This window comes from Athene noctua, chromosome Z (assembly GCF_965140245.1).
Source record: "Athene noctua chromosome Z, bAthNoc1.hap1.1, whole genome shotgun sequence".
In the NCBI taxonomy this organism is placed as follows: Eukaryota; Metazoa; Chordata; class Aves; order Strigiformes; family Strigidae; genus Athene; species Athene noctua.
This window is the reverse complement of record NC_134077.1, coordinates 4,642,752-4,919,169: the sequence shown is the minus strand read 5'-3', so window position 1 is coordinate 4,919,169 and position 276,418 is coordinate 4,642,752. Positions and strand designations below refer to the sequence as shown.

Below are 276,418 nucleotides of genomic sequence, written 5' to 3'. Positions count from 1 at the left end.
AGCTCTGACTTGTTTCACATGGGTTATAGCGTTGGCTTCATGGGTCACCAAATTGTACTGCTGACACAGGTGAGAGCTGGGTGAGATGGAGCATCATCCTCCTGAGGTTCTGTAGCGTTATTGTCATCTGAGAAAATGGAAGCCCATGGAGCTAACCTTTAAGGCTTGCCTGTGCTCAAGGCTTTGAGAGATACCAGTCTACTGTTGAAGTACTTGTTCCTCCTCCTTACACTGTAATTAGAGCTAAGCAAATTCAAGTAGATAAATAGCTTTAGGGATAGTGAAGCAATAGCTTTAAAAAGGGCTTTATAGTAATACCTTTCTGGGTCTTAATATGCATTAATACTTTTGCAGAACCACCATAGGGTGTGATCATTTTGAAGCTAGATGTCCTTTCCAATTCTACCTCAAATGTCATCTTCCTAAAGGGTCCCTGGAATCCTCTTCTGTGTCACCAGTGCACCAGCCTTAAACACTCCAGATTTTAGAAACTGTTTTGTACTAAAGCCGAAAATCTGTGGATGGGGAAAAATCAAAACCTAGAAGTAGTGGCAGCACCTAAGGACTTGGCAGCATGGACTTGGGCCCCTTTGTACTGGATAACGTCCAAATAGTGGTGCTCTCGGTGACAATTTGTAGCTCCATCTGTTGGCAATTGGAGTTGCAAAAGATTGTGGTAATGATTTAACACGGTGTGCCTGTCCCCAGGAACTGTTACTGCAGAAATGGATTTCACTGGTCTGCAGGAAGGGAGATTCTTTATTGCTTCACGTCCTCCCTTGAAGCAACAGGATCATGAGGCCTGTATCGGATCATGCCTTGGGTATAGATGTGATTTCTAAGAAGCTGCAAGCTCAGAATGACACTCTTGCCTTAAAAAGTGCCACAGCCTTCTCACCTTGTAGCCACCTTCACCTCATTTCTTCCACTGTGGTGGGGAAGAGTTGAAGGATGTCTGGAGAGCCACTGCTCATGTAAATCTTCTGCCTCGTCTTCCATGTGCTGGAGGGAGTTGCTGTTTAGTTTCAGGTTTTTAAATCAAGACGTTAGGAAAGGGTGAGTTGCCTTAGTTTCATGGCTGTTTACCTTCAGTTCCTTCTGGGCTGGAAATAAAAGATGGCCAAAGTGCGTGGACAAGCCATCTTCCATATGCGTGGGTTAAACTGGCTGAGGGGAAATTACCTCAGAGGTAAGTGATGTGAAATCTAAAGCAGGGATGACTACAGGTACAGCTACTGCTCACCAGAAAAACAAAGTGGGCTTTGAATCTGGAAAGAGCAAGAGTGTAATCTGATATTTTCTGTTGTGGAAGGAGAAAGGAGGCATTGCTTTGAAAGGTGTCAGAACATAGCTGGGTAGACATCAGACAATGATTTAATGGGAAAGCCATTGTGAGGCACTGGAGGTCATGGCCTGCAAGCAAGATTTGGCAGCTTTGAAGAGCAGATCAGAAATACTTTACTTAAGGGTATATAACGCAAGGGAGTGTTGATCATGCTGTGGAATAGAAGGGTAAATTTGATGAGGGCTTGAGGATGCTGCCAGCCTTTTTGGAGACTTCTCCCCCTGTGCCTGCAGGGCAGCTGCACCACTCTCCAGCTGCTGCTGTCCCACAACGCATGCCGTGTTCCATTCATGGGCAGAGAGCACAAATGGACAGCAGCAGGGCCAGGCTGACTCAAGAGCTGTCCAAAGACAGCCACGTGTCACTCCCCAGCGTTGGAAACGTGAAGAGAAAAAAATACCCAGCAGCTGCTGGCAAGCTGTGTGGCACAGCTGAGCCATCTGCAGACATGCAACATAAATCCATGGCCAGTTGTTGGGTTCGACAGCTCGGCTTGGGGTGGAAGTGGAGAAAGTCAAATAAACAAGATTTATGCAGCCCGTGGAGCATCAATAAGATTTCTCAGCTCTTCAGTTAGCGTTTGCATGGGCAGAGTGCCTTGCAGGGCAAGCAGTGTTCTTGCACTGCTGGTGTTTTGGGGCAATCCAGCTTTTCCAGTGCAGGGGTGGGATGCTAACGTGGGAACATGTCACAGAGGTCCTGCCAAGACAGGAGTGCTCCAGCCCAAGTGCTCGGCTGAGAAAAGTCTGGTTTTGGGCCTCACCCTCTGCCCTGGTGTCATGGTCCACTCGGTGGACTCTTGATGGTTCGTTTGCTACGATCTCGAAAGTGCAAAATTAAGGTGACCAACACCAAAGGGGATAGCAGTAATGAAACAGTGAAACTTGTGTTGCCCGTGAAGCGGCATGTGATAGAGACGGGTGAAAGAAAGGAGAAAAGTAAAGTTTTAGAGAGAGGGAGGTTATAGCTACCACCGCTGATCTCACGATGTCCTAATGGTCCCGGGTCCAGCTGATGCTGTGTCGTTGATCGTCGTGGTCCTTGGTGGGGGAGGCGGGTAGCCTTCCACCAGGAGGTGTGGTTTGGTATTATAATGAAGCAAAGTTCGTCTAAGGTTCATGATGTCTTCATCAATGTTATGGCAACAGTTGTGATCCATCTTTTTTGACAGTGACCATGCAGTTATCTCTAACAGCTCTGGCTGGGCCCAGGTACCGAACAATAGTCCAGCACTCTCTGCACCGCCCGGTCAGGGCTCAGGGGAACAGCCCGGCACTCGCTGTGCCACACAGTTCTGCATTCGGGAGCCTTGGCCCCACATTCCACTCCAGGGATCGGCAAGGCCAAGCAGGCCGCTGTCAGGTACCTCACTGTCCATGTCCCCGATGACAATGTTGAGACAATGCTGATCTTCTGACCGACTCTTACACCTGGCAGCTGCGGAGTGTTCCCATGGAGGTGGCAGCGGGGGGCGAGGAGCTGTGGCAGCCTGGAGGGAGGCTGCCAGCTGGACTCCTTGGCTGTTGTGTATCATGAAATAATCACCCAGCTGAGAATGACTTGAATGCCTGGAGTGGCCTCTGCTGCTTTGACCTCACTTCAGATTACACCAGCTGCTCTGCTCCCAGCCTCATGCTTGGAGACACCCGTCTCTGAACACCTGTAAGCACAGAGCACTTGTGCCTCACCGGCGGCTCCACGTGGAGCTCCCGCAGCTCCGGGGCAGCTGCCTGCAGGGCTGAGCTGCAGAGCCCTTGGTTTTATAGACAAAGCGCAGAAGATGTGCGTGCTTTTACCGCTGTGCACTCAATTCCTCCTGCTGGAAAAGTTGAGGATCCAAACTGCACCTGAAAAAAAAAAAACAAAAAAAGGAATTAAAATGATGCACTAGATGTGAAAACTAGTGGTCAATCTCAAGTGTAAACTTAAGTACGTTTTTACCACAAGGTGACATACTGTTCTTACCAAGCAAATATGCAAAATAGTAATTGCTTTAGGAAAAAAATCAGAATCCCCAAATTAGCTAGGGGATAGGGATTTATTTAAGAGAAAACATTTAGTTCTTAAAACCAGAAAAATAAAAACCAAAATGCTAGAGAAATGCAAAATACATGAGGCAAATTTAAGGCTGAAATACCTATTTATTTACTCAAAATGCACTGAATCAAAATATGTGGATGGAATCTCTTCTGGCTGTATATTTTGGCTAGCTCTACAGAAACAACTATTTTCTGCAAACATTTCATTATGGTTGCTTTTCAGTCCTCCTTTGACAAAGTAATTTTTTTTCATTCATATAAATCCTTTAGTAGATGCAGAATATTAATAGGGAACTTTAAATATATTAGAATAGTTTCAAGATTTATTTTAAAAGTGAGTTGGTTGCATTTTGTACCATCTGTATAACACCAAATATTCTTTTGATATTCAGTTCTGGTTTAGGTACTTGCAATCAAAAAATCTGATGTCAAATCATAAGTCTACTTAAGATTTTTTTAGAACTACATCTAGTAATTAATAGGTCTTACAGGTTTAGGAAATATTTTATATTTCTGAGCTATTCTTTGAATTTTTAGAGTCAGCAGCAAAACAATAGTAATCCTTGTCTGCACAGCTTCACATGCTGCAGGAAATCCTTCAGTTTGTGTCTGAGTACGCAGTTTCTGTTAGTAACTTCAAGTGGCTTTAGAAATACTTTTTGTCTTCTTACATGCTCACTTCATTAAAAAAATTCAGTACCAGGCTGGAAGGGTTTCTGCTTCTCCGATTCAGAAATATTTTTTCTGCAAATAAAACCCCCACAAGCGAGTAAGCAGAGGCTTTATCAATAAGCATGTGTTGAAAGTAAAACTTGCGGTTCCTTCTCTCTTTGCTGGGTACCACCTACGTGGGAGAATACAGACCTGCCTCCATCTGTTTTGAAGTCATTCAGCATTACACCGTCCTTTCTGAACCATGTAATCTCTGATAAAAAACAAAACAAAACAAACTAACCATCAACCCCAACACTACGACCTACTCTAATAAGTACCTTCTCTAGACCCTTGCTCAAGATGCTTTAGTGCTAATTAAGCAGCACAGCCCACCTGCTTAACTAGCCAATATTGGCTGGTAAAACCAACAGCAAGGAAAGGATTTACCCCTCTTCCTTTCCCAGGAACTGTGGGCTGTAGCTCGGGGGTGGGTGAGCCCTGCAGTGTCCGGGCACCTTCCCAGCGGTGCCTGTTTGGCTGCCACTGGTGGCTGTGGAGGAGCCTGGGCGACTCGGCAAAGGAGCGGGAGCGCAGCGAGCGGATGGGTTGGCTGGGTTTCAGTGGCACATTTGTGATTTCAGATGCTTGTCAGCCTGCAGCCCAGCTTGGAAAAGGGGCGTTGTTTAAATGTTACTTGGAAGGTGAAGTTTCTATATATTCCTTCTGCAGAGGATGCTTAGTAACGTGCCTACGGATGCTGCCGTCGGGTGCATGGGGATGGGCTCTTGAAAAGTCATTCTCCCCATCTGGAGGTGGAGGGAAGCTTCTGGCCTGGGGCTGATGGTGAGATGGGAGCAGGGATGGAGGAGCTCCGCTCCCCCCGACAAGAGCCAGGTGAGGGAAGCAGGTCTGTGAGCCCTTACGAGCCAAATTTCTCTCACAACCCAGCTTTTACTTGGACAGGGGAGCGTGGCTCGGGGTCACTCCTGCTGTCTGCTCCAGCTCTAATCTCCTCCCGTTGTCTTTGGGGAAGCTCAAGTGCGGTGGAGGGGAGGTGGTGGTGGCAGTTACAATCCCCTGGAAGCTCAGGTGTGGGGCTGCACCGCCGGGCCCCACGGCTGCTGCAGGAGCCTCCGCTGCTCCCTTCCCTGGTGATCCTTTCTAGAGATGTCCCACCCAGACTCCCACTTCTCAGACACATTTCTTCATGGCGGAGGAGTTGTTATCACTTCCTCACGGAGGTAACCAATGCTGAAATAATTTCATTCTTGGCAGAGGTGGGTGGAAGAATGATAAAGTGGAGCCAGCAGAGCTTAGGAGAGGTGCTGGGCTGTACTCCCTAAATTCCTGGAGCCAGCACCACCTCTTGCCTTTCCTCCCCGCTTCCTAATCTTTCAGCCCATATCCCTGAAAATTCAGAATGAGTCCCCTGGTATTTCTCCTACTGTGGCATTTAACATCTCAGGCAATAAAGCTTTCACCACTACCCTTAGGGACACAATTTTCCAGCCTACTGTTCTTCGTTCAAAAGCTTTCCACCCCAATTCTCAGCTTAAACTCACCCTTCCTTAATTTCACCCCATTAAAATCATTGATGCATCACCTCTCTTCTCCCTTCATGCCACTTACTTCATTCAAGTATTTACAGATCACTAATGTCTCCTGGCTTAGTTTACTAATTCTGTTGTACCTATAACAGTCAGAATTTCTTTTTTTCTTTCATAATGCCTCCAGCCTGCTGATTCTTTCTGTCATGGCTCTTTGAGCTCCTTTTCCATTTATCACTCTTCTCACAAATGCGAGGCAGATGCTCACTGCCCTCGCCTGTGTCGTTATGCTTTTCTGTACGCCGTCCAAAACTGCTTTGCCTGTTCCTCACTGCCGTGTCCTAACGCCCGTGCAACAGCATGCTATTCTCCGTGTGTCTTTCAGGAGTCGTGTCTCCAAAGCACGTCCTTCCCTGCAAGGACAGATTCTGGATTGTTTTCCCAGAAGCAGTCGGCCGGGTTGTGGAGGTTGATTTTAGTTTGTGGCAGGGCAGGGCTAGAAGCACGTAGGAAATGAGAGCAGACTCTGGAGTAGAGTCCCCAGCAGCCCCACACAGGGCAGGTTTTATCTTGTACAGATTTGTCAGTGCCCTGCTTGTTCCATCTGCTGTTGATACCGCCAGTACTGGATGCAGCGACGAGGCTGGTGCCCCTGCAAAAGACGTTCTTCACGTTTGGTGAGAAAAGTACTGTTGTAAAAGTACGTAGCTCTACTTCTACCCAGATCTCCTGTTTCTCCTCAATGTGATAAATTTTTCTGAGGTAGTATGTGATGTCTTTGTTTCCCAAGTCCATGTATGTGATTTGGGTGGTGGCGGGTAAGTGCACATGCGCGTTTCTATACTATCAACCTATAACTGATTCTGTGCCACGAGCAGTAGCTGCGGAGGCGCAGGATCCTCCATTTTTAACCCTTTGATTTCCCAGGCGTTTGTAGGCCCTGATCAAGACTTAGGGACTACCCCTGAAACAATTCCTGCCACGTTTTCAGGTTGGAGAGCACTACCCACAGCGTATTGCACAGTGGTGCAGCATACACACCCCGGGGCTGCAAAGCTAAACGCTCTGATTAAGAAACATCAGAACGATGTTTAATGGGTGCATTATAATGTCACCCTAATTGCACGCCGTGCTTCCCCCACCCAGGCCCCAGGTCCCTGATCTCCTGGAGTGCAGAGGCAGGATCACCAGGATCAGCGTTGGAGGGAGCAGTCGTGTTGGCCAAGGTGTTTTGAGGCGCTGGGCTGCTGCCACCTTCGCCTGTGTCCCTCCCGCGCTCAGCCCTCTCGTCGCCCAGCCCCTGTGCCAGGGGAAGACATTTCTTTCTTCTCGTTTCCTGGTTTCCTTCTGCTTCCTCCTCTGCGTTTTTCCTCCCGTGAGCCGGCTCCAACCGCCGCGCTTGGCCTTCGCGTTTCTGCCTCGCCGCCGAGAAGCCAAACGCAGCGGTGCGCCGTTAGCCCACAGGCAGGTCTCCCTCCTGGCCCGTGTACCGGCTCCCGCGGTGCACCCCCGGTGCGCCTCACAAGGCCTCAGGCCCCGTCCCGCCGCCACGGGCCCGGCGGCCCCCGGGCGGGCCGGGTGCGTGTCCTCGGGCCGTGCCCCGCTCTGCGCCCGGGGCCGCCCGCGGCGGGGCCCTGCTGAGCCCCCGCGGGTGAGGCGGGAGCGGTGCGGGGGGTGTCAGGGCGGGTCACACCCCGGCGCCGCGCCGCGGGGTGGCGCTGTCGGGCGCGGGGGCCGCTCTGCGCCGCGCTCGGCTGCTCCGGCGGCGGCGGGAGGAAGTGACGTCGCGCAGCGGAGCCCCGCGGCCTCCGGTGACATTCTCCGGCGTCGGGGGTACGGGGGGGAGGCGAAGCGGCGGCGGCGCGGCTGAGACAGACCCGGCTCCTCCAGGCCGCCCATGCCCCAGCTGCGACCCCCCGGCGGGCAGGAGGAGGAGGAGGCCGGGAGGGGCCCTGCGTTGTCCAGGTGAGCGGGCCGGGCCGGGCCGCCTCGCCGCGGGGGCGCCGGAACCGCTGCCGGTAGCCCCGCTGCGAGCGGGAGAGAGGAGGCGGGCCGCGACGGCGGGCTGGAGCGCGCACCGGCCTCGTGTGTGAGTGCGGGGGGTGCGTGTCCCCGCCGCTGCCCTGCCCCGGCGTCGGCGGTGGCGGGAGCGGGCGGCCCGGCGGTGCCCCGGAGCGGGCGGGCACGGCCCCGCGGCGCCTCGGGGGGGGCTGGTCCCACCAGGGCAGGGCTCTGCCTGCGCCGGGCATCGCCCTCGCAGGCCGAGAGGGGCTTCAGGAAAACGTGGGTGCCCGGTGGGTGGCTTCAGCGCCGCCCGCCCCGGTAAGTGGTGACCTCCATCGCGAGCCGACACGGTGCCCGGGGCGCAGGAGGCCAGCCTCGCCGCCGCTTTTTTGTCCTAACCTTGCCCGGAATCAGCGCATGAAAGCCTTGCCGCAGCTCCTGCGAGCAACTTCTGCCCACTTTGTGTTTCCTGGGACTTCTGTACCGTCTTGCGGGATGGTAGGAGCTGTTTGGAGAAAACCCTTTTGAAAGACAAGGCGTGTAATGGTTCTAGCTTTGCTCTTCTCTAGGGGTTTGTTGGGTTTTTTCTTTGTTTACCTTTGGGCGATGTGGGAATATGTATTTTATGTGGAAAAAAAGTTCAAGTTGTTCGTTGCTTATCTAGCCTGAGTTCCCCTTGAGCTCCCAGCGTCTAATGGGTTGCAGATGTGGCTTTCAGCGACACAGCCATCTGAGAAGAATATAAAGTTTAACTGTGCTACTTGCTCTCCTTAAAGAGGAAAAAGGCAGTCTGAGCAGACTTGTAATATTTTAACTATTTCCCGAATTCCAGTGTCGTAACTTCATTTGCATTGAGGTTATTGGACAACTACTTAAAAGGCCACTTTTTCCCAGACTCGGGGTTTTGTTTTTAACATTTGTATTGTGTAGCTGGTAGGGAGAGATTCTACCTTTATTAGCAGCATCAAATCGTATTTACGTCTTCTTAACAGTGGAATAAGGCTACTTGAATGGGTTGTAGGTACCTTTGTGAAACCGTAACTGCAGTAACTTAGTTAAACAAGGTCTTGGTTGTAACTAGTAGATACTTTAAACCAGCACAAAGTACCTCACAGCATTTCAAAGGTTAAAAAAAGATGTGTGTAGAGATGCTATGGCATAAGTCAGTTCTTCGATATTGTTTTTTTTTTTTTAACTGGCAAGTAATCGTAGTTTTTAAAAATCAGTGAGTAGTAACTGAACCCTTGGGTGTCTCTTTAAAAATGTGAAATTCCACCCCACCCCCCGATTTTATTTGGGTTTAAGTCTTCTCTGGTACTTGTCAAGCATTAAGATCAAATAATAGTTTCACTTACGACAAGTGCTAGTCTATTTCTAGATTTCAAGCTACAATTTTAAATTTAGACAGTAATAGGTCTCCCCTTAGAACAGCAAACAAACTTTAACATTTTTCTCTTTAAAGTATTTTACGTTGCTTAAGTCTATAAAAAAAACTTATTGCTTGACCTTGAGGTGGAAACCAGGTATTGATGCTCTTTTGAGGTCTTCATCTTGTGGTTCTCCTGCCCTAGTTAACACCTGTTATTGCTGTGTCTGTGATAAAAGAGCTGCAAGTCAGGCAGGCACAGTGCAGATTCCCCTGCTGCCCTGGTGGAGGGTGGGGTGGGGTGGGGAAATGTTGTCTTTGCAGAGGGAACAGGTTTGTAACAAGCTCTAAGGATACCAGTAAGTTGCTTGTCATGTGTTTGCTAAACCCAAACATCCCTCCCCCTACATACATGCACGATAGAAAAGCAGCAAGATGAAGAACTCAGCTGTCCAACAGCAATCATCTTTAAGCATAATTTTCTGAGTATCTCTCGTATCTAGTGATATAGAGCAGTCAGTTTCCGGCAAAAGAAGCTCCAAGGGGAGTGGTTATGTGGCTACTAAAAGCTAATAAAATATTGTTTTCTATGGTTCTGGTATATCAGTAACTGTGGTGTTTTGTCTAGGAGGAGGGACGGTGTGGGGGATGGAAGGTAGTACGTGAGTTTGGGCGGCTGGTATTTGTGCTGGAGTATGAGGATAACAGTTCTGACTCATTTTTAAACACTTGAATTTTTAATTATAATGCGTCGATTATTTCTGTTTTGCTCTTCAGCCTAATTGCTACTTGGCATCATGAAGAGGTGTGATGAGAAATTCCTGAGAAATCAGGAAGAGAAAAGGACTGTGGTCTTACACATTCAAGCATATGATGTGAATTGCAGTCAGCCTGGCCATCTCTGCTTGCGCTCGATAAGTGCACGAAGGCTGCCTGTTCGGTAGAAATGAAAGTGCACAAACCAGTTGGGAAGTGAGTGGATACATCAGACTGGGTATGCAGAGGGAAGGGAAAAGGGAAGGAACTTGAAGCCAACCACAAGGCAGCTGAGAGCTGTCGATACGGAGCGATCGCAACACACACAAACCAAGCACTGCTCTAACTGATAAAAGAGAGGTAGGAAGGATGTTTGTGTGAGTTTGACAAATGGGCAGATCATGGTGGCAGCTGACACTGTGGAGGAGGTGAGGATTAATGAGGTAAGATAAGATTGGATGAACAAAGAGTAAATATAGGGAATCATGAAAGGCTTTGAACACTAAGTGTTAGGGAGATAAATTGGTGTAACTTGATCAAGCAACAAGAAATAATTGCCTGGGTTGCCCTGACCCCCCATCTCCCCGTGGTGTATTTACCTTTAAAATGCAGGCTACTTTGCCTTGCCTTGATTTTGTTCACTTTCTTCGCTATCTCTTGTATATTATCACGTCTACTCCTGGCTCCACCAGGAATGTATGCTCATATATGACCCACCTGTATATCAACATCTCGCTTAAACATATCTGGTAATGAGAGGGAGTCTCTGCATACCACACAGTGAAAGCAGCTGCAGACCGAGCATTCGCAATTGTCTGGTCACCCTCTGACCGAAATGTCTCCACCAGGTACATCAGAGCTTTGAAAAATTTTCAAATGAGTAAACAGTTTCAAGGAACTTGTATTTAATTTTCTATAACATTTCAAAGTTACTGTATTGAGCGTACTTTTTGCCAGAATTGGGTCTATGGTCAATCTCAGCTTCCGTCTCTTTATCTGCAGCTGACTGAATTACTTAGAAAACTGTAAACATTGACAGAAACTGAGCATCAGATTTAATAACACATTTACTAGATCAGAGTGAGAGATTTAAATACCGTAGTTGCAAGCCTATAACTCGCACCTCAGAATGAGCACTCTGGAAAAGTAACACCAAAATGTGAAAATCTTTGCTGGCTTGAACATTATCGATCGCAATGGGGAACCAAAAAAATGAAGCGGCAGTGGGAGAGAGGGACAGGCGTAGTGCTGGGAAAGAGCTCTGGGATAAAACTGTGTGGCACAGTGCGTGTCTCTGCGCAGCTGCAGCTCTGAGATAATATGAGGCTTACGTGGCAAGGAAACCACTTTTGTCTCTGTTTTCCAGTACGTGAATTGAAGTTCAGCTGAGAACAGACACTAGTGCCTTTTACTTTAGCATCGTAACTCAGGAGCAGCTGAACTGTTAAGACACCAGAATCTGTGGCAGTAAATATTGTTGCAGGGAACTTGGTATGATTTCCGTGGTGATTTGTGTTGTCATTCTGTCGCATCTCTGTGAGGTTTTTAATGCGTAATGCAGTTCTGAGTCTGCAACTTGGTCTAGGATGCAACATCTACAAATGTGTAATTCTGAGCAGAAAGAAAACTGGATGAAAGAGACGGCAAAAGAAAACGTGCATTAAGTGTAATATATGGAATGTATTTTCTGCAGTTGTCTTCTCACAACGGAGTGCATCTCTGAGCTACACCGGAGCGACTGATTCCTTGTCACTTATTCAGTGTTACTGCTGCGGGTTAGAATTTAATTTTGGGATTGCCCATTCCCACTTGTTAGTGGCCCCTCTTCACACGTCCGATCAGCATGAACAGAGCCTGTACAGTACAGCAGTTTCTCCACAGATGCGACTTACTTTCTGCAGCTGGGGCACACATCGATTACTCATTCAGGACTGAAAATGAGATGCGGCTCAGTCACTGAGGTGTTGCTGTTACACCATTGCAGATGCATTACTGAAGGCACAGGAAGGTCAAGTAACATGCCTGTGGTCATATGGTGATCAGCTTTAGGTTCAGAATGATCCCACCTAATACCCCTTTTTTATTGAAGAAGGTGTTTAGGGTTTTACATCAATTTGACCCTGTAGTCTGTCTCTTGAATGCTCAGAAATCGATTTAAGTAGCAGAATAGCATACAGGCTTCAGCATTGTCACGCCTTGGGTTGTTTGGTCTCCGAGAAGACAGCTTAAAAGCTGTTAGGGCTCAGTCTGACAGGTTTTTTATCATAAGCAGAACAGGTGGTCACTTTTTATTTCAATGCATGTATTTAAGACTTTCAAGCTAACATTTTTGTTTCAGTATATGCAGGTCATGGATTTGACTTTATAGTGAGATTTCTGCAGTGGCCTGCATGATGCTCTTCTGCTTTGATGCCTCGAGATTTCCTGGAAATGAGCAGGAAGAGACAGACCATGATTAGTTCTTCTTGCTAGGTTTCTGCTGTACTGTCTTGTTCAGTGGCGCTTGGTCATTAGCCTTTCAAGACTTATTTTAGAGAAGGCAGATTTCATTTCCATTCATCCAAAATGGGTAGAGACCAAGTGACTCACAGTAGCAGAGCTGGGAATAACTAAGAGCCAGACTTTATAATATCAGTTGTCTGTGTCATGATGCAGTTATTACCATTTCAGTAATTTGTTTTTCATTGGGAATATTACATTTCCATGATACCAGGTTGAGGTTGGTGCTGTATGCCCCAATAGTACTGTTAAACTTTCTGAAGTAAAAAGAAGGAACTTAATGTGATAGCCAGGTAAAGTTCAGGCAGTACTGTTCTCCTGTACTGTGGCTTTCTCATCAGCTGGTAATCTCCTGACTCCTCAACTCAGTCTCCCAGTTCTTGCTGTTTGGGAATGCCAGCTCTTGCTAACGAGACGCTTTAAGTAATCTGGGGGTTAGAATTTGTTGATCTTTAAGGTCCCTTCCAAGCCAAACCGTTCTGTGATTCTGTAATCTGGCAAAATAAAAATTCTAGGGAAAAAGGTCAGTAAAGAGTAGGTCAGGAAGCTGTTTACTAATTCCATGTGCTTGTGGTTAGAAATACAGTGTAAGATAAGGGTGGTTCAGAAGCTGTCTCGTAATGAAGTACTTTGGGTGAAATTCTGGTAGCCTACGACCTCATCGTGTTTAATAAGTTGGCTTTTGGAAGTGAAGTTGTCACTGTGGGACAGAATGGGCTTGTGGGTAACAGTGGCCGTGAGCTGAATTACTGATGAATGCAATTTGAGTTGTCAGTGCTATGGTTCCTCCAGAGCTGGTAATACCTTTTGATCAGCACTATACAGAATCTGTGAGGAGTTATTAAAAAAACAACAACAAAAAACCCCACAATTTGAGTATTGTTTTAAAAAGCCTTTAAGGTGAAGTTTTATTTTCCATGGTTCCCATTACTGCTATTAATAACTCATCTTAAAGGCAATTCACAGGCTTTGGATCTGCTCACTGTAATGAGGAAAATCCAGTCATTGTTGAATACATTAAAACTAAGCTAGGAAAATTTAGTAAATATCTTGCCAGAGATAGCCAGTTATTGAGTATTTATGAAGTTACAGACCTCATCTCAATTTAAAGTTGGTTTGATAACAGATGCTTCATTTCCCTTTTTTATTTTCAAGATCAAAATGTTTTTTCTGCTTTTTAAGACCTGTAGTGGATTTCACTGTTTGCATAGAATTCATCAAGTTACAGCAATGATAAGACTGTTGAATGAACAGAATGGAGTTGAATTAATACTCCAGACTTGATGCTCTTTTTTCTTCTATCTCCCCTTTTTCTTGGGAAGTTGTACATATTGTTTACACCTCCTGTTGCTGAACGTTAGTTCTGTTGTTAAGAAAGGTGTGCCAGCTGAGCACTCTGTTTCCTAAATCAAGAACAACGAAACAAATCATTTTGGGGTAAATGGTGCCTTTTGTTAAGTGAGGTTGTGGTGGGGTTTTTTTGTTTTGTTTTGTTTTTTTTTTTTTCTGTGGATGAGGTTTTTTCCCCCCTGTCAGTACTTGCATGGTACTGCTGAAAATTACCTTTTAATTTTCCTTTGTTCTTTTTATAGCTGGTAGCTTGGTATCTTCTTAGGTGCTGTTATTTAATTTCTGTAGTCAAAATACATGCAAAGCCTTCTGACTGTTGTGGGAAAGAAATGTCTGTTTCCTGGTCTGTCTATTATCCTCTCCAAGTAGAGGTCAAATTTCTTCACCTCTGCCAACTGGGAGTAAATACTGTAGGAAGTATCTGATAGTAAAAGCCATGCTAGAGGCATTATTCATAATGCGCATGTAGCTGGCTTTTGACCCAGTCAGTTCTGTTTTTTGAAATACCCAAAGTAGCTTTTATTCATTTGTAGAACCAACCTGTGATTACTTCATGCTATTTTATCACCTGTTGTTTGTCAAAAGCTTCTTCTAAATTAACCCTTTCCTGCACTGTCCTTTTTCTTTACAGACTTCGTTCTCCTTCCATAACAGTCCCTCTAGTTCTGCTAGTGTCCACAGACATTTGTCTATGTCAGCAATGCCCTGCAAGATTTTTATCTTTTTTGTTGCATTCGTTTCCTAGGAAAGCTCAACCGAGGAGGAGAGCATTAGGATTTGTAAAGATACAGACTCAAAAGGTTAGCTATCTTGAGATAGCTGTGCTCTTGAATATGGCTCAGTGGCATGGGTGAGCTTAGTGAGGTGCTGGCAGGTTGTTTTCAGTGAAGCTATACTTGTTGCTTCCTGAGCCCTAATTAGATCGTGTCAGACCAGCATCATGAGTGCTTTCTTCTTTAGGAGCACTTTGGACATGTAAAGACTGTGGTATCGATTGTTAGCGATCTGGTGGATGCTGAAATCAATTGGCACCTCTTATTAGTGGTCAAAAAACGGTCAAGGGTTTGGGGTCAAGAACAGCCAGCCCAACCGCAGTTGGTATTTTTAGCCGTTACTAAAATTTTCATAATTTGAATGCAACGTGACTTTGCCTTTAGTGTATTGATGCCATTTATTTTTCAGTAATATACCCACTGCAAATTCATGTTGCAATATTTAGATTGTTTTACTACTAGCTTAATAATTCAAGAAATGAATAATGTTAGTGGCTTGTAGATGAGAAAATTACTTGAGATCAGGGTTTGGTTGGCTTCCAGCTCCTTTCCAGCCTTTCTGTAGATTTTGGGCACGTCACCTGATCTTTCTTCTTCAGCTGGACAGACCATAAAATGGGTGTGTTATGGTTGGTCAGTTAGGTAAGCAGCACTGTTACTGGAAAGAAATGTTACTCAGAACTTGACAAAAGAGCTCTCTTATCAGCTTGAGAGTATCTCTCCTCCTCTTGTCAAGGCTTGTGCAATTTTGGAGTGGTGTTTTGCAAGATCTGGTGGTTCGTCCAATGCTCTCCCTTGCTCCAGGCCTGTCGCTGCTGTCTGTTATGTAAGATGCTCGCCTTGCTGTCATTCTGGACCCTGATCTCCTTCAGCCAACTGATACGGTGCACAGATTTCCTCTGGGAAGTTGAATTACAAAAAAGACTCAATGGGTGCTAACTGGCCCAGCAGGTGGGCGGTTCTGTCTCTTCACAGTGGACTGTGGCATGGATTTTCAGCTCCTGGAACTGCAGCCTGGGTCCCAGAGCACTCACTGCTACTCCAAGATTTCCAAGTAACAGCAATAGCAAGGTACATTTGTACCTGTCCACGCTGGACTGGATTTGATTTTTGTGTGAGACAGCACAAGCCCTTGGCGAATAAATACTGCAGTACTGAGGTGACTTTACTGCTTGGAAGTTACCCTGCAATTGTCCTGATATGCCAATTGGAGCTACTAGCGGGTAATGCAAGGTGTGATTACTTTCAGAATATTTCAGATAACTGTTCATAATTGAAAGAAAATCTGTGCTCTGAAAAGCAGGATGACTTTGTTCCTGTTATGTTCCAGCAATTTAAAATGTGGCTTTTCGTGAGCATTACTTTATTGACTAGGGTAGAACAATAGACTAATGTTTCTTGAGAAGAGGAGGCCTCTTTGTATAGAATGAGATAAACCAGCAGAGGAAGCACAGAATACATTTCCTTTGAGTAACAGAAATGGATACATAAAGTGGGAAAATCTGTTAAACTCAATCTTAGAAAAAGAGAGTACATACGTATGGCTATCCTCAGTGGGGTGATCTTCTGCAAGCTAGTGTATGGCAGAGAAAAAAAGGAAGCATGCCTATCCTAGCATTGATTTCTGACATTAGTTTTGTTGAAGAATAATGAAAAATTATAATTAAGTTTCTTAAATTTTTAGAAACACAGGAATAAAAATACGCGTGCTCTGATTTTTAGAGAATGTTGTAGACAGTAAGTCTCTGCACACTTGAGAAAAATTATTTCACTTTGAGAAAGTTTTTTAGATGGCTGTGTGCAGCTAGCCCTTTGTGCCTTAACTGTATGCTAATGAATTTATTTTTACGAGGACTGTGATTTTTTTTTTTTTTTTTTTTTTTTTTTTTCTGGGATTCCAGTGCAGCTGGTGAGTGTTTCTGGAAGCCTGTGTGCAGGCTTGTGAACTAACCCGTAGCTGGTAGTTACCTTTTTATTTGAAAGAGGCAGAATATGTGCATTAAGCATTACAAAACCCTGTATTCAAATGTAAAGTCTTGCTTCTTATTTAACATGAAAAATGTTGCTTTTCCAAGGTTTGCAAAGGATGCTCTGCAAACCTTTGTTTTAACACCTATACTTGTAGTTTTTATTCAGTCTTGGATAATTGGTATATGCAGCATGTTGAGTACTCAGTAGGAACAGCCTATTTTTAACCTTCATTTGTTTATGCAAAACCAGTTGAAACACAGCATTAGTTTAATCCTTTCTTCTTTTGTTTCACACCACAGTTCTGTTACCAGGTTGGTTGCAAAGGGTCCTATTCTTTAGGATTGCTACTAGGCCTGATTTATGAATCATCTGATAAAGAGCCAGCTCCACTCCCCAAAATGTGCCTTAGGTAGAATTGTGTGCCAGTGAGTCAGCTTCAGGGCATCATTTTCAAAGGAACACTATATAAATTACACAGTATCCGTGTGGGGGTGGCTTAGTGTTATGATAAATCTGTTATGGAGCATGGTGCACCCACATCCACACAGAGCTGAGTCAACTATCTTAAACTGAGTGCTGGTCACACTTGTGTTGTTCTAAGCGCACGGGTATGTGTGACACTTAACAAGAAAATAAACAAGAATGTATGTTGTCTTGGAGAGGAGATGAACAAGTCCAAAAAACAGCGCTTGGGAGGTCCAGAAAGCATTGGTACTTCCCTGTTTGTCCGGATGCACATTAGTCTTTTCTGATGGCGTCTAATTATTTGGATTGATTAGTTCTTAGTTACTGAGACATTTTATTGTTGGGCATATCTGTATGTGTTATTTGTACTAGAAAGTCATTGGTGAGTTTGCAGAATTAAGCATATTGGTTTTTAATGGAAACAAAGGTGATTTGAGTAGAAAAAAAGCACGACCAACATGCAGATACACCTACAGAGGTTTTTGGTGAAGCTTTGGAAGAGGCCGGAGTCACATCTTCAGAGTTATATGGCTCTCTGTCAGAAGAGGACGGAACTTTGGTTTTTGCCATAACTTTCTCCTGTACTACGAAGTGGATCTGTGTATTACAGTCCCCTCTTCCAGGAGGCAGGTCTTGTGCAGCTTCTGTCCTTTCCCAACCCACCATCCTTAAGATGCATAGTCTATCAAGTGCTTGATTTGGAGTTCTTGATGAGCTTGCCTGAATGTTTACATTTTTTAAAAAGTCAGATGGTTTACATAATTTTATTAGTCTCAGTTGTATACATTTGTTATTACCTGTCTCATACCTCTCTCTGATTTATTCCATCTATTCCATCTGTACTCGGTTATGTTGGGTCAATGTGAGATAATGTAATCCACTGGTGATGGAAATAATTGTTTATGTAAGTATGAGCCACTGTAGTCTTTAGTTCTGTATAAATACAAAAATACATTCAGATTTTGATGAAAATACTGATTTCCGTGACACTGAGGCTGTAAGGTAGTAAGTAGGTGCTCTGGAGGGATCTCTGTAGTTAGCTGTGTATTCTGAACAAGAAACTCCTGCACGGCTGTGCAGTTTAACTTCTCATTTACGTAGTCACAAAAGCTTAAAGAACATATTGATGTTATTTTCTGTGGAAATGTAGGTACAGTTTCTCATTTTTGTAAAATTACAGCTTGTGAATTAATGGCTAGTGGTGTGAGGAGGTAGGTTCAAGCTGTTTTCTTTCAGCGCTAACTAAAACGGCATTAAAAAACAGTGTTCTGCTAGATAATTTTTTTAATTTAAACAATTTCTAGAACTGGCATAAGAAGGTTTACGGTCACAAGTGGGGTAAAGAACTGGTCTGTTGGAGTCTGAATAAAAGAAAATGTGTCAGTAATAAACTAAAGGGACTTTTAACAGGAAGCTGCTATGAAAAATTTAGTACTTCTGAAGTAAGAATCTTCCATATCCACAGCTGCTGAGAAAGAGTTGGTTTGCTTCATAAAAGCTAGGCATTCGTTATGATTAATCAGTTCAATAACACCTAAAATGACAATGTACAATTAAGGTTAGGGTGTCATGGCGTTTACTAAGTATTTCTGGCCTTATCATTTGTTTGACTAAAACTCATTTCTTTCTGACATTGCAGGATATGCGGTTATAAAGAACAGCATTTACTGAGATCAAACCATGTAAAAATATTATGAAGGATGTATGAGTTGCCTGTTACTGACTGATGAAGGGCATGCATGCCATCTTCAGTGTAACTCTTTAAGCAGTAGTACGTACTACTTAGTAGTGTAGCAGACATTCTATGATGGTTGTTCTTCAGGAAGCTGCTAGCATGTCTGATTTAACTTTTTGCTTGTCAGTAACTTATTATCTTCAAAAATCTCTTCTCAGAGCAAACAGTGCTGTGAGAAAGAAAGACTCAGTACCCTTTACTGTGTATACTTGGAACCTGTGAGACCAAACAGCACGTCGTTTTTAATCATATTTCTTATTTTTTAAAGGGATGGTTTGTGCCTGCTTCTCTTTCTTGCCAGCTCTGGCAGAAAATTTCATTTGTTTTTCAGGTTTTGTTTTCTGCTGGCTTACTGAAGCCAGTCTACCCAAGAAGGGATGAGCTAGTTCTGGTGCAAAGGAGAGAGTGTGACCATGCAGTCATGATTAGGTAGTAGAAGAGTAGGGGGTAAAAGCCATCCCTGTTAGTAGCAGCAAACTGTTAGACTGGCTGGGCTGTCTCTGTTAATCTGACCTTCAAAATTCTTCTGGATTTCTTCACTGAAGTGCAGGTTTCGTAGTGTACAAATTACGTGCCTCTACAAATGAATTCGCAAGTTGAAAATATTTTCCAGGTAAAAGTACAGTGAAATATTTAATGGCTTCTGCATACTGATGTGTTCTATGTGTGGCTGGGAAGTAAAGAAATTCTTGTTGGAAAAATCTAGCACAGAAGTTTTTACAAAATTGCCTTTTAAAATCATCAGTGCAGTATCTGCATCAGAAAAAGGAGAATGGCATTTCTGAGCAATATCTAATGAAGTATCCATCTGTGTCTGTAAGCATCACAACTTATTTTTCAATGCTGTGTTCTCATTTAAATAAAAAACGTGGTCCTTCTCTAGCATCACCTTGAGATTACCTTTTCAAGTATTGCTACTAGAAAAGTGAGTGGCAAGAATGGGAGTTTTTCAGTAGAGTCTCTTTCTCTCTGATCTGTACATTTCTGAAGTAGAATTAAATCAGTGCATTTTTTCTTACTTGGAGAGAAGGCTTTCCTTGGCATAGATATTTTCCCTTGAACTGTCTGTATTCTTCCATCTGTCTCAGTCACAAGAGACTTTTCTTCTACTGTTGTTCTTTTTTATATACATACTAATGCTCAAATTGTTGACATTGAAGTAGCCAGTTTAAGGAACCCGGAGAGTACAAACCCACTGAAGTATTTTATTTATTTTATGTTTGCGCAGAGGGGTGCTAGGTGGTAATTCCACAAAGCTAGCACGCTGCATGAAAGAACTTCAAGGTATTCAGACTACACGAATATGCATTTACTGTAATGATCATTGGGTAGTTTCTTATTACTTTGTCCCTCATTGGTTAGTTATATTTAAATTAACCCGCTTGCTGTGTAAATTAGCACTCATGATCCTTATAGGCATGGGGGACAAGTCTTTTCGGTCTTGGATTGAGTCCGTGCTCGTGATCTTCCCCTGCTACCTTCTCACTTCGTTACCATAGATTTTTGCTGACTTTACGCTTCTTTGGCAATTATTCAACTTTCAGCACCTTCTGGGCAGAATGTTCCCATTTAATCAATGTTTTGGCTCCTCTTCAAGGGTGTGGTAGTTAGGAAGGCCTGCGAAGTATCAGGCTTACACAATAAAGCAAAGGTTTTAACAGTCCTCCTTAGAAGGTTTAAGTGCAGTATATCTAATTCTAACATGAATAGTGTCACTCCAACCTAGGCAGTTAATTCAAACATACAGTTTTACATGGGTAACATTCTCATTGAAAATATATTTCACTGATCACTGTATGAGGGATTAAACCAGCATGGTTTGAGTAGTTAAAGTAAAATCCTACTTAGTAATAACAAATCTTAAATCATTCTAATTAGGCTATTAGCAAGGTTATCAATGTAGATGAAACATAATTTTTTTCTGGCTGATAGGCCAGAGAGATGGAAAGGCAAGCATATGGGTTGTCATCCCTTTGGGAGCTGTGAGGTAGATGATGTCCCCAAGAAGGATGTTTATGAAAAAAGTCTCTAGTTCACTCGAGTCTCTTCAGCTTTGTGTTGAGCTCTGTTTGTGCTCCCCAGAGCACAAAAGGAGTAGTGCAGAAGCTGCTCTGCAGTTGTGAGTAAGAATATTTAAAATATATTTCTTTTGGCCAGGTTAATATTCTTCTGCTGTGTGTTTGAGCAACCCGTTTTTTTCTTTGCATGTACATTTTCAGAACTCTTAGGAAAAATATTTTTCAAAGTGCTTGGCAAGAGTAAAGCTGGGAGTTGCACTAGCAGCCACAATACTATCCCGGTGTGTATCACTCTTGGCCAGTCATTCAATCATCAAATCTGTGTTTTACCTGTATAATAGGATTATTTGATGATACGGGTTTGCAGATTAAATATGTAGAAATACTGATTTTATTACAGTATTGGGATGCATTCATGTCTTGGAACGTGCATTCATCATTTGCATTTGTTGATGCTGTGCTGTGGCCTTGGAAATAAATTGGTTCTTACATGATATTTATTGCCTAAATTAAATTACCATTTTCAGAAATTCTTCTTTTAAGTTGCTTTCAGCAGAGTTTTACTCAGTGCACGTATTGGCAAATTTTTTATATATATATTTGTTCCTGTATTTTACTTTTTTTGAAGTAAAATGCTGGATCTACAGTTCGTTTCGTGTTTTGGTGTTTTTAATTTATTTTTTTCATTGTATTTAGAAGACCTAGAGTTGTCATCTCCATCTTTCTTGTGTGATATTAACTAAATTTTCTTTCCTTAACTGGTGTTTCTCAAATGGTTTCGTAATTCCCTTGTACCATACAGCAGTTCATTCATTAGCCTGAAGGAAGCATGAACTCTATTTTAGTGTTCTTTAAAAATGAAGTTTCAAAGTGGGTTAGGGCAGACAGGACAACACTGAGCTTTTCACAGCACCTTTTAGAAGCAGGGAAATAGCCTTACTCTGTGCTGCAGATGGAGGGGGGAAGCAGCATACCATTACATACATACATACAATTACAGTCAGTTTGGGATGGATCAGGAAACTGAAGGAGGATTGTCAGGATACAGAAAAATATCTCTGAACCATCTTCAGGCTGCTTAAGTACTAATTGTACTTGTCTGAAGAAACACATTTTTTTAAAAAAACCCAGTAGATTAAATTTTACTACTGCTTTTTCTTGTCTATGCTTTTTTTGAAGTGCCATAAATTTATTGCTTACTATACTTCTAAACCCATAAATGATTTTTTCCATACCATTTATCTGTAAGTGAATGTGGTAACTGAAAGATCTTTTTTCCATGTTGAATTCCAAGTGAAAATTAAGGTGGAAGGCAAAATGTGAATAATGAAGATAAATTATAATTTTATTGATCTCTAAAACAAAATTTCCCTGAAGGTGCTTCAGGTACTTTTGGGTTGATAACGTGCAAGTTATCAATCAGATAAATAGCTTGGGTTTTGTATTGTACTGAAGCATTGCAATTTATTAAATTATAACTTGAAGTAAAATGTAGAATACTGGTGTGGGTGGATACTGTGTCTTGCTTGCAGCCTGTACTATTGATGCTGTTTTCCTCACAGATTTGAGAGAAAGTAGGTCAGCCTGTAGGTTCTCATACAACCAAGGCTTCTATGCAAGACACTCAAGGAGCACTTGAATAGTGTATTAGAGACTCCTAAAAAATCTTTACATGACTCACCAGCGTGGTGGTGGCTCTCTGCTGAGAACAAATCTGTATTACACATAGCTAATGCGTCTAAAGACGTTGCCTGTAGATGTCGTAAACCCCGTGTCTCTGACAATTTAGTATCACTTCATGGCACTTGTAAATATATCTATCATACATAAGATCTACTGGCAGAGCGGTTCCCCTGGAAAAGGAAAATGTTTGTAGTCTTGCTCCGTAATGTTCAGCAGCTGCTCGGTTTCTGCTCGAAGTAACTGGATTTTCTCTTATGTCATGTTGGTGCTGTAAGTTTGCAGATTGCCGTAAAAACATTGTGATTTTATAAGGCTGAGGTCTTGTTCAACTGAAAGTAGATTTCCCATCGATATGGAAACTGAACTATTTTCTGGTCTGTCCAGGTAGATGACTACCAAGTCTGGGAATTTTCAGGTTGGCAGTATTCATAAGGGCTAAAATTCTTCATTAAAATACATTTAAACTTCCAGATAAAGACATTTAGCATATGTTGCTTATAATATATGGATTTGAATTTTGTAAAGTTAGAGTTTAGAAATATTATTTTATGATCTGTTGTGATTATTGTTGTGAGGTGAATCACATTCAGTGTGATTTCAATACCATCTTTCATGGTATGCAAAAGGAAAAAAGTTTGGTGTAACAGGGTGAATTCTCTAGGAAGAAGTAAATAAAGAAAACCAATACAGTATTGAACCACACTGTAATTGGAATCAATGAGTTGTTTAGGTAGTGCTGTGAAGAGCAGGATTGAGTGAGTTACGTGGGTAAATTATTCTTACTGTTCTGTTCTTGTGCAGGCTGCTGTATTGCTGAAGTCCAGTCAGTCTATCTTGTTCAGCCAGTCTTCCTGACGGCGTGCTCCATGCTTTGAGACCAGGAGGACCTCGCTGTTCTGAAATGAAGATGGAGGCAGTGGGAAAAGCAGAAGAACTTGTTGATTCAGAAGTTCCGACAAAGACTTCTGAAAAGCAAGAGACTGCTCCTGATGAAGACGGACCTATAGAACTCGAGACGCAAACTCAGAAGGACAGCGTGCCTGCTGCAGCAGACTCTGTGGTGCTCTCTTCAATGCCTTGCTTGCTGATGGAACTGAGGCGAGACTCCTCGGAGTCTCAGCTAGCATCTACAGAGAGCGATAAGCCAACGGGTGGTCAAGTTTACGAGAGTGACTCTTCTAATCATTGCATGCTTTCCCCTTCTTCCAGTGGGCATTTGGCTGACTCAGATACATTGTCTTCCACAGAAGAGAATGAGCCCTGTCAAGCTGAAGCTGCTGTAGAGGGAGATCCTTCTGCAGTGTCTGGGGCTGCAGTTGGGAGGAAATCCAGGCGATCCAGGTCTGAAAGTGAAACTTCAACAATGGCTGCCAAGAAAAACCGACAGTCTAGTGATAAGCAGAATGGTCGAGTTACCAAGGTAAAAGGTCATCGAAGCCAAAAGCACAAAGAAAGAATCCGGCTCTTAAGACAGAAACGGGAGGCAGCTGCTCGCAAGAAGTACAACCTGCTGCAGGACAGCAGTACCAGTGATAGTGACCTGACGTGTGACTCGAGCACGAGTTCATCAGATGATGATGAAGAGGTTTCAGGGAGCAGCAAGACAATCACTGCAGAGATACCAGGTAGAGGATGTTTTTTAAACTGAACTGTAACTCATCTGACATCGTTTCTCAGCTGTCATGCTAAATTAGATGAGTGACACTTGAGAAAACCCAGGAGAACTGCAGCTCTGTAAATTTGAAGACTGCAGTATATTAACAAGACATGGGCAAATTTTAAAAATCTGTTCTGAGGTTTCAGTGCACTTTTGCACACCAACAAAGCATAGGAATGGTAAATTGGAGGAAGGACGGTCTTTGAATTCTGGAATTTTCAGATCTTTTCCTCTGTAAGCCTACATGAACTCCTATCAGTTCTGTCAGATCCCATTAGATGGTGATAATCTATTAAATACACTGTTAACTGGCCAGCTTTGCTTTAATATATTAAGACCACAGCTTGCCAACTGTGTTGAAAATAACATGGCATACCTCTTGCCTGTGTTACAGTAAGGCCATGTTCATTATTGCACTTTCGCTGTGCTTTCAGCTCTACCTTTCAGTGCATGACAAACCTACTTAGCCTTATTGTAAATTCTTGCAGATTGCAGCTGGTCACCTATTTTAGGGCATAAATATGAATTTGTTTACGCAGGTGCCCAAGCTATATCCACACCTAAATTTCCAACTTTTTAGACAAAGCTGTTACCGTTTCCTATGTCATAAAGGACCCATAATTTTTACTCTTTTAATTTTCTGACACATCTGTGTTAAGATTGGAGGCAGCAAATTGTAAGGGCCTTCTCATGATTTTACGAGCAAAAGAAAGATGAATTCTTAAGTTTCTTGTCTGCTGAGCCTTTGTTATTTTATTAGCCCAAGTGCCGTGGACAGGATTTTGTGTGAATTATTCTTGCAGCATATTATACCGTAGAACCGTCATCATATGGCAATCTATCAAAAATAAAATCACGTAAAAATAAACTTTATGGCTTTCCAATTATTGCTGGGTTACATGCCTTTTTGCCTCTTGTGCTAGGAGTTTGGGTTTTTTTGGAGATAAATATCAGCTTACGTAGGACAGGAATATTTAAAGGAAAACTGCAATAATTAGTCTTAAGTTGCTTAACTGATGTTTGCTAGATGAATTAATTAAAATATTTGCAACAGATTTTACAAATAACTATGTTTTAATTTACTTGATTATGGTGAGTAATTTTGTCACCATGAGAACTGGCATTTTTCCCACATACTGCTAGGAAGCAGGTTGCACAAAGAGGTTCATGTTTATTATTATTAGAAAGTCTGGGAGAGACGTAGTCCTCCTATAATTCTTGTGTAGTAAACTTTTAATAGAGATCCAAAATTATTTTTACCGATTTAGCAGTCAGACTTCTGGCTTTTGTAGTTTTGTGCCTGTTTATTTACTATATTTACATTTTGATGGGCAATTAAAGCCTTATTTAAAGCCTGTCAAAGAAGACTATTTCATTCGGTTTTGGGACCGGTTCCTCCCCACCCCCCAAAAAACCCAGAACACACATAATAAATATCCCAGTTATATTCTTTTTTTAAGTCATAAAAGTACCTTGTGACCCAGAAAGCCACTACATCGTATTTTCAGATCTGCTTAGATTTCTGACTTCCAATGCAGAGACCTGAAACCACGCTAGGGTACTTTTTCTGTGTCACTAAACTCTTCTGTATTTGAGCTCTTAGTCTTACCTGTTAGGTAATTGCAGTGAAAAGTTCCCATTGCAGTTTGCACAAAACAACTTGATGATATAGTCATGATTACACGAGGGCCCAGTTTTACCTGCGATGCAAGATGTGGGAGTGCAAAAACCACCTTGAGGAATAATGACCTTTATTCTTATTTCTTAGCCCCTATCATGTGCTTGATACTAAATTACATTTAAGACATTAAAACTTGTGAGCTGTCCTTTTGGGATTAGGTACAACATGTACCTGCCACATTGTGGTTTTCCTTTAAATAGAAACGACTTTGGTTTGTGGAGAGCAGTCTCCCAAGTACAAGAGAAAAATACTCTCTATAACGATAAGGACAAAGCTGGCCAAAAATGCATCCTGTGCTCTTTGTGTGTTAATGAAACGTTGCGGTCTTAACAGATGCAATGGAGCTGTGAGTCTGAGTAGGACTCCCAGCTCTCTGTCGCAGTGGTAGGTTCACATGCCATCTGCGGTCCCTCTTCTTGGAACTGGCAAAGTGCTTCACTTAATTCTTCTTTTTTTTTTTTTTTTTTTTTTTGACTAGAAAGCCATTTTAGTGCACTTAGCATTACACTGTGAATATCCTCAAAATATAGGGAATGAACACGTAGTTAGAAAATAATACAGGGTATCAAAGAGCATTACTGGAAATTCAGTCCATGAGTGTCCTGTGCACACACAGTCAAAAGCTAAGAGGTTTAACTTGACACTTGAACTTGAGTGTCAAGAAACTACAGTGCACCTGTCAGAAGGACGTAAGCATGAAAAAACTTTTGCCTTTACTTTTGAAAGGAGTCTGTACACGTTGATGCAGAAGAGCTTTATAGGTAGTCTTTGTTCCCCTTTAGCCTTCCTGTATTTGGACACTTCAGCTGTAGTGTTGGTTATTGTCTCAACATAGCTTGTTATTTGGACTGATTTTCAAATGTCTGTTTTCTGAAAAATAGCTTTGCCAACAGAGATGCTCTAAAATTTTTAGTGATGGTTAATGTGGCTTTTATGCATGAAGGTTATATATACATACTCTGGCTCTTCACCTTCCATTGACACAGGTAGCGTTACAGAAGACAGTTCGCTTCTGTGGTCTTGAATAATTAAAGTGCCACATTTGAGAATACAGTAGTCTTTTAAGTTTGACTAAACGTCTTCCATTTTAATAGTGCCGTTATTTTTTTCAAACCATCCATATCACTGGCTCTGAAATATGTTTGGCTAAATGAGAAAGGTAGGGGAAATGTTCAGTGAAATACATAATAATGCCATGAAGTTATGAACCAAGCAGTTGAGCAGTAGAGAGCCAGTTCTCTGCTGAACTCAAATGAAACGTGGATTAAAATACTGGCAGGCTTGTTCTTCTTCTCAAGAAAGATTGAAAAGTAAAGAGTTGAGATCTTACTGGTGATACTTCAATAAAACTGTTGTGAGCTCAGCAGGAGCTAAGCACAATATATGTTATTCTGAACACATTATATGGTGTTAATTTACACCTGAAAGTACAGATTCATCTAAACTTCATGGATGCTACTGAGAATCTTTTCACTGACCTGAGCTGAGCAATCATGATCTTGGGCTCTTTAATTCAGGGAATACCATTACTTTTTAATTATTGCAGATGAGGAACAATTTCTTATCTTTTAGTGATTGAGCTTCTCTGTTGGCATTTAGGATTTTACCATTCTTAAACAAACACCAGACAGCATTCATGGTGTAAGTGGATGATCTTTGAGTCCTGAAATAGGTTCTGCTAGACCTGCTGCTGTTGAAGGTTTTTCCTTTATACGTTTTCAAATTTGAATGTGCAAATTAACTCTGAATGAAATTGGCATGAGAGCAAGTCTGGGAATCAATATTTGTTTCTGTGTAGACACTTACTTTGGGAGAAGGAAGGGGTTTTTAAAAATTCAGATATGACAGTATTGGCATTTCACCACCATTATGCTTTTATACAAATCAAAAAAATTGGAATTGAAATAGGGGTGACTAATGCTTTAGGCTTAAAAAAAAAAATCTGTTAAAAAGTTTGAGTATGCAGAAATCCAAAGAGAGGAGCACAGTGTGTGTAAGGGACTCTCAGCCACGTTACTTCCTCCTAAGAATCGTCCGTAGACCTCAGATGAAGCATCTTGCAAGGGGTGAATTTGGTTGAAGTAACTCAAAATGACGATCATTTACGAACAGGGAGAAAAAAATATTTTAAGAGTGATTTGCAGAAGGATACTCATTTGGAAGTGTTGGGTAGCACAACACCACAGAGGAATCCACTGTTGAGAATTAGAAGGAAGATGTGACATATCTTCTTAGATTGTTAGGTCATCAAATTTCCTAAAGTAAATACCTTCGGATTTGGTCATTATTTGGATAGTACTTAATAGATCCCATAAAGTGACAGCACTGGGGAATTTCTTAGGTGCTTTTCTGCAGGAGGTATTGTCTTGAAAATAAGATACAAGTCTTGGATTCTGATGCCTTTGTGACTGCAGATTTCTATGCCTTCTAACTTAGTGTAACTTCAAAAACTATAGAGCTGTAAGTTTGCGGATAGTGAAAGAACCAATTAGATAAATGCTAGCAATTTTATTATAACAAAAATGCATTTTTAGATAATTTTTTTTTAAACTGGTCTGCCAGTAAAGATTGACTAAGGCCTGTTATAAGAACTGCAAGGGAAGCATTTGAAACGTTGATTTGCTGCTACTGTAAATTGTAAATATACTGTGAATTATGCCTTTTAAAAATAGTATTGCAGGTTAATATATATTTCAATACATAGTCTCTTCAGTTTGCAATACCGTTTTGACAGCTTTGACAACGCTAGTTCATTCATAACTTTAAAAGCCTAGCTAGATTGTCTCCCAAATCGCCATCAATAGTTTTTAATTCAATTGCAATTAAAACTTACTCAACGTTACTTAAAGGTGTCTGATCATAAGCCTGTGGAAGTCAGGAAGACTGCCGTTTAGTGACGTGACCTTGGGATGAGATCCCTGACTAAAGACGAATAAACAGAATCGTATTGGATGTTCAGCACTAGGAGTATAAGAACAGCAGGAGTGCTTTTCTCAGGGAGGAAAAAGACATTGAATATACAAAAGGAACCACATTTTAGGAGAAAGGTACCATTTTACTAATTACTTTTAGTTAAAATGTGGTTGGAGGAATGCAAATTAGTTGCTATAAAGTAACTTATTTTTGAGCAGAGGACTGGAATGCTGAATTTCCAGCCTGTCTGATAGGTACAGAGATGGGAGAGAGAACTTAAAAAATAGGGGTTTTAATAGAAGGCTTTTGGCCCCCACTGGGTAGCATTGCTACTGCTCAGAAATAAGAGAATAATCTTAGATTTTGCTTAACTGCTACTGAAAGACTTATGTATACCTCATTTAAATAGCTCCTAAAACCAATGTATTGCTTAAGTAATACTGTAATTTCATGTACAGAATGAAATCCCAATAAGGATTTAGTGCCTTATGTTTTTATTAGTGAAAATTTGCTTAAGTTGTGCAATGATTTCGCTCATTCTTAGGGTATTCGCTATTATTCTTAAGCTAGAGGATCCCACAAGTTTCGTGCTTACTTATTAAATTGTCAGGATCTATAGCTGCTTTGTGTAGTTTAGTGTGATGCTTGTCTTGTTTTGGAATTACCTTAAGTAAGGTTTGTGCGTTGGGGGGGCGTGCACCCATTGTTTATTATTCCTCAAAACAGGTACAGAGCCTTGTTTTCTTGGGCTTTTACTGCTTCCTGCAGGATTCCTGGGTGAACTCTAGACTTAAAAATATAGATACCACTGCCTTTTCTTATTGATATGTGGAGTAAGGTAATGAGGATGGCCTTCTTGCTGCTAAAGTTCTTCCTGATAATCCCAAAGTCAGTTATTTTAGCCATCTTTTTGATGGACAGAAGGAAGGAGGATGATTTCCTTCCAGCTGTGCCCTGTCTGTTTTCTGCCTTGGCTAGCATTAATGCCTGAAACGCTGCACAGCCGGTGGCTCACGCGATGGAGGGCAGGCTTCTAGTTGATGTGAGGTCGGTCGCTTCTCCGTGTTGTGTGGATGAGCCTGTGATGTAGCTGTGTCCATCAGATCTAAAGAGGTTGCTTTCACCTCATGTAGTAGCACAGCATTCACGTATCTTTTCACCTTTGTGTGTTTGTGCTGTGTATTCATTGGTGTTTAGCTTGTTTTCCAGAATTAGACCAAGAGCTTTGGGCTTGGTACTTTAGATGCTGGAATCATTATATCAGCCTTTACCTCTGTTACCTTGTGTACAATTTTTGTCTGTGCTCAACAGTCCATTATAAAAGGGTTCAAGTATGTTAGTAAAATACGCATACTTATTCAGGTTTATCAGTTAAACAATAGTATTCTGGATTGCAGTTTAACAGAACTAAACATGTTATTGTGTAATATTTTTGACACTTTCAGTTGAGTTCAAAACAAACTGCAAGGGAATTGGACTAATTTTTGTTTATTTATTAAAAAAGACCTTTATGACAGAATTGTCTGAGAATTCTAGAATAAAAATCATTTTGAAGCCAAAATTTCTATTATAACCTCAGTGAGTGAAAAATGGGTGTTTTTTGACAGTAATGATGTTGGTTACTATTTGCTAATTCCTCCCCCGTTTTCATATCCAAGGGACACAGTTAGAAAAGTTGTTTTCCTGAGTTAACATGCCTTAATAAACAATACTATGTTTTTACTTAATGATGTCTTATCAAATGGCCTCAATGTCTTTAAAGCTGGCTTCAGTCGTGCTGGGGGATCTGGAGGAGCGACCAGGGAAATTCCAGGATTGCTTGACAGGGGCACCGTGTGGGATAGGAACTGCATAGGCAATGTCCTGGAAGAGGCCATGAACTGCTTTGCCGAGATGCAGAGGCAGACAGAGGAGAAATTTCGCATGTGGATAGAAAAGCTAACCCGTCTTGACACGGATGAAGAAAGCAAGCAACAACTGGAGCCCAGGGAACCTAAAATTCAACTAGTTGGCCAAAGAATTCCCCCAACCACACAGTCAGGGGCTTTCATACAGATGCCTGATAGCCAAGTACTTCCACAGCAGTCGTTTAATTCTTACATGGGCTATCAAAATGTCGATGCTACACTAGAGTTTCCAGCGACTTTTAATAACAATTTTCCACCTATCTTTCCAGAGAATGGGAATATTGCAGAGCCTGATCTGAATCAATCATAAACTTAAATCCGGTCTTTGCAATCTTGATGTTACTTTGGATTATGCTAAAAACAAGGTTTGCTTTTCTCTTCGTATATGTTTGTTTTGTTTTCCTCTTTTAGATTTTATTACCATGTTATATTTTTTTTTAATTTATAGAGAATATATACGTAGTTTAAAAAACTGCACAGCATACCCACATGCATGTGCCAGCACACACATACCAACACCTTTAAAGGTGTGCAGGGGGAAACTACCCTAAGCTTTCATCACCAAACTTGGGAAAATATAACTTAGAATTCTTCTTTAGGTACCCCAAAATCAGTAGAGCCCTGTTTGCTACAATAGGAGCATTCAGAGTATTCATCCAAATGCTCTTTTTGCATGTTAAAACATTTATATAAGGAAATAAGTTTTATATTTAAAGATGTAAAGTACCCTAGAGAACCAGACTAGATACAGACCCATAACATTTCCTTAACTGTCTGTTTGCTCCCAAGTTTTGCAACTTGACCATGTCACACAGAAGTTTTTTTTTTTCTTTCTTCCTTTTTAGGCAGAAATAGTAAGTAAGCTTACCTTGAAGATTTAGCTATATGTAACAAATGTGCACAACAGATTATTTTTTTGTCTCCCATTTAGTAGTTCATTTTCTGTCCAGAGTTTTTATTAATGTCACTGCTGTGTTGCACAGGGCATATTTATGGAAGCAGCTGTTTTATATTGTGTGCACAAATACACACATGTATACATATTTTTATATATATATATATATATGTGTGTTTGGTTTGGGTGGAAATCATCTCCTCTAATTTTAGGTATCTAGTTTGCTGTTCTAGGGATCTCCTGAGTCAATGGGAACAGAGAAACACCTACAGAGGATTCCTCCTGGCAGTGTCTTTGTCTTCCATTAGTTGCCTAAACCTCCTTTATAAACAGCTTAGAACTGAAAACTTTTGGCTAAAGTTAGGCGAGATGAATCACACCCAACTGCGTGTGCATGCATGACCTGGGCACACAAAAGCACTGCTGCTTCCTTCTGTATATACAATCAAACTGCATCCTTCATGCTGGAATAAAATAGTCGTGTCAGTCCTAAGATAAGCAGCCATCGGTGGATGGATTGAGCCTTGGCACAGGAATTCAAAGGCTCGACAGTCAGATGAGTAAACACTGTGGTGGTCTGAAGGTATGGGTTGCTGGTCTGGGTCAGACAGCAAGAGCCTCTTCTGAACCACGTTTGAATGCCACTGAAATCATTATCTACTTGTGATGGGGAATGCCAGACCATTAGTTTCATCTAAATAATACAATAACTTGCTATTGTGTGAATTTTTTTATACTGATAGTTATCCTGAATAGGCAGGCTTGAAACTGTGATGTTTAAAATAGGATTAATTTAAACTATATATTAGAAATCTCTATTTATTATCACTACACACAGGGATTTTTTGGTCACCTCTCCATTAAGGCCTTTCTTCATGTGAAGTAACTTCTCTGTAGCTACCAAAAATGTGTATTTATCATCAGTTAGAAGTTGCTAAAACTTTCTAATGCAAATTAAATAAAAATTTTAATAATGGAAATTGAAAGTCTTTGCATAGACATAATTTAAGTAGAGAGAACACTGTAGTTCTCCTTCAGGTCTGTGATTTTGCTTTTTTTTTTAAACCACAGTCACTTTTTTATAGTTTAGTGTAATTCCTTTTCTTCCTGTTGAAAGTAACCAGTGTATCAGAATTCTGTAGGTGTCTTTTTTTTTTTTCCTCCCTGAAGTCAGTGAGAGTTTTTCCATCAACTTATATGGGGATTTGAATCAAACCTGTAACAGAAACTTAAAAACTGCTTTTTGTTACCAGCATAACACTAACACTGGTGTTCTAACATTATTCTTGGCCCAGACTTACTTTTTTTTTTTTAAGTACGTGATGCCTTCATTTAAAAAAAATTAGGTTAGAGAGCTGTGTTATTTTCAGAGTAACTGTTTGAAAGACTATGCAGGGGATAATTTTTAAGTACTGGAATAAATTCTTTACAGATCACCTTCATGCATAATTTTGATACAAAGATTTTGATATGAACTTGTAAGATAACTCCCTTGTCTGACATTGTGTGCATTTTTAACTTAACTATAGGTAAAAGTTAAACAAGTTAGTCTTTGTTTGATTGCAATTTAATAAACTTGTCCTGGTCTGTTTAAAATTTAAGATCCTTTGGGGAAGATTATTTGCTGATATTTTAAGAAAAAAAAATCCAATCCTTCTGGTGTTCATAGATTTTATATATATAAATATATATATACCTTTATGATGATGATAAGAGCAGCATATTTTAAAGCATGACAACTTTACAAGTCTTCCTGTGCATGCAGAAGCAGCTTTTTGCAGTGACTGGTTTCTTTGACTTAACTCAGTATGTCTGTAAGCATGCCCTTAACTTTTTTTAATAAAATAGTGTATATGGAGCAATTAGGTATTTCAAAACAAATTGTGTAAGGGGATCAGTTGAACTTACTTATCTGTCAGACTGAAACACTTTTATGTACTTAGCTCATAAAAGGATGATAATTTTATTAGGGATGTAGCCAGTGAAATTCTGCAAAATTTCAATGTCTTGGTTAGGTAATCTTTAAAAAAACCCAACAAAACATACATTGAAATAGTCTAGCATATTAATAGATAAAAAATTAGATTTGGTTACTGTAGGCAAAAATGAAGATCTGTCAAACATTTTTATCCATTTATGTTAATTGGCGTTTTCAACGCAAATAGCGATGTGAAACAAGCAGAGGATTACAGCAGTTGAGGATACAGACTTACACAGACTTTAAAGCTGTACTTTCTACAATAAAATTGTTCCAAGGCATCCAGAAGACTGAAGGAATACTTCATATTCGATACAATTTTAACTTAATTTCCCCACAAAAGCTACCTAGTGCTAAGAATACCTGTGCAAGACCAGTGGTTGTCAATGGTTAATACTGTTTTGTTTGGTTGCTCTTTTCACTTGCCTCAATGGAGGATTCAGAACTTCAGCTGTCATAAATCAGCTCCGTTGAAATTAAAAGTGTGCATTGATGTACACAAGTTGAATATCTGGTCCATTAGTTTGTTTTCCATGTGAAGAAGGATGTTTCTCCTTCTGGGAACTGAGGGAGGAACCCATGTTTCTGTTCAGGTGCAGTATAACCTGCCTGATGAAGGATTTGGCAGGCTGTGCAGTTAAATAGGAGCATCTCTCCTTGCTTTGAACTGTGAATTTGAAAGATGCGGAGCACTAAATAAACCAACTTTCAGATGCCAATGCTAGTGATGAGACTGTATTTTAAATGCAGCCTTCGGCATCTCTTTTAGAAAACAGATTCCTAATACGTAATTTCAGTGTTTTTTTTTTTTCTCCTGGAAATATTTTTGCTGTATAATATGGCTGCAGTTAATTTTGTTATGGTTTCCATTATAAGCTCTTATGTTCCAAGGGCTTTGACTAGAAACTTTCAGGGAGTTAAAATTTCTTCAGCTGAAATTTTAACATAAAATGCATTCTGTATTTCATTAAAGCAGTCTGGCCTTAAGATTATTTTAAGATTATCAGAAGGCAACTCTTCTACTTTCCAGCTCGAGAGTTACATTTTGAATGTGTGTTTATGCTCACATCTCAGCAAATTATTCAAACCCACCAAATTTTAACAAGGAGAAATCAGTAGGAGTTTTGCACAGACGTAGAGAATCGCAGATGATAATTTAGAGTTTCTCTAATTGCCCTAGGTTTTATACTTCAGAATGGAGGAGAGAAACATTCTAGTTTCTTTAAATTTTATTTATTTTTCGATCTTGAAAGAGTAAATGCATCAAGTCAGATTAGCTGGTGTAGACTGGTGTAAGTCCAGGGAAGATGGTGCCAATTTAAACCCAACTGGCTTATTCATGTTTCTATATTGCCATTTTAAATATTAAATTCTATGTTTTGAATGTGGCAACTGTTTGCATGGGAGTAATTGAACACTGTATGACTGCAGAGTTGGAATTTAGTAGCAGGTGAAACACAGCTACTTTGTTAGCATTTTTTTGCAAATGCAAAAAAAAAAAAAAGTCTTTATAGAAAGGCTCAATTTAATTGTCACTAAATGTCAAACTGGCAGTTCAGTAAATGAAAAATTAGAGGATCTGCTCCTAGAATTGGACCATATTTCCTTGAAAGCCCAGGGTTTAGTGTGCAGTGTTTTTGCAGGCTTGGCTGCAGGTTCCTTCCCAGGCACTTATGCTGCTTCCCTCCCTTGAGTGGGGTTTGGTAAGGAAGGTCTATAGGAAATTCCACCCTTCACACATTGTTTTATCTGAGGGTTTGGGGGTTTTGCTTCAAATGCTTCTGACAAAACAGCTGATATTTCAGGCTTTATTTAGGAAAAAAAAAAAAAAAAGGTAATATACAACATAAAATAAATCCAAGTAAAGACAGTGGAACTATTCAGTGTTTCTATTTCAAAAAATAACTAAGCATGGGAAAAAAGATAGAAAAATCTTAAACCTTTCAGAAATACTGCTCTTCAGTGTTATTTTTAACAGTATTAGGACAAAATAATTCAGGCAGAAATATACATCTCTATTTTTTTAAGTTCACAGTGTCTTTTAGTGTTTTTGCAGGATTGTTAGGTCACTTTATCTGAGCTGCTAGAGTTAAGACTGGAGGACAAAACTTCAATGAAATGGGTTTATATTTGGCAGTTATTTTTACAAATTGAAACGTATTTATTGTCATTGATTTCTCTTGTTAATATTTTGTCTCTTCCTGTATCCACATACTGTAAATCTTTTTTTTTTTAAAAAAAAAAGAGAACCATTGAAAGGGCATTAAGAAATCAAATTCTAGCCCTATTAAAACCAGTAGAAAATTTCTGCTAATTTCAATGGGGCTAGCATTTAATCTCATTTAAAATTGAGCTTTTTCTGCAGTTTTTGGTCAGAGAATCCTTCAGCTGACTTCAAGGGGAGCCTTTGCCTGATGAGTGTGTAAATCAGGCTAGTTGAGCAGATGTTTTGGAAATAGTCAAGGTCTGCCCTGTGACCACTGCAGTTACATTTGGAAGCATTAGAACAAATGCGCTTTGTAATTTGTACTGTAGAAGCTAAAATCCTCAGGCTGAATGATAAGGATGGACAGTACCTTGGAAAACAGGAAGCTAGAAACCGGTCTTTCTCACAAATTTTATTATTTTCATAGTGTTAGACCAGGAAAATGAAGGCACATGGGAAATCGGCTTATTAAGTTAGAAGCAATTTCAAGTGCTCTGTTATATCTTGAAGACTGATTGAGGAGGGAGTTGGTCTGGACCATCAAAAGTTTTGCATCAAGGCTGTATCAGTCCTTCCATGGGAAGATGCAGCTTTTACTTGTAAAAATGGGATGTTTTCCAGAGGGGCGTATATGGGGGGGTGCATGTTTGCCTGCCTTTTCCTAATGTGAATTGTTTTTACATAGACATTTTATTTATTTTTTTTTTTAAACTGTCATAGCTATGTAAGAATAGGGTGTGATGGTTTCCAAAACCCTCCTGTGGAACGCTTTTGCAAGTAGAACTGGGGAAGACATCTGGCTAATATCTCTGCTTCCATAATTAATGAATCATTAGGTAGCATCAGGGAAAATAAATCCTATCATGAGATACAAAGTACACACCACTTCCTGATATTTTCAAGACACAGCCATGTTCCATGTGCCTTTGCTTAATACACAAGAAAAAGACTTTATTATGTCTTTAAATATAATTTGATAACACAAATCCGAGGTATTTTCCATCTAGTCATCAAAATGCCTGAAAGAATGAATGTTGATCAGCAAGACTTGAATTTTTGAGATCTCTTTTGATGTGATATATTTAAAAAGATCTAGTTTGAGAACAGATACTCATTTGATTATCTTGGCTTGATTTTATTACTTTATTGTTATGGTTAAAAAAACCAAACGCAAAAGCTTTACTGTGTGAAATGAAGGAAAATGTGAAGAAAATTGATTCACTGATAACTTTTCACTTTATAATTTTAGAGAGAATGTTGTTATACTACTACTATTGTTTATTATTGTATTTACAATGTATTCTTTGCCTAACCCTGTAAATTTTGAAATGTAACTACTGTAACCTGGAATAAAGAAATAAACAAAAATAGTAATGAAGCGTTTCATGTTGATAAAACAACACAAAAGAGCACAGATTTCCCCCCCCCCCCCCCCCCCCCCAGGTCCTCTTTGGTAATTGTTTTAGGGTTCAGATGGTTTGCCATTTGAACTGAACATACTTTACAAAATTGCAGCTCTGGATCATGTTTTAAGTAATATCAGTTTTGTATTGTTTATCTAAAACAAAAGAATTGAGAATTGTCACCTCAGCCTGTAGTCTTGTCTATGAAACCTTTCTGTTTGGATCAAAGTTACTGATGTGTCTACTGTAAAACTACTGTGGCAAGTCACGAAAGATGAATCTTCTAGTTTTTGGCACACAAAATATTATTACTTCAATCACTGATCTTAAATTACTTTAATCACTAATCTTCAGTTATTTCAATCACTGAAATTACTTCAATCATCCGATCTTAAAAATCTGTATAGGTATTAAAGTCCATTCTATGTATTACTTCTTCTCAAAGTAAATCTAGTTATCTCTTCAATTTAAGTGTCAAGTGTAAATTAGGGCATCGTTAGATTTTTTTTTTTTTAATTTTAAAATGTCTCAGTGTTCCCTTTTGTTATATAAAAATAAATGCAGTTTATAATAAAGTACTGAGACTGAGGCAAAGCGGTGCCTACCTTCACAGTGAAGATATAGAGGCGAGGCTGGAAGAAGCTGTGCCTTCTTGGGCTTGCCATTACCTGGGTGCCTCTGTGTGTTGTTGCCTTTTTAGCTTTTTGCATGGTTCACGAAAGCATTCCTAAACACTGTCTTTAAACTTAATAATTTAGCAGTTAAAAATAGCTCAGTAATTTGAGGGGAGTGTCGTTTTCAGCAAAGCTGAGCTCCTCTGCTTGTTAGCCTTGAGCAAGCTGCAGATCTCTGCTTGCCTCAGTTTCCCTCATGGGCAAAAGGAGGTTAATAACCACCTCAGAGCCCTTTTGAGATCCACTAATGGAAAGCTTTTCGTAAGAATGAAGTACTGTAATTATTATTGCCATTATTAATTTTACCTGTTCTGTGGGTTTTAAAGCTTAGGGTGATACTCACACCTACATACGGCTCCATGTCTCCTTACTGCGAAGACACTGATGACTCCAGAGGGCAATTCAGATCACCAAAAATAGGCTTTTAATTCTGAAATTATTTCAGTCAGGATTGAATTCAGTCCAGTCCTCCGGAGATTTCAGTCTTTCTCCACTACTTGTAGAGAAAAATATAGCGGTTTAAATCCCATCCCTAAGGCTGGAATTCTCCTTGCTGAACTTCAGCAGTGTAAAAGTTAGGTGCCTTGTCTAAGGTGGTTGTCTAAGCTCTTTCTGTTTACTGGGGAGATGATGATGCTTCAGGCTGCAATTTCCAGGCTGAGATTACTTGACCCTCAAGTTCCTCTCTCTGGCTATAGTGGGCAGGAGTTTAGGCAATGAACTTGGCACTACGTGCCTAAATTGAGAAAGCTAAAGAGAAATGATGACTTATAAGGACTAAATTCCCCATTCAGGTTCTTCTAGCTACTATCTTTTGTTTCTTATGACAAAATACTGCTGTACAGCTTCTGGAGTGCAAAGGTACGGTGGTTCTTGCAGGATCGCTGCTTTTAACCTACAGCTGAAACTCTATGGTTGATTCCCCCTTTTTACTTGTGCTCCATTATAATGAACTAAAGGATAATAGGAGTGTAATCTTACAACACAGTTTAGACCGCTGAGTGAGAAGTGGCTCTATGAAATGCACAGTGGGAGTGACTACCAGATAAGAAATTACTGGATTTTCTACATTGCAAGCTTAAAATGAAAGTTGATTTATGCAGACCCATATTTTTGTGCATGTGAGATGCTTCTGATTCAGTTGTCCTGAGTGGAATTAGTTTTGATGAGCTGTGTAAATAAATTAAGGAAGAATTAGGCACTTGGAAGTGCTGTCCCCATGATGACCTCTGCCTCTGAATTCTTCTTTTTTTTTTTTTAAAAAAAGAGCAGTCTTTTCCTCCCTCTGTTAACATTAAATGTCAACAGCTGTATTTTGCTGCTGGTGCTTATTAACTTTTTCAGCCTTGTCTTTTTCAAGCATTTATTGCTTTAGAAATGAATTAAAGCTTACCACCAGGGAAGTGTAAGTCTTCCAGCTACCTTGGCTTCTAAAAAGATGCAGTTTTTCTTAAATAGGTTGTTTAAATTCGTGACCAGGGAACCTCCTAATTTTGATTCTGCCATGGTTTGTTTTGGTGTCTGTTTTGAAATCCTGCTAGTAATTATGAGGAGGAGCTCTATTGTGGAGAAAAGATGATAAATTACAACTATGGTTGTAGTTAATCCTTTTACCTTTTCAGCCTGAAAGCATTTTTTTCACTTATTTCCTAGCTGAAGTCAGTTGTCCTTATTTCTTGGTACCACACATTCACTTTGCATCACATCATCAGATGATTGTGTAGTTGACTAGAGAAGCATTATTTATTTCCAGATTTAACCCCTCCTGCCTCATCCTTGTAGCACTGAAAAGGAAACAGGCTTTTGGGAATGGGTGGTTTTTAGAGGATATTTTTAATATGCCTTTGCTGCAACTTTGATCTAGTTGTGGATGTCTACAACTTATTTATCAGTCCGTTTCTTGGGGTTTTTTAAACACACATAGACATTTATTGCTTATTCCTTCTTTTATACATGCTGGGAATCCTAGGATTTGTTGCAGCATCATCGTTGTTATCTTGGGTGATAGGTATGTCAGGGGGCCTTTCGTTTCCAACTCTGGTCCTGAAAGGCAAGACTGAAAAAAGCAAAAATAGATCTCTGCTGTGACTGCTTTGTAAATAGGCAGCTTGTTTTTTCCAGAATGTTAAATTGGTGGCTGTTACACTGACAAATATAATTACAGTATGTAAATTATATTGAAAATATTTTTGTCTGTTTGATGTATACTAAATTTAAGCTAAGTTATAAGGTGTGCTGTTTGGAAGTGTGGAAGATACAAGAGTGGAGCTACAGATAACAAGTTTATGCTTGTATTTCCTACTGATGAAGACTTTCACACAAGTTATTTCTATGGGTAGGTGATGAGAATATCACTCTGCATGTATATACATTTATTATACATTTTTGCATGATTATACATGTAGGAGTGGTACAATTTTGACTTGAGACTATTGGTGCCTTTTGTCCAAATATAATTTTACTTGTGTTGACATGTCTATCTAAAATCAAATTTCGCTTCTGCTTTTGGAGCTCGTAGTGAGAAGCAAGAGAAACAGAGACCTGAAGGAACAGCACATAGCTCCTGAAATTTTAGATAATCTATCGAAAAAAATGGTCAAATAGTCAATATTGTACTTGACCCTCGTATCTTCTGCACTCAACTGTTTATTTTTATAGATCACATTATATATGTTCACGCAGAACTCTGATGATAAGACTGAAAGAAGACATGCCTCTCATGATTCAGTCCAGTTGTAACTTCTGCATGTAATTTAACAGTCAGGTTTCACAAATAATTAACTGAACATCAGCCAGCTTAATTTTGAACTTGGTATTCCATTATTCCAAACTTCTTTTCCAGTCATAATCATCAGTGTTTCATGTTACGAACAGTTGGTCTTTAATACATTGGCATTTAACTACCCATTTATTTTTGTCGGGTCTGTTTTAAGTTTGTAGTACAACACTGTTTTATGAATTGTTGTTTTGGAGGCAGGTCTGATCAGAAATATTTTGTGAATTTCTTCATAACTTGTTGCAGAACTGATCTTTACTACAACTTAAGCAATATGGTCACTCTTTAGTGAAGTGTGTTGCTAATCACAAAATAGGTGTTTATTAAAATAGTAAATTGAATTATGTTTCGGGGACCAAGTTACAAAAAAAACCAAAACCAAAACCCACAACCAAAAAAACCCAAACCCCCACCACCCTAAAAGCCTCAGTAGAAACAGCTTTTCAGAGAACTAAATTTGAAACTTAGTTCATGTGTTTCGTCTTCAACAGCCACTTAACACTCCTAAAACAAACCAGTCTTTCCTGAAAATTCTTTTCATGTTAATCTTTGTGACTTTTAAAGATTTCTTTAGTAGTATTGTAACTCTGAAGGTCCTATCTTCCTAAACACATTATTAGTTTATGATTATTTTATATTATCCCATACAAATTGCATCCTCTATGTATCATACCCATACCAGAAAAACTCTGGCAGACACTCAACTGCCAGAACTTCCTTGGAGTTAAAGAGTAGTAGCAAAAGAGCTGAGCTTTGGCCCATCCTGGTTTTCTATTTCATACTCTTTTGTGGATGAAGTCTTGGGCCAAAGGAAGTTGTTATTCTGCTATTTGAAGAGTGGGAAGTCCAGCTAATTTCATCCACTTCAAGCCAATAAGCTGTAGCTGAGATGAGGCATTTGAATTAAAATATGCATCCTTTCAGTATTACATACTTGTCCATTTTCTCTTTGCTTCCACATTAATCCTTGTCTTGAATTTGACTTTTTTTCTGAGCATCTTCTGTTTCTAGCATGCTTTCCAATTATAAGTGATTTTCATTCCTCACAAAGAGAATAGTCCATCCTAACAAAATAGACCAAAAATAGCTTTTTGTTATTCCTCAAGAATAGATTTCAGACTCAATGTAAGCAATTTTGTCTCCCTCTTTCCTCCTTCACTGTGGCCAAAAATTCATATGGTAATCATACTGAATTAAAAGTATATTTATCACTGCACATAGTTTTGTTTCTTGCTATTCTTGATCTTAAAAAAACCCAAAACCAAAATACATTGCCATTTTGAAAAATTCCCCTTGCCTTTATAGATAAATGTTACGAAAGGAAAGTTGCCTAACGTTAACTTTATTGTCACTGAGCCCTAAGGTAATTCAATCAGCCCTAAGGTAATATAAGTTGTTACTTGAGTTTTGTAAAATCCTCTAGATAAATATCTTGTCTTGCCAAATTAAATGTCCTGTAACTTTTTTATTTTAAACTGAAGGTTTTATCATTTTAAGACTGTAAATGTAACATTGTCGGATATGGAGATTTTTATGTGTTAATGTAAAATATAATACGCAACCGATACATTGATAAATGTGTTTTTCTTACATTTGTGTTTTCTGTGTATGCAAAGGTTAAAATGTCTCTGTAATCTCAGACTGTTCATTAACTGAGGTTTAATAATTCATATCAACTATAGTTCTTTTAAGAACTTCATGTAGGAGATTGCATTAATCCTTAAACGAAGTATTTGTACTTTTAAAGGTGTCTTTTACAGTATGCTGACTTCTAATCCACGTTGCTTTTCTCTCCTTCTGCAGATGGACCTCCAGTTGTAGCTCATTATGATATATCAGACACAAATTCAGACCCAGAGGTGGTAAATGTGGACAATCTGTTGGCGGCTGCAGTAGTTCAAGAGCACAGTAATTCTTTAGGAAATCAAGACTCAGTATCTGCCTGGAGAAACAGAGGGCTGCGAGATGAACTGAGTGCTGATACAGGTTTGTTTAAATTCTCTTTCTCTGATGTTTGTTCCAGTATCTTAGTTGGTGTCTCTCCCTTTCTTGCTTTCAGTATTTTTGTAGTTTATACAACTTTAAAAACTCCCTGTGTGGATTTTGCAATTAAATTGTTAAAAAGGTCTGACATTTGTTCCAAATTACAACTGATAAAAATTGACAAAGGTTCCTGCAGTGTATTTTCTGACACTAATTTTCTTAATTATTGTTTCTCCTTCTTTTCCCTCTAATTACTTTGTGGAACTTAAGTCTGCGGTTTTGGTGTTGTTTTTTTAAAAAATGAAAGTGAGCCAAGCTTGTTACTGAATGGTTGATTATGACAACCCATGCCACCAGCTACTAAACTATTCATAATCTCATTTTAAGTATTGTAGTTGTCTGTGTATGTCTCTTTTGTTTGTCTCTTTATTTCTTTAAAATACAAGCCTTAATTATTCCCATATTCCATCTGCATTTCTAACATACTTTAGAAAATTGGACAGACCAGTATCAGATAAAGAAGGGTGAAAAGCTGCTGGTAAGTGGGCTTAGCATCAAGAGACAGCAAAGAAATTTCTTTCAAGAAAGCAAGAGCAGGAGTACTGTGGAAGAATTCAGAGCAGTTCATGTGGCTCATAAAAATTGTTCAGCTTCACCAAGTGCTTGCACCTCCTCACTAACAAAAGAGTTCAGCAACAACATGAAATGCTGCTGTGTTTTGGATGCAGAGAGCTAACGGAATATTTTCTATTGACTTAATCCCCGTAGCCTTGTATGCCAACATACTGCCTTCCTTTCCACTCAGTTTTTTAATACCCTTGTTAAGATTTTTAGCTGCAATAAGACACAAAATCTTGCCTGCAGTGGTGGAGCACGGCAGTATTTTGTTTCACGCTGTCTTTTCCAAACCTAAGCCTGCCAGAGGGCTTCACTTACATTGGAAGTGTCCTGGTAGCTCCGAGCTACTTCTCAATGTCTGTAAGGCTTAAAGAAATACAGGTATGTGGCTGATTTTGAAAGAGATGTTCTGTTATATAGTGGACAAGTCCAATATTTGAATATGAGAATCTCTGTTGCATTATTTTCACTGTGGTCTGTGGCTGGATGTTGTTCCAGCCTTTTGGAAGCTAGCCATTGTTTTCCAAGCTCACTGGTATTGTTTGGGATAGCAGCTGACTAATGGTTAGCTGTTTGACCCCTAACAAGCCCATTCCTTTATAAAATGATTTATTAAATATTAGAACAGCTGAAATTCACTTTATTATATATAGCACTAATGGATTGGTACTTCAGAGCAGTGTAAGGAAATAAAAAGTTTCTTACCAAGCTTTCTTCCACTTTCTGCTTATAAGTACAGTGCTGCGATGCAGGTAGAACTTTGTCTTCCTTCTTCCACCTATATGCAAGGGGACTTGCAAGGAGGAGGTTGCCAGGTAAAAGAAAACTAGAAAACCTGGAGAAGCTTTTTCATCCCTGCCCCTGTGGGAACATGTCCAGACAAATTTGATTCTGGTGCTACGTCCATGTCAGTGTCCAAAAGGATGAATCTCTTTTTCTTCTCGCATACACCTTGCCCCAGAGCACTCTAGCCTTGGTACGCCTCTGACTGCACATTTGTCAGTACTGGCCTTTTTGTACCATGTCTAAGATTGCGTATTTGAAAAGCAGAATCTTCAAATCTTACATCTTGTTCCCAAATTAATCTTCAGCCAGTATCTAGTTTAACAGACATTAAATGATGTGTTCCCATGGGAAAATAACAAAAGCTTTATCTAAGTGAAAAATCTTATTAGGACACACCATCACATCTTTGTGCATGGGCAAATATTTTGGGCTATTTTGCAAGCCCTGATGTTGTGGGGAAAACAACGCATCTCCTTTGGGCGTCATCCTAATATTCATGCAAAGAAATTAACAGCGTAGGCACGTTATTAGGCATGAAATTTGTATGGCCAGAGGCTGTAAATCTATCTGCATGCTGTAATCCTGATTTACACTCAGCTACTGTTGCAATATTTGCTCCGCTAATCATGGTTTCTCTACTGCTAATTACCTTTTTGTTGTCTGAACTTACAGCTGTGGTAATATACTGCTCTTTTGGGGCTCTCATTTATACATCTGGGGATTCATTTTGGGACTGTTGAAGAGCTGGTCTGCTTTGCCCCTCTGCCAGACATTGCCCTGCCTGGTAAAGGGTGCACAGTGGTGGTACATCATTAATACAACATACTAAGGCAGGTTGGTATCCCTGCGAGTTTGCGTGAATCGGTGGCCAAGGACTGTGTTGCCGTTCTGCCTGTGCCGTAGCAGCAGGGATGTTGAGGAGCGGGGCGATGCCAATCCCTGGAGCAGTAATCATGTAAAGCTCCTGGTTTGCATTGCCAGCACATGAATCAAAGTCTCTGAACACTTCCATTTCACGTTTCACAGTGTGCCCAGCCACTTCTATAAAAGAAATATCCATAACCCATTTGGGGACTTTCTGGCAGTCAGTAATATTTGCCAAGAAATGTTCAGCGGAACTGTAATGTTAGGAAAAGTCTGCCTGGGGTATTAATTCATTTTAAGTTCAGCTGACAAATCTTTTTTGTCTTACGAGGTGCAAACACCTTTGGATACATGGCAGCACACAGGTTTCCTTCCCTTGCTAACCCTGATCTCACATTGCACCAAGGGTCTTCTCTTTCCCGAAACTGAACGTACTGTATGGTCTCAGCCCCTCTGTTTGCTTGCATCTTTTCCAAATACTTTAAGCAGTCATTAGAAGATTTCTCTGGCACTTGTTTTTTAAGTTTAATTTCTTCTTTCTGTGTCCTCTTGATCTATCTGGGGGCATAATCAGTTCTGTGTGTTCACACCCCTTTGAAATTCTCTGGATACTTACTGCATCCTCCTCTCATCTTTGAAGAGGTGTCCAGCCAAACTAGATATACATAATATATTTCTCTAATCTCAAATTTCCTACTCAACAAATGATCTCCCCATGCGTTATACATCTTGAGTGAGTGATTTCCAAGAAGTAGGTAGGTCATCTGCTTCAGGGCTGCCTAGTATCCCCCCAGGTCACTGCTAAAGAGGGACAATAGAAGTTACCCTCTTTTTTTTAAGGAAAAAAACCGGTAGAAGTTACGTCTTTTTAATGAAATCTTACTTTTAATTCATTTTTTGTTTATTTTCTGTAATACAAATAATCATTTCAGCTAGTTTGTGTTTTCCATGCAAGTATTGTTTAATATGTCACAACACAGCTTCACTAATTGTGGCTAAGAACCTTCTTAGCACTAATTGGTAGAAAAGACAAAACATGCCACGCTATTTGTGAGTATTTACATAGGTTGTCTTGTCTGACAGACCGATAAATAAAAAAACAACACTGCTGTATATGGAACTTATGAAAAATTAAGCATTTGTAATAATGTTGAAGCAGATGCGTGTAGCAGTGTGACCAGTAACTGATGGGTTTGTTGGGTTTTTTTAATTGACTGGCTTCCCCTTAATAAAAAGAAAAGAAAATAAATTCATTTTCTCTGGTGTGTGTGATGTTTCTGTCTAGCCTATAGGCTTTATTTGCCACAGTATCATGGAGTTTGATTTATTGACAATAGATCATCGTGTTTCTTTATTTCAAAGAGGTTTGGGCACAGTCTAGCTCTTAACATTGTCATAAAATAACAGCTGGAGACCTAATTACATCAAGTGTTCTTGATGCAGTAGTCAGGCTTTGTTCACATTTGTGGGATAGCACCATCACTAGAGCCATTGAGACTGGGTCAGTCCAGTGGCCATCCTGTATCAGGTGATGAACTGGAAGCTGGATAACTTGATCTAGTAAGATTTTTTCTAATCTCAGTGTTTCAGTCTTTTTTTTTTTTTTTCGTTAGCTTTGAGAAGTTACTTTTCCAGCTAATTTCTGAATTGTGCAAGCTGTTAAACATTGGCTGTATTTGCATTTTCCCCATCTATAGGTCATTTGGATCCAAGCTTCCTTGCAAGTGACAAAATTTCTGGTAATGCCCAGATCAAGGAAGAAATTAATATCACCTCTTCTGATAGTGAAGTAGAGATTGTTGGAGTTCAGGAACATGCCAGGTATGGATTCCTTTCTCTTGCTTTTTCCACTTCCAGTGTATCTTTCATTGTATCAGAATATCTGTATTGCCAAAATTAATAAAGAAGAAAACTGCTGACTTCCTCTTTTGTAGTTACCCATCCATGATCGATGCCCAAAAATAGCAAACGTTGCACTGCTTTCTGTTCTACTGGTCATGGTGATTTCAGAATGTGGTTTTCTTTAGAACATTATCAACTTCATATGTATTCAGATTAAGCTTGTGATTTGATACCAAACATTAACAGGCAGAACATACGTAGTATTAAAATACCAGATATTGGGATACCAAATTTACATACATCAGGAACCATTTTAGGAATTCAGATTTTAAGGGCATAGTGTGCCCTTACATGAACAAAAATATTTACGTGGCTTCTTGTTTCCTTTCAAAATACTCACTTTAAGCATTTAATCAGCTTCCAGTTTATGTAATTAATCACTAGTTATAGAAATACTATCAACTTTTGAATGGCTAATGTCATCGTGTAGCCCCTTTAGATTAAAAATCAGTTCCTTATGAATCTTGGTTTTATTTCAAGATACAGAAGAGTTCAAAGCCCCCAAGTAGATGAGGGTAAGGAAGCCAGAGGCTTCTCTCAAGCTCAGATAGAAAGCTGTCCAGCTGTATTTAATCTGTTAATTCTTGATAGGCATTTTTTGGTGTTACTCTTCATCTTCAGTCTATGATCTTTCCTTGACTTAAGGCATTATGAAGCAGTTGAACAAGACTTGAATTTTCATGCAGTATGGAGGGTTAATTTGGTGGAATAAAAGCAAGTTAAAACAGTATACAGACAAGCTTATTATAAAACTAGTCTGCTGCTTGGTGGATGCTTGGAGGTGGAAAAGGAATGTGAGTGACAAGGAACAGAGCTGTTCTTTGTTGTCCCTTCACCACATCTTTCTTGAGGAAGGGAAGAAGGAAGGTGTGCAGGACCCAATTTCCAGGGCAGGAAACTGTACAGACAGTGTGGGGACAGCCCAGTGCTCTTGGATATGAAAAAAGGGTATTTTAAGATGCTGAAGGAAGAGACATGTAGCCTTTGCTTTTAGAATAGTGAAAGTCCTTGCACGGCTAACGCTTTTGGAAGACACTTGACTCTTTAGCTCTCCTGGCTGTTTAGCAGACCCAGGGCTTGGAGGATCATAAGCAGTGTGGACTTATCTTCCAATCCTAGTTTGTATAAATCTGTCTAGCACTATGTACCCACAGCCCCTTTGCTTGAGGTCTCCCAGTCAAAGGCTTTCCATACTGCTTACCTTTGATAATTTTTACTATGTACAAGAATGGAAGTGTTAAGTAAATGCAGAGTTGCTGTTTAAAATCAGTTTAAGTAGATACAAACAAATGATTTCAGCAAAGACAGACTTAAAGCACACTTTTGCACTTTCCTTTGTTCATGTAGTCATCTGCCGTCCCCCAAAGACTGGTTTTTACTGGCTCCGTTGAATACTCACACGTTTCAGTTGTTCGAATCCTATTTAGACTTTTATTTCTCTTGCAGGTCTAGGCTTGCAGTTATGGAGTATTGATGGGCTTCTGACAGGGTTGTCGTTTGGAAAAGGTTTAGGTTTTTGTCAGTATTTTCTGCACGCTTAGTTAGTATGCTGGTTGGATTCAGTTCTTTCGCTCACACTGTTTTTTATCATGCTCCATATTCTGTGTTGTCGTTGGACTGGCGTGAGTCATGACACCTTAGAGTTTGCCCATAATTTGTAGTTTTTTCAGATTGCTAGTGGATTGGTGGTGTTTCCCATCATTGGAATATTACTTGGCATCTACTTAGTACACCAGGTCATCTTATTCAGTTTGCTTAATTTCTCTCCAATAGTTTTTTTCATCATGCATGTGTATAAAACTGGTTTTTTTCCCATTTTTTTTTTCCTCACTCCTTTTTTGGTTGCCTTTTCTTAATACCTTCCCTCAGCTACAGAATGGTAAGCATGTTCCCTGAGCTAGTGTTTGAACATTTTGCTATTGGCTGCTTGTGTGACTTGTTTGAGGATAAACACTTTTATTTTTGTGAGGTATCATTTTTATGAGATAATTGATAGCTTGCTTTCTGTCATTTTCAGGGAGAAAAGTTAGTGTTAGCTTTGCCTAAGCATTGAGGACTGTTCTGTATCAGAACAATGGATCGCAGTTCCTGAGAGCAAACATCACATTTAGTGTGCTTTGGCTACTGGCTTTTCTTGTCATTTATGCTGAAAAAGAGCTCTTCTTAAAGGAAATCTTTAAAAAATAAAATCCCTCACATTTGTTAGTGTTCCAGTCTCTTATAACTGATTCTTCGTAGATATGTACTTCAAGTATGTATTTTTAAGCCTGAAGAAGTAATAAAAAGTAATTCTGAACATCACATCCAAAACTAAATAGAGTATCTGAGAAGGAAATGAGACATTTATATTCAGAGAAGTTACAGCTCAGAGAATGAGATTTTTCATTCTATTTCATGAAACTCTTAACCAGAGCCAAGAGAGATGAGCATAACCTAAGTAGTTCTGGAGAAAAAAAATTGCACTACCTTAAATTAAAACAAATAAAAGTGTAAATGTCAGGGATATTTGACCAGTGCAGAAAGCCTGTGTTCCTAAAATGCAGTACACATGCCTTCAGAAAGAAATGGAAAAAGGTTACCCCGGCAGCCAAACTTCTCCTACTTAGGTCTGCAGCCAGGAGCAGATACAGCCACCATCAGTGCTTAGAAGAGCAAAACAATTTTTGGAGCACTAGGTATAAAGTTTTCCTAGCCCTTGTTTAAGATTTACAACTGGAAATGGGGGGATCACCTTACACTCCAGTAAATTCTCGTCATCACTTCATCATATAACAAAATTAGTCTTATCTTTCTTTTTGGTTTTTGTTTTTTTTTTTTTTTTTCTAATTATTATTAGCTTGTACTTCAATTGTTGCATATCTATTATTAATATAATAGGTAAAATGCTGTGCAGATAAGTAGATATGTACCTCTCTTCAGTAAGGCACTTGAGTGTGTGCCTATCTTTAAATACACAATTTAGTCTCATTGACTATAATCACTGGAAGCTTAAATGTTTTGCTGAAGTGGAGTTCTACTGTTACCAGTGCGCATTTCCCAGCATGTCTGTAATTTTTAGCTAAGAACAACAAAGAAAAATAAATGTAAATGGCTGCAATAATGTAATTACAAGATGTCTCTTTTAACTACTCTAATGAAGGTATCATTATGTCCTTATTTTAACATGGGTTTGATTTCATATAGAAAGATAGCTTTTCTCTTTTTCTCATCAAGCCTCACTTAAATTTTTTCTCTTTTTAAAAGTCCAGTGGGTGCAACCGCTAGCAGGAAACTATACTTCTGAATAATGCATGGTACTACACATGACGGGGCAGACTTCTTGAAGATCCGAGGGATCTATGCATGCATTTTGTAAGGAGTATCACTTTACACCCACTGGCAGAATTCAGTTTTAAAAAATAATTTAATCCCCACCACCACCCCCAAGATTAAGTTTAGTCTCAGCTTTTTTTACTGGGTATTTAAGATGTCATGGAGGCTACGAATGGAAGATCCACGAGGACATTTCGGAGAGGGACAAGGTGCCTAAGTGATAAAACACTGCAGCTAAGAATCTGGTGCCTGAATTCAATAGCAGCTTTAATCCTCTGTGGTTTTTGCCTTGCTACAGGTGTGTGCATCCCCGGGGAGGTGTGATTCAGAGCGTGTCCTCCTGGAAGCACGCCTCAGGCTCACAGTACATGAACACTCAGCAAACACAATCATGGACAGCTGTGACTCCCCAGCAGAATTGGTCTTCACCCACAGAAGTAGTAGACCTCACTTTGGATGAGGACACCAGACGCAAATATCTACTGTAATGCAGTGTCACTGTGTTTCTGTCCCCATCCCTTCTCCCCTTTGTTGCACAGAGGTTCATTGTTAAAAGTTCCAGCTTCAGAAGGCCTGTTCCTGGCATTACAAAATTCAAACTCGCGAAGTTTTTAATTTCAATACAATTTTATAAACAGTTTTGCCTTCTCGAAGAAGGATTCCTCCCAGAATTAAAACCCAGTAGCACCAAATTTAAAACACGTCTACAGTGACTAACGTGTGTGTGTTAATCTGAAAAAATAACTGTGTGCAAACTTAGGTCCTCCCACCCTTTCCCACCTCCAACTCCAGAACATTTTTAATTTATCAGTATATTGAGTTTGTTAGTAGAAGTTAGTGTTTTGCTGTGTGAACATCAGTGATTTTAAGAAATGCTGTGTCCTCACTGATTTCAGTGGAACTGGGGTTATTCAACACTTAGGAAAATTGGGCCAAGAGTATTTATACCCAAGCTGATTTGGTTATGTTACCAGCAGGAGGGACTGTCTTTAATACAAACGGCCCATAACATATGCACTGAACAGCTTTTAATTAAAGGATTTTTATTTTCAATATAATTTATAGTTTACATTCTTTTCAGTGCTGAGTCTTCTGTCTACTTGACTACTGTGTTTCACTGATCATTTCCCACAGCTCGCTATAGTTCAACGTAGTAATAGTAGTGACTTAGTAGCAGCTGATTATTGCAAAAGCACAAGAAAAAGTAATAAGAAGGCCCAGCATGCCTCTCCTTGTTAAATACAGCTGAACTTTGTTACCGATATCTGCGTCTTTCCTGGAGTAGGAGGAGAGAAGTGAAACGTTTTGCTCATTGTCCTTATTTCTGCTGTTGCTTACTTGCTTTTCTGACCATTAAAAAAAACAAAAGAAAACAACCCCAACCACCTTGCAAAGCCTGAGTCTGGCAGAGCACTTTAGCAGCTGCGTAGGTTCAGCTTGGACAGTTTGCTGGAACTCATAGGGCATCCAAGTGCTTAAAACTCTCCCCTAAAAGATGTTGCAGGATCAGGACCTAAGGTTGTGATTTTTAAAAATTTTTTTTTTTTAAAAAAACTAGATCTGCACCATTTTCCTGGCTTTAGCTCATGTGTCTTATCCTAGTTTTGGAATCGTGTTTAGGGTATGATCCAGGAAACACTTTCCACCAGAATATTTACCAAAATCAGTGGAACTACGTACTTTAGCGGGCTGTAGTTTCTGTAGTATATATGGAAATTCCTGCCCCTCATCTGTCATTTTGAGCATTTCTCAAGGCAAAAACCAAAGATTAGACTTTAACAAGATGTTACTCACTTTAAACGTCTGTTGTGCAATTAAATATTCCTTTGTATTCAGAATGTCTCCAGTAGGAATTTTGTACAGTTCTGTTCAGATTTTTTGCCATTTAAGGCTGAGTGGGGGGTAGTCAGGACACAAAAAGTTCTGTTTTTCTTTCGTGTTCGCTGATTCCTAAATTTATTTGGCTTACGATAATTTTGTCTGTAGGCAAAAAAAAAATATAAATAATTAACATAACTTAAAGGAAAAATACCAGCAGTGGTAGTATCGTTAGTAACAGCCAGCTTTTCCTTTAATAAGCAGAACAGTTATGACTGCACTTTAAGGAACAACTAGGCAAGGGGTTGATGTTCCAATTTCAAGCTTTCTAAAACATCCAACATAAGTGTATTGCATGGCCAGAAAAATGTATATGGTGCTTCTAGCAACCCATTTTTTTCCCCGGGGCTGGGAGGGAGTAGCACATGGATGGAGCCCGTTCGCATTGCAGCAGGGAGAAGCCCTGTACGGTTGGGGCACTATATCAGTAGTGGCTTTCAGTCTTTTCTCCTCATGTTTTAATCACGCAACTCGGCCGTCGTTTTAGCGCGCTCGCACCCATGCTGTAAAGGTAACTTTGGAGCAGTGATTTAGTGTGGTTGCTTCTTCCTGTGTCACAAAGTCTTTTAAAGATCAGTTTTAAAGAAAGCTGCAGGGACCCATTTGTAGTCCTTCCATGAAAAATGCAAACTAACTCTCTTGTTTTTCACTTTGTATATGATGTGACTTCCATGTATATATAAAAATGACTGTGTCCTAACCAACTTCCTCCAATTGTGCACTGTGTTTGTTTAAACAATTCATGTATTGTAGTCTGATGCAGGTTTTCTTTTTATTTAAAACACTACATATTTTCTCTTATTCTTAACAAATTTGAAAGGGTAGTGATCTGAAAACCACCATCACTGGATAGCTAGGAGGTGTTTTTGTTTTGTTTGGGTTTTTTTGTGTTTTTAGGGTTGGGGTTTTTTTTTAAAAAAAAAAAAAAAAAAAAGAGAGAGCAAAAGGTGCCTGGATGGTTTTGCTCTTAGCAGGAAAGACAAATGTTAGCCATTGTATGGCTAAGAACCAGTGCACTTGGGGCCTGATCCAGAACCCACTGGAGTTGATGTGGGGCTTTCCACTGGCTTCAGTGTGCATTGGGTCAAGCCCTTCATGGTTTAGCAGTTCCTGGATTGCTGGAGTGTGAACTTGGAATCTTCTGTAGTGAAGACAAATCATTGCTTAGAGTATAAATGTTTAAAATGTGTGACTCTAGTTTAAAAAGTTGATCCTTTTCAACACTCATTATTTAGTTCTCATTTTCCATCTAGTATTTAATGGTCTTTGGAGAAAAATAATAATAAAACAGAGTGTTATATATATAAATATATATATTTTTGGTTCAAGATGAGACCTTCTTTTTTTTGAAACAAGTCTGTAGCATAAAGGTTAAACTATTTTAAGACAAAATAAAATAGAGTGTATTATTTAAACAATATGTGTTTGTTTGGGATTTTTTTATTTCATTTTCATTCCATATGTTGCTGTTTGTCACATCTCCAAAATAAAGCCTTAAGACCTGGGAATGGGTTACAGCCACCCAAATTCAGCTCTGTTCCCTGCTGTAATGTGTTTAATTTATTTCCTGACTGCAAAAGCATCCTTTTATCTCCCAGACCAGGACAGGACCACCGCTCCTGCCCGTGGAGCTGGTGGGGTATGCTGGGGGACCCGCAGGTAGCTGGAACAAGCGGCTGCTGCCCACCGCACCCTGCAGAATCCCTTCCAGGGAGGCGGTTTCTGCACAGCCTCCACCTCCCTGCCTATCACAGTCCTTAAGCTGCCTGAGCAACCTCCGCACCAGCATTTCTCTGACTGCCTCCCCTTGTCCCATCCTCCCCGCTGTCTTCTGCTGGTCTGTAAGAGCATTTGAGTGACAGACGGCGGTTACGCTGGGTTTTCTCACGCAGCCAGATAATGCTGGGAAGCTCCAATCTGCTGCTGCTTGAAAGGGACACGTAGACCAGCCATGAAACTGTGGGCAGGTCCTTGCAGACCACGAGAGCTGGTGCCAGGCTGCACCGTGTTTGGAGAACCACTGAACTGTACCAGGGAATTTACGGCTCCAAGAGAAGGATGGTAAGTTTAACTGCACTGTGCTAGATGTAGGGTCTGCTGCCTGCCAGTCTTCTCATAGCCAGTATGGAAATAGGAACAATAATAATAAAATCCATGATGTTACCAGGTAAATAGGGGAATTTGCTTTAGTTCTGATGTTTTTATCACACAAGGAGGCTCCGTGTTGCGAATAAGGAGCGCTGTTTATCCACGTATTTTAAATTTCAGGGTGGATGACAAGAGCGGTGTGAATTTGCTGAGTTCTTGGCTTTTGTGAAGCTCGAAAATAAAAACTCTGGGTCTGGTGGTGGGTGTGGAGGTGGACGCCAGACTCAGATTTTATTTCACATGTATTACCAGCTGAGCAAGAACAGCGCTGTGGAGTTCGGTGCAGATCTGGAAAAGTAAGAGCTGACCTATCTCCTGAATCTTCTCTCCATCACCACGAGATACCCAGCATCTTTGGACATAAGCTTTTCATTCAGTGCATCCTGAAAAATTCTCTCTGCAGCACCCAGCACATCCCTCGTGGCTCAGGCCACTTTGCTTTTATGTAGGAGCCACTTGCCTTTGTGGGAGTTAGCATTTCTGGGGCAACATGAGAACTGACAAAAACTACCCAGACACGTTAGATTTTCTGTTGCTGTCCTGGGAAATCATTGCAACGCAGATTAATTCAGTGACTGAAAATTCAGTTTGTCTGCCTTAAAATGGGAACAGAAAAGCCTTTCCTAAGTGGATTAGTTCCCCAGTTCCCTGGAAAATCTGTAAGTGGTGTCCTTTGCTGAGTGCATCGTCTCCGTTTCCTGAAATACTTCTTGTTTTTCCCCCTCTTTTTAAAGGTTATCATCTGTGAACATTAGCCACTGCAGCTTTCCCTCCAGAGCATCACAGGGATGCAGTTTCCCTTCTGTCTGCAAAGGAAAGGAGCAGCACACCTGCAAAACGCAAACTTGCAACAGACAAACCCTGCCTTTACTTTTGTCCTTGGTACAAATAAGGTAAATGTCTTCCTTTTACTGAAAGTAAACAGCAGATGAGGATCCAACACACACACCCCCCTCCACCAGGTCTGTATCTTGATACCAGGGAGTTTATGAAAAGTATTAAATGCATTCCTGAGGGTCCTTATGACTACTGATTCATAAACACCCCTTGGAAGTTTTCTCTTGGAGCTAGTTAGTCATCTGGATTTTAAATTCAGTTTAAAATTAGAATTGAGTACCAGCTACTGGGAAGGAAGGATGTTTCAGACAGTAAATCTCGGGGCAGAGCTGGAGTGGGCAGGGGAAAACTGTCTGAAAGTTTAATTTCAGGTAATTTTTGACATTTACTAGCTGCATCAACAGCTTTGGGTGTATCCAGGGCAATCTCATCAGAGCTGGAAAAAGAAACAAGAGTCCCCTGTCAAATTCATTTTTCATTGCTGTCGGTGATGCAAATTAAATGCAGAGCTGCTGGAGTCTGACTGGTGCCTTTTCCGCGGGGGTTCCTACACGTGCCTCTGACAAAATGCCATCTCATACAGCAGAGGATTGCATTTGCTTTGTCCATGGCTTCACAACAGTGACAGCTTTTGGCTGTCTTTCCCGCGTCATGATTTAAACCTGTCCAGCAGCTGAACCCCATGCAGCCACTCACTCACCCTCCCCTGCCCCGTGGATGGGCGAGTTCAATCGGAGGGGTAAAGGGAGACTCGTAGGTTGAGATAGAAACAGTTTAGTAATTGTAATAATAACAATAATAGCAAGTACAAAGGGGTAATGCACAATGCGATCACTCAACACTTGCTGACTGATACCCAGCCTGTTCCTGGCCAACAGTCCCAAAATCCTGCAGTCGCAATCCTGGAAGCAAGAGAGAACCTCCCCCCCTTCCCATCCGCCCCTCCTTTATATCCTGATCATGATGTTACATGATCTGGAATATTCCCCTGGCCAGTTTGGGTCCGGTGCTCTGGCCGTGCTCCCCCCAGCCTCTCGTGCGCCTGCACACGGGCAGGACATGGGGAGCTGGAGAGTCCTTGATCTCTGAGCAACAACTGAACACATCAGTGTGTTACCAGCGTTCTTCTCATCCCAAATCCCGTCCTGAACCCAAAGCACAGCACTGTTCTACCCACTGAGAGGAAAAATTAACTCTACCCCAGCCAAAACCAGGCCAGTGGCTTCACAGCATAGACAGGTTTTGGCTGGTCCGATATCAAGGACAAGCAGATCTTTCCCATTTCATTTCTGGTAGGTCCTTGTGTGTCTACCTTAAACTTGGCATTATTGAACTCCAATGTCACACCCACCCCTCCAGCTCAACTGACCTCATCCACTTCTTCAAGTATTGACAGTGCTGCTGCACAACATTGTGTGATCAGCAAGTTTTAGTAGAAATCTCCAGCTCTCTATGCCAAAGTCACTAGTAAAAACAGTGACTTTATGTTGCTCCCTTGGAAATGCATCTTTTCTAATGTTACCATGGGCAGATTTAATTATCCGCATCCTAAAATACTCTTGATTTCCCCCCATCGTTACAGCTACTTCTGGATGCCCCGGCGTTTCACAGCATGGACGTCCAGGGGAAGCTGCCATTTCAGAGCAGGGTGTGTTCAAATCCCCCTCTCTGGGGTTGTAGATACGTAGATGTTTATCTGTGGCATAATGAGCTGCCAGTGGTCCTGTAAGCCCAAAGAGGAGCTTTCATGTCAGAAGTGGTTGGGCTGGAGTGATGCTTTTAAGATCCTATTGGGAAATGTGTCACTTGTGTTACGTGTTCTCACTCAAAGCTCATCTCACCTGGCAACAGGATATGACACAGATTTATGAAAGGGTAATTTTCTTGCTTTTCCACATGATTACACTTCCCATTCAGGTCCCATTTATTCACACTCTCCCTGGACCATGTGTGACAAAACTGCCAAGTAAAAATACCCCTCGCAGCAGCTCTGCTGGTTACAAATCACCGGCCAAGCACCTCTTGATTTATTTTCTGACATTTCACTAACACCCCCCTTCTGCTAACATTCTACAGCTCAAATGGGATCCATCGTCCACACAAAGAGCCGAGGCGAAGCTCTCCGTGATGAGGCGACGCGATGGAAACCACCCCCTTGGCTGGGCTTTCCTTCTTCTCTTGGTCAGCACCATGTCCCCGAGGGGAGGACACCCTCGTCTCTACTGCTCAGAGCAGCAAGAGGGAAGGACACCCTCAGAAAGTCGTTTTGCACTTAAATAAAGCGGTGATGTGGGTTAATGAATAGACTTGGGCCAAGTGATGGTTCTTCAGAGCATTCGGGATTGGCTTTTGATGGTGAGGGACTGCGCTTGCTCAGTTTCCCTTCTCCATTGCATGGGAGCGGGGAACGATGGAGGCACCCTCACAATATGGGATACTGCCGGCATTGTTTTCCACCCCTGCCGGAGGTCTCTATCTCATGCGGGACCAGGAGCGACACAACACACCCATATGATGATCAAATCGTTCCTGTTTATTCTCTGATTCTGGCTACATTTTATAGTATTCTAAGTTCCGTACACACAAGTGGCAATCTGTTCTCTAATAGGCTGCAAGCATTGTTCAGGTGCTTCTACAAGCATTTACACTGGTTAATTATATTTGCATAAATAAAGCCCAAAACTTGCCCAAACTTCTTTTATCTGTATCTTGCTTTATTCAAACGGGTACACTTCTGCTGACCACAGCTACTCCTACTTTTGCTGACCACAGGTGTTCACTCTTTTGCTATCTGTTGCTAACTTTGTCTTCGGCCCTGTACTTTCCCATCCACATTCTTTTTCACTGACTTTTCCTTCGGCCTTGTATGTTTCTATCTACATTCTTTGCCCGTTGGCTTTGTATTCCTATCTGCATGCTTTCTGCCTTAGCTTCCATCTAATGCAGCCCAGACCCCTACAGGGGTACCAGCGAGGATGGGATCCATGGCAGTGGAACATCATCGAGGGCGGCTGGTGGGTGACTCCAACCGCTCCTCCAGCTTTGCCTCCTGCTTCTGGAGGACATCCCCAACCTCTGGGTCACCTCCAGCCCGGTGGAGTGATGTGGCCAAAACCTCGGCTTGTAAACACATCCCTGGTGGGCAGGATCTCCGATTTTCTCAGCAAAAGTAGGAGAGGGACCCCACCTGTCTATGAGATGCATCCCAAGTTTGAAAAAACACAGGTTTGGGTGCTTTGTCCAATCATTTTTGTTTCTGATGGTTCTTTATGAGTGCTGGGTCTTTTCCTGGATTGTTAAGTGTCATGTTTCTAATCCCATGCTCAACATCAGGCTGGACAGACAGTGATGGGAGCTCACCCTCAGCCTGTGGAAGGACCAGAGCTCTTCAGAGAACTGTTTTCAGCTCCACACAGGTAAGAGATGGAGATTATCCAGACAAAAACCTGATGGACAATCAGAGTTTCTCTTAGAAACACCCCCATTTCTGTGCTTTGCCTGACCAGCTTCCCAAATACCTCTCATTAAAAGAAGTCCCTGAAATGATGAAAAATTCAATCACTGGGAGTCACTATGTGTCCACAAACCATGTCTGGCCTGGGAGAAGCCAGACGTGGGAGCCAGGAGTGTGTAGGGGAAGCAGTGTCTGTGGTACAACCTTCCCCAGGTACTTGGGGCCAGGCAGAGGTTTGCTCCGACAACCCCGGGTTGTACTAAATAACCAGTCATTCGATCCATCTCTTAACACCTAACAGAGTCTTGTGACTTTTTGGTGTGTGCCGGCTGCCGGGGAGGTGTGAAGCTGCTCAAATGATCATGCATTACTTAGGCTGGACTCAGTAAGCAGATGCCTTCCCTTGAATAATTGAAGATGGTGTGTTCACCTGTGCTGCCATGGGTGTGGTGCAGATGTATTCTGGATGATGAGCATCAGACAGCCCCAATACAACCCTTGGACTCATCTTGAGCCAACAAGCCTACGCCACCACCTCAGGCCGTGACATATGATGCCTGGGACGTGATTAAGGAACCAGAGAGCAGCGTGCTGCCCCACGGCTGCTGCAGGGAGGTTTAAAATCAGTCTCAGTATCATCCTTCGTTCTGTTAGATGTTTTTTTTTTCCATCTTATTTCCATTGCTCGTGGTGGTTCCCCCGTGGGTTCCCCCTGGGTTTGAAGAGCGCTGGCCCCTGGAGAGGTGGGGAGATGGGTGCAGGTGGCCTTTGGGGTAACCCAGGGCAGACTCAACCCATTACAAGTCAACAGTGGGAAGGTGAAGAGCAGGTTGGAGGTTTAAGACAAAATAGTGTGAGTAAATGCTAATGGAAAGAGGGATAACTTCAAAAGGCAGCTGACAGCATGTCTGGGACAAGACCTGGCAAGTTGAAAACGCTGTTTAGTTCATCTCGATTGCAGAAGGAGGATGAGCCCCTGGTGCACCCCTGACCATCCTCCACACCTCCTGAGAGCATCTGAGAACCTTTTCTGTGGCTGGAATGCTGTTAAAACATAGTCTCAGGCCACCAAAAACCCCATTCCACTTGGAGCTGTGGAACCACTGGCTCGTTCCACAGTCTTTCCTTCCTCCAGCTGCTTGTTAAGAGGAAGAATTGGGGCAGTTTTTAAAGCAGTCCCACCTGGGCATGCTACAAGGCTTTCCAGGAGGGTCTGAGTTCCTGCCAGCCAAAAAGCGCGTTATTATAATGCTTTATACCCCAGAAAGCAGCAGCACTACATGGTACGTTCAAGTTTTCAGAGAGGTGATGCTGAGCTCCCCCGTCCTTCAGTGGCCAAGTGTGAGTTCTTGCCCTGGACCAGCACTCCCAGCTTGTGCAGGGATATAGCAAAGCTCTAAAATGCCCAGAAAGGTTCTCAAAAATGCTTCAAAATTAGCTTTACACCTGCACCCTTCCCTTCCCAGTGCCCTAGGGTGGAATCTCCTTAATTCCTGGTGCTCCAAGCTCAGCCCGACCTGCTCCCAGCCTCACGGAAAGGCTGGAGAGGGACACGTGGGTGGAGGTGAGGGCTCTCAGCAGCACCCAGTCTGCAAAAATATTCATGGTTTTTAATGCAATTTGGCTACCGACATTTCAGCTCCGAAAGCCCGGGCTGGAAGCAGCCTGTGAGCAGACACTAGATGGCACCAAAGCCGGAGGATACAGGCTCCAGGCTGCCATCGCACCCTCCGCTGCGTCCCCCAGAATGGGGGAAAGTGCCCCCCAAAACAGGCAAAAAAGGCTTGTGGATGTGGAAAGACCACATTTTTTTGTTTTCCTAACCATGCTGCACTCGGTCGCTTTGGCTAGACCCTGCCCGTGCAGCCAGCATCCATCCCACAGCAGGGAAACGGGCCTCGGGAAGAGCAACAGAGTCACCCAGATGTAATGCTGAAATTAAATTACCCAGCTGTGATTTCGAGGTAATTAAGCGCCGATGAGACCGAGGGAGGGTCATTTCTCTGTGTATCAAACCTGGGATCTGGGAACACAGACAGGGGTCATCAACCTTGCCTTATTTTTTGTTGGTGTAAAGCTGCCTTGAGAGCAAGGAGAGGATTCCATAAATAAAATATTGCAATGTCCTTGATCAGTGGCAGAAATTGCAGGCTTTTGCAGCAAGGCTGCTGCCGAGCATTTCCAGGAGAGGGCTTTCCTTTCTCCCTGACTCCTGCATCGGCTCTGGTTACATCCCAAAGCTGCTGCTGCAGGGAGCTGGCAGGATGCTGGGATGGAGAGAGCATCAGGGGACCACCAAGGAAAACACACCAAAACCTCTGCTCCCTGAAAGTACGGGCAGGACAGAGGAAAAAGGATGAATTTGGGGCCATTCTTCCTGAAACAGGGTGATGTGAAATATCCTAAAGCCTAATCCCGGCCCTCTCTGTGGGAAGGCACTGGGTCAACGTCAAGGATGTACGCTTAAAGGTGTAATTCGAAGGAAACATTTAATCAGCCCCAGTATCCTGCTCTGAACTCAGTGCAGCAAAACACTGCCAGCTCCCATTTTGCAACAACTATCGTGTGTCAGAAAAATTACTTTATTTTGTAGGCTCCCATACCAGTGCAAACAGAGTGAAGTTCCTCGAAGCAAAATAATTCAATTTTAGCAAAATGATGAGACATAAATGGGGGCATCACAGAACCATTTAGGTTGGAAAAGACCTTTAAGATCATCGAGTCCAACCGTTAACCCAGCACTGCCAAGTCCACCTCTAAACCCTGTCCCCAAGTGCCACATCTACACATTTTTTAAACACCTCCAGGAACGGTGACTCCACCACTGCCCTGGGCAGCCTGTTCCAGTGCCTGACAACCCCGTTGGTGAAGAAAGTTTTCCTAATATCCGATCTAAACCTCCCTTGGTGCAACTTGAGGCTGTTTCTTTTGTCCTATCACTTGTTACTTGGGCAAAGAGACCAAACTCCCCTCTCTGCCCCCTCCTGTCAGGGAGCTGTAGAGGGCGATGAGGTCTCCCCTCAGCCTCCCCTTCTCCAGACTAAACCCCCCCAGTTCCCCCAGCCGCTCCCCAGCAGACCTGTGCTCCAGACCCTGCACCAGTCTCGTTGCCCTTCTCTGGACACATGATATTCCATCCCCTTTGCAGCAATAAATCACATTTCCTCATGAAATGAGCTGGGGAGGGCAGTGAGTGGGAGCTGGGTCCATCTGAGAAGCTCTGAGCTTCTGAAAACCACCGATCTGGGAGGAAGGGGAAAAATTGCCTCCTGCATTCCTCTGGAGAAAATCCTGGGCTGTCTATCTGAAATCTGCTCTGGCAAAATAGAGGCACAGTGTTTTCTTCTTCGCCTCCCAAATGGTTGCTCTTTGGATCTGAGGTTTTTATCTGTTTTCTTATTTTCTACCCATAAAGCTGGAAAATTTAATGGCTGAAATGTTCCATTTTCATTTTAAGCGAATGCATAATGTTTTTTTCCACCTTGCCTCTCCTTTTTATTTTTTGGAGAAAAGAAAAAAAAAAAGGGTAAAAAGCAGAAGAGAGAAAATTGCATGGAAGCAGCAAGCAAAGGCGTAAGATAAGCACAAATTAAATATCAGTGTAATTAAATCTCATGAGATAAAGCCCTTCCATGAACCAGGAGCGCACACTTTCTGGATCCCCACCTGGGTTTGGATTGCTGTCGCTCCCAGGCACGGTACAATGCTATGGTGTTTGCTAGAGAGATTTCTCCCCCCTCTTCACCCTTTCTCTCTCCATTCTTCATTTTGCCTTTAATTTTTGCACCATCACATTTCACTGCAGGTTCTCCTCTTCAGAGCTGGTCTCCCCAAGACCTGCAGGCTTTTTGTCTCCTCACATCTAAGACCTGAGACCCTCAAAACCCCAGACCTGTTCTTCATGGGGTTTGTAAGATCCATCACCCTTGCCCTAGAGATGCCACCACCAGAGATCCAGCCATGGCCGTGCCGTGGTTCACCTCTGACATCAAGACATGCTGCCAAGGAAACCATTATCCAAAGAGGAGCTGAAGATCAGAAAATAATCAAAGCCTTAGACCATCGTCTAGCAAAGAGATCACACCATCTGTGTGCTTCATCCCTACCAGGACCGAGGCATCAGATCTTTTCATGCCATCAACATCCACTGCTTCCCATCCTGCCATAAAATGGCCTCTGGGACAGCCTTGAGCAAACCATGGCTTCAAAACTGCTGGAAAAAGCCCTTCAGTGGGGCTTTTCCACTGTCCTGCCAAACGCCAGCCAAAAAAACCCAAAGTTTGAAGGAAACAGGCTCATCAGTTTTTGAGCTTGACTTCCCAAAGGATTTCACTCAGCTCAGCTTTGCAGAGAAAGTGAAAAATCCCATATCACATCAAAATTACCGAGGTGGGCAGAGGGTGAGCGACAAGTCTGGCAATGAGCTGAGAGCTATGGTAACCCCAAGACCTGCCCAAAGAGGGTGGCTGATGTGCCACATGTGCCCCAGAACATCTCAGCTGCTCTGTATCTCATTTATATTTATTTAATATCCTCCATGTGTGCCTGGCTAACGAGAGAAACCCTCCCCACGGGACTGAGGGGTGAGACATCCCCGGTGTGCCGATGCCTCTGCTGCAGCATCTCCAAAACTTTTACTCCGTAGGTACACAGGTGGCACATGTGACATCCACGAGGCTGGAGAATGTCACATTAAAGAAGAATTTAATGGTGATGACTTTTAAAGAAAGTCTGAAACAAAAGTGGGTGGATGCCCCAAAGTGGTGCTGTTGGGACCCCAAAGCTGCATTGGGAGACACCAACAGGCACTGGTCACGCGGGCAGGAGGAAGCCAAAGGCTAATTTTAACGTCAACCTGTGCCTGCAGCATCTGTGTGACACGCAAAGCCCCAGTGACAGATCGGGTGTCCCCGGCGGGGGGGAGCGTGCGCGCATGAAAAGCAACAGCAGCGAGGGCTGAGCCCCGCAAAATACCCGTGACAACTGCCACGGCGGAGCTGGGGGCCACGGGAGCAGCTGCTCAAGGCAACCGGAGCTGGCGGCAGGGCTGCAGACCCCATCAGCGACGGTCTCAGGGGACCATGGAGGGGATGTTGGGGTGCTCCATGCATGTCCCGGGAGTCCCCCGGGGCCTGTCCTGCAGCCATCACGGTGGGGATGGGTGAGTAGAGGAAAGGGGGACATCTCTCCTTGTTTGATTCACATGTGGATTTGGCTACGTTAGCCCCCTCCAGCCTTTTTAGAGCTTAAAGACACATAAGATCAAGCAGATCACACGCTGCTGATGGGAACCATTTATCTTGCCACGGGTAGAAATGGGTGGAAAACAGTAATTCTTCGATGCTGCACCACAAACGGGGCATGGGAAACGTTTTCGTTACAGCATAAGCATGGGAAAAAAAAACCAAGTTTGCTCCTTCCTTGGAAATATTCATGCTGGTGGGGTGACACATGCCACCTGCAAATACTGAGCTTTGCAGATCCAGGGCTGGCCGAGCTGTGGCGTGGGCAGTGCTCAGAGCAGCACGGTGACAGCGGGGGACAAGGTCCAGCCTTTCCCTACCTAAAACCCCTCCTGGAGTCGTCGCAGCCTCCTGGGGACACCGAGGTGGGCAAGGCAGGCGGGAAAATCCTAACTGGGATGCAGTCGTGTGGGCACTGGGAGGCAGTGGGACTTGTCCTGCTCCCGTTTGAGGGGAGCTCAGTGCAGCAGTGGTGTAAAAATTTACCCAAAAGAGCCCTTTTTGGGCGGACATCACAGCTCCAAAGAAAGCAGCGAGGGTGCGCGGGCAGCTGTCCCCGCTGCCTGCGGATCAGGTTTAATCCTTCCCACACTGCAGGGGCTGGCATCGGCCTTTAGGCTGCGGGGCTGCGGGGGAAAGGGTTAAACCGATCAGATCGGGGGAAAAACAAAACAAAACAAAACAAGACCAAAAAAACCCCACAAAATAAACACAACGACAAACCCGGTGCAATAATCCAGATGAACAAATCCGAAATCCATCTCATATATACGTTAGGACGCTGCGAAGCGCTTAAACCTGCCAGATGCACGGGATGGATAAAGCTTAAGCGCGGATTAAGGGGGCTCCCCAAGGCGGGACAGTGGCTGGCAGTGAGGGGTCGGGGGGAGGTGGAAGCGCCGCAAAAAAACAACCCCCGGCCTGTCCAGGGCGGGAAGGTGGAAAGGCCACCGAGAAATCGTTTCTCAGTTTCCTGGGACCGTGCGCCCTGACGACCCCCCCCTGCGGGTCTTTCCCGCTCCATTACACCAGTTTTAGATCAACAGGGATGAGCTTCTGTTAGGTTTTGGCGTGTTGGGGTTGGGTGTTTGTTTTTTTTTTGAGGGGGTGAATTATCTTTTTTTAAGACACGGGGGCTCTGCGAGCCTCGTGGGGTTTCCACGCGCTCCCCGCAATCCCTCCGCGCCCGGCCGGAGCCATTTTAGGTCACCGACGCCCCTTGCGCATAAATCCTGCCAGGACGTGTTGCGCCAGCACACAGCAGGCCGCCCGCGGGGACGGCGGCGGCCCCAGGCGTGCTCCGCTCCCCACATAGGGCGGGGTGCGGGCCCCGCGCCCCTCCCGGCTCCGCGGGACGCGGCCGCCGCGCTGTCCCCACGCCCCGCACCGCGCGGAGGGGCGGGGCCTTGCGCCGACCCCCCCGCTCCGCGCGCCCCACGCACGGGCGCCCACGCCCCCCCCGCCTTTCCCCACCCATCGCCGCCCCCGTCGCCTCCCCATTGGCCGGCGCACCGCCGGAGGGGGCGGGGCGTCGAGGCGTAGCGCGGCGGCGGGTTGGCTGGGCGGGGGGAGGAAAGGGGCGGGGCGACGCCCGCCGCCGCGCTGCCATTGGCGGCCGGCGCCTTTGTGTGCCGGCGGAGCGGGCGGCCGACACTCGCCGCCGCCGCGTCGGAGGGGCCGGCGGGACCGGACCGGGCCGCGCCGCGCCGCGCCGCTACCGCCCCACAAAAGGCCGCAGCATGGTCCTGGTGCACGTCGGTTACCTGGTGCTGCCCGTCTTCGGCTCCGTGCGCAACAGAGGTACCGCCGGGGGGCCGCGGGTTCGCGTCCCGGGGCGGGACTGGGGGTCTGTGGGCGGGCGGCGGGGCCGCGGACGCCCGGCGGGCTCGGACCGGGCTCTCCGGGTCCGCCGGCAGGAGGAAGGGGGGGGCTGCTCCCACACCCCCATCCTCCGCACCCCCTGCCCAGCCCTCCCTGCTCTCTCAGCCTGCGGTCAGGCGGTTGGGGCGAGCCCGCCTCGCTCCGCGGGCGCGCAGGGCTCCGCGCCCCCCTCAGCTCCCCCCGGGCTCCCCGCAGTGCCCGTTGTGGGGGTGTCCGTCCCCGTCCCCCCCTCTCCATTCCCGCTTCCCCAGGGCCTCCCTGGCCCCCGCCGCTTGCCCCGCTCCCGCCTGCACCTCCAGTCTGTGCTTCGGTAGATCCATTTTCCTTCTTTTATTTCTTAAATTTTATTTTATTTTTTAATTTGACCCCCCCACCCACCCACTCCCCCCCCTCCCTCCCTCCCCGTCTCGCCGTGTAGCGTAGCCACCAGGCCATTTCAGCGTAGCTGTAGACGATAACAGCCATTTTTGTACCTTCATCCTGTTTAGCTGAGTACATTGCACTGTAAATTCCTGTTAAGTGGATTCATTTTGCTGTGGTCGTTGGGCGCAGAGTCTCCTGGGGGGCTTGGGGGGAGGGCAAACGCCCCTAAATTGCAGCCGAAACCCCGCCCTCCCCCCCTAAAAAAAATAAAAATAAATCAGGGAGGGGGAATCCGTCAAGGAAACGCGATTGGCCTTAGTTCCAAAACTCAAATTGGAAAAAGAGTTGGGGAGCGAGATCTGTGATTAAACGGGGGATAAACGACACGCCCCCCCCCCCTCGCAAAAAAAAAAAAAATCTGCTGGCGAGAGGCTCCCGCAGAGGGGTGCAGCCCCCCGGCTCCCGTCGGCGGTGTCACGGCCAGCTGTCCCCCGTGGGCGCTCGCCCCCCGGCCAGCCCCACGCTCTGTCCCGCCGGCCCCACCAGCCACAAGTGTCCCGTTCCATTAGCGCGCCTCCGACCCGGGGAACACACCTTCCTCCCACCCCCCCGTTAAAATTTGCTTGCGAAAGAGGGACGACTGGCAAAATGCTTTTCCATTAAACAGGGATAACATTTTTTTCTGCTGTGCTAAATTACTTCCTGTTCTTATTTTGTGGGTAATTTTCTGTATCGAATATCCTTTGGTTGTGTATCTTCACCTTTTTCTTGTACTAAAACTAAAGCATGGTCTGTATTTTTTTACATTACCTAGTTTCTGATGTAAATCTCTCTGTAGAGACATACCCTGCTGAAATGTAATGTGCTGTAGCCTATACATCTGCTCAGTGTACGCTGCTTTTGTTCTGTTGCCCTTCCATAGCATGGTGGGCCTTGCCTTTTTGTATTGTGTGCATGATGACATTGTTACACACGATTCCACTAATACTAATATACGATCTCTCAATAAAGAAACTAGTTTTCCTATATTAACCTAGTGTGCTTTTTCTATTGCTGTTTTCCCATTTATTGTCGTATCCTGCTGTTTAGATTTTTTCCTTGCTTTCCCCCATCGTGAGGTTTGAGTGGATTTTTTTCCCCGTAGTGCAGATATGGGGACTTCTCAATACATTTTTTTTTTCCTCCTATCCCATATCTACCCTCAGCATTAGTCTGTGTGTACATACTCCCTAGATGCACAGTCCCTATTACCGTTGTGCTGATGCAGAATTTTGTTTTACTGCAGAATAGCCAAAAAAAAGTGTATAAATCCAAGCCCTCATTATTAATCAAAAAAAATATATATTTGATGGAAGGGTCTGCTGCTTATTTCATTCTAGTTACAACATTACACGTTCCTTACCAGACTGATAGCAAAACGAGAGGGTCAACCTCTGGATGGATGGGGAGAATTATTTTTTTATTTTTTAAACTCTGATTAAGAAGAGATAAATGAACCTGGAAGGAAAAAAAAAATCCCTTTAATCTATTAGCTGTATATTTAAAACATTTACATATAGGCGAGTGCCCTGCCCACCATCTGCTAGGCGAGAAGTTGCCGTGCCTTGGTCCCGCAGCGACTGGCACGCTATAAATATCTTCACTAGACCCCTGCAAGGCAGGGCTCCTAAAACTGTCCCAACTGCTAATGTTGTAACTACATTTTCCTGCTTGAAGCCTCCAGGCCGACCATCTTCTAAATAACCCGATTTGGTCAAAAGAGCAAACTGTGGGGTTGGGAGAAAGTCACCAGGAACCTTGAAAGTATTGGAAGCAGGGAGGGATGGGCAACCAAATTGTGGTCAGCGAGCGATTTTGCTGCAGCTGCAAAGCGATAATAAATACTGGTCACCTCTCCTTGTTCCTGCGCCAGACCTCCTTTCCCAGGTCTGCAAAATGGTCCTGTAAAACCTCCCGATTTTGGCTTGGATGCCACCAGAAACCGAGGGAAGTCAGGGCTCCCAAAAGCAGGAGAGATGGGGCTGGGGTTGAGGGGGGGTGGGGTGGGTGGGGGGGGGCGGGGAAGCATCGTCTCTTAATTGCATTTCCACAGAAGGGAGGAAGACACAGGATTGGTTATTTGTCTTTAATCAGAGGAAGACAAATTCAGCAGGTCGGTGGTTCCCACTGCTAAAATTTCAAGAGGAGCCGCTAGCAAACAAAACAAAAAGCAAGTGGCTCCGGCAACCTGCCCTGCCTTACCCCAGCATTCCTCGAAGAGATGCATCATTTTGCAAGGCCGTGCCTTTCCACCTTCCTCCTAGCTTTATCCTGAGTTTGGTTCTTTTTTTTTTTTTTTTTTTTAAAAAAAAACCCTATTTATTTATTATTTACTTCTCCATATTTCCTTTTCCGTGTATCTCGATGACTGTTTGGCCATCCTGTCCCCCACCCTGTATGAGCACAAGCGGGTTGCCCCCCTGCTCCCCCCTGGATGTAGTGTATGCTGTGGCCCTTTGTTCTCGCTCCATCCTCGCCCCGGGCCAGCGCTGAGCTCCGTGCGTGACACATGTCCCCGTACGCATCCCGAGGAGGGAGGCTGTGCTTCTTGCTTGCATGAAGGGAGACATGCATGCCTGTTGGGGCTGATCATTTTCCAATGTGATTTTTTTTTTCTCTTTATTTATTATTTTTTAAAATTCAAACACACACCCCCTTCCCCACCCCCCCACCCCCCCACCCCCATGTGAGACAATGAGATTTGGGTTATGGCGTGGAAAAAAAATGAATCCCCCTCCCTTACCCCACCCCAAAACCGTGACACGGATAAACCCAGTCCCCTCAGAAACATACCTCATGCTACAGACACCTGCCGGCAGCTGCCCCTTTGTTTGGAGTGGCGGATTCACTGCAGTGAGCACAATAACCCCCCAGATCTTCTGCAAATTAGTGCTAATACAGAGCAAAACTGTTTGGTCAGTGTACTCTCAGGATACCTTGGTAATCTAATAACACAGAAAGCTGATGGGTTAATGGCAACTGGTACTGAGCAATTTATCATCCGCATCATATTTTGACCTGTCTTGTTAGAAACACATTCTTACAAGAGGAAACATTTCCCCCTCCTCTACCTCCCAGCCTGATTAGTCAGTAACCACCAGGCTTTCATAAGCTCATCATCCATCAAATGCATCCACAATTTAATGACTTAATTCCTTTGACACTCCAAGTCCTGAAAAGCCACCTGGTACAAAGAAAATAATCTTTTTTTATTTTAGCATCGCGGGCTGAGGAAATCCAAGACGAGTCACGTGCTGGTGGTGCTGCTGTGGGTGTGGAGGCACATGCAGTGATTTCTATAAAGCCTATATACATCTCTCCAGCACCAACCTGTATTCCTGGGCTGCTTTAAATAACTTATTTCAATAACAGGGAGACGGATAATCCCAAACACGGACAAAACAGGCTCTGAGATTTATTTATACAGGGGTTGTGTAAAGGTCTTATACACATCCGTGTGCATTTAATGATGACAAATGGGAGCCGGACTGATCTGTCTCTCACATGGGGTTTGGGGGGGGGTCACAATTTCCATAGATTTTAAGGAAAAGATAAACAAGTAGCGGTCACATTTTGCTCATGTTGGGAGTTATCAGCAAAGTCTAATGAAAACTGATCCGGATTTACCTTGCTGTGTGCAGATCTGGCCCAGTAGAAGTGTGTTATTTAAGAACTGGTGAGTTGATGCCCGAGCGAGAAAGCAAAAGCAGCTGCGCACCTGGGGAGGGGTTTGGGGGGTGTTTGCTACAAAACCCTGGACCTGCTCTGGTTGGGGTTGGGGTGGGGTGGGGTGGGGAAACAAGACGGTGGGGACACAGTCCCGGACAGAATGTGGGATGACAAACGGGGGGGTGAGATCCGTAGGTGCCAGGATGCTGCCATAACCGCTGCTGGCCTCGGTCCTTTGCCGAGTCACCGGTCTCGCGCTGAGTCCTCCTCCTGAACCTCCTGGAAGGATTGTCCTAGAGTAAGTCTGAGCTTCCTTTTTTGTTGTTGTTTTAAACCCCGCTCATAATCTGGGGAGCACCTCGTTAACTGAAAGGGGAGGGTGGAGCACTGCTGGGGCAGGCATGGGAGCCCCGTCCTCCCAAAGCTGTAGGAGAAACTCCCCCGAGTGCCACGGGGAGCACGTGTGGCATCCAAGACCAGCTCATCCCTCTCCACCGACCAGACAGAGGATGGTCGCAACCTCTGGAGGTGCAGGGGTAGAAAGAGAGGGGAGTTTGCCTCTTTCAGGGACTCTGTGGGTCACAACACTGGGTAGCGAGGGCACGGGCATCCCCTCGATCCCATTTACACGCTGGTTTAAACCCAAACACTGTGCTGGGGCTGCCTTGTGTCAAAACTGGAAGGCCCTTACCTCTAGAGGTGTTCGAAAGGGGACACGTGCTGCAGCAGGCCAGCAGAGAAAAGCCTTTCCCGCCCTTGGGAGCACTCGTTTTGGGAAGCATTAAATAAACTATGCCAGAAATCCGAGGGGAGACTTTGCCAAAGGTCTTCTCCTACATCTAGATCATCTTCAGTGTCCATAACCTCCAAGACCAGAGTTGGTTTGGCGATTGGGAGAGGTGACGACATCATCAAATGTCGTGACTCTTGGGCGTCTCACGGTATTTGGGTGTTTCTACATAAGCTTGCAGCTTCTGGAGTCAGGTGACAGCACAAGGCTTTTCCATTAGATGGTAGTATAAAAAGTACAGCTTCAAATTGCTGCTTATGACAAACCTGATGTTCAAACCTCAGGAATCATCTACAACATTTGGGAGCTGATGCAGTGGTTTGGGAAACAGAAGGGTGATGTGGGGCCAGGGCAGGGACCTGCAGGTGGGCAGTGACAGGGGGACTAAGTAAGACCCAGTAGGGAAAATGGGAGTTTTCTCCCTTTTTTGGGTTCAGTGTGGGAAGATGGAGCGGGTTGGTCTGCAGTTGGGGTTGGCAGAGGGGTTCTGGTTTCCCAAGTGGCTCCACACAGGACCCCATGGGACATCCCCCACTTAAATCCTTGCATGGTCTTGTCTTTCTCCTAAACCTTCTTAGGGAGGAAATCGGGTCATTTGCGAATGGCTGAATTCTCCCTCTAAAATAAAAAAGCCCCCAATCACTCTTCAGCCAGAGCGATAGATCCTGGTGGTGGCAGGGACCGGGCTTCTGCACAGGAGAGCTCAGGTGGGCAGAGCTTGGCCAGGACAAAGGGAAAGTAAACCCATGTCTCCTCCATGCCTCCCCATCACCTTTGCTTAACCCTTTCTGCTCCTCCTCTGCTCAGTTTTGCAGTCTCCCAGGACCTTTTCTCACCCATTTTCCTGCCTGCTGGTCCTTTACATTTCCCAGCCCCAGCTGGGCTGGTTGGCACGTGCTATCGTGGATCCCTCTTGGTAAGTGTCCTTAACCACTGTTGTTTTCTCTCCCTCCCTTTAAAGGCTGCAAAATGTGCCTGCAGGAAAGTTGCATGTGTATGGCTTGTAACTCTGTAATGAACATTATCGCTTTGGTTTGAGTGACTAAGCCAAGCGGGGTCAGGAGCAAAGCGAGTGCTGGAAACAGTGAAGATGCGGGTTACGGGGAGAGGCAATAAGGGGCAGCTTGGGACCCTTCAAAGTGAGGACCTGCCTGTGGAGAGACGTTTGCATGAGGGTTTCGGTAGCTTGGAGAAGGACCCGGATGCCTCTGACTCGTGCTGCATCCGCTTAGATGGAACCACTGGTCGTTGCTGTTTTTCCTGGGGGCCTGAAGTGATGCCATGGAGCTCTTACCCTATGTTGCTCCTCCATCTCCTTCCCCAAATGGTCCAAGGAGCAGTCATTTCCCTAAATGAGGAGAGAGCCAGGCCATGGGTACCTTCTGGAACTTCTTTGAAGGGACCTTGAGCAGGACTCTGGCAGAATTACACAGCCCACCAAGCCACATGTCCGGGCACCCAACACTGGCACTGAGTTAGGAGTTACTCTGAAAAACTGCTTTTGTCATTTTTTTCAGGCTTGGGAGGGTCTCTAAAAGACATTCAGAAACGTAGTCCCTTGGGCATCTGTTGTGCTGCAGCTGCTTCCAACATTGGGGTCCTCTTGTGAGGGGTGGGGTTGGGAAATGTCCCCATAGCAAATGTGCCCTCCCCAGCAGGTCCTTCGTGTTGTGTCTCTGGGCTTTCTCATTTCTCCTCGTGGCACCTGACTTTTCCTTCAGTCATGCTGCTGGCTCAAGGTACTGATATTTCCAAAGGGATCTTAGTCTTTTCGGAAGCTGTGGGTGTGTGAGGAGGCATCACTCGTGAGCACTTGCCCAACCAACCTGTTTCCATGATATGTCTGCTTGAAAATGGGGCATCTACAGACAAAACAAAGCTTTCTTCTCTTTTTTTTTTGTGATGATAGAAGAGGTGCCTGTTCTCATGCAGCCCTACAGCATTGGACAGGATCTCATTTGTGTGTGTTTCTTGAGGCAGTGGAGGATGTTTAGTCTGGTCCATTCAAGGCGGATCATCATCAGCTGGTGGAAGCTGAAATTTAGGCTCTCCTGTGAGCTCCAAACCTGAGTGAGGAGCAGCTGGAGTCAGAAATGATCTGTGTGTTCATGGTGAAGCTGCCTGGATGTGAGATGGGGCACCAAGTTGGAAAGGTCTGAAATCGTTTATGGGCGCATAAATCCAAAGGAACTCCTCAACTTTTGAAAGAATTGTGTGGAATTTATACTGGGATGAGTAAGATGAGAATCTAGTTTGAGGTGATTTGGTTTGTTTCTGGGTTTGGGGTTTTTTTAAACGTAATTGGCAGCAAACTGACCACAGTCTAAGGGTATTTTGTTTGCAAGAGGGTTTGGCGATGCAGTTATCTTTGCACGACTATCAGTGTGTTTTCAGCCGTGACATGGCATTTGCTGGCAAACTTGACCACGAGCTTTTTAAATCTCAGGCAGTGTCTGAAGGTGATGGGGTTGCTAATGCTTCAGGAGAGATGTCCGTCAAGCCTGGCAGCTTCCACAACCTCCAGGCAGAAAATACCACATCTCTAATTTGCCTGTCAGGAAAGGAGCTGTAAATCTCATGCAGATTACCGCGCTTCTTGTTGTGGTTTGCTAAATACACATTTCTCTTTCTTGTAGCCTGGCCTTTAATATTAATATCTTTAATTTCATTTATAAATTCACTTATCAGCTTTCATTAGTCATCCCGTTAATGATCCAAGGCAAGAAATTTGTCATTTGACGTCAAAAAGCAGATTAAGGGACTTCTAGAGCCTTGGGAAACGGCTTCATGCTGCACCGGAATTATAGTGGTTGGCATATGAGGCTAATACTATGTATAATTTGCATCTGCTGCTCAGGGGATGAGTGATTATTTTATATATTTAGCTGAAAACAAGAGCATTTCTTAATCATGAATGGTGTTACATTTCCTGCAAACTCTGCAGTATTATGAATCATTGGGCTATAAACATCTTGTTGCCGGCGTGCCTGGTTTCACATTACCATGGTGGTAAGCCCTGGAGGGTTGGATCCTGACAGCACGCCTCCTCCTTGGGGGGTTTTACTACACAAGTGGCTAATTGAAATTAAGAAGTTCCCTCAACGCTAGGAGCTGGGAGGGACTGGGAGTGGATTAAGCTTTGCTTGGCCAAAATTGAGTGTCTTTGGTCCCTGCTCTCCCTGATGGAAGGTGACTGTGTTGGTAGGGTTTGGAGATGAAAATGGGGGAAAAAGCTCACAATATTTGCTCAAACTATCTAGAAAAGAGCAGGGTTGGACTGGAACCAGATGAGAAGTACCGCCCCCAGGCAATGGTCCATTCAGGTCTGTCATGATGAAGCTTTATAGATGTTAGGAGCAAGCACTGTGTTGGAAGAAGCCTTATCTTGTCCAGCCGTTATTTGCGATATCCCACAAATCTCCGGGGATTGAGATAAGGAATGAGGAGTCTTTCTGCGCAGAGAAAGCATGACATGAGTGGGCTTGGGGTTACAAGGCTTTTTTTTTTTTTTAGTAGTGAATGTCTCAGTTGCATGCAACCCTTTAAAAAAGGGTCCCCTCCTGTGCTGGCCACATGCAAGGCCGATTGGCAGCCCCAAACCCCAACTGCTCCTCTGGGAAGAGCCTCCTTCGAGACTGATGGGCTGCAGCTATCCATGATGCTAAACAGAGAAAATTTTCTCTCTTGTGTACCAACTGAGCTGATTTGCTTAGCCCTTGTTGGCCTGAGTGAGAAACTTCTGTATGAACCTGTAGTGGGTTGACCTCGGCTGGACACCAGGTGCCACCAAACCGCTCTTATCACTCCCCTCCTCAGCAGGACAGCGAGGGAGGAAATAAGATGGAAAAAACTTGTGGATCGAGATAAAGGTGGTTTAACACAGAAAAAGCAAAGGCCACATGAGGAAGCAAAGGAAAACAAAAGGTTTATTCTCTACTTTGCATCAGCAGATGATGTCCATCCACTTTTTGCGAAGTAGGGCTTCGACACATGTAGCAGTTGCTCCAGAAGACAAATGTCGTAATCATGAATGCACCCTCGTCCTCTCTCTTAGTTTTAATTGCTGAGCAGATGTCATATGGTCTGGAATATCCCTTTGGTCAGCCTGGGTCAGCTGCCCTGGCTGTGTCCCCTCCCAGGATCTTGCCCAACCCTGGCCTACCCTCCTTTGGAGGGGGGGTGGTGGGGAAAGGGTGTTGGAGAGACAGCCTTGATGCTGTGAAAGCACCGCTCAGCAGTAGCCAAAACACTGGTGTGTTAACAATGCTTTCCTGCTACCAATACAAAGCACAGCACTATGAGGGCTGCTGTGGGGAAAATCAACTCCATCTCAGCCTGACCCAACACAAAACCTGTAGTAATGGTTTAATTGTGTGTCAAGTGCAGCTCTGGGACAGCCTGGAGGTGGTAACAAACCCATCTGGGGGCTGCAGGCTGAACTACACTGTCTCACATTTTGATCACCGGTGCGTGAATCTGTCCTGGGTGGGAAACGGCAGCCTGGGCAAATCCAGGTGGGCATGAGGCAGCTGGAGACTGGGGGGTGTGTGGAGCCGGAGCCCTTCAACCTCCCCTCTGCAAGGGCTGAAGGGTGACCCACAGCCCAGGGTGTGAAAAGGACCTGGGGGTGCTGCTTGATAGCCAGCTGAATATGAGCGGGCAGCGTGCCCAGGTGGGCAAGAACATCCTGGCTTGTGTCAGCACTGGCGTGGCCAGCAGGGACAGGGAAGGGATCTGAGCCCTGGGCTCGGCACTGGAGAGGCCGCCCCTCGCTGAGTGGGTTCAGTTTTGGGCCCCTCACCCCAAAAAGGCCATTGAATGACTCGAGCGTGTCCAGAGAAGGGCAACGGAGCTGGGGCAGGGTCTGGAGCACAGGTCTGCTGGGGAGCGGCTGGGGGAACTGGGGGGGTTCAGTCTGGAGAAGAGGAGGCTGAGGGGAGACCTCCTGGCCCTCTGCAACTCCCTGCCAGGAGGGGGCAGAGAGGGGAGTTAGGTCTCTTTGCCCAAGTAACAAGTGATAGGACAAAAGAAACAGCCTCAAGTTGCACCAAGGGAGGTTTAGATCGGATATTAGGAAAACTTTCTTCACCAAAAAGGTTGTCAGCATTGGAACAGGCTGCCCAGGGCAGTGGTGGAGTCACCGTCCCTGGAGGTGTTTAAAAGAGTGTAGAAGTGGCACTTGGGGACAGGGTTTAGTGGTGGCATTAGGACCGTTTTGTTTATGGTTGGACTTGATGATCTGAAAGGTCTTTTCCAACCTAAATTATTCTGATTCCATACCTTCCTGCTCTTAATCAAAACAGCAGCAAAACCCATAGTCCATCCTTAATCTTGCCGAGCTCTCCGCCTGACTCCTTCCTGAGTGGTGGCTGGACTCTTGTCTCTGAAGTTGTTCCTTAAGGCCATGAGCTGAAAATTCGGTATTGCATGGGTATTGGGCCCTGGGGCAAGGGATGTGGTGTCCCAGCAGCAGTGGGGGTGTGCATGGGTGAGCAGTGGGCAGTGGAGCAGCAGCTCAGCTGATGGCACTTCTGTTGACCTGAGTTGCTGGAGACTAAAGCTATGTGAAAACAGAGATATCTGCTTTTGATTACGATGATTGTTTTCCGGTTCGCTGGCTGAAAAATTATTTTCCTGCTTTTATATTCTCTTTGAGTTTTTCAACAAAATGAGAAAGGGGGAGAAAAAGGCTTTTAGAGGGTTCATTTGTAGTGAGATGAAATAGGCCACTACCCCAGAAGTAAAATGCTATCTTATGGCAGAAAACCAACATCAACCGGATGCGGGGAACAAAACCAGTTCATCATAATCTTTCCGTTGGGTTTTTCACACAGAAACGTTTCACCTAGACATAACTTCTTTCATACCCAAGGTACAGATTCTGTGTTTTGTACTCACTTGGAGAGCGTGCAATGGTCAGGAATAGACTGTCCCGGTCCTCTGTGTTCTAGTCCTGTGAAACCATGTTGTGACTTTAGTGTGTGTTGAAGTTTGATTTACTTAATCAACAGAAAGTGCTTTAATGCTTGAGATTAATCTTGGAGAGGCAAAGGCTGTTCCTGGTACAGGATGTTGCAAAAAATGTAGTTGGCCCCTTGCAGTTTGAGGAAGGTGGTGTCAGCCCCTGCCTCTCCTTCCTTCTCACCTCTATTGGTAACGAGGGTGGGTTTCCAGGTTTGTGAGGACTGGAGGTGGTTTCCAAAACGAAAATGAGAGCTGAGGTCTGGAATGGGATGTGCAATCACTGCTTTGCTCTGCACTGGGCTCATCCACCTGAGTTACCTGAGCCTGCAGAAACAAACAGCACCTTCTCCATGGCCTTGTTTGATTTGAGCACAAAAATCCATCTGGCACCTGTGATTACAAACTTGCCGGTGGAAATCCTGCATGTTTTGCCAAAGGAGACCATAGAAGCACCCTGGAAATAAGGAGGTACCATCTTGCCTTGGGACATCTGCACGGAGAGTCTGGTATTTGCAGATTTAGATGGCACGTGATGCCGTCCAGGTGCTTGTTCTACAGGGTGCAGAGGTGTCCTGGAGAAAGAAAATATTACCAGGAGGTAGTTACAAGCTTAGAGAAATAAGACATGGACCAGGGGGAAGGGAGGTAAGGTAACTCTCCCATTCCTTGGGCAGAAAGCAATCCCTCCTTGGAAGGAGTTGGGGTCCTGTTAGGGAAGACAAAGTATGTTTGTTTGGTGTCCAGTGTGACTCTGTTCTTCCTGTAACAATCAATTCTGAGCCCCATTAACAGAATCAAGGGTCAGACCTTGACAACATCCAGAAAACTCATAGCAGTTTCTGGGATATGTTATACTGGCTCGTGGATTCACCCAGACCATGTGGGACCAGCTGTGCTGAACCCCTGTCCTAGGATTCCTTATCTGCAGCCCCGCATCTCTCACTGGACTTTTTTCCATTGGAAACTAAGCAATGAGTGGAGATCTTTTCAGCCTGGGCTGACCTCAGTGCTGGCTGGCAGGCTTAGACCCATCCTCTGACTCTCTGCAGAGACATGGCATTTGCTGTTCTTCAGCAAATGCACTACGAGGCTGGTTGTATGCCAGATGAGAAGTCCTCCTGCTCAGCACTGCTGTTGAGATTCACTTGTCTGCTACACCTTTACCTCTCTTTCCCCACCACTTTTTTATATATCTGCCACCTTTTTCCGCCGTGGATGTTTTTTTTAGTTGCTTCTTCCTTGCATTCATTCCCCAGGCACCAAAGTCTTCCTCAGGACTGGTGCTGTCTCTGGGGCTCAAAGCTGCTGGAAACACTTGAGATGCTCAAGCACACTGCTGTGGTGTGTGTTGTTGGAGGGGAGGGTAAGGCACTGCTCTCCATGGGACAGTGTGTCCAGAAGGTAGAGGAACTCCTTGAGGGCTCTGTATGGGCTGAAGGGATGAGGAGGCTGAAGAACAAGTGCTGTCCTCTGGCTGCTGCATCGGGAGATGGCTGTGGCTGATGCTGTGATACCTGGGGTTGGGAATGCAGGATGGGGAGATCTATCTCATAACCAGCGTACTAGCTTTAAAGCTCGGTCACACTGGTCATTTGGCTGGGGTAAAGAGCATCACGGTGGAGCTCTAGGTACACATCCCTCAACCGGCTTCACTTCTGGAAAATGTTGCTTTTAGAGTGGGGGATGGTTTTGATGGATGCTTTGCCCAAACTACCTGTGCAAAAGTCCTGATGCTTTTTCATCACGTTGAACAGGGAGCGCTGGTGCCTCTCCCCCACCTCCTGATCTTGGTGCACCAGCACCACGGGTCACAGCTTTCTGGCCCCACAGTGGGAATGGGGAGGCAGCAAGGGACCTTTACCCAATGCCCAGCAATTCAAATGGGAAACGGGGATGGACATGCTTTGCAGAAACCAAGTCACTGGCAGCATCCCTTGGGGGGGAGGTGACATCCAGGCCAGCACGAGAGCCAAAGGGCATCAAAGAGGTGCTGGGGACCCTCCTGCAAGCCAGGGCTGGGCAGGTAGATGGTGCAGGGCGGGAGGGATGTACCAGGGCATCCAACAACTAACCCTGCTTGGAGCTGCCACCTCTGCAGAGGACTCTGGGGAGTTCTCTTTGAACACAGCCTGTTGGAGGTAAGTTTAACAGAGTGGGTGGGTGTGCAGAGTTGGCACCCTGCCCCCTGAGCCGAAATGCTCCTCACCAGCCCATGAATAGACCCAGTTCCTGCTTGCTTTCCTTTTTTTTTTTTTTTTTTTGTTTCCAGCATAAAGAACAAGCCCATTTCTAGGGATGCCGTGACGCATGCACTTTCACTTCACGCCAGAGTTGGAGCTTTGAGAAAGCCAACAAACATAATGAGACTTTGTGATTTAAAAAAAAAAAAAAATAGTAAAAAGGGATAAAAGCCCAGAACACAACAGTAACATGAAATTGCGAAGTGTTTGCCAAGGTTCAGACACCAAAAAGCTAGTGAAAACGTGCTTTGTTCTTATCGATGCCTGCCGTGAGAGGTCTGCTCTCCATGTCTCCTGGGGTTTGGGGTTGGCCGTGGTGCAGTCCTTAAGCTGTAGGAGTTGTTTTCTCTGCGTGTCCATGTGCGTACCACCTTCCATGGTGAGAAAGGTGGCTTTCAGCTCTAGTGTCCTGCTCTCTCCAAAGATCAGGGCTTAAAATTCCTGGCAAATTTGCATCTGTGGGAGAGGTTTTAGCTGAGCTGTGGTGTGGAAGTGCGATGGCTGATGGTGGAGGAGGGAGGGCAACACACAGCAGGAAGCCCGGGAGGTTCTCAGAGCAGCAGGTGATGGACCAGAAAGTCAAGGAAAAGCTGCAACACACAGAGAAAGATGCCACACCGCGGGCTGGGGATGCTGGTCAGCACGGCTTGGTAATGGTTAGGAGAACTGTGGGACTCACTGCGCCCAAGCTGGGCAGGGGTTGGGGGTGGCTGTTGACTGGTTTCCACAATATTGAGAGAAAAGGAGACCTTTGTCGAGGAAGCTGAGCTGCTCTGAAGGGCTGAACGCTTTGGTTGAACAAGCCACCACTCGTCATCAAGAAAATGGGGCATTCGGGAGTGTGGCAACCCTGCCCGAGCTGCAGCTGTAACATCAGGGCGTCTCTGCATTTAAAACTACAAGCAAATTATTGCTAATGGGGCTTTACAGTGCTGTGCTGCTACCCCGAAACACAGAGAGCAGAAATCCATATACTCTGTTAGAGCAGAAGAGTAAATGACCTGAACCCAGGGGTCCCAGGAGGAAGTTTGCCATTCATACAGCTTTTGCTGGTTCTCTAAAAAATAAGAATGATCCCACTGTAAAACGACAGGAATCACAATTTTGCCCATCCAGCTTTCTGTGTGAAGGTACTCAGGGCTTGGAGACTGCCCACAGGCATCTCTCTGGGGCTAGATCTGCCAGATGTTGGACAACTTCTGAGCCAGCCAGCACCTCCTAATGGAGCCTGGTCTGATTTGCTTGGTCGAAATGCTCCTTCTGAATGGAGGAACAGGATTAGATGCTTTGTAGTCCATCTTTCTCAGCAGCACAAAAGAAATTTTAGAAATGCAGTGTGCGCCTCGGCTGTTGTTCTAGAAGTGCCAGGCTTTAATTAACATCACTGAGAAGTTCAGATCCCAACTTTAATTCCTTTTTGTTTGTAACTGGGAGCTCTGAGGAGTCAACAGATTTTGTGGCTTGAACAGATGTGTTTTGTTGTTGTTTTTTGTTTTTTTTTTTTCCCCCAGAGCTGGGTTGAATCTGAAATACACTTTTGTAATTGCTGCTTTTCTCTCTTCTACTTGATATCTGCCAGAACCACGATCCAACGGACATTACGTGGGTTAGTGTTATTCATGCTGTATTATTTCAACTCGGGCAGAAGTCTTCTCCTAGATTCGGCAGTTAGCACTGTGAAAAATCTTATAATCTTTTTCTGCTTTCTCTAAAGGTTCAGTTACACTGTGAACTGACAATATAAATGGAAAACACACTTCTAGGATTATTTTCATTCCAGTTTTGGGTGAAGTCTGCGCTCCTCATGATGCAAAAGTGCTAGGCACTGTGCCGCTCTCTGCATGTGTGTGCATTTACAAGCACACCCCTTGCAAGGGTAGAAGAGACTTTTCCATGTTGGTGGTGCAAAAAGACCATTTTCTGATGGCTGATAGAGTTGCAGAATAATTCAGCTGGGAAGGGACCTCTGGAGGTCTCCAGTCTAACCTCCTGCTCAGGACAGGGCTACCCTCACAGTAACTGAGGGTCTCGGGGTCTTGCCCAGCTAAGTCTGGGATATATTCAGGGATGGAGAGGACAGCACCTCAGTGGTGCCTGCTCTCTGGTCAGCCGTCCCTGGGGGTACAGCCACTCCTAGGGCTGGATGACCACTCAGATATTATGGGCAGGGGAGCAGATGTGCTCTCCCCTGCTGTGAAATTCAGAGTCGGACACTTCCCTTCGGTTTTGCACTGAAGTCATCCCCTCCAAACTATGGGACCTTCCAGGGGTAGGGAGATCCAATTCCACAGCCACATCTGCACGGGGAAGATCCCAAACCACCATGGGTCAGCTGGAGCAGAACACCTGGAGCAGAAACCAGCTCTCCCCAAAGTGCTGGACCTGCTCCTGCTTACCCAAATGGCATGTGTGTGTCCAGGTGGGCAGTGGGCACAACGTGCCGACCCCCGGCTCCTCAGATCCCCGCTTGGACCCTATGGTTAAGTAAGTGCCTTTGGTCTCCCAACTTCATTTCCCCATCTGTACGATACACCAGTGCCCACCTCTCAGGCCACTGGGCATAAAATTCAGGGAGCAAGGAAAATGCAGATGATTCTGCGCCTTTGTAGGTAAAATTTCTGGGAAAATGTAAAGGTGGATGGGGAAGAGTGGATCTCTGGTTTTCATCTTCCTTTCTGTGGTCACTATTGAGGAAATGTGTTACAGGAGATGTCTGAAGAATTGTATTTAGCCATAATAACATGGTTAGGAAATAGAAATGACACAGAAAGCCAACAAAGCTGAGATTTTTGGATGAAAAATAAAAACCTCAATTCTTTCTTAGTGTCATAGACGTGTGTATATATATATATATATATATATATTTATTTTTTTTTTTTAAGAATGTTCTTAACATTATTTGGTTTTAATCCACAGGGAGGCATTTTCCCAAGGTCATCTACTTCAGTAGTGGTATGAGTGACTCAGGCCCCATGTCCTCTATGAAATCTGCTTAAAAATAGTAATCTGGGGGAACACCTGGCTGCTGACACTAACTGTACAACTTCCTTATTTAGCTGCTCTGATCAATAGGTTTCCTTTCCCCATGTAGCTGATAGATCTTGACTTTTTGAGTCCGACAGCAACTTTTTGCAACGCCAGCTGATACAGGACCATGGAGACTTGTGGTCTCTTCTCAATAGCAGGGGATTTGTTGAAGTAAATCAGATCTGGAGTCACTGAGAGGGATTTAATGTGAAATGCCTTGATGTTAGTTTTACAGTCGCTTTAATAGGCATAACTACACTGTTAAACTGATCTGCCTGTATTTAACTCTTATTTGTACTTGAGTGGAATAAATGTTTTCCTTTAGGAAGGATGAATTTACAGAGTAAAAGAGCCATTATAAACCTCCCAAATGCCTCAGCAATAACTATGTGGCAGCTTACAGCCTGAAACACAGACTCCTTATGCTGTGATAGTGCCTTGAAGACTTATTTCACCCTCTTCTCCCTCACCCCAATTACACTTCCAAAATGTCTCTGTAACAATGGTGTTGGGCACACAGTTGATTAGACCTTAGGTAGCCACACACAACTAAAATCATCACCTTGATTCAGCAGAGCATCTCCTGACTTCAGCCCAAGTCAGCTTCTTCTCCATGTTGTGTTACGTGGTGGAGAACATTCCCACTTTGATACCCAGTTGGGGCTTTGATAACTTAAGGCTCTGTAAGAAGTTGCAGCTTGTGCTGGTCTGGTGTAGACATCAGCGGGCTGCACCCTTGGGTTTGGGTTAATGCTGCTAAAGTGTTTTCTGAAGTTTTTGTAGGTCCTCCTTTGCCCATGGGTGACAGTAGCTATTCCACTTTGTTGTAGAAGCAGGGAGGGAAACTGCAGGTGTGGTGAGCCACCAGCCATGGGACCATGATGGAAGGGGTTGTAAAGGTGATGGGGTGGGCACCTTCACTGCTCATTTCTCGGCTGTGAAATTGCCAGCTCTTCAAAGCTGCTTCCTGGCCAAGTGCAGAGCCAAGAAGGGGGGGAGGTGGGTGTCCCAGTGTTGGTGGCTGTTGGGCTGTGAAAAGCAGACAGAGACTAACACCCAATAGGTCTGACTGGGGGACTCATCCTGACCCAACATCCATGAGTCCAGCAACAGGGAGGATCCTGTAGCATCTTTACATCCTCCTTACCCTCTTTGTCGCAGGCAGAGGGATGAAAAACCTTCAACCTTGCAGAAATACATAGCTGAAGGTGAGGACTGGAAACTGAGACAGAACAACCCTGTTGAAATCTTATTTCTTGCTTTGGGGTTTTTTGAAGGATTTTTTGTGGATTTTTTTTTTTTTCTTTCCCCTCCTTGGCTCTATCTTTCAATTGCAGCTCATGCAGATTTGTCACAGGTCAGGAAAACTTAAACTATGATTTGCAGAAGATGAATGGACTTTTAAAATCAATTTTGTGGTTGCCGGTGTCAGTGGGGTGCCAATCACTGTGTGCTGGTGCTCCTCAGTTCCTCTGCCGGTATCATTAGGAGGCAGGGGCAGCATTCATTACAGGGAGGCTGAATCTCGCTGCCTGTTAATGGAATTGAGCTGCTTGACCTTAATGTGTGACTGGTACTCGATTTGAAGCTTCTGTGGCCACCAGCAGGCTGTAATGAAAACAATACAGGCCCAGAAATGCAAAGTCTTATCCCTGAGAAGACAGCAAAATGGATTGAATTTAGTAACTAGTAAAAACCCTTGGGCCTATAGGTCACACAAAGAACTAGATAAAGTGTATTTTTTTCTGCTTCACAACTGCACGGGTTCCTGGTGGTCTCTCGTGTGTCATGGGGAGGAAGGAGCGTGGTGCAGACTGTTTGCCCTGGACTGGTGGGAAATTTTGTGATGCTCCTGTCTTCACTCTGACGGGTTCATCTTCAGCCCCATAGCCATCACCATCATCCTCCTGATCTCGATTGCTTCGCTGAGATGCACAGGCCCTGTACCCCCTGAGACGCTCATCCATGGGGTCCCTCCTTGTAGGGGTGTTACCTGCTGTGATTGGGCTCCCTACGGTCTCCATCCAGCCTTGGGTATGGTCCCCTGCTAAAAATCCTTGGGTGCTCAGAGTGGATGGGGCTCACCCCTCATCCCCTGTGCTCAGGTGCTGTCCTTGCTCCACTGGGAAGTGCAGGCAGCAGGTTGGTTTGATATGATAAACCTGGGGACTGGGGAGCTTGCACTGATTTGGGATGCTCCTTCGGTGAGGCTGTCCACTGACAAGAACATCTGTGCAGCTGGGTCACAACGTGGGCTGGACAAGGGCTGTTTTCCTCCCTTTCTGTGGGACTTTTGAGACTGTGAGAAGAAGCACAAACCTCAGGGCTTTGGGCTCTGTCTGGGACCCAGCACTGCCCAGTTCCTGCTCTATGAGTGCCAAAGATAAAAGGAACAAGTAGGTGTCTAGGCTGGGACCGTCAACCAGGTTTATTGCCCATTCCTCTCTCCCCATGAGCCTGACTTGCCCCTTGGTGCAACAAGGCAGGCAGGCGAGGTACAGGCAGGGGGTTCCCAGCATGGAGGTCTTGCAGGAAAAACTAAAATTCAAGAATGAGCACACCATTCCAACTGTTTGGTGGGGAAAAGCATGGTCCTGCCTCGGTTTGGAGCAGGTGAAGACATCTCTCTGGAGTCAGGAGGAAGCTCTGGGCCTGTGTAGTGCCAGCAAAAAGATCAAATTACAGTTTCCTAAATGCCTCCTGAGTGTCTAGGGCCATGACATTGTAAAAGATGCTCTGTCATCCTTTGTGAAGGAAAGGTCTCCAGTCCTTAAGATGTGGGAATGGTATACATAGACAGAGCTGAGCTATTTTATGGTCTGTAAATCTGCTGCCCACTTCCCTGGGGCTGACTCAGTGCCCTCCAGGATGTGTCTTCCCACTCTTGGGCATGCGTGTCTGTGATTTGCAGGGCAGAAAACTGCCTGTCTCTGGAGAAAAATAGTGCATGTAAGGCAAAAAAAAAAGGGGGTATCTAGGTGCTGCTGGTAGAAACTCAGCCCTGTTCTATTTTGATACATCTTACTAGCAGTGGTAACACATTAATCAATGTGGGACCCGTGGGTGGGGTGATATGTGTGAATGCCCTGCAAGTGTGGGGTAGTGTGGGGGACCTTGGCTGGTCATAGGCAAAAAGGTGGCTTTGGTCCCCAAAGCATCACCAAGAGACAGTGGGGAAGGGAACAGCACAGCAGCAACCTGCAGTTGTACAAACACCTTTTCATGGCAGATGCGCAAAGGAGAGCGTCTGGCCCTGGGTCCACCACTCACCACTTCTGCTGCCCAGGCCAGCTCTGTCCTCTGCCCAGTTCCCATCTCCTCCTCTGTAAAACAGGGTGCATTCACCAGCCCAATTCTCACAACGAACACTTTGCCATTCTCCCACAGTGCCATTTAAGTACAAGAAACAGCTAATTTCAGTGTGCATGATTCACCACGGCATGAAAAGTCTGCTCGAAGGCGCTGCAGAGAAACCAAAATCAAACAAATTTCAGATGGTCTCACAAATGAAGCTGAAAGGTCATAACAATATCAAACAGGAGGTCATGCGCGGAGCTGCAAGCCTCTGCTAAATATCAGACAAAGATTAGTCCATCCTCTCCAAAAGGCCAAGAGCTATAAAGGCTCCGAGTTCCTTCTGCCACACATTCAAACTCACGGCATCTAAAAATGGCACAAGCCCCCCGTGAAAGGGAGACACAACTTCAGGGACAGCAGATTCAAGGGAAAATGTCAGGCCAGTGAGGTGCCTGAAAGTGAATTTGGGAAATTCTTAGGGTTTTTTTAAAACCAAAAGGGACTTGTACATTGTGTGGCTAGCATTAATTACTTTGGCATTTTGCTGAGCATTGCCATCACAGGTTAATCAGCACCTGTGAAACAAAGCTGTTAGTCTGTCAGACTTCCATCCCGGGTCCCGGGGACAGCAAGGCACATCTCTCTGTTAGACAGATCTCCACATCCCGCCTTTGTTTGAAAATCTTGTATTTTAAAGGCTTCATCTGACATAAAAGTTGTCAGTGCAGGAACTGTACTGGACAGGAATTTCATCTGGGAAAAGCAGATTCAAAGCATCCATTTAACTGGGGGGATAGACTTGTGGAAAGAGCTCAGCAAGGCTGAAGGCTTCCCCCCAAGACCATTAACCTTCCCCTAACAGGATTGTGCTAATTAGCTGATGAATTCCTTGGCTCTTGTGCTGACATGGATGACTGGTCTAAGTGGGTTCACTAATTCTCCCCCAACCCCATTTCTGGTGTCTGGCACTGAGTCTCCCACAACCTCCAGAGGTCCAGGACCAGGAGTTTGAGGAGCAGCTGGTTCTCACACCCACTAAAAGCCCATACGAGACACCTTGTGAATAAGAAATAACCCATTGTCATGAGAGAAATCTCACCTCATAGGCGGTGGGTAGTGACTGGTCCTGAAAACGTGAGTGGATGCACCAGTGAAGTTAAGAAGTGCCTGGTGTGCAGAAAGCCCTGGGGACACTCACACTGTCCCTGCCACAGCATCTCACCTTCCTCCCTCCTGGTGACAGCTCATGGACTCCAGTCATTGCCACTATTTGTGTTTATGGGGCACTTAACCAGCCCTATAAAAAACAATTTACAGGTTATTCTGCACCCTCTAACCGAAAACCTCTTATTTAATTTGCTGTCTCTATTAAAAGCAGCACTCGCTGCCCTGGGAGCTGAATTCCCTCTGCACACCATTTTTTTTTCTCAAGAAGCAAGGGTGGCAACCTGGTGCTGCTTAATGGGTTTTTCCAAGGGGGTTTGCTGGTCCAGGAGGGCTGAGGGCTGTGTAGCCTCCCCGTACCTGCTGTGCTTGCTGGTTATGCTGAATGGCAGCATGTAGGTTTCCAAGGTAGATGTAATGAAAACAACATCCACGTGAGAGAGGAAGAATGTTTCTGTCTGAGCAGGCTCGGCAAAACCACTGTCAGGAATGGTAAAAATCATAACGGGAGGTCAGCTCGGGTCCTGGCTGGGGCCCTTTGTTCCTGTGCGCAATGAGAGGAGGCAGTTCTTTGGGGAAAAAAAAAAAGGGGGGGAGATAAACTCGCCTGCCATTGCCATGGTAACCCTCCCTTCAGTGACTTACGGCCACCTGGTTTGGCTTGTCCCCTGCTGAGAAACATTTTCTCTCCCAGCAGCTCCCCCAGATTCCCAGTGCTCTCGGTCCCGTGAGGTGCCCACCATATCTCCAGCCAAGGGGTTGATGCAGTGCAAGGACTCTGGGCTGAGACCAGTTTCCTGCCCTGCAAAGCTCAGTTTAGCTCTGCCTGAAATAGTCTGATGGGGAGCAGACTGCTAGAGGTTGTGTTTTGCTCAAAGGAGGGAGCAGACTGCTGCCAGTGTCCCTCTCCTCCTCCCCTGCATCCTCCTCAGTGCTCAAGCCCTTTGTTTCTCCCATGGCAGCTGGAGAAGCATGAAACCAGGGGCTGCAGGTTAGTGTACAGGCCTCCCTCGTCACCCAGCTTGGTTCATTCTGGATTTGTCGGTAGCTTCTGTATCTTTAATCTTCATGTGGATTAATCTTCTGGCTCTGCAACAGTTTTTCTGTTTGGGGTGGCTGGGTTTGCTTCTTCAGATTCGCTTAATTACTGGCCCTCTATTGCCTTTAAATCTAAAAAAAAAAAAAAAAAGCCATTCGTTCACAGCAAGCACAGGGAGTGCAGACCCATCACTGCTGTCTTTCCTGCAGACAGCGGGCATGGATTTGTAGCAGGTAGCCCTGGCACTGGCCTGATGTTAAGCAAATGCTTCTTAGCACTGGACCATGGCTGGTGTTTTCTCCAGAGACTCAGCTGTGGGAGCTGGGTTACCTCTTATGCGAATGAGTGGTGGGAAGACCTTACTAGGGTTGGAGGTGGTTTTGGATGCAGTGTTGCAATTTATCCACCAAAAAATTCCTGCAGTGGCCTCATTGCAGCAGGGGAATGTTTATTCCTTGGGTGCAGTTGCTATGCCATGTCAGAGTAGTTCCACCTGAGAGACTTCTTCCTGCGACATCTCCTACCTGCTTGTGGCATGTGTTGCCCAAGGAGAGGTGACGCAAAGTGTACCTGTATATTTGACAGTTTTTCTTCAAATTCACCACACCTTCACTCAGTGAGTCACCTGGATCCTGTGCCATACCATACCATATGCAGGCTATCCCATTCCTCTTGGAAACTACACACACGCAGGGCTGACAGCAGGATGGGACCTTCTGGGACAAGGGGTGGGCTCTGCAGTGTGGGCCACCTGCCTCGCTTCCAGCCAGCACGTACCTCACTTGCAAGTAATTCTTCACTGTGTTTGCTGGGATCTGGGGAAGCTGAGACATGGGATGAGCACGTGGGGAGGCTCTGTGCACGCTGTTGGGTTGCCAGCCTGGTGTTGCCACCCCTGTTGGTGGGAGGCCGGTTTGGGGGGAAAATTTCCAACCCTGTAGGTTTGCCTTCAATCTTTTCTCCCAGCAAATGGGGACATGGCTCAGCGGGAATGACAGGTGAATTCACACGCCATGGAAAGGACATTTTCATGAGGTAGCATCAGCAGAGTCCTCTTTGGGCTGTGCTGCATTGACCCTGACCCAACATCAGCCCAGCTCCCCATACCAGTGCAACACTCCCATACCTGACAGACCCCACTGCCTGCTGAAAAAATCCCAGCCCTGCAGATAACGAAGCATTTGGATAACAGCACCAGCTGGACAGTAGCCCAGAGTCCCACTGGGGACCCTCCGACGTCTGGAGTTGACTGAGCAAAACCACTGCTATTTCTCTCTGCTCCAGCTGAGGTGGACTTTTGAAGGGAAGCCAAGCCCTCAGGCTGGGGTTTTGGGGTGTCTCCTTGGCTTTTGGCCACTAGAAAGTAGCAGGCCTCAGTAGAGAAAAGCCCGAGTTTGGGGTAACTATGAAAGTGCTAAAATCCTGGTGTAGAGCTGATGAAAGCCAACAGTCACCCAGGGGCTGGTTAGATAGTGCTGAGCTGCAATAACTGCCTGAACTCTAGAGAAGTGGGATGTCACTGGGGTGCAATTAAAACAGCAATCTATCCTCGAAATGTTACTGATGTTGATTAAAGGGCTTTGGGAATTTTGCCATGTTTTAACTCTTCCTGAACATCAGGCTTATATGCCAAAGATTGAATAATCTAGTGTTGCAAGTCACTCCTAGAAATCTTGGGCTGTGATGCTGGTACTACGCTGGGCAAAGGACATTGATCCTGTTAAAGAGTGGATATTAAAAAAGCAAAAATATTTGAGAAACAGCACTGTGGACTGTGTGTATCTGAAAAAAAGCCTGCCATTATTCAGTTTAAGGTGCTTTTCCAAAATTATTGGAAGGTAGGAAAAAAATCCCAAGCATTTTTCTTTTCTTGTTTTACATGTTTAAGCCAAAAAGAAAAAAAAAAAAAAAAAAAAAAAGCTTATGAGATTTAAGCTATTTATTACCAAATAAAACTGCATCTGGGCTGTGTGCTTCTGTGCCAAGTTTTGTCCTCATGAGAGCACAAACACTGAGAGTTACGAGCCCCTCGAAAGCAAGGTTGATGATGGAAACATTGACTTAATCTTAACTCTCTCTGGGGATGCCAGATGCTTGTTGGGATATTTCAGAAGCTGGTTGCAGGGAAATGAGATGCTGCCTGTGATGTGGAGCCATACTTGCAGTATCCTACCTGGTTGCTGTTGGGCCACCAGCATCCCTGTGGGATATTCTTGATGGATTAAGTAGGAACTTGATTTCCTTTTCCCATTGTGGTAGAAAAGCAAGTCCCTTGCAATTAGCCTCCTTTGACTTTTGTGGGAGGAGAAAAATATCCATAAGTGGTTAGATTTTCATGCCAGAAAGGACAGCTGTTGTCAGGTTCTCCATCTCACGTCCCAAGATTAATTCCTGCCCGAGCAAGAGGATGTCCTTTAGGAACGCATCCAGGCTCAGCTTTGCCAGCCCTGGTGCTGAGGAGGGGATTTTGGCTGTGAGTGTGTGGTGCCTGGTGTTTCAGCCTGTGTTGGCTGCCGGTCAGTCCCGACTGATGGGTTTTGTCAGGCTCATGACCAGGCTGATGAGTCTCGTCCTGACCAACCAGTGCAAGGTACCATTTTAGGCTGTGATCAACCATAGATGCATCTTCGCTCTTTCTAAAGTGGAGACACAGGTCTCCTGCAGTGCCTCCCTCCCGGGTGCATGCACGGCACCCTTGGGCTCCTCTCCAAGTCTCCTTACAGGCTTTGGCATCAGTAGAAAGGGCTAATTGCTCCCATAGGACTCTACCTCCTGCTTTTCCTATAGCCAACACTTGTGCCTTCAGATGCTGCTGAGCACTTGGCAGCTCACAGTTTGCTGATTTTACCAAAAATCACTTTCCATGGGACAGCCTCTGCCACCTGCAAATAGGACCTGTATGGCTTTTCTTAGACAGATGACTTTACATTTAACCCTATAAAATGCATATTCCTTGTTGCCTGGGTAGAGTTTTCCTTTATGTATTATTATAGCAGGGACTAGCAGCACTAACTCATGCCAGGACCTCATACAGAAATACCATCACTGCATAGAGAAACTGATGTAAACACAGCTCACTATCTCCTGGAGTGACACATGCCTATAAACTTTGGGATATTAAGTTCAATAGGGAACAGGCTTCCAGGATCTTTGATTTTTAGCTGCAGAATTCTTATCCATGGAATGTAAAAGGGGAATGGCCAGGATGCAGCCCGGCAGCACTCGTGGTAGCTGGGGTTCTCCCAGGTCCGTGCCAGCTGACCATGGGTGCCCACCGCATCTCACATGGCTTCTCCTCAGCCTTGGTCCTTGGGATGGACCACGGTCCCGCTGCCACAGTGCTGGGGGTGCAAACAGCTCCCTGCATGGCACCTCCGACCGCTGCACAGTGATGGTCTAACCTCCCAAGTCTTTAAGGCTAATTAAATGAAGAAGTCCAGTGGGCACTGGGGACTTGCAAGAGCTCCATGGGTGCAAGCCCTCATGGTGAGGACTTCTCTTAGATTGGGTGAGGCTGCTCTTAGACTGGGAGGGTGAGCTCCGGGGCTCAGGACCTTATAACACTGTACAAAGGATTTGTTAAACTTCTTCATTCACTGCATGCCACTGATCTACCTACTGGGAGCATTTCTGCTCTTTCTTAAGAGTTTATTTTCATGGTTTTGCACTGTAGCAATTGTAAGACACTGTCTTCTGTCTGTTGTCACTTGGAAGAAGTGCCAGCTGCTGAACGGTTCCTGTCTTCTGCCTTGTGGGGTGAGGAGGGACATTTTCTGGTGTGGTTTTTGGGCAGTCTCTAAAAAACCCAAGCGGGACCATACAGCCTTTCAGTATTGGCTTCCCCAGGCAGTAGGTACAGCACATGTTACAAGTTGCCCTTCTGGCACCACTGAGGGTCTCACACAGCCTGGTAAATGGTTTGCACCCTACCTGGCATGTGTCCGCAGGGATTAAGATAAAAACCAGGAGGTGACCTGCGACGCAGAACCAACCAATCCCTTTCCAAGAGGATGTTCCACATCCCGAGTACCATCCTCTCGCTGCTACAAACTTTATTAGCCCTCTGCATTAATAGCTGCGCTAATGACATACCCATCACTTGCCACCTCCCGTTCTTTAATAGCCAGTCTGACTTCTTGCCACTCCCCAGTGCTGTGCTCCTTCCCTGAGTTCAGACAGCTGGTTTTGGTGGCACATTTCTGCAGATGGAGAAAGAAAACTTGGAGCTGTGCTCCGCTGTCAAAAAGTTCTGGCTGTGGGGCTGGTTTGACAGAGAGCCGGTAAAGAAAAAAGGCTGTACCGCAAAACATCCCCCATCCACCCTGACGTGCTGTTCCCAGGAAAGGTGAAACACTTTATTCGTTTCCCAACCCCACACCCCAAATCACTACCACTCGATCTGGAGTTGTGCAGACGTGTTGGGTGAGATCTCCCATCTCCAGGCAGATAAATGAATCAAGCAGGAAAACCCAGCTGGTGATCACAGCCCCATTTGAGGCACGGGGTAGGGAGAAAATCAGTGCATGCTAAATAGAGATGGATGTGATCAATGCAGAATAACCCACCCAAAACAGCCTCCTCTTATTTTTTTTTAGGACAGGTGTCAAATGCTGCTCTGATGTCTCCCTAGCAGGGAGGTTTAAAGCAGGTTGCAAAGTGTGCTCCAAAAAGCATCTTTTCCCTCTTTGATGATAAAGGGAAAGCAGGATGGAAATCTTCTCTGGAAATCCCTATGGGAAAAAGCAAGACAAGGTGTGTGGAGAGGAGAAGGCTGGCCAATGCCGCTGGTCCTCACCCAAAAGATGCTGAGGAGGGAGGGGGTATTTTTGTTGGCACAGGGTTGGGAGGCTGTCGCTGCATCCTCACAGCCTTGCTTGGCAGAGCAGTCCCGTTCTGTAGGCAGTGCTGGGACTGTGGACAAGCCCTGGCTCCCGAGACCCCACGGGGTACAGACATACCGAAGGACTCGGCTGCTGCCTGAGCCGCAGCAGCCCAGAGTGGGCTGATGCTGAGCAGATGCAGGTCCGAGACCAGGTGTCATCACCAGGCCTTTTGTTTAAACAGGGACAAGAGAGGGCTGAGAGCATTGGCTTTTCCCATTAACACATCCCCTGGAGAAGGGTTAGACTTGCTTTTGGATTTCAGACCCACCAGGTCTGGCAACATTTGAGTGGAGAGTTTCTGTTTGGGCTGTCACAGGATTAAGACACTCTGTAAGCGATGCAGCGCAGAGCTCAAGATCCTCTCAGGTCCTTACAATGTCTAGCTGGAGTTTTTCCCCCCTAGTTTTGGCTTTTTGCCTGTTTTTTGATGTCCTGTGTATCCTTATGGGTCAGAGGGAGCTGCTGCAAGCCCCCCAGCCAGTCACTAGGAGTGTTTTAAGGCAGGTGTCGAGCACTTGCAAATGTCTGGGGAGGGCTTTGGACACTGTGAAAGCAAGGAAACATTGGAAACCCGAGTATTGAATTTCCCTTTCCAAACAACTGGCTGCAGCATATCACTGCCTGTCAAAGTTGAAGGGTCCTGGGTGCACAAGTCATCAGGTTTTTACATTCCCAAGGGCAGGGATAGGGCTTGCTCCAAGTGCTTCCTCATTGCTCTCTGCAGGCAAAGCCAAGTAACAGACCACTGTCGCGTCAGGATTTTTTATTTTTAAATTGAGGGTGAATTCCTTCCCCTGGTTAATTTTCAGATTTCCAGGTTGAGGACTAATTCATGTGGATATAACACCCTGTTAGTAGTATCTAATGATAAAAAGATGAGCTCTCTTCACTCCTCTGACCAAAGGGCCCCCCTCCACTTCAACATTTTTTTTAATTGGGCTAACAGTCCAAACTATGGAGAAAAGCCATGGAGTCCAAGCAGCTGTCAATAAACTGGGAAAAGCTCTGCTTTTTTTTGCCTTCCCCAACATACGGCACATAAAATGGGTTTGGGTTACACATAGGAGCTGTCTGGGATTGTGGTGGAGGGAGAGGGGGTGGGTGAGCACATTGGGTTGCCTGGCTGATGGGCAAAGACCCAAGACTTGCCTTGAAGTTCAAGTACCAGCCAAACCCTCTCTGCACTTGTCAGCACTGGAGTTTCACTTGGGCATAAGCCCTGCAAATGGCCAAGCAGTCCAAAAATGTCATTGAGATCTGAGACGTGACCTCTGCTTTTATCCCGGGCTTTGAAGTCATGCAATTCCTGTCGGCTGTTCTTTCTCCATCCTTTCTGACGCCTTCAGGCCAAACAGAAATGAGACACATATTATAAAAAAAAGTCACAGAGGAGTTCTGTAACATCTCCAAAGCTGCATTTCCTCCACTACCCTTTTTCCAGATATGGGCCCAAAACTGTGAGAAACCGGGCAGTTTGGGGAGGAAGAGCTGGGCTGGGAAACATCACACCAGGCTGTCGGGGCCACCCATCCCTCCAGGCACGTGAGAGGTTGGGAGGGGAGAAGTGAAATTAATTTGGACCATTAAATCTCAGAAAACATTTTCTTTCAGTGCAATTTGGCTTTTTTTTTGGTGTGCCAATCCAAAAATCATAAATACACACTCAAACATCAGAATAAAGCTATAATTAAAACGCAGTGCAAAGTACAAAAGCAGAAAGACGGATTTCAGTGTAGCAACGCCGCTGAAGTGTTTCTTCTTCCTCCTTGGAAAATATTGCTGAATTCAACACTTCCCTGTGAAACATCATCTTCAACAAATGTTGGGTTGTTTTTTTCTCCCTGAAGCTAGTGGAAAAGAGCCACAGGAAAAAAACCCTCAGCCAGTACTGTATAAACAGCCGTCTCTCTCCTGTGATGGGTCCAGGCTGCCTGGCTGTACCCCATCACTATCTCTTCTGGCTTCCCATCCCCATCACTCAGCATCGCTTCATCCCCGATAGAAATATGCTAATAAATGCTGGTTACTGCCAGGTTTTTTGTTGTTGAGTGCCGAGTCTGGGCTCTGGAAGGAACCCCACGTCAGCCGTCTTTGGGTACATCAGGGCTGTACGTGGTTTCCCCCCGTGGTGTGCCGGAAAGGAGATGCTCTGCTCAGTGTTAGGGACCACGTGGGTCTGTACAAGCCTGTGCTCCAGCTATACCAGCTCATGTCACTCAGCAATTAATGAGAGGCTTCATTAGGGTGAGAGGATGTTGAATGGGGATCATACAAGCAGGCAGGGGCAATCTGCAGTCTCTGAGGTCTGTGTTTATGTGGTTTTTGTGATGAGCTGAGCTAGGTTTTGCTGAGCCTGCACAGAGGTCCATAGAGGTGGGGTAAAATAAGGGCTGCTGAGTGGTGTGACCATCAAGCTGTTGGTGATGGGGGACCCTAACTCAGCCTCGCTCCCCTAAACCCCTTTGCGATCCTTTTCCACCAAGACTCTGAGCAGGAGGATGAAAAACCTCATGTTTCCGCTCATGACCCAACCATGCTCTGCCAGCCATCACGGACCAGCCCCTTACCCACCGCAAGGGCTCCATCCTGACTCAGTCCCTGCTTCTGCACACCCTGGCCAAGCAAATAGGCAAACAGAAATTCTCTTTATCCATTGCTAAAGCATGCCAGAGCTGCTCCTTGCCTGGCCACTGGCGGGTGCTGGGGTCTGTTATGGCACTAGACACATGGGACAGCAGGCTGCACCCTGGGCTGGATTTGAGCTGTCTGCCTATTATTTTTGGCATGGTTCTTGCCACTTGCTAAACGAAATGAGAAAGCTGTTGGCAAAGGTGCTGAAAGTGAGACGGATTCCTTCCTGTCTGATAAATTTTTCATAAATTCTTTCCTCCTCCTCTTCCATCCTCCCCACCCTAATCTCCTCACCCTGCAATTTGCTATCCTATAATGGGAGTGAGACAACATGATAACTCCCTCTGTGCAAGACCACTACATTTTTATGCAGCTGAATATACCATGGTTTATTTAAAATTTTTTTTTCTTTTCCAGGTGCATTTTCACCCCTCATTTCCTATTAGTAACTCAATTTAACTCATTTATTAAGGGTATTTTCACAAATACTTTGCAAAAGGTCAAGACGTGACTGATGGCACCAGGCAATTAGTAGTTTACTTGTAAATGCGGTGTGAGACCCTGTGGCGGCCCCTCTTGCTGTGCCACATGAAGTCCGGGGGGATCCCACAATTGTAGCCTCTCCTAGCTCCATACTGTCAGGACCGATGTTAACTTCCCACCTCGCGGCCGTCTCTGAGGGGAATGTTAATGCATGTCCAGGGAAACAAGCTGCAGACACCCAGGCTATTAAAAGCAGGCTCTCTGCAGAGCCCAGTGCTCAGAGAGGCACCACGGATGGCTCCTGTTTATGGGGTTTATCTGCCTCCCCAGGGCAGGAGGAGGGGTTGTGAGGGCTCTTAATCAGGGCAAAACGGCTGAGACGGCACAGCTCTGGCCCCTGGCTTGGCTGATTACGATGGACAGATATCCGCGGCTGCAAAACCTGTCAGTGAATGAAGCCAGGGCTCTCTAGGAGCTGACATCTCCCTCTGCCGCGATGGGATCAAGACGTATAAACAGCCCCAGCCTCCCCACTACCCTCCCGGCCCCCACATGCTCGCACGCAGACCATGAATGCCTCAACAAGCTGGCCAGGTTGCCTTACCCAGGGGAAAAATTCACATGCATCACAGGCAGCTTAACAGCGTAAGACAGATTTTGTTTTCCTCTCGAAGGCGGCTGGGCTCCCTGGGCTGCAGCTGTCTGCTCGAGATACCTATCCCCAGCGCCAGCTCTGGGCCTGATCCTGCGTGCCTTCCCAGTAGCCTGACTACCTCAAAAATCTTGTTGCCATGAGGAAAGGAGGTGGAAATAAATTGTTTTGCTTTCTGGGTTTTTCTTTTCATAAAGCCTATAGCATCCAGTCTCTCTGCAGGGATTACCCAGGGGCTTTGCATCTCCGACATGGGTCAGTGTTTAATGAGCACACAGATCCCTTGAGCCCTTCTGGGTGAACTGCTGGTGGATGGATAAATTTGCATGTGCCTATGCATAGTCAAATCTTGACTGATACTAAAGGAGAATCCCCAGTGACAGAAATACCCAGTATCAGATCAGTACATTTCTATGATTTGATGTCACATACCAACCTGTAAAAATGTATGAACTTATCATTTGCAGGGTTCACCTGGGGGTGTGAAGGAAGCGGGAGTATTTCTTTTCATGAAAAAAGTCCAGGCTGCTTCAGATAATGTATAGAAACAATAAATATAACTGTAGAATTGAGGAAAGGGAAAAAAAAAAAAAATAGAAAAAGCTGTGGAAGTGAGAAAGCGGTGGCGAGGAGGATGTGATGAGTTTCCCTGCGGGTTTCCGCTGTGTTCGAAGCCTGCGTGAGCAAAGGGTGGAAATGGCACGGTGGCGAGCAGCCGAACAGGTTCAGCTATCAATGCGCCTGCATCATCTGTTGGCTTTCTAAAAACGAATTTATACCTCCTCGGTTTGAGACTGCAGTCTGTAATTGCCATCTTCCAGCTAAGAGTTTTGGGAGCTTATAAATAGCTGTTTAGCAATCTTCCCTGAGGGGTTTTTAGCTGAAGATCGTCTTCACCTTGCAGGTAAGGAGTCGGGGCGGGGGCATCCCTGAGCTGTGTAGCTGTGGGGAGCAGACCCGGCTCCACGGCGGGTCCTTGGCATCGCAGTGTGAAGCCACAGTGTGTGTCGCAGTGGAGGTGAGCCAGACCTGCTACTGACCTGCACTCATGTTCTGGCAGCAGCAGGAATTAATGAAGCGCCAGTTCCCCCACCCCTTGATCCCTGGCACTAACCCTGGCTTTGGGACGTGACAAAAGGAGTTGAGGGGGTGGATACAGCAGCTATCGGAGCATCGCACAAGGCAGGGGAGTGGTGCTGGTGCTCACTCAAAGACACAAGGTAGATGGGGGATCCATGGCCACATGGTCCTACACCACCATGCTGTGCTGTAGCCTCTTTTGGGCCAGGCTTGGCCCCAGGCTTGTCAGAGGACCACATAGCTCCTCTTTTCTACCCCACAGACAGGCTGGCTTGTCCAAGACTTGATTTCACTTCTCCACTGGATCCCACCTTTGCCTTCATGTGTTAGGGCAAACTTTTAGACTTGCAAGGCACTTTTTAGACCTTGATTATCTAGGCTAAGGCGTTAGCTGCTTTTATGGATTAGCTGAGGCCAAGTGGGTGTAAGGCAACAAGAGTTGTCTAAGGCTGAGTGGGTTGATGGGCAGGCTGAGAAAGACAGCAGACCTTGAAAATATGTATGTTCAACAGAAGAGCATGAGGAACTAATATGGGGAGGGAGAGGAAAGGCAAGGAAGGGAAGGGATCAAACACTCCCCTGCTCTGCTGAGAAATCATTCAGTTTAGATGCTTGCATTGAGAGAGAGGTCCCTAATTTCAATGACATTTGCCCTGAACCAGTTAACTGGAGGCTGCACAGAACTGGAGTACTTTGCTTTGCTTACACAGATGTGACGCATTGCTCATCTCAGAGCTGCTGATCTGATGTCACTCTGAGCTGTCATCATCTGCCACCCCTACAGCATTTAAATGAACGGAAGAACCAACAGGAGAAGGAAATAGGGATTTCTGGCTGGTGGGCAGCCTGCCAGCAAGCCCAGAGAAATCAGCCCTCTGCTGCTCCAGATATGAGCAGCTGGAGATGCTTGTGCCATCAGGAGGAGCACAGCAATGAGACTCCCGTAGTGGGGTGGACAGCCTCCTCCCGATCAGAAGGATGGACATGGGAACACATGTTTCCAGGTTGGCCTCAGGTCAAAAACCTCTCAGGGCTGGTGAGGACTGCATTGCCTCTTCAGCAAGGATGCTGGGCCTTCCCCTCCCTCTTCAGCTGGAGAAGACAAGTGTTTGCAGTAAAGGCCACTGAAGCTGATGAATATGTTTAGGTGCCTTTGGAGTAGGCCATAAAAAAACATCCAAGATCTGGTTGACTCCTCTTCCTGAAAAATCAAAATATCCCCCATGGAGAGGGAGAATCCTTCTGCAGGTTGAGGACCAAAACTCAAGCTCATTGAGCTGGGAGAAGGTCTCTGCCTTGCTGGTCCCAGAGCAACATTGCCTTCCTTCAGCCACCGCTGGGCTCATGGAGGATGAAATTAGAGGCTCTGGACTTTAGTAGGCACTTTCCAACCTCACTGTCTTTGCTGAGGAAATGTCCTCAAAGCTTAACTAATGAAAACGTCAGCCTTGCTCTTGCTCTGGGGAGGGAAAACAAAAGCTGGAGTGCAGTATCTGGACTTGTTTTCAGTCATGGATTGATCTCTACTGTGGCAGACATTACTGTCCAGGTAAAAGGCAGATTAAATCCTTGAATCAAATTTTCTGGCAGAATTTTATGGGCAATGCTTGTCAGTTCCAATGCAAATGTGATCTAGGGCCAAACTGTGGCTTAGTGTGGTGGTTTAAGCCCCTCCGGGACCGGAGACCACGTTGCCATTGCCCATCCCCCACCTTCAGCCGGTCAGGCTGGAAGTGAGGCACAAACCCTGGGTTAAATAAGAAGAAATTTAATACAACAGTGTAATAAGCAATCTGAACAACAACAGTAGCAATGATAACAGCAATAAACAGTAATAACAGTAAACAAGACAGAAGATATAAAGAGAAACACCGCAAATGGTTACAGACAGCTCGCTCGCGTGCTCCCCATCACCAAAGCCACAAAGGAAAAAGTTCCCATGCTCCTGTGCCCAGACCTGATGTCAGTATGGTGTCAGTATGGTATGAAAAACCCGGCTGGAGATCCCTTCCCCCTTCTCTGCTGGGGAAACTTAACCCTATGCTAGCTGAACCAGAACACTTAGGAAAGAGAAAGAAGATGTGTTAGTAGACTTATCATTAGTAGACACTGCTAATGTGAGATCTTCCATTGCATTGAATAGGGGCGAGTGCTGCGAGCCAGATTTTGGTGTTGGTCACGGTGTATACCTAGAGTAAGGCTGCTCAGCTCGTGTCAGCAGGGTGACACTGGATTTACTTGAAGTATGCAAGGCCAAGCAGACTTGGAAAGCAGTCTCCATGAAGGCCCCTTGCAGCTAGATACGATGAGCAGAAGAGGGTAAACTTGTAAACAGATAACTTGGAAACGTAATGTTCTGTTTTGCACTGTTATTCGTTTGCCAGGGCTTTCTGGGGTCCACCAGTACTGTGCTTGGCAAGGACTTGGCTTTTTGTTGTGCAAGCTGATTCAGTTATGCCAGCTGTATGATTTGATGACTGCTAATAAGCATAGATTTGCTGAAGTATTCCCTGAAGTCTTTGCTTTGAAAATCCTCATCAACAATTGGATTAGTTATAGGGAATGAACAATTACAACACAAGATAGTGTATTATGTTCAGACAAATTGATGAGTCCTATCTAATCATGTGGTCCCGGTCACATCTTGATAGTATTCTTGCTGTGGAGGGAAACGCATCATTGCACCAGTCAGTACCAGACAAAGTACTAAAAAATACTTGCTTTAATTGTCTAGTACCTGAAACAAAGACAATTCTCTGTACCAAACCAAAATGGGTTAGGCATTTACTTTAGGTTATGTTGACTCTGCGTGTCTTCCTGCCCAGATATCAGAGATAAGGTTTGCACTTTCTGGACCACAGGGAAGTGTATGACCAAGTTTCTCACAAGGACTGTCTTGGTGAGGAGGAAAAATTCAAGTCAAAAGCTCTGACAAGACAATCTGCCCACCCTGTTCTCTATCGTTTATCATGGCTCTGGCATCTAAGGTCCTGCAGAAGTTTCACTAAATCATACTAAGACCTCCCAAGATACAGCAAGAGGCTAGAAATCCTTGGCTAAGGTTGCACCAGGTATCAAGAGAAGAGTGAGATGCAGAATATTAGAGACTGCTTTTTTCTGCTTTACTTATGTGCTACAAAATACGTCCCAGCAAATATGGGGGAATATCACTAAGCTTTGCTGTCTTGTGTTACCCTAAGCATTTTTGTCCAAAATCTAACTAAACTGCTGCCTGGTGGCACAAGGCTTTTGTGTTTGGGTGTGCAGAGGGATTATCACTTTAACCTGCTCTCCCACCTTGCCTTCAGGCTGCATGAAGACCTAGAGGTGTAAAATGTCTCACCTGTAACCTGCTGTAACAGCTTTCCATTGGGAGGACTCGCAGCCATTAGACATTGAGCAATTGACCATGAGCTGCTTTGCAAGTCCTCAGCAAACACAGCAGTTAGGAGACATCTCCCCGTGATTATGGTGTTGCTCAGCTTTAGCAATGGGCTAGAGCAGCACAGGATGCCCGTTTCATTACTCAGCCTTTACCTGTTTGTGGGCTATGGTGAATCGGGGCCAAGCCAACAGCAGAAAATATAACCTGGGGGAACGGGGTATGTGGATGGCTCTTGGCTCTGGGTTTGCAGCTCCATCATTGAGGAACAGTGGGTCTGATCCCATTTCCTCTGGTTTGAATTAATAACGTAGTCAAATCAGGTTGTTATCTGACAGCATGAGAAATTATCACCTTAAGAGTTCTGCTGCTGGTGGCACACGTATTCGTTACCTGCTGCCTCTCTCAGAGGAGCACTAACGGAGGACTAGTTTGTATTTCAGAGATGCTGTGTGTAATTACTTATGCACAGTTTTGCGAACGATTCATTTCTATTAGGTCCTCTCCCGTTGTTTCTCTTGCTGACATCTGGCTTGCTTTGTGCATTTCATCTGGGTGTGAACAGAAAGGGCTCGGGGCTCCCCGAGCTGCTGTGAGGGACTGGCCCTGCCTGTCAGAAGAAGGGAGATGTGAGCAGAAAGGATCTGGGTGAAGAAGGCATGGTGTGCATGCCTGTGTCTTGGGATGACACTCAGTGTCTCTTGCTGCTGTTGTTCCTGGATATTTTGTGCCATTCCCAAAGATTAAAAAAGAAAGAGGCGTATTTTGGGAAGATGAACTGTTCAAAAAACTGAGCAAAAGAGTAGGTGTCCTATCCTGGGGCTGATCCTCAGCAAAGAGGCATCTCTAATAGCCTCACTTGAGTCTCATCCTTCACCAGTGAGTTGACTTTTTCCCTATTTTAGGAGCCAAAAGTTTTGCCGTGACGCCTGTAAATGCTCTGGGAATGTAGGAATGAATGTGCTGGATCGGGCCAAGGGCCCATCCAAGCAAGGATCTTGAGCCGAGGTGCAAGCCAGTGCCAGATGTTTTACAAAAAGCCTCCACTACAGATATCTTTCACACCTCATTTCTTCCTCATTCCCATCCGTTTCATGTCTGGTTTCACAGCAGTCCGTGTTGTGTTTCCTGCAGCCGCTCTCTCCCTGCATCCAGTTACAAAGACGAGCTATGAAGGGTCTCAGCAAAGACACACGGTCTTAATCCTGGCTCTCAGAGGTAGAAGGTGTCTTATTCATGTCCTGCAGTCAGCAAGAGATGGTTTCTAAGAGCAGAGATTATTTCCTTGCCTATGAGACATTTTTAGGCAGTCAAAGAAATACCTTGGATTGCACGGAAAGTCAGCAAGCTTTGAAAACTTTGGTGAGCTCCTAACCCATGAAATCGTATTTTAGAAAATGGAGGGTTTTCCCCCATTTCTAAAATGTTGAGGCTTTTTCATAGAGTCATAGAACAGTTTGAACTGGAAAGGACTTTTAAAGGCCGTCTAGTCCAACCCCTGCCTGAGCAGGGACATCTTCACTAGATCAGGTTGCTCCGAGCCCCGTCCAACCTGGCCTGGAATGTTTCCAGGGATGGGGCATCCACCACCTCTCTGGGCAACCTCTGCCAGCACCTCACCATCCCCATAATAATTTTCTTCCTTATATCTAGTCTGAATCTATACTCTTTTAGTTTAAAATCATTACCCCTTTTCCTACTGCCACAGGCCCTATTAAACCTTCTGTTATCTTTTTTCTTTAAGACAGGAAAACCAAAACAAGTTGAAACCATTTTCATCAGTATACACTTCAGGCTGGAGCCAAAAAGTCACTCTGAACCCAAACAAGTTTTGGCTCCAATGGGTTTTGGAGGAGAAAAACTATTAGTTAAAATCAACATTTTTCCATGTAATCGACATTAACTGACCTGTTCTCTTTTTTTTAACCCTTTTGGGAAAGGAGAGAAACAGCTGTTTGACCAATTCTGACCCTGGATGGGCAACCACTGGCCTGGGCTGTCCTGGCCACCGCTGGCCCCTGTGACGGCCGTGTTCTTCTCTTCCAGGTGCTCCTTTTCAAAGGTCTCAGCATCCCCATGCTACCTCCTGCCGGCACTTCCACCTGGGTCCCCAGCCTCAGCTCTCCACCGACTTCACCCTGCCTCACACGGTGCAGCCCCAGCCGGGGCTGACTCCCCCCCACATGGCCCCCGCGCACCAGCACAGCGGCCCCCTGCACCAGCCCCTGGCGCCGGTGCCAGCCCTGCCCTTCCAGGACGTGGCTGGACCCTCCTTCCTACCTCAGGCGCTACACCAGCAATACCTCCTCCAGCAGCAGCTCCTCGAGGCGCAGCACCGCCGGCTCATGCCCCATCCCAGGTAAGCGGATCTTACTCTTCCTGAAGGGTGCTGAGAAGCTACATCCTCCTCACTTCGGCAAACTGGCTTCTGTAAAAGCCCAGTGCTACGTGCTGGCAATGTTGGGTTTTCTTCACAAGTTCATCTGCCTACCAGAAGGGAAGGTGCAGGGCAGGTTGTACCCGCACGTGTACCGTTCCCATGGGGATCCATACCGTGCTCATCCAGTATGTCCCAAAGTCACCTATTATTGTCACTCATAGGAGAAGCATGACGGTGACACTTCGGTGTTGCAGCCAACTTGTCCTGCGCGGCAGAGAGCGCAGTCGTCATGGTTTGAGCCCAGAGGGTAACTGAGCACCACGAAGCTGTTCACTTACCCTTTCCTCCCCAGTGCTGGGAAGGAGAAAAAAGAATCCAAGGGCTCAGGAATGAAGACAAGGACAGAGAGGGGTCGCTGACCCACTAATAGTCACAGGCAGGGGGAGAAAAAGAGTATCACTTTAATCCAAACCACTAACAGCAAATGACACTTAACAGACAGAATGGGACAGTGAGAACCTCTACCATATATTAAAACACCCCTCCCCACCCCTCCCTTCTTCCTGGACTCAGCTTTGTTCCCGACATCTCTACCTCCTCCCTCACCCACCCAGGCAGGGGCAGGGGACGGGGGGTGCAGTCAGTCATGCTGTTCCTTCCTCCAGGGCTGGGGGGAATCATTCTCCTGCATTCCTCCGCTGCTCCACCTCACGTCCCTCTCCCAGCAGACAGCCCCCACAAACTCTCTCCGCCGCCAGTCCTCCCCACGGGATGATTCTTCCCGAGATGCTCCGCCGTGGATCACCCCCACGGGTTGCACCTCCCAGCACTGAACTACAACAGTGGGGGCTGCTTCTCCCCACAGAGTCCCGGGGGTCCCCCACAGGCCGCAGGAGAAACTCTGCTCCTCCAGTGACCCCCATGGGTGATGGGTGGCCCTGCCCTCTCACCACGGGATACAGGGGGGCTCCGTGCTCCGGTGCATCTCCCCCTCTTCCTCCTCCTTCCTCCCACTGACCTCGGCGTTCTTCTCCTAACTCCTCCTCAAAGTCCCAACCCCTCCCAACCCCTTTCCCTTCTTAAATACATTATCATAGAGGCGCAGCTACCATCACTAATTGGTTCGGCCTTGGCCTTGGAGCCTGGGGAGCTTTCAAGAAACTTCTCACAGGGGCCACCGCTGTAGTCCCCTTCCTTGCTACCAAAAACTCTCCACACAAACCCAGCATAGTGATAGACTGCATGCACAAGCTACCTCCTCATAGCTGCTGTGTCAAAACCGTGAAAGAGATTGTATCCACATGACCTGTTGGGTTTTGCACATGAAGACCTTGTTCCTCTGGGTCTAGGTGGGCTTCCCAGCTCCAAGATGAAATGATGCTGTTGACCTGCAGCACATTCGATCATGGAAAGGAGCCTAAACTCAGACTGGGCTGATGACTGCAGAGAGAATTATTGTAACTCAGCAGAGGTGGAAATGGATTCCTGGCCTTTCCCTCATTGTGTTTCTTGAGAGAGGGGTTTATATAGCACGTAGGAGAGTAGTGCTTTTTTTGGGAACATATAGAAGCTATTTGTGGGTTGTACCCATGGATCAAAAATCAGAGAATGCTATAATGCTTCATTTGGAAAGAATGCTACAGGCAGAAAACACTTTCTTTCCATATCCTCTCTGTCTGAAAATTATGTGTTCTTCTCACCTTTGTTTTGTTTTACATAAGACGGATTTTAGGTGGATTTAATCATTAGCTAATAATTGGGTAGCAAATATGTGTGAAGCTGAGGCACTGATGATACAAGTGTTTATCTCTTAGTCATAAGCTGAATTCAAATAAAAGCACAAAGCACAATTCCACGCAGAAGCTGCTTTGGTAAATGCTGTCAGTGTTGCATTTGCAAGTGGGTTGTGGTGTGTAAAAGGGCAGAAACATCTTGCCCAGTCCCACAGCCTGTTTCTGAAAGCACAGCTGTATTGGAGGAGGGTATCAGAAACCTTAGAGTTGTAGGGCATGAGGTCCCAGTATTGGGAATGTGGGTTGTGCCTTCACAAGTGAAGCCTCTGAGCTGTGACTGCATGAAGTATTCTTTATCTAGCAGTTCTCTGCTCCGTTTGTTTTAGTGTTTTCCCATAGATTTCCTTGTGATGTCTCTACTACTAAGTGGGGACTTGACAGGGAGGAAGGGATATGAGTCTGTCTGTAGTGCAAATCCTGCTTGTGCATCCACCTCGTCTCTCTACAAATGTAGAAACTGATCAAGTAGCATAGGCTCTTCCTCTGAGTAGTTCAAATAAGCAATAACCATGAGAAGAGACTCAAATCCCTAGAAAAAAATGACTATATTTTCTACCACTTTCCTTTCCCTGCCTGCAAAGGCAGCAGAGCTGGGAGAGAAGGAGCTGGATCCCAGCCTGGCCTGTCCATCATCCAGAGAAATGTTGGCAAAGGCCAGCGAGAGTAAATTCTACTTTCAGTTACTCCTGAGTAATCCCGTTATGAATGAGGTTCCCTAGGAGTTTATGGACTGCATGGGGAGACGAGACATCCTGCAGCTTCTTTATGATGATGGATAACAGCTGAAGCAGGGACACATTTTATTTTGTGTGTTGTTTATGGAGCTGACAGTGGAGAAAAAGGAAATAGTGCAAATGGCACAAAGCTGCTAAGGAAGAAATTATTTGGTTTCCTCTTTTCTCTCCGTGTTGCCACCAAATAGCATCTCCTGTAAACTGAGAATATCTGGATGCCACAGGGGGTGAGAGTGGAGGTCAGCGCTACGTCCATGGTGACCACAAGTAAATGACATAGCTCTAGGTTCTTCTTCCCATCATCCCTGATGCCTGCCTTGGACTCTTTCCTTTCTTCCCATCATCCCTGATGCCTGCCTTGGACTCTTTCCTCTTGGACACATATTCACAAGCCCAGTTGTTTGGGTTTTCCCTTGGTTTATTGACAGGGGCTCGGAGCCGAGGCTGTACATACCAGTGCCCGCTGCGTGTCTAACTCCCTTGTGGGTCTCGTCCCCACAGGCGGGCTCAGGAGCGCATGTCTGTTCAGCCTCACCGTCTACACCCCAGCTTTGACTTCAGCCACCAACTGCAAACTACTCAACCCATGGGGCCCCAGCCCAGGTATTTAGCCGAAGGCACGGACTGGTAAGTCTTGCACATTTCGCTAGTGCATCGAACGAGATGCTTAAAAAAGTCTTGGGGAGGCTGCAAGGGTTGTTGAATGGCATCGTGGAACAATGCTTCGATGAAGGTTAATGGTTCAGCTCAACACATACGTTGCGGGGAGTGTGCAGTGGGAAAACTCATCTCCGGGAGGGCCATGAGTGCATGCTAAAGTCTTTATGCATGTATCTGATAACACTAGGGCATCAATATTGCCCATAGCTCTTCATTCGTGGATGTAGAGTCCAGCCAAGCATTAATCTCCCCCGGGGCCTTTTCCTGCTGCAGGGCACAGCCAGGGTCTTTTTCCTATAGACCGAAATCTCTGTCTGAACTACACCTTCTGCTGTCCACCAGGCACTCAAAAACTGGTGACCACAATGTTTTCTGTCATCTAAATTAGGGAGCACCATGCTGTCCTGCCCTGCAGCGTGGTGTGAATGAATTAATAGTTGTTAATCATTCTCCAACTGTAGTATTCAATACCCTGGAAAAAACAACCAGAGAATTGATTGTTTCGTTTTCAGAGCAGGTCTTGAGCTCTTGCACAGTTAATAAGGTATGGGACCCTACTTGGAAGAATAAGAAAATAAAAACATACTTCTGAGTAGCTGCTTGTTAGCTGAGCGAAGTCCATTCTGTGCACTGACTGAATGGAAAAAATAGCATGTGAACATATAATTAGAGACAAATTCAATGTGTATGTACAAGGGGACTGAAATAAAATGGCACAGGAAATCTTAATTATGGCATTTCCTAATATCTGAGTGCTTTGCTCTGCAAATTGAGAGTCCTTTTAACAGACGGGGTTTTTTTTTCCTCCTTCAGGGTAATAATGCACAAACTAAAATATGGCCAGATCCTTCTGCCATTTTCTTCTCAGGTGTTCCTATTACTGGCACCACTGTGAGCTGAATTTGGCCAGGATGATTGTTCAGATCAGTTTGCAAAGCGGTTCACATACCATCTGTAGGGAGCCATTCTTTCTGCCTCTCTTTCAGCACAGAGTGTTTAATTATAATCATTAAAAGGATCTGATAAAGCGTTGCTTTATGTTCCCCTCCTCTTCCCTCCTTTTCCCCCCTGTGTTGCTCCATAGCCTTATAAAACCCAGGGAGTGGAGGTGACAGAAATCATATACTGTGTATATATATTTGGGTGACTCACTTCCCCTTGGGGCACACATACAGTTTTGCCCAGTGACAGGTAGAAAAACTTTCCTCTAATGTCTTAAACCACATGAGCAGCAGCGGCGCTCGCTCGGAGGTGGTAGGTGATGTTGCGGGAAATGGGGATGGAAGGAAGATCTGAAGGTGCTCAGTCATCTCAGACAGCCCAGCCTCGATTAAAATCTTCTGGTGGAGAATAAATAAAAGTCACATTTGGTTCTGTAAATCATCTTCTGCTTACGCATTTAGTGATGACTATCCGACCTATTATCTGCAGCCTTATCCTTCACTCTGGAGTTTTTGGCAGGCCATGTACCACAAGCATCACAGCTTTTGAACCTCTCAGTTGAGCAGTGAGATGCTGCACAGATGTCCATGTAGCACAGGCTAGAATGGGATAGTTGGCTTTGGCTTTCTTCAGCCAATGTGTTCTGCTTATTTACCCCCAAACCGTGGGAAAACATCGTTCCATCCAGTATTCTGCTTTGGACCTTTCTCTAGACTCACAGCCTTCAGGAGCTTTGACATTCATTTTTAAGGCTCTGGATGCACTGGTGCACAAATAGTTCAGGACTCTTATTGCAATGACTTGTGCAAGTTAATAATGGCCATTCATCTTTGAGAAACCCCTTCAGCCCTTGATCTCAAAGCACTCTGTGGATTATCACATCCATTTTGTAGACAGAGAATATGGGGAGGTGGAGAGGAAGTGATCAGGGTCAGTGACAGGGCTGGGAATGGACCCAAAGCCTCCTGATTTCCAGTCGAACTTTTCATCCTCTGGAGAACAGTCTTAAGTAATTGGATGAATCTCCAAAATTGTGACACAGGAGCTGGAAAATGAGCAGTCCTGCAGATTCTCACCCTGGCTGTGCTCCTGCCAGTCGCCTGCTGTGTTTTGTCCTCTGCCAGGTTTTGTTTGTCTAGCACATGGCTAGCATAGGGCCAGCAAAGATAGTCCCTCTCTTTGCTTCAACTTGGTGCAGAGTGTCTTATTAGGGGGTATGAGTGCACTGGCGCTGCTGCCTGGTACACAGGCTGTTCTGGGTGAAAGATTTCTGCATTTACTGTCCCCTTATGCTTGTTATCTGATGTTGGGCAAAAGTCATTTCACAGCTGCCGGACGACACACCTGGGTTGCTCCTAACAAGCTGTGGTGCTCACTGCTGCAGTCCTCTGTGCAGGGGAAGGGAGGTTTGATGCTGTAAAAAGAAGCCACCCCTGTGCTCTAATTAGCTTTCCTTTGGCAGATGTGAAGACAATGGTTATTAGACCACCGGCTTTTGTAATTATGATAAAGTGAATGATGTTCAAACCACTTGTCTGCTAAGAGTGTAGCATCTCCATCTCTGGCTGGAGAGACAAGGGATCAGCTAATTGGATTATAGATGGAAATGCTGCTCTAGGTCTCCTCCCACTCCCTCCACACGGTGTGGGGATGGGGTTGGTGTTTGTCTCTGCACATTGGATTGGGCAGAGCTGCGGCATTTGCTGGGATCTTGGTTATGCCAAGTCCTGGTATTGAACTGGGTGATTTTTCTGGAGGAAAGCTGAGCCCCGTCTCTGTTTGCTTGGGCCAGGCTGCGTGCAGGCAAGTGGGACCATCAGGGATGTCCTGTTTCATTGGCATTTGCCCACTGGTTGTGTGATGTGCTTTCCTACAGCAGTCTTGTCCAGAAATGTCTTTAAACCTTTATATTTTCTTCACAAACTGCAGTTCTGGAGTTCCCCGAGGCTGGATTCAGATGAGGTGCAGTCTCCCTTGTCTCCCCGAGTCCTACCATGACCTGGGCTAGGTGACCTCCAAGGAGAATGTAGACACATCAGAAAGCCCCTGGACAGTGCCTAGCTGGCTCCTAACAACTACCCAAAATGGTTCATCAGTGTGTCTCCAGAGTAATTATTCATGCAAAACATTAAAGGCAAAATGTAATTGTTTGCAGTGATGGCAGTACAGGGAGGACCTAGTCTGGCTGGGTTGAGTTACAAAGCTTGGATATTAATCAGAGCCACCAAAATGCCCTTGCTCTGAAATTACCAGGCTGTATCTGTGTGGGTCTTCACCCTGGTTAACACAAAAGCTAACTGGCATAAAACCAACCCCTCACTCTTTCATGCTGGTCTGGTGTGAGATTGCCAAAATTGGACGAAACTCCCTTCCAAGTTGTGGCATCACCCAGCCTGAGGAACCCACAGCAGCCCAGAGCCCACCAGTGGAGGTTGCCCTCCTCTGCCACGAGCATGATCGGACTTGCTGGAGGCCATGCACTAAAACTGTGCAGTCAAAGCTGTATCTTCATCCTCATGCCCACAGGGACCTCAGTGTTGATGCGGGACTGACTCACGCCCAGTTCCAGGTCCGACCTGTCCCTCAGCCCTATCAGCATTACTTAGCTACACCTCGGATGCACCATTTCCCCAGAAGCACATCCTCAACACAGATGGTAAGTGAAACACTTTTACCGAGAAATGTTTTATGCATTGTCTGCCAGAAGGCAGTCAAAATAAAGGCTGCTATCTTTCTATCACCTGTCTTCTGCAAATCCCACTTATCTCCGGCCGTGGGAGGGAGTGTCTGAAAGATAATGTTGCATCATTGCACTCTGGATTCGAGAAAGGAAAGAAAAGCTCAGCTGCTCTGGAAAGACTCACTCCATCGCGTGCAGCACCATGTTCACAAGCTGGTCTGTGAAACCTGGGCAGGATGTGAGAGACTCAGCAGTTATTACTAATAATATTATTAACCCTGGAACAAACTGTGGGCTCCCAGGACTTTTCATATGCAGAAAGATTGTCGGTAGGTGACTCCCTTTCCTGGCATCAGCCCTGAGGACCATCCCTCATCATATCATTGCTCTCTACATAGCATTGATGCCATCTGTAAAGGTCTTGCATGACCACTTGGACAGGTGGAGGTGGCGTTTGACAAGAAGATGGGCTGACCGGGGTCATTTGCTGGCCCTTCTCCTAGCAGCGTGCTGTATTTGGAGCTGAGCCATGCCAAGCCCTGCTAATCCTTAAAGCATCCTCAGAAATCCCATGAGGGTGTTTTTTCCTCGTGCCCATAGTCAGACCCTGACACCTGTGCACTACAGCGAAGCTTAAAAAATCAAGGCTTGGATGAAGAGAAATCCACCCATTTAGAACTAAATAAAAGAAAATCTCTTTTTAAGGTAATCCATGTTGAGAGTCTGGAACTGCAGGGTTATAGATGCAACAGGAACTGTTATAACAGATAGTTTATTCAGAAGAAATTCATGTCCTTTAGTTATCATTTAAAGGAGATCTATTTAATAAAACCTCAGGTCTTGGTTATTGAAAGGCTTCCATTGGGGAAGGTGCCCGTCTTCTCTTTCATTTAGAATTTTTAAAACACTAGATTTAAATCAGGGTACACAAGGTATTTCTATGTGCAAGCACAGGTGGCTTTACTTTTCTCCCTCACTTCTCGCAGGTTGTTCATGAAATCAGAAATTACCCTTATCCTCAGCTTCAGTTACTCGCTCTTCAGGGACTGAACCCAAGCAGGCACACATCCGCTGTGCGGGAGAGCTATGAAGTATGTATCTCTAGGACTGGAATTATTATTAATTTTTTAAGTTCTGGGAATCGATGCAAGCTCTGGCATAAACTTTTAAGACTGTTTTGTGGCACGGCCGTTGCACTGAGTCTTGCAGCAATTTTAGTAATAACTGGGAGACGAAGGGGTTGAGTGGGTTTGGGAAAAGATGGTTTACTCCAGGGTGCCTGGGTCTGGCTTGGGTTGACTCTGTCTCACTTCATGTCTGTGAACAAAGTGCTGTAGTTCTGTGGGGTTTTATTTCCCAGCCCGTTAAATGGAGCTCAAATTCCACCTTAATTTGTGAAATATTGTATGTCCAGCTCTCTGCTCTCTGTCTTGAACCCTTAGTTATTGATTGAAGAGCCAGGGCTCATGTTCATCATTAAAGCATGATTGATTTGGGTTTGGTGGACATTTCCACAGAGGAAAAGGCAGGAGGGAGCCTTGCTCACCAGCAGGTAGGCTGGAGTGGTGGGACCTCATGTCTGAGGAGCAATGTTGACGGTGCTTTGCTACTGTTCCTGTGCCACAGGAGCTGCTGCAGCTGGAGGACAGGCTGGGCAGCGTGAGCCGGGGTGCTGTCCAGAACACCATTGAGAGGTTCACCTTCCCCCACAAGTACAAGAAGGTGAGTGCCCCGAAACCGCGGCACAACTGCCAGCCCCTCTCAGTTGGCCAAGGGTTGTGGGCACGGAGTGGACAGAAAGAAGGACTTTGGTGGGAAAACCAGCACCATCGACTGAAGCATTGTCTGAAATGGGGGAGGAATGTAAAATCCAGAATTGGTGCTTTAATATCTTGTGGGGTCTCCAGGCTGAAGTGCTGGCGTACCTCAGTTGGTTGTTTCTCACTTCTAGACTAGGAAGCCAGGGGCCAAATTTTAAAAAAGGTCTCAGCATTCTCCCACCCAGCAGGTGCAATTTTTCCCCTGTCCAGGTGTGGTAAGAAAGTGCACACACCAAGGGGGTTTCTTGCATGCAAACCTGCCCCATTCTGCATGCAAACAGTGCTGCCCGCAAACCCTGTCTTGAGAGAGCTGGGTCTGTGGAGTGGGGCAGCTTGTCCTCCCCTCGCTTTGCAAGAGGTCTCTCCTCTGCTGGAGTTGATCTCCTGCTCGTAAGGAAATTGGTGCCGTGTTTTTGGGTTGTGTTAATCAGAAAACAGGAAAAGTGCTTGTTTGTGTAATAATTTCACATGTTGGTCATTCCCGGCTGGGCAATAACAAGTAGGGACATTGCATTGTCCGAGTTGGAAGTAAGTCAACTCCTGCTGTGCTTATCTCTGACCGCATCTCCAGTGGATCTGGAAAAATAGTATTAATAGGATTGGATGTGTAGGGGGAAGAGAAAAGGGGAGAGCTGACAGGCTAAGTACTGCCCCATGGCACAGTGTGGGGTTGGGCCAGTGGCCAAGCCCGCTGGGGCACAGTGGTTGTCATTGCTGGCAGCGGTTGGTCCCACATGCTTTGGGGTCTCCAGGAGAAGCCTCCAGCAAGGGGATCATGGGGCCATCCCCACTGCAAGGAGGATGTGGCAGGGTGCTGTGTTAGGGGAGCAGAGGACAGGCTGATCCTTGGGGTACTACCACTAGCCCTACTGCCACCAGCCCCAGGAGGAGACATGCTGACCAGCAGCGTGTTTGTGGCATCCTCCCCTCAGTGGCTGTTTTGGCTGGGCTGGCTTCCCCAAGCTGGAGGATCTGGATGATGAACGAAGCTCTTATTATTTGACTTCCTGCAACTACCCAGGCTTGGGAGAGCATTAGAAAGTCAAGTCCTAACCAACTCATGTCTTTAACCTTGCTATAGAGAAGACCGCAGGAGGGCAAAGCTGAGCAGGAGGATGGAGAGGAGTCAGACACTGACGAGAAATGCACAATTTGTCTGTCCATGCTCGAAGACGGAGAAGATGTCAGGTACAATCCTTCCATCTGCTCCTCTGCCTCTTGATGTCATCTGAGTTGTGCTTATTGGGATTAACGCTGCCATGTGCTGGTGGGATTGTTCCTGTTCTTGTCCTGACAATCTCACTTGGGCTGTTGCAGGGTCTTGGGAAACTAAATATCATTTAGATGGATATTGGTATGGGCTGTAGGTAGGATGGGCTCTGCAGCAGCACGAGGGCCAAGTTTTTATAGTATCTCCTGGGTTTGGATCACCTGCTTCAAGGCTGTGACAATGAGTCAGGTGGCAAGTGTCAGAGAAGGATGGGTCCCAGGTCTCAGACAGCCATCTGGAGCTTGGGATGTCAATGTCTGAGCTTGACAGATGACCAAAGTATAATAAAAGGGAGTGTGGGTGTGAAGTCCAGGGGAGTTTGGCTTGTGGCCATGACAGAGCTGCTTTATTGTAGAGTAAGTGAGATTACTCTGCCAGCACGGTCACAGGGAGCCATCCTGAGCCAACAGCAAAGCCCCAGTTATCCCTTAGAGATGTCCCCAGGCTCACGGCTGGGTGTGCTTGTGACAGAGGATGAGGACAAACAACTGCAAGGGGCTGAGCTACCATACAGCTGCACTACCTGTTCCTGCTCCTCACCCTCTAATTGCCTTAAACCTTCAAGAAAATCTCTAATCCTCTTGCTGTGGGTCCTTGTGGCTCAAGGTCCCTCTGGCTTGTGAGGGTGAGTGAAGACGTGACAAATGTAATGCTGGTGAAGAGCAACCACATTCTTTGGGGCACACCAGGCAACCACACAGGAGCAGTGGGGACCCACCTGACTGCTATGAGCCACAGCAATGAAGAATCAAGAGTTTCTGGAGTATAACATAATGCTCCTGAAAGGTTAAAAAGCAGCAGCCAGGGTAATTAATAACTGGGACAGCTCAATTCATGAGGGCATGGGGTTTTCTAAAAGGCTTTTAACCCAGATGGCCACCATCTCTGACCTACTGCCCTTTGTGAGCTGGCTTGGCTGGGGACGGCTGCAGGACCTAGGCAGCACTGCTGTCACTGCAGAGGTGTTTCCCCATGTTTGAAGCAGCCCCAGCTGCTGCTTTCTGGCTCTTCATATTCCCCTGGACCTCCTCTGTCTTAATGTGCCGGTACTTCTCTCTCTGCAGGCGGTTGCCCTGTATGCATCTCTTCCACCAAGTGTGCGTGGACCAGTGGCTGGCCACCAGCAAGAAGTGCCCGATCTGCAGGGTGGACATTGAAACACAGCTCGGCTCGGACAGCTGAAAGGACTGGCTGGACACACCATTTTCCTTACCAGGTCATATGGCCATAAACCCTTGCAGCAAAATTTTTGCCTTCTGAGCCATTTGATTGAGAGGAAAAGTCTGCAGGCACGTTAGTGAGGAGGAGGAGGAGGAGGTGGCAGTACAATATCTAGTGGTAGGAGATATTGCACATACGCAGGATACGGGCCCGGTGAAAGGGAGCTGGCATTCCCGGAGCTCAGAGACCCCGTGCTGCAGAAGATTTAGTATTGAACATGAAGGAATTAGTTGTGGTAGTCTGGCCTGTCAATCCTGCATTTCATGAGGATTGTATATATACCTCTTGAATACGTAGAAACATGTTAGGGGTCCTTTAGCTATTTCTATGGATGGCAGCTGGAGCATGTTAGCTTAAGAAATGTTGTGTTTGATGCCCTACTCATCTTGTGGTGGACATGTTGCTGTTACCTAATTTGCACCAAATATTTTTTCATAGATTCCTTATTTTGGTGCCTGATTAATACATTGCAGAAGGGGAATAAAGAGGCCAAGCTTTCCCACCCCTGGGGGGGGAAGAGGCGAAAAAGCAAAATCCTGTTTACAGTCAGAAGGGTTGCGCTCTTTGCCTCAGCTGTGTGTGCTTCCTTTCCTTGCGTTTACAGTGTGTTGCAAATTTAGAGAAGCTTAAAAAAAAAAAAAAAAAAATTGTGAATGAAGCAATAGGGAGAAGCTTCGTTCCTGCTTATCTGCTGGTGCTGGACACTTTCTGTAGGGGAACAATATTAGAGTAGATGCTGTTTCTTTGCTTTCTGTATCTTAACAAAGTAGCTTGGCATGTTGGGATCCAAGGAAGGGTTGTCTTCATGATTGCCATTGTCCATGATGCTTTCTCCTGCCAGCTATGAGGCTGGTTGGCTTCAGCACTGGTCCAAAATGATGGTTACTGGAGTTGGCACCTATAACTGTTTTTTTTGGGGATATAATAACACTGGAGAGGTGCTGAGAGATGTATGCTGCTGACTTCTCTCCCATGCAAAAGCATCTCTGATAACAGGACAGGTGAAAACTCCCAATGTTCACAAGGCACTGCTGAAGCCATGAGCGTCTGGGCATGGGAGGGGAAGGCAGGTTGGAAGTGGGATTTGCTGCTTTTTCACAGGGCTGGGTTGTGACCCTGCCTCAAAGCACATGCACCTGCACCCACATGCGTCTGTATACACATTTCAGGATGTATCCATATGCAGAATGGAATGATTATTAAAATGAAACTTAATTTTATTAACGCTCAAAACAGAATTACAAGGTGGTCCCCAAAGGAGTAAGCTGTTGCGATCTAAGGTCTCCCTAAAATAAAGACCTCAGCACGCCAGCTGCAGGGACAGAGCTGAAAACCCACTGGAGAACCAACATTCACAACCAAAACAATTTTATTTTTTCTTTTTTTATTTAAAATCAAGGTGGTTTTTTTTTTCATACTAGAGAGGCAAAAGAGAGATGCAGAGGAGCAAGAAGAATTAGTCATGAACATTATATATTGAAAATGCTGATGTGGTGGGAATGTTTTCTGGCTCCCCTGAGCATCCATTTTGCTGGAGCCGAGTGATGCTCTCCAAGTAGAAACAATTGTAAATTACCATCTGAGAGATCATGGGATTCCCGGGAGCTGTAATTGGAAAACACCAACCTCAGAGGCACCCCAGAGATTTTTTTTTTTTTTTTTTTCCAGCTGGAGAGGGGAGGGAAAGAGGGGAGCCCCACAGGACGCAGGGATGCAGGAGCTCCTCTATTTCAGTGCCTATGTAGGTAGGAGGGAGTGGAGTGGGATACATGGTGGCATATAAAGAAGATACAAGGAAGACATTTTTTACAATGAGGGTGGTGAAACACTGGCAGAGGTTGCCCAGAGAGGTGGTGGATGCCCCATCCCTGGAAACATTCCAGGCCAGGTTGGACGGGATCTGAGCAACCTGATCTAGTGAAGATGTCCCTGCCCATGGCAGGGGTTGGACTAGATGGCCTTTAGAGGTCCCTTCCCACCCAAACCAGTCTGTGATTCTATGATTTTAGTATATATTTGCCACAAAGCATAAGCAATGGCTTCTTGGGGGATGTGGTGGTACCAGCCCTGATGTCCATGGGTCAGGGAGTGCTCCATCAATACCTATGGGGCTTGCTCCAGCAGCAGCAGATTGAAGCAGCGTTAAAAATAATACTAATATTGCAAACAATATGGACAAGCAAAGCAAGGCTTTGCCAGTTAAAAACACTGTAAGCCAGCCTGGTCTGTCCAGGCATGAGCTGGGGACAAAGCAGGGAGAGGAACGGGGCAATTGGGACCCTGACCAGGTGGGGAGGGAAAGAGGAGCGCTTCCAAACCGCGAGTTTTCTTAAAGCCTATGCGAAAGTGTTACTATTTGCCTAATGAACAAGCACAGTTTTTAAAAAAAACAAAACAAAACAAAAAAACCTTTGGTGAAGAAAAGCACCAAATTCCCGTGGTCTCGTGTGAGTGACTGATCCCAAGGTGCGTGCGAATTTACAGCGTCTGGAATTGCATCAGTGTGTCAGGTTCCTTTGCGTTTAAATAATTTGTACGAGTAGGTTGCGATAATAGGATGAGTTTAAAAACAAAACGAAACAACAAAAAATCTCTAGGAACAAAACATTGATAGTTTACAGGGTTTTGTGAGTTTAAATGCCTTATATTTAACAATCATAATTTATGACTAACTTGTAGATATCGTGGGTTCTTATTTAATTATTTTTATAGTTGTTTTTTGCATTTTTAATTATAATTTATTTATTTAGAAATTAATACTAATTTTTTTTATTACTCCTATTACCTCATTTTTGCATTGTTTCTGGGAATGGAATGCTTTGCATGCGTCGGTACTTTAAAAAAAAAAATTAAACATGGGATGTGGGGAGTAATGCTTATCTTGTCAAAAAAAAAAAGAGAAAAAAATCAGGGTGTGTGATTACAAACTGTATTACTGTGGTGCTGTTACCTTGGATACATTCCATAAAAATGCAAACCTTTGATTCTGTATGCTGTGACATAGTGGAAAACTGCAATATAGTGACTGTGTTTAGCACATATATATGAATATTATTTGCACTCATAATCAAACTCTGGTGATCCTTTCACTTGCGTCCTTGAGCATTGAAGGTGATTAATGGCGCTCTGCAAAACCAAAATGTTTCGGTCGATTCTTGCTACTGTCCTGTCCCCGATGCCACTGGTGATGTTGCTGCTCTTGCTGCATGTGTTACCCTGCGATAACACCCGGCGGGCCTCCGCTACAAGGCTGTGCTTGGGGCAATGCATGCACTTAGTGCGAGACTCTGTAAATTGCTTCAAAAAACAAGGAAGGAAGCCCGTGTGTTGTTGTTCTCTCCAATTTTTGGTGCCTATTGGTGTTCAGTCTGGCTCTTCTCAACCTCTATGCTGGGCTCTGCAGAGAGGATGAAGGAGGCAATCCATTGAGCCTGAGTTTGAAGGCAACAAAACTGAAGGATTAATTGCAGTTTTTAAGGGCTGACCCCTGGTGTAGCTGAGAGTGGTTGGGATGGACTCAGGAGCAATTCAGCATCCCTTCATAATGCCTGGCCATGAGCATTTGCTATAACCCTGCTGTGAAACACACATGGAGCAGAAGTCCTCAGCGCTGATACTCTTGATCAGTTGGTGTCATCCCTCCTTGTGAAGGCGGAAACCTCAACTTGGAGCTTTTTAATCCACTGTAGAGCTGGGACCTGCACTGGAGCCCTCCTATCCCCAAGGACGGGGCCAACCCCAAGTTGATGTCCCGCTCCTGCAGCAGTGGCCAACATCCCCATCCCCAGCCACAGCCGTGCTGCTCTCACAACACGCTGCCCTGTCCAGAAAGGCTTCTGGATGTCAAGTGCTCGAGCCTCGCAAGAGCGTTAGAGCACTTTTGATAATATTTTAAGTTTTAAGCCATAATAGCTCTTGGTCAGCACAAATGCTTGGCCACGCATGGACAGAAGTGAGGTTCAATGCATGTGCTCAGCCAGTAGCTGTCTGTCCCTCCCACCACAAAAGGCTTTGGATGCAATTCCTTTTTGGGTTAGAAAGGCACAAAATGACTCTACCTTTTTTTTTTTTTTTTTTCTTTCTGTCCCTTCAGGGTGCTGCTCTGCTTTGTTGACTTTGCCTTACCCTGGGTTTAAAACCTGTCTGTGGTTTTTTCCTTGCTGCTCTGTAACACTCCTCCCCTGTAGCCTGGAGCTGCGGTTTCAAGCCGTGCAGCGTTGGGGGGGTCGGTTGTTCACCCCCACAAAGACACTGTAAAAGGGATAAGTAAAACAAGGAGCGAGCGAACAAAAATCCTCTTCTTTAATGACCCAGGCTGGTGAAAGGATCACCACATTTTTGTACTCCTACTGCTGTTCTGTTGTGCTGTGCAACATTTTGCTACATAGACTATTTTATAGAAGAAAGCTAGAAAAATATTTATTATTAATATTAAAGCAATAGTGCATTGAAGAAATAAAAAGACATTAGAAATTGTGTAAATGCTTAGATTCACTTTTGGTGGATTTTTTGTACTTTATTTATAACTAATAAAACAAACTGCATTGCTAACTATAAACACGTGACACACAGAAGTCACCTAGCAGGGTGATCGCTTGGTCTTTATTTACATCTCATTTCTTGTATCTTTGGGTCAGAGTCAATTCTTCTTTCACTTCGTATGCCTTTGGATTTTGATGTGCAAAAGAGACACTGCTGGGATACAAAATACTCTCCCAGCTGGTTTGCAGGGACTGTGGGTGCTTGAGCTTCACAGCAGAGGCGGGGTGAGGATTCCATACCAGGAACACCACTGTGCCTAATGTCCTGTGGCACCAGTTTTGTGAGTAGGTACCAAAATCACTTTCTAGAAGCAGGCTGAAAATTGCCTGTTAAAGGGAAATTTCTCCTCCAAACACAACCCATGGTGCCTGTGGGATATCTCTAGCAAGTACTGCAGAGGTACCAACAAGTCCTCCATCCTCCTGGTGGAGAAGCATCCTCCTCCCTGTGGGTCTCTGGTTTAATAACTAAGGAAAGAGAAACTTACTGGCAGAAAAAAAAAAAAAAATCCTCAAAACCCCCCAGATATATTTGAGTGTATTTGCAGTCCTTTTGTTACCCGCAGAAGAATCTAATGGGCCATACACCCAACTTTACATCCTGCACAACTCATGTCACAGGTCCTCTTGCAGTTTTATTTTTTCCCCACAATGAATGGTGCCAGTCTCTGCTCCTGCCCACTCCCGATTCAGCTGCTCCTCCTCATGCATTTCATGCAGAACGGCTGAGACCAATCCCCAGCTTTGACTATGTGATTAGACTAAATAAGCCTTGGAGACAGGCGGCTGCTGATCATAGAGATTTGGTTCCTGCAGCCAAAGGGAATTGCCAGCCCCTCCAGCATCCAGCAAAGGGTGCGTAAGAGACTCACCCTATTCAGGGAATACAAAGCTCCCATTATAGGAAGCTTTTACAAATTCAGAATACAGGTTAAAAATGACCTGCTGGTCCAGCTGGGGAAAATCTCAGTTGTTCACTGAGATCTTGCCGATGTCCTTCGAAAGGATAACGGTGCTGAGAGAGGAGATGACAATCGGTTTTCCTTCAAAGCTGCTGCAGCAAGCACGCCGCTGCAAAACGATAACAGCCCTGCCGAGCGTGGCGAGCAGTAACTGGTGGCTGCACTGGGGAGGGAGAGGCGTTGTGCCCATTAAGGTGTAGCAGCAAAGAACAAGATGAAATGTCTTTATTCACTGTGAGCATTTGCTCTCGCAGCAGCTGCCCAGGGTCAGGAAGCTTGGCCCTTATTTGTGCTTTGTAGTATCTAACTCCTCAGCTCTCCCACAGGTTGCAGCTCAGAGCTGTACAACCCCATCAGTAAATACAATTTTTGTTGGTTGTTTTTTTAAATGGAGCTCTTTTCTATGTCAAAATGGACCTCTACACATCCTGATGGGGTAGGGGAGATTATAAAATGGGTGTCACAGCCCTCAGTTATTCTGCCTTTGTGCACATAAGATTGGTGTAGGTATATGATGCTCTCAAAAATGTTTCACAACAGTTACACTAAGGTTTTCAAATAATTCTCTGTGTCCTGCAGCAAGAGACAGCTGGTCTCTCTTAGCATCCAACACCGCAAAGGACTCCTTGTTTATATCGGTTTTCACTGCCAGCACCCAAGTGCTTTTGTAAACACAGCATTTTATTGGGCTTCCAAAATGTTGGGACCCACAGAGATGGTGGGATAACCTGGTTTTGCAGACTCCCACTGAGTACCACCATCCTTGTCCGTTGCTCTTGTTTTTCTTCTACATTCCTGGTTTTTTGGATGAAGGCATATGCATTAAAACCACACCAATTAAAAAATAAGCAGAAAAAAAAAAAAAAAGGTGGTGGGTGGAGCAGGAGCAACATACAGCTTTGGGATGCTCTGTCCCAGCAGACAGAGATTGCCTGAGCCCTGCAAAAGGCACAACACTAGGACAGTTTTGGCTTTTCTCCTTCCCAGTTCTCCCCTTCGCCAAGAACGTGTTCGTTTTAGCAGCTTAATGCAAATCCAGCCCTTGGAAAAACTCCACTCTTGCCTTAATACTTCTGTAGCATTGGTTGTTGTAGCAACAGAATGACTCCCGAGAGCGAGGGTGGAGCTGAGTTTTGCACAAACAAGGGGCCTTTTTGAAGTCTTTAGAAGAGAAAAGCAGAGTTTTTTTCATCCTTTGTACAGCTTGCCTTCCTGGGGGGCAGTGAGGTTGCTGACCCTGTATCAGCAACCGGTCTTTTTCAGAGCAGCGTTGCCTGGAGGTCAGCAGAGCTTTTGCTTTGAGTGTGTCCATCCAGGGATGACAGGTAGTTTTGCTAGCAACCCAGGTATCTGCAACCCCATTTCTCAGCTATGCAGTGATTTGATGCCCCCAAAGATGTTCATTCCTGCTTCAACAAGACCTCAATCCGTGGCTGTAGCTACTTGCTATATGAGATTATTTCCAGATGTGAGCACATCTCATAGGCAAGATAAGGATTTCTCTTTCCTCCTTGCCCCATGGAGGGATGGTGTGTGGTCCAGGAGCCGCCTCACTGCTCCCAAGGGCTGGAAGCATGGAGCAGTACAGGTCCCACATGTGTCACAGTGAATTTGCTCAGGGGCTGGCAGGGGTTAAACTGCTGCATTGCAGTGATGCGGTAAAACCAGCATCTCTGACATCTCTGCTGACTGGAGCCAACTGGAAATGCTGGGACTACAAGCATTTTAATGGGAAAGGCTTCTACTTCACTGCAGCACACTAAAAATGTCCCTAAAAATGGGACAAATCTATTATAGGGAGGGTTTTTTCATAGCGCTGGTAGACCGGGGTGGGAGGCAAAGCAGAGACATCAAAATCCTGACCCTTATTTTATTTCAGAACACCCACTGGGGAACCACTGCTTTGCAATGACACTGCACAAGTGCAGCAAAAGCAAATGCTCCAGTCTTTGCTCGTTGAGACCTCCTGCCCACCCAGGGAGCCCAAGCCCTATCCCATCAGGGTCCCAGGAATGCAATGCACCTGCTGACCTCAGCACCCACCTTCAGGCCTCCTGAGGTCTGATCTGCCCCTCCTGCGATCTCCCAGTCCCGGGCTTGGTCCTTGCTCAGAGCTTAGTAGCACGAGTCTGTGGTGAGGAGGGAGAATACAGCCAGTAACAGCTGCTATTATTATTCCCATCAGTGAGCAGTTGATCATTGATGAGGTTGATTACTGGGCTCATTTAAGCAACTTGCTCTGCTCCAAAACCATCACTTACCATAACGCTTTCTAAAACGAATTAGTCTGAGCTATTATTTGCGAGCTGCCACAGACAGCCCTGAATAAGCTCACGTTCTCTTTGGTGGTGCCTGCTGCAGAAAATAAAGATGTAATACTTCCCTGGCGGGTCTCTGGTGGGATGCAGCAGCTTTCAGATATCCAGGAGCAATTGGCAGCACCTGCAATACACCCCTAACTCCTGTCTGAGCATCGGTAACCTTTGCTGGGGCCTCCTTTGCCCATGACCAGACGGGATTCGGCAGTGGGACCATCCTGCCTTGTGGCCAGGCACATCCAGGTCATGTCCCAGTGGAAACATCATCCCCAACCCAGGGAATGATGGGGTGGGTGGGCTCAGCGGGTTTAACTCACTCTTTGACCGTTTGATCCCCATTCCCACAAAATGCTTGTTTAAAACCAGCTTCTGGGAGGGGGAACAACCTCTCCTAGGGCACGGGTGGGCCAGGAGGAAGGTCTTCTCATGGCAGCTCAGCCAGTCCCCTTTCTCCTCTGAAGGAGGATGTGTCCTGCTGCTTTGCTCCCTGGGAAGGGAGACAGGGCTCCAGAAGCAATGTTTTATAAACAGCTTTTCTTGCTGTTTGGTACCTGTAGAGATGTGGGTAGTGGGAAGAGCTCATCTACAGGAGCACTGGACCTTACTGCAGCTGGGAAATCCTTCTTCCACCACAGAAAAAAATCAAACCAGCAGTTCTTATTAAAAGAAAAAAATTAAAATAAACAGCAGCTGCTCTGAAACTGAGTTGGTATGCAGGCCATATAGGGTAAGATTGTCTTGAGGCAGCTTTGAATGCAGTTAGCACAGCTTCCTTGCAGTGGAATTGATTATCTGGTAGGTCTTTTGCTCTGGCTGCTGTAACTGTAGACCTCAGCTCTGGGCAGACCTGGACAAATTCAGCCCTAGACCTGAGTCTGGCTTGAGGCAGGAAAGCCCACGGGTAGGACACACCACCCAGATCCCACCCCTTGAGACGTGGCTGGGTGGATAATGGGTCCTTTCCCACCTCCCTGCAGAAAGCCCTGCTGTGCCCATCACTTTTGGTGTGGGGCCTTCTGGAGGTGTGTGTACAGACAGTGTTCACAGCTGTCAGAACTGGGAAAAACTGGGGTTTCTAAGCTAAGTTTTCATAAATATATTAGCTTAATTCTCTCCTCTTTACTCATCTAAAAGGGGAGCCCATCAGTTGGTGGAGGCCAGTGGGCTTTCCCAGCCCTGGCAGAACAAAGCGCTGAAAATAGAAGATAGCATCTGAGCTGCTAAAGGATAGTTTATGTCTCTGCTAGTTGTGGCTTTTCGTCACAAATAAGCAAGAAATGTGTTTATTTCATTCATAATTTTAAACGCACTTTAAAAAAAGCATTATTACTTTTACAAAATGTAGACTCAAGATGCACATCTTGCTACTAAAAATCTCTCAATACAAAAGGCAGTGTTTTAAAAAGTAAAATGCAATATAAAATGGTATCATGAGAAAAATGCACATGAAGAAAGGACCGAAACCCTTCTGCAGCCCTACCCTCTTCAGTACCTAGGAAAAAGCTCCCTCCAGATTAACCCATCACCCCGGTTTTCGTCCAGCCACTTCCCACAGGGAAATATGGTGGTAACGCCGGTCGCCGAGTTGGTGATCTCCACCCGCTCCACCAGCCAGCCCGGCGCCAGACCACTGTTGTCATGCTCAATCCGGACTTTTTTTAGCTCTCCCATGTCCAGTGTTTCCAGGTAAAACCTGTTGGTTTTGCCCCGCTCAAAGAGGTTCCTGAACTTCTGCTTCAGCGCCCGCTTTCCAGAGTCCCCATTCAACCCAAAGATGGTGATGAACACGTTGGCGTCAGTCCCTGCACCCTTTTCAAAGCCTGTGACCACGATGGTCTCATATTTGACTGGCACCAAGCTCCGGGCTTTGCTGGCAAAGCTCTCGGTGACCTTGGCACACTCGAAGACTTTGTAGTCCCGCCTCTTGTAACGCAGAGGGATTTTCACATTGCACCTGAAAAAGTATCTGCCGAAGGAAAATGAGCAGCATGTTAATGGTATAGATGGCCACTTTACTGGGCAAATGCTATGGACAGAGCATGCTACTAAATTGCCCAATATTAATGCTGTTTCAGTACTTTTCCCTGGATGCGCGAGCACTGGAGTTTCTCACTGGAAAAGCAGCCGTGATGGAACATTGCAACTGCAACTGGAAAACCCAGCATCTCCCAAGACAGCCACAGACAGCCTGAACATGGGAGGGTTGGTGCGGGGCACTTGCCATCTCTTTTGCCTGTACGACAGCACGTCCACTTACAGCCCCACTGAGGCAGGACGAGCAATAAGCCCTGCAGAGAAGGCAGCCCCGGTGTGAGAGCAGGGAGATCAGCAATTACCCTCACTGATGGTGTGGTTAAGGTTGGGCTAGGAACTAGGAAAAAGAGAATGGGAAAGATGGGAGGAGAAGGTTTAAATCCCCTCCCACCACTTTTCCTCATCTAGATCACCCAACCCATCCTCAGCAGGCAAAAGAAAAGCATGGAGCGTGGAGATGATGGGTGCCAGATGCCGAAAGCCCTTGGCTCTGCAGTGCTGCCTCTGGTGATGTGCAGGGAGCACACAGCACATCCATAAATTACTGCGCACCTGGCACCCGGCCAGGGGCTGGAGCACTCTGCTTTTAATGATGTGTTTCGTTTCCAGTGATGCAGATCACTGCCAAATGAGTTTTTCCTCCCCCCCCAGCCTTCCCCACCCCGCCTTCACCAAACTGCAGCAGGTCCTCCTGGAGGGAGTGTAGCTGGATTGCAGTGCGTGTGCGTAAAATAAACAGCCGGAGGAAGGGTCACTGGGATTCCAGCTCTTCCAACACTTAAGCACTTCCAACCCTTTTGATGTTTTCCTCAGCCAAAGTTAAAGCAGTCTTTTCTCTGGAAAGAAGCTTTGTAAACGAGAAGTTCTGGTGGGAGCAAAATCTGAGGCTCAGGAACAGAAAGACTGCATGGGAGTGGGGTGGAGGGCTTGCCTGGTGCTGCAGTTATATTTCTTGGGCTACGTAATATCGCAAGGTCTGGAGTTATAGTGCAGCATGCCAGTCTTCAAGAGGGGCAAGAAGAAAAAAGATGACCCTTCTACCCCGATATCTGCAAGAAAAAGCTTTTAAATACAGCCCTTCCACATACTAAGATCTACTACTAAAAGGCAAAAATCCCAGTTAAATTCAAAACTATTGCTGCAGCAATCTCATAACTCTTCACATTTGGTCTTTGGCTTGACTGGGTGGGGCTTTTTTGATGTTTAGGATTGGGAATACCTGGAGAGCTTGCTTTCATGGTGCAATCTCCTCCAGTTGATCATTTGCAGAGCACACCGCTGTGAAGTGCTGTGTCTGCAGAGCTGGAGACCTGCTTCAGTGCAATGACAGGCTGCAGGCTTTACCTGTATCTCCTGACTGCCTTCCTTAATTTCAAACAACTTTAAAAAAATTGGGGCTTTATGAGAAGATCTCTGGCCCCTTCAAAACACACTGTTTCAGCACTTTCAGCACTCTCCCAACGAGTTCAGTGCACAGATTTGATTGCACAGCTGGACATTAAGGGTTCCAGGTTTTTCCCCACCAGGAGAAAAGAACATGTTTTAGTATGCAATTGACTGAGTTTTCATTCAGCAAACATTATTGTGGCTCTTCTGCTGGCTGATTAATTTGCTAAGAGAGACTCTTAGCTTCTAAAAAAAAACCACTTCAAGGATTTTTTCTTAAACACTCAGTTGTCTCAGTTGGTACAAACCCCATGTAGTTAAATTTTAACAGCAATGGAAATATCATGGAGAAGAAAATAAATCCACAATTAACATTGTGGATATTTCCTTTGAAGAGCAGTTTATTCTGCAAATGGACAATCTTCTCTGGTTCCTGCGTAGTCCCTGTGCTATCTGCTCCCTGAGTTCTGAATGTCACTCCTTCCAAAGACAAGGCTCAGACCAAAGCATGTAGCACCTGAAGAGTGCTCAGGACTCTTCAGACACGTTCATTTTTCAGCTATGGCAGATTTCAGTCCTATTCAAATCAGAGTAGCTGAGCTGCATGACTGCAACCTTTCCAGTGGGCCTTTTGGACCATACCAGAAGGATCTGGCATCCAAACTGGTCTGAACTGGAGGTTCAGGTTTTGTCTTACTCTCAACATTTTTCTAGGAGCTCTTTTGCAAGACTTACCTAAAGGCCAGTCTGTGCAGAGCATCCTACAAACCCCTTAAATTTCAATCAAAGTATTCTCCACAAGCTGACACATTAATTTGTGCTCATAGCTGAGAGATTCACCCAAGCCAGCTTGTTTATAAACTTATCTGCACACGCAAACGCCTGCGCTGACAACTCCGAAATTGCACAGGCAAGTCAGGCAGGGATGTTCTGTACCTGACACACCAAACAGCTTGTCCCCAGCTTTCAGAAAGGGATTAAGGTTTGGGAAGACTTTCTGCTGTTGCTTAAGTCTGAAATTCTGCAGGAGGATGCACGCAGAGCTGCTCAGCTTCCCCGTGCCCTCCGGGGGTGGATCCTTGCAGATGAGAAGTCACTTACTTGTTGCAAAGCTCCATCTCCGTTATGATAATCTCTTGGACATGCCAGAAGACATCAGCTTTTGCAGATGACTTCTTCCCATCCTTTGGGCAGTGACCGACACAGATGGCTGCAATATCACCGACATTCTTTGAAGAAAACTGAAATGTGTCTGTTGCTCCCCTAGAGGATACAGGGAGCAGTTTCAGTTAGTATCCTGAAGGATGACAGCAACTTGTCTCATATGGACATTAAGTAATTTGCACGTGGGTATGGAAGACAGATGATAAGCCTTCATTTAAAGTCATTTGGTTTAACCTACAATCATTCAACACAAAGTGTAATTTCCATATTTAAATTCTCAGATTAGGGGTGACACTTAAATTGTTGCCACTAGGACTTTCCAGGATAAACTTGAGCAGTTCCACATACAAAATCAATTTGCCTCATTATAGATAAAGCTAAAGAATGACTAATTTTCCCTCCAGCACTTATTCATTCATCCTTGACAGATACTGTATCTGTTACACATCTACCCACCATAGCTGTTTTAAATTTGCTAGTTCAGCCATCCTTCCTGAAGCTCAGTTTGAAAGTAGTTTAGAGAAACAATTGGTCTCTGTCAGACCCTTGGCTGGCTCCCTGTCATGTCCCTGCCGGGTTTATCTCCTTGGACTGGTCTGTATTCCAACCTGCCTCCAAGGATGGACTGTGACTAATGCTTTGGAGAGTGGTGTCTTTAACTCCAGTGTAGACAGCATCAGCTTAAGGTGGGAAGGAAGCTCCTCCTGATCTTTCATGTTCCACATGAAATCTCAGACATTCATACTAGACTCCACATCAGCTGTAATTTCACCTTCCTTTACAGAGCTGCAAGAAAAACCTTTCCTCCCTGCAAGGCAACAAAACATCAGCAGTGTCCATGATTTTGAAGAGGTTCCCATCTCCTAAGGGAGTGCTATGTCCTTAGACAAAGCAGAAAACCCATCTCACATCTGGAGCACTTTGGTCCCACATGGGAGAAGGAATCTGCCCCACGTTACATAGACGTGCCTCTAGCTCGTCTGCACATGAGGCTGATATTCATCTTTCCTCACGCAGTGATCTTTCAGCCTTACCCCCCAGATTCATCTGGAAAGTCAGATCTGAGCAACTGTGACAACATTTAGCCTCCAATTATTTTTGCTTTCTCTCTGATTCCCACTGCCAGTGAGATGCTGTAAAAGGAACTAAAACCACCTCCAGCTTCCTTCTGCTCCTCCCAGCTCAAAAATACACAGCCTCCCCCGGGGCTTGCCAGAAGCTCATTTGTATGTACTAATACAAAAGGACACACATACACATGCATCATCTACATTTCCTTTTACCAAACGCCTTTTTTCTTATAATTTTTAAACTTGCTCTGTGTCTGCCCATCAGAAACCAATTTCCCGTCTTCCTCCTCCAGGTGAGACGTCATTAGGCCTTTTGGAAGGGGGATAAGAAACAGCACAGCACAAACACAGCTCTGTAAGCCACCCTGGAGAAGAGGTGGCATTTGTGGAAGACACACAGCTGGTGGGGAGTTCCTCTAGCCCACCATCCTGTCCCACTACCTTTCAAATCTCCTTTTCTTGGAAGAGTTTTCCATAAGGAATTCTTTCGAGCGGCCCATTTTTCCTTCTAAGATGATCCAGATGTTTTCCTTTGTTTCTGCATCCTCTCTGTCGCTTGTTACTGTGGCAATCTCATAGGCTTTAAAGCATAATTAACACACACGTTAAACAGAAAAGGAAGAGCAGATGGCCAGAAAGGTCTCTTCATTTGGCTGTCACTTTGCTTAAAAACTCTCTTCCTAATCTTTATCACAGCAGACAAGAAAGCATTTGCGAAATAAGGATGGAGCCACACCGAAATCTGTAGGACTTTTGACTTCTGCGTGCTTTGGAGTTCATGCAGGGATAAAGTACATGAAAAAATGAGTACTGCTCAATCAGCTGGCAAGAGTGGATGAAGCTGCTCTTGAACAAGCTGTGTGCAGCTCCCTGCTGTGCTAAGCACTCCCTTTTTAACACAGCCCAGATCCTACAGTTTTTGTGCCACCGTTCCTAACAGGACAATGAGGATATCTATGTACCCAACAGGATGTGCTTTTGTGGTATGTAAGTACCCAAAATGGCAATCACAAGGCTGATTTTTTTTTTTTTTTTTTTTTTTTTAGGGGCAGAATGAAATCACACTGAAGTAATGTGATTATCTCTCCAGGACTCTCCTGAAGAAGAACACTGTGGTGCAGGACTTCTTGAGATGCACTGTGCATATCATCAGTGTGGTTAAATAACTTGCTTGCTCACTTGCTCACCACATTAGAAACCAGTGTAATTGCCTTTGACTCAGTAGAATTACCCAGAGCAGACCCAGGGCTATGGGGTGTTAAGCTCAGCTGTCATGTTCAGCTGTGGCGTTTGAGCTAGTAGCCCAGAACTTGTTAAGGAGGAAGCTGGAGCAGTGTTACTGAGAAGGCTTTAAGGTTTGAATTTATTTTCCACCTCAAAGACTCAAGCCCATTATTTCTAACGAAACCATAATCTGTGTTCTCATGGCTTACTTCTGGACTGAACCGCTGCAGATGAGGCTCTCTTAGGTTTCAACCCAGATAAGATCCTTTTCTTCCTCCTAAATCCCGATTTGTTTCTTTAGTATCACAACATTGCACTTTTCAACTAAAGAGTTCCTTAAATAATCCAACCCTTAAAGCCTGCAAGTACAAACACCTATTGCATAGGAATGCTTAGTGGAGCATCTTGCAGGAGATGTTGTCCTATAGCCTCTGAGATCCCTCAACAAAGTAAACTCTAAACTTACTGGTCCGTTCTTTCAGTTCCAGGATGTCATTATTGGCACAAGCCAGTTCCCTTATGAGCTGCCCATCGTCTTCACCTTTAGCCAACCAGCGATCACACTGGAAGCGAAATGTCTTGTCCATGGCGGAGTCTATCACATCAATATACTCCAAGTGCCAACCTGGTGCGATTCCTAGTAAAACAACAAAATAAGAGATGTTTGGATATTTTCACACAGGTTGGGTAAGGAGATGAGATACCTCTCCTTGGTAGCACCCTGCTTCAGATAATGTCATCAGTGAACATGATGTTGTTCTGATAGCAAAAGCAATGTCGACTTGCTCAAGACTGCAATCTGACCCCCCTTCTAGAGTCAGGCCATGTTTTTGAGGGAGTTGCTGGCTTTTGATCAGACATAAGCATGTTGGACTGTGGTCCTGGATAAGCTAGATTTCAAGCTCTCTGGTAAAGGGACCATCGCTTGTCCTTGCCCAGCACTTTGCACGAGTTGAGGCTTCTGCAATACCAGTAGCAGCAGCAGTGAGCAGGGAGAGCAGGAGACGCCTTGTCCCCTGTCAACATACCAACACAGGAACCATCCCAGGAAGACCTGCTGTGACTTAAGGACCACAAACTGTTACAAAGCCCCAGGGAAATCAAAGCCCTTAGACCTATTTGCCAGAGCCAGAATCATGAAATCTCCCAGAAATCGGAGAGTTTGGAGGCAAAAGTTAATGGAGCAGCTTCTATTGCAGAAACTGCTGCTGATTCTTCCTTCCATTTTAAGTTCAACATGAAGCCTTAAAGCCAAAAGAAAGATATGAATTCACATCCTACTTAACCCCCACCCCTCCACCACACATGTCTGTAGCTATTAAAAAAGACATAGCAGTCTGTGCATGGTTTGTGGTGGTCCCTTCATGTTGTGGGAGTGCTAGCTGGTCCCAAGCTGTAGGGTTTAGTGTCATTCTCTGCGGCCTGTATTACCCCCAACTCCTTTATATTTGAATCTGAATGTCAGAAGGTAAGTTACAGCTTGCTCTTTTGGCCCTGCGAGCTAGAAAATGTGAGGAAATTACCCATGCTATCCTGACTTTGCCAAGCAACTGGGGTGAATTCACTAATGCTAGCTAGGATAGACTAAAGTGATGGCTGCTCCAGCAAGGAACCACCGAATCACCTAACTTTTGCCTTGGGGCTTTAGATCCCTTTTAGATTTCTGCTTGGGTTTTTTTGGTTTGTTTTTTTGTTGTTTTTTTTTTTCCCCAGTGGAAAAGCAACTTGAAAATGAAGAAAAGGGCATTTGGGAACATTTTCCTGATTTCTTTGTTGAAATAGAAAACCTTGTTGAGCCTGGGGGGATGGAAGGTTCTGACAGTTCTATTTAGAAGTCCTGTTATTAGTCAAAGAAAGGTTATGTTCATGATAGAGATCTCTGCTGACTTACTATTTACATCCCAGAGACATTAAACAGCTCTTGCTCTTCCAAGAACTCACTGCCATGTGCCTATTTCTTTAGTTTGCAAATATGAATCCTCTTTAGCCCTGAAAATGATGGCAGCTTTTTGAGTTATGTCAACAAACCACCCTGCTACTGTGGGGTGCAAACCCTCTGCACCATGTGTTGGCAGTTCTCTACCAGCCTCACAGCCATTCCTGTTTTGTACTTTGGTTTCCTGAACCTTCTTCCAGCTAGGAAATGACCCACTACAAAGCACAGACCTCACCCAAAGACACCACTTGCCCCTTAAATTCCGGGTGCACAGAACTGCAGAATCGTTGTGGTTGGAAGGCAGCTCTGGAGAACATCTATTCCAAACCCCTGCTTAGAGCAAGCTCAGCTAAAGCAGGTTACACAGATGGGCTGTGTCCAGACAGTTTTCTAATATCTCCAAGGATGGAGACTCCACAACCTCTTTGGGCAACCTGTGGCAGTGTTTGATTACCCATGCAGAAGGAAAAAAAGCTTTTTTTCTTACGTTTAAATGGAATTTCCTGCATTTCAATTTGTGCCCATTGTCTCTTGTCCTGTCACCGAGATCTGGAGAGAAATCTGGCTACATCTTTACTCCACCCATCAGGTGCTTGTATACATTGATAAAATCCCCCTGAGTCTTTTCTTGTCCAAGCTGAACAGTCCCAGCTCTCTCAGCCTCTCATACAACAGGCGCTCCAATTCCTTAAGCATCTTTCTGGCCCTTCACTGGACTTTCTCCAGTATGTCCTTGTCTCTCGTGAACTGGGAGGACAGTGCCATGTGCCAATCACAAGCCCTGTGCAAATACCACGCAGCAGCACCCAGGCAGGGGACTTGGATGCACCACCCAAACATGCAAGACCTTCTCCAGGCTCCAGCAGCAGGACAAAGGCACTAAGCAGGGTTTTGGGGGTGGACTGGCATGCGGTACCATCCAAGATTCTCACCCATTTACTGCCTCCTAGACAGCTCTTATCAAATTCCCCAGGGCTCCCACCACACTCTAACTGGAACAAATTGCTCTTTGGGGCTGTTTGGAAATTTATTCTAAACACGTTGGCAGTATCAGCTGTTAATCTTTTTGTCAGGCTCATTTACATTTAAGTTCAATGAACATCTCTGCAGCATATTCAGGAGGCTGCTCTGCTTCCATCAAAACTTTAGTTAAAACAGTACAGGATGAAAGAAAGAAAACATCCCATCCTTCTCCAGCAAGAGAGATCAATGACTGCAGACTGGGATAGAAAAATTGGTGATCTTAGTCCTGTTGACAGCAGTGAACAGCATGACTGGGACAGGATTGGTGCTAAGCAGCAGTATCAGAAAAGAGACTGTATCAGAAGCACATACTCTCCTGCCTCTTCTCCAGCCTAGTCCCAGCAGCAGCTCACCAGGGGAGCTGTGACAAAACCTTTTATCACAGGGAGAGATGGGCCAGAGCTAACTTTCCAGCACATGTTGGAGTTGTGAGCAAAGCAAGCACAAAGCTCGGCTTTTCCTGATGTTCCCTGCAAAAGATGCATTTATTAGCTCTGGACTATTTAAAGAGCAAGGTCTGGGCTTGAAAAGCAAATTCCAACAGGGTGTCCCTTAGAGCACAAGGGTACCTCAAATCAAGGAGCTGGATGGTCACTCTTAAAAAAAAGGTGCTACTGTCCCAAAGCACCCTCTTGTCTGCTTTAAAGAAGAAATCTTTCTCTTCCCCTCACTAGAACTGGTCTTTCCTTCTTCCTGTTTTCCTTCCTGATGGTTAGCAACATAAATAAGATTAGGAGATCTGGAAGATGTACCAATACCCTATACATTTTTTAATTTCTGAAGAGAAATAATTCACCGCAGGTGAATGCTGTACTAGCTACATCCAGAGCAGCACATCATCCCACCCTGTCCACATTCTCTGGTGCCAGGAGTGGTATCACATCAAGGGTTTCACTGCCACAGCATTGAACCACATTTGAAAGCTGATACGGAAATAGAAGGATTGATTCAGGGCTAAAGAAAACAATTCTGTTTTACCAGACAAGGTATTGTTTTTCTCTTGTTTCACGCTGGGAAAAGTTACATTTAATTTCTTTGCACATTGATTTGGAAAAAAATGCAAAGTCTAGTAATGCATAGAGTCTAAGTGTGAGACTTTCCCTCCACTGAGCTGGCTCAGTGGGCTGGGGAGTACACCAGTGGAAGGAGAAGAAACCGTGTTAGCAGAACTGCTTTCCAGTTCATGAAATCCTGGTTTCAGGATATTACTCTGTTCAAACCTTCTGTTCCTGTGTGGCTTTTGCAGAGCAGTGGTCCCAGAGACATCACAGTGCCTAAGAAACAACAGGAAAGGAAACCGCATCCCATACGGATGCAACCCCAGAGGCATCACATCCTCGGAACCAGCTGGTTTATGGAGTGGGCATCAGTGACAGGTGAGGAAAGAGGAGCCAGAAAAGTGGTGTGAATGTAGCAGGGTGGAAAGACTTTCCTAGGTCCCATCCACTGCTCACACAGCCTGGCTGTGCAGGAGAAACTGCAGTGATGGCTCACCAGACTTTTCCCTGGGTGCTGGCGGAAGGTGGATCCTGACTCACCGTGAAAGCCACAGCTGCTCCACCACTCAACTTCCAGTGCTTGCAGAAGAGCCAGAGCAGATCTGTTTGTATCCTGTTGGCACCTCGACCAACAGTACCAGGAGCACAAGGGCTCAGGAACAAATCAACTGCATGAATGCCTTGGAGAGCATCGTGGGCTTTTCTGCAGTGACCCCAGTACAATCCAGGACCACTACACTTGTCTCCATTACCACTTTGGGGCACAAGGGAAGAAATATCACATATCTGAGCTCTTCCTGCTCAACCATGCAGGTCTCAGTCTTTAAAATAGTTTGGCCACCACTGTGCCTTTGTGGAAGATCCCCTATCAACATAACGAGTGTTCAGTGTTTGTAACAAAAGGTACTTCACTCCAGGTCTGTTTTGCTGAATCCCCAGCAGCAAACCTGCCCTAATAAAACCCGTGGCTGTGCCGCGTAGGCTCCTTAATAGTCCACAGCTGGAAGTGACATTTTCAATAGCATGCAAAACATTTCAAATGTAATTAGAGGAGGAGAAGAGCTTTGGGGAAAACAGAATCGCTTTGCTTGCTTGACTCTGGCAGTTGTGTAATTTAGTGTCTCATGTAGGCAAATGTACTCTCTTCCCCAAATGTCCTTTTCCAAAAGAGCAGTTATTTGTCCCATTTATCCTCCTTTCCAAAAGGACCCAAACTGACAACTGGGAAAAGGGCCCTCTGACGTCTGCAAGGTCTTCTCAGGACCGTCTTGCCTTTTTCCACAGTGATGCTAAAAGCGTGTGCTTTCCTGACACTGGACAGACAGGTTGGATTGTAACCTCCTTGTTGCGCATTTCTGCAGTGATGAGCGCAATCGAGTCTGATTTTAGAAGTAGTAGACATAACACAGATAATGATGTTACTGCTTCAATTAACAAAAAGCCCAACTTGCAGCACCAGAAGTTTCCTTTGCTCCTCTTGGAAATGCCACCACTTGACCCCGCCTACATTCACCACTAAAATATCAAGCTATTCTGACACATGTAGAAACATGGGAGGATGGGAGAAAAAGAGTGAGAATGAACCAAGTCTGGTGAGTTCACAACTCAGGAGGCACCCAGTCACTGACCTTGCGTTAGTGAATATTAATTATTCTTGCCAAAGTGAGAGCTGATGGGAACAAATCTGTGCTGGCAGAACCACACCCAGACTTGGATACACAGATGTCCATAGAGGTTAAACTGTCTCCTCTCTTTTCAGCCATATTCATTGACTTTTCCCTCTATCCATTGTCTATCTGTAGCAGATCTTTGGTTTGGTTTTGAAAGCAGCTGATGACTAGTCAAGGATAATAGTTGTCATTACTGGTGCTTATGTTCCCACAGGAGTAGAAGAGAAATCCTGCTCGGGACATTGACCACTCAGGGGCCAGTGAAGAATTGCTGCTGCCCAGCCTTTTACAACCATCAACCAGTGCTGCTCAGCTTCCTAATCGCATTTCTTTTTTTTTTTTTTTTTTTAATTTTCACATATTCTGAAACATAAAGTAATGACCATTGCAAAGACAGTTCATCAGCCTTATGTCCTCTGCCATTATTTATCCCCTGCCTGGTTAGATGACCATCCATCCCTAAAGCCCACCACATGAGACATCACCCAGAAAGTGGTGGGAGTTTGAATAGAAATATTAGATCACTGGAAATGGAGTGATAATTGTGAGGTGTTAAAATTATAGCATCTAGCTTTGCATCAGTACATCTCGAAACACTTTAAGAAGGTGAATAATTTTTTCCCCTAATTTACATAATTGAAAATGAGGTACAGGAATGTGATTTACGCAAGGTCATTCAGCAAGCCAGTGGCAGAATAAAAATAGATCCATTTTGTATATCTCTCCTTTAGGATCATGTTAGTTCACTCCACAACATTTCTCATCAGAGCAGACAGGCAATGCAAAACCTCTCACAACCTTTGACAAAGCAAAAGCTTAACACTTCGGACAGTTTTAGAAAATAGAGCCCCTTCCCCCTCTCCTCTGTTTATGCAACTTGTTCAGTGCAGGATTTGACTCAGGTCAAAACCACACATAAATTACTCTCAGACAATCCACCCCCCCTCCCCCAGCCCTTACATATAAACTACTCCTGTGCAAAAACACTTAACAGTTCAGAGTGAAGATATAACTGTTCCTCAAATTACATTCTTGCAATTGAAGCATATTTTGTGTTTTATTGAGCCATAGTTGATGAAAAGCATTTAACAAGGATGCAGGATAATTTGTCCCCAAGAGGAGCAAAGAAGGTTTGTAGAAAAAAGCTTTTACAGAACTAATAATTCTGCATCTGTATTCGGTCTTTTGGGCTCTTTCTACTCCATAATAAGGTTCTGCATTTACAGGAGACTGTGAAGAAATGAACGACTGCACAACATCAACACTGAAGTCTTCACTTTCCAAATTTGCTGGTTTGTTTGCTTACTTTTTTTTTTTTTTTTGACTTTATGTCAAGCCTGGACTGTGAGCTCTTTGCAGTGTCTTCTGCTTGCGCTGTCATGCTTGTAGCACATCTTTGTGATAGGACTGTTGAGCGTAAGGAAAAAACCTACCATTGAAGAGAGAGGAAGGTATGTGGCATGTAGGGTGGGCTCTGTGGGTCAGTGCTAGGATGTCCCAAGGGGCTGAAGCCAGATTTAGGCAACCTGAAGGAATAAGCAGCCACAACACAGTTGTTGGCATGCTACACAGGTCTGCAGTTTGCATGCCTATTTGTGCCTTGTCTAAGGCATTGACTTCATCCAGAAAAGATGCAAGAGTTGACGTAGTCTTCCTCTGTACTGAGCCATCAACAGAACAGGGAGAATGAAGGACTCTCCTCTCCTTGGGCAGTTTTACACATCTCTTTCTCTTCCTCTCACTTTTTATGTAAAGCAGAAAGTATTCAACAAATCTGCCCCATGGATCAACAGAGTTTATGAGGCAACGGTCAAGCACTGAGAAGAGGGCTTAGAAAGACCTTCTCAAGTCTGATAGCTGACTAAATCCTTACAAAGGGCTAAAAAGGCAGATCTTTAGGTTTATTTTAATATTTTATGGCCTACAAGTGCCCAAAAGGCTTGGAAGCATGCCTGTGAATTGCAGAAACATATATCTGGAAAAGTCCTGTGCTGCATGTTCAAGCCCTGGGAAATTTAAAATCTGATTCAAGATACTACTCCTTAGAAAGGTAGTTCCTTCAGAGAAAGAGAAGGAAAAATGAAGGTATAATAATGTTTTTGAGTTGGGTACAGATGAAGAAGGGGGAATGAGATCCTCTCTCCATTGGAAGAGCCACCGAGGAGTTGCTGGGGCAATTAGGCTATTTAAAACTCAATTAATTAGACAATGTCATAGCAGTTGGTGTAATTGAGGGAAGGGCCCTGTTGAGGTAAAGAAGAAGCTGGGCTGCAGAACTTTGTTATTTACTTCTGTCTTTGCTCCTGTAATAACAGAGAGAAGTCTGGTTTATCCATAATTAGACTCTTCCTGGCTCCACTTGGCTGATGGCAACTGAGATAATCAAGAATCTGAAATTAATAACTTTAGAAAGACTGCTTATCATGTGGGTTCAAATCTACTCAGACAGATGAGGGAGCTAAATCCAGATTTCCCATATGTCCTTCTGCAAGGAGAAAAAGGAAAACAAAAAAAGGAAAACAAAAGCTTTTTCTAGGTAAATAATTCCATTACTGAGATACTGAGAAACTTTAAGCCTTTCTTCCAGAATGGTGATTTAGTTCTTAAACCAGAGAAAAAATTGAGGCCTATATTTAGAAAGCCAGCATTTCAACAGACCTACAGATACTGATCTTGCATAAATGTAGAAGTAAATGAACTGAGATATGAGAAAATACATAGTGCCTATCTGAGATCAGGAGATGGGGAGTCTGGAAACGATTAAGTTTGCTCAGGGAATCTAAATATATTGGGTTGAACATCAGTATCTCAAAGTAAACAGGGGCAAGATAAAAAGACATGGAGCAAAACTTAAAACTAGATCTCATTGACAGCAATTCATTGTTACCAGACCCTTGCTGGTAAGCTCTAAACATCTAAAATATCAGGAACGAGTTCCTTCAAATTGCAGTTGCAAAGTCTCTAAACTGCCTGTTTCCAAATGAACACTGACTTCCTCCCTAATCAATTTTACTGAAGTCAGAGGAATTAGATGGGGACTTCATTCCTCCTTTATATCTCATACACAGATGCCACTCAGCAGTTTTTGTGGGGAAAATGGCATTTAAAAACATTAAAGTGGGACCATAAAACTGACATGCTTTTCCAGAGGAGGCAAATGCCGTGTCTGCAATTTAAAGACCTTCTGACAGTCTTTGCCATTGCAATTACTGTCTTTTCAACTCTGAACACCCCACTGCGGTCAAATTTCAGTGAAAGGATAAACAAAAGTGTGATGTGAACTGGGAGCAAAGCCACTGCAGCAAAACATTGCTGATGAGGACAGATGCTGAGCTGGACATCATGGTAAAGTATTGTCCACCTTGGATAAACCATTTAAATGTATTTTATCCTGAAATGGGGGCAGGTTGGTTGGGTTCTTGCTGGGACCCTGTGGTGTCTGAAAGAAAAATAAGCCCTGTGATGGTTAGTAGTTCCCTTAACTAGCCCGTAGGTGTTAAAGGCACCTCATGTGAGTCAGAACAGGTTGATGCTGTCATTGAAGCTGATTATTAAGAAAATCAGAAGAATATCAACCTTGCTCCAAGCGTTCAGCATGCGAGGAATAATGGGTTAGGCCAATGTGATGCTAGGTCTTCCACAGACCATTGGCAGAAAAACATTTAGTCCTAAAAAAACCCCCAACCAAAACCCTAAAGAAAGAACGATCAACATCTGATGCCTCAAAGTAATGCTAAATACAAGCACATTTTTATTTAATACCCAAAGTCCCCCAAGTATCCGACAAAAAACATATACAACCCTTGACCCCTGACCCCCACTACTCCTTCCAAAAAATAGAGCCAGGAATTTCTAACCCGTGGCACAGCCAATTTATATAAATTGTATAGAGAGAGCAGGCATATACGCAGAAGATAGCTATAGCTGGGGATCCCAGTAGTCATAAATACTCTACCCACCCAACAAACTGTCATGCTGCATTGTGTGAAGTTTTAGATAGGATATGCCTTTCACATGACTAATGCAAGAACAATGAACACAACATATGTTAAGTTTTAAACTACAGTTGTCCTCCTTTTGGGGGGAGAAAAAAGTACATTTTTTTCTGAGCAAAACCTGAGCACATTGTTTGTCCAGGGTTTAACCCTGAAGTCAGCTAGGTCTGGTAAAAGCCCTATTAACTATTCTTTATAAAGGTAAACCAGTGATATGAGGAAATAAGGAAAGAGAATACGAGGTTGCAATGTGCACTTATATTCATAAAGTATTTTTTCAGGTTCAGGACACATAGTTTACTATTTTATCTGACGTGTGGTGGCTATCTGGGTACATGCTTACATCTTAGCCCACAGCAAATTTAAACTAATTGAGCCTATTTACTGCTTAGCCTAAGGCTAAACTCTGTGTCTTCCCCTTGCCACTAATCAAGAGCATGCAAATAGCAATTACCACAGCTCAGCTGCAATGTGGTAACTCCCCAACCTGGATCAACAACATCATCAGTGGTGCAGAGAAGGGGAACCGTGATCACTTGATCAAGAAGGAAAAGGCAGCAAAACCATCTAGATTAACAGGATTTGCTTGTCAAGCAACAGAGAGCAGACTTGTGGGACTCATTGCCATGCGATGCCATGGGTGCTAAATGGTGGAGAGTCCAGACAAGGAACTGAATGAGAATATTCACTGAAAGTTACTTAATGGATGAAAAGGTTATCTAATTCAGCAAATGCCCTGAGCTATGCAAAGTAAGATGTAGATGACTGGGGAAGGATTACATACTCACTCAGTTCCTCCTGTTCCTTGTGCACCCAGTGATGCTGCTGCTGGAAACAGCTGCTGGTCTCGACAGACCCTCAGTCTGACCCAGTTCTCATCTTCCTACATCCCAGCCTGTTCATGTGCCTGAGCCCTAAGGATCAGCTCTGACCTGGTGGGTCTCTTTAATTCTGTTAGCACGACCAATCACTTGGGAGCCACAATACCTCTTGAGGAAAATGTTCTTTTTGTAGACATTTCAGTTGGTAATATATATGAAAATGAATCTACAAGTCCATGTTGATTTCTTGGCTGCTCTCAGAAGGATAGCTGAAGCACCCTTGGCAACTGTTTGCTGAGCTAAAACTCTTGTGGGTATTTTGATAGTCCTTTCCATTTCTGCATCTAAACTGCTGATTCAAAGAATAAGTGTGTGTTTTGGCAACTGAAATCAGGTAAAAACAGCTCCCTTACAGCATTTAGCGCCAGCTATATAACATGATATTACAGAGGTTACTCAACTAAATTGTCCTGTGTTGTGGGAGTAATAAATACAAGCTCAAATCTTGCAGTGGCTGGGAATAAAACAATCATGTTAGGTGCATGGTTTATTTCCCGTACTTCACAGCAGACAGGCTACAATAAGGTTCTGTTGGGGTTTTTTTAATAAAAATAAGGAAGCAAACCTCCAGTGGGAAAGTCTGATCCAGAGGCAGCATCTTTTATTAACATCATATGAGATGCAGCCTTTCCCACCTGCCACAGCTTGAAGAAGTCAAGAAGATGATGGCCAAGATGTGTGCATACTGACATATAACCCCAGCCCAGCCATAAACTAGGTGCCTCAGAACAACCAGGTAATGACTGAGTAATCCTGCTGCCATTTCTCCCAGGACTTCAATAAATACTACTGCCCAAACCACCTTGTTAACACTGTCCCTGGTGGGTCTATGGGAGCCATCAAGCTTCACCTTTGGGCTGCAGCAAGGGTCTGGTATTAGCGAGCAAGTCATTATTAATGCAAAATCATCTATTTTAGATGAATATGGGATGGGATGAGATGTCATCACAGCAGTATGAGTGATGCGTTTGTTACAAGATGCTCTTGGTGCCTGAATAACAACACAAATGACTGTGACAGTGGTCCTGAGTGCTGCTCTGCTGTTTGTGATACCAGTTAGGGTGCCCAGCAGCATGTAAATGTCAGAATATCTCTCTCTCTCTCAGCAGGGCACTGCAGACTCACCGGCTGATGTAGTGATTTTAGTAAAGACAGACACAGATCTTTATTTCTATCTTGTGAAGCTCACTATGTTATGCCAGGCTGCATTACCCCATGTGTCGGTGTCAGGCTGACAGCATTAAATTGCTAGGAATGTGCCATACTGGCCTGTGAAAAAGATATTGCATTAATAGAGTTGGTGTGTTGGGATAATGAGCTAGATGGCTTTGCTTTGGAGGAGCAATCCTTATCTGTGCTGCAGTGGTGGCTGTAAGCTCCGACTGAAGCTGGGGAGCCTTAGAGAGGATACTACACCAGCACGCAGGGAGACGGTCTCCTGCAGGTAGGGGCTACGTCTAGACAGGCAAGCTGGGACACAGGATCCAGGTAAAATCCTTGAGATTACCCAGCCTGCAGCAGAGGTGGGAGCAGTGTTCTCAGCCTGCCTCATATCCACAGAGGAGGATGTGTTTCCTCAAGTGAAAACGTTGTCCCGACCTCTCCCACCCCCCACGTCACTGCTCTGACCTTTGTTGTCATGCCAGATCCGCACTTTGCAGAGATCTCCCAGGCTCAGCATGTCTGAGAAGTTGAATTCATCCATCTGGTTCCTCTCAAACTTGTTAGACTTGTTGGACTCCTTCAGAGCCAGGGTCCCACTGTCCCCGTACTCCCCAAACAGGATCAAGGACACGTTGGCGTCGGTGCCTGCTCCTGGAAGGCGAAAGCAAGGCACATTGTCATGAGCTAGCCTGCTGTGTAGGACTGACACCCAACCCCCAACTGCCTGGAAATGGAGTCAGCAGAGGCAGCCTGAAAGAGGCTGCAGCCATGCTCATGTTCCTCTGGGCACAGCCGATGAATTTCAGTGAATTTGTGCAAGATCCTGCAAGGAGGACACCCCACAGTAGTTAACAAGCCAGCCCTTTCAGACAATTCCCCCAAATACAGCTGGAATGCTTCACCCTTGCATTCAGGGTATGGTGACCATGATGATAGCAGCACTAATAGGAAGCAGGAGTGTCTGCCTCTGATGGAGCACTGTGCATCGCGCCACGGTGCAGAGGATGCCAGGGTCGTGATTCCCATTTTTCCAAGGTGGCTTGGGAAGAAAAGTGACTTACCCAGCAATCTATGAAAGAGTGTTAAAGAACATATTTTAACTTTTCTAGCTACAAAGCATTAGCACACATCATCCTGGGCTTCCCTCCGGGCCACAGTCCCTTTGCCACACTGTGGTCTCCTTCTGCATTCTCCTCCAAGGTGACCTGTGGCACCCAGGACACTTCAGATGGGTTTTGTCTCACTGCCCTCCTGGTGTTGTGTGGCACAGGGATTTGAAAGCAAAGTGCAGATCATCAACCAAACCACTGCAGCATCCTGCGGCACACTTTCCCCTCCCATAGGTCTTCCTTCTATATTCATGTTTCTCAAAACATTGTCCATGCTGCATTTAATAGAAAAAGTTCCAGTTCCTCATACAACAGTTTGACCCATCAGTTCCCACCTCTTCTTATGTCTATGTTAGGAGAAGAATAATTTTTAATATGATCTTTAATACCTTGAATTTCACATGCCCATTATTGTCTACATTTTGCTGCAGAAAACAGCTATGCTGTCATTCTTCCTTACTTTTGGAGAGTTCAAGGCCAAATCATCACCTGCAGTAACCTTACAAACATTTTAGCTGAAAGCACTACAACATTTTTACCTGGCACTATTTATAATTTGACCAAAATGATTGCTTTTTTATTTTTGAAGCCATAATAAAAAAGTAGATTCATAGAAAGCAGTTTGATTCCACTTGGGCACACATTTGTCGTTGTGTCAGAACCAAAGCCCTTAAATTTTGGAAAATGAAAATGAGATCGTCAAACCCAAATCCGTGTTACAAAGAAACTCAGCAGCTGCTGCTCTCCATTAGATAGCCCAGCTTTGAAAACTCTAACCGCCTGCCAAGCCATTTCTTACACAAGAGTATCGTAAATCCACTTTGGGCCACATGGACAGTATTTCCCACAGCTCCATTCACAACACAATGTAGAGACAAAGGAGGGGGCGGGGAGGGGGGGGGACGACAACACAGAAAACTTTTTGAGACAGCTACCACTTCTTCAGGATGATTATTTGAATACAGAAATTACGAATAAATCACAAATCTTCTTATAGAAGGATTGAAAAAAAATATGGAAAAAAAAAAAAAGTGAAAAAAAGAATGATGGAGAGAAAAAGCAAAGCAACATTTGGTGTCCCTGTGAAAAATTGTCTATGTTAAATTTGGTCTAATTTTCAGCAGTTCCCTGGGAAGGACTTAAGAAGGAAGAGAAAGCATCAGGGATTCAGGCAGTTCATCTGGCAGTACCTTTTATGACCCTAAAGTTTGCTGAGGTGAGGAACAAAGCAAACTGAAGTCCATTTCCTTACAAGGAGCAGGCTTCCAATTAATGTAAGGCCTCAAAAAGCATAGAACCAACTGTTTCTTAGCAAAACCTTCCCTGCAGGAAGAAGCTTATGAGGGCCTCATGCCGTGACATTTCCCTCACAAGCAATTAGCAGGAGATGGGGAAGAAAAGAACAGAAATTGCTGAATCAATGTACACTTCACCTATTTGATTCTCTGATTTATTTTGTTGTTGTTGTTGTTGTTGTTAATTCCAGGAAGCTGTCAGGCACATTTAGGAACTGTAACAAATTTGACAAATGGAGAGATGAAGGCATTGTGGTTACACAAGCTTTAACTGGCAATCAGTGCAATAGCTCATGGGTCAATACTGGGGTCTGCAGCACTGAACTTTGTCATCAACACCCTAAGCAATGACAGAATGCATCCTCAGCAGATTTCTGGATAACATTAAATTTGGGAATGGCAGAACTGAGAGCTGCTGAGTGGCAGTTGAGAGCTGAGAATTAAGGTTGTTCAGCTTGGAGGAGAGAAGGCTCCAGGGAATCCTCATAGTGGCCTACCAGTACTTAAAGGGAGCTACAGGAAAGCTGGTGAGGGACTTTTTATCAGGGGGTGTAGGGATAGGACGAGGGCTAATGGCTTTAAACTGACGGAGGGGAGATTTAGATGAGATGTAAGGCAGAAATTGTTCCCTGTGAGGGGGGTGAGGCCCTGGCCCAGGTTGCCCAGAGAAGCTGTGGCTGCCCTCTCCCTGGAAGGGTTCAAGGCCAGGTTGGACGGGGCTTTGGGCAGCCTGGGCTGGTGGAAGGTGGCCCTGCCTGTGGAACTAGGTGATCTTTAAGGTCCCTTCCAACCCAAATCATTCTATGATTCTGTGATTCCAACACAGATGAACCTTGAGAAGCTTGAGGACTGGGGAAGCAGAAAACCCATGAAGTTCAGAAAGGAGAAATGCAAAGTTCTATGTCTGGGTTGGAATAAAACCCGCACGTGTACGTGCTGGGGAGCTGAGGGAGACCCAAAAGTTGTAGCAGTAACATTCATATTCAGGTTGAATCCAAGCTAACAGCAAGTTCTCAGTGTTCAGTGCAAACGACATATTTGGCTACAGCAGGAGGAACACGGCCAGCAGCTGAAGAGAAGGTCTGATCCCCTTTGCTCAGCACTGAGGAGCCCACACTTAGACCATGGTGTCAGTTTGGGTCCCTGGGTCATGTTAAGACACTGAGGAGTGCTTAGCAGATTGTTGCCAAGATGGACAAGAGCTGGGGCACAAAACTGTGGGGAGAAGCCAAGGGTGATGAGCCAAGGCAGGTGAACAAGGGCCCCTTGACCATGTGGAGAGACCATGATAATCATGATGGGGGCATGTGCTGTGGAGATGTCAGACCACATGCCAGGGAACCACAGTCACAAATTGTTGGGGAGATTCAGGCTGGGCATCAGAATAAAATAATATTTCTTAGGAAAATGGAGCAGGTGTGGATTAGGTGCCTGGGGAGGTGGTGCCATCACCATCCCTAGAGATGTTCAAGACTTGGCTGGGCAGAGTCTTAGGTAACTTGACCTAGTGATGGCAATAGTCCTTTGAGCAGGAAGATGGACAAAATAACCTCCAGAGGTCCCTTCCAACAAGTGTCTACGTTTTTATGATTCTTACTGAGCAGCTGCACCATTTTTAAACAAACTGTAGGCTTGAGTCACAGCCTTCTGAGGCCGAAAAATGTCCTTTTTTTGACTTAACAGAGACTTGGATAAGGCACCAACCGTCTTAAATTATGTAATTTGTAGGCTGTAACCGAGCTGACAAGATAATAATTATTCTTATAACAGCAGAGATAAAAACTTCCTGCTTTGTTAATGCCTGGAAAATGAGAAAGCAGCATTATTCTTTCTCCATCTTTATTGCATAACCATGTATATGATGCCTGCATATAGAATACAGAAAGTCTGTTTAAATCATCATTAACAAGCGAGGACATTTTTGTGCCACAGAAAGAGGCATCAGGTGGTCCAGCTCTATTGCAGCTCTGTCTGTGGGTCACACCTTGAAGAAAAAGAGATTGTGAGTTACTTCTCATATAAGATCAAAAGTAAATCAAGGTCTTGATTTTAACCAAAGATTACACATCTGACTTGGGATGTGTCTGCAGTAACAACTTTTTCTCCCCTTATCTGTGTGTACTCTGAGAGCTCCCATCTGAGGTACTTCTGGTGGCCTCTGGATTTGATCTTCGCAAGAAAAGAGACTCTCTCTCTGATGTTACATCATCATCCAAGTTGAATAACTTCTGGGAAGCCAAACTGTAACTCAAAAAGATTCTCTGAGGAAAAAATAAAACAGAACTGTTCTCAAATATGTGTGTATAGTGAGGAAGAAACAACTGCTGCTTTCTAGTTTGCTACAGGACATTTTTAATGGGTTTTGTTTTCCCTAAATTTAGGCATCTTGCCTAACTTAACTGTGCGGTCTTTGTCTGAATCTGATGAAGAGAGAATGACAGAGACCCTCCAGAGGATGATCCAGAGCATTGATTAAGACTCCTCTCCCAGATGAATTGACCATTGGCAGTCTAGACTAGAAGGATCAAGACTACATGTATAATTTTTTGGAGAGTGACAAATAGGCAAGTTGAATCCTACCCTACATTTTCAGGTTTTGTTTGTTTCAATGCCTCTGGTTCACTTGAAAGTTGAAAGCTATTTCAGAAATATACTTAGAAATAAACACATGTGATTCTATTCGCTGTGGAGAATTGCTGTCCCTAGTCAATGTCAGTGTGGCAGCAAATGTTATAACATGTTTAAACTAACCACCCAGGATAAAATGTCTTTTTTCCTGGATTGGTCCAACCAGGAATAATCGTGGAATACATAAAGATCAAAGAGGGGAGATGGTTCATGACTTGTACCCTCTTTAGATAAGCTGGATAAAGTTCAGCATTATGTCAGTGTGCTGTGTGATCTAATCATAAACAGACTCCCTGAAACCTCTCTGTAATCTGCTTTTTCCTATTGGTTGTCGTTGTTCATAATAAAATAAAACGTTTCATCATTAATACCCGTCATCCTTCATTCAATGGGAAGGGCAGATCTGTCTGCTGTTGCTGTCATCTTCTACTCTCCTCTCATTTCTGTTTATTTCCATCGCCTTTGTGAGTTAGGGCTGGATTTCACAAAAAGGTCACAAAAAGCTCTACCATTATACTAGATGGATTGCCAGATACATAAACAAATCTCCCTCTCTCTCTTTTGTTTTTCGTATTTCACTACAAGTTTTTCAGACAAGCAGCAGGCAGAGCAGATAAGATAGATAAAAAATGGTGAGGTGGCACGAAGACACTCTGCCAGGAGAATTTTGATATTCTCAGATCAAACCTCTCAAGCTGCATAAATCACCACTGGTAAATCCAGGGGAAAAACAAAACAAAACAAAACAAAAACAAAACAAAAAAAAACCCCAAACCAACCCAGAGGTAGAGATCAGGAAGTGATTATGTGCACTGGTGTGACAGAATCCCCTCTGAGGGTCAACCTTTCAAACAAGGTGTCTGCAAGATAATGTCTAGTTTGCTTCATTTTGGCACAAGGCAGCTTGTATGTGGTTGCAGCTTTCATTCAGCAGCCTGACAGAAGTTCTCATGAAAAGAGGCAGTGATCCCAGGAAATGACATAGAAATCCCATTTCTTGGCACTTGAAGCTCTGCAGCTTTCTTTATACTCTATTCCACCTCTTCTATCTGGTGTGCATTTAGGGATGGTTTTTCACAGCCTGGAATAAATAGTCTCAAAACACTTTGTAAAGGAGGGTGAATTATTGATCGTCTCTTTGGCCAAAGTAGATAGTGCTGACTGAAAACCTGGAGCACACTAGTTTTGAATGTAGCTTTTGTTTCTATCCTACGTGGATGGACCTGACCTGACCAAAAAGAAAAAGGGGGTCTGGCATGGTCTGGCAATAGCTTCTATTAAGGTGTCTTCAGAGGAAGCAATGAGTGGTCAAATCTAGGCTTTGTGTCTAAATATTTTATGCCCAGTGCTCAGATGAGGATGAATCCCACAGTATAACAGTTACGACCAACATCCAGCCAAAATGGCAGGGCTAAATTATGCTTTTTTGAACATAATTGCAAATTAAGCGGGAGATGCTTTCCACTGCTAAAAATCAAACTTCATACTAGAAAAGTCATAAAATATCCACCACGGACTTGCCTCCAACATCACTGGTTTTAACCTGAAGAGTGTATGTCGTGTCTTCCATCATCTGCTCATCATTTATCACAGCTGGCATCTCACACACAAGACTTCCCTTGGCATTTTTCAGCTTGGACAGCCATTCACTATAAGTAAATGTGGCCACTTCTTGATTAGTCAGGTTCTTCAGGATGATCTGTGAAGAGCGAAAATAAGCAAAGAGGCTTCAGCTAAACTTCAACTGCCATCCAAATGGGAGCAAACATCAAACCCATGAAGTGTGCAGTGTGGTAGGATATGGGTGGAGCTTGGTCATGGCTTCAAAACCTGTACTGAGCTCTTCTGGGCTAAATGGAGCTCTCTGCTATGGACAGTATTTGTTGTGGTGACTTGTCTGAGAAATGGTCTTCATAATATTGGACATTTTCACACATGGGGTAAAGCATAGAAAGAATCTGTTCCTCTGACATAAATTACAGACAAAGCTCATCTGTAAGAGAGTCGGACCTCTCCTGGAAGCCAGCGTGGAATTAAATCTAAAGAAGAAATAACAGAGAATTACTGAAAATTTCAGCACCTCTCCTTGAAGCACACAGTATCTTTCTTTTGCCTACCTCCTCTGTTCAAACACACAGCAATCATTGTAGAGATATACAAACCAACCCCAAACAAGTTAAAACAATGCACAAGATAAAATTAGGCCAGCAAAACTCAATGCTTCACACTCTTCTCCCTCTGGGAAAAGGTGACAGAACAAACAGTATGCAACAGATATTAGTCACACTGTCTAATGTGCCATGGGAAGGAGCTCAGATGCTGTGGTGATAAGAACAGAATAGAAACCTATTTAGAATAAACCAGTGAGTTGTTCCAACAAAAAACTAACAAAATATCCACCTTTATGTATTGTGTTGAATCCAGGCCCAGTGGAACATCAATCTACTGGGAAAAAGGCATTACACTTGCCTACAGCAAAAACCTAGCAGGAAATTCTCATTAAATTGGGGGAGTTGGAGTGAAGGGAGGGGAGAGGTCTGCAAATTAGCATTTTTCTTCCCATCTAAGAGAAACAGATACCATATCCGAGTGTAGCAGTGCATCAAGAAACAGTGCCTTGCAAGACACATCTCTGCAAAGGCCATGGAAACATGAGCCCAAACACGTCAGAGAAGTGTGACACGATATTAGGAAGAAACAAATCATGGAGTCGTGGAAAATGTTAAATTAAAAGGGACACCTGGAGGTGTCTAGTCACACCTCCTGCTCCAAACAGGGCTAACCGCCATGTCCAACTGAGTTTTGAAAGCCTTCAGGGGTGGAGATTCCTCCAGCGCTGTGGCTCAACATCCTAAGGCTGCATCACTCACACTGAGAAGACTTTTCCTTATATCCAGTCAGGATTTTCCCTGTTGCAACCTGTATCCATTGCTCCCATGTCCTACCACTGTTCACTTCTGAGAAGAGACTGGATCATTGGTATCTGCAATCTCCCTTTAAGCAGCAGAAGACTGCAACTAGATTCCCCCTTAGCCTTTTCTTCTCAAGGTCTAAAAGCCATTTACTTGTATGCCATGTGTTTCAGCCCCTTCACTAGCTTAGTGACCTTCTGCCCTACTCTCATATATCAGCTTAAGAAACTTATAAAACTTATCTTGAGATTAAATGTGCTCAGATTCTGTCCTCAAACTGCATGTATCCCAGTCCATGCACTTCTGTTGACCCCAGCCAAGCTTTGCTGGAGCCTTTAGGAGTTCAAAAGAAGAACGTTGCTCCAGGTTATAAAAAACTATTTTAAAGAGGGCAGTAGCTACACTGAAGTTGAAGCAGTAGCCATACTATTTGTGCATTGTACTGTTCCTTGGGGGGGACACTCACCTGGGGTTTTCCCTCTGCCTGATGCTAAACAGGGATCTGTAGCACAGCACCTTCCTCCCAGAGGTACAGGACATCTTGCGCTGTTGAAGCTATCCCACTTTTCTAAAAAGCTGCTTATTCACAGCTGGTGACACTATTATTTTTTGGTCAGGGAACTGCTCTGTGAGTCAAGAGATAGTGAATCAAATCCTTGCTTCGAACCAAGCAGGAATCAGGTCTCCACCAACCCAGCTGGTGCCCTCTCTGCTGGGCCGCAGACCTGAAGGAAGTCTCCTCTCTCAAGGATGTGTGAACAAGGACTACATTCTCTAAGGAGTCCAACCTAGAAACTTTTCTTTGGCTAAAACTTGCAAATTTGAATTGGGAATAATCTCACGTTGACTGAAAAATGTTTGGTTTGTTGTTTGTTGTTTTTTTTTTTACCCCTCGGAGCATAAACTCTTTGCTGGAAAAAGTTCAGCCAGCTCTACCTCCGCCCTGCTCAGGAATGACAGCGACAGTGTTAGTAACAAAACGTCCTGAGCAGAGCTTACAGGGAAATGTCAGGAAAGCTGCCGGAGGTAGAAACAGATTAGAGTTGCCAGCTGGAGTGCACTGGCAGACAGAGAGATCAGACCTCTCAGAAATAACCAGCCCATGTCCAACACTCCAGAATGCTGTCTGGGAAAAACTGTCTGGCTACTAAAACCGCCAGAGCAAAATGCCTGCTCTTTCCACCCCCAGCCCCTGACCCAGGGTGAGTGATTTCATCCGTATGCAGCATCATGTAAGCAGTTAGCACAGACAGAGTGAGCTCTCTCGATCTGGGGTGGTGCTCCAGAGAGGAGCAGGCAAGAAAAAAGAATTATTGTAGGAGCTTCATTCGCTCAAGGCAGATCATAGCACATGGAGGTAGCAGGAGACCCGTGGCTGACTGATTGCTCACTCAGCGGCGTGGGTATGATGCCTGCCTTACCTAGCACAAACTGCCTGAATGCATCGTGCTGGCCCTCCCTACAGTCAGTGTTCGGAGCTGGGTACCACTGGGGAGCGATGCATCCCACCCCAGCTGGGAACAGGAAAACAGCCAGTCAAGGCGTCTCTCCCTCTCACAGATCCCTCTCTCTGCTGATTACAGCAGAGGACTAAATAGTCTGGTAGAAGAGGTGAAAGCTGAACATAGCTTTTTCAACGACTAAAGCAGCACAAAATGAATCCCATCCTACCAGGAGATGTTTGTGCATGTTGCACACACACAGGATGATGAAGGATTTTGATGTGGATTGTGAGGGTCAAGGAAGTCATCTCAGGGAGCTGAGCTAGGACTATTTTTATTTTCTGTCTATTCTACTCAGAAAAATTAGCTACCACTCGGCAGTGAGACTCCTACTTTACACTGCATCTAAGCAACTTTTTAGGATACCTAGAACTTTCTGTGGACATCCTGCATGCTTTTAAGCTCAAACTTTATTGCTAATTATTCACAGATATTAACTGGGCTGTAGAACACCTATAAACAATGAAAAGAAGTCAGGACCAGTGTGTATGAATAAAATCTTGGCAATTTTCTTTGCAGCTGAGAAAATATCGTAACAGACAGGAACTTTAAACCAGCAACTTGGAATTAACTGTGCACTGTATGATGTAACTGAACAGTTTGACATGTCCAATCATTTGATTTACCTCCACAGGGGCTCACACCCCACTAACACCAAAACACGTAGGTCCTGGGATTCATCTTTAAAGACTCAACCACAGGTTTTTATGGTTCTGTTCACGTCATTAGTCTTCGCTTAAAGACAGGGTCCTCTGACTGTAAAACAAACAGACTTTGCTCTGTTGCAAAGAATAACATTCAGCTTCAGCTATATAATGAATTGTCTCAGATTCCCTTCATCTCCTTTATACAGAGGAAAAAGAACTGAATAAAGACCAAGTCCCACATTAAGGATTATTTGTGACGTCTGAATGCAATGTAATTAGTGCTTCATTAAGGCAGCTTCTTATCTGCCTGACTTTGACAGCACAAAGTAACATTAAAATTCTGAGGGAAACAACTCTGCAGAATTAACAGTCTCACAATTCTCGTTATTTTGCTCAGACAGTTATTTTGCTTTCACCCCTTCTTATTTCTAGCTTTTCAACTTTGTATCTAAGACTCTGGGCAGCAAGTGAAATTGCCATGCAGACTGAGGAACTGGCTAACCCAGGAGGAGGTTTCCAAAGCATGCATTTAGAGGAGTTTCCTAACTAGAAGTCACGGGATTTTTTACGATGAGTGTGGTGAGGCCCTGGCAGAGGTTTCCCAGAGAGGTGGTGGATGCCCCATCCCTGGAAACATTCCAGGCCAGGTTGGACGGGGCTCTGAGCAACCTGATCTAGTGAAGATGTCCCTGCCCATGGCAGGGGTTGGACTAGACGGCCTTTAGAGGTCCCTTCTGTCATTCTATGGTTCTACTCTCTGACTTTTCAGAAACACAGAGCAATGTCATGGTAGCTTGTTGTGGAAGAAGATGAGATTCAGCATTAGGTCAGAGGAAAATATCCAACCTCTATGTCTCTCTCAGCAGTGACGAGATCCTAAAGTATTTCTCAGTTTTGGAGAGTTTTCAGTGTATCTTTTTGTGCATAGCAATAATGAATACTATTCACTGTGGCCTAACACATCACTAATCATATTTTGTTCTCTCTAGAGGATTAGGTATCAGCATTTAAAACTTATTGCCACTTACAATGCAGTTTCAATCTTTGGTACCAAGTTCATTAGTTCGCTGAGATTCTGAATGAAATTTCAATGTATTTTATCTAGGCAGAAAAAAAAAAAAAAAAACAAACAAAAACCAACTACTTCCCTGCTTGTAAATTGAATATTTTGGCTGTGTACAATGTCGTTGATAATCCATGCATTTTAATTGTTCTTTGTGCATTTCTATTTCTGGTAAACCAAAAGCAGTATAAATTCTGACCAGCAACAGTTTACAAAAAGACCAAAGAGAATTTAAAAAATCATTTATTGTTATTTTAATAGAACAAGGAAACTGAGAATATCTTGTGGATAAATGGAGCAACAAATGGTTAATTACGGGGTTGATGGCTTAATCTAGCTTCTCGTTTTACTGCGCTAGTTAGCACTAACTGTGAACCATCTGTCTGAGAGTTTAGCACTACCCCCACAAGTATTTCATTATGCAGTTTTAATATGCACTTTTGACAGAAATGGAAATGGGCTCAGATCAGTTTTCATGTCACACCAGGCTACATAAGTTTTCAAGGCTGGAATACAAATCAGAGAACACGAATCCTTCCTCCCCTTTTCCAGAGCACTCCTGTCCTCACTCTGCCTGGGAACGCAAATGCTATGTTTACCTTTGCTGAGAAGGTGGGAGAGAAAACTAATAAATTAAGTTCTCTGTGTTTCACTGAGTTAGAAGATCCTCCATGCTCTGTTTCTTTAAGAACATTAGAAACTACAGGTAAAATTTTCAAAAGTTTCTAAAATCCTTGTCTCAAAGAGTTCCATGCATGGTCCGCCTGTTGCTTCTGTAGAATAATTAGAGGGCTGCAAAGGGCCTAAATGAGGGATCTTTTTGCCCAGTTCCCTCGGAAAGCCTTGCTTGGGGTGAGGCATACAGCAGGCTGGATAACTGACCTGAGCTGGCAACTGGAAGGTGGGAAGGTGCTACCTGCCACTAAAGGTGCTGCCATCCCTTTCCTCTGAGCTATTGCTAATTCATGACTGCAAGATCTGGAATGTCTCTGGATGAATAAGCTTTATTTTATTTCATTTTATATGAATATGATTTATAAAAGTCAGGGGAAAGTATCTGGGAACTGGCAAAGGGAGTTTGACCAAGATGACTGAATCAAATCAGAGAACAGATTGAGTTATTCCTTAGTCACAAAGAGAAAAATTGTGTGCCTGTGGCATCTATTCAGAAGATATATGCTGGAGGTCTAATGCTCTGGAAAGCTGCACAAGAGCTGGTGAGAAAAAAATCTCGAAGTGGCAATGCTCAAGTGAAAAAGGTCCTGGATGACAGAAATGGTTTTTAGTCCATGCTAATGGAGGTGAAGAGCAGTTCGTCACTTCACTGGAAACTGGTGGCTACTTAGGACCAATATTTAGAAACTATTTATGGGAAAAAGAAGGACAGCTTCAGACTAGTTGAAAAGGCTGAAGGATCCAACAGGAAAGTCATGCATTATTCTTTCTCGCCATGGGTTAAGCTATTGGTTTTTAACCTATTTCCATATAAAAAGTCAAGATACAGAAATCCAGCAGGATATCTAGTCCAGAAAAAACCCATGCTAAATAAACATGTCAGAGATGTGTTTCTCCCGTAATGACATCTGATGGTGTGGATCAGCACCTCACTCCAGCTGCCTCTTAGAAATTTAATTATAGGGACCCATAACAAGCAAACTATACTTAACTGCCCAAATCAAAGTAATCTTTACAAGGAGCTGTTGGTTTGGTAGAGAAGATAAAGGCACACGTTGTGCTTTTGTGGAAGATACGACACTGGGGAAAAGTACAATCAACAGAAGTGGTGGGAGCCGTTTTGCATGTTCTATTCAAAATGCAAGGCAAAAATTACTTGTATGAACAAGAAAAGAAAGAAATCTGCCTGTGTACTAGAGGGAGAAGGGAAGGGTAGAGATAGGATGTTTCACCTGAAAGGATGCATTATTTAGAAATGTCCCACCCAGCCCAGGCCCATTCTAGCTGTCCCTGCCTGGCAGAGAGACACCCACTCTCCCACAGGGTCAGAGCATGAAAGGGGTCTGCAGGACCTGAGGGTACATCCCGCGGACCAGAAAATATTGCAGGTGCCCTGGGTGGCAAGCCAAGGCTCCTTTGCAGGGAGGGAGAGTGAGATGTAATAGCAGAGACTGTGGCAAAGCTTTACAACACAGCTTTTGTCCTTGCTCTCTGCTTTTTTGATTCAATTCTTGCAGGAAAGAATCATGAGAAACCAAACGGAAAAATGTAGGAAATTAATAAGAGCTAGTCACTCACTGCCTTTGTCCTCTTTCTCAAAGGCTGAGAGGCTCTGACACAAGCAGGCTGCAAAGAGATGCGCAACGTGAGGTTCATTACCCTTTCCAGGAACCAGTGCGGGCGAGTCCCCTTCCCATCCGACCGGATCCTCATCTTCCTGAGGGGTGCAATATCAGCGATCTCCATAATGAAACTGTCCTCTTGTCCTCGCTCAAACCTGGAGGGATTGAAAGACTGAGGAGGCTTCCTACTGCTTTACAGCATCGTTGCATCTCAATCCCCTGTCCGTGCTACAACTCGCACCTTGCCAACAACCTCGAATTAAAAGTTTATGAGTGCATGTTACTGGATTTGAGCTTTTCTGTCCTGCAATCACTAGCTACTGTGTTTTTGGCAAGACACCTCAGTACAGATTTGACAGGGATTCCTTCTCCTTTGGAAAATCAAGCCCATACAAGGCACCTGGAGTCGTTCCAGGCAGGCTGCAGCATACATTATCACCCTGTTTGTAACCAGAACAATAGAGACTCACAGTCCTGTTTCTGCACATCGCCTTCCTCCTGGCATCTGCCCACGTGCCTGCCCTTAACCCATCCCAACTAGAAGGCAAAGCAATTTTGCTTAATCTCCTTTCACTAAGATGTAGCACATAACTTTGCATTTGCCGCGGTGATAGACAGTTGCTGCAGCTCTGCTAAATATGGCAACCTGATTGCAAGTCAGAGACCAACGCCTAAGTTTAGTAAGTGCAGGCAAATTCTGTTAGAAAGGAGCCAAAATCGACTGTCCTGCACTTCACTCCTGAATTTGGGGAATTTGGATTTGCAAACGAGCTCCGACTTTGACAAGAACCAGGGTGGGTTTGTGTGATATTGCATGAGAGATCTTACCCTGTGCTCGGCTGCTGTATATAGGCACAAGGATGTGTAGGAACTGCTCAACCATAGCAATCAGCAGAAAGCAGGAAAAAAAGGAAAAACAACTAACATATGCTTCTTGAAGGAGATAGAACCACAGCCACCTTACCTCCCTCTCAGCATCAGTTGTGCTAGGAAGAAGCCCTTGCTGCAGTGAAAGTGCTCCCTAGCCTCAGTATTACTCTGTTTCAAGCAAGTGAATCTTCTAGGTTTGCCCCCAAAATACTCTGGCAGACCTGTGGTGGGCTTGGTGATGGAAGTCCAGCCCTTGCTAGGTAGGAGACAGCCAAGTCTGGGGGTTCTACCGAGCACCACCAGGACCACTTTGCTGTTGAGGTTCCTCCTTTGTGCAGACTTCTTGTGAGTGAGTTACCTGAGTCTGCCGAGAGTTTTGGGGAGAGCTCTGCAAACGGTGGGCACTACCATAATACAGACAATCCACAATGATGTTATCTCGTCCCTAGCAACGTACTCACCCTCCTATAGCAGTTCAGTGCAGTGCTAGGATATGGAGGAGAAAACATTTCTTTACCAAACTCTGCTCAGATTACACCCCGCAGCATGAATGTGATTATCCTCACACCATTATCTGAGCCTGCATAGCTGCAGATGTTAGCAATAGGGATTGGCTCGAGCCTCTCAGTTTTCATCCAGACATTTCCCTGCACTCCCAGAGGCATTCGGATAGGGTGTTTTGGTCCAAGTCCATTTCTAGTTATTAAGGGTTATGTTTGCTCTTTGAAAAACACCCTTCTCTTGTTATTTGTCTTTCTGTGGTACCGGATACCAAGACAGCCTGTCTCACTGTGAGAAAGAGAATGTGCTTTTGTGCCTGGACTGGATTGATTTCCACATCTATTTAAGAAAAAGGTGTGACCCTCTCAGCCTGAATTATCCCATGATCCTATGATCAGTTTTCATGACAATCACTATTACCTGAAAGCTTCATGGAAGTCTCTCACTCTGATCATTTCCAGGCTGAGCAACTCTAAACTAAACAGTCTGTTAGCAAAAGAAACCATTATTTATCTTGAGTAAATGCCCTGTTTATAAGTTGGTAAGGCTGATACCTGCTACTTCCAAGAAGCCACTGTACTAGAGGGAAGCAATTGCTAAAGTGACAAACTGAGTGACCCAAGAGCCCTTTTCTATCCCTAATTTATATGAATATGAACATAAGCCTGAAAAAAAAAAAAAAAAAAAAAATTGCAAAGAGAACAAGTACCCAGACAAGCTGACTGCTACTATTCCTTTTCCAGGACACTGAAGCATTTATCTGAGGGATTTAATTAAGCTTTCCTATCCATGCCTGCACTTGTAAATATTTCTATTGCCCAGAGGTCTTGGCAATAACAGTAATGTAGCGCAAATTGCCTTAAATCTGCAGCAGGTTAGACAAACGGTTCTTCATAATGCACTAAGCTGCTGTGTGTGAATTGGCACTGGATAGCCCCAATAAAGATGAAGTGCCTTTTACCATTTGGTTTCAGTGGCTCTCGCCAATCCCTCACTGCTGGTGCAAAGGCTGACGAGATTTCCTTGTGAAACAGGAGCTGGGGAAGCCAGTGTTGTTAACAGCTGGATGAAGACCGCTGGAGTGGTGTGGAAACAGGTGGTATGTGTATGTAGATGTAGATGTAGACATCCATGTCCTCTGCGGAGCTGGGGGTGTGATACAGAGTGCCTCCAGCTAGCAGAGATGTGCCAGTACCTCCCCAAAGAAAAGCACAGCATCCTGGTGATATTAACGTATTAATAGCCGTGTTTTACATGTCCTTTTTCTTTATACAGCCCCAATGAGTTTTCAACACCTTTGACAATGCAAGAAACTAATAAGATGCTAACTGTGTGGCTCTCCTTTATTACATCTTCATATCCTTTTATCAGAGATTATCCATCCCACTCACACAGACAAATATGACTTTTTTTATAGACCAGATAGTTTAGGGATATCACTTGCCTGGCCAGGTGGACCAAAACTGCAATCCCTCTCTTGAAGGGCTGGAGATGTCTTTGTCCCTTTTAGAGATTTTTGGTTGATGTTGTCTGATGTGAAATCCTCTTTACGTTTACTTTTAAATACAAATAGCCGTGGTCCGTTTTACCACCTACTAGAATTGAACGTTAGGCTTAAAATAGTAGAAGACAGCAGAGTTTGGTATTGCTTGGGGTCTTGATGTCACCGATAGCCAGGTGTGCTGGTAACAGAGATGCATTGCCCGACACATTGGTTGTCCTTCTGTGATTGGGAAGCAGAGCTACAGTTTTCTGCATGACTCAGCTGTTTCTCATGGAGATTTTAGTCAGCAGCACCTCTGCTACGTTTTTCTCAGAGCAAACAAGGCTCGTGCTTGTTACTAACTGAACACACGAAGGTTTCAAGCTTAGCTGTACATGCTTGCCCAGACACCTACTCTGCAAGTAAAACATCCCCTGAGCAAACACCTCTATGCAGAGAGCCTTATCTTCAATTATCCAGCCCATACGTGATACACAAAGCTGCTGCAGAGGAACTGCATTCCTGGAGGCTGGGGAAAGAGTCCAGCATCACCTCAGCAAGCTGAGCTCAAACCCTGTGGCCAAATGCGCTAGCCCTCCTGACACTCTGTAGATACTTTGCTGAATAAGATCAGAGGTAGTCATTTAATTAAATTTAACCCTGATGAACCCACCTCTGAAACATGGTTAGTGGCACGTTCATTCTTGAGCATGCCAAAACTTTCAGTAATGAGGGGGGGTGCTAGAAAGGAACAGGAAAGCATTAGGAAATAGATCAGTGGCATATGGGGCTTTTTGGCTTACAGAAGTGCTAGGGTTACAGCATTAGTTGTTTCTACCGAAAAAAACATGAGATTTCACCTTTTTAGTAAAATCAGAGCACGCAGTGCAGCACTCCGCACAGCTCACAGCCCGTTTCCATCTCTCTCCACTGTAAGGCCACATCTGGGTGGACAGATGTCATCGCATGTGCCAGCTGCAGACATCAGAGTGGCAGAGAGCCCAAGCTAAGGAGCCCACTTCTTGGCAGGGCCCTCAGCTTACCAGCTCAGGTCCTGGCACCCCTCACACAGCTTCTGGACCAAGCTGCCTGACATCTGTCCAGCTCAGAAAATGGGAAGAGCAGACGGGGGAGAGTCAGCACCTTCCCATCACAGGCACTTCGCAAGGCAGGTGTGTGCATGCTGGTTTATCTTTCTTTCATTATGCAGTTACTCACATATTCCCATTAAATTATGTTTAAAATAAATTACTTATTTTTTCACAAAAAATGTGTTTTGCAGAAACTGCACCTGTGGTTTCATGCAGTGTCCGCAGTTCCTCCTGGAGCTGATGCAGGACTTCACAGTTCATATTTTTGTCCACAACTCTTATCTCTAAAGCAACTGAGGAACAGCTTAAACAAAACTTCTACAAAGGGATAGTTTCCCTAGCTACATGGTTGTCTCCTTTCCTCTGCCCTGCTAAATACTTACAAGGGACACTGTTCTGAATCTATAAAGTCAAAGGGAGTTTGTGTTTCAGTGGGAGCATAACCAAAGCCCCAAGCGCTTCTTGATTTGACACCAGAATCTGTTATCACTCCACTCCTAACCAGCCAGAATTACAAAGTTACTGTACCTGTCTCCATTTTTCTCCAGCTGCATCTCCTCGGTGTTTCCATTGGATCCAAAGACAGTCATGAAGATACTGGCATCAGTACCACCACTTTCAATGTCTCCAGTCACAACCGTGACTTCATAGAGGATCTGGGGAGGATTTAAAACAATCAGAAGGTCTCATTCAAACAGCTGTCCTTAACCCATGCAAAAGCCTGAGCAAAATGCTAGACAGGCTTTGCAAGAGATCTACGTCTTTGCCAGAAATGGTTACAACACAGCTTCTTGGTTTCTCTCCACACCATGGTTCTCAGAGGCAAAGTTACGGATTGAAACTTGCTATGGGACCTTCTTCTTTGCATCATGTTTTCTGCGTTTTCTCAGCCTGGGTGTACTCAGAGAAAGACACGTTCATTTTGTCAACCATATGCATGGGGAGCGATGAAGACCCACTAAACTGCTTTTCTATGGGAGTCACAACCCTCATGTCAGTGGATGGGTCGCCAACCCTCTGCTAATGGTGTCTCAGCCCAGCCACCTCCCAGCACTCCAGACCTCCGTACTGCATAGAACTCTTGCCATTTAAAAAAAAAAAACAAACAAAAAAAACGAACCAACAAACAAACAGCTCCCAAAGGCACAATTGTTTCTTTTTCTTGACTGCAAAATGATTACGCCAAGTATTCGGTGTCCAGATAGACACAATTTAGTTCAACATCGCTAATAGTTTTGAAGGCTATACATCTGAACACTCTACAGCAGAAAAATGCAGCTATCCTATTTCCCAGTGGGATGCACACTACTGTATCAAATGCAGACTGTTCCTGGATCTCGTACATTAAAAGCACGCCAATTCTGAAAATATGTTTTGCATCATTTTCACCTTACTAGCCCAACTTTGTTCTTTTTCCCTGACATGAATAATAAGATTCAGAACAAAACATTTCAAAAGCGTGCAAGTCCCAGTGGCTGTCAAGTAGCCTTAAGACTTTTAGGCCACTTAGATGCTTTCAGGATCATACCTATGGTAACAAGATCTCTGGATTTAAGAGGTGGAAGAATGAGAAACCGCCCCAACAAAACATGTTTAAAATAGTGCACTGCTAGGCAAGTTTTATTGGCCTGAACTGTGACCGCCACATAAATAAACAGTGCAAAGGAATAATGTCATTGAAAATTTATTTTTCATGTTTGTTCAATCCTGAGTAACTTGTCCACCACATAGCCATCCACACAGATTTTAAATTATAGCAAAGCATCACATTTGCTACCAATGCATTAAAGGTTTTTAGTGGCTGTGGTGGACACTGACTAGGTTCTCTATGTATAGGAAGTCAAATACACAGTTCAAAGCACAAAGATGGAATATAAAACCAAGAAGAAAATTAAATTGAAATGGGTACATATGTCCATGTAAGAATCAAGCAAAAGTAAACTAAAAAAAGTATTAACTTTCCCAAAGTCGTTAAAAGTATTAGCCTTCTTTGAACTCTAAAAAAAAAAAAAAATAAAAAAAAATTAAAGTAACTACAGCTATTTACAAGGCAACAGTCCCGAATTCCCTCAACTAGGAAGCTGATCAGAAAGTCAAATGCACACTTCTGATTTCATGTCTCAAGCATCAACCCTGATTTCCTTCAAACCTTTCAGCAAGTTTCTGACTCAACATCATAGAAAAAATTTAGATAGATGTGTCTATTTTTGGCATGCTTATGAAAATAAATACTCAGGATTGGGCTTTTAAAGGAAGACTGAACATAAGTCTTCATTAAAAGCCACTTCAAAACATGGGCAAGCCATCAGATCACTAATATGAGTTTGGAAATCTTATCCAGGAGGTTAAACAACTGATGGGAAGTTTTTAAGAGATTAGGCTTTAACCTTGGTATTCAATCTAAGGAAGGTTTTTTTCCCTCTTAGGTCAATTCTACCACTGAAACCAGCGTTGAGTTGTTGAATCCTTCACAGATACTAAAAATGTTATCAGGCTTTGTGTCTGGGGAACAAAACAGATTTCAGGAGAATATTTTTAGCTTGGGAATCAAGAGCAGCATAAAGAAAAATTAATGTACTATGGAAGTGTAATCTCACTGTAAATAGAAACACATCTATAGAGATTTTAAATTGCCATACAGGTATTAAACACAGTATTGTCCAATTCATCCAGACTGTTATTTCTATTATAAATCTTACAGCCAAAATCAGCATAGCTCAGCTTTCCAATTTGCACTTGGTTGAAATATGGCATAGCACACATTACTTCAAATTTCACATGTATGGATTAAAAGACTATATAGTTTTTTCATTGCTTATTCAATTTTAATCAGTTATTCGTTTCAAAGATCATGCTTACAAATGTCTCCATGTTTCAGCAACTTCCAACTATTATTAGTTTCTAAATGAATTCAGTTTCCCTGTCCCATATTAGAAATGCTGATGTGTAGCCACACTATGCAGAAATTAACATATCTCCACTACTCCAGTCTGATGAATTGGAAGTATCTCATCAAAGAAAGCATGATGAAGTTAGATTACACCAAGGTGCTCACCTTGCAGCTGCCCCACCCGGTGGGTACCAGGTGCTGTCAGTGGTAATGAGGCTAAACCATTCCTAAAGATTTTGCTAAACAAATAACAGGGAAACCCTTTGCAAAGAAGAGGCTCAAACCACTTGCAGAAGTCAAAGTATGAGAACTGCTGACATGCAACGTGCATCAGGGCAGGTCCATGCAGCAGCTACGGGATGAGCCTAGAGCCTACCTTGAGGCCAACGTTAACACAGTCCGCGTCCAGGATGTTGAGGATTCGTGAAGTGAGGCCATCACCTTTGTCTCTGGCTAGCCAGCACTTACAGACAAAGTTATACATGACACCTTTGGTGGGCACGACGATGGTGATCTCTTCCACCAGCCAGCAGCTCTCAGGGGTAGCGCCATCATGCCCCACCTGTGAGAGTCAGTAAGAAAACAGCTGCTGGTTAACGGGGGTTTCTTCAGAGGAGAGACCCTGGCTGGGTGTTTTAACTAGCGATGAGGGACTAGAAGGGTTGAGGACATACACCATCACACAAACCACTTCCACAGTGGAATGGAGTGAGCTGGGATACAGTTTGTGCCATTGCTGCCCAGCGGGCAAGACATCAGTGTGCATCCTCACGTGGTGTGGGCAGGGAAGCTCAGGTCACCTGCTGCTGAGCATGAGGGAAGGAGGACACTGCCAGTCCTAGAAGTAAGCAAGGGGAACATGAAATAGGTAGGCCTACGTGAAAACATGTCCACTCTCTTACTACTCTACCTCTGCTCCACTGACCTCTGCCTGCTAGTTTGCTGATCTCTGCAGACCCATTTCTCCATCTTTCCAAGCCCTTCCACTGCTGTAGCAACACTTAGAAGATACTATTCAAAGCTTCATAGCCAAGATGAAAGACGAAGCTAGGCAAACACCCACACGCATTATTCAAACATTCCTTCCCTCACAAAACCACATCTAAGTCAACTACATGTTTAAGGCTGTTTCTCTGCTTCCCATCTCCTTAAACTGCAAAAATCTCCATGTTTGTAGAGGAGCCAATAAATGGAGGTTACATCTGTAGCTGGTTGATTTTCAAAGACCACCTCCTCCAAGCTCAATAATGGTCCATTCTGGAGAGCAGGAAGTCACACAAGAGTGGTAGGGAGCCTGCACAGATGAACAAGGGTCTCCTGACAAGGCTTATGTAGATAAAGGAAGAATACTAGAGATGGCAGCAGGGGCAGGGACCTGGAGAAACATAGAGACACTGCTCAAGTGTGCAGGGATGAGGTTAGAGAAGCCAAAGCCCACCTGGAGCTGAGTCTGGCAAGGGCCATGAAGAGCAACGAGCAATGTTCCTACAGGTATATCAGCAGCAAAAGGAAGCTGATGGTGCAAACTTCTCCAAGAAACTGCATGTGTCCCTCTTAAAGAATGTGGGCAATTCATCCTGGGGGAGACTTATAAGCCTAATTATGTATCCCAGCTGATGTACCAAACTCAGTCAGTCATTCCAATGAGCGATCTGTAAATAAAAGGTTGAATAAAAGAGCTACCTACAGTTCATTATTTTCAGAGCAAGTGTTGTTTGTGTCGTTACTAGGAAAATTAGGTCCTTAACTCTCAGGGGTTTTTGTTTTTAAATTATTATGATATTTAGGGTTGCTCAAAAAATGATTTTTAATAACAGGTTCATCTAGGGTGATATATCTGTGGTGTCTTTTTTTTCCCCAAAAATCAAGTGATCTTTTTTATCTTACTGTCTCAGCCATCACTGCTATTAGGAGTATTATTGCTATACTAATGTCTGTGCAGCTGCAGAAAATTAGAGTTAACCACTAGGGAAATTCAAGTCTACAATGGATGCATTAATTCTCAGATTCCTGGGGTGTGAGGTGAATAGGAATATAACACTTGCCTTTCTATTCCCTCTCTGCCAGCTTGGCTGTTCTTCTCCAAATCCAAAGCCCCTCTGAGACTGCACACAGCCTCTCAAGACCTGTTGCAGGATAGCATGGACGAGGCAGTGGGGAAATTCAGGGTAATGTTTCTGCAGCAAGCAGTGCCAAAGCAACCAGAGGGAAAATCCCAATGAGACCGTTAAAGTCTGCTGCTCTTTTGGGTTCATTACAGCCCCCTCCTAAAGCATCCTTCCAAGACATTGCTGGGTACCAGATTTTCACAGCAGCCTTTAACTCCTTTGGTATCAGTGACTGCCCAGAAGAAAGCATCCTGCACACGAGCAGATTTCTGAGGGCTTCAAGAACAATGTTGTAAAGTCCGGGATAAAATCATCCAGGCTGGACTTTCAGACCAGAGCACTAGGACTTGTCTTTCAATTGCAAGAAAACCTTTAGTTAGACCATGCCTATACAGTGAACAATCCAAAGCCATGGCCACACCAGCAGTGTAACCTGGACACGCACACCAGTATCATGCCAAGTTTTTGGGCTGAGGTGTTTGAACTAAGTTAGAATGACAGCATTTCAAAGGCAGGTAGATCCTCGGGCTGTTTGAAAACCTTTGTAACTCATTCCTACTGTCTTTGATGGACTGTTGAGTACTTCACATCACCAAGACTAAGATGCACAATTTGCACTGAGCACAACCACATAGAAACTAAATGCAACAACAGAGTGGAAATGAGAGAGAATTTAAGTGGTAGATAGAAGGTGAAAAAAAAGAGGGGGGTTCCTGCTTATTCTAGAGGGCGTACAGAATACTAGAGAGACCTGAATGTCTTCCAGGATCAGGTCCCTAGCCAGCAAGGGACTGGACTTGCAACACTAGTATGTCCTTGGCTTTGTGTTTGTGGTGGAGAAAGGCTCTGAACCAGAAGTGGTTTAGAAATGCAGACCACTGCAGAACTCTTCTGGACATACCTGTGTCTCTGCAGCAACAGCACTCTAGGAAGAGAGATGCTTTCAACCATTAGGAGAAAAAAATACTAAAACTTGTTTTAAGAACACACTGTAAAGTGCCTATACCAAATAACTTGTATTATTTATTTTCATGTCAGTGTGTCTATTAAAGTACATCAGTAGTAAATATGATATCTATAGGCTTATAAGACAGGTATAAGTGGGCCCCTTTCAAATTACTTCATGTTCCACTGCTTCTATTTTCACTAGAGTATATTTGCAGCAGGAGAATAATACCAAACTAGAAGTGGCATCACGCTGCAAATCTTACGATCCTACTAAATTCTGCAGTCTGCTGCCTGGGTTATAACAGAGGGCTTCTGGAAACAATCTCCATGCTATGCTATTTTCACATGGTAACTCATTTTCAGAACTTCTTTCCTTCTTCCAGAAGCTGCCAAATGCCAAATCTGAGAACGAACTGTTCCTCACTTTTCCCAAGTAGGTAACTAGCAATTTTCTGCAATGTCCCTGAACACTGCAATTTTCTACAAGGAAAATATGGACTGATTCCATGGCAACCACAGCAGACTGGCACATCAATGTTATCACTGGGACACGGATCAACAAGAAGAGACCTTCCAAGCAGAGGGCACTGCATGAAGGAAGGCAGAAGGCCAGGAGCAGATGGCTCCTCCAGCCATGAGCTGGGGCTTACAAACTAAAATGGAAAAATGAGCAAGAGGTGTGGCAGCAGACTGGTGAGATCACTGAGGATAGGCCTGAAAGAGTGTAGAATATCACCCAACTTGAAAGCTGTATGTTATTTCTTTTTCTAACTCTGCATTTAATTTGCAACCTTTTCTCTTCTTTCCCATTTGTAATCCATTTCAAATTATTGCTTTTCCTTGCCTCTGTCTATTACCAAGTTTTTTCTCCTATTTTCTCCTATTCTCTGCCCATTCCTCACACTACTCACTGTCTCTTTTCCAGTGTCCTTTCTATTTCTTTCTTCATCCAGCCTCTTCTGTCTCTCTGACACTGAGGAGTCATACTGATTTTTTACTCTCTATCCCAGCCCATGCCTGTTTCCATGTGCACACAGTCTGGAAAAAGAAGGATTTATGTACTTGCTTCACTTTCAAAGTTTGACCTAAAGGTGGCTGGGTAGAAAGTGCCACCAATATCCAGACACTTGGAGTGCATTAAGAAGATGGCTTGACAACAGACTCAAATCTTGTACGGACACTTCTCAAGGTGCCAGAATCCATTGCTTGAATGAAAGCTAATAGGAGTGCTTCAGTCTATCGGCTGCTACAACAGGACATAAAACTGAAAAGGTTTTTTAATGAGTTAGGATTTATCTCTTTATATTTCTTTCACTCATCTCCCTGTGAATACACCAGCATGTGCACCAAGAGGTAGGTTTACTGCAACACAGGCCATGGGGTAAAAAAAATATTAAACGGGCTCTTGAAGTCTTCAGATTCTGTAGGTTTCATCTCTTGGTGGCTGGAGCAGGTTTCCAGGAGATGGAACTGCCATATGAAGCAAGAACAATGTACACAAACGCACTGGAAATGTGAATTCTAGGCTCAGTGATGGAAAGTTTATGCAAATTCTGTCTCCCTAAGCCATAGCAGAAAAAAATGGCTCCTGTACTGAAATCTATTTGTGTACGTTACTTATGAACAATGATTAATTTTCTTTAAGCCTGGGTCCTCCAAGCTGTAAAAACAATTTTCATGTTTAGCTAGAAAGTGATACAAGATGTGTTTCTCACTGCAGGCACAATTTATGAAACTCAATAGGAAGTAGTGTAAAAATCGGCTAGAAAAAAGACTGATAGAGGACTGCATCCTGGGAACCTTCACTGCATCTGTCAATAACAGAGTTTGACTAAGAAAAAACAGTGCCAGAGGTGGGACGAAACTGGGACATGTTACAACTTCCTTATAATTCAAAATTATCTTCTGCCTCCAGAGGATCCTGGTTTTGTGAGATGTACATTGTACTTATTTTTAGGTTCAGACATGTGTGAAATCTCATTAGCACGTCCCTGTTTACATTCCTTTTGGACCCAATGCCTTTCCTTCACTGCGAAGAATAACAGGAACATGTGCTTTCTTTGGCCACATATTTCATATGCCTCCAGTACTCACGCCACATTCACAAAGTACCTCCACTTTTTTGATCTCCCCGACATCTTGGCCCCAAACAGAGAATTTCTCTACGGAGCCATCTGCGAACTCATCTTTTCCTTCTGGGAGATCCAGCCACAGCCTCTCTGTCTGCACTTTCTGAGGGCCCATGATGATGAGGTACACTCGGCTGTCGGTGCTGGAGTCGTATTCTGTGCCCGTCGTGACAGTGATGTGGTATGGGATCACTGCAACAAACAGAGGTTTAGTCACCAGAAAACTCACGCACATCCACGTTTACATGAGACTTCAGAACACCAGGGACTTACCCCGTTCAGAGGGAGCAGTTTTGCATACTAAATAGGCTCACATCCCATTGAACTCATTCGGAGGAGGGATAACACTGCACTGGGCTACAAGTATGCATGGGAGACTACTTTCCCATACAAACTTGGGACTGAATTTTGCAAGGGTTAATTTCCCCAAGGCAACTGCAAGAAGGTTATAAGTCCAGATTTCTCCCTAAAAGATGACAGAACAGCAAAGGGCTTGAATCCATATTTACACCAAGAGACCTTCCTGAAGATGAGTCTGAGCACCTAAATCTTAAATAGGCTATTAGACCAAAGTGATCTTATGTTCACTGTTCAATAAAGGCAAATAAATCTGTGCTGACTCCAAGGTAAACCATCACTGACTGAATGTCCCAGTACAACTGCAAATGTTCTCTTTTGTGCTTCATTCAAGGATTGCTGTGATCTATGGGGCAGCTCAGGGTTTCAGCATCCCTTTACAATTCCAGGCGAACTACGAATAATCCTTGTATTAAAGGTAGGTCACTCAATAATTTTATATATTGTGTAACAATATTGGTTAGGGCAAAAACCTTTAGGCCATGGCTTGGGACTTAGCAGGTTTTTCTGTGGTTTTCAGAAATTTTAGTTCAGCTGTTAAAAGGGAGAAAGTGCCAGACTGCTTTTCAAGTGCTTTCCAAAAGCTCATTTGGGTAAGCCAAGCGGGTGGTGCAGAATTAGACGCTGAATACTCGTTTGATTTCTCAGAACATTTGTGCAGGGCTGTTCAAACCATTCTGACAAGACTCAGAGATCTGAAACCTGCCTCATCACAGACTCGAAACTCAGCCTGGCTTCGTCACTACTTTTTCAATTTTTTTTTTTTTAAAAAAAAAGGTTTATAAACCTTGAGAAAAAACTTGGTTGGTTTTCAAATCATCCAGGACTGACATTGCTTTATGATGACTCACAACATTTTTCAGGTGGGGGTTGTACTAGAAACTCACATCAAGGTCAGAATATTAGTGCAATATCAGGGAAGGCATGAATTCATGCTAACCACATCTGTTCTTACCTCTGGACAGAGCAGAACCCAAAGAGATTAATCCAGCCCCAGTTTGAGGATTTTGTGTACCAACACAAAAGGAACTGATGATTAGGCAAGACTTATTCTCACCTTTATGGTACCATTTACATTTCATTGTGCACATCAGCACAATGATATGCGTTGCATTCTTCACAAATAACCATTGGAGCTGCTGGTATTAGCAGGAGCAAGGGTTTAGCTGTAGGCAAGACTGATTTTATAAGAATACGACGAGGCGTCATGTTTAGAACAGCTCCAGACTCCTCTTCTAAATAAAGTCTATTTTGAATAGGGACAAAAATTTTATTTTATGCCGCTTTTAACCTGTTCTCCTGTGACAGACTAAGTTCACAGAACTACCAGCATTTCCAACTGATGTTGCATCCTCAAGCCAAAGTACCTGAAACACCTATATAAAAAATGAGAATTATGAGAAACTGTTTTCATTTCCCACTTTAAATAATGGATACAGAGATAGAGTAGCTTGCTACCAGACAGCAAGAAACACCATTTGCTGTTTTTTTCTTTAAAAACTAGAAAACCCATCCCTTAAGTTGCTTATCTCCCCTCTCCATTGTCTCCCTCTCTCCAGGACTCAATAGTTCTACTTCTTCAAACATGGGAGAGTGCAAAACCTGAGGTACATGGCCACACCAGGACACCACATGTGCTCCAGCCTGTATCCCTTTGCCTCCTGCCTCCCTGGGTACCTGTGCAGTGTTCAGACTGTTTCAGGGCATGAGTTCCCATCACAGGGGATTGGGTTTCATTAGGGATGTAGACCACACCATCTCCAGCCCTGCCTTCCAGCACAGAGCAGGGTTTCAGACCCAAGCAGGTCCCTAGTCATCAGGACCTTTCTCTGTGCCCCATCCTCACTTCACCTCCTGCCCTTCAAAGGTATTCACCATCTTGAGCATGAGAGAGTCAGAACTGAGCTGCTCAAATTGTCACCCCCTTTCCCAGGCAAATCCCGATATCACTTCCCCTAATCAACTAATTAACAGCTGGCTTTTTATCCAGCTCAGGAGGTGGCTGTCTGGCTCACACAGCCCACCTTATCTGACATTTCTTCAAGATGCAGTTTCCTTAATGAGGCCGTGTCCCTGCAAAAGAGATAGTGGTGATGACAAGCTCCAGAACTCAGAGAAGAAAGACCACCCCGGCACAATGGAGATGATGGGAACTATCCTAGCTCTGCTGGAGAGGGATTCTCATGGGAGATGCTGATGTTTTACCCATTATTTGTGAAACTGCATGGAATGCCAGCATGGCAGATGTTTTCCATTGTCTTACCACAGAAGTAATATCAGAAGGAGCGTGAGAGTCACTTATTTTTCATCTGAACACAATATAGGATTACAAAAGAAGGGTTGCCCCAAGTCACATAAGTTGCAGACCAGGTTAAGCAGTGTGCAGCATTACATCTGCTTCACAACTTAAAGGCATGGGACATGCAACCTGGGTATCACATCACAACAAGCTACCGGGCATCAGCTGAACTGCAGTAACCAGCTGTGTGAGTTCCCTTGGACCACGGCACTTAAAGCTATCTTAAACTCCTAAGCCAAATTATATCATTTTACACTTGACTTACCATGGAAGTTTAAGATAAGTTTAATTATTTTGCAGTTGCTGTGGACTAAGAACACATATACAGACAGTAACCATGACTCAGCTGCTTCCCAGTTACTTGTTAAGACACAGTGTATTAACCATACATCAAAAACCTTAATCTAAAGCTAAAAGACCCCATGTAGGATGACAACAAACTGTAGGTGCAATTTAGATGTCCTGGAACTCAGAGGTAGTTAATCAAAAGGTATATAAATACAGAGCAAAAAGTCTGTGTGGTAATGAAGTTATAAGGAAATATTGATGGACTGGGGAATTTTACCACAAAGGTTAACTTCAGCTGATGGACACTGATCTTCCAGCCTTCCTTCACAGACAGCATGGGGACAAAACCCGCGCAACTTTTCCACTTCTTGTTGGAGGCAGACGAACAAGACAAGCTTCCCTGCACAAAACTGGATTTTGCAGACACTATCCAGCATATTTCACTTTTTATAAGATGCAGTCCAGAAATTGATTTTTTTTTTTTTTTTTTTTTTTATATTTGGCTTTGCCTTGTCTCCGGAACCAGAGCCTAAGGATGAAATTCTACACTAGAGCCACCAACTGTTTCCATCAGATATCTGAGCAGAAAACACAGTCCAGAATTCATGGACGACCTGTCTTTTAGTGTCAGTGCTTACAGATCCTCCTCTTCTGCCCAGTTATAAGACAGACCACCTTCCAGAAAAGAACAAACTCACCTGAGCACTCTGTCAATGATGGTTTTCTGAGAGCCTAGACACCTATCTGTGCTCCTGCTCAGTTCCCCATATCCCACTCCCGTCTCAACCCAACAGCTGCTGTGATGCAGCTATGTGCTGTAAGGAAAAAACCTGAAGGGATCTAAAATAAATCACATTTAAATTCATATTAAACAAACATCCTCGGTGATGAGGCATTACTAGCCTGATCATGAAAAGGGGAGATTGTTTAAATGTGGCAAATAAGGTCTTAAGAAATTCAAAGCCTCCTTTGGTAATTCAGATCTAATATGTTACATGAAATATCATTGTGAGTAGGTCGAAGAAAAAAGAAAAAAGTGCTGATATCAGCAACAAGAGCTACTTTAAGGAATCATGTGGGAAAGAGCCTCTGATAGTCCAAGGGAGGCTCTTTTGGTGATAATGTCTGACTTGCCTACTGTCCCTCTCGCTGCAAAGGGCTTTGGTTCCTTTGAAGGACACTTCAGACAAAATTACACAAAGCTTGCATAAATTGTTCCCTTAACTCTATCAGACCCAATGTTCAGAGGATAATGTTGCTTCTCCCCCACCACTGAAGTGCTGTCTGCAGTGAAGTTGGTGGTAGAGGGGAATGAAGAGGGAGTATGATTGTTCAGGTCAGTGGTTTTCTTTCTGAAAAGACTCTGTGGATGTTGCTGACTAGTTGCTTTTCCACATTTGATGGTGTGGATGGACTCATCTAACTTCAGGCATCTAAGGGACAAGATTTGCTATTGCAGCTGCCCGTAGTGGTCCCCTGTGCATTCTAGCTCACTGTGAACCGAAAACAATACCCTTGAATAAGCACCTACCTAATGATACTGTCACACTGTCCAAAGCACCACGCTGTTTGAGAATTTATATCTGCTGGCAATGGAGAAGTTAATTGTGACGAGATACAGCACCAGAGGTTTCCACAGAAGAGAAAGAAGAGGGTTGGAAACACTGAAGTTGCTGTGAACTTCATGGCTTATTCCACTATGAGAGAGCTATAGGAAAAGCAACAAACACAGAAACACAAGCACTGATCCAGCTTTTCCCAAAGCAGTCACAGCACAAGCTGAAGAGAAGTATTTCCTGTTCTGCCTCTCCTCGCTCCTCGCCAGCATGAACGCAGCCTCTCAAGCACTGAAAGCCAGGAACACACGCATGCATGCAGTCAAACAGGGGGCTTGCTCACATGATCCTGCTGCTGCTGCCTTGACCAAGCTGGATCTTTTTGTCTCCTTCTGGTCTGCATTGCTATCCTGACTCGACATGCTGAGAGATGAGCCATCCAGGCTGTTTCGCTCGCCGTCATAGCTCTAGTTGGAAGGCATGTAGAGGAGGGTAATGAGCTTCAGTGCTCAAGTGTTGTCAGGTGTTCCCATGTGCCTCCAAGAACAACACGAGAAGAAAGTCCTCTAGTTCCCCAGATAGCTTTTTGCTCAGCGTAGCTCAAATGAATTTGCTGCGGATAATTTATATACTTTCCCTTAGGAATCCTGACATGCCATTTTGGATCTGGGTTATAATAAAAGAAAATATAACGGACCTGATAGACCTTAATGGTATGTTGTGGCTTTTTCTCTGCCACCTGCATGAGCAACAGCCACAGAAAATTCAGATGGATGGAGCAGTGCCAGATTTGCTTATCAGGGCACACACTGTGGTGTCAGAGTAATGTACCTGGTAGAGGTCAAAGAGTGTAAGAGGGAGAGTACTGCAAAGCTGATACGAAACATCTATTGATTTGAAGAGTTACTGGAGATGTGTTCAGTGTCATTGTCCAATAAATATGAGGCTCTTACCACACAGTCACGTAATTTAAAAAAAAAAAAAAAAAGCGATTAGCTTTTCCTCATTATGAATAAACAGGAACAATGGGGTAAGTGTGACCACAAGCATTCATAACATTGTCTGCTGCAATTTTATGAGGGCCCATATGGCAACACTCATCCATGGTGTAACTGTTACATCCATTCTGTTGTATTCAGGATGAGTCTGGCCCAGTTTCATCGATGATAATTTTAGTGGTAACTGTTAATTAAATTGTCGCTGTCTTTTGCAAAGTGGACTCCTTAAATACAACGGACTTATAATCAGCTGCTTTATTATGTCTCTGCATAGACATACATAAAGGCAAGAGAGGTCTATTAATCTTGTTTGCTAATTTTAATTGGTGCATATACCTAAAATTCCAATTAGCTATATTAGCCCGATAAAGCAATAGAGAACATGCAAGTAGAAAGGGCGTTACACTAAAAAACATTTGTTGTTTTGAGTGGTACCAAACAGACCAGACTTTTTATGTCTGGCAGTGGTGGAGGAAGGAGCTGAAAAGATAAGCCCTTCCAGTCTGGTGAAGGTGAAGTCAAAGGACGTAATATTTTGGCTTGAGGACTTTGAACAGCGGGGCCTATAACTAACCTGCTTTGTGGGCACAACAAGCAGAGCAGCAGGGAAATTACTGTGCATCAGCAAGGTACTCTGACTCTCAGCTGAAGGGTTTCACTCAGACTCCTTGAATTTGTTGTTGAAATTGCAAATCACAGAGCTAGTGATACTGAGCTGAGAGTGGCCACACTTCCAGCACTTGCCTGAAAATCAGCAGTTCCTTCTGGACAAGCCAAAAATACCTAAGTCCCTAACGAGCTGACTTGAACTTCAATTAGACATTCAATCATTTTATTTTTATTAGTAGCAGTGGGTAAGGGATCATGGCCTTGAGCAGTAATCATACCTGTTCATAAAGCGTACGGTCTATTTTTTTGTCCTCTTTCTTTTTAGAGAGCCAGCGCTCACACAGGAAAACGAATGATTCCTCTGTTGTCTCATCCAGGATCTCTACTTTTTCCAGGAACCAGTCAGGACTGAACATGCTATTGTCGTGACGAATCTTGATCTTGTACAAAATGCCAAGGTCCACAGCCTGTATAGTAAATGTGTCCTCCTGCAGAGTGTTCAACAGCAGTTGCTTCTGTTAACAAGCTCGCAACAGATCATCTACTGGACAAAAGCAGACGGAGACTACAGAGCACAATATGTGTTTAAATTCCATCCTACATGACGGTGTTTGGTTAAAAGCTTTGCAGCTGTCTATAGAGGAATAACTGTATGCTAAAACTGTTCTGAAAGGAAGCATTTGGAAGCCTGTTTCTGCTATGAGGGGAGCTGCACAAAAAGTCAATTTTATAACCAACTAGAATATTAAATTCCTGGAATTTTATATCCTGGTTTTCAAGTCTGAGTATACTTCCCTTTCTAATCCAGTTAGATTTGTATGGACAATACAGATAAAACAATCTTTGCCATCATTATATCTGAGTATCTCCATAAGAGGCTGTGAATATGACTCACGGACTGACCACAGAGGTCAAACACAGCTACAGTTTAGGTCCCGTCAATTTATCATGATCTGTGGTGAATTAAAATACATGCTATGTATGTCCTAATCAGTTGCACAGAGGCTGTGGGAATGAGAGACTTCGGGTTTTGTGGGCTCTCAAATCTGCAGCTAGCAATTCAAGCCAGTTTATAGGGACCGAGCTCATAATTTGTCTACCTGTGACTTCACAGAAACATCTACCCTTTTGCTGCACTGCCTGTCAGTTGTAATACCCAGCTGACAATCCATACAAAGCATTTTAAGAGGTAATGGACATGGTAAACGGAGTCAATCAATTCATCCCTCATAGGAAAACTCAGCCTATAAAGGCAGTTGTGAACTTGTTAGGTTAAGGACTGTGAAATGGCTGTATGTACTGTTGCATTTGTACCTGTCCTCTTTCAAACTTGTTGAAGTTCGTCTCAGATTTGCTAAGTTTTCTCTCTCCTGTGTCCCCCAGATCTCCGTAGATATTTAGGAAAACATTAGCATCTGTCCCAGCACCATAGATATCTCCAGTGAACACGCTTATCTTGTACGTGTGAACTGCAGAAAGAAACAGAGGTATGATTTCTGGCCAGGTGAATTATGGAGGCCTGTCTTAGATCCTGAATTTACCTAAGAAAATGGTCACCAAACTTTCTGCCATCACTTAGTTCTTGGAGGTTTAAAATCCCGTACACTTTATCCTTCCAGGCTTCTGGTAATGATCCAAAGGTTGGGGAATCACTGGGCTGAAATTTGCTGACTTTCCTTTTTTACATCTAATCAATGCCTGTGTATTGCTTTGATCACCTTGTGCACAGTTAAAAATGCAAAGAATCACTGTGCTTATTGCTGGATGCGATGTCGATAGAGGTGAGGAAACTCAGCACCTTTTCATACTGAGGCTCAAGGGACATACATCTGAGAACAAGTGATTCAGTGTTGTGAATTCTTAATACTCCATATTCCCCAAACAAACTCCAGGGATTCAGATGTGCAATTACTACCAGAGTTAATGGCATGTATCTCTATAAATTCCCCAGACAGAAGAGAACAGGTTTCTGGGTCCTTCTGCTGAGACAGTATTTAATTAAGGAAGTGTTGGAGCTGTATTGTTTAAGTACCTTTTCTTTTTAGCTTGCTCAATGATGATCCAATAAAACCTCATCAAATCTTTAGTAATGTGCTTTACTGAACCTGTTAAATACTCCTATTTTTATTTTGCTACTCATTTCTCAATTACACAGGAAAAACAAACAGTTTCCTCTCCAGGAAAACAATTAGGAACTGTACAAGTCTCTGATTACCCTGGTGGCATACAAGCCCTAGAGAATGCCTCCTTGCAAATCCCAGGGCAATGCAAATGAGGAAGAGGCACAAAGTTGCAGTTAGGATTCTTCTTTGTACTTTAACAGCATCAGAGAAAGTATCTATACTGTCTTTTTTCTTCTGTACATAGCTTTCCCAGTAAAACGGGTCCTATTCTGCTTCATAGCCCATGAAAGATTTCTGTCGATTTCTCTAAGAAATGGATCGTGACCATGCATCAGACGAGGTGCAATGCCAGGATTTCTGATTTGTCTCTTGACAATACGTTCTACAGAATTATAGCTTCATTTTTGTGAGACAACTGCCACATGAGTAATAAAGGAAGGAACGTATATAGTCTAATTAGTCAGTTCATTCCTTTTTGGGTTTTGTTTGACAGTTCTGGAGACCTTCAGGACTGAAATGCTGTCTACTATACAAAAAGATGATCTTCAGAATAACCACAAGCTGATTCTCCATTGTTGTTATTTCAGTTGTGTCACTGCCCAAGATGTATGCGAACTCGTAGAGATGCAGAAGATATAATTTCCATCCCATATATTTTATACCTAAAGCAGAAGTTCCCAAACTTAAGCCTTACTCCCAGCCAAAAGAAACCTTCAGTTATCCAAAAAAACAATTCCGTAGATTGTAAAGCTTATTTTAAGGTTTCCCCTTTAGAAGGAAAAAATGAGTCACCTAGGTTAGTTAACACATGGTAACTAATGCAAGGTAAAGAAACAGAAGTTAGTAAGTTAAAAAAAATACTGTGCAGGCATGTAGAAGTTGTGCCACTTACTAATTGATATTAAAACTGTCTTTGCCTCCGCAGGAAAAAAAAAAATCTACTACGAGCTATCACGTAGTTCCTAACAGGGGAAAAAGTACACCTGTCTCTTCTAAAGGCACACCGCAAAGGCTCCAGCCTTCCTTACAGCAAGGCACTTACCCTGGGCAATGGAAAACACTTAAAATCCATATCAATGCCACCCTGACAATGGTGTACTGTAAATGCAAATGAAACTAGGAGAGAAAATAAACAGGGAGAGGAATGATTTTCTCTGTTGAATCATCTTGTTGCCAGATGCAAGAACCAAGAATGAAGATGGCAGCTGAATTCAATTTGCTTTGCTCAGGTTGTAGGAAGGTTCATGATTTCTCTCAAGGGCAGTAGGATCACGGGGTGGGAAAAGGAGGTTCTAGAGGAAAAAGAGTCAGGAGCAGCAGGGCACACAGAGAAGCAATGAATCTGGGATGGAACTTTAATTCTTGTTCCGTTACTTCAGCTACCTGGAGAACAAAAATGCGAACACTTTATTCTCCCCCCCCAGAGACACTTTAATGGGGTGAGAGTGGCTGCCTAGAGCCACATTTTTAGACAATGTCCATATGTACCTGAAGAGCCATATTAAAAACAACTCTGGGATGGAAAAGAAGCAATAAAACAGATTGGTAGGGTAGGAAAGGAAGGGGCAGAGTGCATGGGACAGGTGAAGTTGGGCAAACAAATAAAGATGTTTGCAGAGTCAGGAAAACAAGATGGAAGAATTTTGTTAGGCATCGGAGGAGACATGCAAACTATGCCTGTGTGAAAGGGTGTCTGGCAGGTTTATAAATGCTCCATAGGAAAATAATGGTATTATTGCACAGAAGTGCTTTAGGCATAAGAGAGAGCAGACAACAAAAAGGGAAAGAAATTTGAACGGTTGTACCAACATTGCATTTGGTTGAACCACACATTCACAAGTTTTGTTCCAAAAAATCAGGTGAACAGATGAATTTCTACCTACTCCTAGGATTGTATTACCTTCTAATGGGTCATCAACTTCTTCCTCTATCTGCTTGAGCGTCCCATCCTTCATGAGTTTCTCAGTAAAAATATCAGATGGTACCAGTTCTCTGATAATCTCACCATCATCTTCAGACTTTGCAAGCCATCTTTCACACGGAAATGTGACAGTTTCTGAGCCCTGAAGTAAACATGACAGAGATAATCTCTTCAAAACAACACAAACATATGTGAGCATTTCCCCTTTGAAAAAACTCTGACGTGCAGACAAGGATTTTCAACTCATGTATGCATGCATGTTCATGTAGATGCGGACCTGAATAGTATATCGAAATATATTTTCTCTAGAAGGAGGACATCTAAGGACTGTGATTTGAAGCTCTGAAAGTGTTAGCAGAGAAAAGTATTCCCAGGGGCTGCATGAGACTGGCTGTATGATCCAGTAGGTCACTGCCCTTCCCAGTTTTCAACCTTGCAAATTCCTAATCAGGACTGCACCATTCCCACTGAAGCCCTGTTTTACTAAGAGTCTGCAATCCCTCTTCAATCCTTATTCAGGCAGCATTCTCTTTGAAGTCAGTAGGGGGGCTTTTCTGAGTCAATACTTCAAGATTTTGCCCTATAATTCTGTCTCAAGCTGGTATCCAGGCAATTCCCATACGTTCATTAAGAGGAGAAAAATAACGATTTAATTTTTGATCTTTTGTTTTGACTTCACTTTGGTGGAAACAAATATGATTTCTATCATCAAGCAAACAAAAACAATAGGACATGTGTTTTCCACTTGGTAAACATAATCAATCCCAGACTACTCATTAAGAACAGACTCCTATAAGGCCTCCAGAATGGTAAGATGCAGGCAGATTTCTGTGTGTTGGGCACCCCAGGCTATGTCTCCATAAAGAAAGGGGCATGAGCCATCATGCAAGCTGCAGAGCCCACAAGCCTGAACAGGAAAAAAAAAGTTAAATTCAATCTCACAGTAACTAAGGGAATCATAAAAAAGGCCCTTTTCTTACTGACAACTTCATTGTTTCTCTCCTAAGTAGCACAGGGTCTTCCTACTGTTTCTAGTACTCTGTGTGCCATCACTTTCATGTATAACACACATATGAATACTGTCGACTTTAATTACTCTCATGTGATTATTTATCTAACTAATGCTGGGTCCTTTCTTCACTGTTTTTACTATTTAAATATGAAAATATTAATATATAGTAAAAGAAGGTAATAGCTCTCACTGTAGCAATACTGAATATTGTTATCAGTGTGTACTACTCTCTGCCTGCCTTGAGCTGCCAAGGGGAGCTGCTATTGGGGAGCAATAGTTGTGCAGAGATCAGAGGTGCACCCTGGTCCCCGCTGACCTGAAAGGCACAGGCCATCCCTCCACCACTCGCAGATCCCAGGAAAGTTGACCTGTCAGAGCTGAACCCCTCCAGGGGGGTTGTGTGATCAAGTGTCTTGAGTCTGCAGCAGAATCATCCTTTGAACTCACACAGCCCAAGTCTTCTGCTGTCAATAAAACACTTTTTCTCCTCCTCTCTGCTGCTCCTGGCAGTGCTGCTGTTTAACCCCAGACTTGCAATGTTTAACTCGATGAGGTGATTTGGAGCATGACTCGTACAAAACGGTGTCAAACAAAACCAGCAGCACTTCAGGTGATTTCAAATACTTTACTCTCAAGTGTTATTTGTGCTGTATAAGCAAAACGCAGCTCCTAATGACTGGCCACACCGCTACTGTCTCCTCATTTCTGCACTGGCTGTCTGACCACGTAACCTGTATTATCTCACTGTATGTCGAGATGATGAACGGTGCTCGTCTCCCACAGCCTGGGAAGAGAGGGCTTTCCAGAACAATGCTTCAGTGCTGAAACTCCGCCCCTGGTTGAGATCCCACTTCATTCATGTCTCTTGACAAAGCTTCTAACTGCTCCTAAACATTCATAATGTTGGCTGTACATGCCATTGATGTGAACACTGTTTATTTGGTAATAGGATATCTAGGGACTCGAGTGCCTGCACACTGGGGCATAATGTGCAGTTACTGCAAGAGTTAATTGTATCATTGTTGTTAATCACCGTGTCGTTGCCACAGTTTTTATTGGAGTTTCCTTGTTAGTGATTGCATTAATATTTAAGTGACATAAAGTGCACTGTTTTGTTACCCATGGTAAAATCCTCTTGCAGCTCCAAACAGAATTTGTTTCATTAGAGTCTGAGTCTGGCCCTAAGCTCGAAGCAGGGTATGATAGTGTGCTAAAAGTCAGTGCTTTGCCCTTCTCCAAGTTGTAACAAATGAAATATAATTATCAGATATAATTGGCATGCCAAGACAGAGCTTTATTGGCATGCAACAATCCCAGTTTCCTACCCAAGTGCTTTCAATTTAATCTGAAAGTTACTGACCTCATTTTTCTTTTGCAGCATTACAGATACATCTAGACACATCTTAGCAGTCTAATCAGGTAGCACAGCTTTTAGAAGCATTGGCAGCATATTGCTATCCTGTGGCAGGTCATAATATCCTGCGGCTGATCAGCAGCATCACGCCGCGCTCTGCTTTCTTCTCTTTTCCCATGCCATAATCAAAAGATCGGCAGAATTGTAAATCTCTCCATTTTTAAGTTGTTCATGGTTTTCGTCCCTTCCTCCACCTTCCCAGGCTTCTCACCATCTGTCCTTCAAAGCTGCTGTAATGACTGCAGAGTCATGCAGCCCTGAGACCCTCTCTGGGATAATGGAAGAGCCCCCAAACATGGAGCGCTAGGGAGCTTCCCAAAGTGTTCTCTTAATGGTAGGTGTAGAAAAAGGCGGCCCAGGAATTTCTTTTCCCTTGCACCCCCCTCTTCATCTTCCCTAGCCTATGACCAATAACAATATCTCCAAAAACAAGGTCATCTTGTTCATTACTTAACAAAGCTGTACAAGGCAAGGGTTAATCAATACACAGATAGAATGTCTGATATTATAATAACAGACTGGCAAAAAGGTGGTCATGAGAAACAACCAAAGGGTATTAGCTTGTGAAGAAGCTTGTACAGGAGGAGACAGACTTGAGCATGGTATGGAAGGTTCAAGACAGACCTTTGAGTTGATCATGAGGCAAAGAGAATAAAACCTATCCTGGAAATTTTGAAGGAGGAAACAAGATGAGAAGTAGGTTCACATGATTGAGAAAGCCATGTTTACACCAACACTTGATTTTAGAAGTCACTTCAGGAGGGAGTAGACCTGAGCATTGAGGTGGAGACCAAAGCAGACATCCATTCGGAATAAGCGGAACAAAGACAAGACAGAGGAGAAAGCCTAAGTGTTCCTCCAACTGCTGCTCCAATTCTGAACTGGTTCTTAAGAGGTGTTTTTCTTCTGAGCTTCCCTGAGCATCCTGTTCCTACAGCCAGCAGCTGAAAGCAGGGCTGAGGAACAGTTTCTTGTGTGGACAAGATCAAGATGACGAGTCTGGCTGCACTGCCTTAATCCTGTTCACATGTGCAACCAAAAGTCCTAGAACTTAACTGGGATGGTTTTTATATGAGTGACTCTGGGACTTGTGCTGACAGGCCTTTTGCTTGTCTTAATTGTACTGGCTCCCTGCATTTATTCTTTCAGAACGAAGGGACTCGTTAAATTATTTCTTGTCCATGTTTAGCAACAATATTTTTCATTTTAAAACGATACACCCACTTCCCACTCCCTTCCCTGTGACTGTTCAAAACAAAACTACACATGAATATTCGAAGCCTTGGCCTCTCATGTCACCCAAACGCACCATTATCTAAGTTATCCTTGGGCATTCTGGGATGTCCAGTGACAGCGCAGCACAGGGACATCCGCTCACCCATGTAATTCTTTAGCTGTATTTGCACAGCAATGGGTATAAACTCAGGAATCTCCCCTCTCATTCCAGCAAGCAAGTCATGGTAACATTGCCTCCAAACCCAGCAGGCAGATCGCTACTTCACAAAAATATAGATAGAGTTGAGAAGCAACATCACTGCTTTGCTCCTATCCACTGCCAGGAGGAAATAGCTCTATTCTAGTCAAAATGTACAATAAGAGCAGCATTTTTTAAAAAGCAGTGACTGCTCTTGTAATAAACATCTGAAGAATAAAACATGGTAATACGTGTTTGCTGTCCCCAGATCCCCAAGCTCTAGCAAGTTCATTAGTGTGCATTGTTCTATAGGGAGTAATTTTTCACTGTTAATCACGCTTTGTATACTGAAGATGCACTTGGGGAAATGGAAGCGGCTGCTAATGGAAACATATTGCAGAGTGCTGGGATTCACAGCCTACCTTTCCATTTGGCAGCAGTCTCCGAATCGCCACACGGTCCAAATGCCATCCAGAGTTCAGTCCTCCACCCTTGTGTCCTATGCGAATCTTTTCGATAATGTCACCAACATCCTCCAGCTACAGGAAAAAAAAAAAAAAAAAAAAAAGAAAAAGATTCTGGCATGAACAAAAGGTGACTTTTGAGACACTACTTCTTTGGCTTATTTCCTCTTTGTCCAGGCTGTATGGAAGGGGAGCAAATATTAGTGTTGGTGTCAATTATGCCCTAACTTGCATTTCAATGAAAGGGTTTCCCTGAACTTCTGTTCCAAAAATGGAGAGAATCTCACTCTACACAAATTATCCACCTTATGACATAGGCTTGGTTGCACAGCAGCAATCCTGAGTCTCAGGCTTCTCTGGATGAGTGGGAATGAAGGTAATTTTTTATAAATTGCAATGCTGCTTCATCTTAAATTGTTCTTTGAATATACCTTTTCTTTTTAAACACTTATGTGCACCCTTATAACACTGGGAAAATAGCTTTGAAGTCAAAGTACAATATGAATAGCCTAACATTTCATATTATCTCTCTCCTGTTCCACCACAGAATCCCAATGCTATTCTGAGAAAGTCAACAGGATGTCTATCTTTTGAAGTGGTTACTGGTTTTTAATGGCTCACTTTATGACTTGAGTAATTTGTTACTAGTTCATTACCTTTAAGTCACCTCCCTTCCAAAGGCTTGAACAAGAAAAATCATGTTTAATCCTCAGTAACAGCTTTTGGTTATTTCAGTGCAAGCTTTCATAAAGTAGGTCTTTAAAAAACCAAGTTGGACAAAAACTTCTTTTGCACATAGAAGCACGCTGAGCTGTCTTTCTGTCCCATAGGGACTTGGAGTCCTATTTTCTTGGAAACATGAGAAAACTGAACATCTCAATTTGCACCACTGGAGACGACTCTCTTCTTCTCTTCCTAAATGACTGAATTGCCCCATTCTGAAGACACCAGTAATTTTAGAAGACTCCTCAACTCAGTAAGACTTACTGCACTACTCAAGGAGTTCACACTCTGAACAAACTGGGTTTGACTTCATCAGCCTTGCCCTGTCTTTAGACAGCATAAATGTCATTGCAAAATAATTAAATGATGCAAACTAATTTCTAAAACCCGTGTGTTCACACAAGTACACACTAGGGGAAAATTATTTTCTGCTCTTTTCTCCTGTCCAAATGCTCATCTTTTGATGAGGCTTTAAATCAATACATAGCAATAAAGTGATGCTTGACCGGTAAAGATCCATGTCAAAGAAGAAGTGGACTTTATGCTACTGTAGGCATCTCCAGCAAATCGTCATTTGGGAGCACACCTGAGACTAGTCTCTAATCTTCTTTGACTCTTTTGCAAAATACAAAATAGTACAGGCAGTCAAAAACACTAAAAAAATTGGTCAGTTCTCAGATCATGTTTCCTGAGATCCCCATATTGTTTTTAAGGTTTGTTGAACTCCAATTTATGGCTCTACACAAGTAGGTGAAAGAATAATGTTTTTTGCTTCATCCCCATCTCCTGCAGCAAGAGGAACTGGTGAAGAAAGAGTGAAGTTTGGGAACAGGTTAGTATGATATTATAAATCTGGAGAATAAACTGTATTTTCACTTGCTTCATCTAAGAAAAGTACTGATGTATTAGACTCTACCAAACCTAAAATAAATCTTATGGAATAAAAGAATAAAAATAAAACTCGGTTTGAGATTTATATCTATGAATTAATGCAATCTCTATTACAAAAAACTGTGTGGAAACTCCACCAAAATAAGTCTCATTCTTTGTTTTTAAGGAATCTCACTGGGGATTTATTTTATGATTCAAGCCATACAACAACAATGTGGTCTGGAAGCATTTTAACTTGTTAAAAATTCAGTTTAAGGTTTGCCTTCAATTACAAAACCACACAAAACTCAAAACACAGAGACGTTTTAAGGTCCTCTATGAAGTTAGTGTAACGGCATGAAGCAGTGCCAAAATGATGGGCCAGAGCAGGACTGCCTATATTTTTGCCTCTCAGAAATCCTCAGCAACGAGAACACATTATGAATAGGAACTGCTGAATACTGTAGATGTAAATGAGCTCACTCACTGATGTGCACTGGCTTACTATTTGCATACAGTTGTGCAAACACTTCAGGAAATATGGGGTAAGATCTTTCATAAAGCTGGCCCCAGGTATTCAAAAATCATGATGTTTGCAGCAAAGTAATGGTCTCTCTGTTCAAGGATACGGAGAAAGAGAGCATGATGCTTAGGTGGCCACAGAGTTAGAATAAATGAACAGACCATCCACTCAAATGAAGTGCTACGTAGTGAGCACCATGGACCAGCCACTTTAATGTGATCTGCTGAAAGAGGAACGTGAAATGATGCTACTGTACCTTAAACTCAAGGCAACTAGTTTCAGTGATAGTGCAAGCATTGGGTTCCTGTTACCTTTCAAAGTATTGCAAATTGAAAGAGAAAGCTAATATGGAAGCAAATAAGCGTGATAAGGAGAGGTACACGTATTAGATCCAGCATCCATGGAGACTGATACCCTCTCTTTGTCAAGCATGGTCTAGGAAGTGGAAGATGCAAAGACCATCCAAAGTGTCTCTCAACTTTACCTGGAAGGGCAAGCTTCCACATCCATGTACTGGTACATTTCAGTGCCATGATAAAATTGCACCAGCCTCTAAAAGGCTTAATATGGCATTAGGCCACTAGGGATTAGGGGCCCCATTAGGGTTTCTGCATGTTGTTACCTTTGAGTTGCTGCGGACTGGAAGTCAGTGAGAAAAGATTTGATCCCGTACACAGTAAGTCAGTTGCAGAACCCATATTCTTCAAGTAAAAAGGCTGAATATCTTTCCCTAAAAGATGAATAGTTCCTACTTCGCTCCATTTTCTCTTCTTAATTCCCTTAGGGCAACCTAATAAGACAGAGAGCATCTTTGATCTTACCTCCACAATGAACTGATTCACCGAGTTCCTTTCAAAATACATCCTTTGCTCTCTCTTGTTGAGGCACAGGGATTTCTGCTGAGTGCAGATTCCATCGCTTCCATAGAGAACAATGAAGACATCTGCATCCGTGCCAGCTCCAAAGATATCACTGGTGTAGACTGTAATCTCGTAAGGAACAACTGGTTTAGGAAATGGCAGGAAATTAAACAACAGAAGTCAGTAAGCAGCATACCAATGCACCAAAGAACATTTTAATGAAACAAAATCTGGATTAGAAAACTCAGCAGCTAAAGAAGACAGGGTAGGAATCACACAGAGCAGGTCAGTACTCTGAGAATCCAGAGAAATTTCCTTTAACCCTATAAGGAAAATTGACCTTGATGCATGTTCGTTTACTGAGGTTCTGGGGCTAATCGCATGATCAGAAAGCACTCTGTGTTTATACCTGTCATCTAAAATTACTGAAGCAGGATTTACTTCAACAGCTCAAGTTTAAAGCAAAGCATGTGCACTCACAAATTTTTGAGAAACAAGGCAAATGGATGAAGCTAAGCCAACTGGAAGCAGTGTATAAATATTCAAGATAGCCTTACTGATAAAAATTATCCTATTATTTTCATTACTAGAAAAGTGACATAAATCAATCATAAGGAAAAGAAATAAAACCTTCTGCTGTCCACTCTGATCTAGTTTTCTCTTAGTACCACCTTCTCCGTAACACCAAGGCAAACAGGATAAATTCGTACCAGATCAATGGTGAATGCAGAATAGTAAGCATCAAGCCCCTAAATACTGTTATTCTGTTCCCTTGGTTTCTCCAGAATGTTCCATGACTTGAAAATCTGATGCCCTCTTTTCTATCTTCACAGCTTCTCAGAACTGAGTCTTGCTGGAGCGTGACTCATACTTGCTCAGGAATAAGACTGACCCAGGAATAAGACTGGGACTCTATTCCTGACTCTGCTACAGATTTGCTGAATATCCTCAGTTTCCAAAGTGAGATGGTGTTTAGCTCACAGAGTAAGAAACCAGTGTTCAGATGTCTGCACAACAAATAGGTGTGCCCATCTCCAGATGTAATCACTAATGTCAATGCGGTTCGAAGAGCCAAAGAAGCAAATGCAGGCACCTTCCTCTGGGTTAGCTTACCATTCTCCAAATCCACCCTCTGTGAATGACCTTGATGATAACGGTAATTCAGACACTCCACTGTCATGAGAATGTAAATTCAGGTGTGCCATTTGGCAAACTGAAACCTGTCCCTAGTCTCCTTTAAATCTATCGTGGTTTGAACCTGGCTGGCAGCCGAACACCACGCAGTCACTCGCCTATCCTCCCCCTGCCCGGAGGATGGGGGAGTCCAATTGGAGGGGTAAAGGGAGACAGTATAATATTTGAAATAAAATATTTCAGATATTTAGAATAAAACAAAACAATAACAACAACGGGAATTACAAAGGGGTAATGCACAATGCAATCACTCACCACCCACCGACTGATACCCAGCCCGTTCCCGGCCAGTGATCCCAAAATACCAAGATCCTGCAGCTGCAATCCCGGAAGCAAGAGAGAACCCCCCCTTCCCATCCGCCCCTCCTTCATATCCTGATCATGATGTTACATGATCTGGAATATTCCCCTGGCCAGTTTGGGTCCGGTGCTCTGGCCGTGCTCCCCCCAGCCTCTCGTGCGCCTGCACACGGGCAGGACATGGGGAGCTGGAGAGTCCTTGATCTCTGAGCAACAACTGAACACATCAGTGTGTTACCAGCGTTCTTCTCATCCCAAATCCCGTCCTGAACCCAAAGCACAGCACTGTTCTACCCACTGAGAGGAAAAATTAACTCTACCCCAGCCGAAACCAGGACAAAATCCTTTCTGAAATGTATAGATGAGTAATACCAGGGTGAGGTTTGGACACCACTGATTGCCTCCAGGAACTTCTCTGCTGCAAGCAGACACAATCCCTGTAGTCCACATCACTACCCGTGAGCACAGCCTTCCACAGCCAGTGCTATCTCCAGAACCCCCTCCTGGCCATCCCTCTCCCATATGCCACTGACTTCCCATCCCTCACTACAATCTTCTTAGCTGCTCGGCATCTGCATCAGCCTACACTGCAGTGACTTGGCCCATCTTTGAAATTTACACTACAGCACATCATGCTGTATTTCAGATTCAGCATCTCTGTTACAGTAGAGAGAAGTTTCTGGCACCATATCTGCTACTGTTGGAGTTACTCTGATTATGTGTATCGGAGACTAATCATTCATTAAAAACTCAGGCTCTCTAAATACAGCTCTCAGGAGAACAGAGATGAAGAAGTCTTCTTTTACAAAGAGTCAGCCTGGAGGTACTTAATATTCTTTCTGCCCAGCCCAATGAAATCTGCTCTGCTGTGCTGCAAGTAAACTGGAATAATTTCTCCAGTATGTAAGAGGAGGGGAAAAAAAAAAAATCTTGGAGACCAAAAATCACATGCTATGCATTATGAATTAAAAATTATCTTCTCTGCTGAAGTTCGTGGTGCTTGCTCTTGTTGCTTGAATATTAACATCAGCTTAGAACTGAATCAGCAAAGCGGCACCGTAACAAGGTCACTAGCAGCACAACTTTCAGCTGTCAGACGCCCATTTCATTTACATGGCACTTTTAAAGTTGTATCCCCACAGGGATGATTTTAATTGGACTGCCAATGACATGTTTTTATCGTTTGTTCGGTGTGAAACAATTCTGGCACGAGGCATCATAAAACGAATCAAACTGTTTTAGTTACCTCCGGCAAACTGAAACCCCCAGGTTAATAGTTAGGGAATCAGAACGCAGGAAGTAGCACAGTGGGAAATGGTTGAAATGGTGAAACAGCCAAAGCTGACACTGAGGCTGGTGCAACCTTTTTGCCAGAGACACATGATTATTTTCAAAGGCTGTATGTGGACTCTTGACAAAAAACAGGTTTACGTGAACTATGTACTCGAAGGCATGATATGCCAGAAACTCTTACATCACTGTAATATACAGGGACATTAATAAACTGTATTGTCAACATCTGCATCAAAATATATATCGACCGGGATAACATGGAAAAACCTGATGAGAAGCATGTACAAGATCTCTGGGTTATATTCACTCCTATGAATATATTTATTTACTATGTCTATCTACAATTTTTTTTTTCAAATGCAAAGATTATTATGTCATCCTGTTAACAGATAAAAGTGAGGAAGGGAGCAAAGAGTATCTGTTCTTCTGCTCCAGACAATTTAGGTAAAGAAAGTAAGACCCAAGAAATAAAAAATATCTTGGTCAAAGCATTGGGGAGGCACAAAGAGATGACATTAGCAGGTCTTCAGAGAAGAAACATGATCTTAACTTACAGGCTGCAGGATATGATGATCTGGATGTTGGAGGGCCGGTGTGAAGGAGACCCTCAACATGAACCACAGTGTTGACAGTAAAAAAGAAGGAGCTAAAACAGCTGATAATATTCTGTGTGGTTATTTTCACAACTACTTCTGAAGAAGGAAATTAAGGCAGCAAAGAGAGACTGGACAGCTCTAACTTTTGATGTCTAAAAATAAGGAACTGCAGAGTGTAAGGCTTCTGATACAATCAATGCATTCAATGAGGGATCAAGTGAGGTAGGAGACAGCTTTGGTGTGACCTACCATCTATTCAGAGCCACCCAGGAAGCTCCTGGCAGGGCACAGGGTGGACATCAACTCTCAGGTTCCAAACCTCGTCCCTCATCATTGTGGCATCTAACTTAATGAAGGGAGAAGGAAATTCTGATAGTCCCCTGAAAGTGGGCCAGGAAATATTTGTTGACAACTTGAAATGAAGCAGATCAGGGAGGGACAAGTTGAATACAGTCCCAGGGCTGTGAGTTCCCTGCACAGTCAAGGATGCACATGTGAAAAAGGAAAGAGAGGGCTACAGAATAAGCAAAATGATATTTCCAGTCATTTATTTCAAGGAAGTCATATTATTTGACAGTTGATATTCTGGAGACAAAAAAAGAAGTTGCCTGCACAGAAGAGTTTGAGGTCTCATATCAGACTCGAAAATTATAAACTTAGTACTCAGAAGGAGATTCAAAAAGACACTGGATTTACCCCAAACATTAATTTAGAGGGGAGTGACAGGAAGAGTAAATTGGAGAACACTTAAAGAGGGAGACTGGTGCAACACTATCTGAAACACACCACACTGAAGAAACTCTGGAAGAGGATCTTTTGGGAAGAGAGGGAGGTGCAATATCAAAGGCACTGGGAGAACCAAGGCTTGGAAACAAGACCAAACTGTCTGTTCTGGTAACAGAAATGGCAGTATTAGAATGGAGCAAGATCAAAGGAAAAGACAAGGAAGACAGCTTGGGATAGGCTGAGGACTCGGAGATGACAGGACAAGAGGGAAGAAAAAGACTACCATACACAGCCACAGGGCTTTTAATGATTTGACAAATACAGGAAATGTTAGTCTAGAGCACCCAGAGGAACCTTCTCGTAGTAATCAGAATAGTTGGCATGTGATGTATTTATAAATTTTTCAAAGCCAATTCAAGGGAGAGGCCAAGCCTATATAACTGCATGAGTTAGTGAGATTTTATCTTTTGTAGTGACGAGTGTATCCTGGGGAAATGGCATTCTGCTCACATGGGATATACTCTGTTGTCTGCAGTTCTGCAGGGAAGATAATTCTCTCTATGGCTCCATCATCCTCTGATTTATCCAGCCAACGGCCACAAGGGAACTTGAGGCACTGTCCCAGTGATGGGGCATCAATCTCCACCCATTCCAGAAACCAGCCAGTTGAATTACCTGTGGTTGGAGAGATAACAGTGAATAACCTACCACAAAGCCTTTACAGACAACAGCTGATGAATCATTGCATTCCAGATCCCTGAGAAATAAATATTCCTCTCTTCTGCCAGTGGAAAAATAGAATAGATGCCATAAAGATCATGTCAAGAGTCTGAGCTAATGTGCCTTACATTTCTATATGCTTCAGGTTAAAGATGTGCATGTCAAAGTGCTAATTACTCCATCCCTTGGATTAATTTGCCTTTATAATAAAACAGAGGAGTTATCAACATACAAGTCCCTTGGTGCCCCATAGTGAAGAAATTCATGTGTCCTTCCACTGTTTCCCTTGTTTGCAGTAGAGCCACAGTCATGTCTCAGAAGCAGCCAAGATTTGATGGTCAAAACAAGAAAAACATTGATAAAGAAACGAGACAAGTTTATAGGTCCCAAGTGTGACAAGCAAAAATACAAGGTTTGGTGATGTATGAGAAAACTGTCTAAAGATGTGGCTGCAAAACCAAAGAGCGAAGGAGGTTGAAAAGCTACCCGCAAGTTGCAGCCACTGTGCTCTCATTGCCACAGCCATGGGAATGGTATTAGCAGCAAAGATTTTATAGTTGCAGCAACAGCCAAAGTGAGAGCAAGAATCTGTCACCAAAAGGTAAATTACATTTGGGGTCTTGGAGCCAGGTTATTTTATACAGCAGTGCACCCAACGCACTAGAAATACTACACTACAAAGCAGATTATCTTACCTTTATTGTCATGGCCTATCTTGATTTTTTTCAGGTCTCCAATGTCCACAGACTCCACCGTAAAGTCATCTACCTTCCCACGCTCAAATTTGTTTTTGTTAATCTTTGAGGACTTTAGGCTGACTATGCCTGTTGTGGCAATGCAAAAGGACATTGTTCAGCATGTGAAACAAATCCTCTGGGAATGTCAACAGTGGAACGAGGGAAGGGGCTAAAATGTAAAAAATGGCTTTTCATCTCAAGATCTGAGCTGTGTCCGTCCCTCTGAACCAAACCTGTATCAACACCCCAAAGATACATAATTGTTTTCTTGAGTGATCCTCTGGCAGTGACACAGAGATGATGCTGTTGCTCTGTGTTCACAGCAAAAGAAGCTGGTCCTACCCATCAGTTCCCTGTCACTCTCACAGGCGACCCAGTCACTGCACACACAGCTCGACTGCTTCCAAGAAGATTTGCTCCTCAGCTGATTAAATACTTCTGGGCCACTCAAAGAGTCAGGGGAGAGCTGGATTTCAGGAGCATGCTGATTCATTGCTGAGGAAAGCAAATCATTGACTGCATTCAGTACTCAGTAATGCAGTCACAGTCAACTGTGCTGTTTCTATAATTGAAATTAAAGCCTTTAGATCGGCAGCTGGTGCAAATCAACATCACAAAGTTCGACAGTGATTTACAGCAGCTCCCAGTTATCACGAAGTATGCGGAGACAGTGAGAACATGACAATGTACTGAAAAGGAGTGAGAAATGGGTATAATGGAAACAAAAGGAAACTATGACCTGTCTCTTCAGGTATCCAGCAGTGAGGTGCTATCCTGTTCCATCACATGAAGCCATACCTGTATCATCTTTACTTCCATAGAGAGTGATGAAAACATTGGCATCCGTCCCAGCATTCTTCTTGTCCCCGGTTTTCACTTTCACATTGTACGTTGTTGATTTAGCTGTCAGATAAAATATCTTAATTTAAGAGTGTGAAGTCTGAGCAGGAATTAACTCTACTTTTCATTGTCTATGTGTTAGGTTTGGGTTTTATTTTGACCAGTTACAGCTGTGTTCTAATCTCTAATTCCTATTGTATGCTGTGGTAGCTCCTGGGGTGAGCAGGGCTATCTGGTTGCAGGATCTTTTACTGCTCCAGTCATTCAGTACGTTGTCTAAATAGCTACAGATAAGAAATGTGCTCAAGCCTTTCCATCTGCTTCCTGGGAATCTGTAAGCCTCTTCAAATCTGTCTCTGCCTATAATAAACCACAACACCCCCCCTCCCTCTTTATTCTAATAGCATCAAAAAATATATGTGCACATAATACGTATGTGCAGGCTGACATATGCAGTTCATATTCATGAACACACCCTTCACAATAGCATCATTAGGGAGGTTTCTATTGCACCGTTATCTAACAAGTGCAGTAAACTCGTAAAAATTGTGGAAAAGTCTAACATAGCCTTCACCGTGCTGTGAAAAACCTACTCAAGATTTCCAGATCGGCACCTTTCTCACATAGTTAGACGCGTTATTTCCAAGATGCTGCTCAGCCAGAAAGTCCTTCTGAAACAGGGCTCTCCAATTTGCGGAAATTTGTTGGCTATCCAATTTGTGGAAATTATTCGTGTATTCAAAAGCATCTGAGGGGGAGTTGAACACCCTTCACTTGCAATGAAGCCAAAGGGAAGTGCTGGGCACTCAACAGCTTTCGGCATCAGACCCAGGAGTGTGTCATTGCTCTGTGGTTCCCACACAAAATTATGTACAAGAGAGACAAAGTTATTTCGGAGGACAATGGACACAAGCAGCAAGATGGAAAGTAAGACAAATTTAGGTCCCTTTCCTTTTTTTGGCCATGCTTGTGCTCTGCTTGGTTTCATGTTGAAATGTTTAAACATTCCAGTCCATGATGTGAAATGACTGGGATTTATGCCTTAGATATTAACAACAAATGTGCATTTCAGTTGAGAAATGATGACTGAACATGTCATCCCTCTTCCTAGCTTTCTCATTTTGGGTCCAATATTGCAAAGTCATTAAATCAACTAAAAACGAGGAGTGTCCACCCCTCTCTGGCTGACATGGACTTCACACTTCATTCACACCTGAAAACTTCATGGTGGGTGCAGAATTACTCACAGCCCAGTGAATGCTAACTGCTAATGCCCTCAGCAATGATAGTAACTTCGTTCTTTTTCAACCCCACACTGGAAGAAATACAAGGCTGACATAAACCTTTCTGTTCCAGGCCCAGCGTTGCAAGAGACTGGCCATCATTTTCCGCATCTTTCTTTACAAATGCTTCATCCACTGGGACCAGCTCCCTGACAATCTGACCGTCATCTTCCTCAACTGCTAACCACCGCTGGCATGGAAAATAATACCTACAAGAATGACAGCAGCACCCAGCACTTACACAGGACTTCACAGGCTTTAATAACATAAACAAGCACAGATCAGATGCTACTTATAAAAAGAAGATTACTGAAAGCTGAACAATATGTCTGTTTTCATCCTTGAGCTCCGGTATTTTTTGTGGTGACTAAATTCATAAATAGGTTAGTGAGCACTTACTTGAAAAGTACCGTTTCTGAACCATCAGCCCCATATGATTGGTTCCTTTTAGTTTTCACTCCCAGAAAAAATTAAATAACTCGAGGAAATGTCCAGTCTCAAAGGAATTTTATGTTTATGAAGAGTGGACCCATCTTGAGGTCCTTAGGAGCACTGCCCACCTCAGCACTGTGCAACTTTTGAGCATGTGACGTGAGGCATGTTCCTACTCAAAGCCAAGCCTGTATTTCAGGTTTTTAACAGCTTAGGCTTTGCTCATCCAGCTGTCTGTAAAAATCATGGTAGTTTGCTTCAATCAGGACTTGCTTTAGGCCCAGACCTTTGTGTTAGGTAAAAAAGACAAATGAAACGTCAGGTCAGGAACTTCCAGAGTGGAGACTTGAAAGGAAACATATGAGCACAGGCTCTGCGAGCAGACCTCCTCAGGAGAGAGGGTCCTTCCCAGGAGAAACAGAGAAAAGCTGAGGTTTCCTTCCAAATCCCGCTGGTTCCCAAACTGCAGAGATGTTGGGACAGCAACACACACACACACACACACACACACACACACACACACACACCCCCCGAGGTACCCCAGAATGGCCCCACACTCAGTATAACAGCACAATCATCACAAGGCTCCCAAAGGATGCCTGCTCCCTGTACATTGATGAGGAGCTACAACGATGCCCTTCTGCATCTCCTCTGCCTCCCAGCAGTTCTGCAGGCTTCTGAGAACGCGTCCCCTTTCCTGACCATACGAAATGGGTGCGACAGGCTGCTCACGTGGTGCTCTCCTTGAGGTCAACAATCTCTACCCTCTCCAGGAACCAGCTTGGGCTAGCACCAGTGTTATCGTGGCGGATCCGCAGCTTCTTCAGCTCACCCAGGTCAATGGCTTTGATGGTGAACACATCCACCTGCACAGGGGGCAAGAGGCAAATGACTGTGTTTCTCAGAAAGGGGGAAAGGCAGGCAGTATGTGGCCAAGGGTAACCTTTTTTCCTATTAAAACAAAAGGTGTTTCTAAGTGGCCTTGTATTCTTTGGGTGGATGTACTAAAATAACTACAGACCTGTGATCTATCTCATTAACACTCATGCTTGGCTCCTACAAGGCAGTAACAGCCATGGAGCCGCACAACCCTTCACTCCCTTCCTTACCTCATGCCCATTTCAGCTTCCTCTAGGTTTAACTCACCACTCCTAAATCTCATTCCTTTCAGGCTTAGTATTTTCCCCCAGGCTGAATGTGTAACTGGACACAAACATACAGACTCCACGGAAACTCTCCTGCACACCTCCATGTGCTTTATTTCAAACCATAGAATTTTTTTTTTTTTTGTCACTTACTACAACCAAGAGTTTCGATTATTAGCTGTGTAAGTGTCACAGGATGGTCCTTGTTATGATAATACTTCAAACATCTTAATGTGATTAACTTGTTCGTATACTTTGTGTTTCTACTCCCAAGAGCAGAGATCGTTACATTTACAGCTTGGAGCTCTTCCCAACGAGTGAAGAACCACGTGCAGGTTGCAGTTTCACCAGTGCCAAGCTCATAAATCAGAGATAACAGCATATTTAACAACCCTAGGCTCTTTTTCGTGATTGCAAGTTTTCCACAGCTGCTTATTGTTTCTGTAAATTTTCTTTATTCAAAATTATTCCTTGAACAATTCCTGGTTATAATAGTAGCTTGTTAATTGTTCATAAACATTTTTATGGCAAATATTCAGTCTACAAGAGATGCCGTTTATTTGGATTGGATTATAATGTAATTAGAGCACACCATGTAATATTGCTTTTATTCCCTGACTGGTTGAGTAGAACATTTAGAATCGTGTTTGCAATCTAAATACTGACATACTTGAGCTGCCTCACAAATACTCTCCAATATTAATTTAAAGTTTGTGGTTTTCAAGTATTCCTGGAAGGAAACATTACTACCAGAATGCATACAAGAAGAAAATGGAAAAGGTAGCTTCAACGTAGAATTGGTGTTCAGTTATTGTTCAGATCAATTTCCCTTGGAAAATGTTTTGAGGCATTTTGCTTTAAATAATATGTTTAAGAAATAAAATACATCTGAGCTTTAAGCTGAAAAAACCCAAGCCTTGCAGAGAAGAGACTGTAATGAATGGCCAGCATGATAACTGAGAGAGATCTGCCAGCCTTCTGCTCGCTTGAGCAAGTCGATCTCATGTATTACCTGTCCCTTTTCAAACTTGTTGAGGTTGTTCGATCTTTTCAGCTGGCGCTCACCCGTGTCTCCTCTTCCTACACCATAGATGCTCAGGAAGACATTAGCATCCGTCCCAGAGCCCCACACACTCCCAGTGAGCACACGGACTTCATATGTATTCTCTGCAAGTAAAATTGCAAAGGCAGATCAAGAGGGGCCCAGAAATAGCCGTATTTCATCAGATCCGTGGCTCACCATGAAAGCATGTAGCCCAAATATGCCGGCACAGTCAGCTTTAAGGAGGATTTTGCCTGGAGTTTGTTTGAATCTATCATAAAAGACAAGCAGCTCCGTCTTTCTCCAGCTTTTGTCATTAACCATATAAATAGTTATATCTCACTGAACTCCCAGTCACAGTGGTAACTTGTCAAACTTGTGACCCAAATGCCCCAGACAAGCCTTGGAGAATTCTGTAAAAGTCCTTTAGGATAGTCCCATTTCAGCCTATCTCCTCCATCCTCTGCCTTAATTTAACCACCGTCCTCTTCCCCCCAGAGCTGATCAACCAAACCACAGTGTAAGCTATACTGCATGCTTGGGGCAATGGAATGTCTGGGAGGCCATATAAATGGTCCTGCAAAGCACCACAGTGTGGTTATTGCCCTTTATACAACTGCTGTAACCACACACACACACACATTCCCGCTAATATTTACCCTCCAGGTCAGATTCTCCATCAGGCACCAGCTCCACCACAAGCTCCTTATCACCTTCGTCTTTAGCCAACCAACGGTGAGCCACAAACGTATAGACATCCATTAGTTCTTCCGCCTTGGACTCCTCTTCTTCCTCCTCCTCAGACTTCTTCTTTTTCTTCTTCTTTTTATCAGACTCTTTTGTCTTGGTGGCAAGTCGCTTCAGCGTGACACTTTCCAGGAACCAGCCATCCCCAATGCCTGTCCCATCATGGCCTATCCGAATCTTATAAATCTTGCCAACATCTGCAGCCTCTCTCTGCCACCAAGGGAAAGTCAGCACCCAGGAAGAGGTAAGACATCTTAACTTCATAAAGAGCTTTCTTAAAAATGAGGAGCATCGCCTCTAACATCCAAAACATCTAAGCAAGGATAAGATCAATTTTTTATGCAAGTTTACCTTTACTTTTTCCTTCCTGTTTCATCCTTTCATACTTTTCATCACTAAATATCATGTGAACAGACTGAGCTGAAGACATTCAGAGAAACCATGGTGAGGATAGGAGCTGAATCCATATTTACTGGGCTCCCTACTCCTCTATTGCTCTCCTTGACAGTATTGTCTCCATATTGGCATTAAAGGTGAATAAGCCAAAATACCGTAATAGTTTTTTACAGATTCTCAGTGCCTAAGGTCTTTTTAAAATGATTAATAAGATGCATCTAATGCTTAGCATGAGACATGAACCAAGCAAGAAGCAATAATGATATAGCAAAAAAGCATTAAACTTGGACTCATATAACCTGATCTCTGACACCATGGTCTTGGACTGCTCTTCTCGTCTGGAAAATTAGAAAAGTATTTTCTCACTTCGCTAGTGTGCAGAGAGGATACAATCATTAGTGATTACAATGCATTTGTAGCAGAAGCCTGTATCCGTAAGATTTCCATCTCTTTAGTCAATACAGCAGATGCAAAACCTTGTTGGTTTAAATTATTTGTCCGGATTACTATCTAATGAAGTTGTACAGAAGGTTTTACTCCATGCAGTCCTTCGACGACCAGTGACTTGTTTCTGATGATTGCTTATGCTGTTAGGCGGTGTTTATGTTATAAAACTTGCAAACATTTGCTTCAGGCTGAAATCTGGAAACTTGGCATGCAAGGTTTCTGTCTAGAAGCATTTTTTTTCTATAGTAGATTAAAACAAAATCAATTGCCCACAAGATGCTTATCAGAAAACTAAAATTGATCCAGCTGTCCTGGCATAAAGAATGTGTCTTTCCTTACACAGCTTTACCCTTAGACTGTCTATAATCGTCTTGCATGCCCTGTCTATAACTGATGGCATTTCCTATTAGTGTGTAACTCACAGAATCTTATTCTCGCCCATATCTTTCTGTAAATATTCATATCATGAAAGAGATAGTGGATCTGTCTATTAATGCTTCAGAGCTTCTGCCTTGTATGCTTATTAAAAAAATCACAGAAAATGGGCAGAACTTTAAAGTCTGGCAATAAATATCTGAGAGAGGATATAAGCATGCCTATGTAAACAGAACACTGTACATATGGCTTTATCAGAAATCTGATATTGGCAAATAGCTTTTACTCATATATTCTAGAAACTTATTTCCTTTGAAATCAGAGAAACTTAACCTTAAAATTATAGAAAGTATTAAAAAAGCAAGCATTTATAAGGTGCTAGTCATCTTAAATCCCAAAGAACTCATTAAAAAAGGATAAACATCACTAACTCCATTCTACAAAGCAAGAAACTGAGGCAGAAGGAGGTGAACTGATCTCAGAAATGCACATTACAAAGCTATGGTAAAGCTGTGGGTAAAGGCACCTCCATTTGGTCAGTGTCAATGGGAAGGATATTCCAGTCTTGACAGTTCAGAGGAGTTTCCACCACTAGCTCCAAGTAGGTTCTTGACTGCGGTGTCATGGATCCCACCTCTGTGGGACGGAAAATTCACAAGCAGACCTAGGCACCACAGTGCTGAGCCTTGTGCTGTGAGCACATACAAGAGATGTGCCTTAAATCCTGCTTCCATCTGAACTCTGTGCTTTACTGTCCAGATGCTGGTGTCTCCTTACATCTCCAATAACATCCTGTCCTTGCTCTTAACACCACATCAGGGCAAGAACTAAGAACATTCCTTTCCTCTGGACCCTGGTTTATCTAGACAGAAAACCCAAGCAAGAAAACCAGAAAAGGACAATGGTCCAACACAGCCAGGCCCTGTTCAGGAGAGGATTCCCAACCACACCATGGTGCCCACCCGCCGCTCAGCCTTGTCAGCCCAGGACCTCTTGCTGGATTATCCAGGTCCTGGCTCACACACCTGAGTTAAGTCTTAGGCTTTTCAGCCCTGCGAATGCACTGCTTACTGTTGGGTTGCTCAGAAAGAGGTGTGGACTCCATGGCATACACCTAAACACTGGGCAGACCGATAGCTGGAGGAGTGTGCTGTACACCTTGAGTGCCGTGACCATGCAGTGCTCACTGGGCTAGTGTTACAGGCAGTAAAATCCATGGGGCACTCATACGTCCACAGAAATTACAGCAGCAAGCCTCTGCAGGGTTGGGCTGACAACACGTACCCGTGGTTAATGGCATGTGTGACCACAGGCAAACCCAGGATTCCTCATATTCTGTATGCGGTTTCTTTTTCCCCAGCTAGATAAAGAAAAGGGACAATAACGTGGTCAGGCCCAAAAATATAAGTTTAAGGTCTCTTTTGAGATCTAACATGAGCACCTCCTTTTGAAAGTAAAGGTAAACAAATACTGTTATTGGACCATATTCTTCCATGACACCTTTGCTACCAGGCCCTCAGAAGAAGAAAGTCACTCCACAAAACACAAAACTTCCCAAAAGAAATACAAAACCTCCCGGAAATATGGACAGAGGACAGCAGATACCAACAGACCTGGCAATTTTGTGAAAAAGTCAATTGTTTGTATGATTGGGCTGATTATTCTGTTGATGTCTCAGTTTTGGCTGGTCATTTCTTTCCCCTCATAGAAGCATCAACAACTACATTCATCATACCTTGAAAATATCTGTGGCTCCCCGTTCAAAGTTGTTTGATCTGTTTTCTAAGATGATCAATTCAGTTTTTCCAGTCTCACCATAAATCTGCATGAAGACTTTGGCATTGGTGCCTGCGGCCCGCACATCTCCGGTAACTACAGACACCTCGTAGTTTATCACTAATCCAAAAATAAAGCAATTAAGTCAGCAGAGAAGCTCAGATAACAACATTCCTGAGGGCTCAGGTTCAAAATTAAACTACCTTGTCTTAACAAACGACCACATATCCGACCATTTGCTCTTATCTAAACCAAATGTGAGACAACACAGCTCTTCACTGAGGACTAACCTAATGGTTTTCCTTTTAGAAGTATTAAGCCAGCGTCGGAGGGGTGCAAAACAGAGACTTAAAATGGAATTTCATTTCAGTATTAACTATAGAGTGGTTAAATAATCGCCTTAATATAATAGAAGGGAGGGAGTAAAACAGAGTAGAGATAAAACACAGCATCCTTTCTCAGGATCCCAAGGCAGATTTTAACCATAACCTTAAAAGAAACTGAATCTACTGATAAAATTCAAATAGACAGTAGGGATTTGGTCCTTGCGTATCAAACAGCTTCTCTCTTCCAGGCAATGGGGTAATACAAGCAGGACAGGACCTGTGGTGGAGCAAGACTGGGGCAGCAAGGCAGGTAAATGTGAAAAAAACAGAACCCACTGATATTGTAATGAAGAAGTACAGTGCCTTGTGCCGTGTTATACTGCTCAGGATGTAAATTTTTCATATGGTGTCAGGAAATGGAGACAGAAAACACTGTAATGTTTTTCCAGCTGCTTTAGGAACAAAACAAGAACAGAATAGTTTACTTTCCTCACCAACATAAGCTCATTTGGACAGGGACTTTTTGGTTCTGGTTTCTAACCTGGTCCTTAAAAATGCTAGTAATAAAAATCATGCATATCTCAATGTGGTTTATCTCACATTTCTCAATAGGCAGAACCTCACTTGGGTAGACCTCCACCTCCACCCTGCCATCAGCCTCATCTTTGTCAAGCCATCGGTTGCAGGGGAACATGTACTGCCTTCCCTGGACTGGAACTGTGATCTGGACACTGGCCAGGAACCAGCCAGACCGGAGGCCCACATTGTCATGTCCAATCAGTATTCGGTTGATCTTTAAAAAAGCACACAAAAAAACAAGAGGGCAGAAAAAAACAACCCAAAAAACCAACACAACAGAATTTACTTAATATATAAAAATGTCCTTCCCCTGGCACCCTGTTCTTCAACGATGTTCACGTGAATAATTAACACTTGCATTTAACTATAAATTTAAAACACTTCCCATGACAGCATGTGCACTAGACTGCCAATGTAATGGTCTATACAAAATGTATTTCTTAACATCCCATGTAAAGGTCAGAGATTCTCACATCACATTCAATTCTGTGTGTTATATTGATTCTTAATGCAGACAGTTGCACGAGGTACAGAGCCACCTGCAATTAATTCTTACCTTTCCAATATCCATTGTATCTATAGTAAACTCATCCACTCGACCACGTTCAAAATAATTGCCTAGATCATTATCAGAGACTAAAAGGGTCTCTTTGCTGGAGTCTGCTTTTTCACCGTAGAGTTTGATGAAAACTTTGGAGTCTGAGCTGGCACCGGGGATATCTCCAGTCTTCACGCTGATGTGATAACTGACATCTGAAGTGAGATCAATGTACAGAACACAGACATGTGAGTGGCATTTCCAGTGCTCAGCCTGGCAATTGGCTTCAAACAGATATAGGGGAGGAAGGCTCCAGCTGCAGACACAGAAAGGACCTTGCTCATCCGTTCATGCATCCAGCATCTTGGAGTTATTCACCAAAACAGAAGAAAGGCAGCGATTACACTAAGAAGCAGAAAATATTCTGTATTCCTCCCTCTCACTGTTAGATGATTACCAAGCCATAAAAATTATTTTAGGCAAGTGTGGGGATCTCATGTTTTTTTATTCTTACAGTTTAATTCAATAGCTTTGACTTCTTTTCTAAAACAAAACAAAAAGCATCTAAACCTGAGGTCTGTAAGCACTGTTTTCTAAAGAAAATTGTAGTATTGGAGCCCTGGTTCTCCAGAGAAGGACAATGTAATCTTTCTGGTGATTTTCTTCTGGGAACACATTATTATTCAACAGAATTCACTATACTAAAACACTGGCAATTCAAGGTCCTTCAGAGGAAGCTATACAAGAAAGCAGTTCTTAAATCACAACATTAAAAATCAAAGTTTCTTTCTACATATATAATGTTGTAATTATTCTCTTTTATGCAAATTTATCCCATTCATAAACTAGGATTTAAGGGTCAGAAGTATTTCCCCCCTGTGACCTACTGCAGCTTCTTACGTAAGAATGATAAAAAAGCCCAGTAGATTTACATGAACTGACATGAATCCTTAAGTAGAATAAAGTAAGTAAATAACGTGCGTACACAGCTCAAACCCAGGCCATCTTTTTTCCAAGCTAAACTCACTTTTTAGCATTGGTGACTCCCCAGCAGGCACTAATTCTCGGACAATCTGACCATCATCCTCATTTTTGTCAAGCCATCTGGTTTACAAACAGAAGTAAGTTATCTTCGAATAATTAGGACCTATTAGAATGTTCAGAGTCTAGTCTGGCTCCACACACAGTAAAAATCCACACCACAGTCAAAAGGATATTTTTACAGGGCTCTGTATCTCCGTTAAGTCTGCAGGAGTTTGACCAGACCCTACAGCAGTCACATGTTAAACCTCCATTTTCCCAAGAAGAGAGATCATGAGAGCCCTGCTCGTAGTGGATGATCATCTGCTGTGATGTCCATCTGTCTGGAAAGCACAAACTCCACAGCCACAAGTTATTTCTGTAAATGGGCAGCCTCAGTCTCTTGAAAGAATTGACCTTCACTGACCTGAAATACTTGCAGTTTTTATTACTAGCCACCTTGTTTATGACCTTTATAGCATCTAAATTACTAAACCCAGCTTTTAAAAGTGTTTGCTTACTCTAGATTATCATCACTTTTCCCTTCCTTACAGATAAGTATATAACCCCCTTTTTTCTCCACCAGGCAGGGGATGAATTATGTTGTTCCCATTTTCAGGGCTGGGTATGTGGAGGCAGCTGGCACCAGCAAAAGGAAGGATTTCCTTTGTTTCTCAACATTAATCCAGCTAGACTACTTAAGAAGAGCCAGGCACAAAGTAAACTGTAGCATGATCTCAAGGGAAAATACTCTGATAGGAAACTGGAGGGGAACCTACTGCTAATCTGGTAACCTTCACAGCTTCTCCTTCAGCCTCAGGGACTAAGGAATTACTGCCCCAACCCCATCATACACCATTCAGCAACTGTTGTATGACAACAGCAAGGGCCTTGGCAGCGGTTTCTCACTTTCCACTTTAAATCCAGGCTGCTGCAGCACTCGGGATATCCCTGCAAGCATCTGCCTAGGGTCAGGTTTCCCACGGGGTGCACTGGGGCCATTTCAGTCCCCAAACACTGTGTCATGAGAGCAGGAGCTGTTCCCAGAAAGCCTGTTTTTTTTCCCAGGTACACAGCTATCTGCAGCAGTGTCTTTTGTAGTTAAAAATACTCCTTAAAACCAGTGGAGGTGAATGAAGGACAAGTGAGCAAGCTCTGGCATGTCATGCAGGGTATTTAAATTGCTATGATAACTCCCGGAACTAGAAAAACAAATCCCTAGAAACCGTTTCTTTTTAAAGGCAGCCACACAGATATGTGAATGACACCAGACCAGAGAAGACCTGCTTCTGCACAAACAGCAGGCTTCCTGCAATGCCGCTGTACTACGTGCACATTCTCCTTGGCTGACCTTCACAGCAAAAAGGAAGGGAGCTCACTTGCCATTTAAGTTTCCACCTTTGACTTTGCTGTTGAGCCAGTACACATGGAAACCAGCAAACCGCCCTCATAACAGGGATTTGGGGACATGAAAAAAAGCCCACTAAGAGCTGGATCAAACCTCTGGTAGCTGACTGGTAATAAGCCAGCACAGCTTACAGTCATGACCAGCTGGACTTGCCATGGTGACCAAGAAGTAACCAGATAGTATGGAAGACTGAGGATGATGGGTCTCCATTTCATCTATCTGAAGGAACGTTACCTTTTTAGTCTCCTCCTCTCCCTCCCCACCCCCTGAGGAAAACAATAAGCACAAAGAAAATGTGCAAAAAAGCAGCACCAGGAAAAAAATCCAAACATGAGATAGAGCCAGACAGTTCTGGAACCACTTGTAGGAATATCATCATGCAAAACAGATGCATACAGCCCCACCACACAGGCACGCATCTCCACTCCCAGCTCCCCTCTAAGCTTTGGCGAGTTGTCGGGTATGCAGTCTACCCCGTATTCTTCCCTTTCACTCTGTAAAGCAGGTGGCCATGTGCAGGCGGCTTGAAAAGGGCTAAAAGCTAAGGGGGTCAGCATGAAGGTGATGAACACGTGAACATGTGATGATTGCATGAACAAACACCATGTGAGGGCATCAGATGTGGTGTTGTCCCTCAGGGGAGGCTGAGAGGTGCGGTGGGGATAGAGGAGCAGAAACATCTGTGGAGAAGACCATTAAATTGATGTTAAGAGTTGAGCAAGGGTAGATTGCAAGGAGGGCAGGAGGGGAGCATGCTAAGACATCACATTGTCTTAAGAAAGGAAGCCTTTATTGGTGTTTTGGGGGATTTTATTTTACCTGTTAGAACTGGTCCTTAATACCTCTGTATCATGTAGTTCTTTATGCTGGTTCAGGATTCACGTCCTTGGACAGGTATCCAATGGCTAGGGGATCACATCATCCCAAAATTCAAGATGCTTCTGCGTACATGGACGTTAACTGGGAGGACCCACAAAATCCGAGCCTGAACTCCACCACCCCAGGACCACTGAATTCAGCATCACCTTCAGGAAGGCAGAAGCTCACAAGGTAGACACACTTCTGCCCTCCTGCTGTTTCTGTTGCCGGTGTACATGCTGTTGTTTTCTGTCACCTTTGCCATTGCTGATGTTTTAGGGAAACGTAGGATGAACCTAGGTGAACTGCTTCTGCACCAAGGTGGCAGGATGAAAATACATCCCACAAGAAACAGATCTCTGTGTGCAGCATGACAAATGTTAACTGCTTCAGCGGTGAGGACAGATGAGAAAAATGAATCAAAAAAGGAGGACACACGCCTAGATAAAGAAATTCCCTGTACCAATGTTGGTAGCTACTGATGGCAGGAGAAGGAGCATGTCTTGGACTGAAGGAAGAAAAAGGAGGTTTATCAGCAGAAGTGTCTTAAGCACCCCTATTTTGTTTCAGCTAAGAGAATAGCCAGAAGTGGCACAAGCATTATTTTCTGAAGAAAAGAAGAAATATTTGGATGAGCAGTGCCACTGTGTCCCTTCCTTTCAGCACATATGTTGCACTATCCTGATTTTACTTCAGTGTAATTCTAATAGCATATTACTGAGCAGCAGGTTGCAGCCAGAGGTTTACAGTCTTACACTGAACACAAATGGATTGACACCTTATAAACACATCAGGCTGCAGAAAATAGAATCCTTCAGCATAGTGCCAACGTATTCCTAGTACAAAAGACTTGTCAAAATATTTTCTCTTATCAGAGCTTCCATGTGATTTCAGTGCATGTAATTCACATGTCACTGTGGGTTTTGTAAGGGTGTAGTCATGTCCTGTATCACATACTTGGTTCTAAAATGGTATTTTACATCCAATAACCCAAAGTGGACAAAAATATGACACGAGAGCTACTTCAGAGAGAATTTCTAGAGAATCAGAGAATCAGGAAAGCACTGGAAAAAAACATGGCATGACATCATATATAGCATTTGAAATCCAGCAGATGATAGCCTGCATGCAATTAGAATGATTAGCGCATCCGTTAATTTCAAAGATACGAATGTATTTGTGTGTGTCTTTAAATACAATCTGTATATATAAATATGTGTAAAATAGACATTTCAGACTACTTTTAAGCAACAAAAAGAGGCTTCTCTGGATCTGTTGTATGATGAACACTTTTGGCATTTGATTGAATAAATGTTCTTTCACAGGAGTCTTCTAGTGCTTCATCCCATTCATGGTCTGTCTGTTGTTCTTCAGAGAATTAATGATGTTCCCTTATGCTTGTGCTGGAGAAAAATTAGGATTGTGGAGTCCATATGCTTAGAAAAAAATGTAATGAAGTATCATTGAAGATTTCCATGGAGCTGTAATGATTTATAGCATATAAAATTCTATCCTATCATGAACTCACGACTTTGCCTGATTGAGAATTCATTTCTGTCTGGGATATAAATATTATAAAAAATAGGCTATTTTAGAGGATGTCAGCTAGTCCATTCCTGGACTACTACAGAGCCTTGAGGAGCAAATGACATCTGAAGAACTCAGTTCTGAGCTTCAAAAAGGTTTGGCTCCAGTTCTGGGGCAAAAGTTGAACTTCATTTTGAACTTTCTAGTGGTATTCACAATCACATCACCTAAACCACATCAGATGGTCTAAGGTATAAAATGTTCAGATGTGCCACTGAATGATTCATTGTTCAGTCCCTAAAAGCATGGATATGATAATGTCATGTGGTCATAAGGGAGGAATAATACTGCAATGCATCCAAGTGATGTACTAGCAATTCTGCAAATAACGCTTGGAGAAGTTACCTGCAATCACTTCTTGCAAGCACAGATCAAGTGACCGCTTTAAAAATCACTGACTCTAAGAAGAGCTACAAGCCATTCCCTTTACACCCAGCTGTTTTAAGAGTTGAAAGCACAGGCCTGGGAGTCATTATTTCTCAATGCTCTTCCTGAATCTGACACAAACTCACAATTAATCCACTTAGCTTCTCTTTATCTCTGCTGGCTCCCTTGTACAACAGACAGTTCTCATAGAGCTCTTGTGACTATTAGGTAATAGATGTTCCTACAGAGTCGTAAAAAAGCTTTCAAATTACAAGACAAAACATAGCCATGTATATCAATAAGTAAATAACAAGAACGGAGACTTCAACAAGCTATATGTAATCAAGATCTATAAGGATATCCTACAGACCTTAGTTATAGTGGAAGCTGATTAGCCAGCTCTTTGTTATAGTATCTGCTCTCCACATGCTGGCACAGCCTTACAGAGGTAAGAAGCCTGTGAAGCTTTCTGCACGGGTGAGATGTGTTTCTGCTGGAAGGCATTTTGTCCTCTAGCTGTCTCACAGTAGCAGCTAAGTAGCAGAACGTCAATGGAGCATCTTTCAGTAAGGACACAGCAGCAGAATTTTCTCCAGACCACATGATTGTGCTGTGTAGAAGAGCGGAAGTTAATCAAGTCTTGGAGATATAGACAATGAGAACATCAGCATGTCTACTGGCTGGCCATAGACTGGCCAAGCAGAAACAGAAGCTTCCCTGGTGTCCCCCAGATGGAGTCTCTAACTAACCTTGCTTGCACTGCTTCACTAAATGAAGGCCACTCTTCTTGGCCAAGTCTTCTTCAACATCTTGGCTCTGACGAAGCCGCTGAAGCAGGCCTCTCTGAGCATCTGCCAAAGCAGTTGGGGCATAAGCTGTCCTTGGCCTACAGGACTGGAGGGGAACATCCAAATGCTGCAGGTCATGGAGATGTTTATCCCTCGCACGGAGGATGCAGTGGGTGAGCACCTTCGCCCTCAGATATCTCCAGACTCCATGACGACACCCGTATACTGCGATGATGCCTCAGTCTCTCAAGAGACACGGGCACCAAAGATAGTGAGAGGGAGCAGCTGTCCCTGTGTTTGTTGGTGATCAGTCATGTTACCTTCTCAATCTGAGAGGAAGAGATAATGCTGGCACAAGGACAGCGAATAAAGCCGCATGAACCACACTGATATCATTTAGAAAAAAAGACATTAAGAAAAGTAAGAAGAGTGGAATTCCATCACTTGTGACTCGAAGCCTGAATGCACCCCATGAATATTTTGGGGATAGGGTCTTGGGTTTTCTTTCTCTCTCCTTTTTGAGTCCCTGGCCTGAGGAAAATGCCCCGTGGAGCCTGACACTTCTGATCCCCAGGTGTAAAGCTAAGGGGAGGGGAGTCATCACTCCAAGCTGAAGGAAGACACCCAGTTAAACAGTCAAGTAAGGAGATGATTCAAAAGTAAATCTTTAAAATGAGCCAGCTGCACAGTGCAGTTAGACACAGAAATATCTCTGAGGAGTCTGAGCAAAACAGCTCTTCACGTGGACACTTCATGATGCCCAAGTAAAAACCTGTCTAGGTTGCTTGCTTAACTCAGTAAAACATATGGTTGTTAAATATGTATCAAAAGGCAGCAATGACAACATGGTGGTTGGTTCTTTGAAAAGGCAGAAACTGGCTTGCTTTTCACAACCAAGATGACATTGCATCTGCTGCTCCGTGCTGCCTCCCTAGTAAGTTTGCTCTCTGATGTGATGTGACTTCAGCAATGCAGAGAGGCTGGGGCTGGCTCCTGTTTTGTATTTGGCTGACTCTCCTCATTATAGTGGAGTTCTTCTTGATTTACACTGACAAGAGACAAGTAACCAGCTTAGCGGTTTTACTTTTGTCTGCAATTTAAAAATAATTGTGTTTGAGTCTTACAATTGCACTTGTCCCCCGGGAGATGAATTTTTAAAACAGGTACTTGATGTTCCTAGGTGAAGTTCAATGAAATTCCTCCTACAGGGTCAACATCCTGAGAGGGCAAGTGGGACACTGAACAGGACACTCAACTACACCAAAGTTAGTCTCATGTTTTCACCCAGTTATCTCTAATTTGTGCTGCAATGTTAAGGCAGACCCTAGTTAGTGCCAGGGCAGATGGAGCATCTCATTCCCCATGGCTAGCCTCAGTACACCACATTTCTTTTGGCCACTTCGTTGTCTAGAAAAGAGAAGAATACATATATAACTCACCCACAGGGGTAAGTTACAGTCCTTTGCTCTACCACTAGATCTGTCTGCTTCATATGCATTTCCCTTCATGCAACGAGCTCTCAAGATGGCAGCATAACAATTCTGCATTCTCCCAACACAAAAATAGCATCCCATTGCTCCTGGAAAGATGGGATGTGCATGTGAGGGATCAGAACCTTGTCCCACACATGCAGTAAAACTAGCAGATTGCAGAGTGTGTTTCTGCAGCAGGCAATTGCAGCGACACTGGATGTGGTACTGGAAGGTTGCATTTTACCTTTTGGAAATTCTCTGTATTACTGAGCTAATTGCTGAGAAGTTCACAATTCAGATTGCAGTTTGCTCGGTAAGGAGACTTAACCGTATCTCAAACCTCCCAATCCACACTCTTTGCTTTCAGGCTTAGCAAAAATAAATGAATGAATAAATAAAAAGGATTAAGCTGTGCTCAGAAAATTCCAGTCTTGGAACAAGAGCTGGGCTGGCAAATGCATAGATGGAGTCATAATTTGCAAGCATTGTTTCCAGTACCTGTAACAGGGGAATTCCACAGCCTCACTTTCTGGCTGTCCTTCTTCCCTCACTATCACTTTGGCAAGGTACCAGCCACTGCTTCCTCCTTTGCCATCATGCCCTATTCTCACCCTCCTCACCTGCTTCAGCGTTACTGCTTCAACGAAGAATTCATCAGCCTTTGAGAAGGAGAAGAAAAAAGGTAAGGCAATATTTCTCCTTAAAAACAAACAAACCAACCAAATTTATTATTGCAATCAAACCAACATCATCAGCATGCTGCAAGATAATTCTTCACAAGATGAAGGAGAAAGTACGAATTAATTTAGCAAAGAATGAAAGCTCGAATATTTGTGTTAGATGTATAACATCAGATTTACAAATATATGATCTGGCAGTATTTTAAATCTCCCATGTCATTGTATGCCCTCCACAACTGTAAAAAAGAAAAGCAATTTGATTATTAAGAAGTTCATACAGAGAGGCAGGAAATCCCAAGTTCAAACCCTTGCTCAAGTATCATCTTTCTGGGAAATCTGGGGCTGGCCACTTCAGACCAAATCCACAGAGTTATTTAGAGGTACAGCTCAAAGACATTACCCCATGTTAAATTCAGATGACATGGACTACTGAGCACAATTTAACCCCAGCCATTTCCTGGCAGGCAAGCATTGGTTGTACAGGGTATTTCCAGCTGCTCAACGAATTGTGTTCAGAGGTTGGTGTGAACCTAACCCACGAGAGACATGAATTTTATGTCTTCTTTTTTTTTTTTTTTTTTTTCTTTTCCCCTGGAAAATGGCTTAAATCACCAACCTACAGATTATGCCAAGGGATGGCCCTTCAAGACTAGAGCTCTGTTACCCAAGAGGGTACTGGGAGCAGCAGCTCCCGATGGCTGTAAAAAGAGAGACGTATTAAAAGAGCAAGTTACTCCTTTGGGAATCAGGCCAGAGAAGTATGTACAGTACATGTACAGACACACACACATGTATGGTGAACAGTGTGTGTAAACACAGAGCATATCTGAAGCATATAGCCCAACAGACAGGGCTGCTGTGGTTACTAGCTGGCTGACATGCCTCACTAGGTAGGAGAAAGCTAACCAAACACTGAAGTTTGTTCATTCTTCACCTCCCAAAAGCCTGTAAAACACATACGGTGGTAGTATATACCCAGCTAGCTCCCAGACAGCTTGGTGGCAACTCAACACTTATTTAAATATTTAAATTTATTAAAACAGTCATAATTTTTCCATCATTCAGGACTCCAAACTGACCTTTAAAATAAAGACAATTAAACCTATTAACCACAATTTTAAGTGTTAATGATGGGCTTACATATGTGAACAAGTGCTACTTAGCTACTCAAAACTGCTGAACTGGTGATTTAAGGTATCAAAACCTCACTGAGTCAGTCTAAGTCAATGAAGCCTAATTCACTAGGCCTAATGTTCATCTTACTTATTAACAGCTGATGTAAATTAATGAGTAAGTAACTAACCTGAGCTACAGCAGAGCAAACAACTAATTTAGAGGCATCTTTAAATTTTACCTTCTATACAGGCTGTTAGTTTGCATCTGCAAGCAAACATTTCAAGTTAAATTGGTAATCAAGGTACTATTGGTTTAAGTGGCTGTAGATTAGAGACTGCACTGATTAGCTACATTTCTTTTTAACAGGGTATCTGAGTTAATCAGTGTAGTTATACTCATTCAGTCTCTTGAATATACGAGCTCTAAGTTTGTCAGGATCAATCCTTAAACAGCTTCCAATTCATTCACTAGCTTTCAGCTCCTCATGTCAAGAGAGCACTTTTCCATTAACAGGTCCCAGTTTGCTTTATATCATCTGGATACTATTAATCACATGAATTGATTGCCAAAATTATTTTTCCTTTTTGTTTTTCCCTTCATGCAAGTTACCCTATAACTCATTTTGGGGAGTAAAAATAAAATAGTTGTCATCTGTGTTTAAAATATTTGTTCCTTCTGTGAACCAAGCATCATTCTTTGGAACTCCATTGAAATGATCTTCCATCCACCCCCAAAGCATCACTCATTTTGCTACCATTTTGAGAAAACTAGGCCTTGCCAAATGACAAAATGCTGTCCTTTACAGCTTGGACCTACCTTTTAAAAATTTTTTTTAAATCTATAATATAAGTGTGTAGGCAAAAACGTGATGTTTGCAATGTCCATGTCTGCAAACCTTTACATCAGTTAGAAGCAGAACAAACTTTCACACTATATAAACGTCATGTGTTTCCAGGGACAGGTCTTACAGGCACAAGAAAACCTTGATGAAAGTTCTTTCAAAGTCTAAAAAAACTCAGTGACTTCAGAGAAGAATTGGAAAACCTGGACACTCAAAGGCAAATCCAGCATGTTAATGCATATTTCAGAAGCCCAAATTCAATCGCCAATTCTGAAAATGTGACCTCCTTTTATCCTCATTTTCTTTCCATTCCAAATCTTCAATCAAATAATGACACAAAAGATGGGAAATCTACACAGAGTTCTGTGATCGGATTCTCAAAATCTCCTCCAGGAGATACTGATTACATTTTGGACTCTAGAGATGCACAGTGTGCTTCATAATTGAATAAATATTAAGTACATTGACCCCATAGATCAGATCAGCACACTATTTGCTTGTTAATGCTGCAAGGGCTTTAACTACAGCGTGACCTCTTCATTATTTCCAGATTTCCAGGGAACGAGCTCTGTCTTCGGTCCAGGCCATTTCCACCCCCCTCTATTCAGGACACGTGCATACAAAAACATGTTGCAAACCAGATGGAAAACAAGACACAAAAATTGAGTACAGAATGGTTGAGGGGAAGAGACTGGAGGAAATATAAAGGAAATATGTTGGGCTTTTGGTTCTGATTTTCACATTAAATAATATGTTTTTCCTTCCTTTGCCCCTGGAGACAAATTTTTTGCCATATTAGATGGAGGGAGAAAGGCTCTTTCTTGTTCTTGGAAAGTAGATAGATTTCCTGGAAGCCTCCTCCACTCTAAAGATGCCATTTCAACAGTCAGTACTTAGCTGGGGAGAAAACCAGGAGACTCTTGTGAACATACAGATGTCAAGCAAGGGCAAACTGTCTCTGACCAAAACCTCCCTCCAACTACAACCTGTTATGATGTTCTGTGGCCATGATTTATTTCTTCCTACTGCCCCAGCTCAAAATGTCAAGGAAATCAGCCCCAAAAAAATCCACAAATGGCCACACACTTTAAAACCCATCTTAAGGAGCTGCTGTGTGAACTTACGTTGCCTTTTTCAAATTTATTGACAGTGTTGATGCAGTTGTAGAGAACACGATCTCCTGTGTCTCCCTGGTCACCAATGAGGCAGACAAAGACGTTGGCATCTGTGCCGCTCCCACTTACTGTCCCAGTGCAAACCGTCACCCGGTATTTTATCACTGTGGAGGCATAAATCAATAAAACAATTTCAGCAACATGATTAATTGCCATTTGAATTTACGGCATTTTCCACAGGTTTGCAATTAATTTTAAGTGTTCATACTTCCAGTTGCCACTCGTGCTGATGTATTGACTTTTACACTTCCGTGTTATCACTAGGAAAAGAAAAAAAAAAAAAAAACAAAATAAAAAGGCCTGAAATGTTAAGAAAACCCATAAAACCCCTCCAAAGAAGGACAGAAAAATGCCATCCCTTTCAGGTAAAACCTCATGAATTGGAGTGTATAGCCTACTTGGGTCCCCAGCCCTCCTACCTCCCCTCCTGCATTGCCAAGAGGGTCCTGGGGACAGAGGACCTTGTAACAATGCATTTGGGGAAATAATATTCCAGAGGCATGGCAGGCAGAGAAAAAGAATTAAAAAGGCCTGAGTGCACAGGGACCCAAGGAACGGGTACTTCATGTTGGCTTTATCTGGCAGGACAAGCCCAGTTAGCCACATCTCTTTGGGATCATCATAGAGCAGGAGGTTGGGTTGTGTCTTGCCTCCTTGTCACCTTTGAGATCCTTACTTAGGTTTTTGCTGGATGAGCTGCTACCTTCATCCCCACCACCCTGCTCTCATCTCTGCCCTCCCATCCCTTCGGGTGAAAGGATTTCCAGCAGAAATTTCACAACAAAGAGCCAGCCTACATACCAGCATCGGGAAGGGACAAGAGTCAGTGCTCCCACCCTCCTTCCAAAACCTGCCTGCAAGACCAACATGTGGGTGCTGCGTCTCGCCTCTGCTCAGCACAACTGCTCCTCATGGAAAAGTGCCTGCATTTGAACTCGAGCAGCCCTCTCCACAGCTGATTAAAAATACATTTCAAACCCAGGTTTATTTACATTTTAATAACATCTGCAATTACAATTACTCTTCCTCTTCTGAGCAACTGTTCAGCTGCATGCAGATCACTGAGTTCACTGGAAATTTCATAAAATAGGGGACTCATGATTTACGGAGCGTGGAACCCCATTGGGGTGGAAATAAGAGAAAACCCATTGGCTACCTTGACATATTCTGCTCTGAAAAATTCCCCCTCTGAGTACATTTAGTTCTTGTGACACAAGGTCAAAACAAAAGTGACCACCTCAGGAAGCCAACACAAAGTTCTGCAGTTCCTTAATTAAATCTCCGGTGCAAGCATGATTAACCCTATAAATAGTTTGGGTTTCTCACACATGCTGAAAGGTGCCTATGCTTTTGCACAACTGTTCTTTAAAACTTCCTATAAATTTACACATATAGCTCCATAAATGTGCATATTATTAAATAAAACTTCAAAGCCCAAAAATGATTGTTAAATTTTAGATTGCATTTTAGCTAAGCTTGTTTTCCGTGAACATCCCTTCAAACCCTGCATTTCATATTTTAAGGGAGGCTGGAAAAAATACAAGTTTGAAAGAAAAAAAATAGCTCTGAAAACAACTGTGCTGTGGCCAGACCTCTCCCATCTCCCACCACAGAGAAATGTGCTCAGAATAAGAGTCTGGGATTTCTGAGTCTTCATGCAGCTAATGATGCACACAGAAAATACTGCAGAGAGAAAGTGCCAGAAAGAGAAGCTAATTGAATTACATAGGTCCGCCTGTGCATCCCTCACACAAAGAGGGTTTCTTTCTATTCAGGACCTAAGTGAGCCCCTGCACAGAGCCTGTGGCTCTCACCTGGCATGACTTCAGTCACTAGAGTTCCCTCCGCAGGGAGCTCCCTCACGATCTCATTGTCGTCTTCATTTATATCTAGCCAGCGGTCACAGTTGAATGTGTATTTTTCTTTTGTCAGCGTTTTCAGCAGAGTTACCTTCATTAAACCAAAACACTGAGTGAGTTCAGAGGCTTAAAGACAAAAAAGCAACAAGCTCCTGACAGGTTTTTGCCTGGGAAGCAAGAGTAGGTAGCAGCAGAGAAATAACACACATTAATAACGAAACTGTCATTGTGACTCGTGCACTGCAGTGATGCATGGAGCAAAGTCTGTCACAGCTGATGGCGTGTCATTCCTCCTTTCTCCAATTGCTCCATGGTGGTGTGAAAGTTTTGATGGATACCGTGGCTCTTAGTAATTGCTCATCATATGCCACTGCATAAATCCACAGAGCAAAGCATGAATGGTGCTTGCACTGCTGGTTCTCGCAGCTCAAAATCAGTGCAAAATCCATTGAGAAAACAGCCAGAAAACGGCAGCGAGCATGATCAGAGATATGCAGTAGCTTCCAAAGGAGTAATGAGCAAATAAGGTGGGGCTCTGCAGATGGCTGCTGAAGCAGGTGAAAGAAGGGTGTGATGACAGTCTACAAAATCACAGGTGGCATGGAGAAGGCAGAGGGGGGTCAACGAATCACTCTTCCCCTACAAGAAATACAGGGCATCAAATGATGCTTTTAGAGCAAAGCTCAAAGCAAACGGGACACAATCAGCCTGTGAAGTCCTTGCCAAAAGCTATTATGGTTGTTAAAAGTTTAAATGGTCAAGAGGATACTAGAACCTTTGAACAAATAAATGGAAGAGAAACCTACTAAATGCTTTGTATTTAGTAGATCTGTTCACAGGAAGTAACTGGAGCTAGTCAAAACTGGAAGAATGTAGGGGGAAGTATCATAAATGCTTGTTCTTTTTTTACTGTTCTCTAATCATGCACTTATGTGAGGCAGGAGAGAGTATCTTGGGCCAGATGGATTTTTGGCCTGACCAGTATGGCTGTTCTTCAGTTCTTGTAATAGAAAATGGAAGCCTGACCCAACTTGAAGCAAGCCTGTTGTGAAATGTGCGAGGACTGGAAGCATCATTAAGGCTTCATCTAAGTTCTTATAGATGTTTATATGGATGCACAAGTGATGGGATTCATGTGCCATGAGCCTGATGCATCCAGAAAACAAAGGACTGGCTGTGCACAGGCAGACTGATTTCATGCATCTTCACCAGCTTTGCTTAGACAGTTGGGCCCAAAGTGAATCCTAGACACACTGTCAGATCCCTCTTCTCCTCCTTGAACACAATTTCTGTGCAGGAAAATAGGATAGCCGAGGGAAATGCGTAGCTATGGAAGGTCTAAGCATTCTTGCTCATCATCTGTGAACAAACTATAGAGATAATTTGTGGCCCAAAGCCCGACTAGCACTTTCTTTTTGATAAAGACTACAGGCAGACACCTTTTCCCACCACACTGAACACAGCAGTACTTGACACCCTCTCCCCACTGGAGTGGCTTGTCTGTGTATGCTTTCACAGCTCCCTGACAAAGCAGGAGAGCAGGATCTGTCAAAGCCCATTAGAGGGACGCAAGAAAAATCTCTAAGCGGTAAATTGTGATTTATCATCACAGTTATTTATGGCTGCAGAGCAAAATGTGTGTTTCATTAAGTGCAGAGAATGTCTTCCAAGCTCTGCAGGAATATGGGTGAAGCTTAGAGATGAACTTTCTGCCTTGCAGACCCAGGCAAGGGGTGACAGCATGGTAATCGTTGCTGGTGGAACAAAGGATGTGTAACTGAAGATCGATCAGATCACTCCAAACAGGACATGATGGCTCTCTCCTGGCACAGTCCCCACAGGCTCCTCCAGTCTGAAAGTGTCCCCCTCCTGCAATGGGGTTGTCAGCACTTCAGGGCCCGTTATGCTCCGCTCTACAACAGGTCTCTGCTATAATCAGTTTTTCATTATGACCAGCCTAAATAAGCCACAGAAGGAGTAAGTTTGCCTCCACATACAGTAATGATGTCTGAAGAGCAAGGGAAAACTCCCTCTGGCAGCAGTGAATGGGGACTACAGTGGTCTGATGCTGGAAGGATGGGGAAACGTGATTTCCCCCATCAATCTGGGCTGTTCAGAGCTGCCATTTCCCATTGCCTTCATTCCCCATACATAGCTGGGCTAAACTGAGAAGGATGGGAAGAAGGAATTTCCTCCAAAAAACATGCAATGAATTCTTCTCTCCTCCACATATTTTTGCAGATGCTACGATGTGCTCTCTTCACATCCACCACTGAGTGGTGGATTTCCACTTCCAACCCTCAGCCAGCACCGTCTGTAAAGGAAGGCACCTCTGACCACCGCACATCAAACTCAGCTGCCAGCACTGGCAGTGCAGACCTCTGGACCAATCTGACTTTTCAGGACTACCTGCCCTTGCTGTCCCCTCACCTTATTCAGATGCCAGCCAGCAAATGGATTTCTTTTCTCATGCCATATCCGAAGCTTATAAAATGTGCCCAGGTCAGGAAGCTCAATCTATAGAGGGGAAAAAAAGTGCATTATCCATTTCTGTAAGTCAGCAAAGTATGCACACAAATGACACCTCTGAACATCTTTTGAGAGCCAAATCAGAGAAGAGACAAAAACTAAAGGTTTTTTTTTAAAAAAATAGGGAAATTATGTTCTTTAAAAGTAATAAACCCTACTCCGCAAAGATAGCTTGATGCCTCTCTCCTCAAGAGAGAACATGTGGGCTGAATCCATTTGATGTCATTTGATCATGAGAGGTCCTTGAAACTACCCCTCCCAGTAAGAACTACGGCCAGTTCTCAAGCTTCAGCTCTTTCTCTAACAGCAGTTACAAAGCACAACCACTCTCCCCACCAGAAGGCATCTACAGCTGCTAGTGCAAAGGGAGTAAATGTTTTGGTTACAGACAGGCATTAAAATCCATTGGTTCTCAATTTTTCTCTGACCAGTCCCCAGTTAACTTTTAAACACACTTGTTCCTAAACACAAGAGGACCTTCCCCAGCCTCCAAACTCAACATACTACTGACCTCATCCCCAAACACTCATGAAGGCTCATGTCCAAGGAAGCTGAAGACCAGACCACCAAGGAGAGGAAACACCACTACAGCTAATTCCCTAATGACCACTTAGGCACTGGGGGGAAAACTGATAAATGGCATCGTCTAAATAGGTGGATCAGTCTGTAACATGAATGGGGCTGTGTCTGAGGGAGACTATCTGCTTCAGGAGCCACAGGGGAGATGTGGTACTTACTTAGCACCACTATGACTTCAAGTCATCACCACCTGAGTGTCCAGGAACATCAGCCTAAGCCCTGTTTGGAGAAGACAAGCCATAACCATAGGTGGGGAAATCATTTGCATCACCACCAAACTGAATGACTTCACATCCACTTCAGAAGGACCTACTGAGATAAAGATCTCATGATGATGATCTTCTGTGCAGGGTTGACGACAATGCCCTGGAAAACAATACTAAGTCAAATTTAATACTTGCACAAGATTCATACCATGAACTTGTCAGTCTGTCCAGTTTCAAAGTTGTCTGAATTGTTGTCCAGCTTCATCTCATCTGACTTCCCCTTGTCTCCGTAAATCTGGAAGAAGATTGTGGCATCTGTCCCTGCATTCTTAATGTCACTTGTCCAGATCCACAGAGACCAGGGGCTTTCTACAAAGAAAGGTTCAAGACATGTTGTTTAAAAAGTAATTTTTAAAGGTGTCCTGGTAAAAAGAATCATTCTTATTCTTTCCCCTGGGTGGTAGAGAGGGGAGGATGGTATGATAGACAACCAAGACGTTTTATCCTTCTCTGCACAAACACAATCAGCTGTTATATGACAAACAGGAATGAGATTGTCTGGAAATATAATTCTGTGCTTTCATTTAAAATAAAATGAGAAAAAACATAAACTACCACTTCCCGGTCAAACCATATTCTTCTCTGTCATACTTTACTAACAGGGCAATCCAGGCATGTGCTCCCTCTCTGTAGTTTCAGTATACTTCTCCAACACTTACTACTCTAGTTTCAAAGATCATTTTAAAGCCGAGGAAATACTGTCATCTTTTTGTCAGTGAGAAAGAGTCTCCAATTACTTGTGTGTGGTGCAATGCAGCTCCAGGTAGCTCCTAAAACTTTCTCCAGATGATCTGTGTCTGCAACAAGGAGGTGTATGGATGCATTTGAGTATGACTTCATCCTAACCTAATGATCCTTCCTGAGACAGGCTGGCTCAGAGCCTATTTGGATATCTCTAGCCAGGTTGCATCATGTGGGGCAGACAGGCTCAGAGCAATATAAAGACATTTTTTGAAAGTGTTTAAATTATTTAAACTCTCGAATCCCATCTGACTTCAGTTTGAGCTTGTGTTACTCTAAGTGACATGTCCAAAGATCATGGCAAAGCTACATAATATTCATCTCTTAAGTTTTCACCCAACATTTTAACTGTAAGAGCAGTCCACCTGCAGCAACTTTACTTTGGCTTTCATACCAATTTCCTCTGAAGAGCTCCTCATCTGCATTCTTTACCATTAATAATGTGTTTCGCTTCTGCAGGACTTGTAGCACCTACAGGAGAGGGAACAGGCTTCTTTCCTAACTCAGACATCAGCTGAATTATTAACAAATTCTAATGAAAGAATTGCTAACCCTTTCGGTATGACTGAGCCCACATGAGCACGGCTTGACCTTCAGAGCCCAAAATGGAATAAAAAATACGATGACATGCATATAAATTAGATTTTTACTGATCTACTCAGCATCTGACTTTAAAAAAAGAGGCAACAGCTACTCAAAAAGTGAGGTGGAAGAAAGGAGTCTCTTTTAGAAAAAGTTTTGCCCCTATTTTAATAATATGCAAAATGTTCACGACCACTCCTTTCCGAAAAGCACCAGCAAGTTTTATCTGAGCAGCGATGAAGCCAAGAAAAGTTTGTGTATGGTGTGTGATATAGCAGCCTGCCCTCCCTGGGGAAAAGAGCAAGGGCAATTCAGACTCCAGAGACTTCTCTCATCTGTCTGGTCTGGCCTCCCTGACCCCTTGCTGAAGGAAAAGAGGAGTGATGCATGAAGGGAGGGGGAAAAGGGAACTCGTACCAGGATTAAATGCTGATAGAGGGCTGTCAGGAAGAAACCACACAGGGAGAAACGTGGGTGAGCTGGGTCTGCAGCTGCCGGAGGAGACCAGGCATTTCCCCAAATACCCATCATCGTCCTCTCAGGGCTCGCTGGGCACATTCCCCTGTTTCCTATCACTTCACATCAAGGGACCCAGGCCCTTTGGAAATTCTCAGAGCCAGAGCAAAAATTCCCCAGGGCACAAACACCATGAGGGCTAGACCTGACACAACAAGTTTCCAGGATAACAACGGAGATGGGGGGGTGGGGGGGGTGGTGTGTGTGTGAATAAAAAAAAAGCTGAGAATAAATACAAACTACACATCGAGCTGCAATACACTGGGGGAACAGCTTGCAAACGCTGAGCAGGAAGCCATTTCACCATGGATACCCAAAGTGAGGGTCAACCAAGCTTTGATCAGCTCTGCAGAAAGGGACAGTCCTGTATGCACAGGGAGATAGGCGAGATGACATAATAGCTCTTTTCTAACTCCAAGTCTTACGCTTCTATAATCCGGCAGCTAAAGGTCACAGATTTCTCAAGGCTAATGCTCTCGGTCTATCTCCTGCACTGCGGCAGCAGGGGAATTAGCCTGTCAATAACAATCAGAGTTGATAATAGAAGGTTAAAGGTTGCAGATGCTTTAGGTAAATGGACAGAGTCAGAGGTGCAACGCGGTTATAACGCTTAGATAAAGCTTATTTAAATGAAACGCTATTTAAGCGGGAGCCCACCCCAAACATTTGGATTAAATTGTATCTGTTACCCTAATTAAAACATCCTGCTCGCACATACGCGCTGGTGCAGCCCAGAGAGCAGCGACCCATTTTGCTCGGTGCAGAACCAGGCAGCGAGGCTGGGTGCTGGGGCCGCGTGTGCAGGGGGGAACACACCGGTGGTGCCCTGCATGGCACCGAGCAGCACCTCCCAGCCAACGCGTGCCCCTGCCTCCTTCTAGAAAAGAGGCATCAAATGCAGCGCTCGTGTGTTTCACATTTGGCAGCTGGACAGGACCAAGAGCTGTTTTTCTTCTCTAAGGCCAAGAGTCAAAAAGTTGAAGTTAGTGGGAAGAGTTGGTTTTTAATGCCCACTTTCCCCCAGGTTTGTCTTTTTATTATATTTAGGTTTTGTTTCCATCTGGAAAGGGAAAGCTTTGCTCCTGTAGCGATAAGAAACATTGCCTGGCTTGTCTGCAAAGGTGAGATGGCAGCTGCCGCAGCCCGAAACCCAGCGAGCTTAGGAAAGCTGCCAATTCCTTGCCTTAAGAAAATAAGTGCAATTCTTCAAAATATTTTAAAAGTTTCATTTTAAACTCCCCAAACCAGGATGTTCAAAACTGAAGCTCATGCAGGGCTCAATTCACTTGAGCCTCTACTTGACCATGGGTCTACCCGTATAATGTTGCACGGGTGACACTCGAGGTGCTGTTGGGTGTGTGTGTCACAGGAGACTCCTGGGCACTTGTACCTACTTTTTAGTCTTCTTTGGCGCAGGGACACCATTTCGTAGAGCTCCCGCTCTATGAGACCATCTCCTTCATCTTCATCCAGCCATTTCCCACATGGAAAGGTTTGTTCAATACCAGTGAATGGGCAGTAAACCACCACCTGGGAAGAGAGATTGGGAAGATGAGTTTGAATATTCTGTAACTGGCAGTCCACTGAAAGGGCTCAAACCAATGAATTTCTGATTAAGATAAACGGTGATGCATCAAAGTTTTGCTTGTGTTTGTTTCCCAAGGACTCCTCAACTGTTTCCCTCGGCCTCTTTGTCTGTCTGGACAAAAGTAAAACGCTCCCTATATAACTCACTCTAGCAGCCTTCAACGGGCACTTGGGCAAACTAAGATAAGTGGGAACTCGAACAAAAGGACACACAGATACAATCTAGGAGGATGATTTAGGAAGAAGACACCTGGACTTTACCTCACAGTCACTGTGAAGAAGACCATGTGCTTTTTCCCTCGACCACCCTACTTCTACTAAGCATGCTCAGACTATGTAAATGAATTCTGGGAACTCATTAACATAAGACACCCTTTTGCAGGAAATCTAATTAATATGTATGATTTGTGTGTATGTAAACTGATGTACCTTGCTATTTCGGGAGAGCTCTTATGGTGGAGAATCCCCAGGGTGACCTCAGCGCTGCTAATAAAGAATATCTGCTTAACACTTATATTCCGACTGTTGAGTGAATATCTTCCATTTCATCACAGTACTTTGATGCTGAAAACTTCAGTAACTGCAGCAAAGACAGAGGTGGAGATCTTGGTCCTGCTCTCAACACCAGGTTTTCTGGACCACCATGAACTGGACTGGTTGCACGATTCCCAATTTGGAGTAGAGCTCCTAGGACACATCTGTCCTGTTATTCCCACTTTTTCAGAAGTACATCAAAATGGGTCAACCAAGAAGAGGTAAAACACCCAAAGGGGAAGGGAACCAGGACAGACAGTGTGGCTGCAGGAGTCAGCGTTGTGCGTGTCTGCAGCACATGCCCTCCACCACACCAGTGCACAGTAGGGTTCTGCAGAAAGCACAAGGCACAAAAAGCCTTCAAAGAGAGCCTAAGCTGATTTTGCTTACTAGGAAAACTGCATTTCCTCCCAGCTTCAGGGTAGGCAGCTGCCTCCCTCTCCACCCTCCCATTAGCTCCTGCTGATTTTGTAGACAATCTCACACCACATATTGCTCCACTGCCTCCCAGTAACAGCTGTAGTCAGCCACTTTTTTTTTTTTTTTTTTTCCTGAGCTCCAAAGCATCATCTAAAAACTTCAGGAAAGTCTGAGTATAGATGATAGCTTTGAAATGCTCAGCACAATCCAAGACTGTTTTTCTGTCTGGCCTCTTGGGTGAACATCTGAAGGTGCTTTTGGCGCTGAGCAAACAATAATCTCTACCTTTGTGACTGCAAAGGGGCAATCAACCCAATTAGCGAGTGATTGACATGCATCTAATGTGCCTTTGGGGCAATCAGCTACTACCATGCATTATGTATAATATCGACTTGTTAAACCAGGGATATTGTAATCCAAAAAAAGTAGAGGTTTTGTGTTTTTGGTTTGTTTTTTTTTTTTTAAACTGTATTTGCTTGTTGGGGTCAGGTTACAAATAGGAAAACAGTATGACAGCTGCCTACAGACAATTTAGTCTTACCTTCTCACAAAACCAGCCAGAACTGACACCACAATTATCATGTCCAATGCTGACTCTGCTGAGAGGACTGAGAAGAGCGGCTATCTCCACGTTAAAAAGATCTGTCCTGGCACGCTCAAATTCGCCTCCTTCCAAGAAAATCTTCCCACTGTTTTTTAAGCCTTTGGAGCCGTGGAGGATTACATGGATCTTGGAGTTTGTGCCAGCTCCTCTGATATCTCCTGTCACTACAGCAACGTTGTACACAATACCTGAAGGAATCAGGAATGTGGTTAGGAAGAAAAGAAGAGAGGAAAAAGGCTGAGAGTAATCATTTTGATTGGATTTACACTGGGGTCTATTAGTTTCCCACTGGTCTTTTTAACTTTTGACTTACACACAGTGCAATGCTTCATTTGCTTCTGTTCCACACGTATCTCTGAGAAACACACAGGTATCTTCAGACTGTCCAAGAGAAACGGGTTTGTGAAGACAAACTCCCTGTTGCATGGCCCAATTGAAAAAAAGTATGTTTGTTTGTTTTTTTTTTTATCTCCATGTTGTGATGATTAGGGGAAGAAAGGCATAAAAATTGAGTTGGCAACTAAATCACTTCATTTTGAGAGGTACCAAGCACCAAACATGTCAGAGGATGCTGAGAGGATGGAGTAGTGTTGCTTTAAACAGTGGCGGCAAGAACTGTAGCATCACAAAACGCTGGAAACTTGGATTTAGCAGCCTATAATGCTGCTGAAGCCAACAGGACCTTCACTGTCACTGTGAGAGCCTAAAGATCTCAGCAAAACAAGGCTTGGGAGAGGTATTAGCCCAGCGGGAAGAAAGAAAAGTATTTCCAAAAAGAAGTCTGTATGCATAAAAGTTTGCTTGTTTTTTCTATCTCTGTTGGCCTAAGAAAGGTAACACTTCTTCCTACTTCTCAGAAGGCTCACTGACAGGCATATCTTAGACCTGTGTCACAGCATCAAATAAAGAGACCCCTCTGTAACTATAACAGTGTTTAGGGAGCATGTCTAAAACATCTGGGGCCCACACTAAGTTCTTCATTTGCTTAAATCACCCCAAAATTTCACTAGGGACTTCACGTGAAGTAGAAACATCAGAACGCACTCTTTTTTAAACAATCCTCTTTTTGAAGTTTATATTAAAAATTGCATTCAAGCATGTTTTACTGTGCATATATCTTCAACAAAACTCATGGGAGCATGAAAAAAAATGCACAGTCATGAATGGTAAAAAATAAAAGAAGCTTTTAGTAAATGAATTGCGCTTTTTTTTTTTTTTTTTCCCCAGATTTCTTTCTCAGCTTCCCTTAATTTTTCCCAAGATGCATCCTGCAGTCAGAACTCTGCACCCAGACCATTCCTCATGCACATGCAGGGGGGAACACGAGGCCTGCAGATCTTGAAGAGGGTGCAGTCAAGTACAGCTGTAATGTGCATAGTCAAATTGTTTACCTTTATGTTAATGAATAAATACAGGCAGAACAGTATCCAAATAATCCTCTGCCTCATGATAAGTTCTTTTATTGACTATTTTCTTTTGAACCTTGACTAGGTTTCTTTTAACAGAGACATAACTTTTGGTTGTCTCTGCTCTAACTGTGTTGGATAATAAAAAAGCCAAGTTTAGGGCTCAGCACTGCCTTTCTTGTTTTGTAAAAGGATGTGTAGTTCCCCAGTCAGGAATGTGAAGCACAATATACACTACTGGGTGGCACACTGGTGACTGTGGAAATAGCAATCCACTTTCTGAAAGCCGGTGACCAGCTTGCTGAAGTACAAGCCTGATCTTTCATCCTCTGCCCATCAACCCCTTATCCAGGTGCATCAGGTGATAAATCAGCGTGTAGGTCCTGTGCAGCTTCACCAGTGAGATATGAAGGTGGGAAATGCAATGGTAGTTCAGGGGTCCTCACACAAACCAGCCTGTCACCAGCAGATGGTCCACGGCAGGTCTCCCTAAGCATAAGGCATTCAGTCTTCTAAAGAAAACATGGCTAGTAGCATTAATTAGGCCTTTGCATCTTCGCATTTCCTATCATGGATTCAGCCCGTGACTTTACCTGTGGCTTCAGTGCCCCCAACAAGAATGTCTCTCTGGATTTTCCCATCATCTTCATCTAAAGCAAACCAGCGTCCAACTGGGAATTGGTACACACATTTATTGCCAATGTCTTCAATGATCACCTAAGAGAAAAGGAAAAAGCACTTTGCAAAATAGTGCAGAAAAAGAAAGGTGTTACACAAAGGGATGACAGAAGAGCAGAAGCTTAATGTACACGCTCTCACCTCATATTTAATGTATTCAGTACTCTAGCAGATCCCTTTCCACTCCCTAATTAGCAATGATAGAATTTCAGACAATCAGTGAGTAAAAAACCAGGCTTTTTTCTTTTCTGTTTTTTATCCAGTGAACTCAATCAGCATCTCTCGACTGTATGAGACCAGATGTCTCTGCTAGCAAGACCAGCTGGCTGGCCTGTCTTCCTTCTCTCCAGAGCCCGTTTGCTGGCTACTCTTCTCCATCAGCTGAACGGCAGTTTTTTGTTCTGTTTTGGGAACAGGCTGTCTTCTTTCTCTCTCAGTTTTAGAGCCTTGTTATAAAATATTACCAAGGAATTTCAGGACAAATCAAGACCATCAGATCAGTTTGTGTGACCTAGCATATTGTGTTACCCCACTCAGCTACTCTGGGGTGGAGGAAGACAGCCACGGTGGCAAAGACAGCCATGAAACCATGTGGTAGGAATAGTTTCTCATTTGGAAGGATTTGGCTCTTGGACCTATCTAGATACATATTTTACTGAAACAAGCCAGGGAACAATCTTTGCCTTTAATACCAGACTAAGCCAATGTTACCCACTTGGAGTTTCTTGCACCTCCTGCTGAGGCATCTCTTACCAATATCCTCTTCTGGATTCCTGAAGCTTGACATAGAGCTACTGCAGTATTTTAAACAAGCAGCGAAGAGTACTGAAGATTTTCAGCCAGAAAAGAAGAAATCAAAATCTCTACTCACCTGCATGGCTTGTGTCTCAGAGAAAAAAAAAAAAAAAAAAAAATCACTACTAGGGATTGAAACTCCTTACCACTTTTTTCTGTCTTCTCAGCAAACAGGGAGACTCTGTTCTTTCTGATAGATTTGTGAAACCATTCTTTGGAAAACAGAGCTTGCCCTCCTGTCACTCATCCCACGCTGTGCTATCGCCTGTAGCATTACCGATTCTCATTGTACCTCCGCAGAAACAGACAGTGGTGTCTGCCAGGATGGGACTGTCAGCATGAGAGCACGGTGCCGTGCTGGCACGTTAGAGACTTAAATATATGAGGAAAAATCTCAACACTCAGATTCCCCTCTACCAGCTGATCCTCTTCGGGTTCCTGTTAATATGTTTATTCATATATTTAGAGGTGGAAAACCATCTCTGAGTATAAACTACACTAAAACCACATGAAACATGAGAACTTCTAATGAAGTTCTTAGCAAGTTCATCCAGGAGTGACAATGTTAGTGTCCACAAATATTGCAGAAAATTACAGAAAAACATCTACCAATGGTAGATGACAACTCATTCCTCCAAGCTTTCAGTTGAACTTGCAAGGAAAAAGTAGCCTTCTACTTAATCACAAACGTCTCAGCAGTTCCTGTGGCAGAACATAGGATTAGTGTGTTGGCTGCCACTAGTCACTACTTCAGGCTTTGGGACTTAAGCAACCAAACCAGCATCAAAATGCCACGCAGACTTCATCTGCAATGTGAGAGAGAGGTTCCTTTTCTGTGGGTTTCCCCCTCCTCCTTATTTATTACAGGCATCACAACAGCTCTATTTTTCATCTTCTGCATTTTTCATGCACAACCACCATAATAAGTTTTAGTACGGTATACGGTGACGGTGGAAAAGCATGTGCTAATATTTGCATTTGTAATACATCAAGTCACCCTGCTATCTAGGATTTACAAATTTGGGGTCAGATCTTCAATGGATTAAAGCCAGCTGTGTGAAACTACACCAGCAGAGGAAAGAAAATCAGAATAGAGGAAAGAGTCATAGATTTCTCCTTTTAAAATATTCCTTCAACCATTTCACTAAAAGCTGCAATAACTTCACGCCTTAGAGCAGGAGATTAAAATGAGGAGGAAAGGGGGAGTGGAAGAAAAGAATCTTCATGGCAGGTATATCATTTTTGCTGTGTCAGTGATAAATCACGGAAATTGGGCCAAAGTTATAAGTCTTTGCAAATTTCCAGTGTGAACAGACTCAACAGATATTTCTTAGGCTCTGGTATCTTTACCATCTTGGCAAAGAGTTAAGTCCACAGAGTGAGAGGGGGCTTGGAAGCTCCAGCTTGGAGAATTGCCCCTCATCTGTCAAACTGCAGTGACTGAGAAGGAGAGCTGTTACTAGAGCAGGAAAATTCAGGTCTTAGCAAGTGGATTTTCTTACTGCCACAGAGTCACCTGAGATGCTTGACAATTTACCCTAACACAGAATGTCCCTCATTTTCTAACTACCCAATCTGAAGTTGCGGCACCTGGTTTAGATGCACCACACTGGCATGCAGCAGGCTGCTACCAGTGCTTCGTCAGCCCCCCTTCGGTCTGCAGAAAAAGTGCTGGAGAGATACTTCTGAAAAGGTGAAAACTTGATTTTTGCCTTTCTCAGTAACCAGCAACCTGTATCACCAGAAAACATCTCTGCATTTCTTGGCATCTAACAACCAAGAGGGTAAGTGAGACATTTTGATCCCACCACAGGTTTAGGTTAAATGTCTGAGGAGTAACTAACCTTTGCAAGGAACCAACCAGCAGAGCCACCCTTGTTATTATGCCCTATATTAATTTTTCTTAATCTTCCCAGATTCGGAGCATCAAGTGTGAACTTGTCCTCTGCTCCCTTTTCAAAGTTGTCATTGTCATTGTCCAGTTTCCTCACACCTGAGAAAAAACAGAGAAAAACCAAGGAGGAAAGGGTTACTGGCTCATGAGCGTTTCTAAGTGAAGAAATACTTAAGAATGTCACCACTGACTGAGTCGAATATTCTCCAGATACCAGCTCTCTGTAACCAGGATTCAAGGTAAAGGCAGAGGACTTTATATTCTAATAAAAATACACCTTTTCTTGAGCACACAAAAGACCAGGATTTTCACTCTAGTGTCACAGTTACTTGCAGCTCTCAGAGTTTTCAGAAATATATATCCAGATGGCTCTTGCATCTTTTTTTCATACCACCACATTTCCCTTTTATTTTTAATGCCTTTAAAAATCCCCTAACTATTTAAAAAAGGCTTTGGTCACAAAGCTGCAGATTTTGACATTTCAGGACACAGCATTCTTTACTGCATCACACAGGAACGATTTCTTTTTTGATTAGGACCCAGCCAGAGCTATTGGCTTTTCCTGATCTCACAGGAGTTTGCCTTTATGAAAAGTATTAAAGTGCTGACCCCAGTTGCAAACATCGCTGTTCCTGTGCCAGCAATGCTGCGAGTGGGACTGAACCCACCCGAGGCACCAGAGCTGGGAAAGGTGTCAGAGGGCAATTCATCCCACTTACTTACCTCAGAAGGGGATAAATAATTTTCTAGGGGAGTTATTTCTCTGTGTAGATATGACAGAGCACCTGGACAGCCAGCTTAGATTTAGACTCCCTCTTTCAGATGTCTCCAGTGAGATCAGATGAATCCCCTTGTAAAAGTCTGGAGAATTAATCAAGGATAAGACCTATCCAGTAGGTTTCATAATCTGTTCAAGGACACTTGGCAGACATCATATCATTATTTCTTGAATTTGACAGGACAGGTGCAATATAGAAGAGACAGAATATTTGCTCTCTGGGTCTCCAGGAATTTCTACTCACTCTTCTCCACAGTGTGATCCAGAGAGTTTGGTCTGGTTTATTTTTTAGTTTTATTTCTAAGTTTAAAATATTTTTTAAAAAATAAATTCAGGTTTCTAGATCACTGTCATTATACAATCTACACTGGGAAAAAAAAAAAGAAGAAGGGAAAAAGGGGGGGGAGGAAAAAAGAAAAAAGAGAAAAAAAGGAGAAAAAGAGAAAAAAAAAGAAAAGAAAAAAAAGGAGAAAAAAGATGGAAAAGGAAAAAAGAGAAAAGAAAAAAAGGAGGAAAAAGGATAAAAGAAAAAAGGAGAAAAGAGGAAAAAAGAAAGATAAAAGAAAACAAAAAGGAGAAAAAAAAAGAGGAAAAAAGAGAAAAGAGAGAAAAGAAAAAAGAAAAAAAAAGATAAAAGGGGGGGAGAGATAAAAAAGAGATTTTAAAAAAAAAAAAAAAAGATAAAAGCTGTCACCATTAAATTAAAGCCAGCTAGTATAAACCTTGGGTAGGTTATCTTTCTAAATGGCCCAGCAGGCTCAGCCACACTGAAAGGACCGAATTATCAATCCAGGGACACAGAAAGACGGGACAAGCAGCTCTCACTGCATGCACTGTAAGTACGTATTTGTGTTGGATCCCTCAGCAGACTGGCAGTTGCTGCACAGGTTTATTCCGGTGATTTATACTGCATTTTCCCAGGGTCTGGGTTTTTTTGGTGGTAGGTAACTTGAGTCATGCTCACAGCCCAGCCACGATTGCTGGTTTGCAGATGCAGCTTCCAGAAGCTGTGGATGTGAGAAATGCCAGCGCTAACACCACCGTTTGTTGTGCCTTTCACTCAGCCAAATTATTCTGCATTTGACAGATTGCTCCTGTGTATTGTTCAGATCACAGGCCTGCAGAGCAGGAAGAAATATTTTAGGAAATTATTTGCATTTGAATACCTGTGTCTCCTTTCTCACCGAAGATATTAATGAAGACATCCGCATCTGTTCCACTGCCGCTAACTTCACCAGTAAAAACTCGGACCACGTATTTGTTGACTGCAAGGAGAGAAGGCAGAATCCCAATACATTAATTACTCAATGGCTTGATACGAAACGTAATAGTACAAACCAGTTCTGGTTGTGCTCATGTTATCCTGAAAGCATGTCTGAACCATGGCTCCTGATACACTGACCCTCTCCTCCGTAAGAGGAATAATCCATATTCAGAGCTCTAACACTGCATATTCACTGCCCAGGGCAAGAGGAACAGATCACCCGGTTCCTGGCCTTGACATGGAAGTTGAAATAGATGAGAAGAAGGTGCAAATTTTGATGTTGATACATGGGTATTAAATGAACTCGGACCTACACACCCGCTTTGCTTTTTCAGAACATCAATGAGTTACAGAGCCAGCCATCTGCCCAAGCTCAGACCTGACCTCTTTGGTCCAAATGCTACCCTAGAGCTATTTTTGCAGCTTAGCTTCTATTAAGCCTAGCTGGTGACAAGTATTTTGAGGAAAAATCAGTCACGCTGCACAAGCACAAATATTTGAAGGTGACCACCCTGCTACTCTACCCAGTTAAAAACAAACAAACAAACAAACAAACAAACAGAAAGCCTCCATCTTTTCATTTAATGGAAAACCAGGAGTAAAGCCCAAGAGCTGTGACACTGTGAAGCCAACATCATGTGTGGCACCAAGCAATGCAAAAATCAGCCGGATGAGCCACACCACAAACATTTCACACATGTCATGTTGGTGAGTTTGAGAAGCAAGTTCTTCAGAGGGATCACGATGGGATTAACTTGGCTCCAAAGGACAGCAAGGATGAGCTCAGCTTCTTCTGAATCCAGTGAGAAAACTCCCATGGCTTTCAGTATGACTGTGTTTGGGACAATCATGAGTAACTTTCAAAATCTACCACCAAAGTCTACCTGACTACCTTGTTCATCCAAGCAAACTCAGCCATGACAGCCATCTAGTGCCATATCCTCTGTGCAGAACAAGTGCTGGAAGACAGCCAGCAAGACACAAACCAAAACTGATCAAGATTAATGCAAAACCTACTACTGAACAGTACGTGATGTCCTATATACCCTCAACAAAGTATCTGTTACACCCTGTATTACTGAGCCCTGGCTGGCCGGTACTAGAAGCTCTGCACTACATCACCTCTTAGTTTCTGAGCCCTGGGCATGTTGCTTCTGCAAAAGGGACACAATGCCCAGGCTACCTCACACATACTTCCCTTGCAAAAATAAAACTTTTTGCATCGTGATCCATCGTGAGCAACTTTCTCCCTTCGGCGGGTGCAAAGTTAGGGGAGAAGCTTGTCTGGGCTTCCCAGCCAACACCAGAAATTAATTCCCTCAGGAGCTACAGATCATCAAAAACTCTGTGTTACCATTCCCAGAGTGGGTCACCTGCCTCCTCCACCATAATCAGTGTATATTAAAATTTATTCTAAAAGACAGCAGACACTTTGGTGCACATGCTCCTGCTGAGGCAGAGGATGTGAGAGCAAGTGTATGAGAAGCAGTTGTTGAACCATCCCCTGAATTATAAAGATGTGCTCAGCTCCCGGGGTGAGGAGTACAAGGGCAGAGCCTAAACAGAAGGGAAAATCACCTGTCACATTTTAATGAATGTGCTCTGAAAAGGCTAAAAATTGAGCTGACATTCTTGGCGCCCCAACACAAAACATGCCATTACAAATAAAATAATAATGATAAAAGTGCAATAAATACTAAATAACAAGAAAGAGGAGGACAGAACCAGGCTCAGACAAGGGAGAAAATGCTTTAATGTTTCTCTTTAACTCTTTTGCTTCAGTTCACAGAGCTGTAACAATATTCTAGAGATATGTTAACAATAAAGGATTTCATTTGCGCTAGTCAAGGGTGGAGATCGTGCAATTTATAGCTCCCATTTGGCCACTAAACTGCTATAAGTGACCCATTGTACATTGGGATCTTTAATCACAGACCACATTTTTCAAGAAGCTTTGCTCCTTGTACCTCCTTTAGAATATTTATTCTGATGTCAGTGATTAATTTTCCACCCCACATCAGGGGGCAGAAGAACCTGATGGGATAAAAGGATCCACAAAAGGACAAGAATCAGCAGCTGAACTTCGATTACCCTTGTAAGATCAGGCTTTATGCCTCTGAAGTATAGTCCTGAAGGATGCCTGAATGCATGCAGAGCACCAAGGAGGACATGTAGAGAACAAGTTCATAAAGAGCAATCAGCAGCAGTGAGCAAAAACAGGGCAGGAGAGGCACCTTGTTCAGCTTCTGCAGAAATATGTCTGGTCAACAAGAAAAATGCTGGTAAAATTATTTATCAGATCCAACACCTCGAAAGATTTCTCAGCATGGCTGTATTTCAAACCTAAGGTTTATCATGGTATCATCCGACAACTGTTGGAGAACGGCTTGCAGAGCAAGGCCATGGGTCTGTGCAGGAGCTGATCACAGCCATCTGAGGGAAACAAAGGAAAAAAAAACAGGGTACAGTTGTGCTAACAAGGAAGGAGATTCAGGGCTCAGTTATGCTAACAAAGGACTGTTATGTTAACAAAGAGAGAAACTGAGGTACATAACGGCCTTGAGTGTGATGGAAAACAACCTTGGGAAAGAAATCAAGCCTGAAGAGGGAAGATGTTGTGACATACCTGAAATGCCACAAGGGGCTGGGACATTATAATGTAGCCTTTTAGATGTATCCAATAGATGTGTGAGTAGTATGCATGATTATTGGAGAGTGCTTATATAAGGGGTGATTTCTTTCGATAAAGTTGAAGCTTGCTCTATCATTCACATTGCATTGGCTGCTTGCTTCCTCTGTCCTCTGCAGACAACCTGCTCAGAACACCAGGAGTGATCCCCAGGGCTCTGTGCGCACACACGAGATTGCTCTCAGTGTCAGCACGGCGACACCCATGGTGGAGCCAATTCCTGAGCCCGCAGAGATGGGCAACGCATTGGGTTATCATTTTGGGCTGGTGGCAATCACAGGCCACTGTGCTGCAAGTGTTTTATGTTGTCCCCCTAAAAAAAGCAAGGCTGGGGCGCACGGCATGTGCCAGCATGCCTCTTCTCCGTGCTTCTTGCAGATGTGTTTCCATGGGCAAAGATGCTCCAAGAGCGTTAGTGATCCTCACTTCAGGTCACAGCAGATCCCTGCTTCACGGGCCACAGGATCATGCCGAGTGTGCGCCCACCTGGTTTCCCCCTTCAATTTTTTTCCTATGCTCCCAACTCTAAAACTGCGCACACAAGCCAGTCCCCATACCTGCCCCACTCAGCTCTGAGCGCAGGACAGTCTTAGTTCCTTCATCTTCAGGAAGCAAACAGATCAATCCTGAGCCATGCTGAATTTTTGCCAGCGCTCCCTCCCTCTCTAAGCAATTCAACACTCAGCTGCGGCAGAGAGAGCAGCTCTTCATTCTGCTTAGGGGTCCTTCTGTGCTTCGTACATCAGCACATCTTGCAGAATTACATGGTGGATGTGCAAATTTAAATAGAAAGGGATGCTACATCTCAAAAAGACAGTGAGTATTCAGCTGCTAGCAGCATGCAGGAAAAGGCTGTCATTGCAGCCAGGCAGAGATCTGGCTAAAGTCAAGCACTCTTCATTTTAAGCATGGGTGGATGTTGTTCCCTATTCTGTAAGACCTTAATCATGCATTATTTAAAACAGTAACATCATCTTTTCAAAAATACCCACTTGGCTTTTTTAAATCTCAATACATGGCTCTGAGTTCATCTGCAAAACAGAGATCAAGATGTTGCCTGGGTATTTTTATTTTTTTTTCTGAATGCTTCTCCTAGCACCAGGAACATGCAAAATGCTAATGTGCGGCTGGTAGAAGCTGTGACTCCATCTATCCGTGCAGGCTTGCTGCAGCACAGGCACGGAGAGGGGAGCTTTCCTAGAAGTGAAATCTGCAGCTTCAGAGGCACGAACTGCAGGATGCCAGGAGCAGAACAGCTCACAAAAATTCAGTAGCGAGAGCAGCATCTATTTCCTGCAGTCTTGCCTTTTCCCATGGCAACACACAAGCGCAAATGTCCTGGGTGGTTACAGCACCTTCCTTTTCTTTATGCTCCGTTAGAGACAATCCGGCTCCCCCTGACATCTCTCATCCAACACACTGACACACACAAAGCTGTCCCGAGAAGGCATTTGGAGGCGTTGCCAGGATGCCATCTCTGGGGAGCAGTGGGGTGGCACTAACTCATATGACCCCACTGCATTATTTTAGCAGAGGTGTGACAGTCAAGCAGCTTGTCTGTTACTAATCAACTCAGCCACAGCTTTCAACAGCTAAGAGGAAAGATTAATATTGTGGCGCGGGCTAGAGTCAGGCTCTTTCCACCGAGAGCCAAGGGGTTTATTTTGGTGAAGGGATGTGATGCTGCAAGCACTCCTGATGCCACTCTGGGGGGAGGAAAGTCACGGGGCTGCAGACCTCCTACTCCCCAGTATACCCAGTCTAGGCTGGCCCCACTGCCGTCTCCATCCCGAGGAGCCAGGGTGCAGCTCTAGCCCCACACATTGGCTAGGGTCTTTTTATCCAACCCCACCACCCCTGGGTGCTGCTGTCCAAGTTCTCTCTTGCCTCCAGCCATGGGAAATGCATGGATACATCCCAGACAAACCCCTCCACCTGCAAGCTGCAGCTGAGTGCTCAGCCATGTGATATTCATCTGTTAATGCCGTTTATTTAGCAATATGACATCACGGCCACCTGAAATGCCATGGGATGGAATTGCCTAAAGAAATCTCATAGCTAATATTTGGGGCATTAGATAGGGTGTTTATGCACAAGCTGCTGAGTTTGTAGCAGCAGGAGCACCAGATTTAAGCAGGGAAACAAAGTCAACCGTGCTTCATTACCCAGAGTTATCACCTCCTGTGGGGCACAGTGAATTCCCCACTAGACATCCCTGCCTGTCTCCGTCATGCGTGACCCACCATGGAGCAGGGCAGCAGCACAGCATCTGACAGCTAAGAAACGTCACAGCCTTCAGAAGCAAAACACGCTGGGTTAAAAGCAGGGAGCTAAGTCGTAGGCAGCGATGGATTCTTCTAATAAGGCAACTTTTAGCAATTACCCTTCTGTTTTCGCAGTGCTCCCAAGGGTGGCAATGCTTTAAGATCCATCCTGTACTGCTCAGCACTGAGCAGGCAGATTTCAGAAGAGAAGGCGGGGTGGAACGGGTAGAGGAGAGGCAACGCTACTGTCTTGGAATTGCTTCTGGCAAAGAAATACATTTGTGGTTAGTGTGAAAAGCGAAAAGAATTGTTGCTAGAGGGAGAGGCAGGGGGCTGGATCTGCAGGCAAGGCAGAGTTTCAACCTGAGTCTGCCACAGCCTTTTTGCACGCACTCGGGAAGGTGGTTTAACGTCCATATGCCTCAGTTCCTCGCTGTCAGATGGAGTCAGTCATTCCAGCCCACCCGAGATTGTCTGACAAAATCTCTTCTTGACGGAAAGCGCTGGCTTGTCAAAATGGAAGCTCCTTTATACCACTTCTGACAGCATATTCCTCGGTGGCAGCTAGACTTCTTGGTCAGAGCAACCTTCAAAGGTCAGACAGACGATGTTTAGGGCATGAAGCCGGGATCTGGCATCCCAACACATTTGATTGGAGCAAGCACTTGAATTTATTTTTTGTCAGTCCTGGGAAAGAGCCCATCCCACCAGGCTAACACAATCTCTTCCTAGATCAGCTGCTCCTGACCTTCTGGTGGAGATGCCTTACTGCATTTTTCTTACAGAGGTCTGTCTCTGGAGTCTCTGCAAACACCGCAGAAAAGAAAACTCTCCCAGCCCTAGCCATTACACCCCTCTCTACCACAGTAGCAGGGACCCTAGAGATAGCTACACAGAGCAAGTCTTAATGAGAACCTAAAGCAACTCCTCTAAAAGCAGAGGAGCCCTGCTGAGTTCACCAGGAGCTAGTTCTGTCTCAAAAGCATGGCCTGTTCTTGCACAAAGTAACTGCATGCAGTTAAGGAAGAATTTCTTTCCCCAACCAGGAAAGGGTTGAATTCAAAGAGTTGGTTTAGAGCTTGAAAATAATTAATTTCTGTCAGGAGTAATTGACAACTCTCTTTCCTAATGAGCTGCACCCTCAGAGGTGGTGAACAGCTCCTTAAACCAAGGGTTCAAACTGGAAATGCAGATTACAAGCACACCTGGAGCACAGGGGATGCTGATGAAGAAAGAGCTTCGCATTGCTTTTGGCCATGAGTGCCTCTGCCAAATCACAGTGTTAGTGGGGGAGGAATGCTGAAGAACCTTTGCATGGCTTTGGGGCACACATCATCAGAGGCAGAGCCAAGGATGGGAGGCTGCCACCACCTCGGATCAGAATTTCATTAATCTTAGAAGAGCTCTCTAAAAGGCTGTTCTTAAGAAAGAAGTATTCTTGCTATCACCCAATGAGGCATAACATAAGGGAAAAGGGAACAATTATCTTTGCTCTGCTGAATATTGCATTATCCTCAGCCGCTGCCTCAGTGCCCCTCCTATAATGAACTCAGCCTCTTGGTCTCCCCATCCATCCCAGAGACCACAAGATTCAGCCCTGTTTTGTGTGGCTCTTGCATGAAATCAAAGTATGCATCCAAACAGTTAATACATTAGGATTCAGCCTGGATCATCCCTCTGCAAAGCCTGTGAGAGGCAATCTACCACATGCAGGAGTCTTTGCTTGTAGGATATGCTAAACTGATGTTCCTACTGCGACTTCAAAGTGATGATGACATTTTGAACTGAGCTTTAAGCGACCTTGCTCAAGAGACAATAGAGGTTTAGCTGCAGAGGCATGGAGCTTTGCATGGGGCAGCACACCTTGCGACAGCAGCACAGAAATCCTTGTTCATCTAATTCTCAGAGATTTCTCATTATTTTTCATTAGTTCAGCCCCACAGTGGGAGGCCATGGAAAAATTAAAAAAAAAAAAAAAAAAAAGCAGACATTTCACAAAAGAGATATCTGCTTCCTGCTTTCCCAAGATCTGCTATTAGCAAAATTGGGAAAATAACTGAAAATTACATCTTGGGTAAAATATTTATGCTCTGAACAGAGAATGCAATAATTTAACAGTATTTTTTAAAATAATTTTTTTATCACTCTACTTCAGTCTTGCTCTGTATAAATAAGATGTTTAAATAAAGTTACTTTATTTCAAAACTGATTGTTGAAATAATAACTAGACATAGTTGGACAAAATTGTCCCCATCTTCACAAACATGCTGAGCTATTTGTTTTTTATTGGATGCATAAACCTGTATATAGAGATGTCTCATGCCTCTCCAGAATTTTTTCTTTTCGAACATGAGGTCTTTCATATGAATTACAAATCTCTATTTCCATCCCATTTCTGAGCTCTGTGCCTCTTGTCTTCCTTGTGGTTTTCAAGTCACTAGTGTTTCTTTTCATTTCTACATTTCAATTTCTCATCGCCCTTACCTATCTTTAGAGACAAAAGAACAGGCAAAAAATATGTTACAAGTAAAATGTCCATAGCTGCCTTGTTTTAGACGTCGTGATAGAAGCTGGGCAGAGTTTGCAGGGAGACTAAAATCCTGCTGGTTTTTTTAAAAAAATACATTTTTGGATACTCAGTGTGCCAGATGGCATGTCAGGTTTTTTTCCAGTAACATCATTTAGGTAGTAAAAGGTATTACTCCCTCTACAAACCTGGTTTATAAAATATTTCTGCATGCAGCAAGACCTCATCCTTAATACAGGGGTTATTCACCATTATTCAAAAGTAAACAACTCATATTTATTTCATAAATATATTAAGCTGCATTTTTCTGTGCTGATTATACACTTCCAGTTCTCAATGAGTTTTGATGAGCAGGTAACACCTATTAATATTTTATTTCCCCCTTTATACATCTTCAAAAATATTCTTTTTGATTTTTCTGATCATGGAAGTTTCCAAAATGTAACACCTCATTTTGAATCATGACCCAGGGGAGACCAGAGAGGGACCAGGCCCACTGGGACTTTGTAAAATCAGACTGCAAAGACCACAGGGCATCATCACTGACCCGTGCCTTTTACCAAAAATGCTGCTCTTTATCAGAGCTTCTAGTGCCAGTCCGTTACTGAGAAATATTGGCTGCAGCTTCAGTTCAGACCTCGTCCAGCCCTGGGGGGGCATGAACATCCCATTGGGACAGGAAAGATGTAGCTACTCACTGGAAGTCAAGCATGTGCATCAATACCTGGTGCCCAAAGTGCTTCCTCAAGCCACAGCCAGGTCAGTGTCTCATGTCAGCCAGCATTAAAACTCTGGACAATAAGCTGTCAAGTCTTAACACAAGACTCCTTCGTAGAAAAAAGAAATAACATAGCTCACATTCCCAGCTCAAATATATGAGTTTTGGGTCCTAGTGGATCTAAAAACCTCAGATTGTATCTAGAGCATGTTAACCCTGTGTGTGCTTGCTCAGATGCTCTCACAGGCACACCCGGCAGAGAAGTCCAGCACAGGTTGCTTCTTCATGTGCACAGTCTGCCTTCATAACGCCTGCACAGACTGCCTTTCCTGCCTTTGAAGGAAACTGCTCTGTGACTCTCTCTGACCGTCGTCTTCGCTCTCTGACCCACCATAAACACAGACAGCCTAAGCCTCCTTGGGTGATTTCATTAACTCTGCCCCAGACGAGGACAGACCAATGATTCAAGGAAACTTGTGAAAGACTAATGGATCGGTGCTGACCTGCAACTTGATCGGCTGAACTTCCCTCATTTGTAATCGTAGTAAATATTGTTCTAATTTTTTAAAGGCAAGACTACCTTCTGCATCCACAACCTCACGGACACGCTTCACCGCTCATCTGACTTTACAGGAATCCAGTTTCCAGTTGCTCAGTGTGACCTTAACAACCATTCCCCCTTAGGCTGTGCCCATGCAAACTCTCAGGCACCATATATCAACCACAAATCAGGCCAGAACTGACACAACCACTGACTTTCCAGTTCAAAGCTGGTTCTTGTCTCAGTGAGGCAGAAAAGTTACATCTGCCTGCAAAAGACCCTGCAGACTTAGTCCTAGATACAGCACAGCTACACCTGATGTGGTCTTGCAATCAGTTTTTTACATAATATTAAAAATAACAAGAAACAATAGGTGACCAATGCCCAACGCTTTTAAGTACGGAAAAAAAAATAAATGCAATGCAACTGTGTTGGACTCTCCCATCCTCAAGATCTGGGTGTGCTGGACTGTCCTGCTCCTCAGTACTGTACTGTGTAACACACCCATTGTCAACATATTCACTATTAATAGATCAAATAAGACTAAAATTTGTCCAGAAAAAGCAGAGTATGGAGTAGTTGTGCCATTTGAGGTCATGCACGCAGTGCTGTCCTACTCTGAATATGTAGCCTTGAAACAGTTTGACATGAGCTGCTGTCCCGTGCACATTTACAGCCTATCATGTCCAATCCTAAAGGATTTCAGGGTGCTGATGGCCAAAGAGCCAAATGGAAATCTGTCCTTGGCTCTCAGCTTCATTCGTAACAGACAGGTTGGCGAGACTTGACCAAAATTTGACAGGTTAGAATAAATTGCAGTCGCACAGATGGCTGAATTAATTTTCAGGTATCTGCGCTCTTGAATATGGTTTTAAGGACCGAGTGAGTAAACACCCCTTTGCAGATGAATGTTCCCTCTTTCCTTCAGAAAAAGAACATATACAGAGAATTGTTTTGATTAGGGAGAGGTTTCAAGGGTAATCAAGAACAGCCAACATCTGGTAACTAACTGCAACTTTTGCCCTCATTCTGAGGAAGACTGGCGGTCCCACTGCAGAGAGCCTGGCTGAGCATCAGCTAACTAAGTAGTGATAACAGCCTGTTGTCACCCCAGAGGGATGGCCCAGGGGTAATTAACTTATCATCTAACCCATCCAAACCTCAGATTCTTTTATGCATTAAAAGAAAATGTAGCCTTGCAAAAATATTCCTGTAGTACGTCTTGAGACAGTCTTCAATCCACCTGAAGACCAAATCTCAGGACCCAATCCCCGTTTTCCAGCTAGGTGATAAAAGCTGTACCCATCACACACAGCAAGAGAGGACACAGGCCTGGTGTCCCACCTGCAGTAGATGCAGAGCAGCTCTGGGGCTAATATAAGGGTCTGTCCACAGAGTGGCACAAGTCATTCAAGACCAGTCTGCAGGTATCAAACAATGGGCTGGGAACTGGTTCCCAAATTTAATTTTCTTTTTCATCTTTGTTGGGTCAGTAGTTCTTAGTGCAGGTACAAGCTATTACGAGGGCTCTCCTCCTCCACCACTTTGGTAAGACATCAGACACCCTCAGAGCGATCCAAAACCTGCAACACTCAAAGAAAAACCAGCAGCACCTGACTTCAGTTTTCAGCCAGTCCCTTGCATAAAGGCTCATCTACAGTCATACAATCCTAAGGCTCCATAAACTCAAGCGAAGCAGCATAAGGCCGAACAATAGCGCGTCCTTGTAATTAATACCTGTAATGTAAATTAATCCAGGCTGCCAAGAGCAGCTGCTGGGTAAATAAGAATCTGTGGCACTATCACTGTCAAAGGGCCATGGGCATACGATGCCGTGGATGTGAATGCAGGGAATAGAGGATCATTCAAGCAGTAACATTTAAAATGTAATCTGTTCTCCTCGAGAAATGTGTGGCATTCAACAGCGAACCTGACAGGAGCCATTTTATTCAGATAAGTAAATACAATCACTCAGGCATCTGCAATCACTTAAGTATTCCTGCCATCCTAGGTAACTCTTATTTGGAACATGAAAAGAACTCTACTTTTAGTTTGTGTGTGTCCACTTTTTCAATTATATACTGACTATTTTTTGGAATATATTCTTTTCTGCATTTTTTAATAATGTCTCTAATGTCTCTTTTTTTTTTTTTTCCCCCTTTAAATTAACCTCTTCAAAGCTTACAGCCCTGCAGGGATTCTCTGGTTGGCCTGTGCTCCTCACCAAGAAGGAGGATGAGGTTCCCCATGGCTTGGTAAGTTTTTGTCCAAGCACCAACAACCCCCTTCAAATATGCTTCAAATACCTCTACAGAGCTTCAAAAAAACCCAAAAACATGACAAAAAGTAATTTAGTTCTTCTCCAGTCCACATCCCATGCATATCACAGAGAAGATGCACATTCCAGCAGTGAATTCCAGTTCAACAGATGAAGGTAAATCCTCATGACAAAGATGAGAAAGCTCTCCAGGAGAAGATCAGAAGCTGATGATGTTGTGGGGAAAGGGGACATGGAGGAAATTTATTTTGTTACCTCAAAAAACATACCAGACTGTGGCAGCAAATGGAGCACAAAAGCAAAACACAAGACTAAGGTCCGTAACAATAGTGCCTGGGTGGTTTACAAAGAACTAAAGAAAAATGAAGAACAGTGATTGAAGAGACATGACTGAAAAAGGAAAAGATTATGGCACTGAACACTGCTAATAGGAACACAGACTTAAGAGGGAGTAACTACTCTTCCTTTACAGGCACATAAAATCACCAAACCACATAATTATTCGTTTGTCTAGTAGCCTAGAAAATATCAATACTCGAAGAGTAAACACCACTCTTTAATCCATCTGAAAAAACAAACCCAAAAACAAACCCCAACCAAATTTAGGGCAAATGAATTGTATGTACAAAGAAAATCGTATCACAATCTCATTTCAGACCTTTACGGATCTAGAGGGAGACAAATGAATTCAGATAAATTTACATTTGCAGCTGACAGTTCACCTCAGCAGCCTGGGAATGTTTATCTTTCATTAATTATGGTTCAAGAGGAACTGCAACCTGAGATAGCTGAGCTAACAGTCTCCTCTTACAGATTCAGACCTGCCACCTGGAAGGCATCCAACCCTTCACCCGTGCGTCTGGCCTCAGCCCAGCTACCTGCGTTTGTACAGACGGCCGCAGAGCGTCCCGCCTGTGCCACTCAAAACTGGGCTTTTCTATCTGATAAAGGCGATAAGAACAGATGCATTTGTGACAAATGCCTGGTTAAATCTCTTCTTTCATACTCTTAAGGCCGGAGACAATCCTACTTGTGTTTGTCCTGGACCAGGCTCATAGCAGCTGATATATAATCCAAAGCCACTTCCCCAGAAGAGCCAGCACTTGGGACTAGCTTTTCAGCTAGTGAAATGCGAAGTTGCTTCAGCAATTTTGTTGGAGCTGCACTGATTTTTACCAGCTGAGGGTTTAGCCCACAAATCTTTTCCTGCTGAGAGGCAGGTGTTAAACAGGATGGAGGAAATCACATGCATTCCTTTGAATCAGCTCTTTCAGGCAGGGGCAATAACAAATGCAGATAAACTCTTGTGTCATTTACAGATCTATTAGGATTGAATAGTTGACTTCCTTCTCAAGGGAACTTCTTCTTGACTGTGTATTGCTTTGACACATCCACTACCTTCTCCAGACCCCTCCTGCCCCTTGAGTGACCTTAACTCTTCCATTTCACAAACTGAACAGATAGAAGAGTAGGAGAGGACTTTGGCACACATGGCCCCAGCAGTAACTGGGTGGGGTTTTGGCAGAGCATCTCCAGACGTTATCTCATTCCCCTGTGGCAGCCACCCTGGAGAGGTCTGCATTTATGAAATGCTCCCACATGCATTTCTTGTCAATGGATATTATTTTGTGCATTAACTCACGTGCAGTATCCTTTAATACTTGTATCTTTAACATACTGAAACTGTCTTAGAAGGTTGTATCTTAATATGGCAAAATTATTTAACAGTTCAGGAACAGTGTCATGCTGTACTGTTTCACTCTTAACTCCAAACAGCATGTCAATAAAAATAATAGTACTTAGCCCTCCCAGAGCATTTATCAATTCTCAAAGAACTTTATTAAGGCTGTCAATATACTGTTTTTACCAAAAAAATCACTCCCAAATGGTCATGTCAACAACATTAGCGCAAGCAATCTAATACTTATTCTCAAAAAGATGTGGTATTAACAAAATCATGTTCACCCTCTTTTGCACCAAACTATACCTCTCCTTTCCCCCAGACCTGTGGCTGGTGTCAGGTGTACTTCACTTTCCATGCCCAAAATTAAGCTCCCAAAAAGGAGCAGTGCGTTGGTGAGGTCCTCAGGAAAACACAACTTGGTTTCCTCATTATCACTTGCAGATAAACGGTGACATACCACCTGAGGCTGGTTTGCTGGCTCCACTTTCACATCTCGATCGTCTTCCCACTCACGTTACATGCACTATACATCACCACATGGCCTACACGCTGATATCAATTTAGGAGTACATGTCTGGTTTGCAGGCTGTCCTGGCTTCATTTCAACATCATTAGCTTAAAACCACTCTGAAAAATAGGCACCATTTCAATACGGGTATCATACACATACGGTAAACCAGCGTAGAATTACAGCAAGAGGGTCGGTTGGTTTATGGAAATTTCCTGCAGGTCATCACCAGAGCCTGGAAACACTTAACTTTATACACAGGACTGCAGCCACACTGCCTCTTCTCATAGCACATAACAATACTGGCTACGTCTTCTGGGGTAGAATGCCTCTCATCTACATGTAGCCATTTAAGCTAATTTAAAGTACTCATCACACATCCTTCAATACTCAACCAATGAGCGGAGCTTCTCCAAATAGTGATTTATCCCACCCTAAAATGTCAGGTCTAAGATTGGAAGAAGGAATTACCCTCTGCAGGCATCTTGCATGTTCCTATTTCTCTCTCCACTGACTATAAAGAAAACTCAGATTAGCTTAGACTATGTGTTACTTCTCACGTGGCCGAAGTAATCTGAAAACAACCCTGTCCTTTCTGACAAGGCACCAGAAAGATGAGATTTTTTTGAAAACTCTTACTTTTGGGCACATCCATGGGATTCAGGCTGCCGATGAGGTCTCTGACGTACAGTCCATCCCCATCCTCCTTGCTCAGCCAGTTGTTGCAAGGGAAGTAAAACCGGAGGTGAGGTCTGTTCATGTCGGTCACGATCACACGGTCGAGGAACCAGCCAGCGTTCAGTCCGGTGTTATCATGCTCAATCCTAGAGGAAGAAAAACCCTGGATTTGATATTTGGATTAAGACTAGGCACTAACACTGTAACTTCGTGAAATATTTTATATTAGGCAAGGCTAGAATAACTATACACAAAATGCTTTTTTATACCTGTCTGTCCAAAGTGTTTTATAGGTTTTATGGGATTTTACAGGGTATTTTGAAAATAACCACCTCTGATATGTATTTGTGGGCAGATATCATAGGTGTGTATGTGGGCTATTATCTGCAACATGTGCATTCATACGCCTTACACGGCATATCTAAAACATAAATGGCTCTCCTCCCACCTTGTCTCCCTCCTGCTCTTTTATCTTTGTTTTATCCACCTGTTCCCATTTTCCCAGCTTTCTTTGTACTACTTACTAATTTTTAATTTTATATAGGTCAGTCAGATGGTGGTTAAACATAATAATTATCATTTACATTACACTAATTTAGCAAAAGAGGATAGCGAACCCCTTCTACCTCCATCAGGACATAAAAACATTCCTAAATGCCTTCCTTTATGATTGCATATGACAGAAATACAATTCTTGATGGGGAGCGTGGATAGTTATAAGCAATACCGTAGGTGATTTCATGCTTCAGTTCAAATCTTAGACAGTAAACAAGCTTTTACCATCCCCTAACTTCACCTTGATAGGAGCACATTAACAAACAATGAATAAAACATGACAAAGCTAAAAACCTCTACAGCCTGTCATTCAATTAGCACCTCGTGGAGCAGGTACCATGGTAGTACCATGGTGCGGGTACCTTATTTTCTTTATTTGTCCAACGTTGTTGGTTTTAACTCGGAACACGTCTGTTTTACTCCTCTCAAAGGCTGTGCTGCTCCTGTAATACACATGCACCAAAAGCTATGGTAAGAAAATAATAACCTTGTCAGCAAGCATACCTTGTGGCCTGACAGAGTGCTACTGCTTAAGGATGAAGAAATGTCATTTCTAGCACCGGAAAGACCTACTTTTCAATACTCTCTTCCCTGTGACAAGTTTTGGATAGCTCTAAGTACTGACATTTAACAGACTTTTTCCCCTCTAAGAGTCCTTCCAAAACCTGAGATGGAAGCTTTGGGGGAAATGCAATGCTGGCCCAAGCAGATGCAAACCTTGGATCACATTCCATATCACCTCCAAGAATAAAACAGGACAAGGGTTTTTCAAAATCCTAAACTAAATTGTCCCTAGAGGTAAGAGCTGGGGGGAGCCTGTAAGTTTTTCTCACCAAGTGGCTTTCAGAGGTGTCTGAAAATAATCTTCGGTAAAAATATTTCAAGGCAGCACCAGTGAAGCAAAAATTACACTAAGAACTCCAACTCTTTGGTAACACCTCATCTGTGGTTCTTCAACTCTGCTAGCCCACCTATAGGTTGCTAAAACATGGAAGTAACAGCAAAAAACACGGGGAGGATTTCAACTGCTCCAGTCCAGGGTGACTGGAAAGTGCTCGTTCAGAGTGGTCGAGCCAGAACTTCATTTCACCTTTATTGACCAGCCCTCATTGGCCAACCAATGTGGAAGACTCTTGTGAACCTGGACCCCCCTGCACATCCACCTCAGTTGCTTTGCAGGGCCTCAGTATGCTTTTCATCTCGGTTTTCCACTCCCAGAGGTGTCCTCTCCTGCCATCCTAGCCTCTGGACATCCAACAGAACCACTCGTGCTGATGGAGTGAAGGGGATCCGCAGCCCAGCAAGTTCCCTGCAGAGCTGTAGATCTGCCCAGAGCTCAGCCAAAGATAAAAGCATCCAACTGCATCAAAGGTTTCTTTCCACGCCCATCTTCCAACATTTTTTTAACAACCACTTTGCAGCTTTCTCCTACAATTTCCATCTCATTCAAAGCAAAATGATTGTAGGACAGGGAATAGTTTGATTTTTTTGAAAAGTGTTAAGTGTGCGATTTGTATTTCACCAGTGCAAGTCGATGGCAATATAAAGTATATTGGCCCAGGTTAGGGGACATAGAATTTAATTCCCAGTTCTGCCTCTAGCCTGCAGTATGAACCTTTAGTAAGCACCTCCATCCTTTCTGAGCTCTTATTTTCCACAAAAACACTACGAATAACATCAACCCATCCTTGCTCTGAAGACACGGCCTCTCCCACCTGCCCTCCCTGATGGGCCCCCATTTTACCTGGGCTGCTAAGCATTGCTACAGATGATTAACACAGCAAAATCCAGACGTCATATTAAAATGAATAAGAAACGACAGCACTTCAGTGGCATAAAGCCACAGTGACAAGCAGCTTGTACTCAGAAAGCTAATGAATATTAATAATCGGAGCAAGGGGGTTCAGTTTGGCTCAGTGCTCTTCTTCACATCATTGACGGATCTGCATGCAGCTTTGTTTAAAGGTTATTCTGTGTGTTCTGCAAATGCAGGCACAGCTCTCCTCCTCATCTGTTCTGCTCTTTCAGATACCGCACCAGAAGCATTGCCCCTACGTGAAAAGGCTAAAATGGTTAACCTTGCCATGAAGACAAGAAACAATTAAATCCAGCCCAACCTCCCCCAACCTGGCTGTCGGAGAGAAAACAACGAGTGTGAGGTGATTAGTTTGTCAGGCTTGAGCAAGCGTCGTAATGACAGCGGCTTCTCCCTGCACCGTCTCCAGAGATCAATGCAGTGCTGCAGACTGCTACGGAGATGGCAAAAAAGTATTAAGTGGGACTAATTAGCCCAAGGCTTCCAGTGCGCTGGGCCTGGTGGCTGCTGGTTTGTGGCAGTCCTGCCACTGTGCTGGGCTGTTTCGGTTGCTTCGATGGTGGGAGAGCTGTGGGTAGGAAATGTGGTGTTGGAGGAGCACTGAGTGGGCATCCAGAAGTGCCCACTGAGCAGATGCTTCATGCATCTTTAAAGAGCTCGGAGAAGCATTGGGAAACATGACTGAGGTTGAGGAGTCAAACTCCTGGGAAGTCTTGCTGTCAAAATGTAGGAAGAATTTGACAAGTCTCTTCCCTTGAGGCAGATATGCAGCATCAACAGCACAGAAAAGGGGAACATTTTAAGGAAAAATCCAATCCTTTCTTCTAGCATTGTTCTAGCATTGCCAATTAAGTGGAAAGAGAGAGAGTGAGAGAATATCCCACAGTGAATGGTTATACTGAAGTTTAGCCAAGAAAAGAATTTGAGAGAGAGAAGAAGAAATTACATCTGGGCTGTGTCAGGGTCCAGTCCAGGCTGGGGCTGGGGTAAGAAATTCATAGCCTGATTACCATAAGGAACTCGTTACACTGAACAATGCAGCACGCTGGCTTGCACAGCTCGGGTGACAAACAGATCAGGGAAAAATCCGACTTGGAAATTGCAGAATTAAATTTCTAATGTTCAGGCTTGACTTGATTCAGATCCAGGGCTTGGGTATGGCTAGCCATAAGCAAACACTTAAACATCAGCAGAATTTCACTTGGACACCTATTGTTCAGTTGGGATGTCAGGCCAGTGCAAAGCAACTTCAGAAATATGTTGCAATCGGCTTTTTTATTTTACATATTTAATTGGCTTTAGTAACTTTATTTTTTTTATACTCCATTGTAGTGTTTTACCCGATTGCTTTGTAAGAAACTTCCAAGGAACTTCTCCAAAGATTAGTATATGAAATTCTATAATGTGTGGTGTGGTTGACACACTGGAGGGAATGAATCCATCCCGAGGGACATGGACAGGCTGGAGAGGGGGGACGGGCAAACCTCCTGGAGTGCAACAAGGCCAAGGGCAAGGTCCTGCCCGTGGGTCGGGGCGATGCCCAGCACAGATCCAGGCTGGGCGAGGAGGGGATGGAGAGCAGCCCCCAGGAGAAGGACTTGGGGGGGTTGGGGGATGGAAAACTGCCTGTGAGCCAGCACCGTGCGCTGGCAGCCCAGAAAGGCCCCGTGTGCTGGGCTGCACCCAGAGCAGGGTGGGCAGCAGGGCCAGGGGGGGATTCTCCCCTCTGCTCCGCTCTGGGAGACCCCCCTGCAGGGCTGGGTCCAGCTCTGGGGCACCAACAGCAGAAGGACACGGACCTGCTGGAGCGGGGCCAGAGGAGGCCACGGAGATGCTGGGGGGGCTGGAGCACCCCTGTGAGGACAGGCTGGGAGAGTTGGGGGGTTCAGCTGGAGGAGAGAAGGCTCCGGGGAGACCTTAGAGCGGCCCCCCAGGGCTGAAAGGGGCTGCGGGAACGGGGGGAGGGACTCTGGATCAGGGGGGAGGGACAGGATGAGGGGGAACGGTTTTAAATTAACCGAGGGGAGATTTAGATGAGATGTAAGGCAGAAATTGTTCCCTGTGAGGGGGTGAGGCCCTGGCACAGGTTGCCCAGAGAAGCTGTGGCTGCCCCTTCCCTGGCAGGGTTCAAGGCCAGGTTGGACGGGGCTTTGGGCAACCTGGGCTGGTGGAAGGTGGCCGTGCCCATGGCAGGGGGGTGGGACTGGATGATCTTTAAGGTCCACTCCAACCCAGACCAGTCTGTGATTATATGGGGTTTTTATATCTGAAGCTGTTTTCTGATTCTTTTGGTTGAATGATTGCCTGCAGATTGCACCGCTCGTAGTACTGCAAATGTACAATGATTTAGAGGACTATGTTCCCCAGTTGAGTAAATCACATTGCTAAAAAGTAGTGTGAGAACTGGTGCCTATTTGAGCGTAGTACTTATAAATCCCTGTGTGTATCTATCTCTTCTGTAGGCCATTGGCACAGACAACAGAGGCAGTGCCAAGAGAGTTTCACTACTACTTGATATGTTGACAACCAGAAACTATCAGTGATGCCATTTTATATGCAAAAAGACATAGAATAAACATTTTCACTAGTAAATGACCTATTTTAAGAAATAAAGGGGAACTATCAAAAAATAATCCCACCACCCAAATGAAAATCACATTTAAAATGGAAATGTTGAATATTTGTAGATAATGGTCTTTACTTCTGAGCACCCTTTTCAGAGCTGAGCTCTTAGGAACAGAGGGAAGACCTGAGTACTGATCACAGCAGAGGCATAAAAATAATAGCTATAATGTTTAGAAGTGATGGAGTAACATGAACCAATTTAGCTTTGAATCACTCCATTAATGATCCTTTAAAACGCCTTTCTATTAGTTTTAGGGATTTCTGTTAGCAATTTCTGTTTTCTATTAGATGTTTTATCTGACAATGATTTGTACACACAGAACCACCTGCAAAAGCACCATGGATGAAGGGCTGCATAGAAGCACGAAGTGTTACTACGGATGTCAGTTCAAACAAAATTTTAAAGATGCTCCATTACATCATCAGAAACAGTCGGTCCTTGGTGGCATCTCCCTGCAACCCTGCCCGCAGGTCCACCTGCTTCTGCCACTGACGTTTAGCAGCAGCAGGAGGGAGTTGGGTACGGGGGATGATTTCAGAAGGTCACACAGTAAAAAACATCCTACAGCCTGTCACCCTCTAGGGAAAAAATAATGCTGTTTGGATCACCTGGTATCTCACAGGAGGCAAGTTTCTCATGGACTAGGGGTGAGCAGCATAATTTTGACATATAGATGTGGCAGGGATGAGCAGCAGTCTATCGCTGTTGTTTTCCTGTCTTGGAAGGACAGACAGCTTTGCTCATCCTCAGAGTATCCAATATACATTATAGGCTAGGTGAATCTATGATGTCAGGCCTCTGGCTAAGATGGCAGCTTTCCACAAGATGCAAAAAGATATTTGAAAATGCTTGCAGTGGGTTTGCCTCATCCTTCTGTTCCTCTCTACACATCCACTATCGATCACTCCCAGAGAGGACACTGGCCTGGATGGATTTACAGACAGCCTAATACAAAAAACCCCTGCATGTTCAAACCATATTCACTCTTAATGCAGAGCTCCAGTAGCAGCATCATTAACCTCCTTCTTGGAGCTCGAATACTCCAGGGAGTTTGGTCCACAAATATATTTTGCCAAGACTGTTGTCGTGAAGCTGACAACATCACAGTCAGCGAGCGGCTGGAAATACCGCATAAGGCAGCATGTGTCCAAAAATACTCCAGATGGAAAAGAAAACAGCTGAAAAGCACAGCAACTGCAAACATCTCTGTACCAAGGACATGATTTTCTTTTTCTACCAATAACCTAACCAGCAGAAGGAATCTGCTCAAACAAACACAAAGAATTAGTGAAAAAATGGTCCCACTTGAAAGGATTTAATGGAATGAGATAAATTGCTCAGGGTTGTAAGAGCGTGATGACACCCAGGAGCCAAACACCAGCCCAAAACTGTGAGAGCCCGTGTCTGAACTTACCCTGAAACTACAGAGTGCCATAGGGCACAGTGAAACAGCTGCTGCCTTATCCATAAACATTCCCAGTACAGATTTCGACAGCCTTAGTGGCTTGTATTGAATACATCGCTCCTTCACTTTGTACTTCATGGAGCAGCAGCATCTTAATACCAGTTTTCATCTTTGGTAGCATGATTTACATAAAGAAAATAAAGCAGTGGTATTTAATTTAGATAATCTGAGCTATGCTTTATGTTTGGGGGGTTTTTTTAATCTGCAGTTTGATTGGGTTTTTTTCTGGAGAAACTATATACAAAGCAGATAGTGCAGATGGATAACAGTGTAAAGGTTGTTCATCATTTCCCAATAATAAATTACATTTTGAATTGCATCTGCTTTGTCAAATTTGGTGGCAAATCTTACTCTGCTGAAAATTTCTATCCCATTCCCATGGAGAAATATTTTTGAAGATATTAATGAGAATGAGGTTAGACATTTTTTAAGACTGAGATTAATGAGTTGGGACAGGGGCAGGATTTTGAGCAAGGCAGAAAGGTTGAGTTTGTTCCAGGAAGGCACCTTATAGTCATCCCATGGGGAAAACTGGCCAGATTTTACAGTCTGGAAAATGCTGCTAATATTTGATCAGCACGGACCTGGTCTAGCAGCTAAATTCCCTTAAAAGTCTGGCTGTTTTGAGTAAATTCCTGTTTCTCCCTCTGAGGTTTGACCTTACTTGTAGTTGTGCCACCAGCTGCTATGTGTGTACCTGCAGGTGGCTTATAATTTATACATACATCAATTCTACTAGCTCTGCTATCTCTGGTCTGTTCAACACTGCTGTCTAAGCACCCTCTCAGGTGTTTTTGTTCCTGAAATGCTAGACACATGCTAGCCAATAAGCCTGAGCAAGAGAGACGAAAAATTTCCCACTTGGTTTCTTTTTCAGAATCGAATACAGACTCTGAAGTGTGCTGTTGCTTAACGCTACCCCAGATCATTAAGTCTTCAGAGCGCAATGTAAGTGCTGCAGATTTGTACGGGCATAAATCAGAGTATGGTTAAATACATAAGCAGCTTTAAAATAGGAAACATCCCCTGTTATTAAAGGAAAGGTATTGCAACTCATCTCTGAAGTACTGCTTCAGCAGTGGCGTGAGAAGTCTTCCCCCACAGCACTTGGGGTTTGTTTGCTTCCAAGCCTGAACAGTCCCTTCTGTACCAATTTTCTACCACTTCTTGACTTACTATATTAACTATTGGGAGAAATAAGCTTGCCTTCCTATACTTAATTATTTATTCCAGAGCAATTAAAAAACAAAATCAAATTTTCTGCACTCAGCATGGCTTAGCTGAGGTAGAGCTATGAACATTGACATCCTCTAAAAACCATCATGTACATATTTTGTAATTCAGATGTATTTCCTGGCATTAGGAACAGGAAAAGGTCTGTATAGAGATCCAAGACCAGGTAGAAGAGACTGTCAATTAAAGGTATTCAGCACAGGAAATTAGAAAAAATAAAATCCACTGCACAGTCCTCAAATCCAGTAAGAAGCCAGCTGTCACTTACCAGTTATTTCATCTTTCTTTCAGATTGCTGTAACTGCTAAATCCTTTCTATCTCTCTCTTTTTTTTTTTTTTTTTTTCTTTAAAGGGAAAATCTCCCCATGAATATTTATTGCGATTGTCACAAGCTGAACCAGGTAAGCCTGACACTGAAAAGTGGATTCATTTACACTAACAACAAATAAATAGATTTGCCACTAAATACTGCGAATGAAGTGGCAGCAGCATTGCCCAGCTGAGTTTTGTCTTTGGTCCTCAGCCTCAGCATGGTGGAAAGCAGGTGAACACAGAAAAATAAAATGCTGTGGAAGATTAGCACTGTTTGGTCAGCACTGGACCACAGAGAAGCAGCTTATTCCTGTAGGAAAGGTCTTGACAATTGCCAAAATGACACCAGGCAATGCCTTGGTCTCCACCCATGTGCCCATGATCGAGCCCGTGGAAAGAAACTTGTCTGTGATAGTGCTTTTATCTTCTGGCTGAGCTGTAGCCGGTGCAGGATGGCAGGTGGGGATCTGGAGAGTTATGTGAGCTGGGGTTTGAAGCGGGATTTTGCCAAGAGCAGCTGGCGCCAAGCAGCACCCATCCACCACCTCCAACCCTGGGGGGAGATGTTACCATCCCCCAGGCTGGCAGACAGTCACTGTAAGGGAGGATTCATTCCAGTCCCTCCCAGTCCCAAACACTACTCGGTTAAACCTCCTTGCCTAAATAAATACATCTTTGGGGACAGAATTTGGGTGCTACCACTTCCAGAACTGATGTTCCTCCTGAAAACTCATGATGAAACGATGAAGATTTGTGTCTGTTTTTCACAGTTACCTTATTGTTGGCCAATGTTAAAAACACATGATATTTCATCAGCTTGCCATGTCTTCCCTTTACCATGCATGACAAAAAGATCTGAAATGTCATGTATTTCACTACCAGCACACAGTCACAAAAGAAATAAGAAAAACCTATTCTAACCAGAAGCTGAAATGGTAGTACCATCTTTAGGCAATGCATGATATTTTAGCTTTCTGTCATACACCTATAAAATGTCATGCATTTGCAGTCATAAGTGAACTCATGTAAACATTTAGTTGAAAGATGCATGAGATTCCATCCTTTTGCCATATTCACAAAGCTGCATAATAAATTTGCGGGCAAACTGACTGTTTCGTGGTTTGCTTCATTTTTAGGGGACGAGATTATCAATTAAGCAGATCTGCAGACACTCCTACACTCAGACTAGCTTTTTTCCCCTCGCTGTTCCTTGAAGAAACACTGTAATGCACCAGACTTTGCTTAGAGATGCAGAAATTTCGCTGATGTTTGGGAAACCCCCAGTGGAAAGCTGTAGTTGCGGTTCTAGCGGTCACCCCCTACGGGACCAGGTTTAAGAGCCCTGAACTGCAGAAGGTTGGCTTCCCATGCCTTTCATTCTTGCTTACCAACACCTCAGCCATCTGCTCTCTGCAGCAACAGGGACTAAGCCCAAAATGCTAACACAGGTCTGAACAAGCTCAGCTTGCTGCTGCTGCAACCTAAAATAATCCCTGTGTGTCCCTCCTTTCTTTCTTTCTTTCTTTCTTTCTCAAAAGAAGTGATGAGTCCAGGAGGAAAGAGCAGACATGAACCAGAGTGCCAGCAAAGATGACTTGTAAAACCAGTAGCTTGTTTAAGGCCGGAACTGATTAAGGAATCTATTATGGGGATCTCTTGACTTCTTGTCTAAAAGGTGTACAGTTTTGGGGTTGGGTTTTTTTTTTTTTTGAAGGCAATATTTGGATTCTTTCCATAGCCACGTGCAGAAGAGCGCTTTCACAGTGAAATGGCTCTTTCCATAAATGCCAATCACAAGAAAACTCCTTGGAAAGCAGATGCTGCTTTGATGAATCGGTCAAATACTCCGAGGCAGGTTTGGGTACGAGGAGCTCTTCCCCCAGACTGCTGCTGTTCTCAGCTCTGCCACTGACCTGCTATGGGACCATGTCATCTTTTACCTCCTTGCCTTTGTTTCCTTCTCTGTTAAACCAAGAGAAACAGTATTCCACATCATAAGCTCACTGGGATGTCTGGATGAAAATCACAGAACAGAGACAAAGCATTTTGTATAGATATATAATATACAATCAGCAACTTCTCCCTGGTGTTTCTCGGGATGGTGGGATAATAAAACTCCTTTGCCTAGCTCTGCTGAATTTCAAATATGGCAAACAGGGCTGAAATTTCATGTATTTTCTTTACCATTCCCATATCATTTTCTTTACAGACTCTCATGTTTGAGTTGCTTCACTGGGAAGAGAAGCTCTTTTGAGGGTAAAATTTAAAATAGCTGCAGGTACCTCTTGTCGGTGCTGTAGAAATGGAGAAAATGTGAAGTTACCGTGTGACATTAGCACAGGATTAATAATTTCTGAAGCACATTTTCCAGAAAACCAGAACAATAAGAACACCGAAAAACAGAGACACACAGCCTCTCCTAGACCCCGTGAAGAAGGGTTTTCTGCTTTATCTTAGTGCAATTATCTGGCTAAGGGAAAATTAGTACATGCAGAGCTGGGACTTTATTAGAAGTAACCTTGCTTTCATGGGACCTGAGCACCTGCTGGCCCTGATGCTCGCTTTTTTTCTTTTAAAAAAAGCTATTAAGAGAGTCAAAAGCCTCATAGTAGGTTCTTAAATTATAAAATATGGTTTCCACTAAGTTCAACATAGTGATAAGAATAGAGAAGCTACATCCAGAGGGTAGCATTGGCATCAGCCTGAGGAAAACAGAACGGTGCCACCACAACAGTGTGCAACCACAGCAGTGCGCAACCAAGCACACAGCAGATAGGATGGAAACAGCCTAAATTAGGAAACGGCTTAAATTCTTAAATCTACTTGCCTCAAATTTCCTGTGGCTGGGTGTGGGTGGCTACCCATCAACAACGTTACTCCAAACTCACTTTGTTACTCTTCAGAAACATTCAAGGACACTTATCTCTGTACCTGACTTAGCGTGGAGACCTCAGTGGGCTTTAGGCATGCGAGCATGGCCCATCATGCCCACTCCAACAAGCGATGAATATTCTCAGCTTCTAAACTGGGAGGTCCTAATTTAAGCTTTAAGAAAAGCAAGTATCCCCGCACCTTGCAAGTGTGAGCCTTACATAATATGGATCTGAACACACATTTCCACCTACAGAAAGGAATGCAGGTTTGCAAGGGATTTGGTAAGAAATACGCAACAGAAAAAAATTCAGATTACCCTGGTGATCTTGAAATACCTTTTAGAGTCATTCCCTCCGCATTCATCAGCACAATATTACATTTCATCAAAATGCAATAGAAGTTATTGAAGAACAGGCCTCAAAAGATACAGATTTCCTTCCAGATACTCACTTGCTTGTGAGATGAGTCTTGGGAGTAATCCCAAACTCTCCAAAGAGAGTAACAAAGACGTTGGCGTCGGTTCCTGCTCCCCGGACATCCCCTGTCACTGTCACCACCTCGTAAACTGTGGAAGGAGAAAAGAAAGATCAGGACAACAGGAGAAATCCCTCACCCTATGCATGATGGATCCAAGCCGTCCCCAAACCAGAGCTGAAATACAGACCCCAGAGGTGGATCTCTGCACCCACCACCAAAACAAACCCATCTCTTAGACAGGCCATAGTCAGTGCCAAGGATCAACACGACTGCTGAAAATCATCACATCAAGCTAAAACTGCTGGAGACACTACATGGGCAGAGAGGGATTCAGTTAGGACAGATTTTGCTGAAAATAAAACACTTCTCTGTGAACACATGGCCTCCTCAGCCGTAATGCATGTGCATGTATTACATATAACAGATGAATTTATGTGAAGTGTTAGAGTAAAGCTGTTGAGCCATTTTTCATCTATGCACATGTCAACGCAATGCACGCTTTCCTGTTTGCTCTGATAATATATTTGTATGAAGCTGAGAAATCACTAGAGCCAGAAAGTTTGCATTTCATTTGTTCTGGAGACTTTACCAAAGACAAAATGGTAAATCATGATAAGTATAAGGTAGGAAAATGCTTAAATTAGAGTCTCAAAGCTCTGTCAATTTATCTTTCAAAGTAGTAGACTGCGTGGAGAATTTTTTACCACACATCGATATCTTCTTGGGAGACAGCCAGGTTGAAAAGAGTCCTTTACTCAAGTGGAGAAAGGCATGACAAGATCCAGTGGCCAGAAGGTAAAGCCAGATAGACTCAAATTACAGTCAGACACACATTTCTTAAGCAGGATGATGAGTGAATTTAGAACAAGACTTAAGGCTTGAAAAGGTTACCTTTCCGAAGGACACGTCTTGGTTGGGTCGGTACAGAAGGAATTGGAGGAAATTTAAAACTTTGCCTATGGTCAGACCAACCATTCTGATGGCCCTTTTTGGCTTTAGAGAACACATGATGGTCATTAGCTAATAATATTTTGGGCTCTGACCTATAAGCTGGAGGAAAGGTTAAACTTTCACCATTTCATCTTGTACAGCCTGACTGCTGAGTATGTGATTTCTCGCAACTAATGCTGTAAGAATGTCCTTCTTCATGGGTGCATCAGAACTGTCATGTATTTTGTTAGTGCCTATCTTTTCCTCACTACATCACATATATATATTCAAAAGAGGTAAAAACCGTATGGGGACTCTACTCTGAGCACCAAATGATTTTCCCCACTAACACTCTTCCCCAAAGCATCATGGAGAAGAAATTAAGTCACCATTTTAACTGAAAAGCATGGAGACAGAGTGCTAGAGCAAAACCCAGGTCACTCATGTAAAACTGATTAGAAACTACTCCTCGTTTCCAGTGTCTCTATTGCACCAAGACAGAAAAAAAAAAAAAAAAACAAACAAAAAAACCATAATATTTTCCTAACTTCACCTTTCCATGAATGTAAATAGTACAAAAAAGGGAAATTATTATAATAAATACAGTAAGTTATGATCTGTACTCGGCTAAATTTTAAGAATCCCTTGGACTGGTGTATTTAATTTATGGGCTCAAAGGAAGAGGAGATTTCTTTGGGAAAAAAAAAAAATCCACAGCTTGCACATGAGTAATATGTATGAACGGTGTTTTCATGTCACCTTCCTCCTGTTAGCATTCACACATGCCAACAGGAGATGTTTGGCATAGCGCAGAGAGACAGACGAAGTCCTCGCATTAGCCATTAACAGGAGGAAGACTCGTAATCCACCCTGCCCCAGTGATTCACCACCGATCGCTTCACAGTTTTCAGCACTGTATCGACTCTGCTTTGGAAACAGCGAGCTTACGTCATTAAGTTTTAATATTGCTGCACTCATTTATAGCAGCCTTTTACGTCTGGCCATCTCAAAGCGTATTGCAACTTATCCGTACCATGGAAATACTAATCACTGTTAGAGCATCCTATAGGCATTACCAAAGTGGCAGTTACTGCTGACCATCCCTCTGCAAGCTTTCACAGAATCACAGAATCAGCTAGGTTGGAAAGGACCTTGAATATCATCCAGTCCAACCGTTAACCCAGTACTGACCGTTCCCAGCTCCACCAGATCTCTCAGCGCTGGCTCAGCCCGACTCTTCAACCCCTCCAGGGATCCCGGGGACTCCCCCCTGCCCTGGGCAGCCCATTCCAACGCCCAACAGCCCCTTCTGCACAGAAATCCTTCCTCAGAGCCAGCCTGACCCTGCCCTGGGCAGCTTGAGGCCATTCCCTCGGGGCCTGGCGCTGGCTCCTTGGCTTCAGAGACTCATCCCCCCTCTCTGCCCCCTCCTGTCAGGGAGTTGCAGAGGGCCAGGAGGTCTCCCCTCAGCCTCCTCTTCTCCAGACTGAACCCCCCCAGTTCCCTCAGCCACTCCTCCTACGACATGTGCTCAAACGCATCATCCCACCTCTCCCCACAGACGTTCAGCAAAATTTGTCCCTGTTTATATTTTCAGGGGGTGAGGTCAAGCAGGTCAGCAGGCACACGGCTGAGGGCATTTTTCCTGTGAAAAGGGGGGAAAAAAAAGTAATCACAACACTCCACAGGTTACCTGAGGCCTCTCAAAAGCTCAGGCAGGCATTCTAGTGAGGTTTTTTTTAGTGCTAGGGAAGTGCTAGTACTTATATGTGGCAGGCAGAGTCTGTTGTGTTACCTCCACCCATGTTACAGCAAGTGAAACCCATTCCTGAACTGGTCTGCTGCATCTCTACGGGTATTGACATCACCTTGACTATACATCTAACCTCAGTTTCTTTACAGATGTAGGTCAGACTGATCTACTTCCACTTTTCAACTTCTAACAAATAAGATGGTGGGATACAAGGAAATTAAGTGTCTAAGACAACACCAACAAGCCACAATATTTCCCCCTTAAAAAACAAAACCCTTCTCTAATTCTTGCAATGGGAGTGTCATCGTTCGTAAGAAAACACAAGCCATGAGTATGTACGAATTTTCACTTTAGATTCACAACACCAAATTCAGCCTCCACACATTGCAGCAAGCAGGCAGCACCTGGACGAGCAGTTTTTACCAGATGTGCTGAGCCCTGCCCGAGCAGCACATGTCATTACTGAGCATATGCCATGGTTAGCACCATTTTAATTAACTTTGCACAGAGGGGCCAAAGGAGGGGATGGGCAAGTGACACCAGCATGTCACCACATTTGGCAAGTGCCATGGTGCACCCCTGGAGGGGAAAAGGATCCCTTCCCACCCCTTCTCCAGCGCTACAGCTTTGTGGACAGCTGTGCAAGTAAATGATGTCATAGTTTTTCGGTGCTCTCATGGATGCCCATGACTTCCTTTGTGGGAAGAAAATTAAAGTTTAATACTAATATTGATGCTAGCTCTTTCTGGGAAAGGCACCTGGAGACAAACACAGCTTATTTAGCCACTTCCTTTGAAGGCATGAATGTTTAGGGATCTGGATCCAGGACTCTTTCCTTTCATTGCATTTCTTTTATTTTTGATCAATGACTGACAGCTAATGGATGTCATGTTTGCTGGAAACATCTCTGCAGCTCGAGGGCCCAGCAGGCAGAAAAGGCTGCCATGATGGGGTGTAGGGGGGTGGGCAGCATTTTATACCCCAAGTCACTTTGCTGCGAACAGCATCTGTGATATAAGACAACAAGAACTGTAGACTAGTGACATTTCTCAACCACCCCAGAAGTTTGTTCCTAAATAATTGGATATTCTGGCTTTGAGAGAACATATCCAGCCTTAGAAAATGCCAAGCATAAACATCTTGTACTTCATGATTTGGGACAACAAAGCTGAGTTACATGAAAAGCTTGAAATGGGATTTCTGTGGAAGTCACACTTCTAACCAAAGGTGGAATCTGGGCTAGAAAGATCAATTTTGCTACTTCAGTGCCCCAACTGTGAAGGGGAAGATTAAGAAAATGCAGCAGTTAAATATTTCAAGTATCATATAGGTTTCGTCATGCAAGCTAGGTCTTCCCTTCCCCTAGTTCCTTACTTTCTTTTTGAATGGTCTCATGGTATTTCCAGTCTTCTCCTCATTTTGAGTTCCTGTTTTTGAAACCCCTCTCCACCACTCAAGAGATCTGGGTTGCCTATTGAGGATCTGCCTCCATCACTCCTGTGAGTATTCTCAGGATTGTAGGTGTTAATGCTCACCAAAGATTTGACTCTGTGGTTCAAAGATGCCAGCTCTTAAAACCCCTCCAATGATGGGAAGTATCTACCGAAATTCTGCAATTCATTTTTAACAGGGGCACTGTGTAAATAAATTTGGCCCTCTGTTTATTCACTTTTCTTATCTTCAACCTGCATCAGTTTCACATGGAATATCTGCTTATTACCAGGCAAAGTTAAAAAACAGAAAATCCATCCAGTTTACATTGTCAAATGGAAGGGTAAAAAAAAAAACAAACACCAACTAACTTATAACAAAACTTCAACATTTCTTTGCAAAGTAATGAAATACAAAGGTTGCTATTTTCCCATCCTTTGACACTGACACATACAGTCAATTCAAGATTTCTTTTAGGGCTGTTACTGGGTCCAACAACTAAAGACAAATTATAACAAAGTTTTTCAGGCTAGAATGAGGTTTTGATATATCACTCCAGATTTGACTGTATCCTACTATTTAGTCTGCTTCTCAATGGAAGCAATCGCTAAATGCAAATAGAGCATCCACAGGGATTTTATGGTTACCCTTGAAGCTTCCAAGTGCATCCACAAAGTCTCCCTCTTCCTTTACTAATTCATGAGATGTCAGTATGTAGCGGTTTTGCATTTAGCTGTCTGACATCACTGAGAGTTATAGTAGGGAACCTTTAAGCTCCTCAAAGAGATCTGCTCTCAAAGGGGAGTTTGGGGGGGCTGATTCCACCACATCAATATCACCTCCTCACATTCAGCTGAGAGACCAGTCCTAAGCAGACACTGCAATGTTTTACCCGATGCACACCTCAAGAGTTTCTGGTTTTCCCATATTAGTCGGCAGAACTTGAAATATGAACTTTCTTCAGAGCTTTGCAATAACTTTTGGCTTCCATGATGTAAAAAATAACTCCTTATATGTATTCCTGCTGATCTTGCACTTTGAGATGTTATTTGGCAGAGATATCTTAGCCTCTCCATGGATGAATAGCTTTGCGCCCATCATATCCTTATTTCCTTCTTGGTCAAACATAAGGTGCAAATTATGACATTCCCATGTCCCTGTGTCAAATACTGGCTCTGGTCATCCCCCTCCTGTCAAACATGGACAGAATGCCTCAAATGTCTATACCTCTCCACCCAGGCTGCTGCTTGGGCAGGTCATTAAGCCAGTGTTAAGGTGCTCCTGTTGATCTGTGCTACTCCTTAATGCTTTTCCTACCAGTGTTGGCTGAGTTCATCATGTGCCATGAGTAGAGGAGCCCTGAAGAGAGGCTGCAAAAGCAAAAAGGAGAGTACTGGATCCCAGTTTGAACATTGTCCTGCTGCATAGGCCAGTGCTCACAGGAAAACACCTACATTTACGTGATTTTAATTGGCAATCAATCACACCCCCAAGGTCAAGGTAAGTCTATTCTTGCCCAGAACATGGCCAAGTTACAGTAATCTACAGTGCTAGTATGGGAATGCTTGACTTTCAGACCAGTTTCCAAATCTTGCTTTTCTCCCAGTGGGCTAGGCAGAGTCAATACAAAGCTTTTAATACAGCTACTGATACAGAATCTTTTGTTCCAAATGTTATCTCAATCAAGTGGAATTTGGTTCACTTATCGGGTAGATATTGAATCCCCAGCTTACTCCACTGTTCAGCTATCTGGCATGAAGTCTTCAGAAACTGGTGAAAGTTTCAGCAAGCTGAACAGAACTGATTTGCTATGGGCTGCAGACCTATTACTGCTTTTCATGGGCACATACAAGCTCAGTAAAGGAAATAATAGACACTAGCTTCTTTGCTGAAAATAAGCATTCAGAAATGGTCATTTCAAGCACAAGATACAGACAGCATAAAATCAGCATCAAGTTACATTGCAGCATTGCTGGAAGAATTTACATCCATTTCCTTGTCTTGCAGAAAGAGCTGATACTATAAATGCATCCATTCAATGGCCAGAGTAAGAAACACTCACCTCAAAATGGTTGCTAAAATTATTGTAAAGTTGTAAGGAGTAACAAGTGGAGGCTGAGATACTCTGGCTAAGAGCATGCAAAATTCCTTAGATCCACAAGGAAGGAATATCTTCAGGGCAGAAGAGTGCTATGACTGATAAATTCAGGTTTTTCTGACTCAGACAACATGGGACTGCTTAGCACCAGTTATGGCAGTGACTACAGACCCCTTCAGGTCACATTCTCATACAGTGAATGTGGAGAACAGAACTGGAGCTCGTGATGGTGCCTAACTGTTGTGGCACTTGGTAGAAAAAAATTTGTCACTGTTATGCCACAAGAATGATTAAACAGGTGGTATAAGACAGCAAAGCTCATCAGGAGTCATCAAAGAGTTTGTGTAAGGAAGAGGGAAAGCCGAAACGAGAGCTGAGCCATGCTGGTAGCACGGGCAGGGAAATAGCGGGGGTGAAAGCTCCAAGGTGGCTGCAGACATGAAACATCCCAGAGTGCACAGAAGCGTTGGTGTCCTGGAGGCAGCCTGCCAGCCTCCAGTATCTCTGCCTTTTGCTCCTCTCTGAGCTGATCTATCACATGCCACCACACACCGCACTCACCTCATCTCCCTACCTGCTTCCTCAGAGATCCCCAAACCCATACCTCCAGGCTGCACGAGAAAAGGTGAGCAAAAGCTAAACCTTCCTACACCAGAGCAGTGGAAGAAAGCGGCATGATGCTGTCTTCATCTTGAATATAAACTCAAAGCAATGCAAACTGCTTTGAAACTATGAAAAATCAGAGCTACCTTCAGATGCGTCTGTATTGCAGGATGCATTTACCTCAGCAGCGGTGATGATTGTTTGCACCTCACCCCATTTCCAGTTAGGAATTCACTGATTATCCTCAATATTCACTTAATGTTGACTCATGCAAAGCATCAATTACTCTGGCTCCTACTGAAACACTTCAGCATATGTTTGTCTTGGAGCTCCTGAAGAGTACCTTGACATTTATGCAAAACACTTGGAAGTTTTTAAGGGCCTGTGCTGACTGTTACCCGTTATGTTTGCCAAAATGATGCTCTAAGCACATAAACACACCAGACTATGGTTACAGTTTTATCAGGACCATCCTTTACCCACCATGAAGATGAGCCTTTGAAATTAGCACTTGTTTGTTTTTACCAAACCATAGTTTGAGCGATAATTTCTTGTCATACGCAAAATGAGTCAAATTCTTCTCTCATTCACTCCGGGGCAAATCCTGACTAACTCCATTGACTTGAGCACAATTACTTTGGATTCATATTGGCAAAACTGTGAACAGATTTGGGTCTCACACACTACAAGAGATTACTTGCTTTTTATAAGCCTTAGCAAAAGCAGCTTTTGAATCCGGTATGGATGCCAAATTAATTATTCAGAGCAAAAGAGGGATTTTTTCCATTAATATTTGGACTGTCTGCACACTGTTATACATTTTGTTATTCATAGTATATAAAGAATTGCAGAATTAATAGTATCTTGCATTTTGAGACACTTCACAGACAGGAATTAAGGAAGTTTCCTGCAAACTTACCACTAGTACACATAGACAGCATTATCTTGAGCTTTGAAAGATAATTTATCTCTTAAAATATAAATCCAAAGCTGAATACCGTCCTGTCTGTTCCCACAGGCAGAGTAGTTGTTGTTTGGAGTTTGTTTTACTTCATCAGCTATTGCAAAATCAACATTTCATTCTCATGCACGGTAGGAAGCCAAACTTGATTCATATGGTGATACAGCTATCACTTAAAAGTGCTTTTGCCTTAGCACCACCAAAAAACACATCTTAGTTCTTTGCTGGAACAGCAAAGCAGAATTAGCTTAGCAATCGACGTCTTTGTCACTCAAGATTAAATTGAGCTGGAGGAAAACACTGTGCCTCAGGGGAGAAAAACATTTTCGAGAAAAACCTGCTCCATTTCTTTCATTATCTTTTGGAGACAAGAGGGGCCTGCCAGGACACAAGGTGCCTCTGAATCACAGCTGTGGACAAGAACATTAGACATTGGTGTCCAATGGGAAGTGTAAAATGCAGCCTGGGTAAAATATGACATTGATTTCACCTGCAGCAGTGAGTAAAATCTGTGGTAGAGCAACGTGTTTGCAGAATGCAACTGGAAGTAATTCTCTGCGATCATATCACCAGATTCAAACAAGAGCTCCACTTTCGTCTGGTTGTCTAGGCAGCAGCACAACGAAGACCAAGGAGAGATGCTCTCCTTGCTGCCAGCTCTGACCCCCAATACCCAGATATCAGGAAGAGCAATTTCCCCAAAGATCATTTTTTGCTGCCCCCCCAATACCCTTGGTCTGGAGGCATTGCAGGTGTTGGACACTGGAGGTTTCCTGGCATGAGCAGGGCACTTCTCCCTGCTTGTTTCTGGGGAATGGCTGAGCTGATTTTGCAGAGAAAAACATATTTGACAATGACGTGTTTCGAAACTGCTCATCCTGAGGTGGTGAATCCAGCAGGACCGTGTTTGGGAATCAACAGCTGGCAAAGCCACCAGCAGGAGAGGACTGGATGATTCTGCGAGTGGGGACAGTCACCCCATGGCAGGCACACTGCCTGCAAGCTGAGGGTGACACTTCGCCCGTGGCAGCTCTCAGCTGAGGAACCAGCACCTTTTGCTCCTGAGACCTGATTTCCAGCTGCATTTCAAGTCAATGTGTGACATAAGCAAGGACAGATACCTGCCAGAAGCTTGCTATAAACACAAGCTATGTGTGTCACCTATATTTACACACACATTGTGAGATGTCATTATGAATTAATTATAACTCCATGACTTAACCATTCATGACAGACAGCTACTACTATCCAACTAGCACCCTAGAAAAGATTTTTTTTAAAAAAACAAATATGAATGGATACAAACTGTGATCTTCCCACCTCCTACCTCTTCCTTCTTCGCAAATACCTCCTGGTTAACACTTGCAGCTCATAGAGTAAGTCTGATAGGACTACTGCTACGATACAGACGTCTGCAAAATGGAGGACACCAAATTGATGTGAAATCTAAATGTCAGGGGATGAAGTGCCAAAAAGACGCAGAAGTTTCTAACAGCCACATCGAATTACAGCAACAGTGAACAACTAATTCGTGACATGTGTCCAGTGGGTATTGTAATATATATAAATCCATCAACAAAAGCCACAATTAGTATTTACAGTGTGGTTTTAAGTGTTGCCATTCAGGTATTTGCGACACTTTCATTGCACAGCCGTATCCAGCAAGGAAAAGAAAACAAAAGGCAGAAGAAAAACTCCTCTGACAATACTTGGGGAAACATCTGCACCCACAAGGCACTCTGAATAAACAAATATTTGTTGGAGCAGCAATAGTCAGCCAAGAGGAGGCTTTAACTGGACAAAAAGTATGTTGTGAATCTGGAAGTTATGTCCTGGTTGCATCCTCAACAGCTGACACAGAAACTCCTGGTAAATCATAGCACGACGACAGTGGTCAGATGCTCTCAATACCAACCCCACCAGGAGTCTGTTTTCCTGGAGCTCAGATGGGTAAACCACCTCACCTGAGCCTGTGCAGGGAATTGACACAAGCTGGAATAAAAATGTGCCCTGGGTCCCTGTCCGTGCTTAGTCCCTTACAGATTAGTACAATTTTCTGCCCGGGCTTTCCATTTGGATGGAGGTAAATCTGCTGTTTTAATGGCACAGTATTCAGATCCAAATACCCAGGGACATGGTGATAAACAGCTTCATGGGGAGTCTGGAAGACATATTGTTAACGAAGTATAAATGGGAATAAAACTCATAATCCTTAAAATACTAATGCAGTCCTGAACCTGGGAATTTGATGCCCCAGTGGAGGGAACTGCTGTACCTGTGAGCAAAAGCAACTCCTCAGTTTTCTTTCTGTAACCAGAGAATGAAAAACTACCCAGGCCAATCTTGTATTTTCTAAAAATACAGGAATCTTGATTAGTTAATTAAGGGTTAAAAAAAAAAAGTGGGAAAATTACAAGGAAAAGAACACCAAATCTATTTGAAATTTTTCAAAGTCTTCAAGTTCTAGTCCTGCATCCTCTAAAGATCACCTTCCTCAGAGAGACACCTTCCACACCACCTCAGATGTTACAGATCGTTAAATCTAGGCTGATGGGACTCATGGGTTGGGGGGAACACATTTAGGATTGAATATATTAACCTGCATTTAACATCTGTTTCTCAGGGAAATCTTGTTCAGTTTCTCTTCAGAAACTCTCAGATATTTTCTTTTAATGCCCCAAAACCCAAACATTCAGTCTAAAAAGTAGCCACAGACAACTGAGGATATAAAACTGAGCTTGCCATACCATTCAGATTTAAGTGTTTTGGGTGTGTGGTGAGCAGCAACGCTGGAAAACTGCAGCCCTCACACGTGTGGGTTTTACAGGCATCAGCTGGCACATCAGCTGTGCCATGCGTTTGGCAGCCCGGCACCTACAGCTGTTCCTCGATGCTGTTTTTGGTGCTGCCAGCTGGGCTGAGCCATCCCAAACGGATCGTGTGTGCGTAACGAGGATGGCTTCTGCATATGCTTGGGGTTCCCGGGTCCTGCCCAGGGAGAGGGAGAGGTGGGGGGTACAGAGGTGCTCGCTGCCCCCTGGCCCCGTACCTGCACTTGCTCAGCACACACCTGCAAATGAAAGGAGACATCTGCAAGGGCTTGCTCTGAAATATTTGTTTGATCTCATCTGCTTTACAATGCTGATTTTCCACACCAACTACTATCGGCAGCCCTGCTGCAGGTCAATGGCTGATCAGGGAGGATGAAAAGTTGCTGTGATTCCTTGAAGAGCCCCATCACAGCATATTAACGACTCATGTCCAATTTTTAAGACCCCATTTCATCAGGACACCTCCAGGCAACTTTGACTCTCCAGTGGGACTACACAGGTGTAGTGGGAGGTGTCTAATAGCCAGGCCCAAAGATTTTTTGGAGTGAACATAAAAATATTACCAAGTGCTCCTTCATCTTAATCAACACTTTAAGATCACAACTAATTTAGTGCTGGCTTGTTCTGTCACACAAGCTGATAGTTCGTGTGAAGGCTCATCAGGCAAATTTTAAAAGTGATCTGAACTTTTCAAAACTCGTATTTCACGTGATCATTTGTAACTACAGAAGATGCTGACATGCAAGCAGGTATGATCCATCACAACCCCAAGGCAGGTTGTAGCACCACCTTCTCTCAGGAGCATGCTTTGCATGGCCCACTGGATTACAAGAAAAAAATTGCCACTGCCACAGAAGTCTTCTCTGAATATTTAATGCCTAAAAACAAAGTTCATTTTGGTTGTGAGGAGAGAAAAAAAAAAAAATCCCTCATTGAAAGAGGAATCCTTGTTCATTTTGATTTGGTTCAGGAAGATCAGAGGGTACAAGGCACAGATGAGGTGATTTTGCAACTGATTATCATCTATCATAAAAGTATGTGATACATCTCTCCAGTTCTGTATATAGAAGAGGGAGAGAGCTGGCAACCACACAGCACTTGCTCTCCTCCCCCATTCTGCTGCTAAATTACATTAAACAGAATTTAGCAATAAACTCAGCGTGTCCTGAATGCTTTTTCTGGGTAACCCTTTGCTACAGTTGCTAAAGGAACATGATGTGATAAGAGTAACACAATAAAACGGATGGTGCACATCAACTGAAACGATGACTGGCTTCTGTGTCTATTTAGAAATCAACAGTGGCCCTTTCCCTCTTTCCATCACCATTTGAGACAATGTATTAAAAAAAACCCATGCATTTATTGAGTAGCTTTCTTCATTTTATAATTATTATCAGCACTGCCAATATCACTGAAGTCCTGCTTCACCCTTTGTGCAGTACGGACAAACCAGCAGTGTTTGATACAAAGTGCTCAGCATCTGTCCATGGAGGAGACGACGGCAGCCTCGAAGTAGTGCAACTCCTGGAAGCTAATCCAAGCTTTGCCCCTTGCATGGGATGTACACTTTTCATGGACCTATACAGTATCTCTATCATCATGAGTCCCCTAAGCTTTCCTAGCCATTTACTGCCACACAGATCTGCCATTTAAGAGATTGCCTCTATGGAAGGGTTATCCTCCATCCTGTATAGGAATCCTGGCCCTGGAGATGGTGACCAAGCAAGCATCATCTGACAGGTCTGACTACATGCTACAGGAAAACTTCCAGGAGAAAGGAAAAATCCACTAGAGGATTTTTTTCTCTTTAAAGGAAATACACCCACTTCTTAATACCTGTATCTGAAACTCATCAGGAATAAAAAAGGGCAGAAACGAAAAAAATTATTTTATCATCAGTAGGACCCAAAAGATTGTTTTCCTCTGAAATGAGATATTCCTCTTGGTGAACTACAGCTCTGCAAAGAGGGAAGCCCCAAGATCCCCTGAGTCAGCAGCACTTTACTGTGGCACAGTACAGGAGGGAGCTTTCCACCATCTGCCACAACCTGTGGATGTCTTGGGGGATGTCACCAAGCCTGCAGCTACCAGCTCAACCAGAGGAAAGACTCAGTTAATGGCATAAAATCAAGTATGGAGAAGGAAGTATTTTCTTTCTTCCTACCAGTCCAGAGATATCTATGTCTTGGGCAGAAGTGACACAGAAAACAGATAGTGACACTTGGTCCCTTCCTTCACAGTTCTCTGATGCCAGTCCTGAGCAGAAGGATAAGTAACCATGCCAGTCTCCCTCTTCCCTACTACAGACAAGATTCGAGATATCAAGAGAAAGGTGTGGAGAAAGAGAGAGATGGAGTTCCTGCAAAAGATTGGTGTCAGGTCTCAGGGGTCCACTCTGGACCCCTGATAACTGGTACCTATAGAAGCTTCAATGATGGTTTAGACAGCCAGGGTGCTATATGAACAGTCTCTGGACACCTACTTCACTTTAAATTGATTTCAGCAATTAACTTTACAGTACACAGAATGCCCTGTTTGCGGTATTTGAGGAATGGCAATTCAAGATCATGGAATTCTTTGGGTTGGCAGGTGACTTCAAAGGCCATCTAGTCCAACTCCCTGCCACGAGCAGGAGCATCTTGAACTAGATCAAGTTGCTCATATCTCCATCCAACCTGATCTTGAACACTTCCAATGATGGGACATCATCCACAAGTTACCTAGGCAACCTGTTTCTCACCGACCAGTGTCTCACCACCCTCATCTAAAAAGTGTCTTCCTAAAGTCCAGTATAAACCTACTGTCCTTTAGTTTAAAACCATTGCCCCTTGTCATGTTGCTACAGGCCTTGGAAAAAAAGTCTGTCCCCATCTTTCTTATAAGCTCCCTTTAAGTACTGAAAGGCTTCAATAAGGTCTTCCCAGAGCCTTCCATACTGTACTGCAGAAGCAACTTTGCAAATACTTATTAATAAATAACTAATCTCATTAACACCAGGATCACAGGCATGGACAACAGCTGCAATCTAGTTAAAAATGCCTGCTATCTCTGCTATAATTTTCTCAGATACACTATCACCCAGACACTTGATATCCTTTGTTTTCCTGTCCCCGGGAGCTGGATTTGTCTTGTTCTTCAGTCATCGGTCAAATGTGATGGGGGGCATCCCTTCTTCTGTTTGCTAATACAATAAGATAAAGAGTACATCAGATGACATGGGCACCATTGACTCCCTGATTATAAAACATTTACAACATCTCTCTTCTCTTTTTACAGCAAAAGAAATCACAACTTGTGGACTGAAATATATCTCTACTGAATATTCACCAGTACCAAAGGCAGCCGACATCCCCAAAGCTTCTGTGAGGCTTTTTGCAGAGGGTACATGATTCTCAAAAACCTGACCAACAACAGTCACTTCACTCAGTGGTCCTTTGGAAGAAAAGCAACAGTGGCCTCCAAGTCACAGAAAAAAATCTGCTGTTTTGAATCAAAATAGGAGGGCAGCAGCATAGTGCACGGCAGAAGGAACAGCTGAAACTCAAGCAAGAGGATAGGGCAGAGTTTGCTCCTGAGCTTTTCTTTTTTTGGTGCCAAACTGGCCCAGTAGCAGGTTTTCACTGTTGGAAAACCTCAGTGGCCTATTGATTGCGTACATCCTACCCAACATCCTTCTCCTCTCCCTTGTCCTCTGTTTCATCCCTCACATATGTGTGCACTCCATTCCATAAATATCTGGAAACTGAAGGTGCAAAATTTTGAGACACAGCTCAATGAGGAGAGTCTACGATCCAAGGGAGCAACCATTGGTTCACCCTTGGGACCTTTGGTCACATGACAAGTTTTTGAAGGTCTTGGAGCTGTCATGATAGTAAGTGTTGCAAGTTCTGGACCAAGATCTTTTTTCTGATAGGGACCATAATAATCAAGTCCCTGCTTAATTCATTCCCCAATGTTTCAGCCACGAGCTCTTACTTTCCCTGCAGAAACTGTTGAGAAACTAAGCAGAAGACTGCATAGACATTATTACAACTATTTGATGGAACTTCTCTCTTTAAAAAGTACAACCGTTACTATTCTTCTACTATTAAAAAATCACGGTATAAAGGGAGACAACCTCTCTCTTCCCCTGAAGAGCCATCCCAAATGAAATAGATTTTGTCCATGGCCTAAAAACAGTGTGTATGGGAGGGCCTTGCTTCTCCTGCACCAGAGCTGTTGAATCATTTTTCTTGTCCCAGTAGAGCCATATGGCACCATTACAGAAGTCATCAGTTATAGTTAACCTATAACCACATTGGAAGCGTGACATGCTTTACAGGATTCCTTAGGCATGCTCAGATCTCCAAATTGCCACATACAAGACACGTTATTACTTTAATTACCTTATGGGGAAACCACGGCGCTGAGAGTCTACTGTCCCAGTCAAGCTAGGTTCCATTTGCACGGGTAATGGGGTGGCTGGTGTGACCCCTCAGCAGTCCATTACCTCTTTGCTGCCCACATCTCTGATAAGGAGGCAGCTTCACTGTGCTTGGGAGCATCCTCCTACCTATTGAGGGATTTTCTTTCAATCATGGAGCTACACCGTGGGTCTTTGCTGTTCACCTTGCATTTTTCTCACCTCTCTGCCGTAGTACTGCAGGTTTGCTGGGGAGGCGGGGAGATTACTAGCTGCCACGCAGCAGATAAAATGCTAAAGCGCAATCTTTTTCCACAAGCTGTCTAGATATTTCCAGTCCGATGTCTGCAATTCTTCTCTAGGACATGCTCTTCTAATGAAACAGAGTGCATCATCTAAAGCTTAAGTCACCGCACAGCTCATCATGCACTGAACTAAAGCACCCTGTGCATATAAAATGAGGGGACTATGTGTTGTACCAACACAGTATTAAGGTTTAGACATGAGTAGGAATATTTCCCCAACCTATGTGGTTACTTACAGCAGTTGGAGAGACAGTGTACTGGACCTCCTGCTTCTACATCAATTCTAAGCGGTGCACTGCCTGCTCGTCTGATTGCTGAAATCACCAGCATGCTCCGCCTGCACGTCCTTGAGCAGGACTGTGCACCTTCGCTTACACAAAGGGAGTCATCACAGCATACCAGGTTGAAAGGAACCTCAAGGATCACCTGGTCCAACCTTTCTTGGTAAAAGCCCGGTCTAGACAAGCTGGCCCAGCCCCTGTCCAGCTGAACCTTAGAAGTGTCCTGTGTTGGGGAATCCACCACTTCCCTGGGGACATTATTCCAGTGGCTGATTGTCCTCATTCCCTGAAAAGATTTTCCTCTCATGTCCAATCAGAATCTCCCCAAGATTAACTCATACCTGTTAGCCCTCATCTTTTCCATGTGACTCCTTGCGCAAAGGGAGTCTCCATCTTCTCTGTAGCCACTCTTTAAACACTGGAACACAGTTATAATCTCTCCCCTAAGCCTTCTCTTCTCAAGGCTGAACGAGCCCATTACTCTGAGCCCATTTCTCTCAGTCTTTCCTCACATGGCTGCCCAGACCCTTGATCAACTTTGTGGCCCTTCCCTGGACCCTCTCCAGCCTGTCCACATGTGATAATTGCAGTTTCTGAATGGCACCACAATGCAAATATTAATTAGGAAAATGTAATTACAGCAGTACTATGCACATGGCAAAGTGACTTCATAAACCGAAAAGCTAATAAAGACACAATCTGTCAGTGCCACCTCACATAGTAAAAATTCTTAATTAATTAGAAGTATTCCCCACATGGGAAACACAAGTGCCTGCACCCCCAGGAAGGGTCCTGAGACAGGAATCAGCAGGGCCAACAGCACAGCTGCCTGCTCAAGAGGCAAGATGAGAAACGATGGAGCTGACCTTTTTTTTTGTTGTACTCATCTTCTGTCGCATTGGAGGCGTCCGAATGATAGTCCCGAAGCTCCTGTTCATACATCTCCAAAAAATTGTCATCTGCCTTTCCTTTCTTGGACTTGTCACCTTTCTTCTTCTTCTTTTCTTTTTTGCGTTTTTTCTTCTTTTTTTTTCTGCGTTCATAGTCATCTTCATCATCACTGCTATACTCTCTTCGCTTGGTTTTCTTCTTTTTCTTTTTCTTCACTTCCTCATCAATCTCTGAGTCCTCAGACTTTGATTTCTTTTTGCTTTGTTTCTCCTGGCTTTCATCTTCCCCGTCTTCCTCAGCTACCTCCTCAGCTACCTCTTCCACTACCTCCTCTTCCTCTTCCTCCTCTTCCTCCTCCTCCTCTTCTACTTTGTTCTTTTTGGTCTTTTCTTTCATGTCATTGTTTTTCACCCCTACACTTTTAATAACACTCTATGACTGCCTTAACCTCGCACTTCTACCACCTACCCTGGCTTCTTTACTGATTACCAAAGTCCTTTAATCCTCCTCTCCCTACCTAGGGCTGGGCTGCCTTGTTTCGCTGTGTCTTTTCTCCCCACCAGCTAAGCGTAGGTATGTGCTGGAGTCCCTGGTCCTTCCCAACCCACGGGTGCCAACAGCTCCTTCTGACTCTTCGTGCCTTCCTTCACCTCCTTGACTGAGGCACCTCCCTTTCTCTTTTGTCTCTCCTGGTCTTTGGGTTTTCTCCTTTTCACTGTTATTATTTATTCATTGGTCTGTGCTGAGAACTTTCTCTTTTTTTCAGAGCTGCCTCAGCCTCCACTCAAGGTCAGTTGACAGTCTGGGTCTATGGTATCAGGATGTGCCAATCAAGGTTGCGGCCCTGGAAAATCGGTCAGATAAGGGCACGTGGTCAAGTCGCTTCTTGTCCTTCACATGCCAGTTCAGGACAGAGGAAAACAAAGGCATTTCTCCTCCTCATAACATGTAGCAGCTTCAGAATCCTCATGAAAAATTACTCAGTGCTATCCAGTCATGTGGTTATAAGACAGATGGGCAGGTGAAAAAGGAGACCCACCAAGCAACCATATCGCACTGGTCTGCATTTCCTCTCCATTATTCATGGTGTCAGGATCACCTTACTGATAATAAAGGTCTCAACTTTACGTGGATTTTTTTTTTTTTTTTTTTTTTTTGACCAGGCAAGCGACCAGAAAAAAAACCAAACACTTCCGGGATCTCTGTCTGGAGAAGTTCAGCATCATCAATGCACTCCTGCATCCAGCTCCTCCATCCCCCAGTTACTGTGCTGTACCTCCAACCAAATGAAAAAATCAACGTTCAATAAATAAATTCAACAGAAGAAGAGACTGAATGCTTTTTGCACAAGGTGCCCTCATAACAGCCCATCTTGGCCAACCAAAGAGGAATAAAAGATTAATAACTGATCGGAAGCACAAATATACCTATCTGACAGCTCTCACGGACAAATACGGAGGTGAGATACGTGGAGCACAGGAAAAATAAATGATGTGACATCCTGGTTGGAAGGACACTGCAGCATGAAGCATGCCCAGGACCCCACTTGTGTCTAGGGATGTCAGCATGGGGCTCACCTAGCATCTAGTACATGCAACAGGGTTTCCACTCCCATGCCCAGAGGCAGATATTCCAGTGGGATGTAAGAAGGGACCCAGGGTCCTTCAAGGTCTCTTTTCCCAGCTGGGTCATCAGTGCAGCCACGGTCCAAGCCCCATGATGGTGTAAGCATAGGGCCCCATTTGTTCAGCTGGGTTGAATCCAGCCCTGCAGAGGCTCCAGCAGGCTCTTGTGGCAGGTAAGGGAAGGACAAACACCAGGACACTGGGTCAATCTCAGCTTTAGTGAGGAGCAGATGATTTAAAGTCTGACTGAGAACAGAAGGAAAAAAAAAGAAGAAAAATAATCTCTTCTTCAGAGGTGCACTGAAGGAGTTTTGTCATAGGAAATGAAGTTTAATTAAAAACGGTGATATAGAAAACCATACTGAATTTCTCTGGTGTAGCTCAAGCGAACGTAAACCAAGCAGGGCAGTCAGCCTGGCACTAAATCACACTAATGGAAGGAGCAAGAGCTGAATTTATGGCATGGTTGTAGGATGATGATACAGGGCCTCCTGCTACCACCTGCCCTGCCTGTGGGATAACTCAGCCCACAGATTCCTCAAATGATAAATTAAGTGTGATTTGCTTGATGGTGTGCTGCCCAAGTTAATGACACTGTAAGTACTGGTAAGTCAGAGGGTTCAGTTGTGCTAAGTCTCTAATGCACATGTTTTAAAACTCTTCCTAGATAAATCTGGGGGTTTCCAGGAGCCAGACTGGAAAGGTGTGGGGGGCTGGCATCAGGAATATCAGGAGCAGATATTTTGATGGCAGGATGCACAACCCGAGCAGCGTGGCAGCGGCATTGCCCTGGGCAGGAGCAGATGGGGAGCACCAGGGTCACAGGATCCAGGGTTGGTAGGGTCTGTTCCACCCTCCTTAGCAGGTGTTTGGCAGTAGCCTCCAACAATTTAATGTCAATAATAATTTTTTTTAAAAAAAAGCACTGTATTTTTTATGGTCTCTGTTGCTGAATGGAAATCTTTCTATTAAGCATTGTAAAGTGAATTATTCAGGGACAGCTTCCAAGTAGGTTAAAGCGCAGGTTTGGGATGAAACACAAGAATGGCTTTTTCAAGGTCTTAAAATCATAAAGAAAAAAAAAATAAAAATCACTGTTCTTCCTTACAGTACAACTCTCACTTGCCAAACTCCTGGGATACCAGCACCACAGGACCTGCACCGTTCCTGAAATCCCCTGTTTAATTTCAGGTCTTTATTTTCTGGAAAGCAGCAGAAAGGCGCATAGTGCATCTCTGCATGGCACTTCTGAGGGTGAGCACAGGACAGTGCTCAGCAGGCACCAAGGGCACGTGGCTCCAAAGGGACCGTCCAGCCACACAGATACTGCCAGTCCTCAGGAGCTGGGGGATCCTGCAGAGAAATTTGATGAAACAGCACATTTCCTCAAATAGATCCTTTGCAGCACAGTATATTCATAACTGTTAAATTTCCTGTCTCTGGGGCAGCCATCAGCCCACAGCAGAAATCGCAGGCACGAACATTTCTGCTTAAAGCTGGGAACTGGATTTTGGTTTCGCCGCAGAAAAGCCAGCCCTTTCCACCAAAAAAAAAAACCCAAACTAAAATCCCACAGAACAGAACAAAAACACGCCTTCAGGAAAAAAAATAAAAATAGTGAGATCTTTCAGAAAAGTAAAGCTCATATCTTTGTTGTGCTTTCACAAAGTAAACACTTCATCACACCGAGTCCCTGAATGCTGCTGCTCCAAATGGCTCCAGCTCTATGCAGCAAAATGTTGGCAGCACCAACACCCAAGGCCAAAAGGCAGCATTACGGTTACACAGAAGTCATCCAGGTGCAAGACTGGTCCCTTCTAGCCCTAAAGTAGTTTTCCGCATATCTGCTTGCCCCCACCCTCTGTTAATAGTAAGTTATCAGCTTTTGACAGCAGAGCTGCTGGGGTAGAAGTGCCTTTTCCCCTCCTGCACTGAGTCTCAGGGTACTCAGGGCACCCTCTGGGAGCAGCCTCTGGCTGATGCAGCCGCAGTGACGGCTGAGGCCACGCATCGGCCGCAGCTACATTTGCAGAAATACGCCAGTTAATGAGTCATGTGTCAGGGAGAAAGATCTGAGGGACTGAAACCATCAGTGGGACACCACGGTAGCTGCCCCGGTGAGAATCACCCCTCTGAACTATCTCTAACCTTGCACTTTGCTTTCTCCTGGTGCAGCAGAGCAGGACCTCAGGTATAAGCCAGAAATAAATCACCCCATTCAAATGGGCTAAAATGATGGGGGAGAAGAAATATTTACCATGCCTCGTTCAAACTTTGCTCCATACGCTTCTTTCGTCTGCTGTTTTAATTAAAAAGAAATGTGCCGAGAACGCTTCAGCTCCCTTTTGTTCTTTTTGTGAATAACAGCTGGGAGAAGAACAATGGGGTTTATTGGTGCATAAAGAACTACTGGGAAAGCAACCAAGCTATTGGTGAGAACCATTAGTTAAAACTGTCAACAGTATTTATATGGGTTCATAATCTTACACTGGGTTCAGCAAGAGATTCCCCCAAATCCTCTCTCCCAAAAAGACTCAGGCCAGAACCTACCAGAGCACCATAAGCCCAGGGTGACTTCTTGAATTAAAACACATTTAGGGGAATACAAGTGGTCAGAATTTGGCTCTTTGAGGTACTAACTCACCTTTAGCCCTTTTTTTCCTGGCATGCTAAAACCCGTACAGTGCTTAACCTGGAATTATTCCATTATTAAGTAATGACATTATTATTATTAATAATAATTATTAAGTAAATATTAGGCAAGGCATGAACATGCCTTTCCTTTATTTCATTATCTTCTATGTGGTTCCTATTTCGCACCTATTACCATAAAATCCAGATGTCCTGTACCCCAGGTGTCTTGCAACACAGCTGACGTTTCCCAAGGAAACATTTGTTCTCGTCTCCTTCGCAAGGCAGACGCAGTGAAACCTCTTGTTTCAGGAGGGGTTATTTTTCAATACATGCTGCTCTGTGCTTGTGGTTAGAGAAGTCTGTCACCCTCACTGCATAGTCTGGGGGAAATGTAATGAAAAAATTGATGCCTGCGTGCACAGGTCTGTATTTTGATGCTCTTTCGGTGACCAACACACCCCATGGAGATGAGGGTAAAGAAACTGGCTGGGAAGGGCAGACAGCAAGACAGAGGTCAGATATAGGCAAAGCAGTTTTCCAGATGTTTTATGAACCAGTTGCTTTAGTCTGCCTCCCCTGCTTCTGTAGGGTTCAGGGTGGGGTATAATTTAAAAAAAAAAAAAAAAAAAAGGGGCATCCTTGGACTCTAGCTGAATTACCAATTAGCAGAACTTCAAGGGGTGTTGAAGCACATGATGCTCTGCCCAGGGCACTCAGCTTTAGGAATGCAGAATTTTACTTTTTTTTTCTGTTCATATAGTTGTCAGTAAGTCAGGATCTGCCCCCATCTCTGGGTAGTTTATTGAAAATATTCCCTGCATCCCAGCACGCCATATACTTATAATATACACACACATAGTCCATCTCCTTCAGAACATAAATGTGTTTAATGCTACAGAAATAAATAACAAAGGATTCCTTTAATAGAGCCATTTCATTTCTCTCCCATGTACGTGAGTAATGAACAAGATTACACCAGGCTGGGCAGAGATGGTGCTGGGGGACCCACTTGCCACAGTTGCAGCACGAGTCATTACAGATTTAATCAGACCTCATGGTGCCTACTAAGAGCTTTGCTTTTTCTCCCAGCCCCAGTTGGCTACCCATTACTTTTTTTTATTTTTTAACTCAAATAACAAAATCTTCATCTGCACTGCAATACCATCAGCCCAAGAGCTGAGCGAAGGGCAGTTGGGGATATTGGGGTACAGAGTCCAATCTATCTCAAAGACAGGCTGGAAAGGTTTTAATATGTCCATGGGCTTCAGTGGGAGCTCGCTGCCTTCAAGCGTATGGGCATAACGGCCTCTGCTGGTAAAATGGAGTTTAGCCAAAAGACGTATTTCGCTGGCAAAATACAGTGAGAGATGCTAGGTGTCCCACAGAGAGAGGAGCCGGAGTCCCTGATCCCTGTGAGCTGCAGGCACCCATCAGCAATGACACACTTATTCTTGCAGGGACCCTGAACCCTCAAAAGCCTTGAAACAGCAGCTCCTGTAGCCATCCAAACTCAGGACTAGGGAAACTGCTATGCTCAAGGTCATAAGAAAAAGCCTTGAAAACAGGAATAAAGCATGAGGGCTTTTAACAGAATTTGCCTGGGGAAAAAAAAAAAATTATATATATATGTATATATATATATATATACACCAGCTTGTTCAAGAGCAGGTGATTGAAGCCGCGGGTCTTAAATCCATGTCAAGATAGAGATTTGTGTGACTTTTCCACAACGCAGAATGAAGCCTCTCGCCCTGTCCCAAACAAGCAGGCAGCAGAGCACAGACCCTATCACCATCCCTGGCACCTCCTGGAGCCCACCGGCACCTCCTGGGACACAGCCAAGCATCAAACATCACCTGTCCGGCTTTGGGTGCCAGAGGAGCTGCAGCAGCACAGAGCCCAGTGCAGGTTCAGCACCCAAGCATTTCCCAGAGGCTTTTACCCTGATGAGACTTCTGATTGAAATAAGGAGGTGCTGGGAGAGGAAAATGCCCTTGTCTAATTTTCCCTGGGGCTGTGGTACCTCTGATTTGAAGGCTCCTGCCAGACCTACAGGATCCACTCCAGATACCCACAGCTGGCAAGTTGTACACGCAACAATCCACTAAGGCTTATTCACAGCCATGGGTGGTTGTTTTAAAAGCCTGGGAAGAATGAGCATCTTAATGCTGCTAGCCTAAAACAGAGCCCTTACAAGGACAAGTGTGTAAGGCTGGCGAAAGAAATTATCTTATTTTTTTATCAATTTAATTCACAAGGTTTAAGTACTGCAAAGAATTAATTAACGACAATTAAAAATAGATTGAACTGTGATTATGGCTGTGATTCTGTGTCCTTAGGAAGTCAAGCTGAGCCTACATGTAGTCAGCAAATACAAGCTCAAAACATCTCTATTTGCAGCTTTTTGCATAAACAGAGGCGTCTCAAAGCTGAGAAGTCAACCTCTGTCACCAAAGGGCCTGTGAAACGTGGGTCTGGGAAGAATGTAATCCAAGCCTCCTCGTTCAAGCGAGTTTTGCAACACGAAAAAACAGGAAAGGAGCTGACTACGTTTTTACCTCCTTCTCCAACTGCCTTTTCACAAAGCAGTAACAAAACAAGACCCACAGAGACCAGGAATTTCAAGGGCACATAGATACTTTCCAATGCATAAGCAACTAGACTATCAGCTAAACAATTTAAAGGACATTATTTCTATTTAAACCAGCCATGCAGCCAGCCCTAACTAAGGCATTAGCTACAATTACTAGTATTGCACGTAGTTTCTTATGGGAGACATTTTCCTTAAAGAATAACAGTTCGATTCCTGCTGATTCCAAGAGAATGAGAGATTCAGTCGCAGGACTGTAATTTGTCTATTCATTTTGATCATAATATGTATTAGCTCAACCACCAAAATGGGAAGAGGGATTCAGAGCACTGGCCACTTCTGTACCAAGTACTGAGTATCCCCACAGGTGGTGAGGCTCCTTCATCATCTTGTGCAGGAGTTAATTTAAGTTTCCCTCAAGAGGGATCAACCTACCTTCTTGCTTCCTAAAACTTTCTGACATATCTGTTCCACCAGAAGGCTATAAAATCCAACATTTCTTCAATAGACTGTGACTGTCACTCACATCAGCTTTAAGTATTTCAAAGGACACTGTTCTTTCCACCCAGTAAAGGACCCCACAATGTTTAACATATTTCTTTAACATCCTCCCAGTGTTTAACATCTTTGTCAGTGACATGGACAGAGGGATCGAGTGCACCCTCAGTGAGTTCACCGACACCGAGCTGTGTGATGCTGTCAGCACGCTGGAGGGAAGGATGAGCCATCCTGAGGGACATGGACAGGCTGGAGAGAGGGGACGTGTAAATCTCATGGAGTCCAGCAAGGCCAAGGGCAAGGTCCTGCCCATGGGTTGGGGCGATGCCCAGCACAAATCCAGGCTGGGCAAGGAGTGGCTGGAGAGCAGCCCCCAGGAGAAGGACTTGGGGGGGCTGGTTGACACAAAGCTCAATATGACCTGGCAATGTGAGCTCGCAACCCTTAAGGCCATGGGATGTGATTTTGCCCCTCTACTCTGCTCTCATAAGATCCTCCCCTGCAGGGCTGGGTCCAGCTCTGGGGCACCAACAGCAGAAGGACACGGACCTGCTGGAGCGGGGCCAGAGGAGGCCACGGAGATGCTGGGGGGGCTGGAGCACCCCTGTGAGGACAGGCTGGGAGAGTTGGGGGGTTCAGCTGGAGAAGAGAAGGCTCCGGGGAGACCTTAGAGCGGCCCCCCAGGGCTGAAAGGGGCTGCGGGAAAGGGGGGAGGGACTCTGGATCAGGGGGTAGGGATAGGATGAGGGGTAGTGGTTTTAAATTGAAGTAAGTTAGATTTAGATTAGGTATTAGGAAGAAATTGTTCCCTGTGAGGGGGGTGAGGCCCT

The 276,418-nt window shown here is 43.9% G+C and overlaps 3 protein-coding genes across 7 annotated transcripts; 2 read left to right on the top strand and 1 right to left on the bottom strand.

Annotated features, from left to right (window-relative positions):
* The first annotated feature begins 7,371 nt into the window (after positions 1–7,371).
* ARK2N (arkadia (RNF111) N-terminal like PKA signaling regulator 2N) lies at positions 7,372–53,056 on the top strand. The gene is made up of 5 exons (XM_074932602.1): positions 7,372–7,550; positions 23,007–23,830; positions 42,099–42,281; positions 46,244–46,367; positions 50,059–53,056. Exons 2-5 carry the CDS (start codon positions 23,107–23,109, stop codon positions 50,246–50,248), a joined length of 1,221 nt encoding a protein of 406 aa, XP_074788703.1. The 5' UTR covers positions 7,372–7,550; positions 23,007–23,106; the 3' UTR covers positions 50,249–53,056.
* An 11,911-nt stretch (positions 53,057–64,967) lies between these two features.
* ARK2C (arkadia (RNF111) C-terminal like ring finger ubiquitin ligase 2C) lies at positions 64,968–113,981 on the top strand. The gene is made up of 8 exons (XM_074932115.1): positions 64,968–65,120; positions 101,951–102,263; positions 105,313–105,438; positions 108,940–109,069; positions 110,080–110,184; positions 110,720–110,815; positions 111,995–112,101; positions 113,248–113,981. The coding sequence occupies exons 1-8, from the start codon at positions 65,060–65,062 to the stop codon at positions 113,363–113,365; spliced, it is 1,056 nt and encodes a 351-aa protein (XP_074788216.1). The 5' UTR covers positions 64,968–65,059; the 3' UTR covers positions 113,366–113,981.
* Positions 113,982–122,495: 8,514 nt separating this feature from the next.
* Positions 122,496–268,925, bottom strand: LOXHD1 (lipoxygenase homology PLAT domains 1). Of its 5 annotated transcripts, XM_074932653.1 has the most exons (41): positions 268,217–268,925; positions 251,729–251,843; positions 241,314–241,394; positions 240,358–240,542; positions 226,412–226,510; positions 224,418–224,566; positions 221,694–221,817; positions 219,632–219,882; positions 217,944–218,079; positions 214,859–215,019; positions 213,767–213,853; positions 211,292–211,427; positions 209,427–209,581; positions 206,164–206,324; positions 199,194–199,270; positions 198,185–198,381; positions 197,650–197,842; positions 196,683–196,843; positions 193,642–193,939; positions 192,953–193,107; positions 191,528–191,661; positions 190,424–190,572; positions 189,039–189,143; positions 188,199–188,327; positions 187,294–187,458; positions 182,636–182,817; positions 179,657–179,773; positions 175,374–175,536; positions 172,665–172,819; positions 171,629–171,838; positions 170,087–170,210; positions 165,227–165,435; positions 160,435–160,620; positions 157,697–157,824; positions 153,261–153,378; positions 146,324–146,501; positions 140,236–140,421; positions 128,570–128,740; positions 127,321–127,459; positions 125,747–125,908; positions 122,496–123,191 (listed from the first exon to the last, which is right to left on the bottom strand). In XM_074932653.1, the coding sequence occupies exons 1-41, from the start codon at positions 268,635–268,637 to the stop codon at positions 122,711–122,713; spliced, it is 6,933 nt and encodes a 2,310-aa protein (XP_074788754.1). In that variant the 5' UTR covers positions 268,638–268,925; the 3' UTR covers positions 122,496–122,710. The 5 variants fall into 5 exon arrangements, with proteins under 5 accessions (XP_074788754.1, XP_074788755.1, XP_074788758.1 ...); XM_074932654.1 differs by lacking the exon at positions 187,294–187,458; XM_074932655.1 differs by lacking the exon at positions 127,321–127,459 and having other exon boundaries at positions 123,080–123,191.
* Between the last annotated feature and the right edge of the window lie 7,493 nt (positions 268,926–276,418).

Excerpts from the sequence above, each read along its gene's own strand:
- ARK2N (XM_074932602.1), top strand. The coding sequence starts at position 23,107 with ATGAAGATGGAGGCAGTGGGAAAAGCAGAAGAACTTGTTGATTCAGAA. Across the intron at positions 23,831-42,098 it reads AATCACTGCAGAGATACCAG|ATGGACCTCCAGTTGTAGCT; the intron begins GTAGAGGATGTT and ends CTCCTTCTGCAG. Across the intron at positions 46,368-50,058 it reads GGAGTTCAGGAACATGCCAG|GTGTGTGCATCCCCGGGGAG; the intron begins GTATGGATTCCT and ends GCCTTGCTACAG.
- ARK2C (XM_074932115.1), top strand. The coding sequence starts at position 65,060 with ATGGTCCTGGTGCACGTCGGTTACCTGGTGCTGCCCGTCTTCGGCTCC. Across the intron at positions 65,121-101,950 it reads CGGCTCCGTGCGCAACAGAG|GTGCTCCTTTTCAAAGGTCT; the intron begins GTACCGCCGGGG and ends CTTCTCTTCCAG. Across the intron at positions 110,185-110,719 it reads CTGTGCGGGAGAGCTATGAA|GAGCTGCTGCAGCTGGAGGA; the intron begins GTATGTATCTCT and ends CCTGTGCCACAG.
- LOXHD1 (XM_074932653.1), bottom strand. The coding sequence starts at position 268,637 with ATGAAAGAAAAGACCAAAAAGAACAAAGTAGAAGAGGAGGAGGAGGAA. Across the intron at positions 251,844-268,216 it reads TGAGTACAACAAAAAAAAAG|TTTACGAGGTGGTGACAGTG; the intron begins GTCAGCTCCATC and ends CTCCTTCCACAG. Across the intron at positions 215,020-217,943 it reads GCGCCAAAGAAGACTAAAAA|AAAGCCCCTGGTCTCTGTGG; the intron begins GTAGGTACAAGT and ends CTTTCTTTGTAG.